At 37.0% G+C, this 281,800-nt stretch overlaps 34 protein-coding genes, 1 long non-coding RNA gene and 6 other non-coding genes across 48 annotated transcripts; 25 read left to right on the top strand and 16 right to left on the bottom strand.

Annotated features, from left to right (window-relative positions):
* Nucleotides 1-30,563: 30,563 nt before the first annotated feature.
* LOC123311138 (collagen alpha-1(IV) chain) lies at nt 30,564-42,323 on the bottom strand. Its single transcript, XM_044894928.1, has 14 exons — nt 42,175-42,323; nt 39,149-39,194; nt 37,915-38,102; nt 37,005-37,863; nt 36,709-36,951; nt 36,432-36,653; nt 36,071-36,376; nt 35,458-35,925; nt 35,017-35,400; nt 33,898-34,936; nt 33,276-33,821; nt 32,819-33,208; nt 31,440-32,680; nt 30,564-31,346 (listed from the first exon to the last, which is right to left on the bottom strand). The coding sequence occupies exons 1-14, from the start codon at nt 42,192-42,194 to the stop codon at nt 31,089-31,091; spliced, it is 6,210 nt and encodes a 2,069-aa protein (XP_044750863.1). The 5' UTR covers nt 42,195-42,323; the 3' UTR covers nt 30,564-31,088.
* Nucleotides 42,324-42,514: 191 nt separating this feature from the next.
* LOC123311139 (collagen alpha-1(IV) chain-like) lies at nt 42,515-72,976 on the top strand. Its single transcript, XM_044894929.1, has 14 exons — nt 42,515-42,665; nt 63,883-64,092; nt 64,149-64,193; nt 64,253-64,537; nt 64,601-64,849; nt 64,912-65,692; nt 65,749-66,226; nt 66,285-66,400; nt 66,454-67,443; nt 67,502-67,700; nt 67,810-69,089; nt 69,156-69,333; nt 71,817-71,931; nt 72,029-72,976. The coding sequence occupies exons 1-14, from the start codon at nt 42,582-42,584 to the stop codon at nt 72,611-72,613; spliced, it is 5,595 nt and encodes a 1,864-aa protein (XP_044750864.1). The 5' UTR covers nt 42,515-42,581; the 3' UTR covers nt 72,614-72,976.
* A 1,050-nt stretch (nt 72,977-74,026) lies between these two features.
* Nucleotides 74,027-75,583, bottom strand: LOC123311116 (transcription elongation factor S-II). Its single transcript, XM_044894903.1, has 3 exons — nt 75,367-75,583; nt 74,872-75,271; nt 74,027-74,583 (listed from the first exon to the last, which is right to left on the bottom strand). The coding sequence occupies exons 1-3, from the start codon at nt 75,433-75,435 to the stop codon at nt 74,159-74,161; spliced, it is 894 nt and encodes a 297-aa protein (XP_044750838.1). The 5' UTR covers nt 75,436-75,583; the 3' UTR covers nt 74,027-74,158.
* Nucleotides 75,584-75,866: 283 nt separating this feature from the next.
* LOC123311118 (aspartate--tRNA ligase, mitochondrial) lies at nt 75,867-78,526 on the top strand. Its single transcript, XM_044894904.1, has 8 exons — nt 75,867-76,005; nt 76,069-76,362; nt 76,421-76,783; nt 76,862-76,968; nt 77,009-77,258; nt 77,324-77,623; nt 77,783-77,992; nt 78,067-78,526. The coding sequence occupies exons 1-8, from the start codon at nt 75,982-75,984 to the stop codon at nt 78,406-78,408; spliced, it is 1,890 nt and encodes a 629-aa protein (XP_044750839.1). The 5' UTR covers nt 75,867-75,981; the 3' UTR covers nt 78,409-78,526.
* Nucleotides 78,527-79,916: 1,390 nt separating this feature from the next.
* On the top strand, nt 79,917-81,695 carry LOC123311037 (WD repeat-containing protein 82). 2 transcript variants are annotated; one of them, XM_044894791.1, is made up of 4 exons: nt 79,917-80,071; nt 80,221-80,802; nt 80,858-81,260; nt 81,362-81,695. In XM_044894791.1, the coding sequence occupies exons 2-3, from the start codon at nt 80,254-80,256 to the stop codon at nt 81,257-81,259; spliced, it is 951 nt and encodes a 316-aa protein (XP_044750726.1). In that variant the 5' UTR covers nt 79,917-80,071; nt 80,221-80,253; the 3' UTR covers nt 81,260; nt 81,362-81,695. The 2 variants fall into 2 exon arrangements, with proteins under 2 accessions (XP_044750726.1, XP_044750727.1); XM_044894792.1 differs by having other exon boundaries at nt 80,858-81,695.
* A 159-nt stretch (nt 81,696-81,854) lies between these two features.
* On the bottom strand, nt 81,855-88,895 carry LOC123311084 (extended synaptotagmin-2). Its single transcript, XM_044894860.1, has 20 exons — nt 88,648-88,895; nt 88,209-88,406; nt 87,779-87,820; nt 87,545-87,685; nt 87,244-87,320; nt 87,123-87,189; nt 86,926-87,071; nt 86,606-86,726; nt 86,356-86,526; nt 86,081-86,166; nt 85,844-85,892; nt 85,698-85,787; nt 85,409-85,495; nt 85,041-85,352; nt 83,328-83,424; nt 83,067-83,253; nt 82,897-82,989; nt 82,743-82,839; nt 82,256-82,399; nt 81,855-82,197 (listed from the first exon to the last, which is right to left on the bottom strand). Exons 1-20 carry the CDS (start codon nt 88,738-88,740, stop codon nt 82,114-82,116), a joined length of 2,382 nt encoding a protein of 793 aa, XP_044750795.1. The 5' UTR covers nt 88,741-88,895; the 3' UTR covers nt 81,855-82,113.
* Nucleotides 88,896-89,112: 217 nt separating this feature from the next.
* On the top strand, nt 89,113-90,781 carry LOC123311085. The gene is made up of 4 exons (XM_044894861.1): nt 89,113-89,288; nt 89,483-89,679; nt 89,732-89,906; nt 90,018-90,781. Exons 1-4 carry the CDS (start codon nt 89,217-89,219, stop codon nt 90,405-90,407), a joined length of 834 nt encoding a protein of 277 aa, XP_044750796.1. The 5' UTR covers nt 89,113-89,216; the 3' UTR covers nt 90,408-90,781.
* A 429-nt stretch (nt 90,782-91,210) lies between these two features.
* LOC123311086 (gamma-tubulin complex component 3 homolog) lies at nt 91,211-95,649 on the bottom strand. Its single transcript, XM_044894862.1, has 11 exons — nt 95,469-95,649; nt 95,241-95,410; nt 94,927-95,169; nt 94,801-94,876; nt 94,331-94,644; nt 94,011-94,199; nt 93,602-93,914; nt 93,226-93,418; nt 92,834-93,171; nt 92,057-92,277; nt 91,211-91,983 (listed from the first exon to the last, which is right to left on the bottom strand). The coding sequence occupies exons 1-11, from the start codon at nt 95,554-95,556 to the stop codon at nt 91,630-91,632; spliced, it is 2,499 nt and encodes an 832-aa protein (XP_044750797.1). The 5' UTR covers nt 95,557-95,649; the 3' UTR covers nt 91,211-91,629.
* A 337-nt stretch (nt 95,650-95,986) lies between these two features.
* Nucleotides 95,987-97,338, top strand: LOC123311162 (nuclear cap-binding protein subunit 2). The gene is made up of 4 exons (XM_044894965.1): nt 95,987-96,213; nt 96,378-96,595; nt 96,653-96,755; nt 96,958-97,338. The coding sequence occupies exons 1-4, from the start codon at nt 96,154-96,156 to the stop codon at nt 97,045-97,047; spliced, it is 471 nt and encodes a 156-aa protein (XP_044750900.1). The 5' UTR covers nt 95,987-96,153; the 3' UTR covers nt 97,048-97,338.
* Nucleotides 97,339-97,534: 196 nt separating this feature from the next.
* On the top strand, nt 97,535-102,246 carry LOC123311160 (exostosin-3). Its single transcript, XM_044894962.1, has 6 exons — nt 97,535-98,728; nt 98,826-99,617; nt 100,187-100,414; nt 100,493-100,880; nt 100,946-101,282; nt 101,652-102,246. The coding sequence occupies exons 1-6, from the start codon at nt 97,795-97,797 to the stop codon at nt 101,754-101,756; spliced, it is 2,784 nt and encodes a 927-aa protein (XP_044750897.1). The 5' UTR covers nt 97,535-97,794; the 3' UTR covers nt 101,757-102,246.
* An 8-nt stretch (nt 102,247-102,254) lies between these two features.
* On the top strand, nt 102,255-104,427 carry LOC123311161. The gene is made up of 4 exons (XM_044894964.1): nt 102,255-103,416; nt 103,530-103,651; nt 103,709-103,798; nt 104,009-104,427. The coding sequence occupies exons 1-4, from the start codon at nt 103,332-103,334 to the stop codon at nt 104,354-104,356; spliced, it is 645 nt and encodes a 214-aa protein (XP_044750899.1). The 5' UTR covers nt 102,255-103,331; the 3' UTR covers nt 104,357-104,427.
* A 1,040-nt stretch (nt 104,428-105,467) lies between these two features.
* On the top strand, nt 105,468-107,260 carry LOC123311533. Its single transcript, XM_044895565.1, has 4 exons — nt 105,468-106,099; nt 106,283-106,404; nt 106,468-106,563; nt 106,795-107,260. The coding sequence occupies exons 1-4, from the start codon at nt 106,009-106,011 to the stop codon at nt 107,149-107,151; spliced, it is 666 nt and encodes a 221-aa protein (XP_044751500.1). The 5' UTR covers nt 105,468-106,008; the 3' UTR covers nt 107,152-107,260.
* A 1,067-nt stretch (nt 107,261-108,327) lies between these two features.
* On the bottom strand, nt 108,328-109,967 carry LOC123312151. Its single transcript, XM_044896403.1, has 5 exons — nt 109,857-109,967; nt 109,676-109,779; nt 109,205-109,326; nt 109,055-109,141; nt 108,328-108,740 (listed from the first exon to the last, which is right to left on the bottom strand). The coding sequence occupies exons 2-5, from the start codon at nt 109,764-109,766 to the stop codon at nt 108,381-108,383; spliced, it is 660 nt and encodes a 219-aa protein (XP_044752338.1). The 5' UTR covers nt 109,767-109,779; nt 109,857-109,967; the 3' UTR covers nt 108,328-108,380.
* Nucleotides 109,968-110,783: 816 nt separating this feature from the next.
* LOC123312150 (reticulocalbin-2) lies at nt 110,784-112,209 on the bottom strand. Its single transcript, XM_044896402.1, has 4 exons — nt 111,718-112,209; nt 111,535-111,658; nt 111,158-111,480; nt 110,784-111,087 (listed from the first exon to the last, which is right to left on the bottom strand). Exons 1-4 carry the CDS (start codon nt 112,065-112,067, stop codon nt 110,916-110,918), a joined length of 969 nt encoding a protein of 322 aa, XP_044752337.1. The 5' UTR covers nt 112,068-112,209; the 3' UTR covers nt 110,784-110,915.
* Nucleotides 112,210-112,447: 238 nt separating this feature from the next.
* On the top strand, nt 112,448-113,177 carry LOC123311357 (protein UXT homolog). Its single transcript, XM_044895264.1, has one exon. The coding sequence runs from the start codon at nt 112,521-112,523 to the stop codon at nt 112,965-112,967; it is 447 nt and encodes a 148-aa protein (XP_044751199.1). The 5' UTR covers nt 112,448-112,520; the 3' UTR covers nt 112,968-113,177.
* A 288-nt stretch (nt 113,178-113,465) lies between these two features.
* Nucleotides 113,466-117,025, top strand: LOC123312433 (ankyrin-3). Its single transcript, XM_044896860.1, has 8 exons — nt 113,466-114,027; nt 114,094-114,260; nt 114,399-114,511; nt 114,625-114,785; nt 114,929-115,166; nt 115,230-115,565; nt 115,969-116,072; nt 116,129-117,025. Exons 1-8 carry the CDS (start codon nt 113,851-113,853, stop codon nt 116,888-116,890), a joined length of 2,058 nt encoding a protein of 685 aa, XP_044752795.1. The 5' UTR covers nt 113,466-113,850; the 3' UTR covers nt 116,891-117,025.
* A 256-nt stretch (nt 117,026-117,281) lies between these two features.
* Nucleotides 117,282-117,844, top strand: LOC123312438. Its single transcript, XM_044896865.1, has 3 exons — nt 117,282-117,423; nt 117,519-117,647; nt 117,702-117,844. The coding sequence occupies exons 1-3, from the start codon at nt 117,395-117,397 to the stop codon at nt 117,829-117,831; spliced, it is 288 nt and encodes a 95-aa protein (XP_044752800.1). The 5' UTR covers nt 117,282-117,394; the 3' UTR covers nt 117,832-117,844.
* Nucleotides 117,762-118,399, top strand: LOC123312436 (phosphatidylinositol N-acetylglucosaminyltransferase subunit P). Its single transcript, XM_044896864.1, has 2 exons — nt 117,762-117,903; nt 117,956-118,399. The coding sequence occupies exons 1-2, from the start codon at nt 117,833-117,835 to the stop codon at nt 118,377-118,379; spliced, it is 495 nt and encodes a 164-aa protein (XP_044752799.1). The 5' UTR covers nt 117,762-117,832; the 3' UTR covers nt 118,380-118,399.
* Nucleotides 118,400-118,724: 325 nt separating this feature from the next.
* LOC123312434 (xyloside xylosyltransferase 1) lies at nt 118,725-120,352 on the top strand. Of its 2 annotated transcripts, none has more exons than XM_044896862.1 (3): nt 118,725-119,312; nt 119,365-119,506; nt 119,823-119,965. In XM_044896862.1, the coding sequence occupies exons 1-3, from the start codon at nt 118,877-118,879 to the stop codon at nt 119,827-119,829; spliced, it is 585 nt and encodes a 194-aa protein (XP_044752797.1). In that variant the 5' UTR covers nt 118,725-118,876; the 3' UTR covers nt 119,830-119,965. The 2 variants fall into 2 exon arrangements, with proteins under 2 accessions (XP_044752797.1, XP_044752796.1); XM_044896861.1 differs by having other exon boundaries at nt 118,728-119,312; nt 119,830-120,352.
* Nucleotides 120,353-120,419: 67 nt separating this feature from the next.
* On the top strand, nt 120,420-123,257 carry LOC123312432 (ribonucleases P/MRP protein subunit POP1). Its single transcript, XM_044896859.1, has one exon. It carries the CDS (start codon nt 120,556-120,558, stop codon nt 122,806-122,808), a length of 2,253 nt encoding a protein of 750 aa, XP_044752794.1. The 5' UTR covers nt 120,420-120,555; the 3' UTR covers nt 122,809-123,257.
* On the bottom strand, nt 123,168-125,866 carry LOC123312435 (akirin). The gene is made up of 4 exons (XM_044896863.1): nt 125,428-125,866; nt 124,594-124,739; nt 124,379-124,535; nt 123,168-124,307 (listed from the first exon to the last, which is right to left on the bottom strand). Exons 1-4 carry the CDS (start codon nt 125,618-125,620, stop codon nt 124,297-124,299), a joined length of 507 nt encoding a protein of 168 aa, XP_044752798.1. The 5' UTR covers nt 125,621-125,866; the 3' UTR covers nt 123,168-124,296.
* A 1,940-nt stretch (nt 125,867-127,806) lies between these two features.
* On the bottom strand, nt 127,807-131,712 carry LOC123311516 (translocation protein SEC63 homolog). Its single transcript, XM_044895541.1, has 10 exons — nt 131,511-131,712; nt 131,092-131,423; nt 130,854-131,024; nt 130,539-130,745; nt 130,156-130,384; nt 129,737-130,030; nt 129,458-129,682; nt 129,135-129,385; nt 128,875-129,081; nt 127,807-128,807 (listed from the first exon to the last, which is right to left on the bottom strand). Exons 1-10 carry the CDS (start codon nt 131,629-131,631, stop codon nt 128,574-128,576), a joined length of 2,271 nt encoding a protein of 756 aa, XP_044751476.1. The 5' UTR covers nt 131,632-131,712; the 3' UTR covers nt 127,807-128,573.
* Nucleotides 131,713-132,319: 607 nt separating this feature from the next.
* Nucleotides 132,320-135,713, bottom strand: LOC123311992. Its single transcript, XM_044896154.1, has 9 exons — nt 135,514-135,713; nt 135,299-135,452; nt 135,094-135,246; nt 134,806-135,038; nt 134,502-134,724; nt 134,315-134,440; nt 134,081-134,262; nt 133,763-134,000; nt 132,320-133,708 (listed from the first exon to the last, which is right to left on the bottom strand). Exons 1-9 carry the CDS (start codon nt 135,642-135,644, stop codon nt 133,220-133,222), a joined length of 1,929 nt encoding a protein of 642 aa, XP_044752089.1. The 5' UTR covers nt 135,645-135,713; the 3' UTR covers nt 132,320-133,219.
* Nucleotides 135,714-135,964: 251 nt separating this feature from the next.
* LOC123312042 (N-terminal Xaa-Pro-Lys N-methyltransferase 1) lies at nt 135,965-137,068 on the top strand. The gene is made up of 2 exons (XM_044896231.1): nt 135,965-136,542; nt 136,611-137,068. Exons 1-2 carry the CDS (start codon nt 136,073-136,075, stop codon nt 136,978-136,980), a joined length of 840 nt encoding a protein of 279 aa, XP_044752166.1. The 5' UTR covers nt 135,965-136,072; the 3' UTR covers nt 136,981-137,068.
* A 499-nt stretch (nt 137,069-137,567) lies between these two features.
* On the bottom strand, nt 137,568-138,346 carry LOC123312044 (60S ribosomal protein L35). Its single transcript, XM_044896232.1, has 3 exons — nt 138,198-138,346; nt 137,918-138,054; nt 137,568-137,837 (listed from the first exon to the last, which is right to left on the bottom strand). The coding sequence occupies exons 1-3, from the start codon at nt 138,198-138,200 to the stop codon at nt 137,606-137,608; spliced, it is 372 nt and encodes a 123-aa protein (XP_044752167.1). The 5' UTR covers nt 138,201-138,346; the 3' UTR covers nt 137,568-137,605.
* Nucleotides 138,347-138,752: 406 nt separating this feature from the next.
* On the bottom strand, nt 138,753-140,053 carry LOC123311240 (protein lifeguard 4-like). The gene is made up of 4 exons (XM_044895087.1): nt 139,610-140,053; nt 139,452-139,557; nt 139,249-139,400; nt 138,753-139,194 (listed from the first exon to the last, which is right to left on the bottom strand). Exons 1-4 carry the CDS (start codon nt 139,855-139,857, stop codon nt 138,945-138,947), a joined length of 756 nt encoding a protein of 251 aa, XP_044751022.1. The 5' UTR covers nt 139,858-140,053; the 3' UTR covers nt 138,753-138,944.
* Nucleotides 140,054-140,164: 111 nt separating this feature from the next.
* LOC123311239 lies at nt 140,165-141,619 on the top strand. Its single transcript, XM_044895086.1, has 2 exons — nt 140,165-140,492; nt 140,544-141,619. Exons 1-2 carry the CDS (start codon nt 140,245-140,247, stop codon nt 141,451-141,453), a joined length of 1,158 nt encoding a protein of 385 aa, XP_044751021.1. The 5' UTR covers nt 140,165-140,244; the 3' UTR covers nt 141,454-141,619.
* Nucleotides 141,466-143,865, bottom strand: LOC123311238 (protein asteroid). The gene has a single exon (XM_044895085.1). The coding sequence runs from the start codon at nt 143,815-143,817 to the stop codon at nt 141,631-141,633; it is 2,187 nt and encodes a 728-aa protein (XP_044751020.1). The 5' UTR covers nt 143,818-143,865; the 3' UTR covers nt 141,466-141,630.
* A 378-nt stretch (nt 143,866-144,243) lies between these two features.
* Nucleotides 144,244-146,764, top strand: LOC123311446 (60S ribosomal protein L4). The gene is made up of 6 exons (XM_044895431.1): nt 144,244-144,405; nt 144,714-144,894; nt 145,133-145,503; nt 145,812-146,182; nt 146,261-146,420; nt 146,590-146,764. Exons 1-6 carry the CDS (start codon nt 144,403-144,405, stop codon nt 146,719-146,721), a joined length of 1,218 nt encoding a protein of 405 aa, XP_044751366.1. The 5' UTR covers nt 144,244-144,402; the 3' UTR covers nt 146,722-146,764.
* Nucleotides 146,459-146,526, top strand: LOC123312628. The gene has a single exon (XR_006537665.1). It is a non-coding gene; the product is annotated as a small nucleolar RNA SNORD18 (small nucleolar RNA).
* A 910-nt stretch (nt 146,765-147,674) lies between the features above and the next one.
* On the top strand, nt 147,675-147,743 carry LOC123312632. Its single transcript, XR_006537669.1, has one exon. It is a non-coding gene; the product is annotated as a small nucleolar RNA SNORD18 (small nucleolar RNA).
* Nucleotides 147,744-147,939: 196 nt separating this feature from the next.
* LOC123312630 lies at nt 147,940-148,008 on the top strand. Its single transcript, XR_006537667.1, has one exon. It is a non-coding gene; the product is annotated as a small nucleolar RNA SNORD18 (small nucleolar RNA).
* Nucleotides 148,009-148,195: 187 nt separating this feature from the next.
* On the top strand, nt 148,196-148,264 carry LOC123312629. The gene has a single exon (XR_006537666.1). It is a non-coding gene; the product is annotated as a small nucleolar RNA SNORD18 (small nucleolar RNA).
* Nucleotides 148,265-148,426: 162 nt separating this feature from the next.
* Nucleotides 148,427-148,495, top strand: LOC123312631. The gene has a single exon (XR_006537668.1). It is a non-coding gene; the product is annotated as a small nucleolar RNA SNORD18 (small nucleolar RNA).
* A 723-nt stretch (nt 148,496-149,218) lies between these two features.
* On the top strand, nt 149,219-149,289 carry LOC123312627. Its single transcript, XR_006537664.1, has one exon. It is a non-coding gene; the product is annotated as a small nucleolar RNA SNORD36 (small nucleolar RNA).
* A 159-nt stretch (nt 149,290-149,448) lies between these two features.
* LOC123310740 (dynein regulatory complex subunit 5-like) lies at nt 149,449-151,765 on the bottom strand. The gene is made up of 7 exons (XM_044894378.1): nt 151,588-151,765; nt 151,146-151,531; nt 150,936-151,088; nt 150,773-150,879; nt 150,354-150,538; nt 150,010-150,263; nt 149,449-149,950 (listed from the first exon to the last, which is right to left on the bottom strand). Exons 1-7 carry the CDS (start codon nt 151,763-151,765, stop codon nt 149,729-149,731), a joined length of 1,485 nt encoding a protein of 494 aa, XP_044750313.1. The 3' UTR covers nt 149,449-149,728.
* A 1,144-nt stretch (nt 151,766-152,909) lies between these two features.
* LOC123311196 (ribosome biogenesis protein WDR12 homolog) lies at nt 152,910-154,544 on the bottom strand. Its single transcript, XM_044895019.1, has 4 exons — nt 154,384-154,544; nt 154,024-154,326; nt 153,391-153,892; nt 152,910-153,323 (listed from the first exon to the last, which is right to left on the bottom strand). The coding sequence occupies exons 1-4, from the start codon at nt 154,431-154,433 to the stop codon at nt 152,931-152,933; spliced, it is 1,248 nt and encodes a 415-aa protein (XP_044750954.1). The 5' UTR covers nt 154,434-154,544; the 3' UTR covers nt 152,910-152,930.
* Nucleotides 154,545-154,709: 165 nt separating this feature from the next.
* Nucleotides 154,710-156,029, top strand: LOC123311056 (protein cornichon). Of its 2 annotated transcripts, XM_044894814.1 has the most exons (3): nt 154,711-154,901; nt 154,984-155,240; nt 155,742-156,029. In XM_044894814.1, exons 1-3 carry the CDS (start codon nt 154,752-154,754, stop codon nt 155,767-155,769), a joined length of 435 nt encoding a protein of 144 aa, XP_044750749.1. In that variant the 5' UTR covers nt 154,711-154,751; the 3' UTR covers nt 155,770-156,029. The 2 variants fall into 2 exon arrangements, with proteins under 2 accessions (XP_044750748.1, XP_044750749.1); XM_044894813.1 differs by having other exon boundaries at nt 154,710-154,901; nt 154,984-156,029.
* A 1,455-nt stretch (nt 156,030-157,484) lies between these two features.
* On the top strand, nt 157,485-159,029 carry LOC123311155 (glia maturation factor beta). The gene is made up of 3 exons (XM_044894952.1): nt 157,485-157,640; nt 157,702-157,798; nt 157,934-159,029. Exons 1-3 carry the CDS (start codon nt 157,638-157,640, stop codon nt 158,254-158,256), a joined length of 423 nt encoding a protein of 140 aa, XP_044750887.1. The 5' UTR covers nt 157,485-157,637; the 3' UTR covers nt 158,257-159,029.
* On the bottom strand, nt 158,926-159,262 carry LOC123311156. Its single transcript, XR_006537427.1, has 2 exons — nt 159,183-159,262; nt 158,926-159,079 (listed from the first exon to the last, which is right to left on the bottom strand). It is a non-coding gene; the product is annotated as an uncharacterized LOC123311156 (long non-coding RNA).
* A 596-nt stretch (nt 159,263-159,858) lies between these two features.
* Nucleotides 159,859-211,216, bottom strand: LOC123311898 (probable nuclear hormone receptor HR38). Of its 5 annotated transcripts, none has more exons than XM_044896016.1 (7): nt 210,414-211,216; nt 174,421-174,530; nt 168,684-168,978; nt 165,630-165,992; nt 165,145-165,574; nt 164,662-164,924; nt 159,859-163,274 (listed from the first exon to the last, which is right to left on the bottom strand). In XM_044896016.1, exons 1-7 carry the CDS (start codon nt 210,490-210,492, stop codon nt 163,018-163,020), a joined length of 1,797 nt encoding a protein of 598 aa, XP_044751951.1. In that variant the 5' UTR covers nt 210,493-211,216; the 3' UTR covers nt 159,859-163,017. The 5 variants fall into 5 exon arrangements, with proteins under 5 accessions (XP_044751951.1, XP_044751950.1, XP_044751949.1 ...); XM_044896015.1 differs by lacking the exon at nt 210,414-211,216 and adding an exon at nt 205,422-205,741; XM_044896014.1 differs by lacking the exon at nt 210,414-211,216 and adding an exon at nt 205,054-205,741.
* Between the last annotated feature and the right edge of the window lie 70,584 nt (nt 211,217-281,800).

Consider the following 281,800-nt stretch of genomic DNA (forward strand, 5'->3'; position numbering starts at 1 on the left):
TTTTATGATGTCTATTTTCACAGAACGTAAGTCCATGTCCATTGCTACTTGTTATCCTCGATTCTTTGATCAATAGAAAAAATAATAAATATGAATGAAGAATTTGTAAAGAATTGCTATCTGATTCTTGTAGGTTAATTTAAACAAAAACACAGAATAACCAAACAGATACAACCACAGAACAGATAAAGTACAGAACAGTTCCATAGAGTATTTTCCCCTATCTATGGTAATCTAGACAAGTGTTGCACTTTTTATCTCTTTTTTCGCCAGATTATAATACATTACATCCTTCAATGCATCGAACAGTATAAAAACAAGAAGACGTTGATTTAACAAAAAATTAAAGAGAGGGAAAAGTGTGGTAAAAAAGGGAAAACGCCCATATTGATTATGAGGACGTTAGAACACAATTTAACCAAACATTTTTTGCTCGAAAGTGAAAGGATGGATGGGGACGAAAGGTCTATTCATCAATATCGATAGTTTCACATATGGTGGTATTTATCTGTACTAAGAATCTAGGTGTATCGCTGAAAAAACAAACAGGGATCCCAGAAAGTGAATCCAATCAACAGTTAGGTATGTCTGTAGCACGTTCTATCCAAAAATATATAGGATAGTGAAGAAAAATGAATGAGGATCAGGGATGGACAAAAGTATTGACGATAGACCACGTCTATCGAAATTACCGTCAGAATAACTAGCCAAATCTGTGACACTACAAATCTGTGGATCTTTCAAACAGAGTTGTATTCAGCAAAAGTAGCCAATTTTTTAAATTTTACGTATACTTTTCTGATTTTTGAACATCAAATTACTCGAAAACGGCGCATTATACGAGAAAATATGAGGAATACTTTTATTTCACAAAACGTCCAAATATTCATTAGATTGCATCCAACTTAGTTTCAAGAGTTGGGTTCTTTGAATTTTTGGTATTTTTATGGTAAGAAATGGTCATAATGAGAAGACTGGGATAGGTGGATGATATCTTGTATTCGAAAATGATTCATCAAATAAATGAAAAACTATATTCCGAAATCCATTTCATTCGATAAAACCGTTTGGGAGATAAACTAAAAATGACATTTTGAATGGTTTTTCAACAGCCTGTATCTTCCAAACTGAGGCGATTCGGAAAAAATGTGAAGGAAAAAAGTGTTTCCTTTAACCTCAAGAATCTACTGTTAAAATATTTGTACTAGTCGAAGACTCACCCTGTATAGATATACACTGCGCAAAAAAATAAACGCACATTCCGAAAATCTCAATTTTAATGAAAGTTAACTCTACATTGACTTTATAACTTATTTTTTATGTTCTCTCGGGAAGGTTTTGAACGAAACAAGACACATTAGATGGAAGAAAAATTCAGGATTTCACCGAATCTTATGTGAAAGAAGAGAAATGAACTATTTTCAAAATACTGAAATGCTGATAAGTGATTTAATACTTGGTATTTCCACCCCTTGCGTCGATTACAGCTCGGCAACGATGGTTCATACTCAAAATGAGTGATCTTGAAATGTTCTGATCTAATCCTTCCCAGATTTCTCCGAGTTGGATTCCTAAGTCGTTAAGAGTAGCTGGATGATTTTCTGAACTTCTCAGCCTTCTATTGAGGTTGTCCCAAACCTGCTTAATCGGATTGAGATCTGGACTTCTTGCTGGCCATTCCATCCGAGAGACTTCAACCTCTTCAAGGTACTCCTGAACGATGCGCGCACGATGGGGTCTGGCATTATCGTCCATAAAAATGAAATTTTCACCATTGTATGAGGCAAATGGCACTACATGCTCTTGAAGAATGTTCCTTATATACTTATAAGCATTCATAGCTCCATTATCAACGACCACTAGGTCTGTGCGAGCAGTCAAAGATGTTCCACCCCATACCATAATCGATCCTCCTCCGAAACCAGTAGTATTCAGGAAATTGCACTGAGCATACACACTTGTATGGGAAACTCCAAACCTTTCTGCAATTCTTGTGTATGTCCACCCTTCTTCTCGCAAAACTACCGCTTGGGCACATTCCTCTTGGGTCAAATTGCGTGTTTCGCGTTGCATAGCGATCGAGTGTAGAAAATCAAACGCAAGAAAAACTATTGATCACTAGAATTGATCGAGAACAACTGATTTTAGAATGGAGCCAATACATTCAAAATCTGATAATATCATCTTTTTTTATTCCTGCTGGGAAAAAACGTCTGTATTGAAGAAAACCGTTGAAAGTGGATAACATTTGCATGCATATATCTGATAAAAATAATTATCATAGAGAACACCTTCAGTTGTAGAATAAATTTGAGATTTCCGTAATGTGCGCTAATTTTTTTGCGCAGTGTAGTATAGGGTGGAAGTTGCCTAGAATGGAATACCTCGAAGAGGAAATCGAGAATCATACCTCAACGTGTTTCTCAATACAGAAGACATCGTGAAGGCCAAACACATTACTAATTTCTTGATCAATTATCATTCTTGTATAGCCCTAAGACGCATGTGTGTAAAAAATTGTTGTAATAAGTTCTCTAGATCTATCGATATATCGACGAATTCCCGAAATGTAACATCCCTGAAAGCGAGTCCTTCGACAGTTAGGTAGACTAATAACCATCTTCGGTAATCGGGAAAAAAGACGGTTGAGGAAGAGTGTACCTAGTAGGTAAAACCAGTCTGAGTAACACATGTCGTCCATGTTCACCCACTGTAACGAGCAAATAACGTAAGTGGCGCAGGCTCGTGCCCATAACGCCCCTTTTGCTCATTACTCAAATCGTTGATGTGACCCCCGATTGAACGACCAGGGACCTGGGGGCTCATCGAACACGACGTCGTTTTAATCAAAATTGAAGCTGAATAAATTATCGTTGCGCGATTAATTGAAGCGGAATTGATGGACTGACGAATTGTTTCGAATGGATTGGGACACGATACACGAAAAAAAAAATATTTTCGTGTTTAATCGGAGGTTTTGGCTAATGAATAATTGAATGGGTCATATTTTTAAACGGTGCTTCACCTTTGTTCGGCAGCAATTTTTATTGTATTTTAGCCCACCCTTTTTGATGGGATTTCCAAGGATAAAAATAAAAATACCAAGCTCATCGTTTCCTTATAAAATCTCTTGGAAAAGTCTTCTTTCGAAAGAATATTTCGAAGAGGTATTAAAGATGCAACAAATAACAGTTTTTTTTTTATAAAGGATGTAAGACTAATTACTTGTATCGAAAAATTCGACAAAATAAACTGAGCAGCGAATGAAGTGGAACAGTTAAAAAAAAACCAAAGTTTGACTAGCTATATCTATATAAAGGCTAAATCTTTGACTCGTCGAAATATTTCAACAGCAGATTCTAGAGGTCGAAAGAAACACTTTTGCCCTCTACTTTTTTCTCCAAATCGACTCGGTTTAAAAGATACAGGCTGTTGAAAAACCATGACAACATGTTATTTTTAGTTCTATCTCACAAACGGTTTTATCGATTGAAATGAATTTCGGAATGTAGTTTTTCACTCATTTGATGAATCTTTTTCGAACACAAGATATCACCCACGTCTCCCAGTTTTCTCATTATGATCATTACGTACCATAAAAATACCAAAAATTCAAAGAACTCGACTCTTGAAACTATGTTGAACGCTATCTAATGAAGATTTGAACATTTCGTAAAAAGTATTCCTCATAATTTCTCGTATAATAGCCGTTTTTGTGTGATTTGATGTTCAAAAATGAAAATATCTGTGAAATTCGAAAAATTGGATTCTTTGACCAAATGCAACTCTTTTTCAATAGATATACAGATGTGTGTAGTGTCAGAGATATAGCTAGTTATTCTGAAGGTAATTTGTTTTTCCAGAGGTGGCACAGCTCATGATGAAAATTTTAAATGGCTATATATTTTTATCAGAGCCGAATCGGAAAAAATGGTATAGGAAAAAGTGTTTCTTTTGACCTGAAGGATCTTCTGTTAGAATATTTGAAAGATTGACCTTGTTGTCCTTAGACAACTAAAAATATCCGTTTGCTGGCCGAAAATTTAGAAATAGTGAGGGCTTCATGAAGTTTAAGGAAAACGTTTTACGTTTTTTTACCATCATTTCAACAAATGCGTTCTCAACACTCAATCTATTCTGTATATGCCTTGATATCTATATGATTTTGTGTGCTTCATTTGAGATTCCTTGGCGGTTTCTTAACTAGGCTGTGGGGTAAGGTGAAATACTTCACTTTTACAATGTACAATTTGCGCGTTCTTATTCAGTGTAACGGAATATTCATGAATCAAGCAGAAAGCGCCATTTATCAAGGCCTGTAATATATCGTTTTCCCATCTGAATCCGCACATGTGCAGATATTCATTTACCGAACATAAATCAATATTCGAATCTGAACACCTTGTATTTTCCGCTCAATAAACCGATACATACACCGCAAACATCTTGCCCGATAAATTATAACTCCTCGAAAACATGCTGGTAAAGATAGCCGATATATCTTTCTAGGACTTTACTATACGTCTAAATTAACAACCAGATTGTCTATTTTGTATGTCGCAAGTTCTTCAGTCGAGTGTGATTGGTGATCTATCATGAATCCCATCTATGGCAGAGTAGATGAATCTTTGAATCGATTTTTTAAAGGATTATCATCAGTTCAATTTTCCAGAAAATTATAAACTTCTCTGAAATGTTCGCGGTTTGATTTCAGAGATACCAACATATCTCCAACATCTTCTGTCCAAAATGTGGAGAACCGCTTATGTTAAATATCCTTAATGCTTCCTTCAGTCCGTCTGAAATCACTGCCGATCTACCGACCATAATTTCGGCAACTTTTGCACCGTTATAAAGGGCCGTTGAAAGGCATTTAAAATGCATGAAACGTGTGATTACATCTCGTGATAAAGCGACTCTTTTGCGTCCAGAGAGTAGAAACGTTCGCCTCTGTCTTTCGACGGGCACGTGAACATGCATCTGTTAGATAAGCATCTCTCAGGGTCTATTATCTGCTTCGGTCAGATTTCCGAAAAGGACAACAGGTTGAACAGTTTCCTGGGGAGAATAAATTCCATTTATTACGAGTTCCGATACGAGGAAGAACGTAGACAGTTCAAGTTCTCTCAGTCTTCGTGAAGTACCTTCTCGGCCAGCTATTGTCACACTGGAGCAAGTTGGTGATGTGAAGTCTGTCGCCTGACGCGCAAGAAATCCAGTGTGACTCTCCGAATAATCCTTTTAGCAAAAATCTGTTTGCATATTCGTAATCTACGCCTTCGAATTAGTTAACAGTATAAATTTGGTTTTGATCGGAGCGAAAAATTTTTTTTTCGAAAAATCACAAATTTTTCCATACATTTATATGGAAATTTTGTCAAAAAATCAATTCTCTCCGATCGCCACCAAAATTGAACCACTGACTGATTGGAGGGCGTAGATTACACATATGCTAACAGATTTTTGCTAAGAGAATTATTTTTTAAGTTAAGGTCGATGAAAAAGTCGAAATTTTGGTCCTTCGGGGAAAATCATAAAATCTATACTATTCGCGGTAGGTAAATGAAAATTGGAGCTTTCAGCAAAAATCTGTTTGCATATTCGTAATCTACGCCCTCGAATTAGTCAACAGTAGGAATTTGGTTTTGATCGGGGCAAAACAATTTTTTTCCGAAAAATCGCAAATTTTTCCATACATATGTATGGAAATTTTGCCAAAAAATCAATTCTCTTCGATCGCCACCAAAATTGAACCACTGGCTGAATAGAGGGCGTAGATTACACATATGCGAACAGATTTTTGCTAAGAGAATTATTTTTTAAGTTAGGGTCGATGGAAAATTCGAAATTTTGGTCCTTCGGGGAAAATCATAAAACCTAAATTGTTGGCGGTAGGTAAATAAAAATTGGATCTTTTAACAGAAATCTGTGTGGATATTCGTGATCTACGCCCTCGAGTTAGTCAATAGTATAAATTTGGTTTCGATCGGAGCAAAAAAAATTTTTCCGAAAAAATCGCAAATTTTTCCATACATATGTATGGAAATTTGTCCAAAAAATCAATTTTCTCCGATCGCTACCAAATTTGATCCACTGAGTGAATCGAGGGGGTAGATTTCAAATATGCGAACAGAATTTTGATTAAAGGATTATTTTTCAAGTTATGGTTGTTGGAAAATTCGAAATTTTGGACCTTCGCGGAAAAATAAAAAATCCAAATTTTTTCGCGGTAGTTAAATGAAAATTGGGTCTTTTAGCAAAAATCTGTTTACATATTCGTCTTGTATGTTCTTGAATTAGTCAACAGTATAAATTTGGTTTTGATTGGAGCGAAAAAATTTTTTTCTGAGAAATCGCAAATTTTTCCAAACATATGTATGGAAATTTGTCCAAAAAATCAATTCTCTCCGATCGCCACCAAAATTGAACCACTGGCTGAATCGAGGGCGTAGATTACACATATGCAAACAGATTTTTGCTAAGAGAATTATTGTTCAAGTTACGGTTGATGGATCATTCGAAATTTTGTACCTTCGCGGAAAAAATCTAAACTGCTCGAGGTAGGCGAATAAAAGTAGAAACTTTCCATTCGTGAAGGATCAATCTATAAGCAAAAAAATCAGCATTCGACCAGTGCAGTACAGTTTGATCAAATTTTTCGGATGTTTGCACAAAACATGATTAATTTCCCAAAAATACCTATCTCGGGGACATTGTAAAAGAAAACCCAGGTTGTCCTCCCAATGGTCTCTTCTGGGAACTGGGTATTTGGCAAACGACTCCTATAAATCGAAATAAAACCTGAAAATGAAAAGCAATGAATTTAATCTTCCAAAAAAAGGCCTTGTCTTGATCGTTATCTTTTTATAATAATTTTCTGAATACTGGCAATTTTCCGAACTAGTGGAACCTGGAAACAAGAAAGAATTCTTCTTAGCATTAGTCTACTGAGTGTTTCTTTCCCAATTTTAGAGGGTTGATTTAGAGTCCAACCCAATAAGGCTCAAAAACTGATAAAGTTCTTATTCCTAGGAATAAGTCAGCATAAAACACTGCTGAAAACTTTCTGTTTGTGATATCTGGAAAGCTTTCATGACCAATTCGCGTTTTCCTGCTGTTACCCTCCGAACGGTGGAATGTCCAGGTGTAAGTAGTCCACCGTCCACCTAAAAAATCCACGTCGGCCAACACTGAAGCGCTGATTCACATTCAAAACTCCAGGAAATAATTAACATTCAGATGATGAGCCCGGATAAGCGGGAAATCTAGCCCGCTCTAAACAGCTCTAGCGGTCAAAGGCACTCATGCGGGGTTCGTGCAGGGGTTGTTGTTGCTTCTACCCCTCCCGGCACCTCATAGGCACGCGACCATCTGTCGCCTCTTCGCTGTATCATCATTTCGTCGGACTCGAATGAATCAGGTATCCATGGGACCGACCGGTCGCGGACGCTCGGTGAAAGTAAAGAATTCGTGGGAAAAAAAAGTTTCAGATTGAAATCGATCGCCGGAAAGATGGTTATTTTATCTGGGCCGTTTAGACATTTCGGAATTATGGTGTTTCGACGCAGATTTCGGCCGGTGAAAGCTTCCCGATTATGGGGTTTTTCGATCTGGGTTTGGAGGTTTCTCACACACGAGAAGATGGTCTCGGAAGTGGGATGTCTCGGAAATTATGATCTCCTGTGGGAACTCTTTCGATCCCCCTATCTTTTTGGAAAATATAATCTTTGAATAAAGAGTATAACAATTTTTAACATCAATCAACAAGTATAGCAGAAGTTAGCGTAACAGGGTGCCATAGAATTTAGCGTATAATGAAAGAGCTTAGGAAAAATTCCCATTAAGCATTCTATTGTTATTTCTCACTTTGGGAGTGTACTATGAAGCATACCGTATCTTAAAACAAAATCTGATACAGACAGGTGATCTCTGTAACCTTCCCTGAGGCCATGTCTTCAAATGAGCACCCGGGTAGTGAATAATAGAAGGGTGCAGTCAAAATGCTGGGTATCAGTACTATAAGGAAGAATATGATTAATCTCCCTTCTGCCTTATTTCATCTAGTTAAATTTGAATTATCTCACAAATATAAGTATTTGTAGATTTGTTTTTCTGCCTTATCAGTCGGTATTGGTAAGAAAAGCTGCACAGAAATTATGCTTATTTTATGGAGGCTTGATATGAAAATCCACTTCATCATAATTCTCGTTTACTATCGCCACATCTTTCGACAAATCTTTTGGGAGTTTCTGTGAGACTATTATACGAGGATGTATCGATATCTATAGTTAGCCTAGACCAGTTCCATGCATACAAAAATATTGCGTTACCATAGCTACGAACAATAACTCATTAGAAGTGTCAGTGTGAAGTTTGAGGTCAAATAAGTAAACCAGAGTTAAGCAATAAATTAAAAGAAAGAAGATGTCTACCGAAATTGTGAAAATCGAAGAATTGGAGTATCGAGCCATCATCAAGTACCATCAAGTATTTAAAAGGGTTAAGAGGTAATCTGATTCACGAAGATATGCTTAATACCCTTGGTGATCAATGTCCTTCGTATGCGACAGCGAAAAATTATACTGCAAGCTTCAAAAGAGGTAAATTTTCTATTGAAGATGATGACCGATCGGGAAGGCCAGTTTCTGTGTCAGTCCCCGAAAATTTCGATGCAGTTCATGACATGATTTTATCAGACCGTCGAATTGGGCTAAAACGGATATCTGAAGCACTGAATATTTCATACGAATGCGTTCATCACATAGTTCACGGCAATTTGGACTTGAGAAAAATTGCTGCAAAATAGATCCTCAAATGTTTGAATGTTGACCAAGAGCGTGAAAGGGTAGAAGCATCGCGTTCGATCTGTGCACGATTTGAAAACGATGTAGACTTCTTAAACCGAATTGTTACTATGGATGAGACTTGGATACATTTCTACGATCCAGAAACAAAGCAGCAATCGATGGAATGGCGACACTCTGGTTCTCCAAGATCTAAGAAGTTTCGTGTCCAAAAATCTGCTGGAAAAGTTCTTACTTCAGTTTTTTGGGATTGCCATGGAGTAATCATGATTGGTTTTATGGATAGAGGTAGAACAATAATGGGAGATTACTATTCGACATTACTGACCACTCTACGAAAAAAAATTCAAGAGAAAAGACGTGGAAAGCTATCCAAAGGTGTTTTGTTTTGGCAGGACAACGCCCCTGCACACAAATCTCATGTTGCCATGCAAAAAATTGGTGATTTTCCTCGACTGAAAAAATGTTTGAAAAGTAGTAAATTTTCTTCCAACGAGGAGGTAATAAAAGCTGTGGAGGTCTGGTTTGCAGAGCAAGAAGAAACATTTTTTTGAAAAGTCTGGAGACGTTGCAGCTTCGCTGTAATACATGAATCCAATTAAGAGGAGAATATGTTGAGTAATGAAAATTTTGACATTGAAATTTTGTTTGGTTCTATAGTAGGCTAAGAATTTTTCAATATATCCTCGTATGACCTAGTGAAGCTGTTGAAAATCAGTGATTTTCATATATTCAGATCTGCAGTTGATGCAAGAGATAATTAAAAAGGAAAATTAAGGAAGTTGATGCAACAATCTCCAGAAAAAATGATCTAGTTCTATGATCGTGGGCGATCTTGATCACTATGGTTGAACGAACTTCTGCCGTGAACCCACTAGGGGTCTCTTGCGTGATGAGTTCTTTAAATTTGAGCAACGCAAATTTGATGGTGAATAGTTGAGCCAGGATAGAAGATATCTTCCTGCCCCTCGATATAATTAATAGTGGCATGTGGGCAATGCAATCCTCCACCTGGCTTGCAATCTACGCGGGTGGACAGGAACCCTAGATCGTGCCGATCATTTTCGACGCCAGTGGCGTTTTTCCAAGACGGGCGAGGAAATTTATTCTAGGAAAAAGAGGGGTTTTCCTCAGATTTGTAGGCCAAATGTACCATTGCCTTAGTCTTAATACAATGCTTTGAAAGTTTTACTTATTTTCAGATCGGTACCATTCCCAAATAGCAGTAAGAGTTAACCCGTAAAATTATGTATGTACCTATATATTTTTGGCGATTTTTTGGAATTCTGAGTTCTTTTTTAAGAATTTTTTACTCCTCAGGTAAGAAAAGGGAAATTTTTTACGTATTTTTTATCACGGATGAACTCTTCTCCAAACCAAATTCCTCCTACGCCTCTGGGCCGATGTCATCAGGTCCGATTTGGCCCCTCTTTTCGTTTTACAGTTATTCCTTTCGCCATACCTGCTAATGAAAAGTGAATCTCCACAGTCTAGCCATTTTGGCCGTAGGATCATCGGACCGTTATTTCAACAATTTCGCTTTTGTTTGGGTCCCATTTTGACCGATGCCTTTCTCACTCTTTTGTGGTTCCTATATAAGAATTACACGGTTATTTGCGATGTTGAGGTGAATGCAAGGGAGTAATTCCTATCATTTGGCTACTTTGCCATACATGTTTATAATATGGAATTTGGTGAAGAGAATTTTACTCACAATGTAACAGTATGGTTTTGGTTTGTCGTGTATGATTTTTTTTTTATCCTTCTGTTTCGTTGTTCTGGTCCAGATGAAGTTATATAAGGGATGTAATAGGATCGGATTGAAATATCTAAGGATATGATAGTACAGAACATTTCGAAAGTGACTTAAAACTACACCAGCCAGATGTTACCCAAGGTTGGAGTTTTATATCTTGCATTTCCTACTTATGCCTATTTAGGGTAGGTTCAATCTAGAGCTATAAGCTATACACAACCTTCTTGATCACAAAATGTTTTCGTAATTTCTTCCCAGACTTGAAATCTCTTGAGATATAATTCTTTTTGTATTTGTTTGAAATGTCTACATCGAAATATTACAGTATCATACACTAAGCATCTCCACTTAGTTTCACCTCAGCAAATCAGGAAAGGAAAAAATAGAAGTAAGTGCAAAAAAATACGAATTCATATAATTTTTAATCAGCAAAATCTTCAATGAATAACAAGACGTAAGAACAAACTTTGTTGAATGAAATTAATTCTGTTCAATTGTGGTGTTAAGCCTAGGGAAGGAGGTGAGGATTTTTCAGGTAGAAGATGAGATGTCGACATCATTTGCACATCATGGACGAAACTCCATATTCGAGCTTGAACAATCGACAAAAAATTAGGTAGTAGAATGGAGTAATCAATAACAGTTTAACGGTTGAAATGACTCCATTGTAATAATTCATCAGTAGCTACTGAATATTCCTGCTCATTTCAATCAATCAATCCGATAATGGACTGTTCGAAATACCCACTATTTGCATACAATAAAGCCGATCAAAATTTATACTCTTAATAAATTGGTTCCGATGATTATGATAATCGAGTAAATGAATGAATGGATATTTGTTATGTATACATACATGGCTTCAATGAGAGATACAACACACTATGAAGGACCATTATCTTAATTATTCATAGCCACTCGAAATTACCTAACTGAGAACGGTTGAGAGATTGTGAAAAGAGTACGATTCAATTTGAATAATTAACATGAAATTTTTTCACACTGGAGGTACTGGTGAAATTAAACATGTACCTAGTACTCAAACTCACGAAAGATTTTTGGTCCAAGGAAAGAATCTAAGAACGTTAGGATCATAGCAAGAAGATAGACAAGCTTATTTGATTCTTCTGGTTCATTGAGGGTCTATTTTTTGTTACTGTTTTTTAAGATACGTATCAAAATAGTATATTTTGTAGCGTTTTACTGGAGGAAGGTCCTTCGAAACATTAAATCTAGTGGATTTGTTAGCACAATAATAGTTCACCATCATTAAAAAAAGATGAACTGTCCCTACAGTCAAATATCTCTCTTTCTAATGGAATCCTCATGCGAAAATTCGTTCGGCCATGGGTAATTGATACCGTTCAAATCGTTATTTAGCGACATAAAAGTTTCGCTGACGTTAAAGCAGTGTGCGGTAAAAGTGGCCGACTTAATAACGGTTGTAAATATTCCGAGTTTGGTGTTATCAACTTATCTTGAGATTAACCCATTAGTTTAATAGATATGATTGCTCGCACCTCCGTCATTATTTCTCGATAAATTTGGCGGGTAGCCTTAAGTGAAATGATATAATTTCAGGAAATTGCGACTGGCATGTCGTCCAATTGAAACTTAATCGGAATTCGCCCTAAAGAGAGTGTAATTTTTGTTTTTTGATGATGTCGATTGATGCTCGGAGCATCTGCTTTATTTGCAATCATTCTTTCACACCCTGTATCTAATATTCATCATTATTTAATGGTAAAAAGGATTTATACATGTTCTGTGATGTCTCATATCGAATCTACTTAGTGGACTAGTCATATTTCTGGGATAATCACTATACAACATTGATAGAATACTCTAATTATTAGAAAAAGGAGCAAACAGGACAGGGGGGTTCAGAGGGTCTAACTTTCTGCAATTTTTTGATCCAAATTCGATTTTTCATAAGGTTTTAATCGGATCGAGGGTATATACAGGGTCTTTGATTCGTACAATATTTCAAGTATCTATTCTATTTTCAGTAGATGTTGAGGTCATAAGAAACACTTTTTTCCTTCACTTTTTTTTCGAATCGGCTCGGTTTAAAAGATACTGGCTGTTGGAAAACCATAAAAAATGTTATTTTGAGTTCTATCTCCCAAACGGTTTTATCGAATGAAATGAATTTCGGTATATAGTTTTTCATTTATTTGATGAATCTGTTTCGAACACAAGATATCACCCACGTCTTCCAGTTTTTACCATTACGTATCATGAAAATACCAAAAAACTCAACTTTTGAAACTAAATTGTACGCGATCTAATGAATATTTGAACGTTTTGTAAAATAAAAGTATTCTTTATATTTTCTCGTATAATGCGCCGTTTTCGAGTAATTTGATATTCCAAAATTAAAAAGTATCTGTGAAATTGGAAAAATTGCGTACTTTGGCTGAATACAACTCTGTTTAAAGGATCCACAGATGTGTAGTGTCATAGATTTAGCTTGTTATTCTGAGGGAAATTCTGTTTCTCCAGGGGTAGCACAGCTCATTATGAAAACTTAAAATGGCTGTATCTTTTTATCAGGGCCGAATAGGAAAAAATGGTATAGGAAAAAAGTGTTTCTTTCGACCTCAAGAATCTACTGTTAAAATATTTATACGAGTCAAAGGCTCGTCCTGTATACCACATATCAAGTACTGTATCTCCAGGATATTCCAGTCAGTGCAAAACTCCTTAGGTAACTGTTACCCGTCGAAAAAATTTCGCCGAATTAATGACAAAGCCGCGTACGGACAATCCGCAGTAAATGTAGTCATTACTTTAAACATCGTCATTTACCATAATGGTCCGCTATAACATATACATATATAGATAGCGGCCGGTAATAATGTATTTTGCATATCGGCAATATTATCCCAATCTGACGGTCCGAACTGGTTTTCGTAAAAAATTGTGTCGAAAGCCACTTTCTTTGGATCGCCGACTAACAGTAGTGATCCCTAATAACCGCCCTGCGCGGGTTGGTATGTTTGCTATGTTCGTATGTTTAATCATCATCATCCACCTCGAAATTGGAAAGCTTAACAAATTGAAATGCGGATTTGGACTACCGTTTTATTTTCGGCAGAAATGGCGATTCAATTAGGTTGAACACGTAGCTATATGTTTACAAGGAATTCAGTGATAACTTGAAATGACACTACGTTGAGAAAGTTGGGTTAATAATGGGTTTTGCTTGAAAAGAAGTCAAAATGAAGCATTCGCTGATACACCTGGTTTATCTTACACCTTCACTTTAAACGTAGAGACGGAAGGCCAATAGGTTTTTCAGATATTTGTATCAAAAAACGTAGAAACAGCTTGACCATTCTAAGACTCTCTTGATCTGAACGAAAGTGCTAGATGATAGACTCGTGACAATTAAAAAGTCTGTTTTTTCTTTCGATTTCATCTTGGAATGGTTACAGCCAGAAAATTCTGCGAACTTTTTGTGGAACCTAAAGCATTCTTAACTGAAATAAAAGATTATCCACTGGTGAATTTCGAATTAGGAACCTGAGATCAACGTGCTATACAGAGTGGGCCACTGAAGACGAAACAGCGTCTCTGGAGATCGACAGAAAAGGCAGTTTTTGGTTGTTACTGATAATATCTTGAAAGTTCAGATTTTTTTCATTTTTTTGTTGTTAGATCGGGTATTTCTGAGACCATTCTGGTAACACCCAACTTCCTGTATATCCTGGAATCTCCGAATACCCTAGATGACGCTGCTAACCCATTTAAGGCCCATTTTTTACCACTTCCTTCCCTTTCATCGATTGTGGGTCGATCTAAAACTGATCCCTCTATTATTCTCCTCATAATTGGATGTTGAATCGAAAGTGGTTCATTTCTACCCCAAGGCACGTGCGATAACAAGTAATTAAGCGAAAAATTCGGAGATACCAATAGATTGACGCGGCATATGCGAAACGTATAACGTAGCGTCCGTTTCGCCATGGCAAATGTTCTCCTACGTACCGTTAGAAGTCCTGTTGACCTATTCATTGTGCTACCCTGCGAGGATTTCAGGTAATTATTCAATCATCCCCTCTGGATCAGGTAGGGATAACAACCGTGACTGTTTTTAGATGAACGGTTTCATCACTGGATGGCGTTTCCTGTTGTTCTCATTATTGTTGCGGCACGTGCCAAATTATTGTCGACACAATAGATAATTAATATAGGGAGAAACATTGAAATAAGGACACCAAGTAACAGATGTAATATTTCGATAATTCTGGTTTGAAACGTTTCTGACTGATACATAATCGCCTTTACAAAACACATAAAGCAAAACCCGAAAAAAAAGGTTCATCCTTTCGTTTGCATAAAAAGTGTAGCACTTTTCTACACTCGATCTTAGTATTCGTTTGCTGATTGAATTTACACCAGTGTAGAGGAAGTGTAGTTTATCTACATCTCCTTTTGACTATGTGTAGATAAACTACACTTCCTCTTCAGTGGTGTAAATCAAATCGAGTGTAGAAAAGTGCTACACTTTTTACGCAAACGAAAGGACCTAATTCTATCTGTTTCAAAAATAACCTGAAAAATACGAAAAATCACCACCTTCACAGCCTTTGTAACTCTAGATAGAAGCATTCACTTCAGCAAGATTATGCATAGGATCATTATTCTTCGCAATGCAGTTATTTATATATAGACTCCGTATAGTTCTGAGTGTCATTCCAAAGAAAGATTGTTTTGTTGTCTTCGTCAGTAAGAAGCAGGTCTAGTGTATTCGTGAAGCATTCCAAGATTTTCTCACGTGTCGTGTGAACATCAAAAGTGGTCGTATCTTATGCGGGGCCTCCTGGAAGCTTTTGAATGAAGTTCAACTACCACAAACATAACCGATGTGGGAAGTTTTTGTACACCTGCCTTCAAACCGCCGAGTCTAGTAATGATACATTTGCATTTTACTACCGTGGACTTTCGAGTTAGAGAATTAATTTTAATTATTCTTGGGTATACACGTTGTAAATAACCTATTGGTCTATAGGCCTATAGGTTATTTTTGTTATTTCAGTTATTCATCGGTTAAACCGAGATCTAAGGAACATACAATGTCCAAGTTATCTCTCTTGCTAAATTTACAGAGGTTTTCTACAGGTAATTTGCACCATACTTCATAGTATGGTTCGTTGTTAAGTTATATTTTCTAAAATATCTATAATCTTTTGAATGGTGTGAAATATATTTCAATTGAGTTGATAAATTACAAGGAGCATACTCTATAGGAACTTTTTTATTGCAAATTGCCTGTAGAATCACTCTGTGAAAGTTGGCTCTAAGACGCTCCTGACTTCACGACAATACTTTCTCATATTTCTGAGCCAATAATTGTTGAAACTGTGTAGATTCACCCTCAGCCTCTTGAATTTGAAGGGATGAAATTGAAATTGAGTTATCAGATGGGAAATATTTTCCCAAATGGTGCTCGAATCTACCACTTGTTCCCTCAGATTCAACCGATATCTTCAGAATAGGAAGTCCACCCAGTAATTTCAGGTGTGAATCGAAGATCTCTTTGACCAACAATTAGACGCCACCGTTCCTATCGACTTACATTAGGCGCGTCGAAAATGGAATAATTACGAGATCAGTTATGTAGGAAGACGCTCCACATAAAAGAAAGTGTAAGTGGAGATCTGGAGTGCAGGTGTTTTTAGAGCACCTGCCCCACGATACTCGTAAGTACCTACCGACAGAGCCCACAGGTGCTCCTCCCTCATCCATCGCATACGACCGTTACTTGCTTTAGTTGGAGGTCCAACATCCATTCAATCGATTCGTTACCAGGGTACGCCGCTTCCTTGTATTCCTTGTAGATACGTAGACTCTAGTTGCGAATATCGCGAATCCAGAGAAAATAGGAAAGGGGTAGTGGATTAGGCCCCACCAGAAGACGATCTGGGCCCCTTTTCACTATAATACGAAAGATTATATGGACTTTTCGTAACGAAAACAGCATTCTTCAGAGTTCGGTCCCTCTCTCGCTATGTTTTGAAGTTCTCTGACCTCTGTATGTTCTGAGCCGATCTCTGGTTCCTTTCTCTTATAAGTGTAGAGCAGTTCGTTCACATAATAATCTATGCCTGCTGCAGAGGCAATCCAATGATTCCTGAATCGTTCTTCCCTAGATTCATTGCTCCCTTGATTCCTGCCAATAGCTCTGTACGATCTTAGGTATATAGCGAGGCCTGATCTTTCCTAAAAGTTTCCTGGATCAACTCTGCCAGCTCTCAAAAGTATCTGGATCCAAGCAAAATATACTACACACCCATACTGGATTCTTTATAGGGCACTGCTGCCTCAGGATGCAAATATAATAAAGATATATCAAGAGATTCTTTCTCTTTCCCACATAATCTGCACTATTCAATTTTTGGTAGAGTTATTCTCATTGGGTGCTTCCTGGGGTAACATAAAGGAAGCCACAGAGGCGATGTAGCATATTTTTTCCTAGATCCAGTGATGCACACACAATTTAGCCTTTGTATTCCATTGGTTTGTCCTCTTGCTATTCTGAGTAGCTTTGGACTAAATTATTGCCCTATGGCTGGTTTTATTGGTCTCACAACACACCAGAGTACTTCATCAGCCATTGCTAGCCTTAGGACGAGGAACTTGAAGGTGCGAATGGGTAATCTCCATAAAGCCATCCAGATGGAGTTGACTCTGAAATTGGATAGCGAGCTGTAGAGGCGTAAACAGCTCTATTGGGGAGTAGAATGGATCTTAAGGTCACAGTGCAATGAAACCCTCTTCAAAATCTATTAATTTAGAATCTACTACTTCCTTAGGTAGGAAAACAAGGGTGTACGTTTCTAGGTATAGCTAGATTATCAGCTTGAAGCATTGAAAATTCGTCCATGTTTACTACCTCGTATAAAAATTGCTCAAGAACTTTTTTTCACACGAGATAGCGTACATATTAATTAGGGATCCCCATTTCCATCAATTCTCATCGTTTTTATCGGAATAGGTGCCATCAAACCCATCTGTACAAACAACCCCCCGTATCTAAATGAACCACCCATCACTTGCAGGCATTTCTACAACGAATAAAAAGACAAAATGATGGGGGTCGCGGAGTGACTCCGGTGTAAAACGACTGTTGAGTCCGTGAGAAAGGATCGGGAATAACAAATCAACCGAGAGCCACTTCCGGAATTGTGGAAAACGAGAATTGAAATATTGAAGACATAAATTGTCCCAATCAAGAGGTTCCTGCTAGTAGAATGTGTTTTCGGTGTATCTCAACGATCTCAGATATGGAGTGATAACCGTTTCCGTACAATTAGTTAGAAGGCTTTGGGAAATCCATAATTGCTTTTATGAATTGTTGAAAAACTTCTCAAGATGTACAGGGTGGGTTAGCAAGGATGGGGGAAGGAAGCATCGCAGAAGAGTTGCTCTTTCAGAATATGTATCACATTTCCATCTACAGTTACTTTTATTGAAAGATAAATGACTCTAAAGCTGACCTTAGAAAAATCTTGAAAAAGATGGGTTCAGTTAAAATTCTGTCAAGACCGAAAGGTGGCTCCCAGATGGATGAAATTCTCAGATTTATTACTAGAAGAGATGCTCTTTCAGAATATGTAACACATTTCCATCTACGGTTACTTTTATTGAAAGATAAACGACTCGAAAGCTGACCTTAGAAAAGTCTTGAAAAAGATGGGTTCAGTTAAAAATCCGTCAAGACCGAACGGTTGCGCCGAGATGGATAAAATTTTCAGATTTATTACTAGAAGAGTTGCTCTTTCAGAATATGTATCACATTTATATCTACGGTTATTTTTATTGAGAGATAATCCACTCGAAAGGGGACTATCGAAAAATTTCCAAAAAGATGGTATCAATTAAATAATCGTCAAGACCGAAAGGTTACACAGCTCTGGATGAAATTTCGAGATTTATTACTAGAGTGTGTCATCTTTATTTTTCTGGGATACGCGTGTCGAAAGTTGGGGTCACTATTGCTTTACATTCCCGATACGTACTTTAAGTTTTTGTGTCTACGCCCATGGAACCCATCAAATTCCTCTCCGAATAATGCGGATAATTTGATATGAAGATATATTCAAGAAATAGAGCCGAGTTAGGAAAAACACCGGCACTAAACTAATGGGCGCTGAGCTTTTTCATAAGACGATTCCGGACATTCCCAGGCGTATAATTCGCCGTATTTTTTTTCTCTCGTCTATTCGTCCATCAGAAAGAAAGACAGATGTTCGTTTGTCGCTCGTTATGCGGCCAGTTCGCGAACAGAAAAAAAAAACGGCCCTATTGCGCTACCACATCTGAATAGGATTAGATATGCGCGTAATTGGTTCACCTGCCATCACGTGTGATTCTACGGTTGTTTGCAGAAAATTGAAACATTAATTTGCGAAATCTTGGGCCGTTTCACCTGTTCAATTGTTCGGAATCGGACATAAATTAGATTTTATGTTTGGATAATGATAGAGCCCGAAAGCTGATGGATTCTCCTCGAGGCTATCGATCTCCATATGTTTAATTTTTTTAATTATGGGCTGGAGATGTCTTATCGCGGAATTTCGAGGGTCGATGTGCACGATGGATTCCTTCTTCCTTCTTCCATCAGCAGTGACATAATTCCGCGATGTATCTCAAGAGATTGAGATAGAGCATCCATCCCTCTAAACGACCGAAAAACTAATGCAGGCATTCTGCAGATACAGTCTATTAATTTCAGTTATCGCTGGAAGTCAAGAAGTCATAGAGTCATGAAGTAATTATACCTATACTCCATTCACTTCTATTTTAGCACGTCGGTTGGCCATGGAAATTTGACACATTTCACTCTGTATAGTACGAAAATGTGGGGTTATGACGCTTGTCAAAACATTTTTGTGTTTTGAATCAACGCTATGTTCCCGTTCTACGCAAAAGTTTCTGTTATTACGTATTTTATCACAATGTCGAATCTCTTCGGAAAATATGTGACAAACATAACTGAAGTTTATACTGATTGAAGGCATTCCAAATCCAGTTATTTGCATGGAAAATACAAGAGATCAGTATAATATCATAATATGCACTAGCTTGAGGAGAGTTAATGTTCGTTATCTTCTATGGCTTGAGTTTGAATACGTTACATCAGTTGAAGATTTCAAAAATATTAACCCGAAGATGAAATGCATATGATGCAGTGGTTGGGAATGGGTATCTCCCGAAGGAATTAACAGATAATTACAAGAATGTTAAATTCTTCAACAAAAATCATCTTGCATCAATATAAGTAAAAGGAATTAAAGGAAGTTTCAAGTTAAGATGAACTTCACCTTTGAACAAAAATTTCACATGAATAAACAAGTAACAGGGCAACTTGCGCGTATTTGTGGCTATTCATCTTAATACATTGATGTAATAATAATAATATGGTATTTATTGGACATTTACAATGTATAGGACGAGTCAAATGAAAAATAGAAAAATCAATTTTCGGGAACTTATACTACGATGACATTCATCGAAAATCTTGTAGTAAACTTTTCGCAATAATTCACTCAAACATAAAACTCTCAAATGCCACCACTTTTTTGGGTCTCCCAATAGAAGGACATTCTTTGTCATCCTCCTCATTCACAATCTTTCTGATTGTGGAAATATTCAGCTGAAATATAAGTCGTTTAGATTCAGATGAAACATTAAATGAATTTTCTATTCTCTTACATTGAATATGTTCGCTACCGTCTGACGTATTGTGGATTTTAGAATATCAGGGTAAAACTATTTGAATGAGCGGACCTGAATTCTAAATAGCACTTTCTAAAACCTTGTCTCTTTTTTCACTTTCGGCATTTTCGTAATAAAAATTGATATTAGTTGTGGCAACGGCGTTATGACATTAACGACATTTCATGAGTGCCAACCTTACTCCGTTCTAGTTACAAAAACTCGAGAAAATTATTTCATGGCCAACCGACTGCTAAAATAAATGTGAATGCAGTATATGTGTGGTCAGGGTTCGTTTGGGGAACATCGTTGCCAGACTTTCAGAAGTCAAAATCCTCACTCCTGTTACTGATGCTTACGTTATTGTTTGGAATGTCGTTAAATTCACAATAACCTTATGCTCTCTTATAGCACCTAAGTCTTTGATACAGCACAACCTCCTATAATTCTCTCATAACCTAAATGTGTTTGAGACCAAGGTCTATTAAAACCAATTTTATTCTTCTTCTTCTCTCGGACACCCAGTTGCCACCCAAAACATTATTCCGGCTTCGAGTCTCCCTGAAGGGCATCGGTGCCGGCAGGGTTCAAAAATCTTATCCCATATCCACCAGCCTTAGACCGGATACCATTCTGCACATTGCCCGTCCAATAATTAAAAGATCATAATACCAAACTGGCAGTCTGTTTGTACATTGAATTAATTCTGCACGTGTTAACAACCTCGGGGGTAATTGGATCGGCTGGCGAAGACGTGTAACAAGATTGGGAGGAAAAAGGAAGAGTTGAAACGGATACTCGGAGCAGCCATCGAACTGTTATCTCGGCCGCATATCTCGGAAATGGGATTGCGTTTAGGGGGAACAGATTAACGGGGGTGTGTGCGCTTTTGGTTCCTTTTTTTTCCCGGTTCCATATGTCTTCTGGTCGGGGGTATCGCCAATTCACGATACAAGGTGGTTTGTGGATTGGGGCATCCTTAAAATGAGCTTTCCCTAAGAGCTTATCCCTGAGAACCGAGTCCTAAAGAATAATCTACCAATGGGGGTGGATTTATGCAGGATTTCTAAGAGTTTCAAGTGCCCTCTCACTCCCGAGGTTGGCAGTCGTCAAAGCTATCCTAATTCTGGAGAAGGGCTATCTGAACGGTTGATTTTCGGAGCAGTCTTTCAATTCTCATAGATTTTTCATGCAGTCTTCTTCGTACAGCTCTCTTTCCTTCTATTTCTCCTGATATCCTTCTTATCTCATGACATATCCCAGCTCTTTTCTTGTTTTAATAGTTAACTTTACCTCTTTTTGTTTTCTTATCGTAATGGAGACCTTACCATTGGTAAACTTTTGTACCCATAGTATACTGTTGATACTATCCAGAATCCAAAATTATCGAGCCCAATTCTATTGCTTCCTTTTTTAGGTTTTTGTTCTTAGTGAACTGAATAAACCTAAAGTTATGGTGGAACTTGGACCAGAAGGATAAATCTCATATGCAGATGGCCTGCCGGTTCCTTTCTTAGGTCTTAGTTGTTAAGAACAAACTCTGTGTAAACCCACTTTAGACTGGTTAATGTCTAAGGTCTTGGTTCTCAGGAAGCCTACATAAACCCACCACAAGACTTGAGAACCAAGAAATGAGGATTTAACCTTGAATCCTAAAAATACTATGGCAGTTTCCTCAAGCGTTTGTTGCCAGTCAAAAACGATAGAGGATTTCCATTAGGAAAAAGGAAATCAGTTGAAGAATCAGCAATACCAGGGGCCAAAATACATAAGTCTCTTTCTTGCTAGCATTCGGTTAATGGCTTTGAAAATAAGACGTTCTTCCACATTCCAAATTTTTCGTAGATAGAGACGACGAACTATTTCTACCCCTGGAAGCTGAATCGTTCGTTTTCTTGTCTAGTTTCACATTGACCCACTTTCTGATCAACCCCTTTCCGATTTCACCAATTTTCCCGAGATTTCTACCCGAACAGACGATTTCCGAAAGCCGCTGAATCGAGGAGAATTTACGCCCCACACACACTCCGGCTCGTGCTACAGCAGACAGAATGGATGTGCCACCGTTTTCACGTATCGTACCCATCGGACGGCTGCGTCATATGGTAGACGCCCGCTAAGCCGTGTACCATCAGACAGCACGTGTCCCTAACCGACTTCAGAACTCTTCATCCGTATCTGACTACAACACATAAACGCCTTCATTATCAATTTGGGTACACGACGTTAGCAAAGAGTGAAAACTCGTTGGCGATATCTTCGTCGTGTGTTAAACCGTAGATAGATGTGGTTGGCCTTGCTGATTTGGCAAAAATACTTCACTTTTGCGAGTGGCTTCTTGGACTAGGGACGAAAATTTGGTGTTGTAGTCAAGAATTGCGAAATTCGAAGAGATCTACACAGAGTATTACTCAATAGAGTCCAAAGCTCAATTAATGGCAAACGATTCAGAGCCAAATGACCATAAGGACACAAAAACAGGAAAAGAGTGTGTTGAATGGACTACTGGAGCTAATGATTTAGGTCAGAGATCTCTCTTGCGTTTTTAGGACAATGCTGTATGTGGTATGGAATGTATGGATCTAGTAGAGCAAGGCGTGTAAGGGTAGAAGCATCGCATTCGATCTGTGCCTGATTTGAAATCGATGTAGACTTCTTAAACCTAATTGTTACTATGGATGAGACTTGGGTACATTTCTACGATCCATAAACTAAGCAACAATCGATGGAATGGCGACTCTACGGGAAAAAATTAAAGAGAAAAGAGGCGGAAAGCTATCCAAAGGTGTTTTGTTTTTGCAAGACAACGCCCCTGCACACAAATATCATGTTGCCATGCAAAAAATTCTTGATTTAGGGTTTGAATTACTAGAACACCGCCCTCATACACCAGATTTGGCTCCATCCGACTATCATCTCTTTCCTCAACTGAAAAAAAGTTTAAAAGGTCGTAAATTTCCTTCCAACGAGGAGGTAATGAAAGCTGTGGAGGTCTGGTTTGCAGGTCTAGAGACGTTGCGCAAAAATTCTAATTGGGCTCTATAGATTTGGCAATTTAGAGTACCTTTTTCGTTGACCTCAACATATGGGTATCAGTAACACTCCTGAGGGAATTGGCATCTACAGCGTCTCCAGCAGAAAGGTATGTACTCACTTTCATAAAGGTATTTAAGGTCAACAAAAAATGTTGTATGTACGTCGTCAAAAAACTGTGAATTTTTAAATTTTTTGGCCTTTAGTTTGCCTCGTATTTCGATATCAAACCAAATTGTCATCCTGTATCGAGTTCCTGAATTCGCTTAATCGGTTACATCGCATGAAAGAATGTCAAACACACTAGGCGCCATCAAAACTCACTAATACGCCGGCAACGAACTCTACTAGCAACGATTCCTCATCGAAAAAATTACACGTTATTCGACGATAATCTTCTGAAATCCTCCTAAAAGGGAAAAAGCCGAGACCATTTATTCCGATGCGGAGTTCGTTGCCTCGCAGGACATCAGTTGGTCGCTCTGGATGACATCTTGGTATATTAAATCAGAACACGCGATGGCAATGGCCACCTTGTTCAATGTTTCCGGCGGACTTTTATATTCATTTCAGAAAATGATAACGATCATAATTTCATTAATGGACCCAAATAATGCCAACATCTTTACGGCGGAAATATAGCCGAACGACGTTGTCAACTGCATCGTTTCAGGATAAGTATATACAATGAAAATCTACTTGGTGAGGGGCATATGGTATGTTGGGCATCGGGCCCCGTAGCTTCGGTTCGGTTAAAGTGGAATTTTGTAATGATTCGGGCTCATACTCAAGCTCAAGTTGAAGAACAAGAGCGAAAATGGCCTCAAACGATGAAGAATTAGTGGCAATGGTTTCGGAGTTAGGGATACCTCTTGGGTATTCAAAAAATAACGAACCAAATGAATTGAAACTCAGTAGATGGCTGTAAAGATCCCATAAGACGACTCGTGCGAAATTTCTCCGGGATCGTGTGACTAGAAACTGAAAAAAAATTGGTTTTTTCAACCAATCGCTTGACCAGGTGTCGGTTGGGCTAGAATCTCACACAAAGCCCTGGGGCGTTTCGACATTTCGTACAATTTAAATCAATCGGCCTCAGAAAACTATACGTTCTAAAGAGATTATGATATCTCGGCCGAATAGAAGAAAGAACTGACGCTCTACCAAATTACAGGGAGGCTCTTGGAATTAATGGACGTTCATGATACTAATTCGACCGCTTAAGAATCAATTTCGTCACTCGGTGTTTGCAGTATGTCTGATTTGGACCGAAAATATACTGCTTGCGTCCTCGTGAATGTCGACTTTTTGTAATCATGGGTTTTGTGTTCACCTGGTGCATCGATTAACCGACACCTTGTCTTCCAGTAATATGAAAAAGTCCAAATTACGCCCTCTGAATTATTCATATCGATATTTTGTGTTGTTTCTCGGTAAAAGTGGCGAAAGTTGATGCGGTTGATGGTATCTCGATCTTTCATTTTATAACCAAACTAGCGAACATCTTAGGTTTATCCCATGTGAAAATGGCTTAAATTAATGTAGGTTTCAAAACACTCTCGATCTAATTCGAGCAACATAGAGTACATATATATGTAGCCTCCATATTCTCCATAAGATGGAATCAAGAAGTTCAAAACCTTCATTTTTTAAAAACAGGTTCAACAGGAAGCAAGAGAGAGAGGAAAACAATTGATCAGGAATCCTGAAGACGATAAAAACATTCCCAAAGTCGTGGACTTTCGAAGATCGACTTTGAATGTAATTTCAGTGCTCAATTTTTCCATTAAACCTCTTTCTGAGCCACACAAACCATCTACTTAGTTCTTAGTTTGACCCAGAACCTTATAGTTCTTTTCCTTATTCTTTCAGAAGTGTATATACAGTTCATCTATGAGAAAAATCGCAATTTGTACTTATCACCCTTTCTTGAAACGCTTTCGTCTCATTCAATAACCGCTGAACAGTATCATTTTACGCCCAAGGTGAAAACCATTATTGACCAGCGGTATTCAATAATACCTACTCATTTGTGAAAAAATATACTGTCGTAAACTGTGAAGGGTCACCTTTGTCGGCGGAGGAAAGGTAAAATTTCGACTGAAATCTGAGGTGTTAATAGTATTTTGGCTGGTGAATGGGACTGTCTCACTATCTAGGCGCCAGGTGTCAAGTGAGGGACGTAGCATTCTTTGTTTCCAGTGTAATTTCGAAGGTAATACTCATTTTGGGTGGTTTCATTCATATCTTGCCGAGGTACAAACGACAAGGTGATTTTATGGTTTTACTATGTCACAAAAATAGACAGATTCGGCATTGAACACTTTTACGTAGTTTTTGCTGAACAGGTAAGGGTATAATATTCATACAGAGTGAGCAATAAGTAAAGAATAAAATTTAGATCTTCGAGGAGGAGGAGTGGACAATTTTCTTTCAGATTTCATGATTTGGTCATTGACTTTTTTCAATATAGAGATGAAATGGTTCAACTAATGAATGAATTGATTATAATTTTTAATTTTTTATTTATTTTGAGGTCAATATCACACAGACAATTCAGGAGTGACTGAGGCCTTTGAAGTGGCAATGTTTAGTGGTCATTTAGTGACAATGTGGTTCAGTAAAAAGGTTCTTAGAGGGTCCATCGAAAAAATAAATAGCACCATGAGATTCCGCATGCATAAAACTACGTACCGAATTTATATATTTTCGTATGTTCGGAATCCGAGATTAAAAGAAAAGACTCTTGTTAGGGGCAAAATTCAGGGGCCTGCAACTCTTGAAGGGAAGGTCTACTGGCAAAAATCAAAAATAGGGGTATCCATATTTTGTCTCGAGAATTTAGGAGCAAATTTTGTTCCATTAATTTCGGGACACTCTGTATATTGAACACGAAAGCTCGGAGAGTGATCCATTACCCCCATAAAGCGGCACATTTGAAAAGGACTTATCTCATTTACTTTCTACCCTAGACGTTGATAATCTTCTAAGTGATACCGGAGTATGTATTTTCCTAGGAGTATTTCTTTTGTTGACGTGCAAATGGACTATTCATATTCGCAGTCACGTTCATTATGAGAGGGTACAAACTTTGATAATATATCGATACGCTGCGTCCATTCAAGATTTCCCTTTCCCTGCACTTTCTAATACGTTAGGGCCATCTGATCTCTAAGGAGAAGGCGCAGTTTCTAATAACGAAAGGAAAGATTTAAATCCTCGACTTTCACGTTGTTGAAATTGAAAATTAATCGTTCTGCGGAGCGGGGTTGCGTTCGCCAGCCGAGGGTGAGATAGGGCATCACATTATTTGATGCGTAACTCCCTATTAGGAGGACACACGCCTGCCATATGTCGTCAACACTTGCTAATTTTACAGGCCGGAGCGCAACCAGAGAACGTCAACGATTCGAAAAATCAGGGGACTCTGGACGACAGGGCAATGAGCAACCAGAAGAATGTGAATTTCGTATGCTATCTGTCGATACTATCCATAACAATAATCATGACCATTGAGGGGGTTTAAGACCATAAAGTAAGCCATGGGTGTGTTCTGTGGTTTAATACTCTATGTCATTGCTGAATAGAGCCATGTCGAAGGACATATTTCGTAGAGTTTCCTAATTTTTACAGTATAAATACTTATAATCAATCTTCATATAGTTTTCGATGTTTCATCATTGTATAAATATAATAAATGTCGTTATATCGACTCGAAATTTCTGTTCATCAACTGTGAAGGCACGTGCAGATGACACGTGATGTTTACAAAATCACACAAGCATGTCGAAACGTTGGGAAGCATCGGAAAAACGTTACATTTCAATAATGGGTGTTTGAGTGGCGCGAGCATTCCATGAATATTCAAACGAATGAATATAAATTGAGAGTAATACAATTTGTTTGTTTACCCTCCTCGTTACGTTACGTTTGGGATTACTATACTCGCCACGTTTTTGTTGTTTTCTGAATGATTTGATGTATTCCGATTGAAAAAGTTCGAGGCTGACAGTTTTTCCTCCATTTTGAGCCACTCAGCTAAGCTTATCTGGGGATGTGCTAGACACACACGAAAGAGGTTGTTCCAAAGATACCTTCGATATTCAAGAAATACGTATACTCCATTCACTTTTATTTTAGCAGTCGGTTGGCCATGGAAATTTGACAGATTTCACTCTGTATAGTACGAAAATGTGGGGTTATGAAGCTTGTCAAAACATTTTTGGGTTTTAAATCAACGCTATGTGGCCCGTTCTACGTAAAAGTTTCTGTTATTACGTATTTTATCACAATGTTGAATCTCTTCGGAAAATATGTAACGAACATAATTGAAGTTTATACAAACTGATTGAAGGCATACCAAATCCAGTTATTTGCATGAAAAATACAAGAGATCGGTATAATATCATAATATGCACTAGCTTGAGGAGAGTTAATGTTCGTTATCTTCTTTGGTCAAAGTTTGAATACGTTACATCAGTTGTAGATTTCAAAAATATTAACCCAAAGATGAAATGCATATGTTGCAGTGGTTGGGAATGGGTATCTCCCGAAGGAATTAACAGATCATTACAAGAATGATAAATTCTTCAACAAAAATCATCTTGCACCAATATAAATAAAAGGAATTAAAGGCCGTTTCAATCAAGATGAACTTCACCTTTGAACAAAAATTTCACATGAACAATCAATTAGCAGGACAACTGGCGCGTATTTGTGGCTGTTCATCTTAATGCATTGATATAATAAGAATAATTAGGTATTTATTGGTACCTTAAGACATTTACAATGTATAGAACAAGTCAAACGAAAAATAGAAAAATCAATTTTCGGGAACTCATTCTACGATGACATTCATCGAAAATCCTGTAGTAAACTTTTCGCATTAATTCACTCAAACATAAAATTCTCAAATGCCACCACTTTTTTGGGTCTCCCAATAGAAGGAAATTCTTTGTCATCCTCTTCATTCACAATCTTTCTGATTGTGGAAATATTCAGCTGAAATATAAGTCGTTTAGATTCAGATGAAACATTATATAAATTCTCTTACATTGAATATGTCCGCTACCGTCTGACGAATTGTGGATTTTAGAATATCAGGGTATAACTATTTGAATAAGCGGACCTTAATTCCGAATAGCACTTTCCGAAACCCTGTCCCTTTTTTCAATCACTTTCGGTATTTTCGTAATATTAATTGATATAAGTTGTGGCAACGGCGTTATGACATTAACGACATTTCATGAGTGCCAACCTCACTCCGTTCTACTCACATAAAATTGAGAAAATTATTTCATGGCCAACCGACTGCTAAAATAAATGTGAATGCAGTATAGTATTTCGGTACAAAATATCCTATACTTCTCTTCAAGGAATATGACGTAATGATGGGTGACCTGACTGCAGCAGTAGATATTCGGTATTTATAAAAAATCTCCATCACGCTTCCTACATCATTTGCTTGGGAGAATCGGGCAATATAAATTTCTTCGATTAATTTAACGCACTGCAATGCACCGCACGATTTGTTGCCAGATCAACCGTGAGCATTTAATGATTTGCAATTAGACGCATTCAGATTCGAATGACTAGACAAAATCTGTTATACGTATGAGATATTACATTCATGAGGGCAGAATAACATTGAGGGATTTCGAGTCTAAACGGTAAAAACATTTCTACATATATAAAAAGTTCTTTGAGCTACGATTCAAGTTAGTTAACTGCTAGATAAATATCAGTTATATAGTTCCAAAGATAACAGCATTGTACCTACATTTTCGACAAGAATAGATCAAAAAGACGATAATTAATTCAAAAAAACGAAAACGACATACTGCGCAACACAACTTAATCGGAATAATACCAAAAATGACATGCGCGTAGGAAATTTCCTTTTCTTGAAGGGTAAGTTGCATATTCGCAATCTCATTTTAGGACATGTGTCAATATTACGGTCCTGTCTGCAACCCGATGAGATTTTCTCGCAGACCGGCAGTGCAATATATACCAACGTGTTGCAAATGCCAGCCGTTTCATTAACTCGATTCAATCAGCGTCAATTTGATTCTTAATTATGAATTATTAAGGTTCATGCCTTGTTATTAATCATGATTCAACAAAATATTACTTTGTTTCTCGATATGCTGGTATCCACATTGTCAGCCTGCCCAATGGGTTTATGGATTTTTGTAGATATCTCCCGACTAGCAGGTGTGAAATACAAATAAGTCCGTATGCATATTGCAATCTTGGCGAGTTGCTTTGTGCCGATGATGGAGTTCCCGAAAAAAATCACACTGTATTCCTCGAGAATAAAGCATCGAGGGATTTGGACCTGATGAATCATCGTGAGTGTTAAAACCAAACAGTATGAAATTAATGAACTTCATACCCAATTCGGTTACTATTTAAAATAATGCGATCTGAAGGGAGATTCACTGCATCAATATCTTTCTGGATCTGCCCCGTTACAAAACCCAACAAGAATCAAGCATAATAAAACAGGGGATTTCCATTGGCGTAGCCATGAGGGTAGAGAAGCTCAATGTAGTTATTGAATTTGATACTCAGTGGTGCAGTTTTATGATTGCTTGCTTGAAAATTATGTATGATATTTCCGTTATGTTGGAGAATTATTGATTGAATGATCCACGTCCCTGCAAAGTAGATAACTGCGCTTTTGTAAGACTCCTTGATGAAAAGGCGCTTTTTCGTCTTTCATACAATGTCTGAGAATTGAACTATGCGGTCTTATGCCAAATATCATTTATAAATCTCAAAATCTCTTGCTGATATTCAAATCACTAAGTTCCTTGGCAGGATCGTTGAAGTATTGCGCCTGTTTGCCCGCAACCCATAATATACCATGAAGAATGTATGGAATAGGAGAATTCTCAGAACAAAGTGTCTGAGAAACAGCTTTTTTTTCAATGGGTGATTCCTTGTCAAAAAATAGTGTGGGTCTTTCTTTCATATACTTTTTTTTTACCAGCCCCTGCTTACATGCATCTTTTTTCCCAATCAAATGTATGTTGTCAATCATTGGACAACTGATCTGTATGGTGGTTGGTATATGCAGATTTCCTAAGATCTAGGACCTAAAAAGGTAGCCAATTGGCAGATTGCGAGCATATGATCACCATCTGGCAATTAGAATGGTTCCTTTCTTAGGTCTCAGTTTTTAGGAAAGCTGAGTTTTGCGAGAAATGGGTAGGTAGGTACTCAAGAAAATATTCGCATTTCAAAGTAGTAAGTATTTATTTTACAATGGCAGTGCTCGATAAGAAATTAAACGAACTGTATAAATTCAAGCAGTGACAATGAGTTTCGAAGACTTTTTCTTGACTAGAAGTAACTATGAACGAAAAAGGAATGTTACTTACATAAAGATAAATTTCAACTGCGTGTAAACTATAGCGATAGCACCATTGAGATTTATAAGTAATTACAAAAATATTCTTTTGAAAAATAGAATAAAATCGAAATTTATGATGATTGCACTGGTCTCTGTTGATTTATTATTACATACATACAACTTATTCTACTAAATACTATACAAAATTCTTTACATGCTTTTAATGTTACATCATGGCACGGCAGTTTTAAGAGTTAACAAGCTTATCATAAAATATTCGACCAAGTTTCGGGTTGGTACCTGGTCATCTTCCACGATGAGAAAGTACTTTCCCTGAAGGAACACTATATCGTTGATCACACCGTGAACTAGGCACTCTCGTTTGTCATGATTGTCGAATTTCTCAAGTCTAGGTGTTTCTGATGCAGACTTGACATCTACCTACACGATCTCTGACGTTTCCTGCTTTCAGAGTCTGCTTTACTGGCTTCTGGAATTGTTGGTTGGTTTCGATGGTCGCCAGCCAGAAACTGAGAGTATTAGAGAAATAGTGACATGTTCCTTCAGCACCGTTACACTCTATGAACGGAGTTGCTCTGAAATCTTCGAGACAAGAACCTGGACTAGCCAAAGACTGTCCACCACCTTCAGCACCAGCTCCAGTATGCTGAAAAAAAAACAAGTTGAATTGGACCACATCAAAAGTGGTTATAGTGCTATTGAAATAAGACCAGCCTATTATTTAGTATATTCAACTCACCAATATGAAACTATATCCAATCCACAACGAACTCCATCCATAGGGACATTCCGGTAGTGAAAGAGATTGGCTGTGAACTGCTATCACATTAGCAGGTGCCTCACAAACTACACATCTAGAGATATAATCTCGGATTCTATCCTCTTCAACTGGCATCATCGGAATCGGAGCACTTGTAGATAACCAGTAAGATTTGTCGTTTCTGCTGGCATAGTTACAGACATTATTGAAGTCGCAGAAGAGGAATGGCATGGTTGAGAATTTCCTTATACAAGATCCAGCAATTCCCAAATCTTGACTGTGAGCTTTTTCGTTTCCTTCGATATAGAGCAGGGAATAACCGTCCCATAATTTGACATGTCCCGCTTCGCAAGATGGTACTTCCACACTTTGGCTGTGTCTCACCAATAATGTTCCAGTCAAGTAGTCCGGTGTAACCTCGCAAGGCGCGCCAGGCTCTCCCTTTGGACCGGGAAAACCTTGAGCACCAGCTAAACCAGCAACACCGTCGAATCCTCTGTCTCCCTTTTCTCCTTGGATACCGGCTATACCGATTCTTCCTTCGAATCCACGGTCTCCTTTCTCACCTCTCTCTCCCACTATTCCAATAGCTCCGTCAAAACCTGGTTCACCACGCTCACCTGGTTTTCCAGGAATACCCGGAGGACCGCGTTCTCCTTTTGGTCCAGGCGCGCCAGGTAAAGCAGCTTCTCCCTTTTGTCCCTTTGCTCCTGGTACACCAGCCAGTCCTGGTACTCCAGGGAAACCGATATCTCCCTTCTCTCCTTGTGGTCCCATTGGTCCCTCAATACCAGCCACACCATCATAACCTCGATCACCTTTCTCGCCGGCAGCGCCTGTTAGACCGATCAAACCTGTTTCACCTCGATCACCCTTCTGGCCAGGGGCCCCGATCAAACCTGGAGGACCACGGTCTCCCTTTTCTCCAATTCTTCCGGGTATTCCATTAAGTCCGTCTCTTCCTGGGGGTCCAAGTGGTCCAGGTTGTCCTGGTGCTCCTGTTAATCCTCTGTCTCCTTTAGGACCAGGAGGTCCAATTGGTCCTGGTAAACCGGCCAAACCTGGTTGTCCAATCAGACCTTGTAAACCTTTCTCTCCTTTTTCTCCTTGTAGACCAATACGACCTTCTCTTCCATTTTTACCTGGAAGACCTGGTAAACCCTTTTCTCCCTTCACTGTTAAGCCAGGCACACCCGGAATACCAGGGAATCCAGCGTCTCCTATAACGAAATAGTAATTTATTACACGAATATTAACATATTGTTCGATAAAACAAACAAAGCATTCTTGGAAAATTTCAAAACTAAAATTCGCACCATTATGTGGAAATCATGCATAAGTATGACCAGTTTTCTTACCCTTTCGACCTTGTTGTCCTGGGAAACCTACATCGCCTTTCAGTCCTGGGAAACCTGCATCACCTTTCTCACCTGGTCTCCCATCTAAACCAGGTAAACCAATATCACCTTTCTCTCCCATGTTTCCGAAAGGTCCTGGACGGCCTACTTCTCCTTTCTCTCCCTTTATCGATACTAGAGGACCAGGTGAACCACGATCTCCTAGTTCTCCTTTTTGTCCAGGGAAACCAACAGGTCCTATTGGTCCAGGATATCCTCTCTCTCCCTTAGGTCCATCGAATCCAGGCTGTCCTGGAAGGCATATATCGCCTTTTTCACCTGGCAATCCTTCAAGTCCAGGGAATCCTCTATCTCCCTTTGGTCCCTGTGGTCCATTCAAACCATCAATACCTGCAAAATATGATAAGATATCAACAACATGAACACATATACATAAATCGAGCATTATTCAACATACCCGGTTCTCCGCGGTCACCAGGGAATCCACGTTCTCCTTTGACACCTGAATATCCAGCTACTCCTTGCTCTCCCTTGATTCCTTGTGGCCCTGGCAATCCATCCAAGCCAGGAGGTCCCATATCTCCTTTCTCTCCATGACGTCCGGGAATGCTCTGTCCAGGAATGCCATCCAAACCTTTCGACCCAGGCAAACCAGGTTGACCGGCAAATCCAGGTGCTCCTCTCAGTCCAGGTACTCCAGGTTCTCCCTTTTGACCTTTCTGTGAGACTGGTCCTGGCTCTCCCTTTTGACCAGGAAAACCTGGTAATCCGGCATTTCCTTTGAACCCAGGTGGGCCCCTAGGACCTGGCAAACCTGGTTCACCAACTGGGCCGATATCACCCTTGTCACCTGGTCGTCCAGCCGCACCTGGCATACCGACTAATCCTTGAGGTCCCGGTAAACCTGGGAATCCTCGATCTCCCTTTTCTCCCATTGGTCCGGGTCTTCCATCCATACCTGGAGCGCCAGGTGCACCTGGTCTTCCAGTCGATCCCTTGAAACCTGTAAGACATCGTGAAAATCATCAGAATATCTATGGATATTAATTTGATCATCATAAAAAGAGAGAAACACTTACCTTTCGGACCTTCGATTCCTGTGATACCCCGCTCTCCTTTAACTCCTGGATATCCTGGGAGTCCTTGTCTACCTGGTAAACCACTTTGACCTGGCTCTCCTTTAAGTCCTTGCAGACCTGGCATACCTGGCAAACCAGACATTCCTGGTGGTCCTAATGGCCCGGGTTCTCCTTTATCCCCTTTAGGTCCAGATAATCCATCTAATCCTCTTATGCCTTGATCACCTTTCTCTCCCATTATTCCTTGCAGACCAGGGGCACCTGGTGCTCCAGTCTTTCCTGGTAAACCTTGCAATCCTTTCTCTCCTGGATATCCAGGTAGACCAGGTGGACCTTGTGGTCCGGCTACTGATATACCTTGTTCTCCTTTAGATCCTTTCATTCCTGGGAAACCAGGTGGACCTCTCAAACCATCTCTTCCCGGTTCTCCGGGGAATCCCATTTGACCGATATCACCTTTTTCACCCCGAGGTCCAGGCAATCCCCTATTTCCCACTGGACCTGGAGGTCCAGTGCTTCCAGGATAACCTACAGGTCCTGTTTCCCCTTTGTCTCCCTTATCACCACGTTCTCCATTTATACCAGGTGTGCCAGGAAAACCGCGCTCTCCCGGAGGTCCTTGATTTCCTTTAAGTTGGGCAGTTATATTTTCGGGACATCTTCCGGGTTCTCCTTTGCTTCCAGGAAGCCCAGGTTCTCCTTTCATGCCGTCGTAACCTGGTTCTCCAGGAGATCCAGTTTCGCCCTTGATACTAAAACCTGGTTCTCCTCTTGGTCCAACAGGCCCATCACTTCCCGGACGTCCATCTCGTCCAGAATAACCTTTAGGACCCATATCTCCTTTTTGTCCTCTAGGTCCTGGTAATCCACGTTCTCCTTGCAGTCCAGGAGGTCCTGTTCTTCCTTGGGGTCCTGGAAAACCTGGTGGTCCTCTAGCTCCCTTATCTCCCTTATCGGCTTTGATCAAATTAAGTGGAATCATTGCAGGTTTTCCTGGATTTCCAGGATTTCCGGGAGCACCTGGTAATCCGTCCTTTCCCTGAGAGATAAAAAGATTCGATTGAGAATAATTTTTTTTTGAATTAATCAATTAAACTGTTTTTGTGAAAATTTACTTACGGGGGCACCAGGAGGTCCCCTAACCCCTGGAGATCCGTCTAGACCAGGAGCTCCAGGATAACCTACGGGTCCTGGTGGTCCTCTGGGTCCTATGTCACCATCGCGTCCATCATTTCCCCTATCTCCCTTACTTCCTGGCAATCCTGGCATACAATCGATGCATCTTCCTCCAATATCTCCCTTCTCTCCAGGTAATCCCGGACTACCTGGTATGCCTGGTCGACCTGGGTAACCCTTCTCTCCTGGTGGCCCAGTTGGTCCGTCTTTTCCTGGTTTTCCATAGAGAGAATCTCCTGGCGCTCCTCTGGCGCCCGTGAAACCACGTTCTCCCTTTTGTCCTTTTTCACCATCTCTTCCAGGTTCTCCGGCGTCTCCTTTTGGTCCCTGAGTAATTGTAATTTTGAATAATTTCAATAATATTGAGTAAATTTAGAAACCTACTATAATTGATCGTCCACTCTCGCCAGGAAGCCCTTGAAGCCCCTGTGGTCCAGGTTCACCTGGGAATCCAATGCGTCCGTCTGTACCTGGAAAACCTGGCAGCCCTGTGTTACCCTTTTCTCCTTTGTCTCCTGGTGGTCCTTCCGGTCCTTGTCTACCAGTCAGACCGGGACCTCCTGTCGGACCAGGAGGGCCCATTGGTCCTGGTTCTCCGTTAAATCCATCCAATCCCTTGGGTCCTATAGGTCCGGGATAACCCCTCGGTCCCATTGGTCCAGGCGGTCCAGGTCTTCCATTTCCTCCACCAGGTGGACCTGGTGGACCGGGAAGACCTTGGAATCCAGGTGCGCCCTCTCTTCCTGGTTCTCCTTTCAAGCCTTGACGACCTGGTAAACCTGACAATCCTTCCATTCCTCTATCACCTTTTTGTCCTGGCGGACCTGGTGGGCCAGAGTAACCGTCCCGTCCCTAAATGAGAAAATATAACTTAAGAAAAACCTTTTAGGCGACTATTTATTATCTACATAGGAGGCGTAAAATTTTTAAATTATATCCTAGTTAAATAGTCGATCCTAGCTGTATCTTACCACGAGTACGAAAAGTGTTAACTCACCCTAGGTCCTGATGGTCCTGGTAGACCCTTTTCTCCCTTCGCTCCTGCTTGACCTGGATATCCATAATCACCATCCATACCTCTTTCTCCTTTCTCACCGGGAGGTCCCATAGCACCTCTTTCACCAGGGGCACCAGGTTCTCCCTTTGGCCCAACTGTAGTTGTGCCATTTTTGGCCCACTTGGCTATACCAGAATCACCTTTGGGTCCCCTCAAACCAGGCTCACCCTTCTGTCCTTTTTGTCCTTCTGCACCTAAACCAGGCTGTCCTTTTTGACCTTTAGGTCCTGGTGGACCTCTGAAACCCTACGAAGACTCCGCGTTTAAAAAATATCACTCAAGAATTTCATGAAAACCTTACCATTGGTCCTACATCACCGGGCATTCCAGGAGGACCTATTGGACCAGCTGGTCCTGGTAAACCGGCAGGTCCAGTAACACCATCTCTACCAGGTTCTCCTTTCTGTCCTTTCAAATTGATTTCACAACGTGCAGGCTCTCCCTTATTACCTTTAACTCCAGGCATTCCTGCGTAACCTCTTGGTCCGGGTTCTCCTGAATATCCTTTAGGACCCTCCGCTCCCTAGTGAAAATTACGTGAGATTATAGGAAAATTGGAAGTTCTTCAAAAAACTTACGTCTGTTCCATTACAACCATCCAGACCGGGGATACCGGGTTGACCTGGTGGTCCTTGCATACCAGGTATTCCGCTTATACCTGGGAATCCAGGCAATCCTTGTTTACCCCTATTACCCTTAGGTCCTCTAGGTCCCATTGGTCCAGAATCTCCTTTTTCTCCTTTGGGTCCCATGTTACCTTCTTCACCTGGGAAACCTCTCAGACCTTTTTCGCCAGGCGTACCAGGGGCTCCTTGGAAACCCTATGAGATGGGGATGGTTAAGAAATAGTTTTAATAGCGGAATTTAAACTTACTCTATTTCCTTTTTCAGCGAAGCATTTAGGTATACACCTTTCACTACCATTACGTGGTCCCAGCGCACTTCCAGGGGCATCATAAATATCGTAGCTACTGGAGTATGGTCTTCGGTTAGCGTAAGGACTGCTGGCATAGGCGTTACGTGATGATTCGTCGGATCTTCCCCCATAACTGTCCCGATCGTTATAGTTCCTATCTTGACTTCCCAAGCTTGATCCAGCACTTCCTTGTTCACCTGTTTGAGAGCCATAGCTACCAGATCCGTAACCACCCGATTGTTCAGATCCGTATCCTCCAGATCCTGAGTATCCTCCAGTGTTACTATAGCTATAACCACGGGATTCATAGGTCGCTGAATTTCTTACAGACTGATCGGATCCATAGCTTCCAGCAGGGCCGTTAGTTTGTCCAGAACCGTAACCGCCTGATCCATAGGCATTTTGTGAACCACCCGTCTGGCTATAACCAGTCGAACCATAGCTGGCCCCTGCTCTTCCGGCGCCGCCAGACGAGCTTGAACTGTATGTCCGAGAACCATAACCTCCTGCTCCCGATTGGCCAGATCCTCCAGATCCGTAGCTAGCTGTTCCTCCACTTGCCCTTCCCGCGTTCTCAGATCCGCTTTGGTTATATCCATATCCTCCTGAACCATATCTTGCTTCGTAGTCAGAGCGAGTGTATGGTGTCTGTGTTGATCCTTCCGCACTGCCTTGTGCAGAATCGTAGCCTGCGTTATATCCACCAGATCCGCCACTGTACGAAGTATCTGAGTAACCAGTTTGAATGTTGTTGTAGTCACCCTCTCCCTCGGAAACGCCACTTTGGTCTCCCCTCAGTGGTCCGTCTTCCCGATACCTATGAATAAATAGGTCATCACCGAATATCATCAAGATTCTGTTTTCTCACCTGTTGTCAATTGATTCGATTGCATTCGCTCTGGGGTGGTAACGTCTGCCGTATTCGCTGTATCGGTCTGTAGAGCCTTCTGGTGTTTCTGTAGTGTCCGAATCCCTTTCATAATAAGGTCTTACGTACCCCTGTCCATAAATATCACTCCTATTTGTAGACCTGCTATTACTATTACTCAGGTATTGCTGAAAAATACGAATAAATTGAGGATATTTTGGATATCTACACTTTATTCCAAGTAATCAATTATTTTTAGTGAGCAAAATTATTTTTATTTAATTTAGGATAGTTCGACAGAAATTTTTTTCTAAAACCAATTAAGATGACAAAGAAGTAAGGAAGACTTTTGATGCGGATGTTGAAACTAAACTTCATCTGGAATTTGAATCGAGCAAAGTATATAGGTATGTACTTCATTATTCAGGCGTGTGAAATTTGTATTTTCTTCTATTAAAAAATCAAACAATCAAATATCCATTGCAGAAATATCATAAAATTCATCGTCTCTCCCACCTGAATAGTGCTCAAGATTATAATTTGATTGCTCTTGAACTAGAAGCCGGTGCAATGACGTAAGAGTTAATATTACTTTCCACCTTTTAAGGTGAGCATGCAAATTACCAATTTCCTTTTTCGGTTGGGATATACTTTCGTAATTAAAGAGTTTTCTTCTTATTTATTCGCCCCAGCTCTGATATTTCAATCTGGTCAATAATAATTAATGAAATGAAGCCATATGGGAAGAGAGTACTTATATTCTTAAAATTTAAAAGTTTCCTTTTCAATGCTGTTCCCGATGAAGCATATGGGTGGTAAGACATTGAAAATGGGCTTTTTAAAACCTTTATAGTATTAGGGGAAGATGCGATAGTTTCCAATGATTGACTACGCTGAAACATTGGTTATACTTTGGTAGACTTTTCATCTTTATCTCTTCGCTAGTTCATTTTATGCGTAACTAGGATTTGCGTAGGAGTGCTTTGCGATAATCAACAAAGCGAACTTCGTCAAAATGGAACAAAACGAAGATAAATTCAACGGGAGGTCACTCATAATCGAAATATGTTGCAGATAAAACGGGAATAGGGCCAGACGTTATGGTGGATCTACACATAAAAGGGAATAGTAGAACAGTGGGACATGTTGACAAAACTATCAATGGGCAGCTGAGTCATTCATGCATGCGAAACAGGTAGTAAAAACGGAGTGTATACATTTCAAAGCTACTCACCGCATCACAGATGGTAATCCATATCCCTAATATCGTGGCCACGAACCTGGAAATAGAAAACGATGTTCCATTATGGGTTGATTTGTATAATAATGATATAATGATTTTAATGAACGATGCAGCGATTTTTACGAGAAGATTCATCATCATTCTAGTCGCTCTCCGAAATATTTCATCTCGCTCCAATTCAGAGACAAAATTTCAGGATTGCTTTTAGTATAGAAACTAAAATTTCCTGGATATCGTTTTAGTAACCCACGGAAACGCTGCTCGAAACTTTTTATACGAATTAAAAAGGAATTAAACTGAGATATAAATTTTCATGATTCAATAACCAGCTGGTTGATATAGGAATTCCTATTAGGAATCAATGAGAGCTACGAAAATAAGTTTTTCTGGAAATCATTTTGGAAATTACCGCTAGCCTAGATCGATTTCGAAATTTTTGGATCAGTAGTGAGATATACCTTTATAATGACCGTGATTTTCAACGCCGAAAGAGTGATTTATAACCAATTATATATAATCATGGCTGCATATTATGAGAAACACCACCCATTTCAAGTTCGGAGATTCTTCTCGAAATGCTGCTACGCGTGAAATAATTATGATATAAAAATTGCATGGCCTGGGGAACCGACATGTAAATCTGAACCGTTAATCTATTCTTTCACTTGCTTTTCGTGACTTTCTTCGGTGCAGTAGGAATGAATGAACCGGATCACTGAAACAACAAGTTTCTGAAATAAAATTTCTTAAAATAATCAACATTGACAGCAATACGCTTATCCACAGAGTGTTGTAAAAACAGGATAATAAGCGTATCGAAAAGAGCTTTGAAATCATGTGACAATCAACCTAAATTTCAGGGGTAAAGAGTAGTACATATACGATAATTTAGGAATTTCCTTCAATTCTTCTTCGAATTTCTGCAATTCGTGTTGAACGAGAGCCGATCACTCGTATTCCCATTCCAGGAAGTGAAACACCTCCACGGTACCGAGGCTATAACAATAAGTTAAATCACAATTCGATTCCCTGCGTTGGAATGGTTAACATTTTATCACCTCAGCAGTGGTGTCAAAAGCCTGTAAGAAGACACCGCCACAGTAAATTACTTGAACCTTAACCTACGAGATCTTATTTGCGAAGACTTAATAAAATCGAATCGGAAAAGGTGGAATAGTTCGCATGTGCCTATGCAGTGGCGTAGATAGACGGAAATAATAGAGCCAATAATTTCAAATTTGATTTTTACGAAACGAGCAAATCTTTCCTTGGTTTCCAAGAGAAAACTTAACCCCCACGAAAAAAAAGCCTGGAATTGATTGTTGGAAAATCATCTGAATTCTGTTGAAAGATATAAGTCAGCAATTTTCTTTCTCAATTCTTTCAAGTTTCGGTGAATAGCACAATTAATTTGAAAGCTCGAATGAGAACATGAATGATATCATCTTTGATTAAAGTGGATGATGCTTCTTCATTATTTCAAATAGATAATAGTAGCAATAGGTCAAAATAATTCCAAGCAATTTTTCTCTTATCCAAATTTTTTATGTATCTTGTGGTTCATCATGGAGGATATTGTGATGAACAAGAAATTTGATAAAGTCATTCGATAGTGTCGAATTTTCAATATGAATAGAGCCAATGAGAAATGAACCAAGTGGTGGATTGTATTTTAATGGAACCTCGACAAGGGTGAAATAACATAGTCGAGATCAATAAAAATAATTTATATCTCATAATTACCGCTCTGGTACCATAATTTCAAAACCCTTCTGGTCTTGGACTTGTCCCACAGGACATATTGATACCTCTTACGATACTCTTTTCATCAATACCTATGGAACCTATTTCATATAAGGGAAATTCGTTACCCTATATCGATCATATATCGAATTTTTTTTCTGAATCGAAAGAGTTCCTAATTCTCCGATATTAAATAAATATTCCCAAATTCTTTCAGTTTATTTTTTCTAGGAAAGTTCACCTTGCCTTTTGCATACATAATCACTTTCATTCATAACTTCCAATTGTCTCGGTAGAGGGGGTAATCAAAACAAAAGGTCAATGTGCACCTCTTACTCTATTTGTTAATAGCATTTTCCAATTTCCCAAGTTCATTGAATATTGTCTTGGGAAGTAGATGATGTTTTGGAATATTTGTCTGAAGAAAAGCAGTCAACATCAAATTGTAACCACAATTCGATTCAAGAAGAAAATTTGATGGGAAAATGGTGTTATATCACAAAAATAGTATATACATTTGGTGTCCAACTGTGCGCGGTATTCAATAATACACTTTTTTCCTAATATTCATAAAAACTATTGAAGACTTAACTTTGCGATCTCTGCTGTTAGAAAAATGGAAAAAAAACCCCAATACTTATTAGATTTTCATTTCAATACTCTCGGAATTACTTACTCATTTAGGTTTCAGAGCCCTTTTTCATTTTTGGGACATTTTCTGAGAAAAGAAATTGCCAGAATGGAAAACTTCTTTTCTAGTTGAGTGAAGAAATATTCGACACTGTTTGAGTATTCGAATTATGTTATTCAGGTGGAAAATTCTCTAAGTGTATCACCAAATGCAGCTTGGTTTTCATTGGGTAAAAGTCCAAAAGTCTTACACGTTTTGCGCCACAATAATTCGTGAAAAAAAAATTATGCGAGGATAAAAAAGATTCCTTGGAAAACCGCATATTCAACTGGCAAAAACGTGTGACTGAGTTCTAATAACTTCTTGAAGAGCGAATACTTAATTCTATTCCTGAATCTTCCCAAATATCACACTTTGAATCGCCAGAAACTAAATAACAATTTTAAAAAAATTGGTAGTATCAGAAAATACATTCGCGAAAAAAAAATCAAGAATATGAGATTTCCGCCTTAGTGCCTTTACTTTTTTCCGTTCCTTTTAACGAAAGACAAAACAGATCAATCTTTCGGTGCTGAAAAAATTAATGAAGAAAACCTCAAAAAAAAAGGGTGAAGCCTAAAAAATTTGTCAATCAAAAACCGACCTTAGTCCGTGGCTAGACATTTCTGCTCCCTCCCGAAAGGGAAGTGCACTACACACTAACAATGTTAAGTCACTCACGCGGTTAAGCGCGTACTGAAAGAACTCAATCGCGAGATTTCAAGTGGACACAGAATCCCAACTTCAGGATCCAGCGCATGCTTAAGTAGATCCTCCACATTCGCCGAAAAAACTAACTTAGAATCGACCATCAAGCTCTTAAATCGCACAGGGGTTACTTCAACCCTTACCAATCGCGAAAACCCAGAAAAAACACCAAGAAAACCCTCAGTTTCTGAAAAAATCCCGTATTTGACTTAAGTCAGCGGAGCTTTGAGTAAGCTCGAAGATGCGATGGTGGGAGAAAGTTCATCTGTTTCTTCACGAATTTCAGCAAACCGCTAGTAGGCTATGACGCTGCGGCTCGGTTACTGCCGGGCGTTTGCCCTCGGTGTTTATTTCGTTTTTACGATAGTGCATCATGTCGAGGCTCTGGTAAGTTTTCAGTTTTTCCGAAATTATGACAGGAACTGCGCCCGAAACTTAACGACCGACCCCCGTACGCCGCCGTTCGCTGAAAAGGTTCACCAGAGGTGGTTTTTCGCCCACCGGTATCCCATACCTGTCAATTTCAAAGAAATTGTAAACAAAGCCTGTGAATATTTTATTCAAAACGTCACTATTTTTTCTTTCATGGAAAACTGTCATTGTTCAACTCTTTGTGATCTAACAATGCTTTCATTACCTTATCATATGTGGAAATGAACTCATTTCCGCATTGCCTATTTCGAAACAGCATTCCAAAATTACCGAAACGATTTGACAATATATGTCAAATTTGGAAATAATGATAAGAAGTGCCAATAAGTTACATGCTAATGCCGCAGAAATAGTGCTACACGGTTCAACTAGCATGAAATATTCATTTCCCGCACTGGTGTGATTTGCAGCATCTGCGCAAGCGAAGACGAGTATGACATTATTCCGTTCTCACGATATTTTCAGTTTTCAAAACAAAAATGTGGCTCTTTACTTCATGAATAATTTTTTCTCATACTTATATTTCGAAAAACGTTCCCCAATTTCGAATGATCACTTTCTGAAATCTATTCCATATCTACTAACACCCTGTATACAAAATTGATGGATATCTCTCAGTAATCATCGAGTCCCAATCATTACTGAGCTGTATATTTGAGGAAATGCTCGGTAAATGTACCTATTCTTTATCAAGGTTTATATGCGTTTTTCGCAGATAACTTTACTTATGAAGGCTTCAATGATATACTCTTTGAGCTGAAAAATCTATATTTCAAAAATATCTCAAAAGCGACATACAAGGCAATAAAGTAAATATAGAAAGCGTCCTACTGGAAAATGAAAATATCCATATTCTGTATAAACATTGAATGCCTCATTTCAAAAAACATCCACTACCCAATTCATCCGGAAATAGTGTCTAGAGGAATTGAAGAAAATTGACACCCTATATACTCATTTGGTCATACATAAAGGCAGCCCAATCGTTCATAGTTGACTTATTCTTTCTGACTCACCCTGTATAGAATAGTTCCTTATTATTTAAATTGGTGGTCCTACTTGAGAGTTAAATTTCCCACATTAATTTTATCGACAAAGTCATTAAAAGATGACCTCATCTACTCTTGAATCTGTTGGAAGAATATTAAATTAAATTCTCAGTTTTTCATCATTTATCAACATGCGAAAATCGGTTTTTACTGAAGAAACGTCATGCACAAGGGATTCTTAGCTAAAATGATGTGGCTATTTTTAGGGGCGAAATTCAGAGTCCTTCTTGGCAAAACTCGAAAATATTGTCACAGATTATCGAGACCAAATTTTGTTGCAATAATTTTGAGACATTCTGCATATTGAATAAACAGCTTCGTTTATAGATTGTGACTTTAGCGTAAGAGTTCTTCAGACGATCAAATAAGGCAATAACATTCCAAAATCATGAACTCTTTCGTCCGTATTGATCATAAATTATAAATAATGCCGAATAGAGAAGTTATTTCACTACTTATTATGCAAATATTTACATTCAATAAACACCTTCTACTGTAAAATCAATCAGGCTCATTCATCAATTTTCGTATTTGAATCAGCCACTGACCACCTGCATCTATTTTTTCACCACAAGTGTTCAAAGCATTGATTTGAAAGGTTCATCATTTGATTTTTATCCAAATACATCTCCTATAAATGAGAATTATTGACTGGACGAGTTCACTTCAATGATAGTTGAATGTTCAAGCATAAACCCTCAATTTCAAACGTTGATTTTTTTTCGTATTGGCGTAAATTAAGGAATATCGAAATTTTGTAGATTTCTGAAAATGTGAAATTCGAGCAGGTACCTAAACTAGGTCGGAAACTGAAATCAGAAGACGAAATTCATAAGTGAAGAGGCCAATCTTCATCTGGTACTCTCGAACAAGTGGTAAATGAATGGGTAGGTGCTTGAAGCAGTCGGAGATCATATTCAAAGAGCCTCATCATTGCGCTGGAATTAAGTTGGCCAACGTGATTTATAACTTGAATAAGAAAATCGATGGACCACACAGGAACTTTAACGTCAATTTGTCTGGAAAATTTGGTGTAATTGGTCAGAACGGTACTCGACGATATGCAATTGGTCATCGAACAGAGGCGAAACTGATTTTTTTAATATTTACCGTCCTTTCATTGGGATCTTTCCATCGAAGAGTTCTTTTTTCTTGGGTTTTCTCTTGCAATCTTTATAATCTCAAAAGTAACCATACAGCTTCTTTTAAATACTTTTTTTGAATAAAATCTGTACTCGAATAATGGATGCTCTAACTTTTGACAGCCAAAATAGTAGTGTTTTTACTAAGAAGATTTAGTATAGCAAAAAATTCGCTCTTATAGCAGGAAACCACTTGCTAACTTTCAAAAACTTTCATAGTTGAGGAATATTTATGATTGCCAGTTTGACTCCTTGAATTTTTGGCAATTTGCAGTTAACTGAAAAGTTTCCTAAGGAATTTGGCATCATTTTCGAACGAAGAATATGAATGAACCTTCCTGTGAAATTCGAAACCTTTTTTATTCGCCAATGAAGAATCTGTTCTTCTTGACAAATATTCTTGCCGTGGCTAGGTTGCTGGATTATCTTTTAAAAGGGTGCAGAAGCTGAATCTACCGCAGAGTGTTCAATGAATCTCAAAAGAGCATTTGCATTTTCCTCGTATCGGACAACCCTATCAGCAGTGGATCCGTAAGAACAGTTCAGCAAACGTATTCAAGTTCAGCTGAGATAAAATAAGTGAATGCATGACTGGCGAGACAGGAGTATAAATCATCCTGTCCGAAGATACTGCCCTGTCGGTAATGTGCTGAAGAGTTGTCTTCCAACTCGACCAAATAGAACCGCAGGAAGAGATATGTAGGTACTTTGTCGTAGACTTCGGAGGTTGGGGCTAACTGGGTTGACTCGATAAACAAATTTTCAGACCGAACACGAAGAAAATTTCGCAGGCAGTGTCTATATTTGAACGGCATTCTAGAAGATATTTCAGAGACCTTTGATAGGAAAAAAAAATTAGGGGTATCTCTCAATATGCAACATTATTTCTAATGGAATCTTTCAAGATTTGTATTCCATCCTCCATCATAGAATATAAATTTATCCACCTTGCTTTTCATCGAAATTTCCAGACTAATTTTCGAAAGAAAACATTGTGGCATAATTTCCTTCGATGTTACCCATGGGAGATAAGCTCTTAAATGCTTGCAATCCTCCCTAATCTACCTGATGATTATATCAAGTTTTGTCGTTGATTATAAATGAACTTATCTCAAACGTCAAGGTTCGAAACTTGACTTTGTTGAGTCAGTTTTTGCTGATATTCGAATTCTTGCGTACTTCAATGCCTTATTATTCCATTCTAGCAATATATAGCGAAAATTACATTGTGTATATTTATATTATGCACACATGTTGGAAGCTCATTCATTCGAATGAAATTCGGTAATGGTTTATTTAAAAGACTGTAGGATCATAGTGAGATGAAATTCGATTTGATTTATTCATTTTATGAAGTTTTATATCAAATTTCATCACTGTATTACGCTTTTGTGAGTGTGTGAGTTGACTCGTACAAATATTTGAACACTAGATTCTTGAGATCTAAAGAAACACTTTTTTCCTTCACCATTTTTTCCGATTCGGCCCTGATAAAAATATATAGCCATTTTAGGTTTTCATAATGAGCTGTGCCAAGCCTGAAAAAACAAAATAACCTTCAGAATAACTAGCTAAATCTGTGATACTACACATCTGACCTTTTAAACAGAGTTCTATTCAGCAAGTTCCCAATTTTTCCGAATATCACAGATACTTTTTTATTTTTTGAACATAAAATTACTCAAAAACGTCGCATTATACTAGAAAATATGAGCAATACTTTTATTTCACAAAACGTTCAAATATTCATAAGATAGCCTCCAATTTTTGGTATTTTTATGGTACGTAATGGTCATAATGAGAAAACTGGAAGACATGGGTGATATCTTGTGTTCGAAGAAGATTCATCAAATAAATGTAAAACTATATTCCTAAATTCATTTCATTCGATAAAACCTTTTGTGAATAGAACTAAAAATAACCTTTTTTTATGGTTTTTCAACAGCCTGTATCTTTTAAACCGAGCCGATTCGGAAAAAATGGAAATGGAATAAAGTGTTTCTTTTGACCTCAAGAATCTACTGTTAAAATATTTGTACGAGTCGAAGACTTATCCTGTATAGCCATAAAATTTTTGACAGATGTCAAAGACAGCAGTACCAACCTACAAAAGTTATGATTTTACGGTCCCTGCTAGGTTTAAATGAAAAACGTTATATCTTATTACAGTATCAGAAGTGTAATAAGTTGTTCCTCTGGAGCTATGAAATTCGAGATCACTGACTGGTCCAACTGGCCGGTCCTCCATTACCAGATGGGCATTCGGTGCAGCTGGGGACGGTGCACCATCGATTCGCATGCTTTTGATGTATTGAACCTTATAATTAAGCGTTTAACCGCATGCTGGGAGAGCATGTTAATTAAAATCTGGTCGATTACATTGCTGTTGAAGGTTCACGAAGAAGTGCTTTCTTCTAGAGTTACATTTCGAATACGCGGGATGAATAATTATCCACTTTCCAACTCTTGGTACTTGTGTTGTAGCTCTAGGTGTTCCATTGTGACCTCCCCCTATGGTAGTTCAGCGTCAGTTGTCTTGATCATGAGAAAATAACCAGTGAGGATGAGACGTATCGGGTCATTTGATAAAGAAAATTATAAGGCATGTCATTTCTTGATTATATCAGACTGGCCCCTGCCAGCGGCTACGCTCGCGTGGAATTTATGTGTCTCAGTCCTCTCCTCAGAAATGGTCCAATTCCTTGGGAGATAATGGGTGAGCTGTAGGACTGCCGACTACAATTTGAACTTTTCCGATAAAAGTAATCTTTCAGAGGATTTGCAGTATTTTCAAACAGTACTATGTCGAGCTCTCATCTCATACCGCCAACAAATTCTTTCCCATAACATCGAGCGACAATTAAGAATCCAAAAAGATCCATCACAATAAATTTTCCATCCGCGGAGCATACGACGACATGAATGGTAATTTGTTTGATAAGATTTTTTTTGAAACGCGCCGGTCGATCGACATTTCCTGTGTCATAATCGCTCTGTTTATTTCGGAATGAACATGACTTCATCCGAAGTCGTTCACACACAGACCATATGCACAAGTTTTGACCTAATTGCGCCAAGAAACTGGTCATGAAGGAGCAGATACATTCGTTCACAATGACTTGATCACAAGAGGGATCCCGGTGCCAAATATGGAGAGAAAGGGGGCCAGACTGAACGGATTAACGAATTTTGAAACGATTTGCATATACGATAAATAATAACAAGTATTCATCTCGAGGTATTTCGATGAGATGTTCTCATCTATCCCGGTATATGAATTCGCAAATTTCAAAGATAAGTTCATTCATTGATGATTTTATTTCGATCGTTTTGAAGCTTGAAAAAGTCATTATTTACAAAGTCTCTCAGCCATTCTAAATCGGAATTTAAAGAAAAAATCTATAGAGTCATTCGGGGTAACTGAGCGCAGAGAGTAAGTGTGAGCAGTGCGTATATCTCGACTATGGAATGTATGAAAGAGGGGTTCATTTGGGTAAAGCAAGGGCGCAGAACCCCCAAATTAGTTTTTCATAGGAGTGCGCCGTGCGACGTTTCGTTAACTTTTCATTTGCAATCAATCAAACTCACTAGTTTTCTTGTTAATTTTTAGCATCTCTGCAAATTCTGCCAGGTCCAAGTTCCGAGTCCGACAGTGTTAAACAATATTTTATTCGATCATTGGCATATTAATCTAAATATATAATAAAAAAATTTAGGTTCTCTTAGCTGCTCAACTCCATAAGAACGTCAATTCAAATTTTGGCTTACGGGGGAAAGTGTGCGCATAGATTCATTATATGGACATTAATTCAGTGAGAAATAAATTATGACATTGTTGATTTTCTTGGTTAAGACTCGATCAATATTGTCCTATTTATTCGGAAAAATATGAAGAGCCACGAACAGGGAAATGTATCAAGTGTTGTGTTCACCAGTAATAGTGGCACGAACAATAATGCAGAGCTTATAAAAAGGCGCTTCTGTATTGACAATAAACAGCATTTCTCTAATATTGTAACATTTTGATGACATTATTTTGTAATTTGTTTTGGTTGTGTGGTTCTCTAAGCACTGCTGCGTTCACTTACCCCGTGAGGGTGCGCACACTTACTCGCAATACGGGGCATGTGAACGCACTCCGACTTTCACTATAAAATTTTTTTTTGCGGAAAGAAAACGTTTTTGTTTGTTTGCTTTTTGATGTTTTTTCATAGATTAGAAAATTCTCTATCTTATGAATATGTTTTAATTTTCCTAGCTTCAACATTTGAAACAGGGTATGGCTTGAAAGGCAAAAGTGCGCACAGTTGCCCTGACTCTACACAAGTGAATCATTCATATCGAAGGGATTATTCTACTTTTTCTTCTTCTCTTTTATATTTTCTGGGTTGTGTAGATCATCTACACAGCCCTAATTCGTCTGTTGATACCGATTGCATGAATGAGCATACTTCATTCAAATTTTTTCGTTGTTGTGAGACAGAATGTCTGAGTGAGTGAGTCTTTGACTTGCACATTTATCTTAACAATATTATAAACATCAAAATCAATCTATCACTGCCAAGAGGTGTGAGAATCTTGTACCAAATATTATCGAGTTATCCCCAGTGGTTCTTGATAAAATCTTCTATGGCTCATGGGCGAATTTTTCTATTCGTTCTTCTTAATTTACGTTACTCAAACTGTGAGGTTATAATTTCGCCTGAAGTCATTATAAGAAACAGTAAACAAAGTTTGTAACCTCGTCGAATCAACTCGCCTGAAAATTGAGCGAAACTAATTTTAAACTTCCCTCAATTCACTCCGGAATTACACATGCATCCTTTCATTCCTTTCGTATAGCCCCAATCACCAAGAGCTTTCATTAAATCTACAATATCTCCAGTGAAGATCTTATTATCGACCCTAACACCGTATACAAATCACCCGGAGAGAGCTGCCATCAAATCCGATTAGGATAATCTTCGAAAAGCAGACGTACAACAAGTGTTAAAGATAAGGATCTCGACCTTCCAGCTACCTGATAGATACACTTTAAAATGCCATAATTTGTAGAGCACTACAGAGCCATTTGGGGATTACGACCAACAACTAAACATGTTGTTTTGGTTTCTGCATTCTAGAGCCTAGAGCTTACGCTCCTCTTTCAGGTTAGCCTCAATGAAGTGTTGAGTGATTAAAGTGGCACCTTTCACTTATCGTAAACTCAGTCGGTGATGATAAATCAGAGGAAGAAGAATCGAGTGATATCCTTCTTCGAGCGAAAAACAGCTTTGGCATTCATTTCGATCATCTTCCCCATTCCTATTTGTAAACAAGTAATCCAAGCATTTCCGCAACTATTCTGTTTATTCCGCACCATCGTATTGAATTCCCATAAATTTTCGCAACATTGCATTCTGGCGTTTTTTCGTATTAGTGCGAAACGAACAATTCAGCGTCTGTCAGAAAGAACGCGAGCAAAACGATCGAACGAAATTAACAAGCTTCCGCGACGAGAGAAAACCGTAAAATTTATTTATGAACATTATCGTATGTGTTCAAGTCATCATCCTCAATATAAACAGGAAAAAATTCACAATTATGTCACTGACGTTAGCTGGAAACAGTGACAGTGACGTAATGCATCTTGAAACCATTTAACCACTCGGCCGATCTAGATTCGATGATTATTCGGTTGACCGCAATTTAATCTCTGCGGTATTTATCATTTTAATTGAGCGGATTTATTCATGGGAGGCATGCATATGCATTGCTTTGCACTTCGCTGATGGAGAATGCTGATTGTGAGTCATTCGGAGAGCTTTGCAGTTGCCTGAGTTGCCACAAAGCTTATCGCCGAAAAGAACATCGATTCCACTTGTTCAAGAAAGAAGAATCACCCAACTCTCTGCGCAGTTCACAAGTGTCTCTTGTATGATGGATATCTGTGCTGACCATCCATTGGGATGAAGAAAATTTAAAATTTCATCCGTTCCCAGTGTTATGTAATGAAATTTCACTTTTTCCTGCAATCGAATGGATGGTCATCACAAACATAACATAATATAGGGTATTACTGCCAGGCTGTTCGGTTTGCCGTCAATAGAAGCTCTCAAAACTATTTGAAAACTTGAATACAAGTGGAGATATGGCTGTTGTAGCTGCAAGTCACTCTCCTACAGTCTAAAATGTGTTCCGATACAGCCTCAAGTTTATACGTCAAACTAAAGATGTCTGATTACTATATTTCAGTTTCCACCGATCTCCCATCGTAAGTCAAGAAATGAATATCAGGTTTCTTGTGTCGGCAGAGAGATCAGCGGCAATAATATCAATCACGCAGAAGTGGAACGCAACGAGGTACTGTAACAACAGTTTAGCGTATGCACAAGTCCATATAAATACCTATATACCCGATATCTTCGTTTTTGATCGAACATAACGAAATATTTATTACATTGTTAAATTGCATTGGGATTTATGCCGTCATGGCTAAGGTCTGGGGTCTGCACCAGCGCGTATGGTTATCGTAGATAATTGCAGTACCTTTAAATTGATGATGGTTATCGTGAATCCAAATGACCACGTGATACGTGGACCCGAAGTCGAGACAGGGCAGCACCTCTTCGTTATTTCAACAGAATATATGAAGAAACAGTTTTCCAATCTCGTCCTTGGCTACCAAAGTGGAGCACAAGTTTTGACTTGCTACCCATCATTTCTCAAATCAATATTTTGTTATAATTTTGCAGAAATGAATGGAGTTAATCGGACGAGGGTTTTGGATGAGTAGTAAAGGCGGAACAAACTCATAAAACGCATATCCACTCGAAGAAACTGTCCTGATTTTTTTTTAACCCTTGTCAGTTTCTGAATATTCAGGTTTCAGGTACGGAAGTAGCGTTTTATTCGTTACATTTGGGTTTAAGTCTCTCATTTGGTGGCAAGTTTCGTTTCCTGTGATTTCATCAACGATTTATTATTTTCATTGAAGTTGAACGGGTATCTATTAATAGTTTTTATTGTTTCTATTTGGGTTATCGGTTGTAAGCTCCGCTGTATGAGGTATTCTCTTATTCAACGCAACTCAGTAGAAGAAGAGTACTTGAAAAATGTTTCAGTTTCTGGAAAAGCTAAAATATCCGAAATTTTGCAAAAGTTTTGTGATAAAATTCTGTGTCACTATGCACAAGTTCATTCCTCAAGCCGTGGAATGCAAGAAAAGCAGTAAACGGATTGCATTTCATTATGCTTTTACTAGTTAATCTATTGTTGAATGCTGCAAGATCATTGAACCTCAAGATGTCGATTCTGAATTCCCGAGATGCAACTCGGAGTTTCAGCGAAACTCATCAAGGATGAAATGGTTATAGTTCAGATAAAATGTTTTTTCCAATCGAACAGATTCTAGAATTGTTATGTTTTAGTAATTTGAACGTTATTATAGTAACCAATCAGAAAATAGAAGTGACAAAAGCCTTTTTCCAATATTTTACATATATCCCCCGAATTCCAACTTTCAAAATCAGGAAAACAAATTTTCTGACCCATCAGCATCACCCATAAAAAATTATTTGTTTCTGAAGTTGTGAGAAAATAGAATAATTTTATCGCCAAGAATTCGCCACTTATTATTTCTGACTGATAATTCATTCGTTAATCTCGGAAACTTCGAGCAAAGAAATGATAAGACAGAATACGCTTGAATGAATCTTTAGAATAAGCCGCCAAAAACTGCGATATCATAATCTCCGACCCTAAACGTAACCCATCTCAGATGTCCTAAAAGTCTCATTCGTTTCAGCTTCATTACATTGATACACATCGAGTTTCGTTTGATCCTGTTGAACTCCATTCATTTATTAGGTTGTGACATAATTTAAATATTTTCAATTCGTCGCTGGCTCTAAGTGATTTATCGATTAATTCTGTTTTTCGTTCAATTGATACGATATAATTTGAACAGTTGGCGAAACTAGATACGCATGTTATTTTAATTTTTGAAAACAATGAATTGAATGGAATAAATGGATTAATTTGAAGAACATAAGGAAATTATCATGACACAGCTGGGACGAGTGCTGAATCAATATATAGAGATTCAGCTGAACCGTGCTTTTTAGGAGACACTGTATAGATATTCACCACATCTAAATTTAACTATTGTTTATACTATATACTTGAGAGCTGCAAGAGGTAGATGCTCTATGACATAAACATCTGAGAATATTCTGAAAACGAAGCTTAACGCTGGTAAACAATTGAGTTCCTGAAATAAATCTATGACGAATCATAAACTTCGATTCAAATCGTTTCAGATCGATTTAACAACTTCATGAATACGAACAATGAGTGTAACAAACGGAATGTCTGTGTTTGTTAACGGTTTATGAACGTACATATTATTTTCAGATGGATTTTGGTTCATAATTTCAATTAATGAACCTCTAGAATCAAGCTTCTTAAGAAAACTGAATTATAAGAAAATCGTGTACTGTAAATTCCAAAAAACAAATATTGTGTAGGTTATAATAGTTTAAAATGGTTAATTTTAGAAAAAATCGATCGTGTGAGTTGTTATGAATCAAGAATTCTCGACTGGTCCATATAAATTCGAAGAAAATGAAAAATTAATCAGTTTTGTCCAACCAATGAAATACCTCTAGTTGCCAAAAACAAGAATCAGCAGAAATTGAGTCGGTATCGTGGCAATATATTTATTATTCAATTCTTACAAATTGCTACAGTTTCGAGGAACGGTTGTCCTCTTCTTCAGGCTAAAAAAACAAAACAATGAGCATACAGACTTCATCGAGTACGAAGGGAGGAGGCAACCAACATATAATGAAATTAAGAAAAATAACGACATCAGCGGTATAACGAGAACAGATAGGGCATGACTCTACTCTAACCTAAAAAACGGTGTAGAAATCATATGTACTGTGGACGACTACAGAAAATCCTATCAACAATAGTCACAGAATAAACTACAGCTAGAGGTTACAAAATACAGTTTCGTGAACTTGGGTTTTGTCCAACTACGATGAATCATTTTAATTTTCAGTAATGTAAAGGTGCCTGAAGTTTTCTTCATTGTCCAAAATAAAAGCTGTTCAGTCGTCAGAGGTTGCAAGTTACTCGCGAATGAAGCATTCAAGATGAGAGTCCAAAGCAGAAATCTAATCAGCATAAATATTCTGTCCTGCTACTAAGACTCCTTAGTATTTCCGCAATTCTGATAGAACTGCGTGAAAATTCGTTGGTGTAGGTGGTTATTCACTTGATTGATTCCACCTACTGAAATAAAGTTGGTTTTCTCATTGAACAGAACCTCAATCTAGGATCATTTGATGTACTGGCTCAAAGAAATGAGCAATAAGTTTATCACTACTATTAATTACTCGTACTGTTACTACTAAGCAATAGTAAGCAAGAAAAATCAAATCAGCGTTGAATATGAAACAATTCAAAAACAGCTGAAACAACTAGATATCTACGTAGAAGCCTATCCATCTCATTTATAATTGCTGCTAATAAATTAGACACTGGGAGATGCATCAAAATATTCATATATCTCGAAATAAAACATATGGTCAAACAATATCACTGCAAGACTCAATGGCAGACACATTGGAAAGATGAATCAATAAGTAGGACGTAGGAGACCAACTTGGTACGTGGGTGAAACATTTGTACAAGGTGACAATAAATTTCACATATTCTACGTAACACAAAAGCCCAGTTCTCTCTTTAAAGAACATGTGTTTCATCTCAATTTCGGTGGAATCAACTCGGCTCGAAACGGGTTAAATTTTTTTATTAGAATATGCTGCTTTCGGAATTAGAATGAATAGAATGATAAAATTACTTATAGCATATCTTGCTGGACATTGAGTCCTTTGAAATTTGGTTGTTGCCCGAAGCCTCTGATTGAATATTTCCCCAGATATGTCAATCATATTGTTCTTCCTGGTTCTATTAATAAGTCCACCAATAATTCGGCATACGCTAGCACCGAACCCACTTCTGCCAATTAGCGTTTTATTCGATTTATGAATGGATTCGAATTGATAATAATAGACTGATAAGGATGGCGTTGAATCGGATACATCAGCGCGCTCATTAATCAGTTCAAATACGTTTTATTTCGTTCGTTGATTAATTTATCGAAAAGAGCGTCTTCTGCTATTACATCTAACTCAGTCATAAAGTATCTTGTGAATCGCATACTGGTTTGATGATCTGTCATGTTTCATTTGATGCAAATTGCGAGAATATAGCGATGAGCTTATTCGACCTTGGGTTTGAACTGAGAATGTGTAACTAAGTCGGAGGATGAGCTCCGAATTTGGTGACTTTTTTTAAGTGTATTATGTCATATGTACGCTCAATCTAATTCGATGATGGTTACTAGAAGTATATTCGATTAATTCGGGAAAAAATCAATGGAAATATGAAACTTATGTGGGTTCGTTATTATGTCGAATTTTATCAAGAATGATTAGTAGATTAGTGCTGAAAAGCAGCAATAGTATGAAGGAAACCCCACGAGATTTTCGGGTTTTCATTTATACCTTCAGTTACTCGCCTTACCAGCTATTGAAATCTCCGAATGTTCATTTGATTATTCACGTGTTAGCTGGTATTATCGTTTGTTGTTACAAATAAATCTTACTCAAAACTATACTTATTAAGAAGCTTTCCCAGTTAAGATGGGAGACTTTTTGATAGGAGAAAGAGGATCACAAAAAATCCTCATGTACGAGGATGTATTGATATCCAGTTAGCCTAGACTAGTTCCATACATAAAACAATTATTGCGTTACCATAGCATCGAATAATAACTCATTAGAATGGTCAGTGTGAAGTTTGAGGTCAAAAAAGTAAATCAAAGTTACGCAAAAAATTAAAAGAAAGAAGATATCCAACGAAATTGTAAAAACCGAAAAATTTAAGTATCGAACCTTCAAGTACCTGTATTTAAAAGGGTTAAGAGGTAAGCAGATTTACGAAGATATGCTCAATACCCTTGGTGATCAATGTCCTTCGTATGCGACCGTGAAAAATTGGACTGCAAGCTTCAAAAGAGGTAAATTTTCCTTTGAAGATGATGACCGATCGGTAAGGCTACTTTCTGTATCAGTCATGTTTGAATGTTGATCAAAAGCGTGCAAGGGTAGGAGCATCGCGTTCGATCTGTGCTCGATTTGAAAACGATGTAGACTTCTTAAACCGAATTGTTACTATGGATGAGACTTGGGTACATTTCTGCGATCCAGAAACAAAGCAACAATCGATGGAATAGCGACACTCTGGTTCTCCAAGACCTAAGAAGTTTCGTGTCCAAAAATCTGCTGGGAAAGTTCTTGCTTCAGTTTTTTGGGAGTGCCATGGATTAATCATGATTGATTTTTTGGAGAAGGGTATAACAATAACTGGAGATTGCTATTCGACATAACTGACCACTCTACGGGAAAAAATTTAAGAGAAAAGAAGCGGAAAGGTGTTTTATTTTTGCAGGACAATGCCCCTGCACACAAGTCTCAAGTTGCCATGCCAAAAATTAGTGATTTATGGTTTCAATTACTAGAACACCCCCCTTATTCAACAGATTTGGCTCCATCCGACTATCATCTCTTTCCTCAACTGAAAAAGAGTTTAAAAGGTCGTAAATTTTGTTCCAACGAGGAGGTAATAAAAGCTGTGATGGTCTAGTTTGCAGATCAAGAAGAAACATTTTTTTTGAAAGGTCTAGAGACGTTGCAGGTTCGCTGTAATAAATGAATTCAATTAAGAGGAGAATATGTTGAGTTATAAAATATTTTGAAATTGAAATTTTGTTTGGTTTTATAGTAGGCTAAGAATTTTTCAATATATCCTCGTAGATATAGTCTAAGAGTTCTAGATTCTGATCTAAAGGCTGTTTTCAAATTGAATGGACATTAAAATCACCATATCACCGATTCATCAGATATTTGGAATGAAAATATCCCTCTTATTTTCAAGAAAAAGATTCTGCGTTATCTCAATCACCTGCAGGTATATCGTACAGGCGATTTTACCACTTGAGACCATCAGCAGTTTCGATTACCACCAACCAGACGAAAAAAACGAAAAGAACCCAATCCTGCCAGCGAGGTGGCAGGAAAGATATTATTGCAGAGATATGCAGTTATTAAATAACAAGTTGGCCGTTTCCTGCTGACGTTGTTCGATTCAGAGCGTCCATTGTTGTGCAGTTTCGACAATTCCGAGAATCTCGAACCTTATATATTGGCTTCTCTAGAAGACGCACAGTAAGCTCTAGACCGTCCATCGTTCGAGCACCATTCCCTACTTCGTCTCGCATTCTTTTGTCACATGATATCGCAAAAAACGTCCGTGTCGAATATTATTTTATTCCTCTACTTCGGGCCGTCTCCAGCCACGTTGTGAACGAAGCTCCTATATAATTTCCATCTCGCTGACCTCAGTCTTCCATACAGGGGATTTTTAGCGGCGAAGTATTGAGCACAAATCCAAAAATTCATCTGGATCTGGATTTCGATATAAGTAGGACTGTTCTTTTGTAAATCGAGGCAAAAATTTGTTTCTTTTCCAGTCCTTCAAGATAGCAACAGTTTGATGTACCTACAACTTCTTAGAATTGAAAAAAATTGTGTCAAAAACGTCCTATATATGTTTCATGCCTTCAATGCGTATTTCGGTTGGACATCCTGTATCCATATCGCCCCGAATCGAGGCAGTTAACGCAACCGAGCTTGTATATTTTAAAGTTCAACAAGATATAAAGTTCAGTCGCGGATTTTAGTAGTTCCTGTAACGTACTCAAAACCCATTTCCTCCGTAGAAAGAGGCAGATGTTGGTGGAAAAACAAATATAGTCCAAATCAGAAATATTCGTTGTAAACATTAAAAGTGATCGTGATCCGACAGTTTCGTAAATGTAATCTCTAAAAATAACCCGGTCATAAAAAGTTTCGCAATGAGGATTGTTTCGGTAGTTGATCTAATTCCAAATGCATCTTGTACAATTTGAAACATGAGCGGCAATTTTAACGGAGCGAAGCGGTATGGAACCAGGCTCTGAACCTCGAAAAGATATATTTGAAAAATAAGATCGAGCATTGAAGTATTAAATTCGATTCCAATAGACAGCTAACGAATTTTTTCGGTTTTCTCAAACCAAACCTTTCATTCCAATCTGAATGGAAAACATCTTCATTTCTAGTTGAAAATAGTGTCAAGAAAAAAGTTACAATTTACTTTAAAATTGTCCCAAATCATAAGACTCCAATTTCAGTAACATTTCGCATATAGAGTCATTCGGGGCAACTGTGCGCACTTTTGCCTTTCAAGCCATACCCTGTTTCAAATGTTGAAGCTCGGAAAATTAAAGCATATTGATAAGATAGAGAATTTTCTAATCTATAAAAAAACATCAAAAAGCCAACAAACAAAAACGTTTTCTTTCCGCAAAAAGAAATTTAATGGTGAAAGTCGGAGTGCGTTCACATGCCCCGTATTGCGGGTAAGTGTGCGCACCCTCACGGGGTAAGTGAACGCAGTGCTTGGTGAACCACACAATCAAAACAAATTACAAAGTAATGTCATCAAAATGTTACAATATTAAAGAAATGCTGTTTATTGTCAATCCAGAAGCGCCTTTTTATAAGCACTGCACTATTGTTCGTGCCACAATTCCTGGTGAACCCAACACTTGATACATTCCCCTGTTGGTGGCTCTTCATATTTTTCCGAACAAATAGGATAATATTGATCGAGTCTTAACCAAGAAAATCAACAATGTAATAATTTTTTCCTCACTGAACTAATGCCCATATAATGAATCTATGCGCACACTTACCCGCGTACACTTTCCCCAGTAAGCCAAATTTTGAATTGACGTTCTTATAGAGTTGAGCAGCTAAGAGAACCTAAAATTTTTTATTATATATTTAGATTAATATGTCCATGATCGAATAAAATATTGTTTAAAACTGTCGGACTCGGAACTTGGACCTGGCAGAATTTGCAGAGATGCTAAAAATTAACAAGAAAACTAGTGAATTTGATTGATTGCAAATAAAAAGTTAAAGAAACGTGGCACGGCGCACTCCTATGAAAAACTAATATAGCGATTCTGCGCCTTAGCTTCACGCAAATGAACCCCTCTTTCATACATTGCATAGTCGAGATATACGCACTGCGCACACTTACCCACTGCGCACACTTACCCACTGCGCACACTTACCCACTGCGCTCAGTTACCCCGAATGACTATTGATTTTCCAAACTACTTCATGTCTGCTTCTGTTCTAATGTAATTTGGCATTCTTTTTTTGAGCTACTTAGGGCAAGAATAGTGCCACCTTCGCCTCTGTTCAATTTCAGAATGGCTATAAGCTTTGGAATCTACGGTTTGATTGATTGATCAGGGGTCAAATCATAAAACTGCATTTCTCATAAGATCGCTGTCAGATTCATAAACGAAAGTGGTGTCTATCAAAGCTATCAATGATTTTTCTCAGGTGCCCACCCATGCTCTTAACTTAAACGTTCCGTGGATCGAACAACACTTTCATCTTCGAATCGGCATCTGTGGGCTATTCCATTTATCGCCCCCGCTGTCCAGTAAATGTCAAGTGTTATCGTAAATTATACCAATTTAATGTCTTCTAAGGACTATAGGACCAAATGAAGCAGTTACGTCGATGAAAAGGGATTTTTTTTTGTTTTTTCCCAATAACTCTTGGGCTTGAGTTAAGGACAGAGAAATAGTCGTATTTTCTTCGGCAATATGGTTGTTTTTCGAACAATGTGACTGTGAGGAACAAATCAAGAACTCTCTGCCCAACAAATTATTCATAAAAAAATAAGTATAGAAAGTTGCGATTTTATTTGTAAGTTCACGAATACATAGCACTCTACATCATGAATATATTGCCTTGCAATCCTTGACAGATGACATATGTCAAGATCCCAGGTAACAGAAAATTCATTTCACAGCATCAGCGAAGTTTAGATGTGAAAACTTAAAAAAAATGACGTATCTTTTTCATATCTCAATAGTACGTTCTCCATATTACTATTTGAAGTAATTAAATGCGTGAATACAATGGATTACGCTTTATCAGACACGCGTATAACAAGAGGCCTATCTCTTTTCTCAGAACAAAACTGCACTGATAATGTTTCCGGTTTCAATAACCTCGAAACGTGGCGGAAAATGACGCATTGCTGGGACAAAAGTAATCTTCATCTGACTCGAAATTCAAAAGGTCTATTAATATTTTCGGCCGAAAATTTTTCATTCGAATTAAGGAGGAAACAGTGAAAAATGTAAGGGCCACTATAAAGCTGACCGAAGATAAATGTTTTTTGAAGAATCCTCCGGTAAATTCGTAAAGCTCATCTTTCAATATATTGCCAACTCTTAAAAACACTCGATGAACTTATTATTTTATGTTATCTTAAGCAGTATTAACTTAAAGAGTAAATAGTTGGTGCTTAGACAAATTATGAAGAGTCAAAGTCCCTTAAGATGGAAACCAAAAGATATTAATACTTTTCAATCTTTATTGACTCCAAGAACAAGTGATTTAGAGGCCTAGGACTTTTCGTTTTCTCTTAATGAATATTTTTTTAAGGATTGCATCCTTGATTTTGTCTCGTCAATAGCAATTCTCTGAGATTGTTTAAGCCAGAATCACACTCATCTGCTTCCGGGATACCGAATGAAATATCCAGAAGGACAATGGATTAAATAATCTGTCAGGTCATGAAAAAACGCTACAGCCGATCTTTTATAAGCGTGAAAATGTTCTGTTTTGTCGTGGGTGGCACTGATATCAAAGATTCAACCCACGTGGAAACCTACGCAATAACTCATATTGTTTTAGAGAAACTGGTCTCAGAAGATTGAAGTCCTATAGAGTCCTGATGAGGGCATTTCGGTTCATTTTTCACAAAAACAAAGAGAATTTTCCAGTCTACGTTGGTCATTAAAAAATTGGGGAATAGATAGTACCCAAGTGACAAAATGTCACAGATTTTACCATCTTTTTAGCTTCGTTTCTTATGTACATATTAATGACCCTTTATAAGGGCTACATTGGTAGTGCGTGGATGAGTTGGCTTTTCAATAGCGAGCAGCATCCTGTAATACCATTCAAAACAAGTTATTCTTTTATAGTTATCGATTTCGATTCAATCCACATTGATAAGAAGTGGCTATTTTCGAAAATGGGTCATTTTCGAGCCAGTGGTCCACATCTCATGAATTTCATAACAATGATAATAATTATTGTCACGAAATTAAGGTCAGAAGCTATCGACCCATGCGAAGATAAACGACCTCTCGGTCGCCATCCAGATAACTTGTATCCAACAAAAAAAAAACACATTAAGAAACGGGATGCAAATTAACGATATACCCGAAACGCCAATTACCAAAAAAAGATTCTCAGAGAATGACCTCCATGCATCGTCAAATTGATAAAAAAGAATTATTTTTGCACATCAGTACAGCCTGTTTCCGGGCTAATTGATAATACTGAATGAGAGCGGTCAAGATAGGGAGAGGACAGGGGCGTACTGACCCAATTCGCATGTGGGTTGTAGACGTGTGTGGGATTTCCACGTTTTAAATTCCACCCGGCTCATCCGAGTCGATGAGCTCGACTTGCCAAAGGATTTCAACTCCAAGGAATAACACTCTTCTGATCAATAACTATAACCCAAAGATTAGGCAATCTAACAATTAACTAGTGATCAGACTTGTTCATTTTGCTGTCATTTCCAGTGATAAATGAAATAATTTCACTCAAGCAGACATAAAGTACAAAGTAACATGATTTTCACGTGTATCCAACCAATAAATCCTGAGATAAATTCATGGAAAGTCCTTGTAAACTGCTGAGCAGTGTAGTTTAGTAAATAATTTTCGTCAAGTAGTTACAATTCTTTATTTTGAGTAGTCCTGAAAAAGCTACAGTGCTGTTCGAGTTTCTCGCATAACTGAAAATTTTCAAGGAGTTTTCCGAGTCTTTTCAGATCCGTTAACCGCTTCTCCCATCTCCCTAATACGGACCTGTTATCAATTACATAAACTCGAAGGACGACATTCTGGCATTCATGAATGGGGCTCGAATTGCGCGATACAAAAACATGTGTTTCTTGGATCGATTGAAACCGTTGAAACAATAAATTCTCGTCTAATTCATCCAGTCCCGGCATCTATAACACTTTCCTCCTGAACGGGTGAAAAACAAGACACTTCTAAAAATAGGGATCGTTTAGGAAATGTAATTCTGCAGCATGCGAGAACATCTGGGGAGGAGCTATGAATCTCGTCATCAATCAGATCAATCAAGTAAGAGGAAAAATCTCCAAGACAAACAAATAAAAGCGTTTTGTTTTGAAGTTTCCTTATTGAACTTAACGAACTAGGCTATTTTGGTGTCCCTTACATACCAACTCATACTCTTTTCATATCCTACTGACACAGAGTCAGACTTTAGGTACTAGGAAATCAACCTATCTCAAATGTCGATCATTATTATATCCGTCAATAAAATCAAAAAGCTGCATATGAAGTACAAGCCTATAACCCTCAAGAAATCAGAACGCTCTCGAGGCTCGAGAACTGAAGAATGCTTCATTTCAGCGACGAAGTTATGTCGAATTTTTATAGTTCCATGAAATTGGTCTGTATGACGTCATCTCTGCCTGCAGGCTTGCAGACAGAGCCAAATTATGAAGCTGCAACATATTACCTAAAAATGATGTTATGAAAGCTTATTCTCATTTATCACAACCAATCACTCCTCAACGACAAATTGTACTTTCTGTGCCATGATTATTTCACATTAATTTTAATTGACAATTTTCGATTACTGCGAAAGTTCTTCAGAAGAACATATAGCACATTTTTCTATGAAAAAAATATCGCAGAACTTGACGCAGAAGCTTTCACAGAATAAATAACGAAAGAATCACCATGTTTGACATCCATCGTGAAATTCTTAGGTGCACAGTTATATCTTCGAAAATGAAACACTTTAATCAGGATTCCTGTCTTCCTACGTTACGTGTTTTTATTCAACCGTAGGTAGGTTATAACGATCGAACTCCTAAATAGAAATTTCATCAGCATAGACTATTTTTGGAGTATGTATTTTTCGGATGAATTGCAAGAACCAAGAACCGACTTCAACACTGAACTCTTCGTGGATTCAATATTGACAAATAAATCGATGAAAATAGATTATATAACGATAATTTTTCCAGTTTAATTTCAAAAATAGAACTCAAATAGAACTGGTGTTTCTGTTCTGGTATACTAACATTCCAGAAAATAAAACAGTACGTATTTGTAATGTCTCAGTTCCTCAGATTTCCAAATATAAAGTGAAATTTTTCTGAAATTTGCAAATTTTCAATATTTCCTATTCGATCCCTTTTATAATATGCCTACGATCCTTCAATCCTTCAATCCTTCAGGGTTCATCTGCTCAAGATGCCGAACATCTTAAGCACATATCCAGAAGGCGAATTTTCGGAATTCTTCCTACGTTGTTTGATTTGATGTTGCCGAATAGCGACAGGCTTGATGCGAAAACCACACATGTTTAGTCAGGCATAACACATACTTGAACAAACAACCTTCCACTCCGAAAAGGAAGCGAATATTTGTCCGAGTCCCATATGATGGTTTTGTTATAGAAATCGACGCATATATGTGACTCACATGAAATACTATATGCAGTTTTGATGAGGCAATTCATTATTTTTAGTTGTATGGCATGCTCATTTCTGTCGTTAGATGTCGGCTTCCTTTTATTCGAGAGTTTAAATAATACTCCCAATCCTCTGATTTATCGCGGAAGAGTGCCTGATGTTTTTTACATTTCTCGTTGGAAAAAATGTTGAAAACATTCATCCTACCAGATAATTTCAAGGCAAGTTAATTAATTGTTAATTTCAATTCGTTTCCAGCGCGGCTGTGGTGGTTGCGCCAACGCCCTAAACGCATATGGAGGATGTAATTGCTCTGGGATTAAGGGTAGACCTGGAGCTCCCGGTCTGCCAGGTTCACCAGCTCCACCTGGCATTTACGGAGATATAGGTTTCCCAGGACCGGATGGACCCAAAGGTGAAAAAGGGATGGCCGGAGAAATTGGTGGTCAAGGAGAGTTGGGACCAAGGGTATGCTGGGATAAGTCCTGCAAAAAGGATGATTTTCTATAATCGTTTATTTTTAGGGAGATGACGGACTTCGAGGACTGTCAGGAACTCCTGGATTTCCTGTGAGTAACATCTCCTTTCTATAGAATTATGTCATTTATCAATCGGCTTCTTTTGATAGGGTAACGAAGGAGAGCCAGGTTTCTCTGGACCAGCTGGTTTAGACGGGTGTAACGGTACCGACGGCTCACCAGGTTCACGAGGACTCCCTGGATCCCCTGGTAGAAGAGGCACGACCGGTCCCGACGGGGTGCAAGGTCCACCAGGTGAACCTGGAGAAGGTGGAGGAAATTCTATCGGGACTAAAGGTGAACCTGGAGTCCCAGGGTATGATGGAAGGCAAGGACCAGAAGGACCGAGAGGACCGATGGGCTCACAAGGTTACAGAGGAACGCCGGGAATACAAGTGAGTGAATGATTCAATTCAGATAAACTTTGGATAGTTTATAATGTGATATGTGTTGCTCAGGGAATAACTGGAGAGGCTGGTCCTTGGGGGCCGCAAGGTGACCGTGGAGATTACACGAAGGGAGTAGCTGGTGAACCGGGAAAAGCAGGGGACACTGGTCCAGCTGGTGAACCCGGAGAATCTCCAGAAAATGAGTTGAGGATTCTACCAATAAGTCAGTCTCTTCGAGGTAGACGCGGTGATCGTGGAGAAAAGGGAGAAATAGGACCGAGGGGAATCAAAGGACAAGTTGGTTCCAAAGGATATTCGGTGAGTGAAATGAATTAAAATTAAACTGATTTCATCTTTCTAATGAACGCGTATGATCACAGGGAGTTCCAGGTCTGAAAGGATCTCGTGGCTTGCCCGGAGATGAAGGATATGAAGGTCCCAGAGGAAAAGATGGGAAAGAAGGACCAAAAGGTCAACCCGGAGAGAAAGGCGACAAAGGAGCTCCCGGATACGCGGGAATACCTGGAACGGACGGAGAAAAAGGTGAGCCAGGAGAACACGGTCCACAAGGTCGTCCTGGAATTCAAGGAATAGAAGGACCTAAGGGTGCCTACGATCCAACGCTTGATAAGATCGTACCAGGTGTAGAGGGTCCTCAGGGTCCCATCGGTCTCCCCGGGAACAGGGGCATGGCAGGTATTCCCGGCATGCCAGGAACGCCAGGTCCTCAAGGACCTGCTGGAGAGCCCGGTCCTCCTGGTAAAATTGGTCAACCAGGTAAAAAAGGATTAACTTGGAAAGGGGAACATGGTGATCGTGGTACACCCGGAAACCCTGGAAGAACAGGACCACCTGGTCCGCCAGGGCCAGTCGGGCGAGCAGGTGACAAAGGTTTCAGAGGTGAAGATGTTGTCGGTCCTGCCGGGGAGCCTGGCATGCCAGGAATACCGGGAATAGCAGGATTACGTGGCGAGAGAGGAGACGTTGGTTTGACCGGACCTAAAGGTTTTCCTGGAATAGGTAAAGAAATGACCGGACCACCAGGAGAACCTGGACCAAGGGGATTCCCAGGATTACATGGAGATGACGGAATTCCTGGATTCGACGGGATAAACGGAGTCAAAGGAAAGAGAGGAGACGATTGTGGTGTTTGCCGCCCAGGTGAGTAAGACATCTCTATGTTTCTAAAGCACAAAACCACCAGTTCGTTCTCTCAGGTCTACCTGGTGTGAAGGGTGAAAAAGGTGTTAGTGGACGTCCAGGATACCCCGGCCCCGTAGGATTCGTAGGTTTACCAGGGCCAAGGGGCCTAAAAGGTACCCCAGGAAAGGCAGGCATCGCGGGACCTGTTGGTTTGGAAGGGTCTGCAGGTTCTCCAGGAGTACAAGGGCTGCCTGGTGCAGATGGACCGGATGGAAGATTGATTTTTCCCGCTCCAGGACAAACGGAGGCTGCTGAAGTAGGGGATAAAGGTTACCCAGGATTTATGGGCAACGACGGAAAAATGGGTGAACCTGGACCTCTCGGTCCCACTGGGTTACAAGGTAATAAGGGCGAACAAGGGGCGCCCGGAGAAGATGGATACTTTGGAAGAGATGGATCACCAGGAAGAGCTGGTCCCAGAGGACCCAAGGGATTCGCTGCTGATAAAACCAGAGAAGAACTAATTGGTGACAAAGGAAAACGTGGAATACCGTAAATATCTCATCAAATTGAATATTTCAAAATTTACCGATTATTGATTTTTTTGCAGTGGAAATAAAGGTGAAATGGGAGATAAAGGTTTGAAAGGAGCAACAGGAGATGCGATAGGTAAATTGGTACGTCTGCGTGGAGATAAGGGATTCCCAGGTTTGCCAGGAGTGCCAGGTAATTTGAACAAATTGAAATAAAACGCAAATTCTAACGATTAAAATTATTAGGTATTGACGGATTCAAAGGTTTGAGAGGCTTCAAGGGAGATCTTGGAGCAAGAGGTAACTTGGGTTACCCTGGACCTCAAGGAAGAAGCATTCCTGGACCACAAGGTTTGAAAGGTTATCCTGGTATTCCTGGAGATAGGGGCCCCCAAGGACAGCCTGGTATAGATGGAAAAACTGGAGAAATGGGAAGTCCAGGAATACTAGGGCTAAAGGGTAGTCGTGGAAGTCCCGGTCTAGCAATTCTACATGGAGAAGAAGGTCCAAACGGCCTTCCAGGACCGAAGGGACAACCGGGCGATTTTGGATTCGATGGTTTTCCCGGTAGAGACGGCTATCCGGGAATCAAAGGTGAAAAAGGACCCAAGGGAGCTCCCGGCATCGCTGGTGCACCTGGACTGGCTGGCATGAAAGGTCAATTGGGTGATGTACGAAGAGGACCACGCGGGCAAGATGGACTCAATGGAAGCATAGGAGAACGCGGTGCACCTGGTGAAGCTGGACCTGATGGCCCAGACGGGTGGCAAGGACCAGTAGGTGCACCTGGATCTAAGGGAGACCCAGGTTTTCCTGGCCTTCACGGTGCTCCAGGAGATGAAGGCGAGGCAGGATTTCCCGGTCATCAAGGATACGTTGGAAGCGCTGGATTACCAGGTCAAACCGGAGCTAGAGGTGATATGGGATTCCGTGGAAACAGAGGCGCGCCAGGTCCGCAAGGGTTACTCGGACAAAACGGTTACAAGGGTCAGAGGGGTGATAAGGGATTACGAGGATATGAAGGGTTAGAAGGAGATCCTGGCTTGCCAGGACCAAGAGGAGATCAAGGACAACCGGGTTCTAAAGGTGCACGCGGAGATTCATCTTTCAGTGGACCAAAAGGTGAACCAGGAATTCCGGGGATGGTAGGGCCACCTGGTTATGATGGACCTCCCGGACTACCTGGAACACCGGGTTTGCCAGGTTCGAAAGGATACGACGTTTTCGGTCCAGACGGTAAGCAACTTGAAGAGGATGACTTCTTGAACGATTAACTTCAATAAAATTCTTTTAGGATTCAAGGGAATGAGCGGAGAACCTGGCTTACCTGGACGCAACGGAGCAATTGGTTTGAAAGGAGAGAGAGGAGAGATTGGAGTTGAAGGATTGCCCGGACAGATAGGTGACAAAGGTTTCAAAGGATACGCAGGATCGTCTGGATTGGATGGTCTACCTGGAATCAAGGGTGAAATTGGAGATAGAGGTTTCAGAGGGTTAGTTACATTCTAGTCATGTATCTCCAGATAATACTCATATGTTTCCCTATATGTTAACATAACTTTTTTGACTCCAGGAATATAAATTATATTGTTTAATTCACAGAATACCTGGAAGAAAAGGAGAAAGATCCCCTGACGGTGAACCAGGTCAACTAGGAAGACCAGGACTGCCTGGAGATGTCGGTCCTCCGGGAATTACAGGACCTCCCGGTTCCCCTGGATTGAAAGGAGATAAGGGATTACCAGGATTACCATCATTCGGTACTGTGGAGCCAGGAGAAATGGGAGATACTGGTATTCACGGACCCAAAGGTATTAAAGGAATTCGGGGAGACCAAGGATATCCTGGACAAATGGGAAGACGAGGAGAAAGAGGCGATGACGGGTTCAAAGGTCTCAGGGGTGAACCAGGATTCCCAGGTCTGAAGGGAGAAAGAGGCAGAGACGGTCTAGCAGGAGAACCAGGACTGCCAGGACAAAATCCGGAACCAGGTGATCGAGGAGATCCGGGATTGGACGGATTCGAGGGTCCACCTGGAAAAACGGGACAAAAAGGAGCACCAGGTGAACTCGGAGACGACGGTTATCGTGGAGCACCTGGAATTCCAGGAATAAGTTTACAAGGACCCAAAGGGATGAGAGGAAACGAAGGATTTCCAGGTCCTCAAGGAGCGATAGGCATGGAGGGCTTCCCTGGCAAAGACGGTTTACATGGTATGCCTGGTGAAAAGGGTATGCAAGGAGATTACGGATTGCCATCGTTCAACTCCAAAGGACAAAAGGGTGAAGTAGGTTTCCGTGGACCGGTGGGATTCAGAGGGGAAAAAGGACAACGAGGTGATCAAGGTTTCGAAGGAAGACCAGGGTTCTCAGGACGAAGAGGAAACAAAGGTCTGCGGGGTCCTAAAGGTTATCCCGGAGCTACTGGAATCAACGGATTCAACGGAATGAAGGGTGAACCAGGTGACTGGTTCACAGATATATTCCCAGGCGCACCAGGAGATCAGGGTCTGCCAGGTTTCGACGGACGAAAAGGATTACCAGGTTTCCCTGGACGACCCGGTTTGCAGGGAAGAAAGGGTGAAAAAGGCTTCAGAGGTGATATTGGTTTCGACGGTTTACCTGGATTGAAGGGTATCAAAGGAGAAAGAGGGGACGCGGGTTTGCAAGGAGCCGTGGGTATAAGAGGTCTTCCAGGACAGAAAGGACCGAGAGGAGATCCGGCCCCGTCACCACCAGGTCCAAGGAGTAGGGGATTCTACTTCACTAGGCATTCCCAGTCGGAGCAGATTCCTATTTGTCCAAGAGATACTATAAAACTCTGGGATGGATACTCTTTATTACATATAATGGGAGATGCGAAGGCACATGGACAAGATTTAGGTAAGAGAAAATATAATATTCTTGTAATGGACATATTTTTCTCACGATTATGAATTATTATGACAGGTGCTCCAGGAAGTTGTCTAAGAAAATTCAATACTATGCCATATTTGCATTGTAATCTGAATGATGTCTGTAACTACGCACAAAACAATGACTACAGTTATTGGTTATCGACGACTGAACCTATGCCGGCTACGATGACCCCCATTCCATCTCCAGAAGTTGCCAGATATATATCGAGGTATTTATTTTTTAATAATAACTCATCATTAATTTACGAAACGGATCGTGACGAAACCATCGAATACTGTTAAATTAATAACCGATTCGGCCCCATCCTCCGGTTGAAACATGACATCACTACACTGTACAGATGAGGGACAATAATAAAAAAAACGGCCAAAACAGTTGTGTTTGGAAGTTTGGATGTAGAGCCAGATTGAGATTTCGATGGTTGATCTAAATATGATACATATTCTGAAAGAGCAACTCTTCCAGTAATAAATCTGAAAATTTCATGGAGCTCTATGTAGCCGTTCGGTCTTGACGATTATTTCAGTGATTCCATCTTTTTGGAAATTTTTGGATAGTCGATAGTATCTACTGTAATGATCTCCAGTTTTCTGAGAAAAATTGGAGTTCATTTTAGTGCATTCCTTTCATTTCATATTTCCGTTTTCGTTTGTTTTCCGCGAGTGCCTGAAATAAAGGAGGTAGGTCCCCGTCTTTACCGTTCAGTTTCTTCATTAGACCTAAACCGGTTACTTCTTTGACACTGCTGTACTGTATGGCTTTCTGTTATCTTTTGCCGTACTTTACCCTGTTTCACGAGTCTGACTTTTCCCTTCGCTATCAGTCATGGTGCGTAAGCCCTTGGGGTACTGAAGGGAAAGTGCCGTCAACCCCCATATTCGCGTTCCGCGTCATAAGTGTTGAAACCGAAATCTCTTATTTTCTATCAGTCATGGTGCGTAAGCCCTTGGGGTAGCGAGTAAAAGTCTCGAGTGGATCCGCCCTGGTTGTGTTTCTTTCAATACTGGAGAAATACAGTTGATTGCATCCCGATACCGTATAGCAAGTCATTTCACTTCGCGAGATCATCCTTAGTATCCATTTCGTCAGTTCTGGTTGGCCCATTTTATTGAACAACCTTTGATTTTTCACTGTACCCGGTATAAGCTTTACAAAGTGCTCGTGATCGGATAGAATTTCCAAAATGTATGTTTGCTGATCGATTCGCTCATATTTCATACCTACACATATTTCCGTTGTATATATAATCAGTTTCCAAAGGTGTGAATAAACTGGTACATAATTTGCAGTGGCGGCCCGTCAGGGACGGCAGGGTCGGCAGTGCCGACCCAAAATTTCGCGAGCAGCAAAAATGTGAATTCTCACTTGTGTAAAATAATGATGTATTAGCAATTCTCCAAACATTACATAGCTCTCAATAAATTTTATAAAAATATTAGGTAGGTATATGATATCTGATATCAATGGAATATGGAACTTCTTTGAAATACGCTGTTTCAATTCAAATCCCTACTCGGTCCGTAGACAAAATACGCTCATCTCCAATCGAGCTTTGAAGACAGCGCCGCAGATGCCTTCTCTAGCGACCGAGTGACCGACCGTTCGTTCTGTTCATTCAGATACGGCATGCCGAGTCTAGATTGTAAACTTATCGAAGGAGCGCTAATATCAATGAGTCAAATTGCTTCAAACTTGAATAATTTTTGTTGGAATTTCATTCGGATAACAATTAAAATTAGATAAGCCTCTTATTTAATGTTTTTTCCGCCAATATCCGATAGTTTCAGTTTCACATAACAAATTACAAGAGATCGCTGTTATTTAAAACGAATTTTTATCGTATTTGTTATTTTTTATAAACGTGAGTGCTGAATTAAATTCCGATAATTTTTCAAGAACTTTTCAAAGAATAAAGACCAAAACTATGATGAAAGTTGATATTGTTGGCTCAATACTTCGCACGGTGTAGGACATATAGGTCCGGCAGGCAGCGACCCTGCCGACCCTAGAATGCCTCTCTTCGGTAACTCGAAGAATGATCGTTCGGGATATCTCGATTCTATCGTTTGCGCTCGAGGTGATGTTAATTTTTCGCAATTCTCAATTTCGTTAGAATGCACTTTTGTTTGTTTTTCCAATTTTATTTTATAGATAAGCATTTTTAAAGTATTTTTATTTGTTATATATATTTTCGGTTCTTATTTTCATATTTGTTCCGAAATTATGTTTATTTTTCAAGTGGTATGCAGGGCTAAAATAGTTATTTCTCAATCATTTTCTATTATCTGGATAATCTTCAGAGATTATTGAAACAGAAACAAAAATTTTGGCGAAACTTCACTATAAAAAACTAACGCACCCAGTGCAGTACCCCATGGTGATGTGGAAACCTGCATAATCATAATACATAGGTATAGAAATTAGTTGAAAAATATATATATATATATATATCTGCCGACCCACGATAAATATGCTCGAGCCGCCACTGATAATTTGATTTTGACTACTTCGTTATCGCTACCACCCTAGATAACAGCGAACTCTGTCTCCGACTAGCAGCTACTCTGGTGGGTTTGCTATTCTTCCTATTGAAAAGAATAGCTGGCGCTCGAGATAAGTTTTCTCCGAGGTGACCACGTTACACTACCAATATGGTAGATCTATCGGCTAACAAGTATGAAATTTTTCCAGATGTTCCGTATGTGAAGCACCAACCAGAATCATTGCAATTCATAGTCAAACTACAGCGATTCCTCAGTGCCCAAGTGGATGGGACGATTTATGGATTGGATACAGTTTCATAATGGTGAGTAAAACCATCACCCATGCCAATAAAACCCTATCGCTGCCAAATTCTTCGATTAAAAAAAAATCTTCACTGACTTTTTCGCTTTTCTTTTCAGCACACTGACGCCAACGCTGAGGGAGCTGGACAATCTTTGGTATCTCCAGGTTCGTGCCTTGAAGAGTTCCGACCCAAGCCTTTCATCGAATGCCACGGTCACGGTAGATGTAACTATTTCGCGACCGCCACCTCCTACTGGCTGGCCACCATCGAAGACAACAACATGTTCAAGAAACCCAGGCAGGAGACCTTGAAGGCCGGATACCTGACGTCCAGGATAAGCAGATGCTCCGTTTGCATCAGAAGGAGATACAACGTCGTTGCCAGCAATCCAGAACCGCGTTTGCCTCCTCCAGAGGTGAGGTTACCCCCTAACCGATATCCGGAGAGGAGGCCAGTTCAGCCTTCCAACACTGGTCGAGGCTACGATTCCAGAGAGAACGAAGTCATAGGGTACCAGAGGGGACCGAGCAGGTATCCAGAAAGGAGGCCTTCTCCGGCTAGCAGCGCAACTTACTACAATCCGTACCGCAGCGCCTACGACCGGAATAATAGGAATCTACAACCAGGAAGGCGTATCAGGCCCGGAATGAGGAGACATAAGAAGCATACCACGAAGCAAGTCATCCAGAATAATGTGTGATTTTCTAGTGCCATTTAATATTGTAATTATGTGAATATGTATGTTCCAATTGTATTATAACTATATTAGAGTCGTAGAACTTTTTACCTTTATGTGATGTCGATGAAATATAACTTGCTTCTCCACGTGCTTTGTGGAGAAATTTCTTGAGTGTGCAAAACTTGACACTATCTTGATAGACATAGTATATATTTAAAAAATTATATTTTTATCGGTAAAAAATTGCAAATACTTCGGAATTAGCTTTAACTAATACACGCGAAACATGAATGCTCTACCTAAGATACACTGCCACTAGTATTTTCATGTCCATATTTGTGTAACTGAAATAGAATTTTCATTAAAAAATGTTACTTCAAGAAATCTGGTTTTATTTTTCGTTGAAGACCATGAGGAGAAATCTTCCAAAATTACACAATATCATTACTTCCAGTTTTCAAAATAGACTGACTTTATTCTGAATCTTCTCTCAATATAAAAGAAAATCGTCTGTTATACCCCTTTCTCTATGGTTATACCAAAGAGTTGTTACTCTTTGGTTATACCATTTATAACTCAAGATCATAGACTTATAATTTTTTATAAGTCTATGGTCAAGATCTGGAGTGATTTTTATTTCTTTCGAGTGTCACCACAGAACACTAATACACTATGGTCAGAAGAAACCACAGAATTGGTGTTGTCTTGCTAACTTCACGTTATACCAAGGAGGAAGGTTCCTCTTTGGTTATACGACTAAAGTCGATGATAACCGATCATGGTTTACAGACAGGAGCGTAACATTCGACCGGCCATACGCGATTAAAATCGTTTTTTCGAATTTTTTTCCAGGAAACGAAACACGATGGTCATAAGTGGCTCCACAGATACATTAATGGATATTTTCAGAGACAACCTTTCTCTATGGATATTTTTTTACGGGTTTCCTTATTTTCTTTTGTAATAATCGGCGTAATGTACGAAATTCGTTTATTCAATTCGTCGAGTAGCATTCGCTGAAAAATTGTATCTACCAATAAAAAATATCTAAGGATATGGTAGATATACCAGTTAACTAGTCTCGTTTTCACTCACTTTCCAAAACTGAGATTTTGACATTATCGACAATAGCGCCATCTGCAGCTTCGAACATGTCACTACTTGTTATCAAGAAAACTGGTTTTAAGAAGTGTGAACCTAGCTCTTACGGGTTCAGAACAAAACAAACGAAAATTTCCACTCAACTCAGACACTATAATTATCTCAGTGACATGTTTCACAAATTCTCTTTCACTATCCAGATTTATTTCAGTGAAATTATGTGACTGCTCATGCTGTACGTACATGGCTCAATTAACTCACTTTCTTGTGAATTCTGGGATTAACCACAGACTGCATTAATCTTTATAATAATCATGTTGATGAAAGCATACATGGAATCGCATAATTTATTGATAAATTCCACGCTACTACAACTTTAAAATTAATCAATTTTCATAAATAGCCTTGAAAATTATTATAATTAGGTGATATACGTAAAACCTGTAAAATCGAGAAAAAATTAAATCAACAAAATTTCCACCTATTGCCGCATTCATTGCAGAGGACGAAAGTGGTCATGGGTTCATCAGCAGACCTAGTTTGGACTTGGTTATATGTACAATTTCTCTTTTTACATTTGCCGCACTTAAGTAAATCAGTTTTTGTGCCTTGCACTGTTGCCAATTGGGCATCATTAATAGCTTCTTTAGTGAATTTTTCCCTCAGCTGTTTTATTTCATCATTTGCCATCTCTTCAGCTGTCATAACAGCCAGTCTTGCTGCAGATATAGCTCCAATCCTGAAGTTTGTTCTTAGGGTTGGGTTTTTTGCATCTTTCAAATTTGAAATACGGGACCTAATTCTGTTTTTATATTTCATATCTGTGTTTTTGAATTCGGCAAAAATGGCTTCTTCGAGTTCTTCAGCCAATTCTTCTGGACTGGCACAACCTGAAAAATTTTAACACATTGGACCTGCTTCACAATTGAAACCAAGTGATGAAAAATGAGAATGAATCTTTATCAAATACCCATTACATCATTATCATTAACTTGTCACAGCCCAATTATTGATATTATTTTACTTGAAATATCATACTAATATCAATGTAAAATTCATACATTCAAAATACTGTTTTGTTCTACCAAGATTTGATTCTGAGATGAGCTCTAAGAAGTTATTGCTCTAGAAGTTATTGCGTGATGACACGTTATTTGCAATGGCTTCTTGAATCTCACCTTCAAAATCTTCAGAAGTATCAGTTCTTATTGCGCCGGCTAGCATTTCCCGACATTTTAGTCTGACTGCATCAGTGGTAACATGTGTACTTGCTGGGGGAAACTGAGACACTGTTTTTTTATCTTTCAAAGGCTCTTTATCATCCTTAACAGGTTTCTTTTCTTTTTCCTTCTTAGGTTTTGAAGAAGAACTGCTAGATGGTTGTTTAGGAGGAGCAGAATTAGATAAGAATTTTTTCCAGTTCTTTATTAATGTTTTCGATAAGCTGATGACTTCTTCATCTTTACTGGATTTCCTCAAAGCATTAACTGTCATTCCAACTCGAGTGTTTGTCAACACTTCTAGATTAACATCTAAAGTTTGTAAAGTTTTCAGCAAATCCAGTGCCTGCTCCTGACCCTGTTGAGAATTTCAAAAAAATATATAGCGCGATATTCAAAATGGTAGGTTATGTATACTGAGCCTATCATTATTCGATTTTAGTTGAAACTTACACTTCCATCTTCTGACGTCATTTTATTCAGTTTTTTCTGAATTCTCATCACTTCCTCCTCGACACCCATTTTGGTTATTTAAGTGCCTGAAGAGGTTTTATCCACAACAAAAATGAAACTATCGGTAAATCAATATCAGGATGCACCAATGCTTCTCCTAATGTGCAAAAATAACGAACTTGCATCGCATATTGAATAACCATAGATATGTTGAATAACTGACATATGACATTTGACACTTGTGGATCATAGAACAGATAAATTCTTCTATGTGAATGACAGTTTTCTTTTTTTTTGTATTATTTCTTTCAAATTCATTAAATTATTAAAAATTATTTTTTTCCATAAAGAATCTTTCAATTTGAGTAGGTATTTTTCGACGCAGCAAGGCTCCATAATTATTAACGTAAATAGCAAAGATTATAGAGAGGAATCTTTGGTAAATAGTATAATAATATGATAATAGGATAATAATCAACGATTGTTGTTATATTCTATAATCTAACCTCTGTAATCTGTGACCTAACCTATAAAAGTAAAAAACAAATTTGAATAAAAATTGATTTTCCAAAATACACTCTAATTTTTTGTGAAGATTCATTGGATCAAGTGAAAATGTTTGCCCGAAGATTTCGTCAGGTATAAAGACAGTTTTCTTTGACTTCGCAAAAAAATCAATTTTATTGTTTTGTACTGCTTCAGATGGGCAATTTTTACATAAAAAGATATTTTAAACAAACGGAGTTACAAGTGTTACAACGCTACCGCTCTTACTCGGGGTCAGTTTACTTAGTGGATGAGGCAATGAATGAAAGTGTCAAGCTAAAACAAAAGACCAATAAATATACATTCCGAACATGTACTTGTGGACAATTAACCCTTCAGAATGTTGGTTTTAGAGTAGTTTTATGCGGTTGGTTGGAATTTCAAAGGCTAGATAAATTCATTATTTTAAGGGATGCTTATGGACAAACTCAGTGTATCCTAAAAGAAAATGTGAGTTCCTTATAAATATTCAAATTCTTGACTCAAAAATTTGAAATATTCTTTAAAGGATGAGGAAATAAAAGAAAAAGTTAAAAAACTGCCATTTGAGTCAATTCTGAAAGTTACTGGGACGGTTCTTGCTAGACCAAAAGATATGACAAATAAAAAATTACCAACTGGTGAAATAGAAATATTGGTTGATGATATACAAGTGTTGAATGAATCGTCTGAATTACCTTTCAATATAAGAGGTTTTCAAAAACCAAAAGAAGCAATTAGAATGCAGTATAGGTATTTAGATTTGAGATTCCCAGAAATGCAAAAAAATCTGAGAGTACGATCAGATTTACTGTTCAAAATGAGGCAGTTCTTGATGGATTCAGATTTTGTTGATGTGGAAACTCCAACATTATTCAAAGCTACACCAGGAGTAAGTTTTCCATCTCTCGTTTTCCTTCAATGAAGAATGTAAAAATTCAAAGATCTCATTTGTCCTTATAATTTTCAGGGAGCCCAAGAATTCATAGTCCCAACTAAATTTCCTGGTCAGTTCTATTCTCTTGTACAAAGTCCTCAGCAATTCAAGCAAATACTGATGGCAGGTGCTATAGACAGGTAAAACAACTATTCAGTTAATATTAAAGTTATTTGTTAGATATTTTCAGATAGCAAGGTGCTATCGAGATGAAACTTCAAGACCAGACAGGCAGCCTGAATTCACACAACTAGATATTGAAATGTCATTCACAACAGCTGATGGCATCATGGAACTTGTGGAAGATTTGCTAAACTATGTTTGGCCAGATTTTGTTGGAACAATACCTCCTAGATTCAAAAGGATCAAATATGAGGAAGCAATGGAGCTTTATGGTTCTGACAAGCCAGATGTTAGCTTTGATTTCAAGGTAAAAACTGACTGATTTTTTTTTATATTGCTGTATTTTCTGATTATAAAAACCTGCTGCTTCAGCTCAAAAACTGTTCTGAAATATTCCCACAAACATCAGTGAATATGAATTTTGGAGCATATTGTTTACAAATCCCAGAGAAATATGCATCCTTGACCAAAAAAACCAAAGAAGAGTTTGAAAGTCTTGCTAAACAATTTCCTGCAGTAAAATTTGTTCAAAATAAGATATCGACAAAAAGCAATTGGATCTCAAGAATGAAGCAGTTGTTGACTGAAGGAGTTGCTGCTAAAGTGGCTGATGAAATAGGCCTACTTGATAACAGTATTTTATTCCTCGGATATGGTGATAAGAATCAAGTGGTAAGAATTCTCACTTCATGATATATAACAATCTACAAAGAATAGAAATTTTTATCAGAAAAATATGTTGGAAATTCTAGAAAAGATCTACATGGTGTAGATCTACCTGCTTACTAGTTATTTAGAAAATTGTATCATATTATCAAGCCAATATTTCAGTTGGGATTAATGGGTAGAATCAGACTTCTATATGCTGATCATTTAGAACAAAGTGGACATGAAATCAGACGAAAAGGTATGCATCTTGCATGGGTAACAGATTTTCCTCTCTTTGAACTGAATGATGACGGTAGTTTGAACTCTGCGCATCATCCTTTCACTGCTCCGAATCCCGAAGACCTGCACCTATTGCAAGAAACACCACTGAAGGTAAATGAATTCATCTGATTATTGACGTTTGGAAATGTGTCAACAAAAAAATAACCTCTCTTTAAAATTTTCAGGTTCGTGCATTAGCATACGATTTGGTGCTCAACGGAAACGAGATTGCTGGGGGATCCATCAGAATTCACGATCCCGTTTTACAAGAAAATATCTTCAAATTGCTTAACATCGATGCCAGTAGCATGAAGCACATAATTGAAATGTTGAGTTCGGGCTGTCCTCCTCACGGGGGAATCGCATTAGGTTTGGACAGACTTCTGTCAATTCTTTTAAAGACCAAAAGTATTAGAGATGTTATAGCGTTTCCAAAAGGTGCCGAGGGAAGAGATTTGGTCAGTGGTGCACCGTCCAGTGTGTCAGAGAGAGACTTGCAAATGTATCATATTAAATGTATATCATAGAGGAGAAATCTTATTTATTAGGAACATTTTTATCATAACCTAGATTCTAGTCCAAAACGCCTTGAAATGTAAATTGAATTTTCCAAAAATTAATTATATGTAGTCTTTATTTATTTACTCTCCATAGTTCATTGTACAAAATTAGTGAATGACTGCATTAAACAACATAGATAACACAGTCGCAGCTTATTAGAGAAACTAGACCTGCACTGCACAAAATTCACATAGTAGTCATGTTTAGCAGAGGTTATTATTAGGCGCTTTCTTTTTGGTGCTTCATGCACCGGTACAGCTCCGGGCTTCTCGCCCCTGAGCTGTTCCAAATAAAACGGTTATTAGTGCGCCAACTGCGCGCAACGAGTTGGATGATCAGCTGTTGAGCAAAATGACAAGAGACAAGTCCGGATTCGCGGTTCTTTGGATTATTTGTTTTCAGTTTGACGTTAAAGTCGTTGATTATTAATAAGTTTCACTATTTTTTCGGAATCTATGGCCATATATTTGGTTGAAAAACTTGATTTACCGGGTAAACATTACCCTTTCTTTGCTATGGAGAGTAAAAATATACGAAATACTGGATATGTCTCTAGATATAAAACTTGAAAAAACTATTTAACAATGATTTCATCTCTTAAAGCTTCGTTAATAATCCTCTTTGGTAAAAGTAGGTAAAGAGTGTTCTGATTTTACGAAAATTGCATTCAAGTACGTGAAATATCAACTTATTTGAAAAGAAATGCTACATTTTCACTGATGGGCGCTACTAAACTGAAGCTTGTCGTTTATTCATTTGATCGATCTCTAAAAATTATGCATTCATGAAAAAAATGATTAGTTCACTCTTCAAACCTGAAAGAACGAATCCTATCTTCATTCAAAATCATTCAGTTCTAATTCCATCTAACATTGATTCTTTATTCATTTACTCAATAAAAAAACTAACTGACAGCTTCAATTGACGAAAAAATCAATCTTAGGTGGTCCATAAGGTGTATTACAGCCTTTTTATAGTATTAATCCACAATTTTCAACAATACACGACTTCTAATATTTGTTGACATATGTAAACATAACCAAAAAGTTTGTTTACGGGCTTCAAGCCCTCGACGTGCACCAGCATTTCGGTTGGTGCAAGAGGGGGCAGGGGAAGGGAACGCGAGCTGCTCCGGTGCTTCACGCCCCAATCAAAAAGAACGCGTCGGTGCTCGAGTGAGATGCACCGGAGCTGCCCAGGAGCTGCTCAAACGGTCAAAAAGAAAGCGTAAATTAACTGAACAGTTTATAATAAAAATATTTGTTTCAATGAAGTGGCTGTCGCTGCAGAAACCAATGAACTTGATAAAGAATTCATTATCGAGTTAATTGAAAATTATTTAGCTGAGGCTATAGACAGAAAATCAATATCACATGGGAAGTTCTTACAGATCTTCGGAAAAAAGAAGAATTAATCTGTGCTCTATTAGTGTTCTGTGCTTCGCACGCCCCTATGTCATTTGTCAGATTTATTGTTCTATGGTCGTCATTATTGTCCGATTTTTTCTTCAAAATAAAACGAAATATAAATTTTCCAGACTCTGTTGTTGCTTTAATCCTGTGAATTGATTAGAATAGTGAAGTTCTAATTTCATTCTTATATGGTTTCATGTTATGCACTGTTTATAAGGTAAAACATATATAAATATTTATGTATTGGACTTTGTGGTATAAACTTCTATTACAGTTTGGCCGGTGGATAATAGTAATAATGCTAAAAAACCTGGTTTGGTTTGAATATGTGGACTTTCTTGAGGTGATAATTGTTTTTATTTTCAGTCTTTGGCCGCTTAACATTGGAAGGGTGAAATCATGAAGATGAAACTGGTAGATCAAGTAGTGAGAAGCTTCAGAGTGGCGAAAGTTTTCAGAGAGAATACCGATAAGATAAATAGTATAGACTTTTCAGCAAATGGTGAGACTCTCATATCCTGTAGTGAAGACGATCAAATTGTGATATATGATTGTGAGAAAGGAACACAAGTTCGGACTGTTAACAGTAAAAAGTATGGTGTTGACTTGATACACTTCACCCACGCCAGGGACACAGCTATTCATAGTTCTACAAAAGTTGATGATACTATAAGGTATTTGTCTTTGCACGACAATAAATACTTGAGGTATTTCCCAGGACATACAAAGAAAGTTGTTTCACTATGTTTGTCCCCAGTTGAAGATACATTTTTATCTGGTTCATTAGATAAAACTTTGAGACTGTGGGACCTGAGATCCCCTAATTGTCAAGGGCTTATGCACTTAGCAGGGAGACCTGTAGCAGCATTTGATCCAGAGGGACTAATCTTTGCTGCAGGTGTTAATTCTGAGTGCATAAAGTTATATGACCTGAGATCATTTGATAAGGTGAGTGCTGCATGTTATCTTGTTTTTACATTTTTTTAATTACAACTTTTTGCAGGGGCCATTTGTAACATTCAAACTCACACAAGAGAAAGAATGCGACTGGACTGGTTTAAAATTTTCCCGTGATGGCAAAACAATTTTGATAAGTACGAATGGTTCAATCATTCGATTGGTTGATGCATTTCATGGTACTCCACTCCAAACTTTTGCTGGTCATCTGAACAACAAAGGAATTCCAATTGAGGCTTCATTCAGTCCCGATTCTCAGTTTATATTCAGTGGATCCACAGATGGCAGAGTTCACGTTTGGAATGCTGATACAGGCTTCAAGGTCTGCGTTTTGAATGCTGACCATCCAGGGCCGGTACAATGTGTGCAGTTCAACCCAAAATTGATGATGTTGGCATCTGCGTGCACCAACATGGCTTTTTGGTTACCCACTGTTGAGGAAAGTTAAGGTAATTTTTCTCATTGAAAAAGTGGATAGGATTGATTTTTCGAACATACATACAACGATCGATAAAACTACAGGTATATACGATAATATTTCTTTTTCAAGATTGGTATGGATCACGAAGGTTCCCAACCGATATTTTTGTCTTGAAGATAAACCAGTCCATTGTGCTTTGTTTCAAATAATTGATCTCAAATCTGCTTTTCGTTTTACAATTTCGACCTTTCATTTGGCACATGGGAAAAAACCAAAGGAAATGTAATTTTATCCACTAGAATGGCATTAATTATTGTATCTGCAATTGTTTGAATACTTACCTTTATGAATAATAATGTGTAAATATATTTTAAGAAATCTGAATTCATAATTTCCACATATAGAATGTTAGTATTAGTGTGAAAGAAATACTAGTTGACATTAAATAATTTTTTATATTTTACTCAGAGTTTTTTTTTTCAAGATGGAAACTTATTTCATTCTAATTTCAAGGACTTGATATTGAAAAGAGCATTTCATGATCTTAGAAAAGACATTTACAAATAGCCTTTTTTATATCTATTGAGGTGATTTTTATTCAAGGGTGAATAAAACAAAATTTATGCTATTCAAATCTATTTGAGCATAAATACATGTATACATATATGAAACTAAAAAACAATCAATCGCTTCAAATTGAGCTTTATAATGAAACCCATATATAAAAAGTGAATCTCTTGGGTAACTAATGACAAAGTTTAGCCAAAAATTAAATAGTAAAAAAACTTCCAATGAATAACAATATTTAGCTAAATTCACATTCAACAGTTCATAAAATACAATTCCGAAAATATAACTTCTGTTCGTGTACCAAAAAGCCTTCACTCATGGGAGTATTCTGGTTGCAAGTCAAACCATGAGCTGTAGGACTTATCTATCTCCAATTTGCACAAATCTATCACCACCTGCAACCGACAGTGTTCCATTCATATCAAAACTTGGGAAATTAGATTTCGGACTTACCTGACCCAGTATGTTGGAGCTTGAGTAAAACATGGCTTTTTGGGTGCATACGGTTATTTCCAACTTTTTATTCAGGAGTTCGTTCTGTGAAATCAAATATTCGAAGCTCTCCTCGAACACTGGATTACAGTTGTCTTTTATAGTCTGTAAAATGATGAAAATTAAAAGAGGTTTTGGTGGTTTTATCACTTGCATGTTATTCTTGTACTGTGTTAGACACTTTACTCCTCCTAGACTAGACAGGCGGGACAATTTTCATGAAATTTTTTGGTTGGATTAGGGTGAGACCCCGGATTGTTAAGATTCAAAATTGAGCCCGGTAGTGGCAGTTGAGTTATACAACTTTTAAAACGGTGGAGACGATTTCAAGAAAATCTCGAATGGTTGGGACGAATTTGGTGAAATTTTGTATATACGGGTCATTTCTCATATTGTACAACTCGAAATTTTCCAGAAAAATATTCACGAGAATTATTGAAAGTCTTACAGCCGTTTTCCTTTTGCTCTCTTTAGATCTTCCCGGGAGTAGATATAGTTTGACATACGGATCTGGGATGTTAGAGGGGTCCCTCTGCGGTATATGCCTAAAAAAAAACAATAGTGGCAACCTTATTGTTCCTTTTACTGTTAGTTTCACTTACGCAATTTTGTGCACAATTACAACTAATTTCTGTCTTTGGGTGCTGTACTGGAGAGTTAACTGCAAACGACCCAGTCCTGCATCCCCAGATGATCTAAAAAAAAATACCAACGTGATAAATCTGAATTATGTCGCTCTGACCGAAAACCGGAGATTTTTTAATATACTCACGATGTTTGGCTGGGGTTACGATGGATAATTCTGTCGCAAGATGTGTCGTTTATCGGCACTGAGGATTCAAGATGTACCGAGGAATCGTCAATTCTATCTTCCTGCCAACTTTCGATACTGGACTGCTTGGGTAATGTTCTAGTTGGACTTCGTTCTGGAGATCTGGACGCACCTGAAGAATTAGACGCTGAAATTGTGCTCAAATCATTTTGTCAATTTCAGACCAATTTTTGGACTCCTTGGATTTTATCCTATACTCACTTTGAGCTAGCAGAGGCGATTTTTCATCCACTATAACTACCGGTTCATTGTTCTGCTCCGCCAGTGATTCGTGGGTCAATCCACTGAGTTTCAAAATCTTGAAGAAAACTGATTTCAGGATAGGGATTCTCATACAAAATATATACTTCATTCAATTTTATTTTAGCAGTCGGTTGGCCATGGAAATTTGACACATTTCACTCTGTATAGTACGAAAATGTGGGGTTATGAAGCTTGTCAAAACATTTATGGGTTATAAATCAACGCTATGTTGCCCGTTCTACGTAAAAGTTTCTGTTATTACGTATTTTATCACAATGTCGAATCTCTTCAGAAAATATGTGACGAACATAATTGAAGTTTATACAAAATGTTTGAAGGCATATCAAATCCAGTTATTTGCATGGCAAATACAAGAGATCAGTATAATATCATAATATGCTAGCTTGAGGAGAGTTAATGTTCGATATCTTCTTTGGCTTACATCATTTGTAGATTTCAAAAATATTAACCCGAAGATGAAATGCATATATGATGCAGTGGTTGGGAATGGGTATCTCCCGAAGGAATTAACAGATAATTACAAGAATGTTAAATTCTTCAACAAAAATCATCTTGCAACAATATAAGTAAAAGGAATTGAAGGAAGTTTCAAGTTAAGATGAATTTCACCTTTGAACAAAAATTTCACATGAATAAACAAGTAACATGGTAACTTGCGCGTATTTGTGGCTATTCATCTCAATACATTGATGTAATAATAATAATTAAGTATTTACTAGTACCTTAAGACATTTACATAGTATAGGACAAGTCAAATGAAAAATAGAAAAATCCATTTTAGGGAACTTATTCTCCGATGACATTTATCGAAAATCCTGTAGTAAACTTTTCGCATTAATTCACTCAAACATAAAATTCTCAAATGCCACCACTTTTTTGGGTCGCCCAATAGAAGGAAATTCTTTGTCATCCTCTTCATTAACAATCTTTCTGATTATGGAAATATTCAGCTGAAATATAAGTCGTTTAGATTCAGATAAAACATTATATAAATTCTCTTACATTGAATATGTTCCCTACAGCCTGACGTATTGTGGATTTCAGAATATCAGGGTATAACTATTTGAATGAGCGGACCTGAATTCTAAATAGCATTTCCTGAAACCCTGTCTCTTTTTTCAATCACTTACGACATTTTCGAATTTTCGTAATAAAAATTGATATTAGTTGTGGCAACGGCGTTATGACATTAACGACATTTCATGAGTGCCAACCTTACTCCGTTCTAGTTACAAAAACTTGAGAAAATTATTTCATGGCCAACCGACTGCTAAAATAAATTTGAATGAAGTATACACATAATGTAGATTACATAATGTTTTTACTCAACTCTCAGTTGCAGGAAAGTTATATAAAATTTAATGCTCCATTAAAATTTTAAACCTCCATTATTCCCTTCAAAAATGACAAAACTTTAAACAAAGCAGTTTTAATGGGGCATTAAATCTTAATGGCAACTAGGCAAACGTTCTTTTCAGGATATTTCTGAAGAGAAATCTCAAGTTTTCAGAGAAGATTCTTCGATCTGCTACTGTTTCTTTTGTTGCAAGGTGTAGAAACAGCTTTCTGTGTTCAAGAGGGTTGTGGGCGCTGTGCTATAGAATCATACTACGAAAGCATAAAAAAAAAGACAGAAAGGCAACGAAATACCTTAAGGCTCAACGACCATATAATTCTGCTATCTGTCCCAGACTTCTGCAACCTAAAAGGCTCCTTATTCACTGCCATGCTGTCCTTATTGAGCAAATTCTTGATGCTATACTCCAGACTACCGATGTCGTGACCCGTCTTCTTATCCACTATCCTCAGATGTAGGATGTCGTTGTTCGGATTCTGCACTCGAAAAACGAAACCTTCCTCCCACACCGGTTCGGGATTTCTCATTATGATTTGAGTCTGTTTGGTGGAATTTCCAAGTCTCAAGACCGCATACGGATCGGGCTGACTAGATTGGCGGGCAAGCTGAGCAAAAATACATTATCCAGTGTATAGAACGACTAAGAAAAATCAACACTTACTGGTAAATTTCTCGCAGAATCCACAAAGACGCACAATAGAGCTGTGCTCACTTTCTCAGTGCCTAACAATTGGGCTTCTATCAGGGCCTAAAGCAAAAATAAATTTTTTATCGATTCTACTTATACAACCCAGCTGCGTCAGTAAAGCTTATACCAGAGGTGTCCCAACCTCTTTCTATATCGTTCAATTATCCCCTTCAAGTTTCAACTGATTGTATGTTGAGACACCCTGAATTTGGTCGTAAGTACGCTTCAATAATGCAGCTAAGACTGAGTGAAATCGACTTACAGCCTTCAAATCGTTCACATTGTTGCTCAAACTCAACCATGTGAATCTCAAATGAACCATTCCATGTTTGGCATTCTCCAAAGTGAGCCACTATAAAAATCAAATTGGAATTTATAAATAACAGGCGTTGGAGGTGTGTACTTTACCATATCCGCTTGTTCTTGCTTTACAATGTTTGAAATATCCACCGTGGCCCTAATGGAATATTCAGTTAGATCAGATGAATCTTATTAACTGGTGTTTTTCGAAGTAATGTATTTATTTTCAAGAAAAACATAAATTAAGTCGCGCAGTTTGTCGAATAATCCACGAAATTGAAACCAAAATAGTTAATAACTGAATAATTGAAGAAAAAAGTGGGGCTTAAGGTGGTTGTTACTCACCTACCAAGATTCTCATCATCTAGGGCGTCGTCCAAGTCCCACAAATGGATGAATAACTGCTGTCCGTAAACTTCAGTTATAACAAACTGCAAAAGACGGGATTTGTTGAAGTTTTACGCTAAATTTGCTTGCCAAGCATATAAAAATATCGGATCAAGTAGGCAGAGGTAAATCAAAAGTTTTCTCAAATGACTTATCCACCACAACATAACGCTTTATTCTAAAAAAACATGGGCAGCAATTGCTCTGCCTTTTTGAAATTTTGATCAACTCACCTCGCACCAGTAATCCCACTTAGGATCCAAAGAATTCTTCACCACCCCCGTTTTGTATTCTTGAGCCCCAACAGTTATAACTGCATATGGGTCAGATTTTCCACCTCCAAGCACTCCAAGATCCTTCTTCATCAAATGTTTAGCTTCCACTACGTGAACTCTCAAAACTCCCTTAGAACAGCAAAATTAAATCATCAACGATCGCATTGGAAAGTGAAGATTGAAAAAATTTGCGAAAATATTCACATACCTCAGGCTCTGGAGCCTTCACATCAATGGTTTCCACTTCTTCGCTCAATTTCATCGAATATTTATTGGGTAAAACCAACATCGAGGCGATAATTTCTGTTATTACTTTCCTAAACAAATCCCTGAAAAAGTACAACAATATACCACCTATAGACCCAAACAAGGGTACCATACGGGAAGTATTTCAGCTGGGGTACCCTCATAAGTGGATCATCTGAAGTATTCTGGGAAATTTTGATAGGGGTGTTTGTGATTCACGATTGAAAAATTGATGATTTTTGCGTTGAAAGTTTCGATTTTATATAGGAACAGAATAATTACCCTAGGCCAGGCATATCAAGTAGATCAGCTACTCCCACCAAATTGAAGTCGATCTCTGGATTATTCAGGAAGAAAACTTGAACCCCTCCCACCAAAGGAATCGAAGAAATTAAAGGTTTCATCACAACACGCATCATTCCTTTCAACTGAAAGTATCGAATAAGATTTTATGCTTAATGTGTTCTATGAATTCATACCTGAAGATCTTTTATGCCGCCTTTGATGCCTGCTACGTAAAATGTTATATCACAGTCACCGGCGTAGCTAAAAAAGTGATTATTTCTGGGAAAAATTCGTAACACTTAACCATTTACTCACAATACGTCCAAATCCATTATGATCTCATTTCTATCTGTGTTTTTGTCATAAACTTTTACGCCGCCGATCCTTACAGGCTGAAATAAACGAAGTTATCGTTGAAAAAAATCGAGGAAAGCTCTGAAGTGAAGTCCGGAGCTCTTGCACGCTTGTTCAAATTCATAATCATCATCCAAGTCCGTAAAACATTTTTTTTTATTTTCTTGTGAAAACTTCGCACAAGTATTCGTAACCGGTTCCGCTGCATGGTTCCTATATGAACAAGCGCGCAAAAATAATCAATTGTGCTACTCCTACTCACAATACTACCCAAAATGATTCTTTCAAATTTGAATCCCTTCATTTTATAAGCCTCCAAACTTTCCTGAATTATTGGCTGTATAGTATCTCGAATAAGTTCTCTCGTATAATTGTTAACGTTAGGCCAAACTTGCTGAATGATCTGAAGAAGAAGCAAAGTTAGGATTGAATTAGTTTATTCGAGATCGGCATCACCAAAGAGTAACTAAGTTGTTACTGTTTGGCCTTACATTACCCTGTTCAGCCATTCCACCCTTTCTACGTCTGGAAAGAAAACCTGGAAACAGGAAAACGAATCATTCGATTCGACTCATCATGCATAATTGAGAAGGTATAATAATAGGTATATATAGTGAATTAAATTCATCAATGAACAAATTTGTATTGTATTCTATCAATGAGAGTGAGAATGCAATTAAAATGAATAGAAATTATACTTGAAAAATAATTATATCCAGCGATTCGTTTATTATTTTTATGGCAATTTAATTTTCGATTCAAACATGAATTCAATTTCAACAACATCCTCATTTCCGAGTTGCATCATGATAGCGCTATCACCATACAACCTCAAAAATGATAAACGAAACAGAAGAGATATATCTCTTCTCTCTTCTGTTCTTCAATATTTCAATTCGCAATATTTAAAAACGGAATTAACTCACCCACGCTGGTAGCTCGTCTAATCGAGCTAAAACAACGTCCCTTTCATTCGATAACGCTGCAGTTTTCGCTATATTCCTTTTGGTATCTGCAGCTTCTTTCCATTGTTCACGCATTATCAAGAATATTATTGGTGCGACGAACCAGCCAACGGACCAGTTCATATATCCGAAGAAATAAATACATCCTACTGTAGCTATCTGTGAAAATGAAAACCTCATTGGGTGTTTGCATCTATAACAAAACGCCAAATTTTTTTATTGCATGCCCCAGAATGGTTCAACAATTTTGAGGTGCGCCCCGTATATTATGGAATGTTCATATCGACCTGGCTCTGTACCATAGCTGGGGTTGTACCCGTTCATATTTTCAATTCATGTCGAGAAAACAAAAATGTCATAGCAAGTACAGATAAATCCATTTAGAAAGGCAATGGCTTACCTTTTTGAAGGCACTGTAAGCAAAACTTGCTATATTAAATTCGTTTGAAGTTTTCTTTGCCACAGCAGCTGCTGCTTCTTTGCTAACACTCATTTTCTTTCACTTGTACCTATTCCAGATTTAAGTGATAATAAACAAAACATTCATTCGAACGATAAAATATATTAGTTAAATCAGCATTAACACAACATCGTCTCGTCTTGCGATGCCCCACTTAAGCAATTTCCATTCCCATCGGATTGTTTTTGTCCGTGAAGGCTGAAAGATGATCTCATTCGTCGCTAAACAACTTTGCGCGGAATCGATATTTTTAGAGCAATATCAGTGGATCCAAACCATCTTATCATGCATTGTAAAACATCAGTATTTGTTCAGAAAGATAATTTCCAACCAACATTACTTTCTCAAAAAAAAATCATCCCATGAGCCATTCCTAATCCTCTAAAAGATGATACGATAATTAGACAGAAGGTGGCTCTGCCGTTCATCTAAAAAGTATATCTTTATTCTTTCATTACTAGGCAACACAATATACACAATCACAATAATCTGGGTGACCTAAGCATCAAATGATTTCAAGGAAAGATAAAATTTTAAATAAACCATACGAAGACAGAAAGTTTGAAAACCATCGTAGAAAAGTGAGTGGGTAGAATTCATCTTGAAAATCTATCCAGCTTGGAAACGTTCTACCGATTATTTTTATCACCTCTACTTCATTTCACTATCATTCACATTTCCATGAACGACATTTTGCTTGTAGAAATCGATACGAAGAGAAGACTCTTCTTTTAAACTTATAACTTTCATGTAACAGAAAAATGTAATTTAATAGGTAAGATCTGCTCTACCTGCCATTGACAACCGACCCCCAAATTCAGGACAGCATGTGCGCTTCAAATCTAAAAAATATCTGATGGAAAAAGACCAGAAGGAGAGAATTCAAAAGCACAACTTCTTATTACTCCATAAACTCAACGAAATCAGGAAAAAATGCAGAGTCGATCATTACTGGAGCAGCCCTTTGCCGCAGTCAGTATCGAGCAAACAAATAGAGAAATTCCTAATACTCCGTCATTTTCAGAATGGTTAAGAACAAAGTAGCTTTGTACGATATCTGTCCACCAGATATAATAGACTATGATGTAAATGACGAAAACGATGAGGAAATGGAAGAAATTGAGAGGAGATTGAAAGAACTGGGCATAAGGAAAGCAAACTGCAACGCTTGCAGTCCCCAAACTATCAAAGAACGGAAGGTGGGTAATTTTTCTAATGTTTCATCTAGTGGGAATACTCAAAAATATTTGAATCTCCAATCTTTATATGATGGAGTTCAATTTTGACCCACAATACTTTTATCGTTCAAGGTTACAGAGGAACGCGTCCCTTGGGATGAGGAAAACGAAATAATGTTGAAGAGGGAAAGAAGTAAATCATTACCAACCCAAAAAATCAATCTATCCAACGTTAGGAGACCACGAGACAAGAATACAAGCAAATCATCTCCTAGGAGGGTTAAATCTTGCGTTTCAAAAAGTTTCGATGAGAAAAGAGAAGGGAAAGTTCAACTGAGAGAAAAAAGTTCTATACCTTCAACTCCACAAAAACTCGTGTTAACTAGAGGCTCCTTGAAACTTTTCGTTAATTTTCCGGTGGATACGCTTGTAACTTTTCAGGATGGTAATCACAATAAACTGATAAGTGGAGGATATTGTCAGTGTAGAAAAACGGAACGTACTGAACTTGAGAATATTTGAAAGAATATCCCAAAATATCGAACAGGAAGAAATGCAAATTACCATCCATATTCGATGAAAGATCAACTCTAATCTTCATTCCGTTCAGTATATTTACATTCCGCTCAGTATATTCATTTTCAGCTCCGAATCCGTCGATATGCGAGAGCAGGAATGTCATGATAATATGTAATTGTATCCATTTCAATGATTTTTTAAAATTAATAGTAGATAATTAATACAAATCAAAAATTGTTATAAAACCTCGAAAACAATATTTGTTAAAAAAACTCACAAAAAATTTAATGTTCTTCTGTGATTCTCGCTAGATTTCTGTGAACCAAGGAGCGTGCCACAGATTTCCTATCTCTATGACGAGACCATAAAGTAATAACCAGAGACTCTATAGTAATAACCGTATATGTGTTCTGTGGACGAAACTGACGTCCAAACGCGGGCCATTTTGAACGAATTTGAACTTTGATATTAAAAAAACCGTTCACAAAAGTCTGCGATCTTGTCTTTCAGGTTCAGATTGGCGGAATTTCAAGTATAAAAAACACTATTCCCTATGGTCTTAAAAAAATTTCAATGCACTTGGAAAGGTAGGACAATTTACGCTCTTGGAATGTGTGAATATTCTCAATGCATTACAGGCAAGAATAAATTTGAATCATCAATAATAGTCTGATTTCCAATTCCCATCTTCATTTTTCAACAAAGCTTAATAATATGACAATCTTAAATACTCCACGAGAGATCTGAATGTCGATATTCATTTTACCCATTTCTTCAGTTGGATACACTGGATCTAAGAAAAAAAATTTTCATTGCAAATTTCAATTTATTTATTTGTTTCAGATCTGGGTTCTCAAACATTATTAGCACAACTTATTTCCATAAAATACTGCTATAAAAATAAGAGAGCATTCAAAATTATATATTAAATATGTACATCTTGAAATCAGGTGAAAATTAGTAGAATGCCAATAGTTACTAATTTTCACCCAACACAACATCATATCGTTTTTTCCTTCTTCTTGGGGGGTTTCAATAAATTATCAATACTGCCATAATTACTCAAATCTGAATTTTGGTAGGAGCAAGAATGAACAATGGAATGATTGGGAATGTTATCCTTGGCATCTATTTCTCTTCCCTCTTTACTATCTATATTAAAAAATTCCAAATTTTCCTTTCTGCAAACCTTGGGATAACAACTTTCCAAACCTTCTTCCGATGGTCATATGACAGAATAATAGTCATTAAAACTGAGCCTAACGCTTAAAAGTTGCAAATTCATGTTAGGACTGGAAGATAGAGATTTTAAATAATTTTTAACGAAGCTCTTATAAGTTTGGGCCAGACATTTCACCGTTGCTTTCATTGAATTCAAGAAATGTCTAAAACTGGCAATTCTTTCTTTGGCCTTCAATTCATCGTCCAGGGTCAAACCGAATTGATCGCTACGTTCCTGTTTCTTGTTATAATCCATTAGTGCCTCATGCTCTTTACTGGCTGCCAAGTACAAGGTTTCCTGATGCGTTTCCAAGTTTAGAACAAAGTTGTAAATTGAGCGCAACTGGGAGAAGAGGTGCTGAAAGATAGAGAATATTTTAAATAAATTGTGATTCAAAAAAACTGGATCAATGTATTCTATTGTTACTTACTTTAGATTCTTCATCAAGTAAAACACCAGTTTGTACGGAGCTCAAAAATTGGGTATGTGCTTGAATTATGTCGTCTAAGCACTCAGCCTGATTGACATTGCAAAGCATCTCTGCCCAAGAGCACTCTAAAACCTCGAAGAGAAAATAGTACTGAGTTTGATGCAAAAAATGTATCATCTCACTGGTTAGAACATGAAACGTATGCATCACTGGAAGTAACTCTGAAATATTAGAAATAGAATTATATGAGCTATTTTCGGCCTCATGGAATTGAAAAATAGCAAATATTTTTTATATGTTTCGAAAAACGTAAGAAATCCCCTGTCAAATTTGTCGCTCTTTAATTTCCTTCCCATGAGTAAAAAAATTCGATAAAAATCGAGAAAATCTCAGAAGATGCGAAAACAGCACATCAGTGGTCACTTTATTTTTCTTCATTGCCCACTCGAATGTTACGCTCATGTTCAACTCCCGAGGTGATGTCGAATGTGAATTCTGTGGTCAGGACATAGACTTAATTAAGTCTATGGTTCAGAGGAGTTGTCAAATTCCAGTTTAGCTGAGCACATAGTAAAAGATAGAAGAAGAAATCGCAGTTTCTATGAGAACGCCAAAAGATCGTGCATTTCCGTAAGAACCGAACGGGAGACGTCAAATTCAAATTTATCGAAATTTAATCGATTTTGAAATAGTTGCGATCAATCTCGATCATCTCCACCAAAATATGCCTTGTTATACTATTATCGCCTAATATATCAATGTTTTCAATTCAATCACCTAAGTTATATTTGAACATCTTCGATATGGTTATTTGTTGTTTTTTCATGTTTGCCAATACGAACTCCATCCTCTTAGCTTTCCATAAAGCCCCAAAAAGACATTGATATGTTGACATGGTAGGTTGGAATATTGTGCTGACAGGCCCATCAACTCTGTAAACAAGGCTGAAAACGTCCCAACCTGTATCTCCCTGAGAGTGACCCATAAAGCTGACGTTTAACCTCTGCAAGGTGTCCTCATCCTCGAACTGAGCGTTTGTTACTCTGATAGCAGATTCTAAAATGGTTGTGAGGGTGTGTCCATATATTTCTTGAGCAGGTTTGTTGAGTTCTGGGCTGAAAGAATTTGAAACATCATGGATGAAAGAAAGTGATTATATTGAAACTTACGCCAGTAACTCTAATAGATGTCTGATGAAATCTCCTTGGCCCAAGAGCAAGTACCTTCTCAGAGAATGAAGGTGCTCCATAAGTCTGAATTTATTCTTGAGTAAATCTAAGACCCTCAAAGATGTCTCCCTATATACATTTTCTAATGTTGTGTGGAATTCTAAGCTCTGCTCTGGAGCAAACAGTGCATCCGCTGAAAGAAAGTATCATAATCTGCACATTTCGTTAATATTGGATGCCATAAGGTAGAAATTTATACTTTGTAGCAATGAAACTTTTTCTGACTTTCAGTTACTTCTCGTATACATTGCAAATATAATTCCTCTACCCATAGAAAGCTCAATGAAACATAAACATAGAAATAAAATTTTCGAACCTGTGGTACTTTTGAAGAATTTTTGTAGACTCTCCCTACCAGAAAGCTGCCCATTGTCTTTGCATATCTGGCGTAGAAAATTAATACTTTTACCGGTGGCCAAAATTTTTTTCGCCTGGTCCATGGAGATGAATGAGGGGATCATCGACTTTTTGACGTGATATTTGTCGTGCCACAAACGTTCCGACGCATTTATACTTCTAGCCTCAATGAAAAATTCATTGCAAGGATCATTGATCTCACCGTCCAACAGCCATCTGGATAACATTATGTACAAAGGTTTGCAAACTGATGTTAGAACTTTTTCTGAAACCTAAATTCTCTTATAAATTGTTAATAAGACATGCCCAAATATGAAGAAAAAAAAACTGAAATACAAACCCAGAAAAAAAATGATTATTGTACCCACCTCTTGTACACAGATTGAACCATGTTGAAGATATCCGTGAATTGATGTAACGAGGGCTCCACCTTTCTTATCACTGCATTCTTCAGTTATATATGCAAGCCACTCAAATTTGCTAATGTGTTCTTGAACAATATAGAGTGCCCTTCTGAGAGACAATTCCGCGTGTTTTTCACAACCTTGTTTCTTCATCTAGAAAAATTCTAGAATACTTATTCAATGTCCCTCATTTTATTGAAATACAATACATTCAAAATAAAAAATCTATGCTCTAAATGAATTTTCAATGCATTTTTTATAGATTCAATGCAAATTTTACTCACATTTGCTTGTAAAAGAGCTATAGTCTTATAATAACTTGATATTTCATCTCGCAAAATCGAAATGAGAGCTTGACTCATGGCACCTTTTTGTTTATCATTCTCCTCGCAATATTGTTTCAACTTATTATGCAAAAAACTAAGCCCTAATAATCTTGATGCAATACTCTTCTGTATTGGGCTGAAATTTCTACCAATCTTCAGATCAATTAAAAAACCAACACCACCTGGTTCCCTTTTGATAAATCGTCCCTCAATACCTTGCAGAGAATATATGATATCTTGGAGTAAATCTGTCTCACTTGCCAGCGTTAAATCTATAAAGCAAATAAGAATAAGGATTCTCATTCTTCAACAAATTATATATTTTCAAATTCAAAATAATCAACAATACTGAATATAAGAAGAAATAAAAATTATGTTAATTTACTAATGGAAATTTTAGTAAAGAACGGTTGCAAATTTTCACTCACTAGTTGTCTTTGATAGAGCTGATCCAAATTCTTGTCTAGACCAAATTGAACTCAATATATTTGAATTGGAAGTGCTCTAAAAAAAAGATTTTAAACAAATTTATAACCAATATATATTTAATTCACCTCATTCCTAGAAGAACGACTGAAAGGTCTATCTATCAAGTTGCCTTGATATATATTTCTTATACTTTCTAGTGATGGTGCACTAGTAACTGAAGTTTGGGACTTGGAGTTTGGTAACGATTGTGAACCAGCTATTTTTTCAACATTTTGAACAAGTTTCAATTTGAAACTATCTTTCTGTATGTCCATCTTAGCAACGTTCAGTAAGAAACTCATTATTGCATTCTTATTATGAAGTATAGACTGAAATTAAGATTATAATAATGTTAATAAGAGATATCATATTTTTAAGAACAAAAACTATTATAATTTACCGAATTATTTATTTCTGAGTAAAGTATCTCAAACTGTTCTAAAGCAGCTTCCGGATCTTTATGACTAGACAAGTGCATTTTAATTTCAGACAGATCGAATTCAGCATCATTCGTGTATCCTTGATATTGTAAAAAATTGACAGCAAGTTGATACAGCCTCGAACTGAGAGCTACAATAAGAAAATTAGTCAAATTAAGTTTGAGAAAAGGTTTATACGAATGTAGTACTTTGATCATTTTTAGAAAGATGAGTGCATAATCTCAAAACCAATTCTGGTACTGATACGCTACTATTTCCTAATCCAGACGTATTCATTTTGATCGTTTTCAAATATGTACAACATCAGAGACTTTGTATAACATTAATTAAAGTATTTTCCTGGTTAATGATAATGTTTATAAATCTGACAATTTCAGAAATTTGAACTGACGTTCCTTTCAAGCATAAAATTAATTGACCACAGAGTACATATTATTTTCATTTATGTTTGTGGACTTATTAATTTCCAAATTTGCAGCTGTGGAAAGAGGGAAATATCTATAAATACGCATCTTTGTATATAAGTCCAAATCTGGTAATAGTTTTCTTTTGGTTATTAACAAGTATGGAGGCTAACCTGCATAGTAACAAGTCATTTCTGAAAATGCCCTTTCAAAGGAAAAAAAGAACTACGATGTTCAATGAACTGTTCTGTGCTTCAGAGCATAGTTTGTTGTCACTGGTTTTGAGCGTAGATAGAGGTTTTGAGGTTATTTTGAGTTTTGTGGCTGCTGTAGCAAAATCAACAAGCAAGATACACCGAAAATTGTTATTGTGAAGTTATTCATTTGTTGATATAAGTGAGTGAAAAAGTGTTGGACTAAACTGTTTGAATTTGCTTTTAGGGAAGTTTCTCTTGAGTATAATTCCAATATGGTTACAATAAATTCCCCATCCATTGAGCTGAGTTCCTACAGAGATCAACATTTCAAAGTAAGACTCATTATTTCTTTCAAACATGGAATATAAATTTCATCTTGTAAAATAATTAGTGAATCTATTCTTCTACTCTTCAAGTCTGAACTATGTCTGTAACAACTTAATGGAGGAGATGAATAAACAATTAGGTTTTTGTTAACATAATTTTTGATTTGAAGGGTACCAGAGCTGAGCAGGATAAACTATTAAGGATTTCAACCACACTTTATGTTGGTAATTTGTCTTTCTATACCACAGAAGAACAAATCTATGAGTTATTTTCAAAATGTGGCGATATTAGGAGAGTGATAATGGGTCTGGATAAATATAAAAAAACACCTTGTGGATTTTGCTTTGTGGAATTTTACACAAGGGAAGACGCTGAAAGTGCATTGAGGTATTATTCAATCTTGTAGTATTTACATTGCATTTTTAATATACTTTATACTTTAAGGTATGTGAATGGAACTAGGCTAGATGACCGTATTGTAAGAACTGATTGGGATGCTGGTTTTGTTGAAGGAAGACAGTATGGTAGAGGAAAAACTGGAGGACAGGTATGTTACTATGAGCATAATATTTTCCAAAATTTTCTCTTGATTTCTTTCAATTCATCATGCTGCATATACAATATGGATGAAATGACATATTTCAAATATAAAAAAACAATATATAGAATAATACAAAATCAAATTAATGGAAGAAATAATTTGAATTTTTTTATTTATTCATACAGTAATATCTTTTCGGTTTTTTTAGGTCAGAGATGAATATAGGACAGACTACGACGCTGGAAGAAGTGGCTATGGAAAAATTATCCAACAAAAAATGGGCGTCCCAAAAATTTGAAGATTTCAATATTTTTATATTTTACTCACTCTAAAGGGAGTGATCATGTGAAAAACAAAAAAACAAGAACAGTATTGTGTAATACTGTTGAATATAGATTTGTAACATAAAAAGGTTAAAATAATTTTCATTTATTTTTTGAGTCTGGCAGCAAGAAAACTTGAAAATTTATTTCAAATGAATTCTAAGAAGCTGAAATCCTCCATAGAAGAAGTCTTGTATTTGTTTTTAGTTGTAAATACATTTTTATATGTCGAATTGTATTAAAGATAATAAATAATTATTCGAGTACTTATTTTTATCTATTACCCAATTCCTGTGAATTAATCATAATTCTATTACTCCGAGCTCTGAGATAACTGTTCATTTCCATACTGAATCCATGTAAATTATAAATATTCTCAGAAATTACCATATTAAGAAAAAATAATCTCAACATTTTTGTGGTGGAAATCCATAGATGTGCTTTGACATTCAAATGTCAATCTGAAGTGTTTGTCAATAACCACAACAATTTGTCCACCAAAAACCAAAACAATTTAAAAAAAGGTTTTTCCTTTGCTACGGCACAAAATGATTGTAGTACAGAATTTTTCAGCTGAAAGTTCCACTATCGAGATTCATTAACTGAAGACGTTAGACATGTATAGCTTTCATATAGAAATATTGCTGAAGAGCAATTACTGTTTCCTGACACTAAACTTAGATATTTTAAATGAATTGAATTGAAGCATACTAGTATTCAGTATGTTCAAGTATTCTCAGTATGGTGAGAAACGAGGAGAAGTGTGGCAATGGCCAACTCATATGCGCCTCTCTCGAATCGTCTTGATGGTATTAATTATTTTAATTCTAACCCCGTTATTTACACATTTTTATTTATCAAATATAGAAAGAAATATTGGTACAATCACACATAGTGCACATTCACATGTAGATTTACCAGATGAATTCATTGAAATGAACGATGCTGATTTAAAAGTCCATATAGAAGAATTATTGAGAATAAAGGGCTCAGTTCTGAGCGAATTGAGGGATATGGAATCAAAAAGGCAGAAATTGTTGGCAGAGATACAATCTTACATGAAATCTATTGAAGAATTAAAACAAGAATTGGTACACCAACAAACAAATCTTAATAAACTGAAAATTTCTGTGGAACAAGCACAAGTTGCGCAAAGAGAAGCTCTAGAACAAAACACCCCAGACTTAGCTTTACCTATTAGATTATTACCGGAAAATGTGATGGAAGAAAGATTGTTGCCATCTACAGCAGAATCAAAAAAATGTAGAATGTTCTCTTGTTTTGATCATTCTCGATGTTCTTTGACGTCAGGATTTCCAGTTTATCTATATGAACCTGATGAGTTCAGAATACTTCAGAAGGGTTGGGATGTGGATGGATTTTTAAAGACAACATTGAAACAAGCTCTAGGTTATAATCCTCATCTCACAAATGATCCAAAAGAGGCTTGTATTTATTTAGTGTTAATTGGTGAAGCTTTGAAAAATAGTGAAAGTGTTAGTTCAAATTCTACTGATCCTGTACCTTCAGTTGACTCGACAGCTTTGAGGAAATTGAAATATTGGGGAGGGGATGGAAGAAATCATGTTCTTTTAAATTTATCAAGAAGAGATTTGACTATTCATACTGGAAATATTTTTAAGTCTATAGACACAGGTGAGAATTAAAAAAAAATGTGAATTTCCTACCCTCTTATTCTCATAAGGCTTATTTGTATTAATAGTTATTCACAATCTGCACTGCTTTGTTTTAGGACGAGCTATCATAGTCCAATCAACCTTTACATATGACAGTTTTCGTCCTGGCTTTGACCTCATAGTCACACCTGTGTTAGGACCACCTGGTGGTGATGTATGGCAAGAATGCAGTGCTATGCTTCCAGCAAGAAGGAAATATTTATTGACCTTTCAAGGAGAAATGAAATCAGATTCACCAACAAGCGTTGAACGTTCAGAATTGGATACTTTTGTGATAGAACATTTGAAGAGATTGTTGAATACCGGTACCTCTGATAAATTCTTGTTTGAATTTGGATGTAGCCTAGCTAATGAGGATAATAGCAATGTTGGACCAGAAGACTGGGCGTTGTGTGGTACTGATGGATCTAGAAAGATGATACTGAAGGAATCCACCTTTGTGTTGATATTTGCCCCCGGTAGTGAACTAATTTCGACAAGTCTGCTGCAAGCAAGACTCTACGAGGCGTTAAGATCTGGCGCTATTCCTGTTATATTGGGCGGCGATCAGATCCGTCTCGCCTACGACGAAGTTCTGCATTGGCGCAGAGCTGTGATTTTCTTGCCTAAAGCAAGAATAACCGAACTTCATTTTTTGCTCAGGACTATACCTGATGAAGATATTTTACTGATGAGACGACAGAGCAGGTTGATTTGGGAAAAGTACTTGGCGTCTGTTCAGAGTACTGTGGATACAATTGTTGCTGTTTTGAGGGATAGATTGAATATTCCGCCTTTGCCTGTGGACACTGTGGCAGCTACATCTGTTTTCAATGAAACCTTTCAACCACTATTTGTTAGCACCCCTGGTAAGTCTGAATTGAATTTTCTTACAGAAATTTAGAGTCTTGAACTTTCATGCAGCCTTCCTTACTTCTAGTTGTTCCAGTTTCTAACCTAAATCTAAATTGTGTCAACATCTCTGTTGAACTTTTTGGACTATGATCGATTTTGTTCATAATTTTGCATAAGTACTAATCTCAACTCCGGCAAATTCGTAGTTAAGGACAGTTTTCGAAAATTCGTTATTTTGGGATTTTTCTAGGTTAAGTCAGCCAGAACCATAGAAAAAACGATAAATTTTGTGCTGTTTCTATGGTTTCAATCTAGAAGTGTCAAATATATTCAAAATTTGAATCTCGAATATAGCGAGAAAATTGAGTAATTTTAAGATGAAACTTCACTTCGGTGCGTTGATACAAATAAGTGTTATGATCTAACGAGAATTTCATCGAAATAAGTGGGATATAATATTCTTACGAAACATATTTTCACTGTTGCTTTTTGCTTGGTTGCGTTTGGCTTCATGGAAGACCAAAACATACATATGAGAGCTGGTCAGGGAAAATATTTAGTACCATTATTGGGTGTTTTCTAGTCGAAGGGGAACAAGAAGAAAGTTTAGGACCAATAGAGCCGCCTTTTGACAGTCCTTCATACAGACGAAATTATAGTTTAATCCTAACCCAAGGCCATGAGCTCTGGAACGATTGGGGTGATCCTTTTCGGCTCTATCCTGCCTTGCCAACAGATCCGTGGCTACCGTCAGACGCTAAATTCATGGGTTCTGGACGGGGCTTCAGGCCGATTGGTCAAGGTCAAGGAGGTGAGTGAAGAAAATCCTTTGGCACATCCATACGATGGTAGGAATCTTGGGCCTTAACACTTATCGCATCGGTTTTAGGGGCTGGAAAAGAATTCTCCGAAGCATTGGGCGGTAACCAACCCAGGGAACAATTCACAGTACTTCTTCTCACTTACGAACGTGAGCAAGTCCTTCTCGATTCGATAGCCAGACTTCGAGGCCTGCCCTATCTGCACTCTGTGGTAGTCGTGTGGAATTCTCCCAAACCCCCAAGCGCCGAGCTGAAATGGCCCGACATTGGTGCTCCACTCCACGTGGTCAACGCCGCTAGAAATTCCCTAAACAATAGGTTTCTACCTTTGGACAACCTGAAGACTGAAGCCGTTTTATCTGTAGATGACGATGCGCACCTGAGGCATGACGAGATACTTTTCGGATTCAGGGTTTGGCGGGAGCACAGACATAGGATTGTGGGATTTCCAGGAAGGTAAATAATGGTTTTAGTTCCCTCCGTCTGTGGACCTGAGGTGTTAATAAATTGATTAATCTCAGATACCATGCATGGGATATAAATACCCAGAACAGCTGGCTGTACAACTCGAACTATAGCTGCGAGCTCAGCATGGTCCTGACGGGCGCGGCCTTCTTACACAGACATTACCTGCATCTCTACTGGAAATGGCTGCCCCAAGCCATCAGGGATAAGGTCGACGAATACATGAATTGCGAAGACATAGCCATGAATTTCCTGGTCAGCCACATAACGAGACAGCCACCTGTGAAAGTCACATCGCGGTGGACGTTCAGATGTCCCGGATGTCCGCAGAGCCTATCCGAAGATGACACTCATTTTCAGGAGAGGCACAAGTGCATCAATTTCTTCTCCCAGGTAAGTGAAATTTGGTGTTAGCATGTTATTCGACCAGTTATATGGATACTTTTAATCTTGGTTCATTCATATTTGGTTTATTGTAACCCAGAGGTTATCTCTGTTTTAACCTTATTTTTTTGACAGCTGTCAAAACGGATATATGCCAAATTTTGGGTCAGCTGATTGGATTGTAAATTTTGAGATATTTCATCCAACTTATTCAGATTTTTATGTGTATCTGAGTATATGATGTGGATATCTTCCAGCTAGCAAATAAATAGAAAAAATTGGTCTCTTGACCTCCGATAATAAGAGAAGCTTGACAAAATTCGTAGATAAAAATGAAATTTGCTGTTTATTTTTGAAACGCCCAATATTTTCTTTCAGGTGTTTGGATACAATCCGTTACTCAACACGCAATACAGAGCAGATTCGATTCTCTTCAAAACTCGGATACCCCATGACAAACAGAAATGTTTTAAATTTATATGAAATTTGAAATTCCCTCAACAAGCAATTGATCTCTTAATGTAAAAATCAATGGTAGCTTTATTATTTCGTTCCTTGATGGATATACGGGAGTTGGTCGTGAAAATGTTTACGAATATACAGGGTGTTTCACAATAAATTGGACGAATTTCAGTCGGGTATAGATGAGATCAGGAAAACATGTTTTCCTCATCATATATACTCCGTTTCGGAAGCATTAGCTAGGTACGGGGTTTTGAGGTCATTTTTCAGCAATATTTTTGTGAATGTGTGCAAGTTCTGAAACAAAACGCCATTTTGAATTTATTTTTTCGGAATTCTGTACCATAATTCGTTTAAGCACTAAAAAATACCAACAAATCGGTATTTCCAAATTCACAATTCACCACATTCAATGAAATATTGCTGAAAAATGACAGGTTTCTTCGAAAGCAGGGTATATATCATAGGAGTTTATAATAACACCCTGCATATTTAGTTAATTTTATTTGTGTTCTGTAACAGAATTTATTTTATGAAGACGCTGCTTGGGTGGTGCAAAATTTCTGTTTTTCGAATGTTTTATACCCTTCCAGTGTTGCTGACTTAAGTCAGCTGGCACCGAAACAGAATGTATCTTTACATTCTGCTCCCCACTCTATAAGCAGTCTTTGGCATTTTAATTCGTTTAAATTTGACTTTTTTCAATAAACAATACTTGACCATGACAAGGGATGATTTGGAATGAGTCAGTTCGCCTGAATCATATTTCTACAATATGATTATATCATGATTATATTTTTCCCTCATTTTAATTTTTATATTGTCCAACTCCGTATGAACAAGAAGGGATACCATTACTATCAGCTCAATTTAGTATCATGTCCCCAACAAAGTTATATTTTTTTATTGTAAGTGCTAATTGGGTACGAAAATCCCTAATTGATAGGATATTTTTCGCGAATTATAGTCGAACGGGTCCGTGTTTTAATTATGTTTCTGTATATTTATGTATTTATAGTTTATACAATTGTACGAAGATTTATTGTGATCATTATTCGAATATTTGTTTACTGTGTGCCATTAACAAAGACTATTATTTTACTAAGGGTAATTTCACCAAATACAATTAAGACCACTGTCCATTTTTTAAATTTCAATCAGTGTATAACGATTGTGTGTGAAAATCTACAGGAGAACATTTGTAGTTCTTACAATTGAGAAATAAAAAAATTGGATTGTCCAGTTTCATTTAAGAGCCAAATGATCCGTTTCTTTTATCCATCACTTATTTTCTCTAAGAGCAATGAGTTTTATTCCACAATGAAATATCGCAAAGTTGGATGTTTCTTAAACACTTGTTTATGAAAACAAAGAAATTGTATTGATACATCCAGGTAAGTAATTAATGAAATAAGGTACGTATTTTTCATTACAATAAGTTAAAGCTTATCAAACCAAATCAATACAGCGTTACGCAGTTTTGCTGAATATAATCCGGATACAATTCTGCTATTGAACAATTATGACTTATAATTTTTTGTCTATATAAATCCGGTCTCGAGATCGGTGCTAACATAATTGGTTGCTACCGATGAAATGTTGAATATGAAACCATTGTCACTTTTTTGTGTTTTTTGCGTTTTCAAAATTTGCTATGCTGAGGATAAAAAGTGTAATCCAAGTGAGTTTGATTCACTTCAATAGATGATACTGCATCTGCTGACATGCGGAATCTTTCGATATATTTTTTAATCGTTTAACCGAAAAATTCGTTGAATTTGATCTTTTTTCTAGGATTTCATTATTTCCAACCATTTTATGGAAAGATCCCCCCAAAAGCTTTCAAAGCAGGCGTTGATAAGAACGGCGAAGACAAATATATCGCTCGCATAGTTTCTCTCGACGAACGTACTTGGGTGAGTGTAATCCTTCACAACAAACCATCAATTGATATAAATCAATGTATTTCGCAGTCAGCTCCAACTACTTTTTCCGCCTCAAGCATGTGGACCTTTTTTGGCTGGCAGGGAGAAACGGACAAAAAAGTCACCAAGTTTATTGAGGTGAGATCGAAGAAACCGATAGATATGAAAGGGTTTGCATGGTTTTTCCAAAGGATTCACTGTAACTCATGAATAGGTTCAAGGAAGATGCTAACAAACGCTCGACTGATGCATTTTTTCTGCAAACTCCTTCATAACTTTTTTTTCCAATTTGAATCCTTGATGGAAATCGTCAAGAAAGGTCCGCTTCTTAATGTATCAAAATTTCAGCTAATGATGGTAGAACCTGAACGTCCTGGTTTCGGTTGGTTTAACGTTAAGTCGAAAAGAATCCTGTACAACTTGTACGAGGACTGCTGCTTCGTGGAAGGAGGTTATGGCTTTAAGGATGGCAAAAAGTATACGGCATACGTAGCGAGGACAAACGACAAAGGTGTTTATCACGTTGGAGGTCTTTATATGCCCGACTGGACCAACAAAGAGTCCATGCATTATATGGATGGATGGGAATCCAAATATATCGAAACAGGTTACGATGTTCTCGCTTACGATTGTTGCCAGGAGGTGCTGTGTAACCCCCGTAATAAGAACCATCCTTCGAATTGTTGTACGAAATAATTTGCGATAGATTGTGAATTGCTATATTTATACGAAGTTGTTGGAAATTAAATAAAAAACTGTTTTTCTCATTACTGCTTTTTATTTTCAATCCCAAATTGTACAATGGGATCGAAAAGATAACGAAGATTTTAGAGAATTTCCCGTTGAATCATCATTTCTAGAATCTTATTAATAAGAACCCGAATTTTCTAAAATCCTAGATATTTGTTCGATATATGGAAGATAGGCTAGATTTCAGATTATTCGGTGGCTGGTTCGAGAAATCTCATTCATTTTCGGTTAAAAAGCTGCTAGAAAATTGTCATGTCCATAAGAAAACTACGTTTGGTGATTTACAAATTTATTCGATATACAATTTCTCAATCTCGACTACCAACATATATAATATATATTAAATATATTATATATTATATAATAAAATCTTTCCGAATACTGAACTCTCCAACGCATGTGGAAACCTAGATAATTAATCAATCATGCGCACACAATATATTACAAAAATAACAAAGGCCTATATTTTTTTGGGAAAGTCGAAAAAATATTGAATTTCCATGCCCATTAGATCATTATGTCCGAGATATTGCAAAAATTATTTTCTTAATCGTAAGCTAAGTATTCTAATCGATGAAATTCCAAGATTTGGTTCGAATCACATATTTTTTGTCCATATAATTCGAAAACTATAGAAAGAAACGGAAAAGGTCTGATTCAAGTTTTGAAAAATCGATATGCCAAATTTCAACAATTTCAATAAGAATAGAACCAAATCCCATAGAGACTAGGATTATAAAATTGGGAGGGCAGGTACTAAGACAAAAAATCGAGAATTGCAAAATGAGTCGACTACAATTTAAAAATACAAAAGGTGCTGGAGACCCCATAAAATTTACCCATCTTTACCTTCTTCGGACTGGCTGAATAAGGATTGACTCAGATACGACCAGAGTATCCTCGATCTTCTTCTAATCAATATTTCCTATTGATTCAATTCAATTCAATTAATCAGCTAATAACTAATCGAATAAAAAAAAATATTTAAATGTTGGATTTTTGCAGTGACCTTATTTTAAACAGTTCAAAAATGCTTCTTTTTTTTAATTCCGAATATGGAGGATCAATTTGATTTTTAAAGGCAGAAAATGAATGGTTTCTGAAGTTGACCACAAAGAGTTTAGAGTAGACTGTCAATTATGTGCCATTACAAAGATCTAAAAGATTATTAGAGCCGACAGGGTTCATTTCTCACAAAATCTGATCAAATTTGACCATCTACCTCCTTCACATATTCATTTAATCTGGTTCTAGTAGCAAACAATAATAAACTTATCTATTTTACTTTTTTTCTTTTACTTTTAGCTCAGTCCAGAGACAACAACAGGTTGTCTCTGGCTCAGTCCAGTTTTCCGTGTATATATGAAAGTGTAGAATTCTTTTTGGGACTCTGTGAGCAGTGTGAGCGATCAAGAGAAAAGCAGCTTATCTTGCACGATTATCTTGGATCTTTTGTGAAGAATCTACGCAATTTCCTGATCATTGTAGATTACCTCCGTAATAGATTCATGATAATCAGCTGACGAATTCAATTCAGCATTATAAATTAATTTCTATCATTCTTTGCAGCCATTCGTTGAAAGATTCTGTTGAAGAATATGTCTCTTTTTGTGGTTCTTATTACTGCACTGCATTTTCTGTCGTTTAGCGACGGTTATTTGTGGACAGAACATAAAGAATGCGACCCAAGTAAGTAATTTGACAATGATTCTTTCGAAAGGAGGGTCATCGGAAATTAAATAATTTCAATATACGTACCGATGAGCTCTAATAAGAGCGAAACCGGTCTATCATCACTACTCTTTTTCGATGGCGGCAGGTTCTCTATGGTTAACTCAATTATTTTCAATTATTCTCGAAATAAAATTTTAGGATACCACTATTGGCAGCCTTTCTGTGATAGCATTCCCCCACAAGCTTACGTAGCTGGCGTCGACAAAAATGGTCTTAAAAAATATATAGCACGAGTAATGACTCCAGATGGAAGATCTTGGGTATGTTTTTCATCAGTCCGAATTAAAAAAAAATATTGGCTCAATGTGTGTTTTAAATTGCAGTCAGCGCCAACGACAATCTCGAAAGATTCATTGCACATATTCTTTACCTGGCCAGATGGTAAGGACAGTGTGGAAAAAATCACCGATTCCGTAGAAGTAAGTTTTTTGAACTGGTGACCGGCTTGCACCAGCGCATATTGGCAAGCACAGCCTTCTCTGTAAACGGCTGTGCTCTGTGTATATATTCGTGTTCTGTGGCTGTGCTTGCCACTATGGCATGATCATAGACATATAGTCTCTATGTCTATGGGCAAGATAGGATTGAGAATTGATTACACATCGCATTTTTTGTGCATCCCTTATTATTTTTATCGTCGACTTTTTCAGATTTTATGCGTGTACGGTGATGCGCCCGGATTTGGATTTCGGGACACGGAAAAAGTGGAGCTGGTTCATACGAAACTTGCTTGTTGTTTCGTCGAAGGAGGTGTGGGATACGTAGACGGAAAACAGGTGGTTACGTACGTCGGAAGGACTCTGAAGGATGGTAAATATTATGTGGGTGGAGTGTCCGACCCAATTTGGAGACTATGGTACACCGTACACCCAATGCGATATATTGACGAGGTGGGCAGGGATTTTAGTATCAGTCAAGATTTCGACGTTTTGGCGTACGACTGTTGTACAAAAAACCAATGTAAAAAACCGAATAGGGCGGAATGCTGTTATGACATTCTTAAGTGATAATCTCATTTTTATATCAGATTAGAGAAGATGAGTACTATCAGTATCGAAAAGACTCATGTTTCCTTATCTAACTTTATGAAAAATCAATAAAACATCATCAGTACTACGAACTTTTTTCTTATTTTCTCCATCAAAATAAAAGACAATCAAGCCCTTGAGTATAACACATATTCTGAAAGAGCAACTCTTCTAGTAATTAATCCCGGAATTTCATCGAGCACAGAACACACGAACACACCCTTGACTTACCTTATGTCATCGAGTTCTGTGGAACCGTTCGGTCTTGGCGAATTTTTAACTGACCACATCTCTGTGGGCATTTTTCGAAGGTCAAATTTCGAGTCGCGTATGTTCCAGAAAAATTATCGTAGATCCAAGTGTGATACATATTCTGTAAGAGCAACTCTTCAAGTGATCAATCTGAGAATTTCTTCCATCTCGGCACAACTGTTCGGTCTTGAGGAAGTTTCAACTGACCCCATCTTTTTTTTTGAATTTTTCGAAGTTCAACTTTGGAGTCGCGTATTTTCCAGGAAAATTATCGTAGATCTAAATCGGATACACATTCTGAAAGGGCAACCCTTCTAGTACTAAATATGAGAACTTCATCCATTTCGGCGCAACCGTTCGGTCTTGAGGAAGTTTTAACTTCTATCTTTCTGGGAATTTTTCGAAGATCAACTTTTGACACTCGTACGTCCGAAAGAATCATCCTACATCTAAATGTAATACATATTCTAAGATAGTAACTCGTCTAGTAATAAATCTCGAAATTTCATCGACCTCGTTAGAACCGTTCGGTCTTAACGAAGGTGAATTTTCGACATCTACCAGAAAGATAACCCTAGATTTGAATGTGATACATTTTCTATGAAAGCAACCCTTCTAGTAATTAACGAGCTCAGTACAACCGTTCAGTCTTGACGATTTTTCAACTCTCACCTTCTTCTTGGGAATTTTTCGAACCCCTCATAAGTTTATGAAGATATATCATCAATTTATGAGGAAAATAATCCTTTGTAAGGCCTTCATAACTTAATAAAAATTCAGAAAAAATTCATATGATAAACTACCCTTATTTTTGACTGAAGAATCCGCTCGCAAAGTGTAGAGACATCTATTTATGAATCACCGTGTATATCTACACAGCATTGGGAAAAATCAACCAACAAGTAATTTCAATATATGTATTTATTTATTCGTGTTTGAAAATTACATATATCTGTTTATATTAAAATGTCATAACAGCAATCTGCCTTATTGGGGCGTTTACAGTATGTTTCATCACAACAGTCATAAGCTAAAACCTCGAAGCCATCGCTGAGACCAAAAAACCTTCCAACCTCATCTACGTATCGCATAGGATGTACTGTTTCGAATATTCTCCACTCAGGTCTGTACACGCCACCGACGAAATATTTACCTTTCGTCAAAGTCCTTCCCACGTAGGAAACCACCTTTCTCTTGTTCAAGTATCCGGTCCCGCCTTGTACCAAACAACAAATTCCTCTCAGTTCCTCCAGGTCATCTTTGGTGGAATCGCGCCAACCAAATCCAGGAGTTGAACCTGGCGACACGCTCATAATCTGAAAATTTCGAAAATTGAACTATCAGAAATCGGGCATTCGGAATTCAAGCAGCATTAATCATTTTGTCTCCACGATTTATGCAATCATTCACTCGTCTGGGCTTGAGAATCACCTCTAATAACATGTCCAACAAAAAATAACTCACAACCCTCGACTTTAAGGTGTAGGTATAACCATTGTTTATGATCCTTGGGTATCTATAGGCATTGTATAAGAACATATATGTATAAATATGTCCTATATGTCCTCATATATCCGGTATAGGTATTCGTTTGATGTTCTATATAGATAAAGGTACATATTACACTCACTTCTATATATCTGTCCACCTTTTCTGTGTGATTTTCCCAGGAAAAGAAGATATGCCGACTATTTTCCGCGAAAGTTGTTGGTGCTGACTGCGAAAATAAAATATCATTAATATTGCATTTTTTTTTCATTTGTCACTGCCAAATACATACCCAACTTCTGGAATCTGGTGAAATTACCCGTGCTATATATTTTTTCTCTCCTCCTTTGTCGGTACCAGCTATAAAAGCGTTCATAGGTATAGAACCATAAAAAGGCTGCCAGAAATGAAATCCTGAAATTTTTTTCTTATGATTCATCAATTATATGAATAATATACTAATATATTGAGGAGAAAGCTCGAATATGAAAATTGAGAGGGCCATTCAGAGGTCAATAAATATGCTTTCCTTGAACGAAATTGAAAAATTGGATGCTATATCATGCATAGAAAAAGGGACAAAAACTTGTACGTATGAATCTATATCCAGAAAATAAGCTTTTTGTTTTTGATATACAGATAGAAATAAAAAAAATCTCTGTGCTCCCTAAGTTCTCAATTCAATCTGGGAGTGAAAACCCTAAAGAAGTTTCAGAAGTTGTCCACTTTTGAAACTATAGGCATATTATTATGATAAACTCACTCTTATCACATGTCTTGATATCAGGCCACACTAAACCATCGCAAGAATACAGAAATATAAGAGCTATAATGAGTATAACAAATCGGAACATTTTTCAATAGAGCCTAGAAAACACAACTGAATAAGTTTATTTTAGAGATTCGTTTTATAAAGCGGAACTTGCGCTACATCAATTAATCACCTTATTATTAATCTTTCAGAACGCTCACGTACATTTATTAGATCATCAAGCAAATACGTTCATAAACAATTTCATTAACAAAGAAACAATAAGATTTTCGTTATCAATATACTGATACTAAAAATTCAATATGACCACTGAAAAACACTGGCCATTAGTTATTTCATTGAGTTACCTTCATCACAACCTTCTAAAGGAACGGCTGTGCCTTCATCTACGCCTACAGTAACAGTTATTTTTTATTCCAGGACTGGGAACGTGCATAGTTGAATTTTTGTCTAGTTTTTCGAAATCTATAAATATATCCTAAAACAAAACTGTGAAAAACACATTATATGTTGTGTTTATGAATTTTCTCAGCAATATTATGTACATAATACTGAAAGGGGGTCATAAAAAAATTTGATTACCCCTATTACCAGATAAGTAAACTTATGATTTCAAGCATTTTAGATTGAACTCTAACAAGAGTCACTGTACATTCAACGTACTGAACTGGTAGAGCCATCTTTCATTAAACGGTAAAAGTTTATTTTAGCTTATATAACCTAACAATGGCGTAATCCGAATTTTTTTTAGGGGGAGGGAAAGCTCAATGTAGTGTTATGCTTGAACATTTCCAAGTTTAATTTTCAATATCATTGCCTGCAGTGGAAGACCGTTGGCGGGGGGTCGTGCCCACCCTGGCCCCCTACCTGTCTACGCCCATGCCTACTGGAGGATAATAAAATTGGAAGGAAATATTAAAGAAAACTTAGAAAGAATGTGTGTAATTTAGCAGCGCTAGAAATATTTCAAAATTTCAATGTCTTCCCTAAAAACTTGTTTTCTTTTGGATATGTAGGTTACTAGAAAACTACCAGAAATAATTCAACAAAGAAATTGGGTGTGAAATTGATAACTGGGTGAAAGAATCAAACAAAAACAAACAATCCAGTTAATTTATTCTGTAAAATGAATTATGGCACGAACTTACAACACAGACTTACAAAAGAACATTAAGATTACTAATAAATTAATTATTTGGTTACACAGATCTTCAAAATAGCACTTGACATTTCACAATTCATCAGTAAAATGATGACTCTTGTAGAGTTGGTCCCCATAGTCAGTAGCTTCACTCCCAACAAAAGTTTCATAATGATTGACCACCTCAGAAAAGCTGAGTAAATCATCGTGATCATCGTCACTTTCAGCAAATAAATGATCAACTTCCTCCTCTGCAATATCCCTTAAAAAACATAAATATATGAATTCCATTCTTGGAATTTTCACAGTATAATTTTTCAGAAAAAACTTACTCGTTACTAGGGACAATCCATGATAATATTTCATCTCCTTTCAATTTTCCATCTTTGTCCTTATCATAATCATTGTCAAAAGAATGTTTCTGTTCAGTCAACCACTGTTTATCATGATCTTTGGCTTGCGAGCCCACATACTCTTGAAAATCAATTGAACCATCTTTATTCAAGTCTTTATCCCTCAATGTTTGTTCTAAAAATATTGGCAACATCGATGGATGCTCCTCTGGATGAGTAAATATTGTGAATTCCTTAAGGTCTAGTTTGCCATCTTTATTCAAATCAGCTGCATTCCATATTGTTTTATCATCCTCAAGTAACTGAAAGGTTTAATAATTTGAAGATCATTTCTGAGTGATGCTATTGATACTCACATTACTGTTTCCTTCCTCTTCACTGTCATAAGTATCTTCCTTATATTCTTCCCAACTAACTAAATTATCTCTGTTCTCATCCATATCTTCCAATCTTTCAGAAGCTTCTTCTTCAGAAAGTGAACTAAAAATACACTCAGTTAATTGCTTGATATGATCAAGTTTTGTAACATGACTATCTACCTGAATGATCGCAGAATCCATGCTTTCAATTCTCGCCTGTCTATGTACCCATCTCCATTCAGATCCATTTTCTTCAAAAGGAGACCTAATCTTTCCTTTGCCTTTTCTGGTGGAAGACTATCAAATTCTTCTGCTTCAGCATGACTACCTAAAATTGCTTCATGGTCAAAAGCTGTGTTATGTTCTCCGCTTTCAGAATAATGTGCATGGTCTCTAGGACTGTAGGCCCCATCAGCTTCTCTTTCTTTGTGTATTTCATTATTATGGCTATGCATTACACCTCCGATGGTAAGTTTACCATTGAGAAAAATAATGAATATTATTGGGAATATATTTCTTAGGAAATTCATTTGTTGAACTAATTTTTGCTACAGGAAATATTATAGCAATGGAAAATGAACTATCTCATATTCCAATTTCAAAATTCCCAGAGAAATTCAAAATCAGATTGATTTTGACAGCAATGAAATATTTGAGGTTGACAGTTGACATGTTGAAGTGTTGCACCGTTGATCAGGATATTTTCAATTTCAACATTTTCAACCTTGCTGCCGATTGCCGTTGATTGAAGTATTAAACAATACTTCAATCAACGCTTATGCAAGTTGCTCATATTTTTTGCATGATTCTGAACTGTATAAAAAGAGTTTTTTTCGTCAACGTGGAACATATAAAGGTCGTGTGTTTTAAGAAAAAGTATTTCGATTATTCGATTCTGTGAAAAACCGAAACATAACCAATATATTGATATTCTATGCTGCAAATACAAAAACATCAAGAAATAAATTTTGCAAAAGAAGATAATGATAAAGAACGAAATTATCGAAGAGAAAATAAAAAAATATGAGCTATTTGTCGAAGAGAAACTCAAAACTGATTTGAGAAAAGTAGATGACACGCTCCTAATAAAGAATAAACTATATCAAGAATGGGAAGAGGTGGAGAATATGTGCAAAACAATTCAGGAATTCAAGGAGAAAGATAGGGATATGTTAATGAAATTGGAATTAGGAGATGGTGTTTTGGTACAAGGTGAAGTCACAAATTTCAACGATGTTTTTATAGATATAGGGCTTGGTCACATTTTGAAAATGGAACCAGATGAAGCTATCAAGTATGCAGGCATTAGGAAAAGAGTTTTGAAGAAAGAAGTTGAACATTACAGGAAACTTGCTGTTGACATCAAAGTACACATAAAATTTGTCCTTTTAGCTATAAGTGAATTACAATCTCCTAATACTCCACCATAGTAATATAAGGCAATGGTTTTATAACTGAGGCAATTACTGCAACCCAGTGAAAAAATACGAGCTGACATTCACAGTGCTGAGTTTAAGGGAAAACACTAATAATTCAGTCGGATTTCAAAGTGCTCTAGAAAGAATATAACGAATCATGTAAAAATGTTATGTTGATTATCACATTGACTTCTGATAAATATACTTGTGATTTATATCTGATTTTTGAGTTTGTTTTCCTTAAAGTCGAGTACAAAGTGATTTTAGGTTTTTGAAGTCGTGAATAGCACAAAAATTTCTTGGATATAAAAATATTGGGCTTGAAATATCTCGTTTAATGACTTTATTAGGAGGAGTGTTGAGTAAAAATAATGGGTTTTAATGATAAAGTACAGCTACTGTTTCTCAATCTTTGGTTTGTCTTGGTTTAAAATTGAGTCGTCCCATGTTAGAGTCTAAAAAGATAAGAAGATTGGTTAGCTTCTCTATGATTCACATAGAGAAGGAAAATTCACGAAATCCAAAATGTCAAATAAAATCGCAAATTTGATGGAAGTTATGAATTTATAAATAATGCAATGATTATTATAGAAACTTTAACACAATGTGAATGAAATGCCCGCTAATATAATGGATGATTTGAAATCTTTTGCCTCTATCAAGTTTGTTTCTCAATTAACCCTAGCAATTTATTAGCAGAGGTTTTTGCGTTAAAATTTATACTTTAGAATAATTGTTTACTAATAGATTTAAGGATGGAACGGATCACAATGAAGAGATTCGAAATTTTTATTCGCCATAATTTCACCAACATTTATAACTTAATTAAGAATCGCCCAATTGCAATATCACAGCCTCAATACATTTTTGTGCGTTGATTAAAATAGCTGAAAATATGGGAGGTTCAGTAAGCCAAGTATTTCATACTGGAAGCGCATTATTAACGAATGGACATGGTCATAAAGTATCTGATTCGACCAAACAAAAGGTTCAGACGATTTTCGACGCATTACGAGCTAATCCTAAAGTTGGTGTTCAGAGGCTTGAAGGTCTTCTCCAGCAAATACCGAAAGTAAGCGAAATCCTTCATTGTTTTTCATATAAGGTTTGAATTTATAATTTAAACATCTTTCATTAGAACGAAAATATACTGACCATCCATGATGAAACTGGATATAACCTACTTCAAAAATGTGTAGGAGCTAATAATGTGGATCTTGTTCGTTGGTTATTAGCTCGACATTCTGCAGGAGAGGTTAATCGGTTTCCTTGTAGTCTTCCTTTACATATAGCATGCCTTAAAGGGTGAGTTTCAGTGGTGGATATGTTGTTATGGATTTCCGGAAACATTTAATTCTGTAATATTACTTGGCAGTATGTACATAGTTCTATATAGATTTAATGAAAGAATTTATCAACTCTACTGTTCAAATTTGCTTCCAGTCATGATGCTTGCGTTGAAATGCTTTTAAAACATGGTGCCAAAATAGATGTGGAAGCAAGGATGTGCTGGCCTGGACCACACAGTAATAACTGTGAAGAGAGGGGAAAATTTTGTAAGTTCCCATATGATTTATTAATCAGATTCAGTGAAATTAAAAGTGATCAGAAAATTGAAAGTTTCAATTTTTAAAGTAAAGTTTCCCTCTGAAGTCTACTTGAATTGCAGCATCAGCATCAATTCCCCAAGAGGAAACCTGCATAGAGAGGGATTCTCGAGATAGAACCCCAGTAAGCAAATTACAGTCGGCAATATATTATGCCTTGGATGGTGATCATGTGAATGTTCTTAATATGATTGCCCAGAAAGCTGAGGATTTATGGGTGAGAGTAAGTATTCAAGTTTGAATTAGAGAAAAGAATACATCACAGCTTTGTTTTGACCCTATATATTTTATTGAGTCAGAATTAATCAACGCACTACTTTGTCTGTTTGCTTCCTCAATACTAAGAGTGTTGATTTATCTTTGCAGAATGGTTTGTTCAGAAGTAGAAAGCCCCTTTTACACGCAGCATGCGAGAGGGCGGCCTGGCGATGCACGCAATTCATCGTAACTGAAAGAAGCGAAGAAATCCACATTCTTAAAGATGAATATTACCCTATACATTATGCGGTTCTGCACGATAACAAGTTCTTAGAATTATTGATAAACGCTGGTGCTGATACTACTGTAAGGACTACAACCCAACAAATGACGCTGCTTCATGTTGGTGAGTCCATGTATTGGTTTGCAAAATTGCTAGGCTTGCGAAATATGATAATTGCCATTTCAGTCTTGTTGGTGGCGCATAAATCGGCCGAAGACACGCTAGCAACAATACGGCTACTGTTGGATCACGGTTGCAAAGAGCTCATCAATGCGCCTGATAGCCTGGGAAACACGCCATTACACGCCCTCATAGTGCGTTACGCCTTGGAGGATTCCCAGTACGGTTACGACAGATGGAACAAATGGGACGTGCTGCACCTTGTTCGATACCTGATGCAAGCTGGGGCGAAACAATCGATCAATCATACGGGCAATTCTGCCATTGCCTGCGTTCTCAGGCACGTACGTCACGATTGGGACGTTTGCTACGAGCTGCTGACCATGTTATTGCACGAAGGAGGTAGGTACCGTCGTACAACGTTTATGGTAATCTCTTGAAATCACAATAGGTGAGTATGCATTATATTTACACCCTTCAAAGAGGATTTTCGACGATTACCAAATGTAAATAAATCCACGTCAGTTTGGCAACACTGACAAAAGTGAGGTTAGCACCGATCACGAACAGGGATGGGTAACATCAATTCGACCATAGACTAATGAAGGTCTATGAACTAATAAAAGACTATGAATTCGACTCATAGGGCAAAGGGTTTTGTTTTTGGCCTCGGTATTCATAGAAAGCTGAATTTTTGAGTGTTGTTCACTGACATCCTGAGTGCCGAAAACCGTATCTTATTGAACTTTTGAATCTAGATCTCTTATTGAAAACCGCAAAGGTAAGATTTTCTGTTTTTCAATAGGCGATCCCAATATGGTAGGACGTGATGGATCCGATCCTTTGATGGTCTGTCTGATACCGCTCATAAATAAGGATCCTCTTCACCACTTCACCCACAACATGAAGGTGAATTGGCAATTTCTCCATTTTGCCCGTATTCCAATAATTTGACCGGTTTCCAGGTCTGCTACCTCAACTGCATTAGGATCCTTCTGAAAGGGGGTGCCAACCCTAACTGTAGCTATAGGGGCAACCTAACACCGCTTCACGTTCTAGTTTTCACCGTATCCGAAAACATCACTTTGAATTGCGAAGAACAGAAAGAACTCAACTTCGAATTCATCAAGAATCTGTTGATTCTGCTGCTGACTCACGGTCTAGATCCGAACATACGGGTGGACCGGAGGACCGAAAACATCTTACAGTCTTGCATGGATATGATACAGAACGTGCGAGAGTGCAAAGATATCCTCTACATGTATGACTTGACGTTAACCCTTATCCAATATGGCGCCAATCCAGATTTGAGTCTCAACATTTCAGAAGCAATAAAAAATCATCCTCTACATTTACACTCTCAGTGGAAAACGAAAAATTTCATCTTGTATTATTATGTGATGCTGATATCAGGGAAAGAAAGTCTTATAATCGACCCTAGGATGACATTTTCGAAAATAATTTATCTGTTTTATCAAGTGATGAGTCATAAGCCTTTATTCGAATGTTTGAAGATCCTGCATACACAGCAATTAAGTCTGGTGCCAGGAAAAATGACTGAACCATTGACAAATATCATAACTCACTTATATAATAAACCCAGAAGTTTGAAGCAGATTTGTAGAGTACAAATCTTGATTTGCCTGAATAGACGACCTGGATTGTATATAAATAAGCTGAATTTGCCAAACCAACTTAAAGACTACATTTTGAACTGTGAATTATAGGAGGAATGAGGCAGTGAGAAGTTGCTGATGCATGGGAGATGCTCACAATTTGTGATCTTTCTGCAAATTAAATTGTTCTTTTTTTATTCACTTGGTGAAAAATTTCGAAGCAAATATATAATGTTGAATGTTTAATGATTCTTGAAATACACAACAGAAAATATCATCATTTTTTTGAGGATATTATCCATAGAGTCAGGTTAATCAAATGCCTGCGAAAGAGTAGGTTGAAAGCTTGACTATGTAATCAATATTTGTTCGTTCGCTTCATGTCGATTTGTTTTTATCCTGTTATAGGAATATCATTCGTGCGTTTCGTTCATTTTCATTTTTCTCTTGTGAAATGAAGAAGCATCAGTGATAGCAATCAGTGTTATAACCTACAAGCATATCTATGATCAAAGATGAGGTTAATTTTCGCTATGATTTAAATGTAAGCAGAGCTTGCTTGAAATTTCAAAAATTATAGAATTTGACGCTGTTTCAAAACTAATCCGTAAAATTATGAGTTCCATCGACAACGTAACAACTCTGTATCCTTTAATACAACCTTACTGAGGTTGTTCGAAGAAACCCACAAGTGTCTGCTAAAAGCTATCTATTGTCGATTCCTCAACTTGATCTTCAGAGATATAGAAGTGCCTTTCGAAAATTCCAGAGTTGCAGAAGTAGTTTACCATACACTTCAAGTTGATACAGAACCAAAACGTGGTGGTACTAGGAAAAATTTGGTTCTAGAAGGAAACAAACTCATTGCGTATTACTTATCATTTTTTGGTGATTATTGCTCTTATTTATATTCTGTTTTCAGTAAATTTCATGGAAGTAATTTATCTAGTCTCAGAACATCTGTAAATAGTTTTTTTGATAACATTCACCTCATAACGGAAACAATTCAGTTGGTAGGACAACCTCTAAGCGAGAGCTACAGCCATTTCTAGGATGCCTGAGCACACACCAGCTCCCACACCAAGCAGAGCCGTATATGGCTTTGCTATGTATTTTAGCTTCAGGTTGTACATATAAAAAAAAATCAAAAATCATTTTTCAGTTGATATTTTTCAGGTTATTCTTTTGTTTGTACCTTGTATGGGCTGTAGTACCTGAACATTATTTCAGATCATTAGGTATAACATGTTTACCCCACAGATACTGGGCAGTTTCTCCTCCCATATTCTTGCTCACAGTTTTTGCTGTTTTTATAATGGTAATTTATCCCAGTTTGGGTCTTTGTATGACTCCTGATGTCGATGATTTGAGGACTATTAAAGATAAGGTTGGAAGTAAAAAAAACATTAAAGCATCAAAGATACTAAGCCCGAAAATTTATGGAAAAAAAAGTTCAGAATGCTGTCTCAATTTGGAGACCTGTTACAAGAAAACCTATGAAAATGAAGAATGTGATTTGAATCCCAGTTCAATTCCTGTTCTAAAGGATTTAAAAATTTGGGAAGTTTCAAAGAAATTATATATAAATGAGAGTATTTGAATGAAATAGTTTGAAATTTATATTGAAGTATCATTTTAATGCCTTCCTTTTGCTGAGCATCTTCCTTATTGAACACAGATAACCGAATTGAATTATAAATGATATGGAAGCTTATGTAATGCCTCTATTCAAATTCTCATATGATGTTCATGCGATTTTTTTGTTCGATTTTGATTGTAATTAACATTTCTCCCTAGCAAATATTAATTTTTGTTCTGTTTTAGTTGAGAGTAGAAATATCAAAGATCCCTCTTTGGAAATATCGTATGCACAGAACCAATTAACTTCACAGAGTACAAAGTCGTAGGCACTGATAAATTATGTATTCTGTGGATGGTAGGTCTATGTTATCAGTAGTCGTAATAAACCAAAGAGTTGTCTTATCTTTGTAATAAACATTACGAGTTCGAAGATATTCATTCATGAATATTTAAAAATGATTTTAAAATTTTTATGATGAGAATGAAATATGCTACATTTACTGCAAAGTGACAATCATGCAAGTGATTGTACGTCGTCCACATAAAGTATTTCTAATTCTAACTGGAATATTGGTGATTTTTTACTATGTATACACAAATGCATCTGTTATCAATAATCGAAGAGAAAGATTGGAAAAAGAAAACTCAACAAGTCCAGACTATATTAACGAAGAATACAATGTTTGGTTGATATTTACAAAAGTGTATAATGGATCTCCACTTACTTATAAATTCAAGGAACTTCTTGATAATCTTATGACAATTAGCACTGTGCCTTTAAATTTCAACATAATTGTAGATAACTCTTCTCAAAGAATGGCTGAAAACTTTATTTTAAAACAAATGTCCAAGTCTGATAAAAATATTTCATATACCTTTTACAATATAATTTCAAGTGCTAAACTTGTTGAAGATATTGTTGATGTTATGTCAAATTTTTTTAGTAAGCCAGGTATGTAAGTTAATTAAAAAATGTATAACTCTTGATTTCGACTATTTTACAGGAAGCTATTATAATGATGTTTTATTTTATATCTCATTGGGCTTGCATCGAATTGCACCTGCAAGTCAAAAATATGCAATATTGCTGGACTGTGATATTTATTTCAAAAAGGATATAACTCTTCTCTTCGACCAGTTTAAGAGGTATGATAATTTAAAATAGTTTACTTTAGTATCCACTTCTGAGTTTTGTCACAAGCCCCTGAAAAAAGAACATAATTGTTTAATTTGTCAATATCCACAAATGCTATTTTTGTGTACAAATTTGTTTTTCATTGTCCCAAGTATGGTGAGTAGAGACCCAAGGGAGCCTTGGACCTAACTTCAATTCTTTGAGTTCTCTCGAGGGCAAATCTTGAATTTTTGGAAATTGATAAAAAATCAGCAACAAAATTCTGTAATGGGTCCTAAAGTAAACTGGAGTAAAAGAATGATTTTGGAATTTTTTATTTACTATAAGGTTTTAGATTCAAAAAAACTGCCTTATTTGGAATTGCACCTGAACTGAGCCCTGTTTATCGTCATGTTTTGAGATCTTATAGAATGAAACACCCCAATACCACATTTGGTGATTATTATCATTGGAATGATATTGTCAACCCCAACTCAACTCATTCTCATGGGTTTCAAGGATATAATTCTGGAGTTTTACTTCTTAAACTCGACTCGATCAGAAATTCTGAGAGCTATAAATCAATCTTGAATAAATCTACCCTGAAAAAGTTGACGGAGAAGTATGATTTCAAGCAGGGACACTTGGGAGATCAGGATTTTTATACTTTGTTAGGGTATGAATACCCACATCTTATTCAAACCATTCATTGTGGCTTCAATAGGCAGTTATGTACTTGGTGGAGAGAAAAAGGTTACAGAGATGTTTTTGACTATTACGCTCGTTGTGATCATGAAGTTGTTATTTTACATGGAAATTGTAATACTGAAATACGTAAGGATTACAATTATTCATATAAGAATATATAATTTATATTATCCTTGAAAGATTTTTAAATTTGCATTTCATTTTTCTTTCCCTTGAAAAACATAGAATGTTAATTATTTGTTTAATATTTGGTATTCTGTGAACGTATCGTATTTCTATGAAGTAACCTAACCTAACTTAAATAATAGGTTATCTGTTTGTTTTCGGAATTTGATTAAAGTTGTGAAGTGAATGTAAATTTTCAAATTTTAGAATGGATCCAACGCCTGATACCTTCGATGGCAAAGTTAATTTGCCCTCGTCTATTTCACTTTCGAAATTTAGTTATGCAAGATGTAAAGAAATACAAGTGATGAAGAAGTCTTTATCTTCTTCCGATTACAGCACCAAATTAGCATTCCAAAAACTGCCTAGACACATGAGGAGAAGAGCAATGTCACATAATGTGAAGAGACTACCAAGACGTTTACGCGAGAAACACATGAATCAAATGAAAAAATCAGGTTTACCTCCGAAGCAAAAAAGACCTTCTAGAAAGTATAGGAGAAAACCTTCAAATCTATTGGAAGAATATACCAGAAGACAGTCCAAAATCAAATGGTTGAATACACATATATGGTATGCAAAAAGGTTCCACATGATTACAAAATGGGGCTACAAAATACCTTTATGTCCATGTGACAAAGCTTTCACTGCTTGTTATAGAGCAACAAAAAGTTATTGCCTTCTCCAAGATATTTCCTATTTTCAGTGCATCGAAGTGAGTGCCAGGAGGGAATTCTTGATTGAGAATTTCAAAAAAATTACTAATCCATCTGATGGGTTGTCCATCGGAAGTAAAGTTTTTGCTAATGGTTTGAGAGAAGGTGAAACAACTATCTATGAGTTCAATTCTGATCGCAAAAAAGCTCTAGGAAAAATAAAATTTTTATGGAAGTATCCACTGAATGACTACAACGTAGTTACATCTCTTTGGATATGGAACCATGCTGCTTTTCATGAGGATATTCTTCAAACACTTTGTAAGTGTTTCGGTTTAAAGAAAAATGAAAGTGATCGTTATTGTGATAGTGAGAAAAAGGTTCACCTCAAAGAACTTAGAACTGAACTATGTAGATTCCGTTTAAGTGGAGATCTTTCAAATAGTGTTGTTCAAAATTGTTTTACATTGTGTAACTCCCAAAAAATTGTTGCAGAATGGTTCAAAAACGATGAGTGTGCTTTAAAAGTGATAGAAGAACAACAAAAATATTGGAAGGAACTCAAGAATGTACCTTCAACCAATAATTTATCACCCCATATTATTGTACCAGTGGTTGCATGTGATCCACGATTGTGTGCACCTAGTGTTAGAACAAAATCTCAACCAATCATTAATTTTGACACAGACGCCGATTCCCTCATTCCAAAATCTCATATGAGCCCTCTTTGGGATGATCAACTCCGGACACAAATTAATAATAGCAAAATTTCAAATTCAGAAGTGGCGAAAATACGTAGTAAAAGTTTGATTCGTGGGTCAGATTTGAGCGAATTTGGAAAGCCAGTTCCTTTCATATTTATCCAAAGACCTGGGAGTAGGAATGAAAATTTGGGATATTCGTCTGGTTGGGATATCATTTTACCCTCATCATGGGCACAACCAGTTTGGATTTCCTTGATTATGTGGGGTGCTAGAAGTGGGGGATTAAGGGAATATTCACACAACAACTTCGAAATGGGAAAATTCGATCTCTTATTTCCTGATACACCGGCTGGCCAGAAAGAAGAGACAACTGTGAGTGAAAAATGTATTGAAACATTCTTCAGAAAACCACCAAATAGAAGAACCAATTTTAGAAAATTCAACATTGTGAGTCCTTTCAAATTCAATTGGAAACTACTCATTGAAAATTGGTTGCAAACAAAAATTGACACATTTATCGTTTTGCGTGATAGGAAAATCCTAATGGCACTTCAACAGAGTTTATTGTCGGGAGAAGATATTGCTTTGCCTGATAACTGTTTAGTACCAGTAGAAGTTAAGTGTGACAAAGGAGTTCCCAAGCCATTTTCCATCATATGTATCCCTAATTTAAAAGATCTCAAGGATCTTCCCGAGGAACCCATATGCCCTGATCCAAACCAGAAGAAACGGGCAGAAATGAGAAAACAGCACAAAACATTGCTCAAAAAACTTAGAAATAGAAGGAAGAAAGCAAAATCTTTAGAACAAAAATTACAAAATATAGATTTACCAGAATTGATAAAATATCACACAGAAATGAGAAAATTATGGCTTCCAGAGACGGAAAATATAAGGTCCTCTTGTTGCAGAGAAGTGCTTGGTTTCATAAAAGAAGGTGGCTTCAGTTACACTTTAGGTTCTTCAAAAGGTTTAGGCTATGTGGCAGGTGCCGCTCTGAAAGTTCTGCTGAAGCAAAAAGTTAAAAGTAACGTACTCATTCGAAATACAAATTCTAGACATTATTTTTTAGGGAAATTATCAATCGTAACTGATTTATGAAAGCAATATATTTGTTTTGTCAGATCTCTAATATCCAAGTTGATCATTGTATTTCCAACTTAATTTTTATAAGGAATATTTTTGAATTTTTAAGCTCTTGTTACGTTGTCTTCTTTTGTTTCCAACCGTCTTTGTTACCTGATTAATAACAACTTAAATCACAAATAGATCTTTTTACTGTTTTATTTGGTTTATAATTTTTGCTTAATGAGCAGATTAGTCTTTCCACTTTGTCCCACAATAATTGTAGATTAAACATCCAAGTTTTAGCATGTTATTGAATGACAAATATCAGTCGTTGAACCTTTATTCAATACTTAACATAGCGACACCTTGATCATTCCATAATGAAGCAAATCAACCATTCAACAGTTTATTTTTTATTGGAAATTATAATCCGAAACTACTACTTTAGTACTTTACATATTAAATATTAATAATAAAAAAAACAAAAAAGGATCCCTAACAGAAAGGGTAATTAACCACTGAATCTTCAGAAATAATGGTAAGTAGAAAAATCCTTCGAGAAGGATTCAAACATTCAATTCCAATTCACCAAGTCCATTTGGAAATCCAACTTATAACATACTTTTTTTTTTTAATTTCTAATATTTTTTCCACCAAACTTACAATCAAAAATATTTCCTTAACTTAATGTTCACTATATGAAATTCATGAAGTTATTCTTCGAGGTAAAATCCATCTGAAAAGAGTATTTGAGGAACAAAAATTGTTCCTTAATTTATCGAATCCGTCACTAGCAACAAAACTAAGATGCACGTTAGATTTCATTGATAATCCATAATACTCGCATAAAAATTTCGATTTCTTTCATTTGAACTTGATTACATCAACCGCATCAAGATCTCTCAGTCTATAATTCTAGCAAAAATAGATGAAATCTATCGAACAACGTATGCGTAAGACATTAACAAAAATCCTTAATATTTATCGAGAAAGAATGATTTTTCAATCTGGAATTGAATGAATCATCAGTAACTAGAGAATCAGATACACTTACATGGCAGACCGTCTTATCTACATACATTTCAAGTCAATAACCGTTATATTTAAAGTCATATGGAATAATATATTTTTTTCAAGGCCTAGAGGTACCAAGAAACAATGAGAGGATCATGATAAAATAGGCTTCATTAAAAAATAAGTTGTTAAGGCATATTAAAACATATGTACATAAATTTGAATAATTATAACATTTCAAGTTTTGGTGTATCGATTCTGATGAAAACAAAGTGATATCATAAAAAATATATGATGTGACAGTTAGGTTATATATAATATTAATCATATATTATGTACTATATATATACAAATCGAGTAGTGCGTAAGAGCAAATATGATTATGATCTAAGGCATCTCACACTGATGTACGACTTCTTATATAATTGTAATAAACGGTCCTTAAATAGTTATCCATAGCTAGATGATAATTATGAACAAAACATTCGCTGCGGCGACATGTCAGTTTTACGATAAATCTGAAAATAAGAATGACAATAAGCAACGTATATGATGAGAGAATAGTAGCTACCCAAACTTTTATACTTACAGCTTGGAGCAGAATCATAACTCCTATGAATCTGATCATAAGTGAACCTAACAAAGGCATCATATTGTTCTGAAAGCTTGGCAGCTAAGACATTGTCGTATTCCTGTCTAATTTCAGATTCTCTTTCTCTAAGCATATGCTCACAAATCATTCCAACCTATAAAATATGAAAATCAGTATTCAACAAATGAACTGTGCAAAACTGCATAACTTACCTGCTTAAAAGTAAAGAGAGGTATATCAGAGCGAGACGGAGATTCTCCTCCAGAACTGCAGTCTGAACAATCCATATTTCCATATTTCATTTCTCTGCGTCTTTGAATTTTCCTGAGCTCAGCTTTGATACTTTCCGCCATGTATTCTTGACAGAAAAAAAAATAAATACAGTTATGTAATAATAAAAAAATATTGAGTACTTATCAATCTTTGTTATGAAATCTCTCAAGTATCTTGGGGAAGAAATAATAGTAGGACCTCAAAATTAATTACTTAAAATGAAGGATCAATAGGAATAATACATATAATTTTGATATTACTCCATCCATCTAAGAGATGGAAGAAAAACCTCATAAAAACGTCCATTTCCAAGGTATGCATATCTCAAACCCATAAAACTTTTTATTTTCTACTTTGAGCTACTCATAAAATAAATCCTCGTTTTATCCCTTATAGGAATAAAATCTGAGAAATGATATACAAAGATAACGAACTGTTCAAAGCTTTGAAGTTGGAAAAACAAATTATTTCAAGCATTTTGACAAGCACGACAAAATTTTGTTTAAAAGATGGAATATAAAAATTTTACATTTGAGACTGTTTAATGAAAAATTAACTACGGATGAAAGCACAATATATTATGTAATTTTCATTATATCCACTTCGATTCTACAAAAAGTTTATAAACAAATAATTGTTTAATCAGCTGATGTCAAATCAAATGTCATCATTTGTCCAATTATAGGAATGTTTCTATATATTTAAGAGAATTCTAGTTTTTAGCCGGTGTAAAGATTTCGATTGCTTATATCGACGTAATTTCATTTAATTACCTGGCGTTAGCTTTCTGCCCATTACGTCGGGAAAAACGGAGGCCTGCTTCGGCGTTGAAGCTGCAGCTGAATTTGAACTACATGGGGTATTAGAATGTGTCGGACTGGTACAAAATTGGGCACATCTTCTCCTCTTGGCAGAGACAGGCTCCCAGTCCAAATCCAAAGATCTCTTCAAAGTTGCACACGCCATTGCTCGAAATTACCGTTGACTGATCAAAACAAACAACGAAATTTAGATATATCACTTGTTCGTCAGACTACTAGAAAAATATTGAACTTGAAACATATATTTAACTGTCTTCTAATTTTATCACACTTTCAGATGGTCTGAGAACTTTCACAACTAGGATTTTTTGAGATAAAGTGCCCTCAATCTTAACAAGATGGCGAACGTGAGTCAAAGAAGTGACATTTTGTTTTGGAATGTTCATTTTCGTGAACAAGAACATCACAGCGCATGTTTCTATATACGAGCGTCGTTGCCAAAGTTTTCCCCAGTCATCCTTGTTTTTGATAGTAATTATCCAAATGTCTTTTTTCTAGTTCATTGCACATAAGTGAAGAACATATGGTGAATATTGGACTATTTGACTCATTTGTTTCCAACATTAGTGTACTCAGCACGAAAAAAGAGCGTTACACTGCTCTTCGATGCTGTGATTTGTCCTCTAGTTCTAGAGTAAAATGTTAGAAAAACTAGAATTATGCAAAACAATATATTCTTTCCTTTTGCGAAAGTGGTAGATGATCCTATATGTCCAAAAATAAGTACCTGTTTCGTTGATTGAAGTATTAATACTTCAATCAACGCCTTTGTACATATTTCAATTTCAATATTTCATTGAATGCTTTATTTTATGGTAAATCTGGCAATGTCCTATCTTATTGGATAGTAACAGTCAACACTGTTGCCGTCTCAAAATATATACTTACCTTCAAGGAAGCTCTGAAATGTAGTTTTTGAAATCTTTTTTCATTTCATTAGAGATGTTCTTTCTGAAAATCATTAAATAATGATTTCGTCCTTCGAAATACCAGTCCTACTTCAAAATTTAATGTATTAGCAATTGACTATAGTCTACAATCCATAAATCTGTATTCACAAAGTACACATTTCATACAAAAGAGAAATTACGAAGTTGATAAAACTATATGATTTGATTTCATAATCCTTTACCGACTGAACAACTCGTTCTGTATAATAATTTTTCACCTGAGCTTCGATGAACCTTCATTGAAAAGAGAGGATGGTTCTAGAATTCGGTAATTTTAATGTGCCGAATGTATAATTATGGCAACGTTGTATTTGCTAGATATATTAAACCATTTTCGAAGATATTTTACTTGAAAATGAAAAAAAATAACGTCGTGTAAGCCGGTTTTATACTGATATATTTTCTAGCGACTTTATCATCACAAAATCGAATTTAATGTATGTCGTTATACGAACAGAATATTATTTCCTTGTATCATGATCGTATATCATGTTCACTCACATATGCCAAAAGTTTTCAATGATCATGCGTAACAACGAAATTTCAAATTCTACTATTTTGAAATCACAACATAAGATAAGATGATATTAGTGTTCTGTGCATAAGATTTCGAGAGGCATTTGGGAAATTTATGTGTTTTTGAAAAGAATATGTTTATTATTCAGTTATAGGTTGCGCAAAGGACAAAACAGGGGAAAATGAACGTTCAACAAGTTTCAACCGTTTTGCGTCGAGATTTTCTGGATTTTTTCTCGATACAGTTGATATCTAGGTGAAATCCAAATATCCTTGCCATGTCGTCGTGAATTCCCAACTTTTCAGCAAAACGTCTTATCGCTTTATCGAACAATTTTGGGTTCTCAAAGTGCAACGGATTTCGACATGCTTTAGATCTTCGTGAGGAAGCCTTCTTTTGATATTCTTGTTTCGGATAATTTATTTGCTGCGTAATGACTTCACTTTCCGCGTTCTCTTCCAGAAGAGCCAAGAGTTCTTGCTCTGTTTTTTCACTGACTTTTAATTGAGTTTCTTGTTCCTCGACATCTTTATCGTTGTTGCTTTTAGGTTTATGTCTATGTTTTCTACCCATAGCAAATTTTTATTTCATCAAACTATAATAGTATCAGGCTTTTAAAGCATGGTACACTGGGAAATTTAAAACCTGAATTGTACTATTTTGACAACATTTTGATTGACAGCAAAGAGTAAAACTCTCTGACTTTAAGGCCATCTGTTCATAGATACAATGAACCAATCAAGAGCGAAAACGATCTTGATTGGTGGATTATTTATCATTGTATCTATGAACACAAGACCTTTGCCTTTAAGTCATAGATTCCCTTGATAAAATGCTGTCGACTTAACTATTACGAGTCTCCCATGTGTTAAATATCAATTTATTATCTCATTTCAAATTACAAATTTGGGGCAATAAAAATGTTTACTATCTCTAACAAGTGAATTTCATTAGAATCCTCTCTTGAACAAACAGTTTCAATATTTTTTCATGACAGTACACTTCGGAAACAGGATGGCGTCATACCAAAATAAATTGTAACTTAGCGTTCAACATTTTGAATACTGAAACCTCGCATCCAAAACAGATTGGAATGAATTTCAAATCATTTGCATTAATTAAATAAATTATCGATCTAGAAAGGGGTTCGTCAACCAAAATGGTTACACGTAAATTAACAATGACAAAAAAAATAAATAATTAAATTTGAGCTCACTGGAAGAATAAATAAATATTTTTCATATATATCAATGATTTTTGGGAATTCCACGCGGAAATATTGCACTGATAGATCGACAAACTGACTAATTTTCATTTGAATACCCACACAACTGTCCATATCATTCCTTAAACCCAGATCAGCCTATAATGAAGACTTTCAACAACCAAAAAATAGAAAAAAATTGATTCAAACAGAAAACGTAGTGATATTTATATCCAATAACATTTTTTACTTCATCTTATCGATAAGCAGGTAAATGCTCAATCTAATAAATTAATAAAAATTCACAGTATAAAAATATGATGAATATAGAAAAATCTGCCTAAGTATTCCGTTTGTTGGACCACCCGACTGTCGAGACAGATTCTTGCTTTAATTTTCAACTATATTCGGCTAGAGAGTAAGTGGTTCAGTCGTCTCCAGGAATATCATCGTCTGTTGTATATTCCGATTCGTGAGCATCGTTATCTGCAACTGCTTCATCCGCTGAATCTTCAAACTCCCATTGGGGATGGTCCACTATTTCCTTGTGAGCCTCTTCTACATCCAATTTGATGTCTTTCTGCTGGTCGAATCCAACGTAAGAGTCCGACCTCAGACACACTTGGAGTGTATACTTGTTCGGCCAAATCGGTGCAGTAAACTGAAATTAAATTATTCGAATGGTTTATTCGTTGTAGATTGCTGTGAACTCAAAAATTTCGACTCACCTTAAGATGAACAATTTCTTGATTCACTAGACTGGTAACGTAGTAAGGAGCAGTAAGGAGAGTTCTCGATTTCCTGTCGCATATGTAAGTCCACCAGTATTCCTGTTTCTCAGCAGGAAAATAAGGACAATGAACCGGATGCGATGTTTTCGATTTTCCTTCCAAGGATCTCTCACGTTCCCTGATCTTCTTGAATTTTTCCCATTCCTACAAAGAAACAGACGATTATTTAAGGCAAAAAGCAACGGTGGAATTCTTACCTGATCATCGTCATCACTATTTTCACTTCTTTGATTGTTATCGTTATCTTCATCGGAAGATTTCTCGGTTTTTGCGTTTTCCCTATCACTATCGTCTGAATCATTCGATAAATCGTCTTTCAAAGGTTTCTCCCTCTCATCTTTGGTCTTTGATTTCTCCTGAGAGGGCGTGAGAGTTTCCTCCACATTGTGATTCGATTTCGCAGTTGATTTATTTTGTTTCCCTGATTTCTTACTCTTCTTACCGCCACCTGAATATGACAATGATAACAGAATTTAATTCTATCTGGAGCTCTATGAATGATGAAATAAATGATCCCTACCTCTTTTTTGCTTCATCCAAGCAGGTCTCTTCACAAACGGCTCAGAGTCCCCGTCACCCCCAGGAGTCTCTTTATTTTCAACCTCGATTCCGTTCTCAGTAATGAGACTGTTATCTTTGGCGTTCTCATCGCCAAAGAGGGTACTCATGTTCTGACGCGTCAGAGTCACCGTAACAGTGACAATAGCGCCAGCTGTAACTTTCGTGGGGTTCTCATCGTCGATAACTGAAAATTAATTTTTTAATTTCGTTTCGGGCTAGCCGATCTGAAACTATTCACCTTCACATTTAACTTGAAAATCGACGTAGGGCATGTTGCCCAGCACCTTCATGACGTCTTCGTACTGAGCGTCGGATAAATTCCTCAAGAGACTGCGCCTATCTTCGCTCTTTAGCTGGGCATATTGTTGCAATGTTTTAATATGGCGTTTTTTCGACATGAAATATTTTAGGTTATCCTCATTGATGTAGGGGAGTTGCAGTAGGGGCGATTTATGCTCCCACATCGCTTGGACAATCATCGGGGACAGTTTCATACAGTTCTCTATCGATTCAATACTAGGAATATGTTGAACTAAAATGAAATTTTCCCTGACATGAAGCAATATATGGGATAAATCCAAGAGGTAGTTTTCAATAAATTAGTATTAATTAATCGAATCAATGGATATTTTCAGAAAAATGACGTCAAATACTCACTTCTTTTAGCATAACCTAATAGTATTAGTTGATTAACACAGTTAACTTGCTCCAGAAGTAGGTAAGGACATTTTGCTATGATATATCTCCTATCTTGCTCTAGAGTTAATGGGTTCAAAGGTATCCTCGTTAAATGTGCATGAATAATAGTTCTAGCTTTCACACTATACATCCTGCACATCGGCTGTTCCTTATTTTTTTCTTGAAGATGGGGTAATCTTTTGAACAGCTATAAAATCATACAAATAAAAAAATCTTGAAGGGATCATACGGAAAAGATCTGCCTTAAGGAAATTTAATGGTATCATCAAACTCATTGGCAGTGGAACAATTTTGAAATGATTTGATTTATTCTATTCAGTGAAAATTCCTGATTGCCTCACCTGTGGGATTTCTTCGTTGTCTGTTGGTCTTTCCACAACCTCGGAATTATGGCGTTTATCAAATTCAAAACTAGCTGCCAGTATCATGATCACTCTCTTCAGAATCATGTTCGGAGTCTTATGGAAGAAATAATAGTACATTTGAGAAGTATCCAACAGCACCTGATCTCCAGTGAATTTTATACTTCTATACCACCAAGTTCCAACCTATAATATAAGCTTAGGTTAAAGATCACGAATCCACATAAGATCAATATGAAAAAAAAAACTCCTAATATGAATAAAAGAATAGTAAGAAATAATAACTACACTTACTACTATTGGCAACGCAATCATGAAAACTAATGCATACAATCCAAGAACCCATACACTATTTTCTTTTTCAACTATCCAAGAAGGAAGGGCAATACCAAAACTCATTGCTCCTGGACCATCCGGATTTCCATATTTCTCCCAATTTTTTCTTGCTTCTTCATTCGTTAAAGCCTAATAGTATAATAGATAAAAAGTTAAAATTAGGCTTGTACATCTTGCTTCCTCACATTATACTAACCTGATAAGCTTTGGTTAGTTTCATAAATTCTTTGGCATTTCCAGTATCTTTGTCTGGATGCAAAATCAGAGAGAGCTTCCTGTAAGATTTTTTAATTTCACTTTCAGAAGCTCCCAAGGGAACCCTGAGTATCTCATAGGGGTCAAAGTTGGCCATTTCATAATCAAATTGTGAAACTTTATATGCTAAGAATATGAGGACAACCCAACCGGCCAAAATTAAGAGTTTTATCAAAAAATCCTTCGGACCTTTCCAGGGCTCTGCATTTTTGAGATATTCTACTTTTTGTATGCATGGTGGACAATGGCATCGTCTATTTTCTTCCTCTGGATCTAGAGATGTTAATATACGATCAAGAATATGTTGATTTAAATAAATCAAATGAAGCAGAAAACATTAACTACTTCTTAGTTCCTAACCTCTTTTCTTTTTCCTTGGCCAATAGTAGATTGTTGCTGGTATTAAAATTAATGCTAAAAATGAAAGTAGAAAATAGAAAAAAGTTCCTCCACTTTCATCATATTGAAACTTCTGCCCCATTATATAAAATTAAAATTATGAGACTACACAAACATTAACACCGACGTGTCACTTCGCCAACACAGAATACTGATTTTTCTGTAAGCTAATTTTATTCAAAATCATGTAAACAGTTGTCAAATTATGACAACTGACAAATTTTTCAATCAATGATGTTCTGTCTCTTTGGTTCTGCGATGAGCTCTATGCACGATGAGCGTTTTTTAATGATAATCTCAGATTTTTATTGATCTGAGATGATAATTCAAAAAATCATCAAGCTTCGAGGGCATTGAACATTTGTAGGGTTACGGTAAAACAACCCGAGTTAGTGATCGAGTTAGCAGCACCGTACTTTCCGAACACGGGTTGGATGTTCGGGTTAGGTAAACGAACGCAAGGGTTAGGGATCGAATGAACCCGGGTAAGTTTCCGAAAACGCCTTTTGAGTTCAATGTTCTAGGGTTATCATTTTTCCAAGATGAAAATCTAAAAGAAAGGCTTTTGAAATTGCTCGCTATAATATCTGGCCCTGTTTAGGAGAAAATAATTCTTTTTTCCACTTTTTATTTTCGAGTTGACTTCGAAGTGCACTCTTGAGTGCAATTTCGATTGTTTACCGACCATTTCAGTCTAGTTCGTTTGGCTGGAAGTTAATCTTTGATTTTACTTAAGTGTGGGAAGAGGGCTCCGTGGAAAGAAGTTGACATATTTTTTAAGCTTATTATATTTTCCTTATTGTATAAAAGAGACATAGTACATAAAAATCCAAACAATACTTCACAAACAAAATTGTACAAGCATCAAAATAATACTTTTTGAATCTGCTGTTTCTTTAATATTTTCGCAAAATCATAATTGAATAAAGTAAGCCATATAAGGCACATTTCGAGTTTTATTAAACGGAAATGTTAAACTGGACAGGAGGACATTTAGTCATATATCAACGTTTTATGAAAAAAGAGCTTGAATGAATATACTGACTAGTTGCTGTTCCAGTTCAAAAACATAAAATTTCAACGAAGGCGGGTTCAACCTAACTGATAGATTTCAATTTTCAATATACATATGATATTCAATAAAAATTCATAATTCAATATGAAAAGAAAGGTATAGAAAGAAGCGCCTATGTTTTGCTAAATTAATACTTAAGTTCCTTAATCGAATTGTATACAAAAAAAAAAAAAAATAATACAAAAGGTTAGGTCAGTAGGCTGCTGTTCACTTCAGCGCCCATCTTAGATTTTTTTTATCAACCATAATGATTCAAATGGTTGTTACCAAGAAAAGGTTTGAGTTATGTTATCGAGAGTAACGCGAGTCAATTTTGGATGATCATAGAAATTAATAATTTTGAGGTTAGGTTAGGCTCACTCAGTACAGTGAAAAATCAATCAAATTTTTGGATATACATAAACATACAAGTTATTCGAGCGTCGAATGGCGAAAATATCACAATTTGACGGATATATGTCCAGCAATCCTAGTTTTTGTACAATACTTTATTCAAAGGAATGGGCGCTCAAGTAAACTTTTGCCGATGAAATTAATGACTAGAATAGGTACGAAAGACCTAAATTTTATCAATAATACTGAACTCTCTCATTAATCAATCTCTACAGTGACAAAATTTCCTCAGATGTGGATAACTATCCTCGATACACCTTGCTTGTTTTCCATACATGTTTATTCTACTTATGTCACTTATCCTAACCGAAAAAATGTCATCTTGAATTCTGTGTATTATGCTGGCTTCGAACAAAGCTCCGTCAGGCATAAGTTCTACGTTTATCTGATAGGTCTCGATTTCAACCCGAGTATCAGCTGATAAATCGGCTGCAAAACCGTCACGATCAGAATTTTGCTTGAATTTGACCAGATTCTCATTTGCCAAGAGCTTACTCCCCCAATTCACCTTATGCAACTTCCATACATCACAAAGATTACGATATTGAGCGGTATAGTTATTCAAAGTAGCGACTAATGTGTCGCTCAGTTTGGATATGATTGGGTCTGTTATTTCTAAGGGATGCCAAGTCAAGCATGCGCACCAATGGGGTTCTATGAAAGCCTTGGAGCAGGTTCTGTTCGTTGGTATCTGCAAAAAAAAAAAAAAAACAAGTATTTTCTCTGTACAGGGTTTTTGCATTACCTCTGTGAATAAAGAAATGGATCTCCCATTCTTGTTGACCCCTTCATTGACACTAATGTTGAGTATACTCTTCAACGTTGCATGAACATCAAAAGGAGTTGCAAGTCTCTCAATATTGTTCCTTAAATATTTATAATTTTTAGGGTACTTTTTCTGGAACCAAGGGGGAAGTATAATCGAAAAAAATGGTAATCTCTCTTCTTGTTTTCCTTGAAGGGTATTCCTTATCTCAGCAAACCTGCAATTTTCCCAAGTTCATTGCTGTCTTCTCTAATTTCTTGATTATTATACCAGTATCCCTAGTATAATATTCCTCACCTATGCCCGTGATCTGCAAATACTACTAGAATTGTATTATTCAAAAGATTAGATTCATTCAGGTCTGACAAAAATTCTTTGAAGTCCCTATCTGCAGCACCAACCAAATTATAATCGTCATGAGATAATTCTCCATGAAAACCAAACATAAATTTGGGTTTAGCTTGATATGTTTTGTAAAACTGAAAAAAAATTGTATAATATATGTTGGTAGTGATTATTTTTTCCACTCACATCTTTGATAAAGTTGGTCATAACTTTATGTCGAGGAGTATTGGCAGTGCAGAACTTAGGCCACTTTTTATGTTCAGATTGTTCTGCTAAGTAATAAGGCCTCATATAATGGTCTGCAGGAGTTTCCTGTTGGTCAAAAATATTGAAAGATTATTTTTATTTCAAAAATCTCTATGTTTATAGTTACCTTGAATCCATTCAATCTATAGGTAAAAATTCCATAAAGTGGCATATCTTCTAGATAACCAGTCACATAACCAGATTTTTTAAATTCATTCCAAATGAAAGGGTATGCATTGACAAATTCAGTACCTTGAAAACGTTTCCTTGTGTCTGGTAGTTCTAATTCTGTTTTACCTGTTAACATTGGGATAAGAGCTTGAGGTGTGCCATCACCAACAATGTTGTAGCTATAAGGTAAAAATTGAAATTTCTTCATTTCACTCATAATCAGAAGAAGCTAAAGAGAGATAATGAAAAAATCAAATTACCCTTTCAAAACAACACCTTTCAAATTTTTAGTAATGTAACTGTAGGTTTGGGGCAATTTTCTCATAAACAGATTTCGAGAAACAGAGTCGACCCCAAACATGAGGACATTCATTTTCAGAGCTTCATCTGGAACTTTATTCCAACTTGACTCTCTCCAAATAGTATCATTCTTTCTAATAGTTGTCAAAACTGTAGACCACTTGCTCTTTAACGAGTTACAAACTACTTTGACCTACAGCAATGATCAATATATAATAAGAAATAGAATAAATTGAACAAACACTTACCACATCACTTTCAGTTAATTGATATGTATCATCAGTAACAGTAGATTTACCATCAACATTTTCATAATCATCTACTCGAAGTATATCAGTGAAAACACATTGGATTTTTCCATGAGCAATTTTAGCTTCTTCCTGGATAGAACATATGGAACCCTAGATTTATCAAATTTTAATAATACATTTTAAGAAAATCGTTTTCGCTCACTTTACATTTCACCCAGTTTTTGCCAGATAATTTGCAATCTATCGGATGCACATCATGAACAAATTTCATCATTTCTGGAGAATAAATAGGTAAATTCGGAGGTTTACACAACAGTGAATCATTTTCACTGGCTAAACTCATTTCTATTTGTCGTCTGTAATTTAGTATTATCAGTATTAACATATTTGATTGATTCACATTGGCCCAATACTTACAGAAGGGTTTTTCTATCAATTTCTTGAGGAAAAACATATGTTATAACGGTGTATAATGCAAGTAAAAACAATGAAAAACATAGAAAAATAACCAATTTAATTCGAAGTTTCAATTTACGTCGGGAAAGCATTTCTTCAAAAAAAATCGAATTAAGATACTTTTGTTTGGAGGCCGTTTAATTTTAGGTTAATTATGCCAACACCATAGAAATGAGACATCAAATATTTTTTGAAAGTAGTACCACAGAACAACCTGATTAAAATCAGTAAATGTTACCATATTTTTATTTTATAGGCAGGGACACGTATATCAAAAGTTCCTTCATTTTATCTTTTTTTCGTACTTATTTGTTGGTTGTGTTTTGAGTAGTATACGGATCTCAGATCAATAAAAAAAAAGATCTGAGATACAGATCACATTTGCAGTGACAACTGACAAATGATTTTTCATGATCTGTGATCGTTGTTTATTATGCCGTTTGCGGGATTTCTCTAGTTTCGTTTTTTGGTTTGGTGCAAATATTTATATCTAGCGAATGTGATAAAACTTCTGTTCGTAATGTCTTCGGAAATTGAACACATGGACTGTAGCCAAGATGATTTCTATAAAAATGCTCAAGAATACTGGGCAGAAATACCACCAACTGTTGATGGAATGTTAGGAGGATTTTCTTCTATATCTGAGAAAGATATCAAAGGTTCTAAACTTCTTCTCAGACAGTTATTTCGACTGAATAAACCTCCAGGCAATAAATATGCCCTAGACTGTGGTGCTGGAATTGGTCGAGTAACCAAGCATTTACTGATAGATTTATTTGAAAATGTTGACCTAGTGGAACAGAACAGTAATTTCATAGCTAAAGCTAAAGCTTACATTGGAACTGAAGGAACAGGAAGATTATGTAATTTATATTCTACTGGTCTGCAATCTTTCAAACCCGATCCAGGAAAATATGATGTTATTTGGATGCAGTGGGTTCTTGGTCACTTGACAGATTCCGATTTGGTTGAATGTTTCAACAATTGCAAGTAAGTCTAATCTATTACTAAGAGGAGCAGAACTATTAGAGTACTTATAAAGATTTTGTGATTTCTAGGGCAGCATTGAAACCAGATGGAGTTATAATAGTGAAAGAAAATATAACATCTAGTGGTACTATAGAAATGGATAAAAATGATTCTTCTTTTACTAGGCCTATATCTTTACTAAAGAAGTTATTTGATGAAGCTGGTTTGAACTGTTTCAAACAACACAAACAGCATGACTTTCCCAAATGCCTATACCCTGTTTACATGTTTGTTCTAAGACCTAAAAGTGAAGGTTTGGATAAAGACGAAACTGAGCCTCCAAACAAAGTCATAAGAAATAATGAAGTTGAAGAACTTGTTTGCCTAACATCCAAAAGTGGTTCTTCAGAAGTTGGATCAAAAGAAAATGGACAACCACATGAATCGGAGAACAACTGAATCAGAAAAAGCCTCAACATACTGTGATCATTGTTAGTCAGTTTTAAAATGTGATTTTTAAGATTAAATTCCAGTGTTTATAATAAAAGGGTGTTTTGATTACCTTTACCTCTGATTTATTAAAATTTTCTTTCACATATAATTAGTTCTTGTAAGCATTAGGTTCAATTAAATAATAATAGAAATTGTACTATTAGCATGAAATAATTTATGTAAGTTTTACTCATGACATATGCGAACAAATTCAATATCACTACACCACCACTAGGTCCACATTCCAGGGAGTAGAACAGAGTACACACTTGATGTATGACGAAGTGATTTCGAGTATTTGGGCCATGAGGTTTTCTCCCTAATCTCTGTATCATATGCCTAAATGTGGAGTAACCATTATGCTAACCTTTCCCAAAATTTGTACCAATGCTTTTCTTTGATATCAAAAATATATCGCGGACATTCAAAAGAAAAAATATGATAATATAAATTACTTGATTCAGCATTCTGAAGTTTTTCTCTAGATTTTTACTGCATCTCAAAGCTTTCAATTATGAATAACACATAGGGGAATAATGAAGAAAAATGCTTTATACTTTAAGAAAACTTATATTTTTTACTTTACATCAGTTTATGCCTTAACAGCGAACTTCCTAGGGGGAAACGTTGACATCTTCTTTATGTCTTTAGGAGTCTTAAGGGCGAGTTGATGCTTAGTCAATCCACGTCTGATGGCCCTGGTCTTCTTGGGCCTCAAATCCAATGGTTTATATTTTTTGTTTTTATACAACTTTCTCAAATTCTCTTTTTGTTTTTGGTGCATAACAATGTACACTCTAGCAATTGCTTTTCTGACCACACGACTGAAACAACAAATGAATTAGTTATGTACTTCTCCACAGGATCCAAAATGTTACATTTATTGATGGGGGTCATTACTTACATTTTCGAAAGTTTGGAGGGAGCACCACCAGTAACCTTCGCTACTCTCAGGTTTGTAAGTTCTTTTTTCAACTCATCGAGCTGCCTTGTGAGCTCTTTTTTGTCTTTTGTTCTCAAATCTGAGCACTTAACTTTACCCTAAAATATAAAGTTACGATTAATGAAGCATCAACGAAATGAAAAACTACATTACTACTACAATTGGCTTAATATACAAATGAAAGAATTTTCACACAAATAACGGAAATGTATAGGGATGAAAAATATAAATTATAATTTACCATCTTGGTGGTTATGTTAACCGAAAGTTCAAAGAGGTTGGTATATCAACACGATGCTTGAAATTACTTTCTCAGAGAAGTGGCACCAACATAAGAAAATAAAATAAAAAAATATTCTATGTTCCCATTATGGACCCTCCATAGTTCTAAAGCAAATAAACATAATATTGAAATAATATATTGATATTATAAATATCAAAAAATACGCTCCTTTGTAGATGATAAATAATAAAAATAAATGAACTGAATAATAATACGATAAAAGTATTAACACTTTCAACTCAAAATCAAGAACAGAGTTCAGTGCAGTTTTCCTCTGTGTTTTGGATTCAAAAATTCGAATTTCAAAAAGCAGACCGAAATCTGTAATCTTTGCTCACAAAATGAGTAACCAGAGGTTGTCTCGGGATATACTTTAAATTTTTTTCAGATAGGCGGAATTGAATGAACAACAGATAGCAGTACTTCTTTAAAAATATGGTGGCTTATGAGAAATTCAGGTATTATTTACTTGACTTTTGTAACATATATGATAAAAGGCAAAAATAAATACAATTGGAAACAAAAATATATTTTCAACATCTGCATAAGTAAACTCTGGTGCAAATCACATTTAGTCACATGTATATTATTAAATAGAACAAGGAATTTATCAATACATTATTAAAAAATCTTGATTGAAGAGGAAAGCATTCTTGTTTAAAAATTAAAACAATACTTCTAGGTCACTTGGACTTTTTTATCTACCTAATTTTTTGAAGCTTGCAAAATGCGTAGGATGTGAAGAAACAAATTGATTATATCCAAGTACAGATTTATAGTTGCAAGTATATATTCTTCAGGTGAGATATGGTGCATCATCAAATGAGTATCCACAACTATGAACATTGAAAATAAGAAAGCACCTCCAATTGCAATTATCATTTCTAATCCATTCGACTGAAGGAACAATTGCAGAATTCCACCAATAAACAAAACACAAAGTCCAGCAAAGAGCCTGAAATTACATGTTTTTAAACAGAACATTGATTTTTGTTGGACATTTACTTACACTGAATAAGCACTCGAATAATCTCTCTTTGTTTGGAAACTGAATAATGTTAAGCCTCCAACAACCGCCAATGTTAAGAACAGTGCTTGAATAACAACTTCTTTGTCATAAAAAGAAACGATCATTCCAATAGTATAAGCTTCAACAATTGTCTGGAAGATTTAAAAGTCAATAGTGAACAGTGCCATTAAGTAAGTACTCACAAATCCAGCCAAAAGGATTAAGTTAGCAGGAGTGTCTTTTCTTTTGATGTGTAGGGCTATCAGAAGTACAAAAGATAATATCATACTGAGGGACACCATCCAAACACTGAAAAAGTAACAGTTAGGCTGGAAAAATTCATTGACTTCAGCAAAATTACTTTGTTTGAACGAAAGTTTTCAATGGAATTGTGTACATGCAGGCCGCAGCCACAATTGTTGTCAAGAGCAATTGCATAGTCAGTAAACCATACACTTTTCTCATGAACCCAAGACGTATAGCCTTAGGAGCATTTGCAACATTATTTCTGTATGCAAAATCATCTTCTAAATTGTACTCGTTATCATCATCATCATCCATCTTGCCACCTCTTTCAAAATCTTCCTGTAGAATTGGAACATATGCCATGTCTTTTGAATTTTATGATAGCTGGAAATCGATAAAACGAATGAATTGTTCCAAATAGATAGTGCTCTATATTCCTGTCTTGTGTTTGTTTAATTAATTTTTTTCACTTTATACACGATATTTTGTCCGCGTGAACCACAATTATCAATTTTTATATAAATAAAAATATGATTTTGACAGCACTGACTGACAACAGTGACAACTGAGGAGCAATGATGAAAATTTGAAAACTTTTTTTTCTCTGACACTGTTATTTATCTATGTCGTAAATACAGGAATCTCGACTCACCAAAAAGTTCTCTTCTCTTTTTACGATAATCTGTGCTCTTTGACTTAACCCTAACCCTAAATCGAAAAGTGTCAAAAAAAGTTTATTTTGCTTTTATAATGGATTTTTTTTACAATAGTATATGCCATGTATGTAAAGAATATAAAAAGGGGATAATGAAGCGATGTGGCTCCTGTAGATGTATAACTTATTGCTCGAAAGAACATCAAATCTGTGATTGGAAAAATCATAAACAAATCTGCCGTTTACTAGCAAATTCAAATGAATTTTTTAATCTCACCGTTGATTGCGGGTACCATAAATGGAGATCATTCAGGACTAGCTTAGGATTGTATTTAGATCAGAGGTTAGTTCGTAAAATGTTGCCTTATGAGAATCAGATGTGGATGTTTCCTAGGGTATGCGCAGTTTGTTTCTCCAGAGAAAATCTGAAAGACTGTGAAAGTTGTTTATGTGTTGCTTATTGCTCTAAGGATCATCAAACAAAACACAAGGAATCCCATTCAACAGTTTGTCGTAATTTAAAACTATGTTTAGATTATGATCGTTTCTATGTGAAAACAAACAAGATAGAGGTGAAATTGAAAGAAATTGATACTGATAATGAAAAATTACCAAATAGTATTCAAGAATGCCTAGAAATGTTTGTGGACATGTCAGAGATTTGTGACACTCTTTTGAAGATATATGTTGCGGATATTTTTGCTACCATGTTAACAATAATTTACAGTATGGAAAAATGTGATATTTTAAAAAAACGTTACTCAAAATTTGATAATCTGGTAGTTCATGTAGTGGGTGCAGATATTTCTGAGTTAGCAGCAGATTGGAATTCTAATTTTCTCCTATTAAAAAGTTGGATAAAGGATTTGAAAAGTTGTAAATTTATTTTTATTGGTCCTGATTGCATACTTAGTGAACGCCCTAAGCATACTTGTAACAATATTAAAATTGAATGTGTGAATGATTTTTATCATAATACTAAAAATTTGGATGAGCCACATCTCATAGTAGCATTAAATTCTGGATTGCATGAGTTTCAGTCTGACAATAAGCAAGACACTTGGGGAAAGTCTTTAGTAAAGTTGATTAGTGATAAAGCACCTCTTGTTTTAACTGCATATACAAGACGAGAACTGGAAGAAGATGTGAAAAGATTGCAGATATTTGAAATGAAGATGCTTTTAGATATTCAAAAAAATCCATTTTCAAATAATAGACCTATACGTGATTGGGATTCAGAATTATACACTCCCTTTTATGTCAATGGATATATCGCAATTTTGGCTGGGGTTAATTATAAATAATAAACTTCACACTAATTTGTGGAAAGTTAAATTTATTGAGCTCATAGCACGTTTTCAAGTGAAGTTATGATTTGAATAAAATAAATTTTATTCTGGAAATCAATTACGGGCTAGTAAAACTGTGTAATAAAAATATATCATATGAATGAATTCCTAGTTTTTCAGAGCACTTAGTTTTTAATCATCTCTCCCTTGCTTAGCTTTTTTTTTCTTTCTTCGTTTCTTGGCATCACTTTCACTTATCTCACCAAAATATTGTTCTATGTACTTCATTATTAGTTGTAAACTGAAAATAACAGTTGTGCAATCTTTGAATAGAATTTCTATATAAGACTTCAGGTTAGACCTTCTTCTAAAATCTACCACACTATTATATAAGAATGTACCACTGAAAAAATTCCAAATTGCCATATTTTCAAAAGGAAAACAGAGTAATGCATTTAAATATTTTATATGTAGGGCACAACTTTGAAATTCTGAATAATAACCAACAACTGAGGCTTCATTCAACCTTTTATCGATAGGTTTCTTAGGCTGTAAACAAAAATAATTTAACAATGCTCGTAAACACAATACACTCTCATCATATTCAATATTTTCCAAGGATTCTATAATTGATTCTGGAGGTACAACGTTAGTGGATTTCAAGGCATTTACATTCTTAACTTTATACTTTCTGGCGAATGCTTTTGGAGACCTGCAGAATCCAATTTTTGAATCAACAAAATTACGAACTATTGCACATATAATCATAGAATAAATATAAGATGTGTCTATCACTTTTTCTGATTTCTCTTTCCAGTAGTAGAGAGATATTAAGAATAAATGCCAATCAGAAGGGAACATGTCCAAGAATTTTTGGTATGTCTCATCGATATTGAGAATTTCAAAAAAGTAAAGCTTCCGTAGATATTTATCTAATTTTTGTATATCTGACAAGTTTGGTAGATCATCTTTGCAAACTTCTTGTTTTTCTCTTTTTATACTTGTATCTTCACATCTCCAAATACAAATCAAAGGTTTGTCCTTCAGTGGATTCAAGATTTTATGGATACTAACTAAAATACGCAAACTTATCTTATGACTGTTAGGATCAACATAGTTTTCAATTAGTGGAAGACAAAAATACATGTTTTTCCATTTAATATCTGCAAAGCATTGGGGTAGCAGACATTGTCTATATTTTTCTATAAAACAGGAATCATCACTTGATACAGTTTCAGGACTTTCAGAATCAAAATCTATTCCTAGGTCACAGTCGTTGTTTTCATCCAATTCAGATATTTCCATTTCACTCAACTCTGAACTATCTTCCAAGTTATCACAATCACTGGCATCAGAATTAGATTCTTCTTCCCCATCTTCAAATGTTGGTTCAATGTTGAGAATATTAATATCATTCTCTTCTTTGCATGTAGTAACACCTATGTCTTCTAGGCATTCAATTATTGTACTACTTACTTGTAGATATCCCTTCATAGCACTTTTGAGTTTGAATGATATGAATCTCCTTCTTTTTGCCTTAAAGCGTCCTAAAATTTTTGCAACAGCAGACTCGAAGGTTTCATGTTGAAGCCAATAGATAACTGTTTTTATCAGTCTTTGTTGATCATTTTCAGATTTTGATTTTTTCAACTTAACATGTTTGTAGAAGGCTGAAAAGATATTTTTCTTCACATAATCATTTCCTAGGAGTACTGGAAGTAAAGGTAAATTTGTCTTGTCTAAGCCACCAAAATGATTTAGAAAGTTATCAATCCTATACATTTCACAAGGTATGTGATGCTCAAAACTTTTAGTTTCCTTAATATACTGGCCAACTGTTCTCATCTCGAATTTATCGAATGGTATGTAGACTGTGTCAAAAAAATAAAAATCTGAGTCATATCCTAAAATAGGGCAGTCTAGGTACCTTCCTAAGCAGGCAACTTCACTATCACTTTCATGGTCATTTCTTATACATTTGATACCTAGTGATAACGCTATATCTTGGAATATTTCCTTGGTGAACAAAGGATAAATTGTTATATTTTTTCCTGATGAACTATTCATTTTTTTGATTGAACATATTCGGCTCCTCATACGACTGAAGACAGTTCTCAATTTACGGTTCTCATAGCCCCCATCAAAAAGTATTATGGGAGTAATGTTACATTTTTTCAGTAAGTTGAAGAATTTGTATACGGTGTTAGAATAATTATCATAATCGCCTCCATAATAATCGTTGGACCTTGTATGCCAGACATACAAATTTATTGCCACACCACTTCCATCAATAACAATGTAACAATTTTTCAACTCCAATGATTCATGGAAAAGGTGCGAATGTTTGGACATATATGTTGTAAAACCTCTCACACCCATACTTTATTTACTTCCAGACAATAAACACTTCAGGAAAATCATTTATTTATATAACCTCGAAATTTTTCATAACCTCTTTGGATCATGGAGGTAGGTCCTTTTCAAAATAACCACAGATTGCAGAAGTTATTTTTTTTTTGCTTGGACATAAAAAAAAATATCAAGATTTCAACATTATTTTGATCATTTTGAAAGAAATCGATACCTTTTTTTTAGAAAATCGATTTATTCAAATATACTGCCGTCGAATGTATTTCTTATGTTAATGGTGTTTCTTGAGAGTTTCATTTAACAAAAGAATCAGTCTTCTTTATATGTGAAAACACATAAATGCACCTTATATTTAAATAAAATAATCTCCGAACTTTGATCCATTGCACTCAATAAATTCAAATCAAATTTTCGGAGAACAAATTTTTGATGAAGTCATCAGTTTCTATGAGCGTTTGGTTGGGAACACTGACAAGTTCCAAATATTTTACTAAATCTGTGATCGCTGTCTTCCATTTCCTTCTTATGGCGGATCTGTAAGCCGTCGTAGTGTATTTAAGAAAGATTTACTTGTGAATAATTTTTAACGTTAAAATGGTAAGTTCAACAATTATGCGTCGATTTCAATATCTGTTGAATTCAATATTAATATGAAAGTAGACTATTTTATAACTTTCAATGGAACTTGTAAAGATTTCAGTCCACGTGTTTCGTATGGTATCATGATGTTAATCTATTCAATACTGATTGCAATATATTCGAATATTCCAAATTCTAAATTTTCCTTCAGTCACACTCATTTCCTGTTTAATCCAGTCGGTATGTTTCATGGATGATGATGATGATGATAATATACCTACAAAGCTCATGTCGATTTAACCTCTAATTGCTGTTAAATATTTCAGTCGCTGAGTGCAGCGCGTCCTCTCATCAGCGTCTTCGACGAGAAGGCAAAACCAATCCAAGATGCAAATGTCGTTTTACCGGCAGTGTTCAGAGCCCCAATAAGGCCTGATGTTGTCTCTTTTGTACAACAGCAAGTGTCTATGAACCATAGGCAGCCTTACTGCGTCAGTGAAAAGGCCGGTAAGTACCCCAACACTTATTATAAAAATAAGGAATGTCTTATTTCAATACTGAAAAATGTAACGTTAAAATTTTGTTCATTCTTTTCAACTGAAATCGCTTCAAATAATCAACACATCATTGTCGGTTTTCACAAAGAGGTGCTTCAATCTCAAATAGATACATTAAGTCATGTAATTCATTGTCATTGATAGTATACTCGATAATTGAATGTTATAAAAAAAAATTCTCAAACCAGGTCATCAAACATCTGCCGAATCATGGGGTACTGGTAGGGCCGTTGCACGTATTCCACGTGTAAGAGGCGGTGGTACCCATCGTTCAGGTCAGGGAGCTTTCGGTAACATGTGTAGAGGAGGTCGCATGTTCGCCCCCACCAAGCCATGGCGCAGGTGGCACCGTAGAGTCAACATCAACCAGAGGCGTTACGCTTTGGCTTCTGCTATTGCTGCCAGTGGTATTCCAGCTCTGGTTATGAGCAAAGGACACGTAATTGAACAAGTTCCAGAATTCCCTCTGGTTGTTTCTGATAAGGTTCAAGAACTCTCCAAAACTAAGGAGGCTGTTGCCTTCTTGAGGAGGATCAAGGCTTTCGACGATGTCAAGAAGGTTAAAAAATTTAATCAAGTTGTTTTTAAAACGATCAGCTTTGAAGGAAGTCATGAACAGGATTAGTTTGTTTTTATGACCATGATGAGACATTTTATCGATATAACTGATTGGTTTTGAAAAAATGTAAATTTATTTCTCCTGTTCGTGGTTCTGGATGAAGATGTAGTTAGTAGTGAAGGATTAATTTATCTACATGATTACATCCACACTTACAGTTGTGATTTAATAAAAAATTCTATAACTTTCAAATTTCTACATTATATCGATTGAATGAATGGTGAAGATATTTTTCCATTCCATTAAAGGTCTACAAGAGCCAAAGAATGAGGGCTGGCAAAGGTAAGATGCGTAACCGCAGGCGTATTCAGAGGACAGGTCCCCTTATTGTCTACCACAAGGATTCAGGACTCAAGAAGGCCTTCCGTAACATCCCTGGAGTGGACCTTATGGATGTTGAAAAATTGAACTTGTTGAAATTCGCTCCTGGTGGTCATGTAGGACGTTTTGTCATTTGGACACAGTCTGCTTTCCAGAGATTGGACAAACTTTTCGGCACATACAAGACTCCATCTGGGGAGAAGAAGGGTTACACCTTGCCCCAACCTAAAATGGCTAACACTGACCTTTCAAGGCTCTTGAAATCCGATGAAATCAGGAGTGTGCTCCGTGCTCCACAGTAAGTATTGCCGAGCCTTTCAAAGTCGTTTCTGACTCTCTGATGGACATTGTTATACCATTAAATTTATTATTCCAGGAAGAAGATCGTGCGCAGTGTACGTCGTCTTAACCCATTGCGTAACACTAAGGCTATGTTGAAACTCAATCCATATGCTGCAGTTCTTAAACGCGCTGCCATCTTATCGGCGAAAAAGAGACAGTTGCAGAGGGAAGAACTCCTCGCAAAGAAACGTGGGGTGAGTGTTTTGGAATTGAGGCATTTTGAACTTTTCGATTATCATGATGATTTGCTTTGGTCCGTGTTTATGAAGTCCAATGATTTTAACTCAAAGCTCTGAGCTTATCGATTGGTTCGATTTTGTACTTATAACTTGGAGGACCAAGTTTGATAATTTTCATTTTCAGATCACCTTACCCGAAGATCATGCAGTCACTAAAACAGCTAAGCTGTTGGCAAGGAGGGCTGAACAAAAGAAGAAAGTTGCCAAGAAAGTGACGAAGAAGGCTCCAGTCAAAAAAGCAGCCTCAAAAAAATAAAGATTTTTTAATGTTATGATCCTGTAATAAAACATGATAAAGATGTGGTGTCTTTAATTTCAACTCTTTTTCTTCCCTCTTTTTAACAGCTTTTGTGACTGATCTAATTCTCTGGTATGTATTTTATAGTGCTTGTGATTCATATAAGGTAAATTCTTTTTTGTTAGACGATGAATTGATGAGATTTTTCTTATTATAGGTTCTACGATGCCTTCCTTTGTAGAGTGGAAATGTTTGAGGTGAGTAGTTAATTTTATCATGAAAATATATATTAATAAAAAATAAATAGCTACTGATTGAATTCTACACATGATGATTTGCATTGAGCACTGGGTTATGAAGAACTGTGATTACATTTTTTGTTGACATTCATTACTGATGTTTTGTTCAAAAAAGCCTTATTTGTTTTTTCGAAAGAAAATTGTATGATTCTTTGTCTATTTTCAGGTCGCACTTGAGGGCTTTACGACTGTAGGCACATTAATAAGGTGAATATTATTTCTATCCCTCTATTTTCTGAGAATTGGTCGGAAATTATAAATTATGATTGAAACTGTAGACATTATTGAGATTACTGACAATTTTATTCTATGGATTTCTTGTTCTATGGGATTACTCCAGTAATTTCTGTAGTTTCAATCATAGAAATCATAACTTACATTAGGTTTACACCATAGAAATTTCTCTATATCTATGATACAAACCAATGGTTAATTTTTATTTTTATCATGATGATTCTGCATTGAGCACTGGGTTCTGACCTTCTGTGATTACTTTTTGTTGACATTCAATACTGATTTATCTGTTTGAACAAAAAAAAATTTGTTTGAAGTGATGCAATATTTATACGATATAAATTTGTTTCAGGACGCTCTGGAGGCTCATTCATTGATTTATATCTCCTTTGAAGAAGAGGTATGTTACTTCAATTAATAATGATGATTCTACATCAAATAGCATGATGATTTGCTTTGGTCCGTGTTTATGAAGTTCAATGATTTCATTTTCAAAGCTCTGATAGCAATTTTGAAACTGATATGAAATTCAATGTATGCCAATTTTTTGTTAATTTTGGTATTTTCTTGCAGATGCTGAGGGAAAATTGAATTTTCCTGACACTTGCCTCGATACAGGTAACTATTCTAATGTGTACTACAGACTATAAATTTCTCGTTACAAATACTCTTCCACTCTTTAAGAACCATCTGCTCTAAAAAATTTGAATGATGATTTGCTTTGGTCCGTGTTTATGAAGTGTAATGATTTCAATTTCAAAGCTCTGAAAATAACCGTGTTTTTTTTTCAACAAACTTCAATGTCCCTGAGCATATTTCTCTATTGATTTTGAGTTTTTTTTTCAGGTATCAAGAAGTGTTCTACTATCCCAAAAGGGTTGGAATGGAGGTAAATATGTTTCTGTTCTATTATTTGTATTCATTTAGAGCTTTAATTTTTTATAGACTTTTTTTTTAAATTTGAATGATGATTTGCTTTGGTCCGTGTTTATGAAGTTTTATGATTTCATTTTCAAAGCTCTGAAATATCCCTTTTTTTTCCAAACAAACCTAAACGTCTCTAAGCATATTTTTGTGTTAATTTTGACAAATTGTTACAGGAATCAAGAATTGTTCTTTTATCCAGAATGAGTTGAGAAATGAGGTAATTAAAATTTTTCCTTGTTTTTTACCCTTCATCTTGTTGAAAATTTCAATGATGATTTGCTTTGGTCCGTGTTTATGAAGTTTTATGATTTTTCTAACAAAGCTCTGAAATTTTTTCATAGTTTAATTTCACTGTGTATCATTAATGCACCTATTTAAATTCCTCCTTGTTTTTTCAGGTGTTTTGAAACCTGAGACCAAACTGACCAAGGTTATTCTTCTAATTCAATCAAGGTAAGATTATTTGCCTGCTATTTTTCATTTCCAGCACTGATTTAATGGGATTTAGATGATGATATGCATTGAGCACTGGGTTATGAAAAACCATGATTACCTTTTGTTGACATTCACTACTGAAGTGTTAATTATCAGTATTATTACTGTTGTTCAAGTGATGGAAATTTCATAAGGAATTTATTTCAGATTTGTCTTGTCAACCTGTGAAGAATTCATTGACCGCATATAAAGGATTGATGTGAAAAATAAGGTGGGTTTTAAGTAAAATATTTTGAGGAAAAATCGAGCAGCACACAAAATGATGAATATTATATAATGTTCCATAAGAACCGTGTTGGCAAACAACGAGCTTTTTAACTCTGATTACCCTCAGTTGAAATTCAATTATTTCTATTTACATTTTTAGAGTTTTTGTGTATATATTTTCGTTTTTTTCAGAATTCCTGCTCGTCACGGTGGTTGCAAGAAAGGGGGTCTTGAAGAATAAAATTGGTAAGTAGGAGCATTATTTCATCTAAAAGATGGTAAATTTGGATAATCAGCTGATATTTTAGTTTTGGAAGTTGAAGTGTCCCAAGTTTGAATTTATAAGAGAACTAGTTTACATGATGATACCATTCTGTCCAGAAATTACATGTTGGCAACAATGAGCTTTTTAACACTGAAAATTTTCAATCGAGTCATTCACTTCATTTGTTTTCGTATAAACCTGATACATATTTTTTTCTTGCAGTTAATCAATCAATCGACTTTCCCTGTTGAAATTCGATTGGTTTCTGGACATAAATGAAAAGGGATAAGAAGATCAGGATGTTGTTTTGGTAAGAAATTTATTTTTTTAGTTTTTCATGAAAAAATCGGAATCGCTTATTGAAAAAAAAATGATGAGATTATTTTGTCCATAAAATTAGTGTTGGTCAACAAAGAGCTTTTTAATTCTGAAATTTTCATTATAGTCATTATTTAACAAAAAGGGTAACTCGATTTCTGCAATACTTATATAACTTTTTTTTTTCAGAACATTTCGAGTAATTGCTTCGGTTGATGCATGATAGTGAGAAGAAACGAGAGCCAAATAATTTTACCGGTTATTTTCAATTTCTATACAATCATTCTTCAAAACTTCCCTCGAAATGTTTTCTACATTTATCGCTGAATTCAGGTTCACTTTCATCTTCTTCTAGAAACTTTAAAATACTTGATTCGGCAACTCCTTTTATCTTCTCATTTATTTTATGTTGCAGTTCAGAGTGTATGTTGCACATCCTCAAATCAATTTTTCTGAGTGTTTTGTTGAAATTCAAACAGTTCAATATGACGTTGCCGACCTCCTTTAAAATAATAAAGTTTTTATTTCACCACTCCCGCAATGAACGCATCTGTAACTTACATTACCGATGGGATTGTTCGATAGATATAATTCCTGTAAGGATGAAGATTTTCGTAAAACTTTCCCTATGGCTTCCTGAAAACCAATATTGCAGGCACTCAAATCCAGTATTTTTAAATTCCTATTGAACAGTACGGATTCAAGTATCAAGTTACCACTCCTCGAGCCGATGGGGTTCATTCTTACATTTAGGTACCGGAGGGTGCATTCGTGGTTGTGAAGAACGAATGCTATAGCTTCGGCACCTTCGTCACCTGGTAACTCAATATGTTCAAAATATTTCCTCACAGTGAAAAATTACTGGTGTTAGAAAAAGAAAAAAAAAAATGTAACTTTAAACTGACCTATGTTGTTATCAATGAGCGAAAGTTCTTTGACAGACATTTCTCTGATGAATCTGCATAATGATATGGTCCCCTCATTGCCTAGGCTGCAGTAAGAGAAATCCAGGATGTTTAAATTGTCGTATTTCCTTAGAGAGTTTAGTATTGGGATACATTCATTTCTTTCTAGGCCTGAGTTGAGGATTCTGTAATTTATTACAGAAAAACTTGTAATTTCCTACATAGAAATATTGGAACTCCACTACAAATGAAATTCAGAAAGAATGGACATAATTTAAAGGCTCTCTCTGAATTACAGTGTCTGAAATGTGCTTTCTGTGATTAATGTTACAATTTCAAATTATCATTTCTTAATTATGCTTTGACATGATTTGTGCTGATGATTAAAAACTGTTGAATTAAACTTAATAAATATTTACCTCACCGTTAGTAGTTTTGTCTTTTCTAAACCCTTAGCCAAATTTTTTATGTCTCTAGCAGATGGGTGAATAACGCTCCAGTTGAAATTCTCGAAACCAATGTATTTCTGGAAGGATTTACGTTGGTTATTAAAAAATTTCATCAGCAGATACATTTATGAACCTCTTTGAAGCAAATCGACAGTTCTTGTAGTTTAGGGAGGCCGCTCAGGACAGAACCAATCGGTATTCTGCAACCATCCTTATCTGCTCTCCTTAATTCTTCTATCTGGAGAGACTTAACGAAAGGCCCGCAAATATCGCAGATTTTCTTCATCTAAGAATTCAGTTTTCAGGGTTTTTGTCTAATTTATTCGAAAAATTTTACCAATACCTCTTCTGGATCGTATTCTTCAGGCTGCAGTTTTTCCAAGTATTCTTTAATATGGTTCTCTAGGTAATACTGCTTCCAGCTCTTCGTTTCCGTGAACACTCCAGTTTTTTCAGAACTGTTTTCCGTGTACAAACTCGTGTCTGAAATGTTTTCATCATCGCAATCGAATGATTTTTTCTCGATTGCCTTGGATGGGAACGTGAACATATCGCATTCAGTTACATTCGTGGGCATTAAGTGGGGCCACCTTTCCAGGGCACTTTTTTTCCAGTAAAAGTTATCGTTGATTATGGGAACTGTTATACAGAGTGGTAAGTTTGTAGGAAGGATGTTCAAAAGTATACATCTGTCTTCTGGTGAACATATTTCATCGAGTAGTGGATTATCTGTAAAAAGACTTGTGAACTACTCCTTAATAATCAATAATAATTATTAGTCTCGCCTTCCCAGTTGTCTGAAATGGATTGAATACTTAATTCCTTGAGAGTTTTGGGCAAATCTCTGCACCATTCTCCGAAATTTTGACATTTTATTCTAGATTTAGTACAAGAGAAACCATCTTTAATTTGGTAACATTTAATGGTATTTATATTAATGGTATTCGGAAATATTTCCTTCATTTTACTCGTATATTGTTGGTGCTGAAATAATTGTTTGATCGAAATTCTTCAACATATGAATGGATCAAACAGTTTGGTTTCCGCAGATACGAAAATCTTGTTAGAATGATGACATAACAGCGAGCGCGGGCAGCAGCATTTTCGATTTATTTTTTATTTTTCGAACGATTTCAACCCTGGTCTTTTATTTGGCTAATTCGAGGTCGTAGATTACGAATATGCAATTAGATTTTTCCTAGGATCAGTATTTTAGGGAAAAATCACTTTTAGTGGAAAAATTGGACTAAAATTGGTCAACTTTGAGGAGCTGTAGCAGCCAGGAAAGAAACACTGGACACTAGCTGAGTTTTTGTTGATAGACTGGTTCTTTGTGAATAGAAAAAACCAACTTTCATTCATCTACCGCGGGCAGTTTAGATTTTATGATTTTTTTCTGCGAAGGTCCGAAATTTTCGATATTCCATCGACCATATAACTTGAAAACTGATCCTCTCAGCAAAACTATGTTTGCATATTCGTAATCTACGACCTCGATTTAGTAAATACTCCAGTTTTGGTGGAAATCGGAGAGATCGAAAATTTTCTCAAATTTTCCATACATATGTATGGAAAAATTTCGATTTTTTGAAAAAATTTTTTTGTCTCCGATCAAAACCAAACTTATTGTACACTAATTCGAGGGCGAAGAACACCATAATGCAAACAGATATTTTAAAAACAATTTATTTTCCAAGTTATGGTCGATAGAAAATCGTAAATTTTCGACCTTCGCGGAAAAAATCATAAAATCTCAACTGTTCGCAGTAGGTGAATGAAAATTGGATTTTTTTATTCGCAAAGGATCAATCTATCACCAAAAAAATTAGCTCATGTCCAGTGCCTTCTTTCTGGCTGCTACAGCTCCTCAAAGTTTACCAATTTTTTCGAAATTTTGCACTTAAAGTGATTTATTTTCCGAAATACTGATCCTACAAAAAATCTAATTGCATATTCGTGATCTACGACCTCGAATTAGTGAGTAAAATGACTCGGGTCGATATAGCTAAATGAATAATTTTTTTTTCGGACTTGGCTTGTAGTTACAACATACTCATACATAGAGAGAAAGGGGATTGATACAGAGTTCTTGAAATGATTGGAGTCCTTGTATTTACAAATTTTATTGTCAATTCCTATTTTTAAATATATGTACATGGTTGTCGTCACCCCCTGAAAGAAGATAGTTTCTATTCGACCAGTCAACTTTGAAAACTTTTCCCATGTGATCCTGTAGGTTGAATAATGGTGCCTTGGGACTTCTTGTATCCCACATCATAACTTTACTATCATAACCTCCAGACAGAAACAGATACTCGCTATATGGGCTCCATTCCACCGAACTTACCCATCGCGTATGAGATATAAATGAAGATCTGCAGATGGCACCTTCGGTAGATCGAGGGTCATATAATCTGATATATTGATCCGCTGAACTGGTTAGCAAACTGTTTGCTAACGGTGACCAACTTGAGGAAAGGAAAGCCTTATGACCTATTATCTCATTTTTCATTCCATTCAACTGAAAAAAGTTGAAGGATATATTACTACAAGTTTTTAGATTTTCAACTAAACAAAAAAATTCTCACCTCAGCATCCCAAACCCTAACAGTATGATCCATTGAACCTGTGATAATATTGTGAGGATCCATCCATTGAACTGAAGTTATTGCTTGTTTATGACCTTCCAGTGTGTTGATTGGTGTTCTCACATTAACGTTATCTTTACTTTTACTTTTTTTGAGTGCTGGTTCCTCCTCATCTTTCTCTAAACTTGCAGACCATATTTTGAGAGTTGTGTCCCAACCACCAGTTGCCAGTTTCTCAGTGTTTGGACTGACATCCACACATTCTATTCCTCTAGAATGACCTTTTAAGACAAAGACACTTTTAGCCTTTGTTGTGCCTTCTTCCCATGACCATAATACTGCTGTTTGGTCTTCTGACACGCTAACGAAGCCCTTCTGTGGGTCATCTTTGCTTATCCATTTAACATCTTTCACAAAATCGGAATGATTCTTGATTGAAACAATAGATTTACCGTGAGATGTCCATAAATACACAGAGTGGTCATAGCATCCCGTCAGAATCCTAAAAATTTGTTCTATTAGGTATTAGGTAATGGCTGAATGGCCATAATATATAACTTAAACGGCTTCAACAACTAATGTAAAATAGCTTAGGTTTTTCACCTATTTTCAAAGGAGAATTAATTCAATTACCATTTACCAGCACATGTATGAATACTAGAAACCCAGTCATCATGTAAAATTGAATCTTCGGGTTCAGGAGCTGGAGTTCTTTCAACATATTCTATATCAACAGTTGATTCAGTAGATATTGATTTCTCGCTCAAATGTTCTCCGACTGTACTCCTCAATAATTCACCTACTATAATGAAATCAAATTCTAAATCTTCCACAGAGTCAAGGTGTGATTCTTTCAATAATTGTTTCACTATTTCATTCAGCGAGTTTTTATCAATACTTTTAGGAATTGTTTGAACTATGTCTGGAAGTGCGAATCTGAAATTAACGAAAAGTTTTTATCGTTTTCTCTTTGTAGGACTACTGATTACTTACGCCTCTTGTTTGGAAATCAAACGGATTTCCATCACACCCTCTTCGCTCATGGTTCAACGGATATATTCAAAAGCAACTGATATAAACGCAAAAATAATCAGGAAAAACCCAGAACATCAAACTAAACATGAACTAACCTAACCTAACTATTTTTAGGTTAGATCAAAGAATTTAATGTTGATAAAATGCTCATAAAATTTTCTCTTCTTCTTGACGCAGTCGGACCTTTCCATGATTCATCCATAGAAGAACAAATGTTTGAGGTCAAATTCGGTAGGAAGAAGAGAAACAAAGAGAAGAGTATTTTAGTGTAATGTTAGTCTATGTACGATGTTATTTGTAAAATGACAAGTAGGAGCGGCTGAACAATGGCGTTTAATTTTTCGGCATTTTCTTATATTATAGCATTAATAGTAGATGCTTTTCTTATATTTTTTTCCTTATTCCACGTTATAGCTTTCGATGAGTTGAAAACAGATTATAAAAATCCGATCGATCAATGTAATAGTTTGAACCCAGTGAGTAAATAAATGTTATTTTTGATCTCATTTGCATAGTATTATCGGTGAATGGAATTTTCTGACCACTAAAATTTTCCAGTTGGTTCTGCCGGAGTATTTACTGCATCTACTATTCAACTTCTTATTCGCTTGTTCTGGGGAATGGTTTTCTCTCATGTTGAACATACCTCTGTTGGCTTATCATGTCAACCGATATAGAACTAGGCCGGTGATGTCAGGACCAGGATTGTACGATCCAACTAGCATAATGAATGCTGATGTCCTTACCAAATGTCAAAGAGAGGGCTGGATAAAGTTGGCCTTTTATTTATTATCATTTTTCTATTATCTATATGGGTATGTAATATCATTGGAAAGGGAACCTGAAATAACGTGATAGTTTTGTTTTTGTGTATTATTGAATCAAATTTAATGGACAATTTTTATTCCAATTTTTAAGTAAGTGTTTTGCAATGTACTTATAGGATTTTAGTTAATCATCTACTATTTCCCAAGAAAATATTATTTTCGTAAGTTTCCACTAACTTGAGTTTCTAATGAACTGTATTTGATGTATGAAATCTGAGGAAAAGATTCAAATATTAATTATAGACTGAAATGCTTTATATGGAATCTATGATATTAGCAATCTACATAGTTATTGTTTCAACAATGAAAGTTATCTTTATAATGGATATAGAAAAATATTTCCAATTGTTTATAGGGCATATATTTTGTCGTGTAGTGGTATCTACCACTACTTATTTAGTGATTCTTTTGGCATTTTTTACCTGAAGATGATATATTTTGAGAGCTCTGTTTAGAAACCGAAGTCCCTAATACTAGTCTTTGTTCCAGAATGATATACTCTTTAATATCAGCCTGAAAAATCCAGCTGAAGGTGAGGTAAATTTCAAAAAGACAAATTGGAGGATTTCGGTTTTTAAAAGCTAAATAGTCCAGAAAATTTTCAATGGAAGTGAACATAAAAACCGAATCCAGTGTTGCAGTACTATTACCAGTTTTGTTGTTTTTTTTTTTCGAACAAATATGAAATTGGGTATACGTTTTAATTTGTTTCCTTTACAAATAATTTGAGTATCCAACTGTAAGTTTAAACAATAAAATTTGTTGTTTGTACAGCCATTGATCATTTCATTTTCCTGCACACACCTTTTTTATGCTTAAAAATTATTACTATTTTATTAATTAATTTAACACCTGAGGCATATGATAGAGACAAATTTTTCGCGCAAGTTATCACAATTTTCGTTACACATTGTTTATACCTACGCCACTGCTATACCACAGAACAGACCCATATAGAAGGGAAACTCCCCTACTAAGAAGTGGGGTCAAGTTTCAGCGCCCCCATGCGGTGGTTCGAGGAAATAAAAGCGCCCTCTGGCGGCCGGAATTCGAAACAAATGAGCGGGAAAATTTGAAATGCTTCCTATTTAAAATCATTTGATTTGATTTTTGAAGTTCGGGATTGAAACAACGTACTGGAACGAGTTAATATAGCATGTCAAGATGCTATATTACCATTCCAGTACGAGTTGTTTCAAATCCAATGTTCTCAGAAGCTTGATGACTTGAATAAAAAAAACACATATGTAGGCAACGATATAACAATATTTCTTCATAAATAAATCATATATACATCACAGTGTATGGCCTTATATGTAAAGAATAAAATAAAAATAATTCTAATGTCCATATAATATACATCAAAGTTTATGGGTTTCAAGTAAAAAATAAAATAGAAATAATTCTAATGTCCATATAATATACATCAAAGTGTATGGGTTTATGAGTACAAAATAAAATAGAAATAATTCTAATGTCCATATATACATCAAAGTCTATGGACTTGATAGGAAAAAAAATAAAATAGAAATGATTCTGATGTCGATATATACATCAAAGTGTATGGGCATATATGTAAAATATAAAATAGAAATAATTATAATGTCCTATGGGAATTATTGGTTATAGGACTGAAGGAAAACACTGTTTTTTTTTAACTTAGTCGACGTTTCATCAGTACTTTGCTGATTTTTTCAATTCAATTCAATTTGGGAGAACCCTTAATCATAAAGCACTAATATTCATGTAACCAATAATTCCCATATATATGTAAAAAATAAATTCACACTTTCACTCAAAATAGGATTTTCGTATTTGTTCAGTACTTTTAGTAGTCAACAAGGGATTACAAACTTTTTCCATCCAAAGTTTGATAATTTCCGGTTGTTTATTATCTGCTTCAGGAAACCGATGACGTCTACTAGTCTTATCACCACAGTTCGGCACACAAAATTTATTGCTTTTAATATTTCTATCTTATTCAATTATCAGAAAAAACACTTAGGAATCACGATGCACTTCACACTGCAAAGACGAAAAGAATGAGGTTATGGAAATGTTTACAAACGTAAAATCAGCGATGGAAGCGACCCCATGCGGTGGTTCAACAAACTAAATAAGGGGTCCAGTTTTTGTAGCTGAGTTTCCCCTCTATCTTGACTTACTTTTATGTGCTATACTAACTGTCAATTTAGCTTGACTTGCCGCATACGTCATCTTTCATCAACTGGCGCAGGTGTTTTGCGCCTTCTTTCATCATCACAATACAAATACAATATGGGCGTTTGAATTGTATAAACAATCTATCTATTAATTTGATGAAAGGGTAGCAGAAAATTTATAAGAATAATTGATATTTCGATTGCTTCGAAACCACAAATTAATATGGCAAGTAGTATGACTGCGAGGATGATTATTTGTCTCTAATCAAATTTCTTCCTGTTTTCAGTCTGGAAACGTTAATATTTGCGAAGTAACGGAAGAAGTCCGTCAAGCATTGAAAGAATTTAGGTTCAGAAAAGAGCAAGACACTTCTGCCCTTATATGTGAGTTAACAATAAAAATGTTAAGATATATTTATGTGTGCTTTAGGAGAATTTAAAATATTTCGTTTTTTTACTGCACATCTAAATTTTTCGTAAATTAATTAACAATTATTATATTTTACCTTGTTCCTATAGTGAAAGTTGATAGGGAAAGGCAACAAATCATAATTGACGAAAAGTTAGAAAATACCACGATTGAAGAACTACAGGATACATTAAGGAGTCATCAACCACGTTATATTGTTCTCTCATACCGCAGAGAACATGAAGATGGCAGAGTGTCTTATCCCTTGTGTTTCATTTACTTCACACCAAGAGACAGTCATGCCGAGTTGCAAATGCTATATGCAGCTTCTAAAATATGCCTCCAGAGAACTGCAGATCTTTCTAAAACATTTGAAATAAGAGAGTTGGAGGAACTAACTGAAGAATGGCTTCTCAGTAAATTGGGGAATTGACGATGTTATGCATTTTAAGATATGAATAATAAGTACAAATACTTATATAATAATTTATGATATGTTTTCAAATTTTATATTATGTTATATGTATTTACACATGCTGTTTTAATTCAATTTTCAAATCTGGGTTACTCCTAAACAGCTCAAATAGATATTGTAACAAGTATTTACTGGAAAATTCTCTTTTTATTAATTACTCGATTATTCCATCAAGAATAGAAGAGCTTATAAATGGATTTTTGATCTACTTCAGAATAAGTTGAAGGTTCCTAAGATATACCTATCTATATTTCTTGATAGTTTTGTATCTAACCATCATTCCTGATAATTTTATCAAGTAGTCATTGATATAATGAGAAAAATTATTCATATCGCATTATTCTGTAGCAATCTTTTATGCTTGCCATTTGAAAAATGAGGTTGTTACTAATGTATTTTTCATTTACCACTGATGCAATAACAGACCAAATCATGTGGTACTTTAATCACTAACTTCAATACCTGAACTGCCAAAAATAACATTCAGTAAAATATAAATATTTTATAGATCATATTATATTGTAAAACTGAAAGATATTTTAATGAGAAAAAGTTTGCTATGGTTATTACACTTTCATTTTAATGAAAGTGGAGGATGTAATATTTATTGTAAATTGTGTAACCATCTGAAGAAGTGAATATTTTTATTTATCTTACATTCCTTTTATATATATATAAATATGTACTTTTTTCCTATATTGTCCAAGTATAATAAATAATTTTTCTATTTATTTTCTTCCCATTACTTTATCGGACCTGTTTATGTAGGGTACGCGTATTCCTACAATAAATATCGAAAATAATCATCCAACTAAAACTTGCTTCATTATCTTAACTTAAGACTGCGTTCAATGATATTAGTAATCGATCAGTAACATACTCACTTTGTTATCTGCGATACAATTTATCCGATTGAGGTGGGAGTTGGGGACGGATCTAGAGGAAGTAGAGGCGATCAAAGATTATAGAGTTAAGCTCTGAAATCTTTGGAGGCGATGTCATTGAACTCAGTAAAGTATTTCATAGACATAGAGACATATGTCTGTGATTGAGTACACTAACACATCTGTGGTTACCACCATAGAACAATAATACATACAGATCTGTGGTTACCACCATAGAACAATAACACATACAGATCTGTGGTTACCACCATAGAACAATAATACATACAGATCTGTGGTTACCACCACAGATCTGCGGTGTTGGTTAGTGCTCTGTGGCGATAACCACAGATAATAGATCTGTTCTGGTCTGTAATCTGTGACTCAGAAGTAGGGCGTTCGGTTTTCACCATCCGAGAGTTCAATGTTCAATGAAACGTCTCCTCTGCATATGGATATCATTAAAGAACGATTCTAAGCAATCTGACTAGGCCCGATAAAAAACGAACGTCCCTTCCAGATCCATATATCCTTGATGGTAGTTGTGTTGCTCTGATGAGGTGGAATGAGATCGAAACCATGACCTTCTTTGAAGGGCCGATGACCGATCTGAATAATGGCGTAATATAACAAAAAGTCTGAATGAAGTGGTAATATGAGTCAATAAAAATAAAAATAACCTCATATTTTATAATTTATTTTATGAAGTGAAATTATTATAACATACTTTCACACCTAAAAAAATAAAATTGTTATAAAATAAAATTTGGAAAACACTGATACTGGTAAGTGTAAGTACCAAAATTTGTTTTCCAAATTACAACAATCAACCAAAAAAATATTTATATAATTGCATTAAAAATTCCCAACAGATTCAGGGTAGAAAAAAATAAAAATAAACAGTATAGGAGTAGTAAATCTTCATGTAAACTATATCTCTATCAAGTGAAAAAATGGGATATATTGGTAACTTAATCTATCATACAATACCACAAATAAAAAACTGGCATTCATTGGCAGATTTTATGAATCATTGGAGTGAGTATTAAAATTCTTCATTCTAAAAACGTGCAGATACTCTGGATACTTCAGGATAACTTCTTTGAGTTCTACTTGAAGCTACAGAGATTGTTTCATCTCTTTGCAGGACAAATTATGCTAATCGAATACTGAAAATGCAATGCGTTAAGCAATAATATAATGTTCTATATTAGGAATTATAGAGATTTACAGCGTTCATAAACTCCATCGTAATTTCAACTCCATAGATGAACTGGAGCGCTATAATGTTTATATCAAGCAGTTGCATTCAGTATTGATCAAAGAAGAAATTTTGTATTCACTATTATTTTTTTGATTAAGTGATGTCATGCTTGGCTGGCGATGAAATATATAGAAAATTCTTTTATGAGAAAGAGAATAATGAATAACTCAGGAGGACCTGTCTGCATATTATATTATATTGAAAATCAGGAAATAAAAAAAATAAATGCTATGGTAGAAGTTTTCTTTTTCAACGCTGAAGAATCGTTTCTGTTGGTATTTCATTATTTTCGAATATCTATCCACATTATTATATTTCAATTCTAAAAACAAAAATAAGTTTATTTCAGATATTCCAAAAATTCTGTCCATGATATCTGTTCATCGAAACCTGAATATCTTTCCAAAAATATGTATATACTCTCTGTATCTAAACGTTTCTGATGTGAATGAACATCATAAGAAAGAATGATATGTGGAAGATGTGAAATACCAATGACGTTTACTTACACCATGCTGTGCGAATTATGAAATTTGATTTTTCGAGGGTAAGGCTGAGGAATTTTTATTAGTTCATGGTGAAAATTTCTGAGATCACAAATGAGAACTTGAAAACGATAATCCTAATTAACTTTTTTTAAAATTTTTGTCAGTCTGTTTGTCTAGGGTAATCTCCGGGTTGGCGAAACTGATTTTCACGAGAATTTGTTGGAAAAAAACCCTCCAAGGAAGGCTTTAGATTACAAATGGAGTAGGGTAGAGTAGAGTGGATTGGAGTGGAATGGATTGTAGTGGAATCTGGAATCTAGCGGAGCAGACTGAGCAGCGTGAAGGTTGTCTATGGAAGTGAACTGCGGAGTGGAGTAAAGTGGAGTGAAGTGGGGTGGAGTAGAGTTTAGTGGAGTGACCGAGTGACGTAGAGTAGAGTGAAGGAGAGTGGAGTGGAGTGAAGGAGAGTGCAGTGAAGGGAAGTAGGGTAAAGTCATAGACAAGTCTCTTTGTCTATGTTGGGCTACGTCATAGACAAAGATTTAAATCAAAAATTCGGACACTTCCAGTTTGAATTAAATCGGGACAAACAAGAACGGAAAATTCAATAATGAAATCTAGTTTAGTTTTTTAACAAAAAATTAAGAAAAATAATATGATAATTTGGGATTATCGTTAAGTGTTTCGAGTCATATCATTTATTGGATATCGTGAAGTGGATGGTCTCTCGAAATGAATGAAATTCGAACTGTTTGTTGTTGTATTTACACGGTGGAAATATCGATGTCCTATCTTTGCTATTGGTTATAAATAGTATATTTATATTGATCATTTAACCAGAGAGCATCACATCACATAACAGGTATATCGTTCCAATTCAGGTAACTCTCTTTCAGTCCTATCATTATTGGCAAGGCAGTTTTCATTTGATATGAAAAATTCTCAGAGCACACAGTGCAACAGGCAATGGCACTATTCTCCTTTAGTTGTCGAAAACGAGTGTGCATTTGGACAATATTAGAAACAGAAAGTGCGAATTGTTGAAAAACGACACTAAAATCGATTTTAAACTGGAAAAGAAAATTCAACTAGTCTGCATATGAAATGCATAACCACAAATAAATTGATTTTCTTTTTCGTGTATTCCAATTTTTCAAATTTAAAACGCCGATTCCTCTGTTTTAATATTGTTATTTCGAGTGCAATTTTAAGTAGGTAACTTTATGTCGGATCGTATAGGTAAAATCCGTTCAGCAATAACAAAATATATCTTTAAATAAAATTATATCCATTATATACAGTGCCTTGACTAGGAATTTTATCGCAATTTTAATAATTAAATATATATCTTTTACACTTAGTGTGCAATATAGTAGGTACTGGTAACATTTAGAAAAATTATAAACTCAGTTTTTACAGACAACATTCTTAAATTTACATATATCACTTTTCAAATAGTAAATTAAGTTTCTGCACTTACAATTATTATCATCAGATTCTCTCCCTGTAATTCTTTCCTTGTCGGTTTAGTCCTTTATATCCTTAATTTAATTCATGATTAAACTTAACATAAAAAAGAAGACGGTTCGGTGAGGAAGACCTCCAGATCATGATGAGAAAAGATAATAAGCGAAGAGAACCAGGGAGTGATTTAAGAGTATTTCCAGTTGAGTAAATATTTTCTACAATATAAATTCTATTCATAGAACGAAGACACAAGAAAACAACTCAGCGCGAAGTCAAAAGGAAGCTGAGGAATGTTTCTGAAACTTTTAAATAGTTTATTATTTCCAAGATCATTCGAAAAAGCTTTAACGAATGGATTCGGCTTCATCTGGTAAAAGTGCAATTTATGTTTAAAATCTCGATCTTTCATGAGAAAATTGCACTTTGGGAATAATTGCATGTTTTATAGCATAATTAAAATGGTGGAGATTGAGGAGGTGATAGCAATTCTCTAGTCGCCTGCTGACACGGAACAAGCTTAGAAACGTCTCAGAAATAATAGAGGATTATCGATATACGCAATGAACGACATCACAAATCGATATAAAGAAGGAATCAACATGTCTTCGTCGCACCTTTAGAAGGGCAAGCTCGCAGCGAACATTTTCTCGATGAGAGGGGGCGCTGGAACCAAATCTTCCAACTTGAGATAAAAAATTCTCTGTAAACCTTGCACGCTCAGAGATCTCAGCTCGGGAAGCTTACCGAGTAACCTGCTGAAGTAATGGGTTTTCCTCTGAGCCTCGGCGTTGTAAGTCACGTGGTCGCGAAGCGATGATATGATTTTCATTTGGAGATGTTCGATCCTCTGCGGTTCCCTCAGCCCGTGACGATCTGAAACGAAGAAAACGGTTTTTTTCTTCAAGATAATCTCGAGTGAAGTCATGCCAGCTGTCACAGTAAAAACCGTCTATGAAACACAACCAAAACTTGTTCAGCCAGTGTGTTTGGAATCAATCGGCTACACATCACGTGCATTATGTGATTCCCTTCTCAATAGAGTATTTTTTCACCAAATCGAATCATACGAGCCATCAACTGAACAGCGGGCCAAATCTATAAATTTTGAATGATCTTATATGCGGTAGGAGCAGACGACGCGGCAGTTGCGTGATTCAATTTCGATGGAAATGAATATTAAATTGAGCAACCCATTGATTGTTTATTCTTTATTGACAGCTTGGTTATTTATTATTCAGAAGCTGATGAACATGCACGGGCTTAACAGGTAGCTATTGAAGACTGGATGCTAGATAATTGAATTGGATTAGTGGATTCACTGAAGTTTCACGTTGTGAAACGTGTCTCTCTATGACTTGAGCGGATAAGCAATGAATGCACTATTTCAATTTTGAATAAAAAAGAATCGTTTTAGATTAGCAGCTAGTATTAAAGACTATCATCAACTAGGCCATGGGATTCACCTTTTCGGACCGATTCGTCCTGAAAAACTATACTAAAATGAATTTCTTGAATACCGAGACCAAAACACTATTCTCTGCTATCGATGAGTTGAATCCGTCGCACCCACCCCTGTCGTGATCGGTGCTAACCTCACTTCTGTCAGTAATGTCACCTTAGAACATAGAATACTATTCTATTCTTAGAACATAGAATGATTCTTTATTCTAAGGATGTCACTGTTTTTATTTGTTTCCATTTGTGTCAAAAATAATAAATTTTATAGGTCTTTTTGAGGTTTTTCGATCCGGCTTCCTGGCCGAGAGTATTCGCTGCTTGTTTATGCTCCGGATATTTGTCGTTCGTTTGGCATTTTTCGCGGACACAGAAATGCACTAAATCAACTGATTTGCCTTCCTCGCCCCTCCCACTCTCCATAAATGGACTAGCTGTCCAGAATATTCATCTTCGGGACGATTATTCTTAAAACACCATGATAAAATGAACTTCATAAATACCGAGGCCAAAAACACTACTCTTCGCTAACGATGAGCTAAATCGGCACTGCCCATCCCTAACAGCGATCAATTAATATTAGTGTTCTGTGGTTTGTGGATCTAACCTTACTCTTGTCAGTTTTGTCAAACAATTTCAATTTTCTCCGTTTTTTTTTTGGTATTTTCTGATCTGGCTCAGGAATTCGCTACAAAAATCGAGTACCATTCGACAACGGCCCTCCCAGCACTCCGATCGACCCGTCCGTTTTCCAATCGACGAGAAGGCTCCCTAAAAAACTAACGTCTAATGATCCAAAACTCACCTGTGATAAGAGTGAGCGCACACAGGCAGGCGAACGCAGAAATGTCTATCTCCATCTGATGGAGCCCATTACAGAACTCGATGATTGCGTGTAGCCAGTCTCCGAACGACCGGTAACATTGCTGTTTGTTGAGAACAACGCCATTACAGAAGGTCAGCTTGGTATCGTTCGGGTGGGTCCTGTAGGCGAGGCGTAAGACGAAGAGCTCCAGGGAAGCCGACTGGAACAGGAGGTCCCGATCTTCCGGGCAGATCTCCTGGAACCTGGAAGGAAATCAATTCGAAACAATTAAATGTGGCTTTCTTCAACTAAATGTTATCATGATAGAACGACAACACCAGAAGGTTATGTTGAGATCGTTAGAAGCAAAACAAGTAATGGTACAATCTCGAAAGTCCTCCTAACATGGCATCCAAAGAAAGTATGGGCAAAAGGTGTCGCCAGTGATGCACAACTGTTGGATGAGGTTAAAAATGAACATACCCTGGTATTCTGTCGGCAAAATTCCTGATGACATCAACAGAAGTGGTAAGGAGTGTGTAAAACTGCTGAATTTTTTCTGCTTCCGACATTATGGGCTCGATGGTGGACGGTTCCAAATATTGGGAATAATCCAAGTTGGCCAGATCCGGCGTAGTGTCGACGTGAGCCCTCACCAGGGCCGTAATCAGGGATACCGGTGGGCTCGGGGGAGATTCTTGCGGAGATTTGGGCTTGGAGGGTAGACGGCCCCTTCGTCCCTTCAGGGAGTCGGTCCTCACCACCTCTTTGACCATGCCGACCATCAGACACTTCTGGAAGCGACAGAATTGACACCTGTTCCTTCTCCTTTTGTCCACCGGGCAGGCTTTGTCCGCCAGACACACGTACTTCGATCCCTTTTGAACAGTTCTTTTGAAGAAACCCTTGCAACCTGAAACATTGATTTTTGAAGGTTTTGATCCGGATTTGGGAGAAAAGATGTCTACCTTCGCACGTTCTCACGCCGTAATGCTGACACGCCGCGGTGTCTCCGCAGACTGCACATAGCTGCGAGGGCGACGGAGACGTGGGCCCCTTGTCGCCGGGGCCCCCTGGGGAGCTGGCGGCCGACGAGCAGGCCGAAGGCGTGGGCCCCGTCAGCCTCAGTTTGGGACTTTCGCTGCTGCTCGTGGACTCCGATCTCTGCAACGGCAGAGAGGCTCTGCGCTGTTTGGGACTGAGGGTGGTGCTGATGTGGAGTTCGGACGTGGCGCTGGTCTGGTAGGCGGGCAGGGAGTAGCTCTCTTGGCTCATCAGGGCCTCGAAGCTGGAGCTGCACGTCTGGGGGGTGGCGTAGTATGGAGCGGTACCTGATGGGAAATTCGGAATTTGATGAAGCCAAACTGATTTTTTCGATGTATACGCAGATTCTACAGTATTTAGAGTCATTCGGGGTAACTGAGCGCAGAGGGTAAGTGTGCGCAGTGCGTATATCTCGACTATGCAATGTATGAAAGAGGGGTTCATTTGGGTGAAGCAAGGGCGCAGAATCGCCATATTAGTTTTTCATAGGAATGCGCTGTGCGACGTTTCGTTAACTCTTTATTTGCCACTCATTCGATGAGAAGACCTCTAAGAATCTGAAGAATTGGAGGTTAACGTCTTCGAGATGTCGCCCAGCCAGTACTTCAATTTTATTCAGCACAGTCAGAAGACGTCTCCATGAAGTTATTCTAACATCGAGACGCTCGATAAGAAGAGTCAACTCTCACTTGCGAACACAAGCGTCAAAAATAAGAATGGGTAATGAAATCTAACAGTGCATTCATTTCTGCATGATCGTTTAAATCGTGGTAAACTGTTACACACACTTCAAAAGTCTGTTTGACAGCAATAAGAAATACATAGAGTCATTCGGGGTAACTGAGCGCAGTGGGTAAGTGTGCGCAGTGCGTATATCTCGACTATGCAATGTATGAAAGAGGGGTTCATTTGGGTGAAGCAAGGGCGCAGAATCGCCATATTATAATAGTTTTTCATAGGAGTGCGCCGTGCGACGTTTCGTTAACTTTTTATTTGCAATCAATCAAATTCACTAGTTTTCTTGTTAATTTCTAGCATCTCTGCAAATTCTGCCAGGTCCAAGTTCCGAGTCCGACAGTGTTGAACAATATTTTATTCGATTATGCGCATTTTATTATAATCTAAATATATGTTAGCAAATGTTAATTTGACCCCCCTTAAAATATACTGATAATGTCCGACGACGAATGTCGAAGGAAGAATAAGAGCTAGAACCTATGCTCTGTGAACTCTGTGCTCCAATGTTACCTGCTCTCTCTTCTGCACAGGCCGAACACACAATTACTTGAACTACCTTGTCGGGCGGTACGCTTTGTACCTGACCCTTTGTTAGAGCACCTCCTCGTGCTAGATAACCGACCGCCATCTTACTTTGTGAATAAAAAGTACCAACCACGTGTTTTATTAAATCTAACATATATAATAAAAAAATTTAGGTTCTCTTAGCTGCTTAACTCCATAAGAACGTCAATTCAAATTTTGGCTTACTGGGGAAAGGGGAAAGTGTGCGCATAGATTCATTATATGGGCATTAGTTCAGTGAGGAATAAATTATGACATTGTTGATTTTCTTGGTTAAGCCTCGATCAATATTGTTCTATTTGTTCAGAAAATATGAAGAGCCACCAACAGGGGAATGTATCAAGTATTGTGTTCACCAGGAATTGTGGCACGAACAATAATGCACTGCTTGTCAAAAGGCGCTTCTGTATTGACAATAAACAGCATTTCTCTAACATATAACATTTTGAAGACATTATTTTGTAATTTGTTTTGATTGTGTGGTTCACTAAGCACTGCGTTCACTTACCCCGTGAGGGTGCGCACACTTACCCGCAATACGGGGCATGTGAACGCACTCCGACTTTCTCTATTGAATTCTTTTTTGCGGAAAGAAAATGTTTTTGTTTGTTTGCTTTTTGATGTTTTTTTATAGATTAGAAAATTCTCTATCTTATGAATATGTTTTAATTTTCCTAGCTACAACATTTGAAACAGAGTATGCCTTGAAAGGCAAAAGTGCGCACAGTTGCCCCGAATGACTCTATTCTATAGACCTCCAAAATCCATCAGTAAACTTGTCATAGCTTTGTCAAAATTCGTCGGATTCGCATGAAATTTAGTACATGGGTGTTTTGGCTAAACTGAACCTTCGTCATAAAAAATTGACTGATTCTCATCAGTGGCGGAGATAAAAGGGGAGGCTCTTAAAAAAATGTTTCTTAATCTTTCTCTCGTGGCAGTTTGTTGTTTTCTAACCACAAAAAGCTGAGGTAACTAGAATAAATGCATGAAAGACGCGCCACGTCCTCTTTATAACCATAAATGCTTGAAAAAATTGGTAGAAAATCGGATTTTCACTTTGAACGTTTGGGCATCAAGATGATTACCAATATTTTTTGTTTGTAACAGAACTAGACGTTGTTAGAAAGTGCATTCTTGTTTTATAAGCTTTTAGGAAACGCCAAGATTGGGTCGACCTGAATTTCGATCCATTTCGAAACTTAATTTCCAGATGAAGAAGTCAACGAGGAACAAGAAACCGTTTCGGCATCATTTCCATAAGGATAATAATGTTCGATTATTAATTAAGTATGTAAATGGTTCTTCTGAAGCAGGTTGTGATTCTCGAAATACCTAATTCAAAATAATAGCTTGGTTTTGTGAGGTAATTTCGATCGAATCCTCTATACTTAAAATTTTTTGTGTCGAGGACAGTCTGATGATGATATGACGAATTTCTTTATCGATCGTTCATCAAGAACAACTCGTGGAACTCTCGCATTCCACAACCAAGACGAATTTGAGGTATTTCAATGGAGGAAAGTCTACCTCGCTCATTTTATAAGAGTTATATGAACACCATTGATAAAAAGGAGCAAAAATAATAGCTTCTGACCAGAAATCCTTGGATTCTGGACTGACCATCCTCATTCGATGATACTTTCAACGAAAAGCGAAAAATGGATGATACTCACCCGTGAACTGCAACTGCTGATAGTCGTACGGATGCGTGGCCACCTGATGAGGGGTGGGATGATGGTACGAAACGTTGTAACACTCCTCGTCCATCTTATACGTGCTGGACGTAGTCTGGCCGTATTTGACAGAGTAGGTCTCTTGAAAACTGGGCAGGGGGGCCGGGGAAGTCGGTTGAGAGTGAAGTTGCACCTCGGAAAAGGGGTTCAGGTCTTCCTGTGATAGTACCGTGCTCGGTTCGTCGGAAAACGAACCGCTCAGTAGGTCCGCGAAGCTGCTCGTGCCAAAGGGGGTCTGGAAAATGAAAAATTCCTCTTAAATTTCGCCTTCAAGGTATATTTTTTCTTGTGATGAAACTTCTGACGGTTTATTAATAGTCCCTCACTTCCCAAATCGAAAATTTTTTCAGTTATCTTTAGATACGAGTGCAGGAGGCACTGCTAAATTCTTACACAAGTCCAAAATTCAAAGAGGAACCAAGAAATGAAGAGTTCTTGGAGAAAACTGAAGTCTAGAAATTGAATTACGTGATTTTCACTGGTACCATAGATATTATGGTAGGTATAGCAGATAGGATCGTTTGTTACCAGTCCAAGTTGCAATGTAGCTTCCATAGATGATCCCTCACGCATAGAATAATAACTGGCGAACAACATATTCGACGCAAAACTAACATATATAGGGCAATACTCACAAAATGACAAAAGCGTATATATGCGCACTTATATACTGGTGGTTTTATGAGGTGTTCAGTGCGGCTCGTTTCACGTGCATTTTTAATTCGGTACTAGACGTTTTGATCAAGTGATTATGTGATGAACTGGTGTTGAGTTCGTATACGTTTTTAGAACAATGTCTTATTTATAGTCGCGAATTGTACAACTTCAGTGTCAAATATCGAATGTCTCTCTACGATCCTGAATTAGTTTGAAGGGGACAGACTGACCGGGGACTCCTTTTTTAGCACCCCCCGGTGAATCAACTGGAAGGTATCTCGGAAGGGGCTTCCACGTTCACGATCAGAACCTGTAGGTTATCTATATACGTATTTCTCGATCGAATCTAACAGCCTTATCGCCAATAACGGATTCAAGGCTAAGTACAGACAAGCCAGAAATTTCGAAAATTCTCTACCACATCGGGAAAGGAAGGATACGGGGATGTATCGATAGCTATAGTTAGCCTTGACCAGTTCCATGTATGAAAAAAATATTGCGTTACCATAGCAACGAACAATAACTCATTAGAAGTGTCAGTGTGAAGTTTGAGGTCAAAAAGTAAGCCAGAGTTACGCAATGAATTGAAAGAAGGAAGATATCCACCGAAATTGTGAAAATCGAAAAATTGGAGTATCGAGCCATCATCAAGTACCTGTATTTAAAAGGGTTAAGAGGTAAGCAGATTTACGAAGATATGCTCAATACCCTTGGTGATCAATGTCCTTCGTATGCGACCGTGAAAAATTGGACTGCAAGCTTCAAAATAGGTAAATTTTCCATTGAAGATGATGACCAATCGAGAAGGCCAGTTTCTGTGTCAGTCCCCGAAAATATCGATGCATTTCACGACATGATTTTATAAGACCGTCGAATTGGGCTAAAACGGATATCTGAAGCACTGAATATTTCATACGAAAGCGTTCATCATATAGTTCACGTCAATTTGGACATGAGAAAAATTGCTGCAAAATGGATCCCCAAATGTTTGAATATTGACCGAAAGCGTGCAAAGGTAGAAACATCGCGTTCGATTTGTGCTCGATTTAGATTTCTTGCATCGAATTCTTACTATGGATGAGACTTGGGTACATTTCTACGATCCAGAAACAAAGCAACAATCGATGGAATGGCGACACTCTGGTTCTACAAAACCTAAGAAGTTTCGTGTCCAAAAATCTGCTGGAAAAGTTCTTGCTTCAGTTTTTTGGGATTGCCATGGAGTAATCATGAATGATTTTTTGGATAAGGGTAGAACAATAACCGGAGATTACTATTCGACATTACTGACCACTCTACGGGAAAAAATCAAAGAGAAAAGACGCGAAAAGCTATCCAAAGGTGTTTTGTTTTTGCAGGACAATGCCCCTGCACACAAATCTTATGTTGCCATGCACAAAATTCGTGATTTAGGGTTTGAATTACTAGAACACCCCCCTTATTCACCAGATTTGGCTCCATCCGACTATGATCTCTTTCCTCAACTAAAAAAAAGTTAAAAGGTCGTAAATTTTCTTGCAACGAGGAGGTAATGAAAGCTGTGGAGGTCTGGTTTGCAGAGCAAGAAGAAACATTTTTTTTTGAAAGGTCTAGAGACGTTGCAGGTTCGCTGTAATAAATGTATCCAATAAAGAGGAGAACATGTTGAGTAATAAAATATTTTGACATTGAAATTTTGTTTGGTTCTATAGTAGGCTAAGAATTTTTCAGTATATCCTCGCATAACGCATACCGGTTCCAAATATCAGCAAAAATCTTCTCAGATTGATTGGAGCAGGTGGAACATTTGATTTCACATTAAGAGAAACGAATAGGAAACCATGAAATAAAACAATTCTTCAAATATCACAAACACAATTATTAAAAAAACCCTGAAAATGAAGCTAAGGGGTTGAAAATTAGCGAAGAACATCTACATAGAGCTTCACGATCTGTATTTTTTCTTGTACGATTTCAAGGGTTCATCTTCTGGACCAAAAAAAAATTGTTCGATAATTTGAATAGATTTTTACCAAGTGGACATCACGACCAGACAGTTCCTATAGCTAGAATTCGCACGAAGCACATTTCCACCCATAAGGCAACTTTTTACCAAACGCCCAACCTTGTGCACTTGACAAGCGTCGTTACATAAATAACCTATCGGGTAATTATTCGCTTTCACAGTTATCACATCCTGATTTGATGTTTGAGCTCGTTTCCCCCTTGTGTGATCTAGATATCGCTCCGGCAAACCGACGTTGGAAAGGGGCGGGACCGGAGAAAAGCTCTACTATTGGAAGGAAGGAACGCGAGCGGAAACTGTGCTCTCTAGGGCGCCGCGGCGTCCAACATGGCCGACGGCGCATGAGGGGGAGCGCAGACCTCCCACCGATTATTGTGATAGCGGAATTGAAGCGACAAAACCTTCACGGTTATTGGAATATTAAATTATTTCTGCATTCTTGCCGATCGCATTATTCATTATACGACGGTTCTGAGAAAGGTGGAGTACTTGACACCTTGGAGGTGACCTAGAGAACTCCATTTTAACGCCGATAGTTATTCTGGAGCAGAGTTGAATTGTTGTATCGATGTGATTGAGCCTTACAGAGAATCAGGATCGAAATTCTTGGATGAATTAGAAGTAACTGCATAATTCAAGGAAATTCATTGAGTATTTCGACGTGTAAAGAAATGGCGACAAAAAACAGGTCTTCTAACGCATGTAGCGTCCCTAGAAGATCTCAAGAACATAAGAATCACCACTTGGCAAACGGGGACTGTTCTAGGTCAGTTAGTAAGTAAGTATTTTCCAGGAAAAAATCATCGTAGATCTAGATGTGATACATATTCTGAAAGAGCAACTCTTCTAGTAATACATCTGAGAATTTCATCCATTTCGGCAAAACCGTTCGGTCTTGAGGAAGTTTCAAGTGACCCCATCTTTTTGGGAATTTTTCGATGGTCAATTTGCGAGTAGTTTTTCTTCCAGGAAAATTATCGTAGGTCTTAATGTGACACATATTCTGAAAGAGCGACAATTCTAGTAACACATCTGAGAATTTCATCCATTTCGGCCAAACCCTTCGGTCTTGAGGAAGTTTCAACTGACCCCATCTTTTGGGGGATTTTTCGATGGTCAACTTGCGAGTCGATTATCTTCCAGGAAAATCATCGTAGGTCTAAATGTGACACAAATTCTTAAAGAGCAACTATTCTAGTAGTAGATCTGAGAATTTCATCCATTTTGGAACAATCGTTCGGTCTTGAGGAACTTTCAACTGACCCCATCTTTTTGGGAATTTTTCGATGGTCAACTTGCGAGTCGATTATCTTCCAGGAAAATTATCATAGATCTAAATGTGATACATATTCTGAAAGATCAACTCTTCTAGTAATAAATCTGAGAATTTCATCCATTTCAGAGCAACCGTTCGTTCTTGAGGAAGTTTCAACGGACCCCATCTTTTTGGGGATTTTTCGATGGTCAACTTGCGAGTAGTTTTTCTTCCAGGAAAATTATCATAGGTCTAAATGTGACACAAATTCTGAAAGAGCAACTCTTCTAGTAATAAATCTGAGAATTTCATCCATTTCGGCGCAACCTTTCGGTCTTGAGGAAGTTTCAACTGACCCCATCTTTTTGGGAATTTTCCGATGGTCAACTTGCGAGTCGATTATCTTCCAGGAAAATTATCGTAGATCTAAATGTGATACATATTCTGAAAGATCAACTCTTCTAGTAATAAATCTGAGAATTTCATCCATTTCGGCACAACCGTTCGGTCTTGAGGAAGTTTCAACTGAACCTTTTGGGAATTCATCAACTGTGAAATTTTGACACACGTTCCTCCAAGAAAAATCATCTTAGATCCGAATGTGACATACATATAAAATCCACATACAAAAATTCACCAAAAACAATCTTTTAATGGATTTTCACCAACTATCTTCCATAACAATTCAATATTTAAATCTTATAATTCAATCTTCCCTCTATCTGGTAGATCTTCTGCTTTACACAAAGTAATTTCAACGCTGTGTCACAATGAGTTCAACACTTTAGTCGCTTGTCCCACCTGACAGCTTGTCATCTCTCATGAATTATACCTAGAGATGATATCTAAACTACCAACAAAGCTGTAATGAGATACCTCTTTATTTCGTCAACATCGTTTGATTTATGGGCAGGCAACAATAAAACAGAGGGTATTATGTATATTTCTGTTCATTGTTGGCAAATGAAAAATAGCCATAAAGATTGAATTCCTGATACGACGGATACACAATGGGAGTCTTTTAGTTGAGATTCATCGTTACATCCAATCAATTCGCGCAGAAAAAACTGGAAATTTTCGATTTAAATTTATCTGTGGTAGCTATCTGAAAAATTTTGATTTCGCCAATACAGTATCGGTATACTGGAGGATTGAATCATCACCGACCTTTCAGGTACCATAAGCTGTATAAGAGCTTGTAGGCATGCAGAACTAGCACCAGGCAACAGCTATTTCAAGACCAGGAAAAAACCGGCACTGCATTAATTGATAGAAATAATTGAACGATCATATCAAAAACTACTCAATCTCAGGCTACAACCAAATACGGCATCTCGTTATAATAATTAAACCTCAAAATAAAATAACAAACCAAAGACACGCCCGTTCCTCGTATAGTTATCGTTATATCGACTTTATATTAATTACATCGATCTATTTGCGAGTAGGTATATCATAATATTTGGATATATAGGTGTACGGAGTCATTGTCAATTAGTTTTAATCATTAGGAGTTGTTCAATGGTTTCCTTCCTGAGCTCGATCGGTCGGTTTGTAATTACTCAACCCCCATATAAGTAAGTTCAATGATATCGCTCTGAATAATGAATATCGGCTTCGGACTATATTAGAAGATTCGGAAAGGCTCCGTAAGCCTTACGACGCCTTTAACTCCGAAACCGTCGGGCAGATTTTGCCCATTAACGAACAGTCTAGCCTGAAACTTATTCTATGTCTTCTGAATTGAAGTTTAGACTCACCTGTGGTTGGAGCAGAAGCATACTTGATTGGGGACTGGATGGAGCTGAAGGCTGGGCACTCGCCGCCACCAGAGGGGCACTAGAGAGGTCGCCTTGTACCAATAATGTACCTGGAAAAAAATTCGGGGATTTGAGGAAATTTCTTCTCGAACAAGACAAAACAGCAAGGGTTTTTCTGACGACAAAAAGCTTTCCAATCTTCGATAGGCGTAGTTAGGGGTGGACGAGGACATGCTCAAGCTAAAACAATCAATTTTCTTCACATCACCTAGAAAGGTTGTATGTACATCCATCTGTGGCACGATCTCCATATCCACCCCTTTTTATAATCGATTGGAAAATGTATTGATTCTTCGATATACCCGGAAGGGAAAAGGTGTGTGCCTAATGATGTCATATTTGTTTATAAACATAAAAAAGGGAAATGAAACAGGCGAGATAACCATCGGGAATTCCTTATTCCTGGAAGGTCATCGGTATTTTACATCGAAACGCGTGCTGAATCCAAAGAGAACATAATATCTGCTTCGATATGTAAAAGAGGCGATGAGCTCTGTCAGCATTTAACGTCATCTCGATTTAGGAAGGCCTTTGTGTGCCGATTTGATTTGAAAAGTCAGTCCACTCTCAATCAATTGAATCATGACGGCTAATCTACCAAATCGGATGAAATACATCGAGTTAACACTAGAAATTCTGGGAGATATAGGGAATATGTGTACACCCAGAAGATAATGGTTAAAGATGCAGAATAAATATTCCCAATGTTCTTCCTAAGGACATAAATCATTTTTTCTTTGTCTGGTCCTTGATAATACAGGGTATTTCATGAACATTGCGAACAAATCCAGGATATTAAGCTCTGAGTTTTTCGGAGTCGGAAAGGTGTTTGTTCAGAAATGCTTGGGTTTCACGATACAGGGCGTTACATGTTTTCCGAATGAATAACAAGAGGAGAAGACTGGACTCTTGTATCCTAGCTGGGAGCGGCCATTTTCAACAATTCTTGCAAGTTGAGAAGCTTCTTGATGTTATAATATTCATGGTGCTATCGCTCTACTCCAGTTTTTTTTGAATAACAAACGGTTTTGAATTTTTAATTGAAAAGCGGTAAATCCTACAGAAAAAACACAGGGACTTTTTTGTTCTAAATTGCCTAAAAATCGTAGAAATGAAATGAATTTTCTTTTGGGAAAAGGCACTGATGCAATATTTTCAAATACAGGGTATCTAAGTCTTTGACTCGTACGAATATTTTAACAGTAGATTCTTGAAGTAAAAGAGACACTTTTTTCCTTCAACATTTTTTCCGAATCGGCTCGGTTTGAAAGATACAGGCTGATCAAAAAACCATAAAAATGTTATTTTTAGTTGTATCTCACAAACGGTTTCATCAAATGAAATGAATTTCGGACAAGGGCGGTCCTAGACTGATTTTCTGGGGGGGTAGTAATTGAAAGAACAATTGAAATTTCAAATTAAGACTTCGAATAACACGCTGTAGATATCTTTAGTTAGCATTTGCAGTACCATATTTTTTTTCTTCAAATTGTACAGTGCATCCTATTTTGGGTGAGACAGCCAGGGTTTCTCGTTTGTTATTTAAGATAGAGCCTTGCGGTTTTCACGTTTCTGTCCTACTTTTTTGTGAAATTCTGCGTAAAATCCAGTGGCGTACTCAATTTTTGTTTTTGAGGTATGGTTTTGAAGATACGACACAAACCTATATTTTTTTCAATGAAACACCCTGTATTTCATTACTTCGTTGAATTCGTTATTTTTTCCCTTCAAAATTCTGTATAACATTATATAGGTAGGATGTTCAGAAATGCTAAAAAACACTAAAACATCACATAATGATGGTGTTTTGTTAGTGAGTCATGAATTTTCCAAGTTTCAATAAGAGGATTATTACTTTTGATTATTAAGAGTAGTATTTCATGTATGATACAAACACCCTCGTTGTTATTATGGCTACTATACATTTGGAAGCGTGGTTTAATCAAGTAGGCATTGAAGAGAAAAAACAAATCTGATCTAGCTGTCATCGCTATGAATTGTTATTGTGTTTAGACACAACAGTCCCGAAGAACTTCGTGCATCAACAGAGACATTACAAAACAGCCCTTTTATAATATTGAATGCACTCAGGCATTGTATAAAGACCTAAAAAGTATAAAGTCTTTATACCACGTATTGAAAAGGTTTGGCAAAACGGACAGCAATTTGAACAGTTTAATTAGTAAAATATTATGCAATGTTGAAAATTTGTATCAATACCAATAAATATTTTATTGGTATTTCTTCTGTATCTAATTTGTATTATGAATTTTTGTATTATTTATGTGCTGCTATTAGGTAGGTACTGTTACGAACCGCTGAATTCAAATTTTATTTATATATTATTTCTTTAAAATCCATCAACACAATCGTAACTTATGAAAAACAAATTATTTCAATTAGTCTATTCAAGGAGTGACTTTTCTGAAAACTATTCTTGACTGACAACTCCCTAATATTTTTTTATGTTTCCATGCCATCCAAAATTTCCTAGCATAGCATCTATGATGAATAAATTTCTCATAAATTAACTAAAATTTCTTCTAATTCCTAGTACTCATTGGAAAAACTAAACTAAACAATAATATATTGGGGAAACGCAAACCATAACAGTACCTTCGTTTTGTTTTTCGTGTTAGTGATGAGTGCATAATCTTTGTTTGCTAAAATCATCATTATGTGATGTTTTAGTGTTTTTCAGCATTTCTGAATTCAACGAAGTAATAAAGTACAGGGTACCCTGTACTTTATTACACGTGTTCCATTGAAAAAAATATAAGTTTGTGTCAATTTCCAACATCACCCTGTATCTCATAAACGGAAACAGTTATGCAAAATCTGATTAGGATAACTTGAGTTTCACAAAAAGTTCTATCTTAAACAACAAGCGAGAAACCTGGCTGTCTCAGCCAAGATGAGATGCACTGTAAAGGAATCTCTCCTTTTCATTTCATTATAATATTGTTTTTTCTTAGTTTTTTTATATGAAAAATTCAAAAAATCGTATTCGTTATGGGCTCTAGGGGGGGTAATTACCCCCTTTACCCCCCCCGTAGGACCGCCCATGATTTCGGAATATAGTTTTTCATTCATTTGATTAATCTTTTTCGAGCACAATATATCACCCACGTCTTTCAGTTTTCTCATTATGACCATTACGTACCATAAAAATACCAAAAATTCAAGGAATCCGGCTCTGAAAACTGAGTTGGGCGCTATCTAATGAATATTTGAACGTTTTGTGAAATAAAAGTATTCTTCATATTTTCTCGTATAATGCGCCGTTTTCGTGTAATTCGGTGTTAAAAAATAAAAAATTTCTGGGAAATTTGAAGAATTTGGTAATTTGAACAAATGCAACTCTGTTTGAATGATTCATAGAGATGTGTAGGGTCACAGATTTAGCTTGTTATTCTGAAGGTAATTTTGTTTTTCCAGAGGTGGCACAGCTCATTTTGACAATTCAAAATGGCTATAACTTTTTATCAGGGCAGAATCGGAAAAAATGGTATAGGAAAAAAGTGTTTCTTTTGACCCCAAGAATATACTGTTAAAATATTTGTACAAGTCAAAGAATCACACTGTATAGGGGTGTAATACGGCCATTAGGTCCATAGAAATGAGTATTATCATTATTACATCATAAATTCACTTGTTTTCTACAAACTAACCATGTAAATTAGTTGCTATCATATCTCCATCACAAAATCGACTAGCTGGCTATCGAAAAACAGTCCACCAGCACTCGAATCCGAATTTAAATCACCGTCACTGCATCCACTACACCGGCACGTGATACCGCAGCTTAGGCCCCCTTCACACCGTCCCGCTCGTCTTCAGCTCATGAATAAATAAGCCTCCGGTCTATCTAAGTACCTTTTATATACCTTAGCCTCTGTGCTACGTCGTCGGAAAAATCGAACCCTATTTATACGGGGTGTGACAGGGTGTAATCCCAAGGGTGCCAGAATCGCTGATATTTACAACCCCCCGGTAATCAGGTTGGCTGTGATATGGGCCGTGTCGATACGGCCTGCGCGTTTTTCACTTGTTTTATTATGTGAGCATCTACATGAAAACATATCGGATAGGGCTTTATGATTGTTCGCTGATTACTTCGGGGAATATGATATTTTGCGTTTATTAATAGCGTTTTAGGTTTATCTTTCATCGTCGCACCGACTGGCGTCGGAGTGAATAGATAGGGTGGTACGAGTTCTATAGGATTAGACACGTGTAATTGGAAGGATTTTGTACATTTGATCGATTTTTGAACAGTTTCTTGTTCAGTGTTGTTGTTTTAAGCTCATTTCGTGATGATAATTGATTTGAAATTTTACAGTAAGAATTGACGAAGAATTACGAAAATTATGACGAAAAAACGACGAAAAAAAATGACGAGAAGAAGTGAGGAAAAAAAATAAAAAAGACTAAGAAATTGACGAAGAAATCTATCAGTTGGTTCGAAATTTCAACTTGCTGATTGAATATTCTGATTCGTTATACCTATTATGTAGGGTGTCCAAGTTTTCTCTAGGCAAATATGACAAAGTGATTCTCTAGGCAATTTGAGACAAAGGACTTCCTATAGTAGTCGAATTATCTTTTTTTTTCTGATCCAATTGGGATTTCCGGTTATATACTAAGCATTGCCAAGGCTTCCACCCTAGCACAAAAATTCGATTAGGGGTAAGACCTAAAATGACCTATTTGCTACTCTGTCTGGAAATCAGGATGTTCTATTTCTATCCTAGGATATGAAGTGCATAGATTGAAGATTCTAGAAAACCAAACAGTTGATGATTCAATAGAGAATTGCACTCCAGAGAGCTCTTCGAAGTCAACTAGAAAATGAAAAGTGGAAAAAAAAATATTTTCTCCTAAATAGCACCAGATATTTGAAATTTCGGTATGAAAATATAGGTTTTCGAACACGCTGAATCCATTACGAGCAATTTCGAACGCCTATCTCCCTTCGTTTAGATTTTCATCTTGGAAATAGCATTTTTCAAAAATTGCAAATTTCCATCTGCGATACCTCCTGTTATATTCATCTGATCCAATTGGGATTTCCGGTTCTATAATCAGCGTTGCTTAGGCTTCAGCCCTAGCACAAAAATTCGATTTCGAAAATCTCGATTTTTTAGGTCAAAAAATGAGCAAGGGGTTAGACCCCCCTAAAATGACCTATTTGCTACTCTGTCTGAAAATCAGGATGTTTTATTACAGTCTGAGGATATGGAGTGCATAGAAATCGTTTTGAGGATTCTAGAAAACCAAACAGTTGATGCTTAAATAGAGAATTGCACTCTAGAGAGCTCTTCGAAGACAACTCGAAAATGAAAAGTGGAAAAAAAAAATTATTTTCTCCTAAACATGGCCAGATATTTGAAATTTCGGTATGGAAATATTGGTTTTCGGATACGCTGAATCTATTGCGAACAATTTAATGAGCCTGTTTCCCTTCGTTTAGATTTTCATCTCCGAAATGGCATTTTTCTTAAATTGCAAATTTCACTAGAGAATCCGTCAAGACCGAACGGTTGCGCCAACATGGATGAAATTCTCAGATTTATCGCTAGAAGAGGTGCTCTTTCGGAATATGTATCACATTTCCATCTACGGTTATGTTTGTTGAGAGAAAAACTTCTCGAACGGTGACTATCGAAAAATGAACGGTGAATATCTAGAAAACTATAATTCTAATCTTTTCTATGTTATAAAATGAATTTTGATTAAGATGGTAGTTCCCTGTTTTGAGTAAAAAATTCAGGAACGTCACAAAATGTAACAACAGACGACAATTAGATCATACTGAAAGGTAACTTTTTGGTTGTGAATTATTTGTAAAACCACTCTGTGGAATTTGACCAGAGGTAACTTGCACAACACAAAGAAAGGGTATGTAAAATTCCTGAGCTCATATAAGTTCTTTTCAAGTTTTTCTAATTAAATTATCTAATTAGTTACTTCAAACTTTCTGCAGCACTGCAGCTCAAATCAAGAAACACTGGCTTAACTCGAAACAGACCATTCAATTACAGCCCCAGGACAATGGGTTCGCTTCGGACATAAACTGAAATTGTGCAATAGCGCTGTTCATATAGTCAGGCGCCGGGCTCGAAAAAATCCCTATTTCGTCTCTGTTTCACCGTGCAACGACAGTTTGAAACTTGAAATAGAAAGTGTTCTCACGATATAGGATGCATAATCTATCAGGTTATTCGCGAATCCAGGTATTGTGGATAAATAACTCAAACAATTACTCTAACAATAAACACGCCTACATTGTTTTGCATGCGAATAGTTCCTCTTTGCAGTTCTTCCGACGGCTATGGATTTCTCGCAGGCAATTGGAGCAAATTGCCGCCGGTATGGGACGGTGGGGGTTGGAATATTTTCAGTTCTCAATCAGAAACTGGTGAAAAATTTTGGATCTGTCGCCTACAACTGCCCTTGTCAGTGGAAATGCAACAACTATGCCTTCGCTAAACAGGCAAGAATTACAAGGTCTGTTCAGTCTATGGTTTACTCGGGGATTAAAAAGGCAATGAAGAGGCCAATAAACTTGCCAGGAAAGGGGCAAGAAATCCTTTCATTGGCTTTCTTGTTGGTACCTATATCAAAAAGTAAAGTAAATTGGAGTATATCGAGCCATCATCAAGTACCTGTATTTAAAAGGGTTAAGAGGTAAGCAGATTTACGAAGATATGCTTAATACCCTTGGTCATCAATGTCCTTCGAATGCGACCGTGAAAAATTGGACTGCAAGCTTCAAAAGAGGTAAATTTTCCATTGAAGATGATGACCGATCGGGAAGGACAGTTTCTGTGTCAGTCCCCGAAAATATCGATGCAGTTCATGACATGATTTTATCAGACCGTCGAATTGGGCTGAAACGGATATCTGAATGGGTTCATCATATATAGTTCACGTCAATTTGGACATGAGAAAAATTGCTGCAAAATGGATCCCCAAATGTTTGAATGTTGACCAAAAGCGTGCAAGGGTAGAAGCATCGCTTTCGATCTGTGCTCGATTTGAAAACGATGTAAACTTCTTAAACCGAAGTGTTACTACGGATGAGACTTGGGTACATTTCTACGATCCAGAAACAAAGCAACAATCGATGGAATGGCGACACTCTGGTTCTCCAAGACCTGAGAAGTTTCGTGTCCAAAAATCTTCTGGAAGAGTTCTAGCTTCAGTTTTTTGGGATTGCCATGGAGTAATCATGATTGATTTTTTGGATAAGGGTAGAACAATAACCGGAGATTACTATTCGACATTACTGACCACTCTACGGGAAAAAAATTTAAGAGAAAAGACGCGGAAAGCTATCCAAAGGTGTTTTGTTCTTGCAGGACAACGCCCCTGCACACAAATCTCGTGTTACCATGCAAAACATTCGTGATTTAGGGTTTGAATTACTAGAACACCCTACTTATTCGCCAGATTAGGCTGCATCCGACTATCATCGCTTTCCTCAACGGAACAGAAGTTTAAAAGGTCGTAAATTTTCTTCCAACGAGGATGTAATAAAAGCTGGAGAGGTCTGGTTTGCAGAGCAAGAAGAAACATTTTTTTTTAAAGGTCTAGAGAAGTTGCAGGTTCGTTGTTATAAATGTATCCAATTAAGAGCAGAATATATTGAGTAATTAAATATTTTGACATTGAAATTTTGTATGATTCTATAGTAGGCTAAGAATTTTTCAATATATCTTAGTATTGACAAATTAGTTGGTGCTCACCCAAATTGGTTGCACCTGGAGATGCTATTGTGATAGCGAAACACGTGTAGATGTTTAAAAACTCATTTTTGTGAAAACCAGATAAGTTTAACCCCAACTCATCGATGTTTAAGCTTCCCTTTTTGCCATAATTCTTCTCGGTCACGTAACTGAAGAGCAGAGGAGTAAATACCGAGGTAATATTCATCTAAAACCTGCGAAACAACTCTGTATACAAGAATGTCTTCAGATACCGCGGCACAGAGGTAAATTTTAATTTACCCGCATCGCTAAATAGCATTGCGACAACGCACCTGAATGTACGATTGTACGAACGTCTTTTTTAGCAGAAGTAAGACGTCTGTTTTCCTATCGAAGATGCGCTAGCTGCTGCATTCGAGATTTGAAATTCCACCGATGGTCGGCGTCTCGAGCAGTTTTTCCAGGCCTTTGTAATGTCCAGTTTGATTTTTGTCTAAGGTCCAAGAGGATATCAACCCTTTCGCGTTGTTTTTCGGTTGCACTGTTCAGGTTTGAGCCAAGTTTTCAGTAGATTCTAGAATAATTTTGACAGTGTGGTTACCGTTCAAGTTTTTTTAGATTGAACTTGGATTACCTTTTAAAAACTGGGCCCAGTTAATTTGTTTTGTTCATAATAATTTGATGTCGAAAAAATCTCAGTGTCTTTATCTAGGTCTTTTCGCAAAATTCAGTCCATTCACCTCTTTCTTCACTGAGCGTTAAGAAAGACGTAAAAATTCGAATCCCTCATCCTGTTTAGCTAATAATGGCGTTTATTATTGCTAAACCATTCTGTGATATCCGGGAAGACAAGCAATCTTGGTAAACTGACACTTTGTCCTCGTTTCATAGGATAAAGGTGTAACTTTGATGGATCTCAGTGAAATATTCGATGTAACGAAGGAAAAAGAGAACCTGAGAAGATTGAGTAACATGCATCTATGTGATTTCTCGTTCTCCATGAAATATGACACAAAAATGAATGAACAATCTTCGGTAGTCTATCGCTGAGCCAATTGACTGAAGAACAGCGATCCCACTTCCTTTTTAAACATTAATCATTGTGATTGTTGAAAGTCACAATAAAACTCACCTTCGAATGAAACGATATTAAATCTTAGCTTAAAAAAAACCTCTTTTGGAGAAATCAAAGGCTCTTTACAAGCACGAATAAAAAGGGCACCAAAAACATTGAGAAACTGACGGAATAAAACTCACCCAACATACTTAGAATCCTTGGGAGACCTCGCAGGGTTGAATAGGATGAAGCTTCCCTAAAAGATCGACGGAAGAAAGACCAAAACGGATATGTCAATTAGTGCATCACATATAGATTATTTTTTTAGTCCAAACCGACAGTTTATTCTAGTAGTTCAAAACCTTAATCACGAAATTTTTGCATGGCAACATGAGATTTGTGTGCAGGGGCGTTGTCTTGCAAAAACAAAACACCTTTGGATAGCTTTCCGAGTCTTTTCCCTTCAATTTTTTCCCGTAGAGTGGTCAGTAATTTCGAATAGTAATCTCCGGTTATTGTCCTACCCTTATCCAAAAAATTATCATGATTACTACATGGCAATCCTAAAAAACTGAACTTTTTCTAGTAGATTTTTGGACACGAAACTTCTTAGGTCTTGGAGAACCAGAGTGTCGCCATTCCATCGATTGTTGCTTTGTTTCTGGATCGTAGGAAAGTACCCAAGTCTCATCCATAGATGAGTTTAAGAAGTCTACATAGTTTTCAAATCGAGCACAGATCGAAAGCGATGCAGAAGAAAATTTACGACCTTTTCTTCAGTTGAGGAAAGAGATGATAGTCGGATGGAGCTAAATCTGGTGAATGAAAAAAAAAAAGACTAGAGTTACTTTCTCTTCCAAATCGTTCAGACAATTTCCTTAAAAAATATGAAAGAACAGAAAGAGCGTTGTATATAGTCAAATTTTATGTACCTATATTATAGTATCTACTCGAGAAACTCCCTGTATAATTACATCTACCTCATAAAATGTCACCAACCTACTTCCAGATCCACTCCAATATCCACACGTCTTCCCCGTGGCCGATAAAAAACGTAAATAATGAATTCGATTACGTTCAGTTGAAAAGCCCGACTCGCAATATAATAATAGTTTCTCGCTTGCTCGGACGTTGAAGTCTCCGAGGCGCTGCGGGGTTCTCGCTTAGCCCGGCATCTAAATCTCCACGTAAATTACACGTGAGCTTGTTACTCGCTGAATTCATATGTTTCCATTAAGACCGTCGTTTGTTCAGGTTAAATACGACTCACGAAAACTATATGAATACTGGAAGTCCGCATGAATGCGATTTATCGGTTCGATTTCAGCGTTGAAATTCTCCGGAGGATATCTGAAACGATACACTGAGAATGCCTAGCCGATCCGCGCTATCTTGTGGGTTTCAGAGGAATGCTGAACGTGTTTTTTCTCGAATAGGGACTGAAATCATCCTTAAGCACTGCTGAAATGGAGAAACATGAGAAAACAGGGATATGAGGAATTGGAAATTGAAATTTCACGAAATAATCGAACTTTCATATCATCCTTTTTTCCCTTCTCAATCTGTATCAATACTGCACCTTGAAAACGAAGCAGAATCCTCGATTTCTCCTAAAATTAATTAATTTTATTGCTGTTGATTTTACTGTGCTGTGCCTTTGCTGCTTTGCAACAAATGCTGTTCGAATATTGCCGGGGTTAAAGGGCCATGAGAAAATGAATTCGAACTGGCGTTTCTCATGAAAATTCAATGAACCTAGAGATAGTCCTAATGAGGAAAGAAAATAAGCGATCATTCGCTCCTTTAGGTTTCATAATAAACATATATGTAGGTACCTTGCCACAAGAATTACATCATGGTGATGCACGTTGAAGATAAGAACGTTTAGCTCGTATTGAAGCAGCCTCTTTACATGTTGTTTTGATGCTGTTCATATACAGAATCTTGTTCGTTGTATATTGATATCAGAAGTGAAAATAGTGTGAGAATCGTTTGAAATATTCTTTGAAAAAGATCGAATACTTTAGAAGCTCCTTTTTTGCATCGGACGATACAATATAGAGTCATTCGGGGCAACTGTGCGCACTTTTGCCTTTCAAGCAATACCCTGTTTCAAATGTTGAAGCTAGGAAAATTAAAACATATTCATAAGATAGAGAATTTTCTAATCTATAAAAAAACATCAAAAAGCAAACAAACAAAAACGTTTTTTTTCCGCAAAAAGAAATTAAATGGTGAAAGTCGGAGTGCGTTCACATGCCCCATAATGCGGGTAAGTGTGCGCACCCTCACGGGGTAAGTTAACGCGGTGCTTAGTGAACTACACAATCAAAACAAATTACAAAATAATGTCATCAAAATGTTACAATATTAGAGAAATGCTGTTTATTATCAATACAGAAGCGTCTTTTTACAAGCACTGCATTATTGTTCGTGCCACAATTCCTGGTGAACACAACACTTGATACATTCCCCTGTTGGTGGCTCTTCATACTTTTCTGAACAAATAGGACAATATTGATCTAGTCTTAACCAAGAGAATCAACAATGTCATAATTTATTCCTCACTGAACTAATGCCCATATAATGAATCTATGCGCACACTTACCCGCGCACACTTTCCCCAGTAAACCAAAATTTGAATTGACGTTTTTATAGAGTTGAGCAGCTAAGAGAAACTAAAATTTTTTATTATATATTCAGATAAATATGCGCATGATCGAATAAAATATTGTTTAACACTGTCGGACTTGGAACTTGGACCTGGCAGAATTTGCAGAGATACTAAAAATTAACAAGAAAACTAGTGAATTTGATTGATTGCAAATAAAAAGTTAACGAAACGTCGCACGGCGCACTCCTATGAAAAACTAATTTGGCGATTCTGCGCCCTTGCTTGACCCAAATGAACCCCTCTTCCATACATTGCATAGTCGAGATATACGCACTGCGCACACTTACCCTCTCTGCGCTCAGTTACCCCGTATGACTCTACTGAACTGAGCTTGAAAAAATGAGAACCAAACATGTCTCACAGCCCAATTTTCAGCATCTTGTAAACAATTCCAATTCGGAACAATCTTGAAAAGACGTGGCGACACATCCACACAAGAGTGCCATTGATGACACTCCACAGAGCCGAGTGAAGTGGTTTATACGCATCTCCCAACAAAGACGTCAAATAGTCAATGGACCGCGAGTACCGTCCGCAGCCTCATAAGTCACCCGATCCATCCGAGTCGATTCTTCTCAAAACCTAGACGTAGGCGTGCTATCACACAGCCGACTACGATAAACCATAAAACGGAATCACATTAGAGATGAAATCAGGCAGTCCTTCGAATTATGCAAATTCCGTCTTAATGTATGCCTCCAAATCCGTATCTGAAAATTATTGCCCCCGTTGTCAGCTGGATATTTATTATTGCATATTAAACTCATGGCCTACTTCATCCTGGTACGTTTAGTTAGAGTGGTTTCGTTATGACGCCGATAATATATCATGCGTGAATATATATGTATATGTACCTGCGTCGATTTTTAGAATTATGCATAATTTCTCGGCTATTGTTCTGCGATCCCATAATGGTGGATGTCGATTTACATTTTTGGGTTGGTGAAGTTTTGATTGATTCACGAGAACGACTCCGACCAAGCGGGTTACTCACCGATCTCACGCTCAGATTAGTTAGTTGTGGGTCCGCAGAATCTCACCTCAACTTCTTGTTGTGCTTTCTGCGTAGGATTCCCAATTTTTAAATTATTCATCCCTTTTACAACGAACAGAAATAAGTGAAAAACACGGTCGATTTTTCAAGTAACGCTATCTATTATTAATCGTCGAATAAATGGCAAAATGTCATAAGAAACCTAGTTTCTGAGTGAAACAATTCGGGGACGAGGAAATATTGAAAAATTCGAAACTTCTTAGGTCTTGGAGAACCAGAGTGTCGCCATTCCATCGATTGTTGCTTTGTTTCTGGATCGTAGAAATGTACCCAAAACTCATCCATAGGAACAATTCGGTTTAAGATGTTTACATTGCTTTCAAATCGAGCACAGATCGAACGCGATGCTTCTACCCTTGCACGCTTTTGGTCAACATTCAAACATTTGGAGATCCATTTTGCAGCAATTTTTCTCATGTCAAAATTCACGTGAACTATATGATGAACGCGTTCGTATGAAATATTCACTGCTTCAGATATCAGTTTTAGCCCAATTCGACGGTCTGATAAAATCATGTCGTGAACTGCATCGATATTTTCGGGGACTGACACTTAGAAACTGGCCTTCCCGATCGGTCATCATCTTCAATGGACAATTTACCTCTTCTAAAGCTTGCAGACCAAATTTTCACGGTCGCATACGAAGGACTTTGATCACCAAGGGTATTGAGGATATCCTCGTAAATCTGCTTACCTTTTAACCCTTTTAAATACAGGTACTTGATGATGGCTCGGAACTCCAATTTTTCGATTTTCACAATTTCGGTGGACATCTTCTTTCTTTTAATTTATTGCGTAACTCTGGTTTACTTTTTCGACCTCAAACTTCACACTGACACTTCTAATGAGATATTGTTCGTTGCTATGGTAAAGCAATATCTTTTTAAGCGTGGAACTGGTCTTGGCTAACTTGATATCAATACATCCTCGTATAATGGAGAGTTTAATCTGGGCCTCACTGATCAACGTGAAATTCATTACGAATTTTCGAATTTGCGATGCTCGGATGTCAGTGGGGTCGCCCGCTGCAGGTAATTCAATCCATTCAACTCCCTCTATATAGATTTGTGTGGACGATAAGTCACATCGGCCAATAAAACGATGTTTACGAGCCAAAAGTCCATGTTTTATGCGCAAAACCGTACCACGAAGATCTTAGGTTCGCCCGATAATGTCTATAAAAGACCACTCTCAATATCGCGAAGTCGTGCCTCGGTAACGTTATTCCTATTTTCACATCATGTTGCGAAAGTTCTCTTGTGGATATTCATTATTATAGAATAATCATTCCGCTTGCGCTGCAACGAGTTCATTATGTCCTGAATTATATGGATACGCGAGGATAAAATTCATCAATTTATGGATTTAATTTGGTTTTTATGGCTGATTAGTCGGACCGGCGAGGTTTCTTTATCGGGATCTATTTCGAGATTCGCGGTTTCGTAAGTGCAATCAATAATGGCTTTGAGACACCACTCAACTTCTCAGGACTTATCGTAAATCGACGTGTTTATTAGGCGACAATAACCATGTACGAATTTTCGAAGCATTTATTGTTCCTAGAGGACCGTTCTTAGCGGGGTGCAGCGCGTGCCCCGCGCGCGGACGGCTATCAGAAGGGCTGCAGATGCGCGCTCGCGTATCGTTTAATAGTACAAAATGAATCGACCGTGGTCATTTCATTGACTAACTCGAGGTCGTAGATTACGAATATGCAATAAGATTTTTTGTGGGATCAGTATTTCAGTGAATAAATCACTTTTAGTGAAAAATTTCGAAAAATTTGGTCAACTTTAAGGAGCTATAGCGGCCAGAAAAAGGAAACTAGACATATGCTGATTTTTTTGATAATAGATGAATCTTTCGCGAATGGAAAATTGTAATTTTCATCCATCTACCGCGAAAAGTTTAGATTTCATGATTTTTTCCGCGAAGGTCCAAATTTTCCAATTTTTCATCGACCATAACTCGAAAAATAAATTTTTAAAAAAATATCTGTGTGCATATTCGTGTTCTACGCCCTCGAATTAGTGTCCAGTATAAATTTGGTTCTGATCGGATACCAAAAATATTTTTCGAAAAAATCGCAATTTTTCCATACATATGCATGGAAAATTTGAAAAATTTTCGATCTCTCCGATTTCCACCAAAATTCGAGTATTCACTAAATCGAGGGTGTGGATTACGAATATGCAAACAGAATTTTGCTGAAAGAACCAGTTCTCAAGTTATCGTCGATGGAAAAATCGAAATTTTGGACCTTCGCGGAAAAATTCATAAACTCTGAACTGTTTGTGGTAGGTGATTGAAAATTGAATTTCTCTATTCGCAAAGGATCAATCTATGTTCAAAAAAATCAGCATATGTTCAGTGCCTCTTTTCTGTCTGCTGCAGCTCCTCAAAGTTGACCAATTTTTTCGAAATTTTTCACTAAAAGTGATTTATTTCCTAAAACACTAATCCTAGGAAAAATCTAATTGCAAATTCGTAATCTACGACCTCGAATAACCTCAAAAAATAATGACCCAGGTCGATATAGTTCGAAAAATTAAAAGTGACAATAAAGAAATTATGTTATTCTTTCGAAAGTCAGGTGGACACAAGTACCAACGGCGAAAATAATAAATAAGCCAAAATTATACCACGTTTTCATGAACATAAAACAAGTGTATCCCTGAAAGGAGCCTTTTTTTAGCCGGCTGTCGATTTAAAGCAGTCTCGCTTACTGTTGCCATTTAGGGCAGGTTAACCGTATGAAGACGCCAAACTTAATATATCAGCACAATCCTCAAATTGCCGACCAGAAGGACTCGGCTCTCAGATTCGCTTTCATCGGTCCAACGTCGACCGCGTCCGGCTGTATTTATGGCCATCTGAATAATATTACCGATAGATTTCTTTATCGCAAGACAGGCTTATTCTAATTCAAGGTTGTGCCGTGCATCCCGAAGACTTCTCTCTTCATCGGATTATAGACGCTGAAATGTATTCAAATGCTCGCTTAAACAACATAATTGTCGTTCCACTGAATATAAAACGGAGGTTTCCAACAGTCCAGGAGGCGAATGGAATGCTGAAAAAATTTCGATTTCGAAAGGAAGCGATTCCTCTGTGATAAGAATCACGTGGAGTCCTCAAAGAATGGACGTGGTTAACCTACCACTAACGTTAGTATTGAATCAACAATTGATATGGGTTCAGGGGTAAACGGATTTACGAAGATATGCTTAATACCCTTGGTGGTCAATGTCCTTCGTATGTGACCGTGAAAAATTGGACTGCAAGCTTCAAAAGAGGTAAATTTTCCATTGAAAATGATGACCGATCGGGAAGGTCAGTTTCTGTGTCAGTTCTCGAAATATCGATGCAGTTCATGACATTATTTTATCAGAGCGTCGAATTGGGCTAAAACGGATATCTGAAGCACTGAATATTTCATACGAACGCGTTCATCGTATAGTTCACGTCGATTTGGACATGAGAAAAATTGCTGCAAAATGGATCCCCAAACGTTTAAATGTTGACCAAAAGCGTGCAAGGCTAGAAGCATCGCGTTCGACCTGTGCTCGATTTGAAAACGATGTAGACTTCTTAAACCGAATTGTTACTATGGATGAGAACATTTCTACGATCCAGAAACAAAGCAGCAATCGATGGAATGGCGACACTCTGGTTCTCCAAGACCTAAAAACTTTCGTGTCCAAAAATCTACTGGAAAAGTTCTTGCTTCAGTTTTTTGGGATTGCCATGGAGTAATCATGATTGATTATTTTTTGGATAAGGGTAGAACAATAACCGGAGAATACTATTAGACATTACTGACCACTCTGAGGGAAAAAATTGAAGAGAAAAGACGCGGAAAGCTATCCAAACAAAACATTGTTTTTGTAGGACAACTCCCCTGCACACAAATCTCATGTTAGCATGCCAAAAATTTGTGATTTAGGGTTTGAATTACTTGGACACCCCCCTTATTCACCAGATTTGGCTGCAACATCCAAAATTTGGTCACAGATTCTCGAGTCAAATTTGCCACATGCAAATTCAAATGATTTCTATTGGTTCTCCATGAACTGGAGGATAATTGGCAATTATGCATATGGAACTCGATTATCCTTCCTTGGAATCATAAAGGACATCGTGGAGAATATCAGAATACCATTAATATTTTTCCCGACGATTCTGAGAAATTATGAACACGAAGTTCATAATCATGAAATAATGAAAGTAATATAAGCGAGATTCACGCTGACGATGATCTTTTAATAAAATATTTTCTGTGTCGTCCACGATTCGGATTTTTTCGAGTGCGCACAACAGATTTATTGTAAATTGATCCTTTCGTTTTTATTATTAGCGGCTCCAATAACTTTGCGGAAATTAATCTCGTACCTGATAAGATCTCTGCGGCGAACATGTCATAACCATGAACATAGGAGAAGTGAATAACGACATTTTCTTGTTTGACGTGAATCAACGAACCGAATGAAGTCCTTAGAATGCAAATTGAACTAAACTAGCCACTTTAATGAATTTTTATGGAAATAAAGAAGATCCTAGATAAAGAAAAAGACCATCATTTAAAGAAAGAACAGTCAACGATTCTCAGGGGAGTTTTTCGCAACAGTGGTTCAATCAGATATAAAAGGACAACTTGTTTGCGATTTTTTCGAAAGGAATAAAAAATCATCTCAAAACTAGAACAAACAGCTTTATCTAAATCACGACGTAGACATTAAGTTTTTTGTTCGAAATATTCTCGAACGTAAAACAGGTTTTTGGAGACCTTCCATCAGGATTATTGATATTCGATTCGAGGTGACTTTAAATTCGACCAAAACGATCGATATAAGGACTCTGGTTTAAGGGGAAACAAGCTTTCAAATTGATATTCCTACCAAGTTATCAAGTGAAACAAGAAAACGCATGAGAGCTTCCAAATTCACAACCTCTATACCGCCAGTAGATGCAACGGCTTTCTGGAGTCACTCTGTATATCGGTAAAAGCGGGCATATCCACGTATCTAGGTACATACCAATGAAGCATAAACACAACTGCATAAAATTATATTGCAATAGCCTGTACCGTTCTAAACTTTTCAAGTTTCACTATGCGGCAGTTAGCGTTATTGAATTCATAAATGTATGGCAGCAATTGATAATGATTACCAAGAATTGTGGAAAACAGAGGTATTACCTTCATCATAAGCTTGGGAGGAATGCAGGCCGGCCTTCAAATTACAAAATTTCGTTCATATCAGGCGATTGCAACTGATTGGGTTAATTAAGAAGAACCAAAGATGTAAATATTAATAATTACTCTCTTTATCGTATATGTACGTTCGTTTCAGTCTTGAGACCAGAGAGATGGGCAATTAATCGATAGATTCCATGAAAGTCAAAACTTCAGCTCAGATATGAAACATGTAGAATCATTCGGGGCAACTGTGCGCACTTTTGCTTTTCAAGCCATACCCTGTTTTAAATGTTTAAGCTAGGAAAATTAAAACATATTCATAAGATAGAGAATTTTCTAATCTTTAAAAAAACATCAAAAAGCCAACAAACAAAAACTTTTTTTTTCCGCAAAAAAAATTTAATAGTGAAAGTCGGATTGCGTTCACATGCCCCGTATTGCGGGTAAGTGTGCGCACCCTCACGGGGTAAGTGAGCCACACAATCAAAACAAATTACAAAATAATGTCATCAAAGTGTTCCAATATTAGAGAAATGCTGTTTATTGTCAATACAGAAGCAAATTTTTACAAGCACTGCATTATTGTTCGTGCCACCATTCCTGGTGAACACAACACTTGATACATTCCCCTGTCGGTGGCTCTTCATATTTTTCTGAACAAATAGGACAATATTGATCTAGTTTTAACCAAGAAAATCAATAATGTCATAATTTATTCCTCACTGAACTAATGCCCATATAATGCATCTATGCGCACACTTACCCGCGCACACTTTCCCCAGTAAGCCAAAATTTGAATTAACGTTCTTATAGAATTGAGCAGCTAAGAGAACCTAAAATTTTTTATTATATATTCAGATTAATACGCGCATGATCGAATAAAATATCGTTTAACACTGTCGGACTCGGAACTTGGACCTGGCAGAATTTGCAGAGATGCTAAAAATTGACAAGAAAACCTGTGAATTTGATTGATTGCAAATAAAAAGTTAACGAAACGTCGCACGGCGCACCCCTATGAAAAACTAATTTGGGGATTCTGCGTCCTTGCTTCAAATGAACCCCTCTTTCATACATTGCATAGTCTAGATATACGCACTGCGCACACTTACCCTCTACGCTAACTTACCTCGAATGACTCTATGGTAGCAAACAATCTAGAAACCATGAAATATGTTTGTAGTGCTTACCACTCCTGTATTTGAGAGACTATACTCGTCTGATTCTTTAAAATCTCATGTGTAATGGTTCACTGGTGTATTTTTTCATGTGAAAAATAGTTCCAAATGATTTCAACAATGCCATCAGGGCTTGTTTCCTAGATGAATCTCAGTTTGATCAACCTACGCCGCCGTTTCTCTTCGAAGGCCGTTGAATCGTATTTTGGAGATCTAATCCATCTTCTTCTTCTTCAGAGAGCCCCAGCTGTTCCATATCCATTTCCAGAGAACAATGAACTATTTATTCGCTTTCTAATCTTTCACTTCCGAAATGACAGGTAATATATAGGTGCCTATCATTCATAGAAACGCGAAACCATTGAAATAAAGGAGGGTAATTAGAAAAATCCGGATCGCTGGGGCCGGTTTCACTCCGGCAACAAAAGGAGTTCAACGCGGTGTCAAAATAATTTCTATAATGTCTCAATCTGTGCACTTTTGTGTCGGAAACAATACGCCGCAATCCGCCTACTCTTCTGAATGGCAAGCTTTCAAAGGCGGGATATCAATTGAAGATTGATATGCCTGCATCAATTAGTCGGGAATTTCAGGAGGATATAGGATTATCTATTCAACGAGTCTTCCTCACGATTTGACGTCTTTTGTAGCGCATGTAGGGTATTGTGTTGCTAGAAGAAAAGATTTTTCTACGTTCGGGAGTGTATTGGGCAACAATATGAAGGCTATTGTGCGTTGCAGGAATCATTCAAGGCTCGTGAATAGGCCACGGATTAATAGTTATTTTTATAGATGCATATGTGAATCCAAAACTCAAAACAAGCCATCGGGCACTGGTCTTTTTCAGGAAAAATCATTATAGGCACAAAATTGATGACACCACACTCCGTTTAGTTATCTAAGTGCCGAGTAGTGGAAAGATATTCGACGTGGAGTTGTTATTTTTTGAAATGAAGTTAATCAAACCATGTAATCTCAGCTACCCCACTTTTAACTGCTTATATACCAAATTTCTAGTTACGACCATCTCAAACCAAAGCTTTGAACTACCACCCCCTCCCACTCCTCACGTTTTCAATCTAATCGATTCTAAATCGACCTCCTGCATGTGCAGAATCCATAATTTCCAACTATTCAAATTGGATATGCTTCAAACTTCCCAAATTCGTCAAATACCTCGGTTGGCTCTTAATGAGGTAGAAGTAACAGTTAACCCATATTGAAATTCAGGAAGAGGACGAGTATCTCGAAGTGACACATCATTATTTCAATCTCGATCCCCGAGATCTTATATGCGGGGCTCATTATTTGAGATTCCATCTCCATTTTCGTATGTTAGCGAGCGCAAAGGACCTGAACAGCTTGAGGTAGCCGTTTAATCTTCACCCGTTCTACCAGTCGGGTTCATGAATTCAAATGAAGCAGTCTGCCAGTCTGCCTCTGTCTCTATCATCCACAGACCATCGCTGTTTCGAAAAAATTGCATGGTAGAAGCCAAAATTGGGTCTCAACCAGAAGAATGGTGGTTGGTGTGTCATTTTCTAATCAGTTTTGCAGCTAAACAGAACTAGTCACATCATTTAAATTCGTCCAGTACCATCCTGCCCGAAATCAATGAACATTATTGATCAACAATTCGCGGTTAGCCTAGCTACGTCACAGGTGAAGGTGAAATCACGTCACTGAGAGAACAGAACCGATACAAAAAGCTGGCGTAGGATGATGCTTGCTTTGCTCTGATCGATTCTGCTAGCACCCTCCTACACGCAGAGAGCCACATGACGAAGTTCATTGCACAGATAGGTACTGGGGAAAATTCTCCTCAAATATCTCATGCAATGAAAGAGAAAAGCTAATCAATTGATAAGGAAACATCTATTATACATTACCTTTTAGGAAAAAGTTGTTTTTATCATATTCTTCTCTCAATTCATCAAGCTCTTGCTCTGTGAAATCGATTATATGAAAAGGGCTGCAAACCTTAATTTCAAATTGAATATTTATAGGAAAATTAGAAGATCAACTAAACATACTCTAGCACCTAATCTTGAAAATGAAATGAATTGATGGAAGGTTAGTCCTATCAATTATTGAGCAGTGTACTACCTAGAACGAGTGAACAATCTTTGTGTCTTGAACACTAAAAGAAGAGTGTACGACTCAGAAATTGTTGTCCTGTAGCACGAAGCGTCCAAGGTGCTTGTACTCGAAAAAAAAAAGATGAATTTTATGCAACATCTTGATTGACTTTCCCGAGACGGCAATGCTTTTCGGATTATACTTTATAATTATTTCAGAGTTTTAGACATCAATGTGACATCATCCTTGAACGATCTCAACCTCGGCAATATTAATTATTCCTCAGAGCAATTCAACTTATAAGAGTCGATGAAAGGTGACCTGCAAGTCCGAAACGTTGGCTTATGCTGATTCGACGTATATTTCACCTATTAATACCACCACCGCCTTGGGGGATGAATATTATACCTATACGTACAGCTAGATCTTTGTCGTCTGGTACTTTGCCGCATTTCATTTAAATAATTCATGAAACTGAATCAATATTAATGGAAAATAGGTATGTGGATTTATACATTTTGCGAATAATAATCTCGAATTTTCTATAAATACATTTCCACTTATTTGCGACGATATATATAGGTAATTGATCTCAACATATGTTGATTTCACCGTTGATTTATAACATTTTGTCTTGTCAGTATCATTATTTCAAAATGGTTATCGAGGATTTATGTTTTCTCATACGACTTCCGTAGTTATTTGAGATCCATGTCTTGGGATAAGATTGTAGTATTGATTTATTCTATTCCATTTACGCAATAGATTCTACAGACCGAAATCGACAAGCCAAATGAAGCAGCTTGCGTTCATCATTGAAAACAATGGACGTGGACACACCACAAAAGGATATCTCTGAAAAAACTGACCGATTTTATTCAGTTTAAACACGAAAAATTCGACAATAAGTAGGTACACATACTCTACTGGTGATGGTGATGCTTGGTGATGAATCATTTCGATTCAGAAGAGTTCCGCATACATTTCTATACCATTTTAAGTGCAACAAAAATCCGATAAGTCTGCAATCACTATACCAACCATCTGCGGCACCAATTTTCGGTGAAAGTAGCCGAAACCCATCTATAAAATCGAAATTAGAAACAACCATGCTAATATACAAGAAGAATTGTTCGAAAGTTGAGAGCTCTTCCTTTTATTACTCAACACTTGGTACTCCTGATTGCATCCGTCATTTTTTTATGCATACGGCGAGGAGTTTATTGGCTCCATTGCATTGAATTTTTCTTCGATCAAGACGTTTTCCCGTCTTGACTACCAGATGCTGAATAATTGAGTGACTACGAAACGTTAACTGAGTTATTTCGATTGTTGAGAGGCGCTCTTAACAGCCTATTATCGGTTGTAATTCTTTAGCGTCGGTCAATGTGAGAACTAATAGAGAAGAGAGATCTTGTGATAAAAACAGCAATTATGCGATCGCAGAATGAAATAACTTCTAATGTCCGTTTTGTAATGGGTTTTTCTTCGGAATTGAAGACAATGTAGTATAATGGTCTGTTCGCAGGCTGTGCGACATAATCCGAATGGCAAGCAATCAGTATCGATCGATTCTTTAAGAATTTTAGAGGTTGTGACTTCATTTTGAACGCTACGAAACCTATATCGGATCTCATCAGGAAAATCCACTGTAGCAATAGGAATATGGAGTCTCTAGCTCCTTTGGTGACTCACCGAATAAATCTCGAATAAGGTGTTAAGTATCAATTTTTCTCCGATGATTCGTTGCGCCTAGAGGAGCGATTTCAGTAACCTCCGAATAGTGTTTAGATGACAAATCTGGGAGTTGGTCAGTGCATGACCGAATGATAATCGCATTCCTAAATACGAAAGAATGAGTGAGTGGGTGGACGTCGATACAGAGACAGTCCATTTTGCTGTGAAATATCTACCGGTAAGTGATTGTGAGACAACTAGAAACGGTCATAATATTCAGCTTTATGAAAATGATTTACGCGTACCAGAAGGTAGAGACCGGCTTTCACTGTGTTCACCCTCTAGACTCTGGAGTGAATCATCGATGTACTATTTACTTAAAATAAGAGAATGAAGCGTTTTGATCAGGGCAACCGCCTTGGAATCCAAAGCAGCACAAGAATGTTTGGGCAAGGACCAAAAAAAGCTATGAAAGCACCTTGGAAACATTTCGTTTACATTCTAAAGGCGCTATGAAGTTTCCGAGCAATATTTTGAAGAAAATTCACTACCAAGATTGCCTGAACAGAAGAAAAGCATAAAAAACTCCAGCGCCTAGCGCTCATAATCCAGATTAGATATAAAAGCGCAGCAGTTGAAAAGCGCTATTTTCCCCACCAATACTTAGGAACGCAATTACTTTAACAGTTCAACGGTTCTTACTTATAGACCCATGAAACACATCGTAACAAGATGTTAAAAAAGCGTTGGCGGTTGCTCAATGCTTTGGTGATTTGGTTACAATCGACCAACAATTTCCAAGAAATTGGTCTGATACCAGGTTGTATTGATATCTAGTTAGCCTAGACCAGTTCCATGCATAAAACAATATTGCGTTACTATAGCAACGAACAATAACTCATTAGAAGTGTCAGTGTAAAGATTGAGGTCAAAAAAGTAAACCTAAACCAGAGTTGTGCAATAAATTAAAAGAAAGTCGATGCCCACAAAAATTGTGAAAATCGAAAAATTGGAGTGTCGAGCCATCATCAAGTACCTGTATTTAAGAAGGTTAAGAGGTAAGCAGATTTACGAAGATATGCTAAATACTCTTGGTGATCAATGCCCTTCGTATGCGACCGTCAAAATTTGGATATCGATGCAGTTCATGACATGATTTTATCAGACCGTCGAATTGGGCTAAAACGGATATCTGAAGCACTGAATATTTCATACGAACGCGTTCATCATATAAGTTCACGTCAATTTGGACATGAGAAAATTTGCTGCCAAATGGATCCCCAAATGTTTGAACGCTGACCAAAAGCGTGCAAGGGTAGAAGCATCGCTTTCGATCTGTGCCCGATTTAAAAACGACGTAGACTTCTTAAACTCATCTATGGATGAGACTTGGGTACATTTCTACGAACCAGAAACAAAGCAACAATCGATGGAATGGCGACACTCTGGTTCTCCAAGATCTAAGATGTTTCGTGTCCAAAAATCTGCTGGAAAAGTTCTTGCTTCAGTTTTTTGGGATTGCCATGGAGTAATCATGATTGATTTTTTGGATGAGGGTAGAACAATAACAGGAGATTACTATTCGACATTACTGACCACTCTACGGGAAAAAATTGAAGGGAAAAGACTCGGAAATCGATCAAAGGTGTTTTGTTTTTGCAGGACAACGTCCCTGCACACAAATCTCATGTTGCCATGCAAGAAATTCGTGATTTGGGGTTTGAATTACTAGGACACCCCCCCTTATTCACCAGATTTGGCTCCATCCGACTATCATCTCTTTCCTCAACTGAAAAAAAGTTTTAAAGGTCGTAAATTTTCTTCCAACGGGGAGGTTATAACAGCTATGGAGGTCTGGCTTGCAGAGCAAGAAGAAACATTTTTTTGAAAGGTCTAGAGACGTTGCAGGTTCGCTGTAATAAATATATTCAACAGTTCTTAAGTAAATGATTTCATACATCGACAATATCCACATGCATATTCAAAAGCTCATTCAGATAGAGCTTCTGTTCACCCTCAAATGGAAACAAACATTCAGGCTGGAGATCAGACAATCAGAACCCAAGAATTTTGCCGAAACACATTAGAAACCGAAAGTTTGAATCGACCTTTAACCCAGTTGAATTCCTAATGTTGGAAATGAAACATGTGAGGAGGGATTATGTGGTCGAATCAATAATTTCGCACTTCTCGTTCTTATTTTAGATTATGAGAGGCACAACCATCAGAAAGAGAAGGGAAAACGATGACGTCCAACATCGACCTACGCTGGATCATAAACTTCTGGAAAACACCTAATTGATACGAGCGGGAAACAGAGGAGACAAGTAAAAACAACCATGACGTCAGCAATCGATTCTTGACGTTCTCCCTCTCGCTTCGTTGGTCAAAGCGAGAAGGAAAATTGGTGACGTAGATCGAACCTACCCTGTGACGTCCTAGGCGGTAGGGGGCAATCAGTGACGTAAATGTGACGTCAACAGTCGGACGGGGTGGATTGGACAATTCATCCCTTTCAGACGGCCAGACGTCATCGTTCCCTGACGGTTTCAGCCCTCTGCTTTGAGGGAAATCTTGAAATAATCCGAATTGAGTTTAAAGTGTGACCGTGCTCACGTTTGGTATTGAAGGATCTGGTTTATGAAGAGTGGAAAAACCGATTTTTTCGAGAGCCGGATAAAAAATAGGTTATAATTAATTGTTGGGATACGACCGCAAGGTGATTCACTTTCAGAAATTCGATAACAGTTGTTTCTTATTCGGCGACAATGATCCGACTGCCTACGTCTTTTATCGGATGCGAACTTGAGGAATTGGAAAATCATGCTCGATCAGACGCTTTGCTGTGTGATAGCGAAGAAATAATTTCCCCAACTGGATCACCATAGGAGCAGAATTGTTTTACCGAGATGGTGCTTTTTCCAATTTGGCCTTCTTGTCGAACGATACTGTGTGTTCGGATGAACATACCATGAACAGTTTAGATTTTATGATTTTTTCTGCGAAGGTCCAAAATTTCCGATTTTCCATCGGCCATAACTTGAGAAATAAATTTTTTTTAAAATATCTTTTTGCGTATTCGTGTTCTACGCCCTCGAATTAGTGTACAATATTAATTTGGTTCAGATTGGAGGCCAAAAATTTTTTTCAAAAATTTGCAGTTTTTCCATACATATGTATGGAAAATTTGAAAAATTTTCGATCTCTCCGATTTCCACCAAAATTTGTGTATTCACTAAATAGGGGGCGTAGATTACGAATATGTAAACAGAATTTCGCTGAAATGATTAATTTTCAAGTTATGGTCGATGGAAAATCGGAAATTTTGGACCTTCGCGGAAAAAAATCATAAAATCTAAACTGTTCGCGGTAGATGAATGAAAGTTGGTTTTTTCTATTCGCAAAGGACCAATCTATCACCAAAGAACCCAGCTTAATTCCAGTGCCTCTTTCCTGGTTGCTACAGCTCCTCAAAGTTGATCAATTTTTCAGAAATTTTGAACTAAAAAGGATTTTTTTCTCAAAATACTGAATAAACAATAAATCTTATTGCATATTCGTGATCTACGACCTCGAATTAGTAAGGAAAATGACCCAGGTCATTTTCATTCATCTATCGCGAGCTTTTTAGATTTTTTGATTTTTTCCTCGAAGGTCCAAAATTTCCGATTTTTCGTGGATCATAACTTGAAAACTAATCTCTTCAGAAGAATTATGTTTGCATATTCGTAATCTACGCCCTCGATTTAGTAAATACTCCAATTTTGGTGGATATCGAAGAGATCGAAAAATTTTCGAATTTTCCATGCATATGTATGGAAAAATTTCGATTTTTTGAAAAAAATTTTTGGTCTCCAATCTGAACCAAATTTATACTGTACACTAATTCGAGGGTGTAGAACACGAATATGCAAACAGATATTTTTTAAAAAAAATAATTTTCAAGTTATGGTCGATGGAAAATCGGAAATTTTGGACCTTCGCGGAAAAAAACCATAAAATCTAAACTGCTCGAGGTAGACGGATGAAGTGTGGTTTCTCCCATTTGAAAAGGACCAAAATATCATCAAAAAAATCAGCACACGACTAGAGGTCGTAGATCACGAATATGCAATTAGATTTTTTGTAGGATCAGTAGTTTGGGAAAAACATCACTTTTAGTGGAAAATTTCGAAAAAATAGGTCAACTTTGAGAAGCTGTAGCAGCCATTCATAATGGCAAAGTGTTATTCTTCCATTAAATATACATTTCATTGCAAAAGAAAACTCCTCAGATCTGCTAGATCGTTTTGTTACAAACCATCAAATCGCCTACCAATGGTTTGGTGAAGAAGATAGAGCCGCCACTAGGCGTACACTATATGGTCACATTTGAGCCGTTTACGTTCCATATTTACAGCTCTGGCCAGAGTTGATACGAAAGTTCAAGTTATCACAAGCAGACTTTTATATCCTCTTCTTTTGTCAGTTACAGAGTCACCAGAGACATCAATAATTCCCTTCTTCGATTATATGAATGTGGATATGAAAATGTTCTGATATTTTCGTTGTCACACCTCTAATGCCACAGAATACAGGTGAAATTTCCCGAGGAAAATTTGGAGCATGATTCATAATCTCTCGATTAATGGTACTGCCAGCAGGTTGCGGACGGATGCACATCATCTTACTCATTGGGCTATAGTGAAATGAGTTTATTTCTAATAACGACAAGCCATTCATCTGCACGTGAGTATAGTAAAACGCTCGAGCGAGTGATCCGAGAATCTGAGCAACAAACTCATGATATCTGCCAAAAAGTCTATCACATGTTCATTATTTATATTACGTGCATGTGATTGCGATGCACGGGTTAGAGAGTTATGTGCTGATAGATTTCTTTCGGTATACCCATGGGAACATTACAAGGAAATTGTTGAAGTGACAAGATGATTAAATGTTACTTTCTTCAAAAGATCGCTTGGAATCGTATGTTAAGTTAGCGAAGGTATTCTCGGTTAAGAAGGATTGGTTCTAGTAAGCATCGTAAAAGGCGAGTGGTATTTCTTAATCTCATGGGAAGAGAATCGTGGATTTTTCAGAATCTCAATATCTTAGATCAATCATAAGAGCTACAGCAAATTTTTCGCTGGTTAAGCGATCATATTTCTGAGAGCGTCAATGCCGGACTCTTGATATTAGAAGTATGTTTCTATGTATTTCTTATTGCTGTCAAACAGACTTTTGAAGTTTGTGTAACAGTTTACCACGATTTAAACGATCATGCAGAAATGAATGCACTGTTATATTTCATTACCCACTCTTATTTTCGACGCTTGTGTTCGCAAAAGAGAGTTGACTCTTCTTATCGAGCGTCTCGATATTAGATTAACTTCATGGAGACGTCTTCTGACTGTGCTGAGTAAAATTGAAGTACTGGCGACATCTCGAAGACGTTGACCTCTAATTCTTCAGATTCTGAGAGTTCTTCTCATCGAATGAGTGGTTTTTAGACTATTGGCGTTGTACCACGTGATTTACCACTTCTGAGGGTATTTGAGACGAACAGTTCCAGTGGCACAGTGCCGTGAATGTAAACGAGATGTAACATTGGATGAGTTGGTCAGTTAAACTTGTATTCGACCAGTGTGAAGCATCCCAACGGCTCTATTATCATCGTCATCGGACAAAACTTGCCTTGGCGAAATGAAAATTTGATTTTTGAGTGCGTACAACTGTTTGATCTTACTGCATCGAAATATGGACTGAAGAGAAGCTCATTGAAGTTTGAATTTCTGACATGGATGGACAAAAAACGATTGAACTCGATCAAAATTGACTTCACGATCAACCAGAAGACGTTTCCATAAGTTTTTGTTGGTTCATTATCGAAAAATCATATCAAGATGATAATAATCAATATCCTTCACTTTTGACGAGCAGTTTAAAACGAGAACACTCGCTCCAGAGTACGTATTTCACGCAATTCGAGATGCGTGGACGGATAAAAGAAGCGACAAATTGAGATCGGTACAGAGGAGCGCTGCTCATGATTCTCCGCGAAAAACACGTCAATTACGCGGATTTAAAGCTTTTGAATTTCAGTTTGATCTCGGATATTTATCGATGTTGAAAGCAGTTGCACCTGTGGACCGTGATTGGGCGGAAATTCTCTAGATTTATCGCGTGTAATTATAGCAGTTATACACAGGGAAAATTGCTAGAAACTACGGATTTATCGTTATCTCGAAAAAAAGCTCATCAGAAATCGAACCGAGCGAATATTATGTATGTGATTTGCAGTCGGGGATAATTCCGTTGTCAATCAGGGCATACCTTCTGGGGTTTGTGGAACAGCTGAGGCCGTTTTTCTTCTTCGGCGATAATGGACGGCGTTAATTTAATAGGGCGCACCTGGTATTCGAATTCCTAGCCGGGCAACTGGAGGAATTCCACTGGGAATTGTCACTTGGTGCTCTCAAATGAGGAGAAATTGAATGTAATTTCGAATTTTCTATAATAGATAATTTTTAACCAATTAACGGATGAACTCAGTCGAATCCTCATAAAGAACTCATGCTAAAGCTTCAAACATCGAAAAATGGACAAAAAATCGCTAATATATTCAAACTCCTGTCTGTTACTAGCGGATATTTTTCTTTCGCCACAATTTATGTCAACGATTTAGCGGGTTAGTAATTTGCGAGCGTTAATAATATTTAGATGGGATCATTTTTCATTCTCACAACATTGGTGTTTTACTGCTAGAAAACACGAACATTCCAATGATTTATCTTATTGTAGGTATTTATGTTTCGGATAGTGAAGGATAGTCTGACAAAACGATCTCATCTGCATTCGCATTGCTAGAAATAGAGTTCTTGGAATTGCTGTCTTCTTTGGAAGATTCAACTATAACTTGTCGGTATTCTTTCTATCATCCACCCAAATTTCTATTCGATTCAGACAAACAGATCTTTGCCAATATGCAATTTGAGATAAATAGAGATTTTTCCGAATTTTCATAATTAATTCAATTCAAAAAGAACTATTTCTATCATCAATCATGTAATGTAATGTAGTGTAATGATAAATTATTTACCAAGCAACTGTAAATCAAACGAATAGATTTACATTGTAGCTGTAGAAGTATTGAACAATGAGGTGTTTTTGTTTCCAATTTTATTTCCATATCGGAAAAGATATTTCAATACTGTCGTTCATAAAATTTGGCAGAAATTTGTCCACTTTATGTGTGAAAGATGTTCTTAACCTACTATCTCTTCAATTTTTTTCTCTTCATATGATTCAATATATCTTTTCTTAGTTTGACGAAAGAATTCTGTTCAATTTGGAATGACATATTCTAGTATACAGAATTTTGGGTCTGATGAACAAATAATTCACATTCAAGATGTCAAAAATGAAACAAATAGAGTATCTGAAGATGTTTGTGCTGAAAGCGAAGGTTGTAAGAAACACATTTGTTCATACAGAAGAAATCAAAATCTGGAAAGCGTCTAGAAATGTTTGAAATGAGGATAAATCAATTGTTATTTAAGGAAAGCTTTTGGTTATTAGTTTTTTTCCGGTAATCATATCACATCAATGTGAGTTTTCGGCATTTCATATAAATATATACATATAAGACTTCATAAATGTGGAAAAAATTGGAAAATTAATTGAAGCTGCTGATTTCTCATGACGCACAAGTTATCAAACCTTTTCTATTTACTAGCATGTCGATATTTTAGTTGCATTTGGTGTAGTATCAATAAAATCTTAAATATTTCAGGATCCTCGTTAAATATTAAGTCAGAAGGATGGTCGAGAAAAAAAATTCCCGACAAAATAAACAACTTCCCCGGTTCGAAAACAAAAAAACGAACAAAAAACAATTCCAAGAAAACTAACGTTCCTCGCAAAAAGCAAAAAATCGTGAACAAAAAACAAAAAAAATACATACACTTATTGTTGGGCAATTGACAAGAATAAACTGCCGAATTATTGTTGTTGTCGGTGATTTGCTGAGACTGTGACAGCCTATACTGTCGATGGATATCGAGTTGTTTGACTGTCGGCGGTCCTGAACGCATCTCGCAGTGACATGTCAACTTTCTCTCATTCCGACACCCGAAACCTAAAGGATCTTACTCCACGCGTACGCTCAACCACCGCATCTCGTGACCCAATTCAAAAACGGCGGGAAAAGACACGCGTTCTTTCGACGCGCACCACGTGTGCAGTTTTTGAGATGCCGAAGGGAGAGTTTGTGATGATACACCGGGTGCATGCAACTAAGACGGCACACCTAGCACAGACAACATCGACTACCTGGAGAACCTCCCAAGAGCAGGTCTGTGGGGGAGGGCGAGCGCGAGCCTTCCTGCCTGTCCAGAGAAGAATCCACCTCGAATATCCTGCAGTATTTCATACGGTAAAACACTTAAGCCATCCCCGTCATCACACCAAACACTACAGCCAACACAATCTTTCAGTACTCTTCAGTTCGACGATCACAAGACTCAACTGGAACAGTCTCACTGGTAACTATGCGATAGTTAGTTAGTCGCGAGATGCAAAGGTATACGCGAATCTACTTCTTCTTCGGCTCAACAGCTGATGTTGGTGGTCTGTTACCGCGGTCCATCTGATCTCGGTGAACGGAACACGCGACTGCTTCTTGGAGCGATCGTCATATGTCTATATCCCTGCTACTCTCAATCCTCTTATTATAAAACCGTTCGTTCGCGCTTGTGTGTGACGTCACTCTGCAGTCGTGACGTCACCTGTCGGATCGATCGTTATCCCGCATCTACCGCCTTCCCTGTATCGATTACATCATCGTTGTGACATCGTTGCAGGCGACGGTGACGTCACTTCCGGACGGTGTTTCTGGCATTGGGCGGAATGCCGCTCTTACCCCAAGGTGCGATCGATTCCCGGAGGAGAATTGGGGCAGGTTTCACGGGGGACGATGTGGTTCACCCTTCGACCCACAGAGACGTTCTCAAAGGTCCTGTTACCTGCTTCAAACGATGGTGTCCACCAGATCCAGAAGGTATGTTCCAGTATTTTGGAAAACTCTCTGACTAGATGCAGCCTCTGTCAGATTACGCAGAACACATCACTGACCTGTTTATCCTGTGTACTTTTCAGGATGTTCCATATGACATGAGACTGGGCTTATAACGTTGGTTGAGCCCATAAGCTCAAACAGGGTCGAGAAACAAGAACTTCTCAGATGTTCACAAGAAGTCTTTGCGAATTGACCAAGTGCTTGTTCATTTGACCCATAAATTCAAAATTGTCAAATTCGAGTTGACAAGTTTTGAAAAATACCACTTTGACGATGAAATTCCAAACGAAGGGTGATGTGTCAACTGATTTTAGCATCATTTTATCGCTCTAACCATAACATTCAGTTCATATTGCTGTGAATTTCATACACCCTTGTTTCTTTCTGTGGTAACTGTGTTTTTTGTGTGGTTCATGGTGACAATGCTCCAATTGATAAATCATGTTTCAATCAAGTTCCAAGAATAGGGATTCAGCGTTGAGTACGATCTTTGGACAGCCAGTAAAACTCGAAGACATAGAATTGGAGGTATTGCCCGATGAAGATCAGAGTCAAACGCAAAGGGAGCTAGTAGAATCATGTGGGCTGACTCAGTACACAGTTTCCATGGGAATTATTCAAAAGCAAGGCATTAGAGTGCTACATAAACCGAAAAGTGAGAGGTTGAAAGGCCTCACATCGTAAAAATATTTAGAAACGTTCAAGTGAAAAATTTTACCACCATAGCTGAATTCTCTAGACCTTGCCTCTTCTGATTATTGGCAGCTCTGAAGGATTTGGCAGGTCGCCGGTTCATTTCTTTCGAAGAAATCGAAAATTGGCTCTCAGCTTGGATCGCCTTTAGCCTTAAAAGTCTGTGGAATTCGAAAATTGTCTGAGAGGTGAGTAACAGTTGTAGTTAGCGATGAAGAACACTTTAAATGATCTGTTCATTCGTGTTGTTCTGCAATAAATGCATTTTTGTCCATAAAAAGCGGAACGAACTGATTTGTTCTCCCAATATTTCGAGATTCTTTCTCTTTTCTTCTATTAATGAGTCTCGAAACTTCATGAAAGTCAGAGTGCAACCGTTCGGTCTTGACGAATTTTCGAGTGAATTCATCTTTTTCGAGGATTTTCGAAGGTCAAATTTCGAATCGTTTATCTCTCAAAAAAGTAATCGTATATGGGAATGTGATACATATTCTGAAAGAGCAACTCTTCTAGTAATGAATCTAAGAATTTCATCCGTTTCGGCACAACCGTTCGGTCTTGACGAATTTTTAATTGAACCCATCTTTTCCAGGGTTCTTCGAAGGTCAGCTTTCGAGTCATTTATCCTTCGATAAAAGTAACCGTAGATGGAAATGTGGTACATATTCTGAAGAAGCAACTCTTCTAGTAATAAATCTCGAAATTTCATAGATCTCGATGCAACCGTTCGGTCTTGACGAATTTTTAAGTGCACCCATCTTTTTCGGGTATTTTCGATAGTCATCTTCCATAAGAAATATCTCTATTTTGGAACATGGGGTTGATTATGTGCATCCTCATATCCGTAATTTCCCATTGAATTGTGGGTATTAACAGGAAATAATAGGAATATCCTCATGACTTGTTCCGTTCCGAAAATAATATCGATTTTTCCAGCTGGAACACGAACACGAGATTTTTTTTCCTCATTTTTGAGATGAAATCATCGGCGTTGTTTCTAGGATGTTTATCCAGTCTATTATTAAAGTGTACGTAGGAATGATTTGTTGATCTATAGTCCCAACGGAATTTCCCGGACGGTTTCACAGGTGAGATGCAAGTCATCGACAACCGACAATAGGAAACTACAATGACATTTGAGGAATTAGGAACTCCTTATTCCAGTCATTATGGAAGGTGTAAGTAATACTTTCCGATATGATTCAATCTATTTTTATCTGGGGATATAGGATACCGGAAATCCTATGACATAAATCCTCACAAGAGAAGTTTTGCGAAGGAAAGCGATGGTTTTCATGCAAATTTTTTTTAACTTCACATTTGATTGTTTCCTGATACATTTTCATCATTGGTTGGAGAGAAACCAGGTTTGTATTTTTTCTGTTGAGCTTATATGTAGTAGGCAAGGACCGTGAGCAGAAAATTCACATTTTTATTTTGTTTACAAGTCTAGTTATCATTCTTAGAGGAGAGAGGTAAGATAGCGATGCCTTCGTACCAAATATGAGCAGATTATTCGAATAAGATGGAAGCAGCTAGGAAGCAGCAATCTAAAATTCCACGAATTATTTTTCTGGATATCATCAACAAAAATTTGATTACCTGAAACTCAATCATAAGATCCTTAGAGAAGAGGAAAAAGCTGTAGAATTTGTGGAATTCATCCCAGCAACAATATCAAAAATCGGGATATTTCCTCAATCTTTTCTCTGAATTTCTTTTCATTGAATTATGGCGACGACCTTCAAAGTTCGACTGCTTCTTATCGAGAGTCCTGCAGATTTGCTAAAAGCAGCCATCGTCTGCGGTATCTTGTATTCATTAGTGGAATCTACTGACCAATTTTCATACATATCATCGGTGAACCGGTTACTGCCGTATAATTATTGAAATTTGTGCAGTTTTTGAGTTGTATCCGATCTATTTGCGTCTTGTATTCGGTTCCGAATGGAAAAATGGCAAAAAACCGTCCAGAGAAAAATTCCTGCTGGCCATTGTAGATTGAACTTGATGCATAATGGCTTCGACTATAGGTACTGTTGTGAAATCGGGCACATAAGGATCTTTTGACAGAATTGCTTGAATATAACTGAAAAAGATAACGATAAATCTGCTGTCAGATAGATTTTCACTTCACAACATTTTTCTTTCTCATTATTTGCTGATCATTTAACCTATATACTACTAATTTTTGATCCTTAGAAGAGCATATTCTATTAGCCCCTAAAAAAATTGTTCGATTTTCGAATTATTTCTTTCGTTCGCGATTGAACGAGCAATAATCGATCCAACAAATAGAATGTACCACAGATTCGTGACAAACAGGTTTCTTGGCCTAAGCCGACAGTATGTGAAATCTCTTTGCTCCCGAGTAAGCTCGAGACGCATCACATTTTAATTTTAACGGTTTTTCTGTGTCATTACTGAGGATAATTTCAGGAAACGTTAGATCATCCTCGATCGCTTCAAATTATTATCGAATTCCATTTCGCTCGAGCAATTAATTTGATTTGTGCGCTCTGAAAAAGTGCGGGAAGAAGTGCTGTATGTGTCCCCTTGATGCATTTCCTCTTGGTGCTTTCATTTCCCATAATAATCTTGATGAAAAAAAATCTCATCCTAAAATATTCACAGTTAACTTTAGGAGAGGAATGTCTATAATTTAGGGACCCAAACTTTTCATGGAAATTTCGGAAACATCGATGATTGTGCGGTAAACTTTGGGGTTACAGTTTTGGAAGGCCTCGGATATCATCTTCGCCTTATCTGTTAACATTGAACGAATCGTATCGATTAATGGTACCAACCGAATCGATTCGAAAGACCGCCACATTTCAAATTCAAACTCATCTTCGCACTCCGCATCAGCATTTCGAAACATCGACTGACAGCCCACTTCGAAATTTCCCGTCTGAAGCAAATTGCCTTCGAATCAATTACCTCGTCGATTTCAGCGACGTAACCCGTGCGTGCAAAACGCAATTTTTAATTATTCCTGGAGGATGGAACTCGAGATTCAACGGAATCGATGCTTAATTAAAATATCTCACCGTGTAATATTGCCCACCGGGTTTATTCCGCAAGCTCGTGATACTCTTCGGCGTTCTCTCGCGAATTATTCTGTAACAGAAAGATGAGAATATTTTCGCTTCGTTAGGCTCTCGAGGGTAGAGGGTTGGGCCTCAAGGAAACACGGAACACTATGACATTTCGCAATCTTCTCTTTATTGAAGAATTCTTCCGTGATAATGTGGTATATTCCAAATATAGGAGGTGTTCTTCAGCTCTTCCACTTGTTCAAAGTTCTCCACACAATCTAAACTAAGCTAACCTTGTCTTTGACAGGATTACAGTTCTGTGAAACGTTCCAGAAGCACCGAAAAAATTTCCATTTTCTATGGATCTTGCACTGGGAACATAAAAACCACGAATTCTGTGCCAAAGATTCATAGAAATTATTTTTGACCCAGTTTGACGCAGCATATCGTCTATGCGTCTTTGACAGGACCATAAATATCTCCAGTTATGAAGCTCGAATTTGAAAATGTGCTCACCGAAATGTCTGAGAGTCAGCTTGCTGGTGTTTCTGAGCATATCGCTCGTCTTTTGCCAGCTCCAGATCGTTTGCTTCATGCTGCTCAGTTACTGGCTGTCCCTCTTTTTGGCCATCACCCTTTCCTCCGCTCTCTTCACTCTGGCGTTTTATGGGGCCCTTGCCAAGTCTTACGTGGCTCTGTACGTTTACGTTGGTCTTCAAGTGACAGATTGGCTGGTGGAGAGTATTTTGCTCATGACTGTCGGGTTCCATATCATAGGATGGGAAACTAATAAGTTGGTGCTGCAAGAACAAACTTTGTCAACATTCTACACCAATTCAAGTCGGATGATTTTCGAAATGAAGCACAGCGACCAGAGGGTCTATAGTGGTGTGGACGTACTAGAGAATTACCTGAAATATTTCTCCCACATCCCCATATTCTGTCGTGAAGTTGTCAACGACGACATAAAACCTCATATGCTAGATGTCAAAAACCATAGATTTCACAGTGTGCAACACCAGAGATCGGCAGAGTGTAAAGTCACCCTTTTAGCATGGTTCACTGTTCTTAGGGACGTTTACGACCTGAGTTCCCTCATACTGGCCACGATTTATGCCTGTTTCTTGCACAAAACCAAAAGGCCCCCTTCAAGAAGACAAAGTAGGGAACGCGTTAAGACTACGATGAACGAGGCGGTCAGCAATGATGGAAGGAACAAGCAGAACGTTTAGATCGAGTGTTAATTGGTATGGGCCAGTTCTGATGAAGATTTGACAATTGTATTTTTCATGTCAACAAATCTAACTGAAGAAATATATCCTCCACCATTTCACTCTTTGGGTTTTACGAGAAAAATTGCTGAAGCAATGAATTGCAGCGTAAAATGTGGTTGCCTACTTATGTATACAAAAAGATGGCTAAATACTGCCATGTTGGGTAAACCGTTGAGAAATTATGAAATATGATCATCCTTTTGAGTGTGAAAAGCTGAGGCACTACCTCATTCCTTGTCGTCGAAAGAATTCATTTACTCCAAACCAGGTAATAATGAAATCGTGCAGGTCTCCGCATCTAGACACGACCTCTGGCTATCTACAATTACAATGCTCTCGGTGCACGGTTAAATAAGAAATAATATCTGCGAATATCTTTGGAAAATTGCAAACGTCGCATATAAATCCATCAACGGAAAAATGTATTATTAATTGCTTGACATCGCTTAAAAGTAGCGTCAAAATACCGTTGAAGTATTTATTTTATATTCAAATCGATTTGATTAATGAAATACGTGACGCTATCGTGCAGGCTCGTACTTAAATGAACTTTCACTGGCACGACCATAGAAAAATCGGATGATAAAGCTCAGCTTCCAGGCAAACTGATTCTTTTCTCGGAAAAAAAAATACCTGCATAAATTTACTTGCATCAGTATTCCGCATCGATTGTTCGCTCTGTGAAGTACACAGAGGCTATTAATACCTCGATGAATGATGAATATTTATGAAGGGAAGGAAAGAATTGGAAATTCATCATCAAACTTTGATTTTTGACAGGAAGAACCTAACCGAGCGACTGAAAAATTACATTTACAAAAGTTTCGTTACATGTCTGACAACTTTCATTGTAACACACCCTGAGACATAGACAAGTGGCTCGACTATTCTCACATTGTCTGGCTCACATGCTAAACGTACAAGATGATAGATCTATTGGGCAAAACACCGTCATTTCCCACACTGCGATGGTCGAGGAATCATTCATGTAGGCACATTTTGAAATTGCCTCCGAGCGTTATATTATTTAAGTCGTGTCTGTAAATTTTCACAAGAAACACCGCTGAATAAACATAGCGTGAGCAATTACCATGAAATTTAAATTGTAGACACGTTTAAATGTACAATCAGCCATATTTCCACATTTTATGGAACTCGCAATGCAAAATTTTATGTGAGATATTGTTCTTGCCTCCTCCTGGAACTCATCCGGCTGAACTTTATGCATATTCGGAATCAGATGCGATGCTATTTCATGCTTGACCATTCGAGAAATCAGTAGTTGGGATGACTGGTAGATGAGAGAGTTGAAAAAAAGGAAATGATCAATTGACTGTGCAGAAATCCGATCCTATTGCATCCTAACAGCAAATCTTAGTGTTGCAACATTTCAATCAACCATCACTGAACGTCAATGCCCAGTAGTCTATCGACAATATCAGTAATCAAGGTGTGAGTTGTTGCAAAACGATCGAGGGCTACCAAGTTTTGCTATTACCTCGATCACTTTTTCACCTCACGTTGTTTTGAGATGTGTATAAACTGCTAGCCAGCAGTAATTCCATCAAAGTTGCCACTTATCGTGCCGAAGAGCAATTATTGATCTTTTACAATACCAGAAGCAGTTCCCATGGAATTTAAGTACCAAACTGATTGATTCCTTTCATCTAGAAAGCATAGTGAGGTGTGGGAATTGTTTTCGTCTTCAAAAATAGTAGGTACATATATTGTTTTCCGTAAGGGTCATTGCTTATCATAACTCTCCAATGAAAATATAGGCAGAATAAACAAGGATCTGCTACTTTCTACAATTTTCTAGTGACTAAATCATTCGTTATGGTTGAACAGACCTCCAAAATATGCCGAATTACAAACCCTTTCAGAGATCTACCAAAACTGGCCAATATATTACTAGGACAATCGTTGGACTGTAATCTTTTATAGTTTTATAGAGTTTTCTAAAACTCGCACTCATGTTGAAGATTTAGCAATTCCTGTATCGATTTAATGTAAGCAAAGAAGATCACTAATTAACCAAATTTTAACCATGTCGCATAATCGATGAATTAATGTAGACAGAGATTCCCACGGAATTTGGAAATCAGTCGTATAAGAATAAAAATCAATAACAATTCGATCAGAATCGATAATTAAAGTAAACTACCGGGCATCAGTCTGGAGCTAGACGATGTTTAACATACTATTCGAGTTTCTTGTATAATCTACGATGAATTTCCATAACTCTTATCATTTTTATGCCCAGTTTGACCATCACAAACGGGCTGTTTGTGGGTTACTTTACTGAATTAATCTCTATCAACATTTAGTACCAGAAAATCACTTTGGATTCGTAAAAGTCAGTGCCGCAACTGGAAATTTGGAGCCAAAAATTTCATGACTTCATAGAAGTTGAATCACAGCGCTAGTGGAAGCACTCTAGAGCTAGAGACTACGCCCTATGCTGTTAAGAGTAATAATTTACATACAATCCTTGTAAAGTCATATCTGGCTCATAATATGGTCTAGCAGTTATAGCTTTGTTGCTTGGGTAATAGTGCCGGTGGCTACAACTTATTCATATTGAAATCAACAAAGCTCACAAGAAGTTTGACTGATTTCTTCCATCAATTCATTGAGAGGGCTCCATATAACTTATTGAGAATAACTGTACCATGAACTGAGAGTTTTCATTCGATTACTCTCAATGCTCTTTCTTCCATAATTTCACTAAAAACGAAGCTTTCAGCTTTCAGATTATTCGTGTTCTCTATGGTTATCTTCTCTTTCCTCATGAAAGCTCACGAAAGCCCTTCGTTCATTGGCCCAATCAGATTTGAATGATGACATAATCAGAGTTCGCCATTAGTGTCGTTTCTTGGTGTGAGAAAGTGTCCGACGATAAAATGAGGATAACATGAATCTTGAAAGTGATTGAGTTAAGTCGGTTAAGTGACCTTTAAAGTCATTCTTCTCGGCCATATAAATATGCTGCCAATTTTATCGAACGAATTCATCGAATTATGCAAGTAAAGTCACCACGACTTTCTTTCAAATTAGACATTATCGCTGCACCCTTTTCAGAAGGAACGATACTCAAAGATGGAGGCCTGTCACAACTGCAAACCGATAAATCAACGTGTTATCTATTGGGAGTCGACTGGGGAATTTAATTAATGAGTGATATTACCACTCGGAGGACATGTTTGGTTTGTCAATGTCGCGTCAGTTCGTTTGAAGGTTCGATTTTGATGGAAAATATGTAGGTGCACTTGTCGGGTTAGAGATGACTAATTTTGAAGTCTCGCTCCATTGAATTGTAGTAAACAGGGTCTTTTCAAAGGTGAGGCTTCTTTCGACAGAAGGTAAAAGTCATCAAAATAAGTCATTCCACCACAAAATTTCAAGTAGATACGTGAAAGGTGATTACAGCAACGGAAAAACGAAACAAAACATTAATATATGGCTGGACAATGAATGATCCAGTACCGAGTTTATCTGATTAGGTGCATCAGGTCACTTGAAATTGAAAGGATTGTTGTATCGTGCAATTTAGGGTGAAAAATGTAGAAAATTGGGAGAGTTTATTGAAACTGTGATGACTATTGTGAAAAATTTGTGAATAATTAAGACGAATTTTATTGGTGAGATTGTGAACTAATATACCTACTATTTTTTACATTTTGTCCTATGTTATCTTTCTGTCAGTTGGTATCGAAATGAACCATTTTATGAAATCGTTTGAGTTACTACCATTCTTTTGCAATAATTTAGATAACAAATGATCTAGGTCGAATAAGAAATTACTCTGGAAGAATCTGGAACACCCAAAAAAGTTCCTTGGGAACTTTAACACTTTGAGATCCAAAAGGTATTTAGATCTTAGCAAGGATATGCTACCCCTCCTTACTGGATACTCACAGGGCATTCTTGCCTCTGGAAGCACCTCTTCAGTCTCTGCTAGACCCATTCTCCTAGGATAGGTCTAGCAGAGACTGAAGAGTGCAGATTCTGTTTGAGCAGATAGTCGCCATTGTCAGCCAACGCAAAGTAAAGAGTTGCAAGGGCATGGAGGGAGAAGTTGGAGTTCATAAGAACTTTGAAACAGGACGTAAAATATAGAATCTAGATCTGGTTTATTTCAAGAAGTGACATTGGATGTTGGGAAGGGTTTTAGATTATTTTTAACCATAAAAGTACATTGGCTCAGGAAGAGGATGTATTGGTAAGATATCAAAGGAAATAGACAGAGGAGAGTAATATAGGTAAGTACTCATTCAATCATCAACCAGCCTGTGATGTAACACTCGTACTCTTACCTCGCAGCAGTGGGCTCGCTAACTATACCGTGATAGTCCATATTATAAAATAAAAGCCGGCAATCGTGCCATTCTTTCGTGACACGGTCAGATATACGAGTCTCAATTATAAATACATAATTCATGGAAACAATGTCTCGAAACTGTTGAAGCTGCGAAACTGCGTGCATTTGGAGTCGATGCATTGACACGTTTGGTATCGGCATTGTTCGCACGCATTTTTTACGTTCATTTCCAGAGGTGTCATTTCTTTCATCCGATAAGCTTTTAAGTCGACTGACGGCTAAGTGTGGGATATCGAAGTCCTACTTTGCACCACGCTGCATATGCCTCGATGTATCCAAGGCTAGTCGCTCAGAAGGTAGGTCACTTTGAGGAGGAACCAGTTAAAATGAGCAATTGTCATCCCTTTGTTCAGTATATCATGTCAATAATTGTTAGATGCAACACTGGAAAGTCAGAGCCTTTAATTTCGCTTAATTTTCAGAATTGGATGGAGAGATATTTGGAGGGTTTCTTGATAAGCATGAGTGATCATCAGGAAGGAAGTTCCTACTGCAATGCACAAGACGAACGCGCTAAATTGCGAGGATCTAGCGATTCGATATCGATTCGAGATCTGAGATCGGCATCTTCGGCGTTCAAATGAAAAGAGAAAGTGGTCTCATGGGATCCTCAATAATAGAGATGAACACGCCAGCCGTGGGTGTTGGAAAGTCTATGGTATTTTTCGCGTATGCGCGACGTCGTGGGTAGCGGGTTCGTCCTATCCGAGTTATTGGAGAACACGAACGCGGGAGCAGGTGAAAATGTGCATTTGATGGAGCTGCCTTACGTAATTCATCGTATTGCACGCCCTCGAAGGAATGCTTTCTATATCTGATTCTGCTGGATTGTTCATGCCGCACTCCGTATATTTCGTTCGGTGCTAGGATGCACGGGAGGGAATCAATGTAAAAAAATCTTTTTCTCCAGCTTGTACAGGGTAAATCTTGATGAAGGATTTCTCGGTCCTTCTCTATATATATATATATATAGATATATGTTCTAAGGTCTAAGCAGTGGCTGATTCTGACGAGGAATCACCCATAAAAATTTTCCCAACAATTCTTTCATACCCAGTCTAATATAATACTTCGTATGATTTCTGATTATTGGAAAAATAGAGTACGGTCCTGAAAACTGATAACCCCTCTCATCAGTCATCTCAGCTGGAAAGGAATTGTGGTACTCTACCTTTAACCCAAAATTTCCTGAATTTGCGATTATTTTCGTTTGTAAAACGCACTATTTCTAAAGTATCACTGACAACTGATGATCAACCTGTAGGTATAATTCAAACGAATGGTTATGAAATATGTACTTACAGTTATAAGGGCTCCCCTTTTATAAAAACCAAAAACACAATCGCATTTTTACTCAACGAGAACATCCAAATGTCTCTCTTCCACTTTTGGCTATCCAACCATAGACTGACAACACAGACTGAAATAAATGTCATCAATAATGAAGATGTATAAATCAAATTCGAATCGAAAATGCATTTTAACAATGTTGTTCGCTGAGAACCACCTAATGTTACAGAATTTGTGAGTTATAATAAGATATGGTAGAACAATATGAATATTCAATTCTTTATCGTAGAATCTCTATGATTAATTGGTCTATGAACGACTGCGAATGTAAAATTTTGTTGCAGATCGGTGTTCTGATAAATCCAGAGGGAAAATTGTTGTTTATTTGTGAAGAGAATATCTTGTTCCAAGTGATGAAAGCTTTATGTATTTATTTCAATGTGAAAACTATGGTTATCTTGAAGGTCATCTACATGAACGGAGTTAGTGGTGAGTCGATCTGAATCATTTTTTAAAATTTTGGGTTAAGTTTCTGCATCAGTGGCGATTCAAGAGTGCCATAAACTCAAATTTCGATGTTTCGTGAGACAGAAATAAATTTCAATAAAAGGATTTTTATAAATTTTTAATGAGATTTTCATCAATACCTTGATTGTTCGTGAATTTCTCTCGCAATGGACATCAATCAACCGGCTTTCTTATCGAAACCATAACCCACCGATGATGTAACGAAATAGTTTCTGATTTTGAGTTATTGCCAAAGATCTGCAATGCATCAGTCACGTCTTGTCGGCCAATCTAATCAAAAAGCACACCTACGATAATCGTTATCGTTTTTTTTTTTGCCGCGATAAACCAGCATATAACTCATTTTCACCTCGCGTATGCAAATTTCACCATAGATGCATATGCAGACAATAAATTTTTTACACCTAGAGAACCATTAGAAGACAACACCCTTGCGCAAACTTTCCATCAGATAGAGTTCTGCTCGATTAACATTGGTCGAATATCTAGACTAGATAAATTAATTGGTGCTGGAAGAATCAATTTAGCAGATTTTTTCATGCACTCTAATCTGATAATGGGCAGCAACGATCAGTTTCGGGTTAACTGGAACATCGAGAACATAAATGTCAGATTTTTTGCGTATGCAATTTTTTCTAGACGTCGAATAATAAGATCGGTGCTATGGGTGTGGTCCTTGGTGTCTAGCAATTTGAATATGTATGGCGTTTGGCAGAAAATAACAATTAATTTATTTTATCTCCTACAAATGGATCGAGAACGTTGATCGAATTTATACATCCGCCGTTGGCTCGCTCATGTGGACAATCGCAGAAAGAGCGATATCTAACGGTTAACGTAGGGAGCATGACAAATAAAATATTCTTCTTAATGGTTATTAACTGCGGCTTCACACTGGGGTATTCATTGAATTTGCAAATTCGTTTCTAGGCTCGTTCGTTTCGATTTCCATCAGTGGCTGTTTCTAGAGTAATTTCAACCGTTTAGATAGCGATTCCCAGCAGGGAGTCTCTTGAGGTAGGAGTTGCATCGATGTGAGATATGGAACATCGCGAGATTTTTGTGCGAGCATCGAGGAATGAACAGATTCGCTGCCATCGAAGCCTATTTACAATGTGACATCGAAATAAGAACATCTCAGGGTTTTCAACTTTGATTTCTTGAGTTGGGTGATCAGCAATTAATATAGCCTGCATCCATACCTTCTAATTCTGGTCATAAACATTGAACAATCATGGTTTAATAGCGCAACTTATTCAATAAAACAGCTACCCTAGCTTCAATTTAATCCCCTTATATTAATATAAGGGGATATACCTTGGATCCTGTAGTGTTCAAAGTACCTCTACCAAAAATTAGAATCGAGGCTGATCACAGTCTCTATATAGTTACAGTAGAAGTTTCATGTTCAGGCACCAGGAATATCATCAAAATTCCACAGCCAACTTGACGTCGAATTTTTGCTCGTTATTTCTGCAGTTTGGCTACCAAAGCCGAATCAGCGACGAGCCAACACCATCCCGCCGAATTACATATTCGAATTTGCATCCGAGTTTCGTCAGTGTGTAGAGAAGTTTTGACTAATAAGCTGGACAGAATCTTTATTTACGATCAACAAAATACATTTACAACCTACCTGATTATCTCAATGTCTTTATGCGATCACGAAATATTCAAATGGAAAAGCGATGATCGTGACAATTTTTAAGTGGACCAGTTCTGTACGGCGAAACCAGTTTCGAAAAACCGTCGTTGACGGTTGCGAAAAATATCGAAAAATTTCGGTGTTGCAGTTTGTGACGTTGATTTATCGATGAGATTTAATTGGAAGTGCATCTGGATTCTGGGTTGAACGCGTTGGCAAGAGTGCAGGGGATTTGGAACTGCCCAATTTCGACAACGTCGTTGAAGCAATGAGTTACTGCAAGATTCGGAGGCCTTATTCATCTCGGTTCGGTTTTGACAAGATGATGTGAGTATTTCACCAGAAAAGTGGGTATAATCCGCAGAAAATCAAGAAAATGAGGTCCACAATGTGTTAAATTGAATCCCCTTATAGTTGGGGAGCCGAAGAAGGAAATTCGGGATTTACTCGAGCGTGTCAGATTAATATAAGCGGACATACCTTGGACCCTGTAGAGTACCTCTACATAGATCTGTATATAGGGGGAATTGTCTAGGACAGCCTGTCAGAATAGTAAAAAAAAAACGATCATTGTACATACTCGAGCGTGTCAGATTAAGATATATGTGGTTAATTACATGTTGAAAAGCATATATTCCCTTAATCTGACAATTTAGGCTTGTCGAAAATGTGTGGGGGGGCGCCAAAGTTTCAAAAAAAAAACGCCACGTGTACATTCTCGAGCGCGGTGGCGTTTTTTCTTATTTTGAAGCTAATAATTCAAGAATAACCAAAAAAATATAATCTGTCAGTTTTAGCAAGCCGAAACGATAAAAATTGGGCATAAAAGTCACAAAAATCAGTTTTTTCGAATTATCCCCTCCCCTGGGCTTCAAATCTTTTTCGCATTCATTATAAAAGTTGTAGAGCATAACATTTTCTACAAATTTTGTCCCAAGCAATTTTTTCTACGCTCGAAAGATTTTGAGATATATGGCGATTAATGCGAGGTCTTTAGCTATACATGCTGAAGCGAAAATTCACTCGTTGGAAAATAGTACATTCTGAGGTTCAGTCAGAGACTAATTTCAAAATTGTCATCATAGAAATACCTTGTCATTTTGATAATTGGATGAATGTAGATTAGACTGGGATTCTACATTGACCTTGCCATTTCGCATGTGTGGCTAAGCTTCTCGCCCTTATCGCCCTCTAACTCGAGAACGGTTAAGAGTATGTAAAATTGCTTCAGACAAAAGTTGTGTAGAATTTTATTATCTACAACTCTCATAATGAAAACAAAAACGATTAGAGGTACAGGCAGGGGAATATTAGAAAAAAAAAGCATTTTATCATCCTCAAAGTGTCAAATTAAGAAAACCCCCCCTGATTAGTGTCAGAATAATGGGTCAACACGTCTACAACACCGCGATTAACCATCTGTATGAAAATCTGACACGCTCGAGTATGTTCAAGTAACGATTTTTTTTTACATTTTCAAAGGACCGCTGTGACCTTGCGTCACGTCCAAATTGTCAGTCCCTTGAAAAGTAGCTTCCTTTGGGGCCAATTAACATATCCTCCGAAAAGCAGACACGCAGGAAATTTTTTTTTACCATTTTCAACTCTTCCAGTCAACAGCCAGTCCCACCTCGCAAACTGTCAGATAAGCATGTATTCATTATCAGAGACACGTAGGGCATATACAGTATCTTAATCTGACACGCTCGAATATGTACACCTGACGTTTTTTTTACATCTTTGAGACCCTGCAGACGCTTTCACCACCACTGAAAGTGCATACATCATAGAAACTTTTTTCTTTCTATCATTTAATCTTCAAAATCCACTAGGTCTACACGACGCTCGAGTGTAATTGAATATGTTGGTTAAACGAAGGTTTAACTCAACAAGCCTTCTTCGCATTTATTTACCTACACCCTGTATAGGATCTACGGTTTCATATATACGGCAGATCACCGTGAATTTTCGAATAATATATGAAAGATGAAAAATCAAAACGGCCTTGCTCGCCGGATATCATAAACCTAAGGTGACTAGAAGAAGCAAGTATATAAATTGGGTAAAAAAGGCGTATTTCTGAACAATGATAATGGCGTCACTGCAGAAGTCCATAAATGGAAGTTAACTGCAAGGAAGTCATGAAAGAAATGGCTCATTGAGCAGAGATAGCCCTTTCTTACCCCGATGCGATGAACTACGCTCGCTTTGTTGTTCCACCGTCCTATCTTGAGCATCTCCGTTAGAGCAACAACAACGTATTGTTGGCGAATTTATTGCATTTCAGATCCAATAACGAAAATTGCCATTTCATCAATCAAGATAAGGAACTGCGAGCACAGAAGCAGATTGAACCGGCGATTGTCACCGAGTGACAGCCGTCGGTATGGCAACCGCATATACAAAGACCGAGCTTCGTTCTCGTTTGTAGCAAAACGGTGAAATTAAAGGCCGATATGCCGATAAAGATATACGATTATGGCTGCGAGTGCAAGAGTAACGCGACTTGGGCTTGTTCCGCCAGATAGCATCGTGTAATTCCCATTTCTTGCAAAAGTTGCCACAGAAAAGGATCGTGTGCTCTTCTCCATAATAGAGATAATACCCCGCACTGTGGGAGAAAGCTCTGTGCCTCGCCGCACTTTATGTCGTGACATGGCGGAATTTATGCGAGAAAATGACAAAATCTGTTCCATCTCCTATTTCAACAATCGAAGCTGCACGATTACGTTCTGCCTGGATCAGGCTGCCTTCTACAAATTGTGGTGGATTTTTTTTATGGGGACGTATTCGATCCCTCTCCGTTACGTGCACGAGTGCTGAACTAAGTATGACAGCTGAACATGAGCATCGACTAACAGCGAGAGCAATATCTTTCAGTTTAAGAGCAGGAGAGAACAGCAGGGCGAGTCTTTGACTCGTACAGATATTTTAACAGTAGATTCTCGAGGTCAAAAGAAACACTTTTTTCCCATACCATTTTTTCCGATTCGGCTCTGATAAAAAGATATAGCCATTTTAAGTTTTCATAATGAGCTATGCCACCACTGGAAAAACTAAATTACAGAATAATGAGCTAAATCTGTGACACTACACATCTGTGGATCTCTTGAACAGAGTTGTATTCAGCCAAAGTACCCAATTTTTCAGATTTCTCAGTTCCTTTTTAATTTTTCAACATCAAATTACTCGAAAACGAAGCATTGTACGAGAAAATAGGAAATATTTTCTCCTAAACAGCCTGTATCTTTTAAACCTAGCCGATTCGGAAAGAATGGTTCAGGAAGAAAGTGTTTCTTTTGACCTCAAGAGTCTATTCTTGAAATATTTGTACCACTCACCCTGTGAGGGTAAGGTTTGGTTAGGTTAGGGCACAATAGAACCTAAGCTCGCGACGCACTATAATGCCTAAGTTCGAAAAATACACCCCATCGCCTCCCTCTACTCCTATCGTTCTTTTAATCGAATCTTTCCCACTAAACTCGATAAAAAGAACAATAGTAGCAGAGAAAGGCGACGGAGTGTATTTTTCGAACTTGGGCAATGTTGTTAATATAAGCATAACGTAGTTATAAAGGGGTTGTAGTGCACTGGCAGCTTGAGCTTCATTGTGCTCTATCCTAACCTAATCTATCCTCACCGAACCCTTCCATAAGCACTAGCCTCTCATAACATAGGTAATCTGACAGTGTGGTGCACATCCAACAAAAATTGAGGTTCTTGTCTTTCACCCTTGCAACGCCATCATACCTACATGACCAAGCAGCATCTGTATTCATCACTAAACAAAATGTTATCTTTTTAAGGTCTCAGCTCAGTCGTTCTCTGCACCAAGCTAGTCGATCACTTACTGAAGTGATAGTCTGTCCTACTCCTAGGCCAGTGCCTAGGAGAGAAGGGTTTGAAGTTCTTCTCACTCAGTTTCTCTGTTTTCAGAGTCACTCAGTTTAGGTGTTGAATTGAACAGCTCCAGAGTGGCAGGGCTACTTTATAAAGCCGAAGGTCTTCTCTAATCGATGGATAGTACCCAAATACCTAAATCGTCTACGTTCGCAACGTTTTAACATCTCCGGGAGTTCTGTAGCAGGAGTTGATCAATCAAGTGTCTCAATTTACGTGGGACTTGAAGATTCGGACAACCTTGACGAGAACAGTAGCTGCCGTACTACCAGAGCCATTGTCCACCTTTATCTTTACGACCATTCGATACAATCCGGACGTATAATAGAATACTATGTCGCAGGCACATTAAGATTCTGAGAAAAAAAAACGACGCGACCTTCGTTTTCGCTCCTTGGTGTCGATTCCTATACAAAACGATTTCGTCTCGATATAGAGATAGCGTTCGTCTGTGTGACTATCACATAAAATGGGTTATTTATTAGATACTCGGATATAATCATTCCACGGTTCGGTTTTACATATTATTAGTTTCGATGAAGCCGTCGCCTTAGATTTGTTCGTGCCATAAAAATTATCATTTCTTGATGATCGAATTTACATTAGAATTTCTTGCTTTTCGGATGTTATCGAATGTTCCAGACCAGAACAGTTAAATTGACCGACATAAATAAACCTTTCAACCTGTCGAAACGGAACAGGTCGAGACCTTAAGCATTCAACGGAAACAGGGCTGAATTTAGCCAAAAAGATCCGAAAAACTTTCTAGAACGGAAATTCTCCGTGCTGGATAATCATGGAGCATGAGGACTTCTTGCAATTTGGACGTAGTAGACTTGACAATAATTCCAGACCGAACAGCTGAATCCCACTAGTATATAGTGGATTTTCCGACATCTAGACCAACTGCATACGACTAGACTCTTCAAGAAATGTTTGACCTGCAGGTTTTCAAGTGACGTATTGATAAACCTCTGCTTCAACATTCCATTGATTCACGCTTCTTGGTGGACCGTTTTAGCATAAAAAGTTCTTCGTTTTTCGGAAAAGTTTCTTTCATGTTAGGATTATTCCATTTTAACATCGGCTTTCCCTATCAGACCAATTTTTCCTGGTGTTTATATGAACACGAATCAATTATTCAAGGATGAAATTCCATTTTTCATTAACATTTTTCTGATATTTTTATTACAACTCCAGTAGCGTCCGAATATAATTGCTCAATAAACTTGATGCTGCGGATACTTAAAGAGATTTATGGATTTTCGAAGGATATAACGAAATCGAATCCAACAGAAAAGCGTAGCTATTATATCAAAACACTGTAATTATAATAGATTATTCAATCTAGTTCCAAAGATCCGATCTTGAGTTATCTTCGATTGCATATAGAGTAATCCTGTTATAAATCTCGAATCGCGCTCTTGGAAATTATAGCCTCTTTATGAAGATCTAATTCGAGATATTTCACTTGGAAACATATCCACTCCTGTAATCATTAGCAGCAATTCATATTTTCATTCTCGTTATGAATAATCATCAAAGCAAGCGGCATTTCCTGCGAGGAATGTTGTGGTTTATCTTTTTACCATTTGTATTCTTTTTTCTCTTGCATCACTGGGCTCAAATGTGACGAAGACTCCTAATTTTGACTCGAGAATCTGTGACAGAATTTTGTTGCGTTAATTTCTATGCTTCCTGTAGAAGGTTCAAGTTTCAGATCTATAACTTCAAGACAAAAAAAATGCATGAACATTTCGAAATCGTCAAAATTTCGTTTTTTGCTAATAACTCAAAACCGAAGGATAGTAGAAGGCTACGGTATTGGCCATTCTTTGTTTTTCTGAAAAAAATCTCCAAAACGTAGATATCATCGGTTTTGCTCTAGCTCTTTCAGTTTCTGAGATTCCCTTAGTAGAGTGAGAAAAAACTTCACCTATTTTGTTTCATTTGTTATTTTAGTTTATTCAAAATTTCCAATAAGATTCGTCCGCTGTTGGATAAGTGGAAATCACCTAATTTCAATTGTCTAATTTACCAGGAAATAAAGCTAATTTTTAAAACAGAAAATAGTTTTTACAACTTACATTTTCACTGTGAATTTGTAATATTTTCGTTTACGACTTCCTTCACGAAATATCAGTTCCTTCTGCTGGGACAACAGCATTATTATTATTCCGTTATGCATAATTCCGGTCATTAGCGCTATTTTGAAACAATTTTCGACACTTCACATCTGATAGATTCCCAGATTAATACTTCTTGATGGTATCTTACCTCATGTTCTCCAAGCAATATTACCGGCTCTGTAATTCGGTGAATTTAAATAGGCGGTAACCGTTTGAGACATGTTTGAAATTGATGAGAGCCATTAGTCAACACTACTGCGGCTATCTATATAATTAATAAAACATACTTTTCTAGTTTCTTTGTGCTTTTGTGACATACTTCGCATAATGAGCGAGAGCGTTGGTCGGTCGAAAAAAAATCCGTTGATTGATTGATTTTTTTTCACTTGTTCCTGATTGAAATATCAACATTTTTAATTGTTTACACCTCCTGAACCAGATTTCGATCGAAAAGACCAACGGAGTTGATGAAGCGTGGTCCAGTTTGTAGTTTCGTTGTTGATCTTGTTGTAAAATCAACACAAGATCAATTTCTATCATTGTTGTTAGAGATTTCACTTCCACTTCAGGAGAACCTATAGTTCTTCAATCTACAACACAATAATTGAGCTACGATGCCCTTTGGTCCGTACAATCTTTTTCCAGTCTGCAATCTAGAGTTCCATCGATGATTCCAAGTTTGTGAAGTTTTGCAGTGTCTCCCAAAGAGATAATTGAGGTCTAGATTTGGTTCTAAAGAATATTATGTCCGATATAAGTCTCTCTATTGTTCCTCAAAACCTTCCCTTCATTTTTTCTCGATTTGCTGCTATCAAAACCCTTTCTTTCACCAAATTGGCAGATTATTGAACGTCTGATGCGTTTCCAACCTTTATCTCAGCAAACTAGGATAAGACTGACACAATAGAACACCTCGGGCGCCAGCTAAACGACACGGCGAAGCCCATTCCCCAGGTGGTTCCACTTAGGAAAAAAAAAGGTATTAAAATTTCACACCCAATCTCAGAATGTATAATTATAGAGGCAGGTCGGTCTTGTAAAATACGAATTAGTAATCAAGGGATGTTCCTAAGTCAAGTTTCACACGATAGCGATCAGTGTCTCGGTTATAAGGCCCGGAGATATTGTTAAAGTGCCGTCAACTGTAATCCAGGCAATTATTCGAGTGGTAAACATGCCTAGGCGTTCGTACTCGTACCGGACTAATAGATAAGAATAGGTAGGAAGAAAGAAGAAAGTCATTCAATCTGATTTATAGTTCGAATTACAAGCGAGGCCTATAATAAAGAGAAAGAACGGTAGCTAAATTAGTTTTCAGATATTTATTCGAAGACGTTCTACGATTGGTATGATCGAAGAAGTGTACCCCATCTTGATCCGAGCTATAAATTATTTCATCTGTAGAAGAACGTGTGAACCAGAGTTATAGCGCTGTAGGCATCTCGACGCAGACGATGTTACTACAGAACCGTTAACTCCTAATTGAATCATCGTAAAGTTTCAATTTATTAGTAAAATTTTGGGTGGCCCTCCTTTTTCTTCTTCTTAGCTCCTCAGAGGCTGAGAATGTTCGAATTATTCGGTGATTTTGTAATGAAAAAAGGCACAAGGTTCCAGAAGTGCCTTGCATATGAATGAATTATGGTAATTTGATATGTTATTCACCCCTATCAGAGTAATTTGAATGGTAACAATATTTAAAACGTCTGTAGGTATTCCTTCGTTATGTCTGCCTGCAAAAACAAACTGACAAATCGATTTTATAGACGTGAAGCAAATTAATGAATATAGGTGTAAAGGACCGCTCGAAAAAAATGATATTGCTACTTTATGCAAATGTAAACCACGTCCGCAACTTTGATATGTAAAATTGTCTTGGAAATTTCCTAATGTTCGTTTGAAATTTCAGAAATGTATAAAGGCTCAGCTGTAGGAATAGATTTCTTATCTTAATCGCTTTTGGATTCATTTTTCAGGTGATCAAATGTTCGGTTTAATATGTGTCGATAGGTTACTGTCAAGGAATGTAAATTTTCTGTTAACTGACGCGATGTGGCAAAATTTTCTTAGAAAGTGTTTTGGTTTCGATTTTTAAACTTTTGTGCTGAATTCCATTCATGCAACCAAATTGCAATTATTGACTATCGATGCAGAAGTGTGTTATTGATAAATTCTGGTTCCATCATCCATCTATATGCAAATTTTCACTATAACCGATGATGAACGTAATGATTTACATCTGCCTAAAGGAAAAAATCATATCGAATCGAAATTAAAATTAGATAACTGACACGATCATGATGATTAGGTATATTTTTCGGTATTCATTAGCGGTGCAAAAAACCAACAAGGTTAATTACATCTCAATATGCAAGTAGTGGATGAATTTTTTACAACAAACATCCTTTATGGGTTTTAAGAGACACGATGACAAACGTTTCGTAATATACGATGAAAATCTTCATGGGTTTACCTGAATTGAGCTCTGGATTTATGAGTATGAATTAATTTATTAATTCACCATGAAATAACATCCAGGCAATACTTATATATTAGAAGATAGATTATTCACCTTCACTGTCATATAAATATTTTTCGTTATTCCTGAATACGAAATGGATAAAATTGCAATAAACTGAAGACATCTTGTAAACATGACAAGTCCTTCAGATTTGCCTCAATTGGCTCTTCCTGGTGAGGATCTTTGATGAGAAATCACGTGGTTCAAACATTCTAGAGTGCTAGAATAGATATAGGTGTCTATTTCGAAAAAGAAACAGCAAAAAATACGAGGAACAGGTTCAGGTATTCACGAATCATAATCATAGTGGTGGTAGTCCAGTAGCAGCTCAGTAATTATTTCGGTTTCGAGAAAAAGAACCAGAAATACCTCCGGTTTCGAAATTTATTATTTACAATTATAATTCCGTATTAATATTCGAACGAATTACTCTTTAATTGGCCGAGAATGAATGGCCGCTGGTTCTGCAAAAAGGCAGTAAGGACTCGTTCACAATCAGCCAGTACGGTTGGGTGTCTTGAGCGTTTTTTTTTACCTCGGTAATGAGTGTCATCTCGTTCAGTAAAAGTTGTCCACCTTGCGATCAGCTCCGGGAGGTGTCGCTCGATGAAATTATCTCTTTAAAATCGTGAGTTATGACACGGTACATCTCCTTATTCTGGAGTGTTGAAGGGAGATTTTCATATTTTAGCATTTTGGGTCGTTCTGCCGATATTAACGACGATGTATTGGACAGTAGTCGAAATACTCGAAATAGTTTATTTTTCAACATACACTGCGCAAAAAAATTAACGCACATTCTGAAAATCTCAATTTCAATGAAAGTTAACTCTACATTCACTTTCTAACTTATTTTTTATGTTCTCTCGGGAAGGTTTTGAACGAAACAAGACACATTAAATGGAAGAAAAATTCAGGATTTCACCGAATCTTATGTGAAAGAAGAGAAATGAACAATTTTCAAAATACTGAAATGCTGATAAGTGATTTAATACTTGGTATTTCCACCCCTTGCGTTAATTACAGCTCGGCAACGACGGTTCATACTCAAAATAGTGATCTTAAAATGTTCTGATCTAATCCTTCCCAGATTTCTCCGAGTTGGATTCCTAAGTCATTAAGAGTAGGGAGGTTGTCCCAAACCTGCTCAATCGGATTGAGATCTGGACTTCTTGCTGGCCATTCCATTCGAGAGACTTCAACCTCTTCAAGGTACTCCTAAACGATGCGCGCACGATGGGGTCTGGCATTATCGTCCATAAAAATGAATTTTTCACCAATGTATGGGGCAAATGGCACTACATGCTCTTCAAGAATGTTCCTTATATACTTATCAGCATTCATAGCTCCATTATCAACGAACACTAGGTCTGTGCGAGCAGTCAAAGATATTCCACCCCATACCATAATCGATCCACCCCCAAAACCAGTAGTATTTAGGAAATTGCACTGAGCATATCTTTCATGTGGCCGTCTGTATACAAGGGAACGTCGATCACAATGGTAGAGGTAGAATCTAGACTCATCTGTGAAGAGAACTCTTTCCCAATTGGCCTCTTCCCAATGGATATGCTCTCTCGCAAAATCCAAACGCGCCCTTCGATGGGCTGGGGTAAGAGCTGGGCCTCTTGCCGCGACACGAGGTCTTAAATCATATTCTCTGAGGCGATTTCTTATTGTCTGAGTGCTAATTTGCACCTCATGAGTTGGCTCAAGCTGAATTTGAAGGAGGCGAGCGGTTGCAAACCGTTGTCCCAACGAAGAAACTCTTAAGTAACGTTCTTGAATGGCAGTTGTTACCCGTGGTCTACCCTGTCCTGGTCTTCGGACATTCATACCTGTCTCCCTGAATCGCTGCAACATTCTGGACACACTTGTATGGGAAACTACAAACCTTTCTGCAATTCTTGTGTATGTCCACCCTTCTTCTCGCAAAACTACCGCTTAGGCACTTTCTTCTTGGGTCAAATTGCGTGTTTCGCGTTGCATAGCGATCGAGTGTAGAAAATCAAACGAAAGAAAAACTATTGATCACTAGAATTGATCGAGAACAACTGATTTTAGTATGGAGCCAATACATTAAAAATCTGATAATATCATCTTTTTTTATTCCTGCTGGGAAAAAACATCAGTATTGAAGAAAACCGTTGAAAGTGGATAACATATGCATGCATAATTCTGATAAAAATAATTATCATTGAGAACACCTTCAGTTATAGAATAAATTTGAGATTTCCATAATGTGCGTTAATTTTTTTGCGCAGTGTATATCCTCTTACCTGGAATCAGCCATTTTGAAGAACCTGCATCGCCTCTTAACCTGAAAAAAATTTATTCTCATCTGGCTCAATAATACACCACTTCTCTGATCTGTAATAAGTAAATGCACGACTCTGTACACATTTTTTCAGTTGGGAAAAAGGATGAGACCCTGACGGAGCAAATTTTCATGATAACTCCGTAAAAACCTGAAAACTGAAAGATTTTTTGATTATTTTTGAGACTTCTCCACAAATCTTGGTTGGAATATTTCAGAGCCTTTTCGAATCTGGACTCAGAAAGGCAAGTGAAAATAAAATAGTCTGACACAAGGAAAAAACTATTCATCCTCTATATCCTCTTCACTGAAGAAACTCCTAGAATAGGCTCAAACAAATTGAAAATAATTAACTACAACAAAAGAGTCAAAAAACTTTCTTCTCAACATCTAATCCTCTGGATGTGTATATGTTTTCAAAGCAAGCAATCGATACCCGTTTCTATTTTACGACCTCCGATAGGAAAAAACCATTCGAAACAAGTGAGTAATTTAATATTACCGCTCATTACACAGACGTATTGACTAATGAACATTACCTACCGTGAGTTCCCACGAACAGCCCAGTAGCTACTGTATATAGCTGATGGAATTATCGTAATTGTCGAAAATGAATCTCCACACAATCTTCAAAATGGATAGGAACCTACCGTGCCGATGTTATGTAAAATAATAATAATAAAAGTCCGCAGGATTGGATCAGGAGGATGGAAGTACTCTCTCATCTGAAGATTCATTAGGCAATTCTTTAAATCTTCCTTGAAATGTACAGATTTAGTGGATTTCGGATTCAGTTTTCGGAAGAATGCGAAGGCTGACTGTTTGGACAGTCTCTCTTAGATACAGTTCTCTAAAGATGAAGCCTGAAGAGTAATTTTATTTCAATGGTATAATATGAATAAAAAAATAATATTTATTGCCTTCTCACTCCCATTAAATATTTGCTCAATTTAACTCTTGTCACCTCTCAGTTTTCATTCCTTTGTGAAAGTTACGAAGGCAGATTTCTAGTAGTTCTCCTGGGCTGATCTGCTCGCCATGGATCCATACATTTGCTGAAATAATACTAATACACTGCAAGATTGTAATGGACATTGCTTTTTATTATCGTCAAATGAAAGTGCCGGCCAATTCTATTCGACATCAAAGGATTCGAATCGTCCAATCTCTTCTTTAATCAATCAATCAAATCATCCATTGTATGCAATCGTTGCATGGCACACACACACGAGCTCCTAACGCCAGCTCTGTCTTTCTAATTAGAAGAAGCGCCTCTCAATGTAGGACCATTTGAATCAGACAACCGTGCGCTATGATGATGATGGCAAAAAATTGATATGTTACACAACCGAATAGATCTTTTCGACCCAGATACAGTCTGGTTTCCTGATCATCTCTCTCTCGGCTAACTTTCCCCGCTGAACATCGTAGAGATACGATGTTGGTGATGTATTTCGCTATTGTTCGTTCACATCTATTTAACTTTCTCTGTATGCTCTTGAGGACGCCGAAACGGAAATTCTTCTAGGTGGTGTGGAAAATATGGAAGAATCGTGATCGATCGACGGGGTTTTTATCAGTGGTCCAATATCGATCTTGTGTGGGAAATAGGCTATGTCGACTCCATTGACGAGGATATACTGAAAAATTCTTAGCCTACTATAAAACCAAACAAAATTTCAATGTCAATAAAATATTTTGACAATTTTGTTTGGTTCTGTGGTAGGCGAAGAATTTTTTAATATATCCTCGTATAGGTACATGAAGCGGAGTCATATCCGAAAATTCTTCGTTTCGTGAAGGCGCTGAGGTTGTGGAAGTTGTACATGCTGTTATTCCGTCGATTGAGCACTTATCATCCTTGAAATTAATTCAATTTGCGGCGTACAATTCACTCACTATCTCGCAAGATACGCTTCCAACACCTGCATTCTGGATCCAAATGGATTCTTTCCACATTAAACACAACGTCGGTGTGTATCTGATAGCAATTCCCAACGAACTCAAATCGAATTATGCAACCAGTCTTTTATAAGCTATAATTAGAGAATGGAAGAAAATATTTGATGAAACCTGATGAATCTTGATCGAACAGGCGAATCTGTCTTCAATTTGTCTCTTTTGTAATAATCTCCATTTCTTCAAGGAACACTGGGAGATTTCACTCGGCCTTTGGCTACAAATCGTTAGAATAAAATTAATTGGATGTGGAATCGTCCGCGTTGCCTGTGGCTATGTATTTATCAGTATGTTCTGTGATAGATTACTGGCTTTTCGTTGTAGTAGTCCATCAGATAAATGCAATAATACATGTGTTTTCCTCCAGAGTCCATTCCATCTCTAATTAAAAGAGTGGAGGATTGTGCAAGACTGCAAGAGACGCGTCTTGGGATTCAATGTTCCAATTTAATTAATGATCGGCAACGCTGATGAAAGGAGAACTGCTGTGAAGAACAGTACCTACAGTCTATTCCGATAAAGAGAGCTGGTTGAGAAAATTAGTACATTGCACCAAAAAAAACCTAGAAGTTGTCATTCGCTCAGAACTAAAAAAAAACTGTGTAGAAGTAGTAGAAGTCTTCTCTGAAAACCCAGGGGACAAAAATATTAATTTCTACTCATAGCGTAAAAATTTGAGTTCTCTTTGCTATATTTCACTGAGCTGTTGATGCCAATTTAACGATCCTGAATCTCATTTCTCGGAAATATCAAAGGTATACACCACTTTTGAATATTCATTCTACCTGATGGATTTATCAATCAAAATATAATTTCTACCGGTCTTCGTTTGAGAGATGATCATGTGTCTCACGAGGATTTTCAGGACATTATGTGTTTTTCTGCTAATTTAAATTCAACGAGGCGTCTTCATTAACCGATTCACCTTCTGGACTAGTAACAGGTGTTGAATTTCAATCATATGTTGAGGGTCAACGGCGGAAGAATTATGACAAATCTTCGGATGAAATTACTGTGGCTTTCGGAAGGGGTTATCAAAAAGGAGAAGATTTGTTTCGGAATCCACCACAAAAAACACGTAATACTCATTGGATGAAACGTGTGGCATTCATCGACTTTGGAAATATAAATTTTATCAAAACATTATCAGTATGAAACACAAATTTCGAGAAAAACAGTATGGAAACACGTCTAGTCTGCCATGTCACAGCAATTACACTGCTTACCTGACCCACCGCAGACATCACAACAGCTCGCCAATGGTTTTACGGGCATTTGGCAAAACAATCCTCAATCTTTCATTGAAAACCCCATTTACACAATACTATTCGACAATACTGACCACTCTACGGGAAAAAATTAAAGAGAAAAGACGCGGAGAGCTATCCAAAGGTGTTTTTTTTTTGCAGGACAACGAGCCTGAACACAAATCCCATTTCACCATGCAAAAACTTCGTAATTTAGGGTTTGAATTACTAGAACACCTCCCCTTATTCACCAGCTTTGGCTCCATCCGACTATCATCTCTTTCCTTAACTGAAAAAAAGTTTATAAGGTTGTAAATTTTCTTCCAACGAGGAGGTAGTAAAAGTTGTGGAGGTCTGGCTTGCAGAGCAAGAAGAAACATTTTTTTTTGAAAGATCTAGAGACGTTTCAGGTTCGCTGTAATAAATCCATCCAATTAAGAGGAGAATATGTTGGGTAATAAAATATTTTGACTTGTTTCTGTAGTAGGCTAAGAAATTTTCAATATATATCTACTCGTAAAGGTACATGGAGCGTACTCATATCCCAAAATTCTTCGTTTCGAGAAGGCGCTGAGGTTTGAAGTTGTACATGCTGTTATTCCGTCGATGTCACAGCAATTACACCGCTTACCTGACCCACCGCAGACATCACAACAGCTCGCCAATGCTTTTACGGGCATTTGGCAAAACAATCCTTAATCTTTCATTGATAATCCCATTGACACAATACTGAGAAGCACTATACAAAGAGCTGGAGGAAAAAGGAGAAACCAAGAACTATTTTTCAACCTGTGTAACACCCTGTACATAAGAATAATGTACGAAACGAGGCCAAACGTCGTTACATAACACGAATCTCATCTTCGTGTGCACGCCATGTAATTTTTGTGTGATTCCGAGTAATCTTTCCAGTCTCGTCCTTATAAGAAGTTCGCCAGTGATTAGCATCGAATTCCGATGTTTTCCAGCAGAAAAATCCCCCATCTAACAATAGTGCTACGTGTGTGGTTCGAATTTGCACAAGGAAATGTTTATACACCTACCTACACGCGACACGTAAACGGTTCTACAGTCCTAATACTGGTGGTATGCGAGGTAGTTGATCCTGAATTTAACATCTTATTGTTCGAGGGGGACGTACTCCTCGATGTTACTTTATACGTATTATGCGAGCATAATTTAATATCAATAAGGAGCTCTCACGTGTGTGTAATCTCGGCAATTTCGTGAGTTGTTCTCGGGAAAGGACTACTAGCGGGAACGACTTTCGAGATACATTAACTTTTTTTCTCATTAGTATTCTTCCATTAGCTTAATACGATAAGTGTGTTTTGAGTTTTGAACTCGAGATTGGTATTGTACCAATCTAGGCAGTAAAGGGGCCACCAATGGTCCGTTTCTCCAACGATGAAGCTTCGAATTCAGTACGAAAAAAAATTTTGACCATGTAGAACTGTAACCAGAAAGTATCAAGTATTATATTGCCCAATTTTGTTAGTTAGTTCATATGTTCCAAAATATGAAAAAGTTTCGAAAAGATTATTCTATTCTGAATGTTTATTATCGGTTATAAAAAACAAGAATGGGCAGGGCAATTAGGTCAAGATCATGCGTTCCTTATCATTCCAAGAGGTAGGTCCGATAAAGCCTTTTTTACCAATTTCGCCTATGGGTCTCGAAACAATCTTCTGCATACGCATGAAGTAATTATGGCTATTATGTCCATGATAACGTATAATTATATAATTATTTTAAATAACCAACTAAATAAAACTATAATTACTGCAGATGCCAATCTCCTACTACACAGTGAACGCCGCCTTATCCAAGGCAAGTGAAAATTAATTTGATGCATCAGGAAATAGCTTTTCACGAATCCTTTCCATGTCTGCAAAATGAAAGAGTTACAGGTAAACTGCAATTTGTATTTTTTTTTAAATGTTAATTTATAATCCCTCTCATTTATGAACGTAAAAGGAAAGAATTCTGTTCATATTTTCCATATGTTATTGGATTTTTCTTGATTATGATATGCAATTTGAATATACATAGTTGCAAAATGTTTTAAATTTTCTGAAAATCAAGCAAATGGACCTAACTAAATGAGAGTTTATAGAAAGGTGATGATCAATGGCATTGTGATCTTTTGTGATCACGCTGAAGATTGTATAAAAACGTCGGTATAAGAAAGTTGCGTATTTTTTAAAATGGTTTTCTGCTGTACTGGATCCAACTGTAGATTGAACAAGACTTCCCAAGCTCGTTCCTTTTGACAGAAAAATGTCCACCAAACTTCTTCTTCGAGAAAGAATGAAATATCGAGTTCATTCAGGCATAAACTTGATTCAAATCGACATCTTTATGTGCCAAACAACTACTCACCGTAGTAAACTACCTCCGCGTCTTTGCCTACCTACATATTCTCGACTCTAATCATTTTAATTAACACCAGTTTTTGTTTAGAAAATCTGACTCTTCCATCAGATACGACAGACGCAAAAAAGGTTTCGTCAATCGGAGAGAAGTCTCATATGATAAAACGGCGTCACTAATTAGCATCCATAATCACATAATTTGTTTCTAGCGGATTTCACGACAGATAGGCCAATTATTGTGCTAGGTTTAGATCCCTTTGATTTGATATGAATATGCCGTCATTGTTCGTATAGGAGGTTTGAAGATAGTTTTTCAGTTTTTATCGACATATTACAGTTACAACATCGTCCTCTAGATCTTCGTAGGGGTTTTTTTACTATATTCGGAATTGTGTCAATGAGGTTATCAATTAAAGTTCGAGGAATGTTTTGCCAAATGTCCGCCAGGGCATGGGCGAGCTGTTGTAACGTCTACGGTGGGTCAGACAAGCGGTTCAATTGTCATGCTGATCATCAGGTGTAGATCAATGTATTCACTAAGGTCGCTTGACAGTTAAAGGTTCCCCCAACTCGAAGGTATTCATTATTATAAACAAATAGTTATGTGGAAATTCGATAATTACAAAAAACCACGCCTGTCCGTTTCTACATATCAAAAAATTATTCTCCTTCGATCCTTATCACAAGACCAATTTGTACCGGAATATCAAACGTTCTAACAAGCAGTTGAACTTGAGTGATACGAAGGAGCGTCACATTTCGTCCAATTTAGAATCCCACAATCGAATAAAATAGGCGATGATATTGACCAGGAACGAAAAAAAAACGTAAAATATCGGGCACGAAACGGACGTTTAAGATACGTATCGTCCAACAACGTTTATCAGATAAACTTTGAGCGTATACAGAAGATAAAATCTAGCGGAAAACAAAACGAAAAAAAATATCGGTTCGACTCTAACTTACGACGTTCGTCTAGGACATAGATCAACTGTTTCAAATTAGCACCCACAACGCGCGTCTGTAAAACTGGTTCTCTCCATAATTACACGCCCAATTTAAAATTAATCGATTATGATTCCGAATCGACGTCTTTGGCTCTTTGCAACTAGTAATCTGATACAATGAAACCAGCTGAAGTGAGATAACTCGAGGAGTAAACCTTGTTCTACATAAAACAATAATATTTTTATTTGAGTAAAAGTAGTTTCGCGATGATTAAAAACTTGCATATATGACTGCATCTTTCTGCAATTAAAACGCCTCGTCCTTGATGCGGATCGATAAAAACACAGCCATCCGAAGTCCAGATCTTTGTTCTTGTGAAATGTGAAATACAACTCAATTTCTCGATTGGATCAGATTCACCTTGCTTCGTTTCAGAAAGGAACTAGTTCCTATTCAGAAGTTTCAACACGTCTAGTTTTGTCACCAAAGACCATTCAACTTTTTCGAAAATTATACAGGGTGATTTCTGATCAATGAACCTTCTCTTACTCCTACTTGTTTCACAGATACTGACAGTCAAACCCCCATAATTAATCTTAACTGATTCAAAAGGGTTAAGAGGTGGGCAGATTTACGAAGATATGCTTAATCATTTTCGACATTTTTCCCACATTTTAACGTCCTGTATTGTCATGTAATGCTTACAGACTGAGTAAAATGATACAGTCCTAGTTCAAAAGTCATCAAAATACGTTCTTGAATTCATGATGATACTGATGGCAATACGTTTGACTCTTCAAAATCTACATGTCAAAAATCCAAGAAGATTGAGCTATGATTTTCGAAGATATGCTTATTACCCTTGGTGATCAATATCCATCGTATGCGACCGTGAAAAATTGAACTGCAAGCTTCAAAAAAGGTAAATTTTTTATTGCAGATGATGACCGATCGGGAAGGCCAGTTTCTTTGTCACTTTTGTCAGTCCCCGAAAATATCGATGCAGTTCATGACATAATTTTATCAGACCAAAAGCGTGCAAGGGTAGAAGCATCGCGTTCGATCTGTGCTAGATTTGAAAACGATGTAGACTTCTTGAACCGAATTGATACTATGTACGAGAACTGGGTACATTTCTACGATCCAAGAACAAAGCAACAATCGATGGAATGGCGACACTCTGGCTCTCCAAGACCTGAGAAGTTTCGTGTCCAAAAATCTGCTGAAAAAGTTCTTGCTTCAGTTTTTTGGGATTGCCATGGAGTAATCATGATTGATTTTTTGGATAAGAGTTGAATGGTGTCGCCATTTCATCGATTGTTACTTTAATTCTGGATCGTAGAAATGTACCCAAGTCTCATCAATAGTAACAATTCGGTTCAAGAAGTCTACATCGTTTTCAAATTGAGCATAGATCAAACGCGATGCTTCTACCCTTGCACGCTTTTGGTCAACATTCAAACATTTGGGGATCCATTTGCAGCAATTTTTCTCATGTCCTAATTGACGTGAACTATATGATGAACGCTTTTGTATGAAATATTCAGTGCTTCAGATATCTGTTTCAGCCCAATTCGACGGTCTGATAAAATCATGTCATGGACTGCATCGATATTTTCGGGGACTGACACAGAAACTGGCCTTCCCGATCGGTTATCATCTTCAATGGAAAATTTACCTCTTTCGAAGCTTCCAGTCCAATTTTTCACGGTCGCATACGAAGGACATTGAACACCAAGAGTATTAAGCATATCTTCGAAAATCATAGCTCAATCTTCTTGGATTTTTGACATGTAGATTTTGAAGAGTCAAACGTATTGCCATCAGTATCAGCATGAATTCAAGAACGTATTTTGATGACTTTTGAACTAGGACTGTATCATTTTACTCAGTCTGTAAGCATGACATGACAATATAGGACGTTAAAATGTGGGAAAAATGTCGAAAATGAATACGAAATATCATTATAAAAGACCAAACAGTTACCAGGCGTTAGTAGTGGTCCGAAAGAATGATATTGAGAGAGATCCCATAAAATCCATAATTTGGTACAGACGGACCTCGATCTCCATATAACATGTGCACCTTATAAAAACCGCTTATGAGCAATTATAATCTTAACTACCTCAATTAATTCATTTTTCGCATCGGAAAGTCATAGCCGATTTTCTCCAAAAAACAACCTGTATGTGAAACAACACGTCTCCCGTGTTGCATCAGAACGCCATTATACGAGGTGAAAATATCCGTTAAACGTTTCGGAATACGCCGGAATAAATTCAAATTACAACTGGCGGACCGTACAACCCAAAATTCTTCTCTCCACGCGAGAGATTTACGAGGACGGGCCTGTTACATGAATTTGAAAAACATTCGCGAAAGGCCATCGCCTCGAACATATTTATATCCGAATTATTGCTCTTAACAGAATTCAATTCGGACTTAATTGTTCGCCAAAAACTTTCGTTTCGAATGCGAAAACCGGCTTTGTCGAGATAAGTGATTCGACTGCAAATGGTCGACAGAAATTCATCGAGAAGTACCGAATAATCACCGCCAGAAGAAGAAATCAGAAGAACGGCGTTACGGGTTTCGCCTGTTCATCAGACTCCAGGTACGCACTAGAGAATTTCCTCTTTTCATTACTTGTGAAAGAGAAATCCTGACGAAAGAATAGATCGTGAATTAGTGCTGGCGCTATGACTTGAACATTCAACTCTTCAAATGGGGGTTGAAATGTATTTTACTAATCTTCTGTGGTGTCATCCACATGACATAGAGTTGCACATCGCCAAGAAGGTTCTGCTTAAAAAAAACTACGGTTCTGTGCCATGTAAAATAATACAAAATATGCAGTGGTGTCAGATTCAGCCGATTACAATACGCGACCAGTTTGCAGACATAAACAATGGTTTACCTTCAGTTCGAAAGGTGTCCAAATGACTGGTGTATGATTACGCCAATTCCCGTGAAACATAAGAGATCCTCCGCAACTTTTATCGGTGTATTCAGGGTTTAAGAGAAACTTGAATTACCATTGGCAGTTAACATATTGATATTGGATACAACAGAATCGAAAAAGTGGAGGAAAATTTCAGATTTTGAGCTTGGAAAGTAGCAAGTGTATCTAAAACATTCGGATCTACGAAGATATGCTACTCGAAAGCATCGAAAAAGATGGGTTCAGTTAAAAATTCGTCAAGACCGAACGGTTGCGCTGAAATGGATGAAATTCTCAGATTTATTACTAGAAGAGTTGCTTTTTCAGAATATGTATCACGTTTAGATCTACGATGAATCCTGGAAGATAATCGACTCGAAATAAAGACCTTCGAAAAACCATGAAAAATTTGGGTTCAGTGAAAACTTCCTCAAGATCGAACAGTTGAGCCGAAATGGATGAAATTCTCAGAGTTATTACTAGAAGAGTTGCTCTTTCAGAATATGTATCACATTTAGATGTACGATAATTATCCTGGAAGAAAAACTTCTCTAAAGTTGACCTTCGAAAAATTCCCAAGTTGGCTCAAGTTGGCCTCAGTAAAATCTTTCTCAAGACCGAACGGTTAAGACGGGGTGCATGAAATGTCGAGATCTATCACTAGAAAGGTTGATCTTTTAGAGCATGTATCACGTTTGAATCTACTATGATTTTTCTGCTAGATACAACCTAACTCAAAAGCTGAAGAATGGAAAAATTAAAAGTTTGATTTTCTGGTAATCAGTAAACAGATATCCGAAAGTTTTGTAAGCAAATATAGGTTTTCAAACACGCTTAATCTGTTGCGAGCAATTTCGAAAGCCTATTTCTCTCAGTTTAGATTTTCATCTTAGGAATGGTGCATGTCAAAATTTGTTCTTAGAAAAATCCCTCTCAAACGAGGGATTCAAACCGAATTTTGATGATTGAAGCCTATCTATAGCACTATTGGAAACATGATCATGTTAGCTCATCTTTTGAATTAAGTGAAATTTGGTTTGACAGCTGAGTTGTTGCAATTTAAAATCTGAAAGTTTGAATCGCCCTTTATAAGTCTTCTTCATTCTTCCTTCTGGTTTTTTCTCTACAGGAAGCGTCCGCTTCGATTTTGATGGACCCGTTTCTCGCATGACCCCTCATCGAGATCTCCACTGGTTTCGCTTTTGCAATTATCGGTTTCATCATCCGATACTCGTCCAGAAAAACAAATACGTCCGTAAATCGTTGCACAATGAATCGATATCACAGAATGATATGCTCTCCGATCGCTCGGCTAGCTGGTATAATTAAAGGGAATTTGTTTTCATTTCGGAGTAAATAAATTTCTTAATTGCTTGACCAGTCGACCAGTTCATCATCTGAGCAGTGGACGCACGCTTCCACTGGTAATTGGTGGACGCCGTCATCGACGAAACAATGAAGCTACTTCGATTCATTGGGGAAATTACATCTGGAAGATCGATGATTGTTTTGGAGCCAGAATATGGAGTTGTTCGATGGTTTTTCTTGACAGCTATCCAGGAATAGTATATAACATTGCTAGCAAGATAAGAGAGTTTTTACCTGCGAATGGAGGATATACCTCCTTGAGCCAGTAAAACCCGTTACCTTGCGTGTATTGTTTTATATATTATTTGTTTCTCATTCGTAAAAAGGTTAGATAAATGATAAATTCCAAAAAAATCTCAATAATTTGTCGCAAATGTCGTAAGCTATGGAAGCGTTGCCATGAACATGTCTGTTTAATTTTCTTTACATTTGTTTTGGCGAAAGCGAAAATGAATGTACCAAAAGAAATTATTGAGGCATCCAGCAGTGTAGCTTCAAGTTTATTACCTGCAAAATCAGCTTCGAGGTACGAGCGAGAATACGACGACTTCAAAAAGTGGCAAAACAAAAATAGTGTGATTGGGGTAACTGAAGATGTTTTGTTGGTCTACTTGAATCAACTATCAGCTAAATTCAGCCCTAATACTTTATGGGCAAAATGGTCTATGCTGAAAAGCTGCTTGGAAATGGAAGAAAATGCCCCTGTTCGCAGGTTTGTTTTCCCTTGAAAAATTTATTGAAAAATATGACGTTTAGTTGTCATTTGCAGATTTCAAAAGGTAATAGCGTTTCTGAAACGAAAAAATGAGCGTTATACGCCAAAAAAGGCCAAGGTATTAGGTAAAGAAGAGGCTGAACAATTTCTTTTACATGCTCTTGATGACCAGTGGTTGCTGGCGAAAATTGTAACAATATTTGGGATTTTTGGATGTTGTCGATGTGACAAAATTCTCTCCTTAAACATGAATGATGTGGAAGATATAGGAAAATACGTTATCGTGACATTGCGGCAAACAAAAAATTTAACAACAAGAAGATTCACCATAACCGATGATGGCTGCAGCTTCAAGCGCTGCATGTTATACAGAAAATATGTAAATCTTCGGCCTCCTGGAACAGAAAGCCTAAGATTTTTTTTGACATACCGTCATGGAAAGTGCATTTCTCTTAATGCTGGCCAGCACACTATTGGTGGTGTCCCAAAGCAAATAGCGAAATATTTAAGTTTAAAAGACCCAGAGTTATTCACCGGCCACTCTTTTCGCAGAACTGGAACCACTATGGTTGCGGATTCGGGTGGAGATGTTTTAGCACTAAAGCGTGCAGGAGGGTGGAAGAGCACCGAAATTGCGATGAGTTATGTCGATGATTCGGTCAACAAAAAAATCGAAATGTCTAGCAAATTATTTGGTAGTAAGGAGAGTACAAATGTTCTGCAGTCCTCGAGTTCAGCAGTTTCTGAGTCAACAGATGGTTCATCATCATCAGTATCAGCTCTTCAATCATCAGAAATCTGTGTTACTGGAAATAACAATTAAACCATGATTTTCAACATATATGACGATAAAACAAAATTTTCTAATGTAAATAATACTACAAACTTGTATAAATTTTGCAAGTTAACTGTCAGTTTTACAAGTTAGCGACTTGATAAAATAAACTTTCTTGATTAATATTGTGTTTTTGGAACTGACGTTTACAATGAGAAACAAATAAAATTGATTGTGATTTCGTTGTCGAAACGATATTGAAGATTATAGAATAATATTTGAAATTTCTTCACGTATGTAACACCCGCTAATCTCTATAAAGATCAGCGCAAATTTGCAGGACCTGCATGGATTTCTTTTCCTCTGCGATTAGCCAGAATGCTCATACACGACTTTCAACAGAGCGATAAAAAAACGACTCCGTCAAATATGGAAACGTGCTCGAGTCCATCATCCTTAATAGAAACCTCATCCGATTTTATGATCTGCTAAAAAGTAAATTGTTTCTACCGTAGAATGGCGAGAAAAGAAGTTTAATTGCATAAATTCTCGGATGAATGTTGTGTAAATACTTTCGACATTATGTTAGTTGGTGGTGAATTGCATTTCTGCCAATAATTTCAATGGTGGACGGCGTTTTTATCCCGGTGAAAAAAGTGACGAACGTACTTGGAACTGAAAATCATGTCTGTATCGAGTCTCACATCCACGCAGAGTGTGAAAATTGGTCTGAATGCTGGGAATGGCGTGAAGGCTATAGATACATGTGCTCATTTTCTACATTGAAAAAAACTGATTCAGGTAGAATAGACAGAGAATTTTAATAATTTGGGATATGCAGATATTTCAACCTTCAACAGCGAAACCATAAGCCCGCATATTCTTGCGGAAATTGTCCAATTGCTCCTTAGTGGAAGCGTATCATCTGAATGCGATTTCATGCACCCACATAGCGTGATTTATTGCTTCGACCAAGTAACGGGATGATTATCGAATTAAACAAACAAGTCAACTGTTAAATTCCTAACTGAACAACGGGATTCGTGTATGTGTGAGCCTTGAATCAATCAGTTTTACGAGATGTTCTCTCACAATGGGAACAGTCGGAAAATTGAACAGAAGTAGGGAAAAACGTGACTCAGTTTCAACAAGCCATTACGATCTCTGATTGCTGGGATAAATCAAACGTGGACAGAGGAATACTTTTATAATGATCTGCGATAATGTAACGGTATTTATCTGCGGCATTAATTTTGGGAGATGTGTGTGGCGGGATCATCGCTTTACAGGCCTAGGTTAATGAGGAAGTTGAAGAGCCTGTCCAAACTTTCATGGCAGTCGTGATGTTGCCACACACCATATATGCGATGTATGAGGAATCGAAAAATTATTTTATTTGTTTCTCATTTGTAAACGGCAGTTTCCAAAAACACAATATTAATCAAGAAAGTTCATTTTATCAAGTCACTAACTTGTAAAACTGACAGTTAACAATTGTTATTTCCAGTAAGACAGATTTTTGATGATGAAAGAGTTGATACTGATACTGATGAACCATCTGTTGACTCAGAAACTGCTGAACTCGAGGACTGCAGAACATTTGTACTCTCCTTACTACCAAATAATTTGCTAGACATTTCGATTTTTTTGTTGACCGAATCATCGACATAACTCATCGCAATTTCGGTGCTCTTCCACCCTCCTGCACGGTTTAGTGCTAAAATATCTCCACCCGAATCCGCAACCATAGTGGCTCCAGTTCTGCGAAAAGAGTGGCCGGTGTATAATTTTGGGTCTTTTAAACCTGAATATTTCGCTATTTGCTTTCGGACACCACCAATAGTGCGCTGGCCAGCATTGAGGGAAATGCACTTTCCATGTCGGTATGTCAAAAAAAATCTTAGGCTTTCTGTTCCAGGAGGCCGAAGATTAACATATTTTCTGTATAACATGCAGGGCTTGAAGCTGCAGCCATCATCGGTTATGGTGAATCTTCTTGTTGTTAAAGTTTTTGTTAGCCACAATGTCACAATAACGTATTTTCCCATATCTTCTACATTATTCATGTTTAAGGAGAGAATTTCGTCACATCGACAACATCCAAAAATCCCAAATATTGTTACAATTTTCGCCAGCAACCACTGGTCATCAGGAGCATGTAAAAGAAAGTGTTCAGCCCCTTCTTAACTTAATACCTTGGCCTTTTTTGGTGTATAACGCTCATTTTTTCGTTTCAGAAACGCTATTACCTTTTGAAATCTGCAAATGACAACTTAACGTCATATTTTTCAATAAATTTTTTAAGGAAAACCAACCTGCGAACAGGGGCATTTTCTTTCATTTCCAAGCAGCTTTTCAGCATAGACCATTTTGCCCATAAAGTATTAGGGCTGAATCTAGCTGATAGTTGATTCAAGTAGACCAACAAAACATCTTCAGTTACCCCAATCACACTATTTTTGTTTTGCCACTTTTTGAAGTCGTCGTATTCTCGCTCGTACTTTGAAGCTGATTTTGTAGGTAATAAACTTGAAGCTACACTGCTGGCTGCCTCAATAATTTCTTTTGGTACATTCATTTTCGCTTTCGCCAAAACAAATGTAAAGAAAAATAAACAGACATGTTCATGGCAACGCTTCCATAGCTTACAACATTTGCGACAAATTATTGAGATTTTTTTGGAATTTATCTAACCTTTTTACAAATGAGAAAATAAAATATAAAACAATACACGCAAGGTAACGGGTTTTATTGGCTCAAGGAGGAGTTATATCCTCCATTCGCCAGTAAAAACCCTCTTACCTTGCTAGTAATGTTATATACTATAGTCGTATACTATTCTATTCGAAACTGTCAGCAAATTGAGAAGATGATTTGATGACTTGCAAAGAGCTTTCACTACTCATCGAATGGAAAATGTACTCTAATGAAGCTTCATTTTTTGATAAAAAATTATCCTCATTTTAGAGTTATTCTGTCATTCTTTTCTCGTTCTGATTTACATAATTCAAATTCAGGATTCCGACGCCAGTACCGATAAGCCAGAGTCAAGACCTCAAATCAGGGACATACCGTTTCCATACCCCACAGATGGTTAGAAAAGGAGATGTCCTCTAACTGCTCCATTCATTCTATAGATTGAGTACTAAGGACAGTCCATGTGATCATTATAGCCTCCTTCGATTGGTTCGATTTCCGTAACCATACTATTTTTACGTCCTTGTAGCTTACTCGAATGAGACCCAGGTTGCCAGAGCAATCGCTGAGACCTCCGGGTCCCTTTACGAGTACAGAGTTGAGACTTCGTACTCTTAACTGGGAACCTCAAATTCAACCCTGTCCTATTAAGTTCTACCACTGCTGGGAGTACGATTTCCTGGCTGGCGTGCAAACCCGTTGGGAGCGGAAAACAGAGCGGAGAACCGTTTCTCACCTCCGTGCCTTGTTTTATCCGATCTGCAATCCCGTGGTATTGAAGTTGCGTCTCGACTTCATTGTCCGTTTATTGTAAATCTTGGTTCTAGTTGCCGAAAGAATCCTTAACACCCATTGCGCGTTTGAGATCGGTTTCCCCCTCCTTCTGTGAATTCACCATCTTCTCATAACTATTTGAATATCATTCCGAGAAGAACCTATGTAGTTGTCTATAGCCTACTGTAATTTTCCCTTGACTTATCTCAGTTTATATCCGTGAAAATCGGTAGATACTTAAAGTTTTGGAATAGTTATTGTAACTATCTTTTGATGATATAAAGCTGGGACACTTTCCAATAAAATTAAAATGAATATTGCGGGATTATTCTGAGAAAATCTCATCTGCAATAAAACGCCCCGATAACAGTTGAATACATTCTATCCAGAGGTTCTGTTCTGTCTGCACCATTCCTGAATATTGTGAATATCCTGCGTTGCATTCTGCTGTACCCACTGAGTATAAAATCGATTTCCTATGCAAATTTACCTGCAACTCCGGGCAATAAAAGTGACTATAATTAGTGAATCTTACGTGTTGGATGTTATTTTCGCATTATCGTTTTAATGATGATGCTTGTACGCAGGGAACTGTAATTTGTTGTTATGTACTCTGAAGAAATTGGAGATTTACCGTCGATCACTTGAGCAATCCTCCGGTAAAAATTAGACACTATGGATCATGCAAAATGATAATAATTCATCCGAATTATTAATGGTATATTTGGTAATACCGCCTGATTATAAAAATCGATAGGTATAATGAAGTAAGGATTTATTTTGAGTAGGCAGTTGATACTTGAGCTCATTGAACACTTGTATCTTCTTCTTGCTTATTGTAATGGTTTCAAATTTATTGCATTTTGAATATTTCGAAGACGAGAAACAGATTCTGCATCTGAAGACATTCCTCTTGACATACTCAAGGTATGAATAAACACTTTTGGATCATTACGTGAGAAGTCGAAGAGAGACCTGATTAACAACAATGCACAGAAATGATAACACTTGAAAACGGTTCAATCCATTATTCAAACCGGAAATTTTGGTCGAGTTATCAAGATGACAAGAGAATTTGGGAGTCTCTACTTGAAATACGATATATATTTGTTTTTCTAGTGGCTCGCGTTGTGAAACTTCTACACACAGCCCACACAACTTGTATTTTCAGATAAGATGTTTTAACAGCCTGTCACAACTCTATTTCCTACTGATTCGAATAAATAAAATCGTTAAGCGTTTTTCACCCTTTTGAATGTCGTCTATCATCCCTGCCACACCCTGTATCCTAATCGTTTCAGTTGCTAATACGAAAAAGTTTAATTCGTGAAGAAAGCACCTCCCCAGGACGCGGAGTACGATCCTGCAGGCCACTTATCACAATCTCATTCGTTCCATCCCCTCGCCAACGTTGCCACAGTCACGTTTGGTACGGGATTATGCAATATACAAAAAATCACGGACTGACATGCGGCTATAGATTATCAGCCTAGGCCGCACCTCCGACATCTTCAAATTAGTCCCAGTAATAGCTAAATATCTATCAATCACATGCACTTTATTGTAGAGTCGTTCGACAGTGCAACTCTTACACATAAAGCATTGTGTGGAAAAGATAGCAGAATGGGTTTCTATCACTGGAGATCACGACCTGATGCAAGCACGGAAGGTGATCATTTATTTCTTATATTCAGCGGTGAAGCAGCGAGAATTTCGACTCTGTGTCAGAGGTGGATTTCGCAGAGAGTGCATGGGAACAATTCTTGATGAAGATGGACAAAAACGTCGATTTTTCGAGAGTATGTGGTAAAAAATGGTTGAACAGAAGCTTAGTCTGCAACAAGTAAGTGTGGCATTTCTTCCCATCCTTCTTTCTTACACCTGCAACGTGAAGGTCCCAAATCCCAGGGACCTAGAGATCCATAATTTTTGTCCTCATACTCCCAATGCCTCTACCTCTTACTGATTTAGATTAGATGCATCAGGTCTGGGGTTACCTAGACTGCATTAAGATCCTGAGAGCCAAAATGCTTTTGCGATTTTATTTAGCCCTATTTCTGCTGTATCACTTTCGTCTTGCAAAATTTTATTGCGAATACAGGTTCTATGCAGGATCCATTTTTAAATTATTAGCTCACCAGTGTGCGAAATGGTGAATGCGCCGGTGAAATTGGGAATTTTATAACCAGGATATATTGAAAAATTCTTAGCCTACTATAGAACCAAACAAAATTTCAAGGTAAAAATATTTTATTACTCAACATATTCCCCTCTTAATTGGATATATTCATTACAGCGGACCTGCAACGTCTCTAGACCTTTCAAAAAAAATGTTTCTTCTTGCTCTGCAAACCAGACCTCCACAGCCTCCATTACCTCCTCGTTGGAAGAAAATTTACGACTTGATTACGAATTGAAAAAATTCAATTGTGGAAAGAGAAGATAGTCGGATGGAGCCAAATCTGGTGAATAAGGGGTGTGGTCTAGTAATTCAAACCCTAAATCACGAATTTCTTGCATGGCAATATGAGATTTTTGGGCAGGGGCGTTCTCCTGCAAAAACAAAACACCTTTGGATAGCTTTCCGCGTCTTTTCACTCTAATTTTTTGGTCAGTAATGTCGAATAGTAATCTCCGGTTATTGTTCTACCCTTATCCGAAAAATCAATCATGATAACTCCATGGCAATCCCAAAAAACTGAAGCTAGAATCTTTCCAGCAGATTTTTGGACACGAAACTTCTTAGGTCTTGGAGAACCAAAGTGTCGCCATTCCATCGATTGTTGCTTTGTTTCTGGATCGTAGAAATGTACCCAAGTCTCATCCATAGTAATAATTCGGTCTAAGAAGTCTACATCGTTTTCAAATCGAGCACAGATCGAACGCGATGCTTCTACCCTTGCACGCTTTTGGTCAACATTCAAACATTTGGGGATCCATTTCGCAGCAATTTTTCTCATGTCCAAATTGACGTGAACTATATGATGAACGCGTTGCGTTGGTATGAAATATACAGGTATGAAATATACAGTGCTTCAGATATCCGTTTTAGCCAATTCTTATAAAATCATGTCATGAACTGCATCGATATTTTCGGGGACTGACACAGAAACTGGCCTTCCCGATCGGTCATCATCTTCAATGGAAAATTAACCTCTTTTGAAGCTTGCAGTTTAATTTTTCACGGTCGCATAAGAGGGACATTGATCACCAAGGGTATTAAGCATGTGTTCGTAAATCTGCTTAACTCTTAACCCTACAGGTACTTGATGTTGACTCGATACTCCAATTTTTTCGATTTTCACAATTCCGGTGGACATCTTCTTTCTTTTAATTTATTGCGTAACTCTGGTTCACTTGATTGACCTCAAACTTCACCAGTGTGAAGTGTCAGTACACTTCTAATGAGTTATTGTTCGTTGCTATGGTAAGGCAATATTTTTTTTATGCATGGAACTGGTCTGGGCTAACTAGATATCAATACATCCTCGTACATATAGCATATGATTGTCCAAGAGTACGCTAAATAAGTGACGAACTTCAATCAAAAGCTCATTAGGTCATAGTTGCTTAGTGACGGAAACCCATCGTACAATCTCTATGTTGCTTTTCAACACTCTAAATCTTATCATATTAAGCTTCGATTGAGGCATTTCAAATAATATCAGTTTAACGTTGTGCGTACTCTGATTTTTTTTCTTTATTCATTATTGTTTCGGAATGGCACATGACCATTCGAAATAGCCCCATTTATCAATTCATCGTTAATATACACGTACCTCTTCTATGTCATAATTCAGAGTTGTTCTTAATTAAGTGTTTCATTATAGTTATTATTTCTGTTCTACGCACTCATTACACAGGGATTGGATGGTCGAGTTTGTCTTGATGTTTAATTGAATATAATTAAGATTATTTATGAGAACAAACTATTTCACTTCTTTATAGTAGTAATCATGAATTTGTACGCATTACGATTTCACAATTTGCTTGTGAGAATGCTGGCATCACACCTAGTTTTAAGGACTTAGGTGATCATTATCATAATTGATGGATTTATCTAGATTGAATCGATGAGACTGAGTTTACTCAATTTTCCTGAGAATTTTTTTAACTTGAGATTAGGTATCTTCCACTTCAAACTCCATGTGACATGTGAATTAGGTTTTTTCTAAATGAGACATGATGAGTTGATAGATAGATAGAAATTATTATGATTGCATGATCATTGTTCTCAAACCAGTATAATAATTATCATATTTTATTTTAAACTACACTCGATAAGCTATTTCTTTACTAATTAAAGGAAAGAAATAAATTACACTGTAACCATTGATATATATTTATCGTTCATAGAGTCATACTTATCATATTCAACTCCTGGCGAACAATATATATTTGTCTGTATACCATCAGGCAATTATATCAAACTGCAGAATTTACATAATGAATCTGATAGATTTCATTAAATATTGCAAAACGAAAAGAAAGGGAGACTATTAATCATTTCCAATAAGAATTATTGTAATTTTCTATACTCCTATATCTATATCTTGGAGCATGTCTCTTAGACTGTGAATAGTGACTAATTGTTCATTATTCGAAGAGCGAATGAAAGATAATGAAATTTTCACCAAGTCTCTCTTGGGTACACAATTTCGATTCATTTGTGATCTAAGTAGAGAAATGCAAGGTATGAAAAACTGGATTATTTGAACATCCATGGGCATGAGGATTTGAGTCCTCAGGCGTTAAGGTGTATATTTTTTGGGGACCAGTGGAAACAAAGAATGAACAGGATAATTTCGTAAAAATTAAAACAAATATGTGAGATTTCATTTCACACCCCTTCCACATTCCCATTTTATTTTTCTTTGTCGTTAGGTGTATAATAAACCGATTTGATCAATTACATAAATTAAGCTCATATGAAATATTACCGACATTATTCTTTAATCGAATTAATTTTATAAGTTATAACAATTTCTCACGGTTGATATAGAATTATCCGATATAAATGAACCGTACGACGTCTAGTACAGATCACGGAAAATAGTTTTTTATTTTTCGATGGGAGACAAAGACTTAAAAGGCGATAGGTACCGATGTTCGTTATAAACAATGGGATCGGTTCAGAGTTGAGTTGTTTATGATAATAATCAGTACACTTAGTTGTAAATAATTTCATGGGGTGTAACGACAGTGAAAGACTGTGATCATGACTTCTTTTCTGTGTTCGTATTTTCTGTTTTCACGTTCGAGATATATCTATAAGAAACTAGCAAAGTTCAAATTCTAAATACATAATTTTGTAAGCACTTTTTCCACCAAATGAAGAAACTGCCCAGAATTGTATTTTAGAAAATCTGTTCATCTTTGAAAAGCTGTAGCTTCAGAAAAAATGGTATAGAACATATGCTGAACTTCTTGCTGATAGATTGATTCTTTGCGAATAGAAAGGTTCGAGATTCATTTACCTACCTCGAACAGTTCAGATTTTATGATTTTTTCCACGAAGGTCCAAAATCGCGAATTTTCCATTGACCATAACTTCAAAAATAATCCATTCAGCGAAATTCTGATTGCATATTCGTCATCTACGCCCTCGATTTAGTCAGTGGTCCAGTTTTGGCGGCGATCGGAGAGATGAGATTTTTTGCCAAATTTTCCATACATATGCATGGAAAAATTGCGAACTTTCGAAAAAAATTTTTTGGTTTCCGATTGAAACCAAATTAATTCTGTTCACTAATTCGAGGGCGCAGATCAAGAATATGAAAACAGATTTTTGCTACAAATATTATTTTTCAAATTATGGTCGATGAAAACTTCTCGATTTTCGACCTTCGCGGAAAAAATCATACAATCTGAACCGGTCGCGGTGGGTGAATGAAACTTGGACCTGTTCATTCGCAAAGAGTCAATCTGTCAGAAAAAAAATCAACATTTGTGCAATGCTATTTTTCAGGCTGCTACAGCACCTCAAAATTGACCAAATTTTTCGAAATTTTCCACAAAAAGTAATTTATTTCCTAAAATACTGACCTTGAAAAAAAATTGATTGCATATTCGTGATCTACGACCTATAGTTAATCAGAAATATGAGCCGGGTCGACATATCTCGATATATAATTTTTTTTTCGGATTTTGAATATTTCGCTAACCGCCTCGAGGCCAATTATTTCAAGTCCGGTCGAAAAATTTTTTCAAGCTGTATCAACCCGGGCATTTTTTATATAGATTCGTGGTCGTAGATTACGACTATGTCATCAGTTTTCCTCCAAGATCATTATTTTGGGAAATAAACCATTTTTTATGGAAAATTCCAAAAAATTTCGTCAACTTTGAAGAGCTGTAGCTTCCAGAAAAATAGCACTGGGCATATGCTTATTTCTTTTTCCGATAGATGGATCCTTTGCAAATACAAGAGTCTAAGTTTTATTCACCTACCGCTAACAGTCTAGATTTAATAATTTTTTTTGCCGAGGTCCAAAATCGCGAACTTTCCATCGACCATAACTTGTAAAATACTCCTTTCAGCAAAATTCTATTTGCATATTCGTTATCTACGCCCTCGATTTAGTAGATAATCCAATTTTGGTGACAATCGGAGAGATGAGATTTTTTGCCAAATTTTCCATACATATGCATGGAAAAATTGCGAATTTTTGAAAAAAATTTTTGGTCTCCAATCGAGACGAAATTTACACTGTATACTAAATCGAGGACGTTCATCAAGAATATGCAAACAGATTTTTGCTACAAGAGTTATTCCTCAAGTTATGGTCGATGGAAAATTCGCGATTTTGGCCCTTCGAGGAAAAAAATCATAAAATCTAAACTGAATGAAACTTGGACCTTTTTATTAGCAAAGGATCAATCGAGAATGGCAAGGAGAATTTGATGAATAGAAAACAGTTCGCGGCTTCAAATTTTCCGAAGTTTTTTAGTCGGTAAAGCCGTCCTTATGTTCGAAATTTCAAACTCTTGACTGAATGCAACCTAAACGAAACCTAAAACGGAAATCGTGATGTAATGGACCTCGGTTAACCTGCCAAATCCTCTTACTAATTGCCTCTAAGTAGACATGCAATAACTTCCATTTTTTTCCTTCCCCGTCTTGGCCATATTTATGAGGTGTCCTTGGGATCATTTTATCTTCTGACCGATCGATATTTCCAATAACAATCGCAGAAGAATGTCGTAAATCGAGCATCAGATCCATCCGCATTCAATTCTCACGATCTGCATCAATTGTAAGACCTCGTAATCACAGGCAGGTAATTCTTTTTTGGCTTCTTATCTCGAATTTCGTGAGCATTATGTTGCTCAGAAGGATGATGGTGATTCACTGCATAATTTCTACTCTGGCGTCTGAGGATCAAGGAGGAAAATATCAAATTTTAGCTAAAACCTCAGATGCTATAGGTTCTCCCTCATAATTTGATAATCAAGCCCATGCTTAATTATGATTAGGTCCATACCTAATCATTGTTGTTTATAAACTCATGGTCAGCATTAGATAAGGTCATCTATTCCATCTTTTTTATGGATTAAAGGTGATTCAGTGGATGAAAACTTCGCGACAAGGCAGATAATCGTGATTCCCAAATAACCTCAGGTCAGAAGTTGTCCAATTAAACGACGAGAAGGAAATAGTTGTGCATAAATGAACACTCCAGGAATGAATCAAATCGTGATATGCAATAACCCATCTAATGACGAACAACCTATAGAATGAAGGGTAACATGACCAATTCAAGATATATATCTCTCTCGGAAATTGTAAAGCTTTCCAATAGGATCTTTCATTTAATTCTATTCCTTCAATTTGCGATTAATCACAGCATACTTTTTGGTTCGCCATGATGAAATTTGCTGTTGTTACTAGGGTTATAGGCGTCTGAGTTTTTCTCCCGATATTTCGAGAACCACCGAAACAATCGAATTCCATTTGAAGTATATTTTTAGGAATCCTTTCTGATGAATTCATTCGTACTGCATTCTCTGTTTTCTAGGTCAATAAGATCCACCCTTTGGGCAAGAAAACATCGAAAGTGGATTTCAACATGAACTGTAGAACTTCCGGAACCCAAAACAAACCTTGATCCACTTCCAGAACCTTCTAAAATCATCACGAACATCACTTCCTCATAATAAATCCCTCACCATTCGTTCCGTCCCAGAGAAAATTGCTCAAAATTACCTCTTATCGTAGGTATGAAATCTCAATAAATAAGGATGAAGTCGTCCCTTGCCATAATAAGGTGTCGGTATAATAACATCCTATCGGACAGCGTACAGAATTTTTAATTTCGGGAATGACCACCGGTGAATTCTTGGTTTTCGTGAACCGTTATAAATCACCGAATTTATTGTGTATATTTCTTCCGAAATTGTTTTTACGCAGTCTCGTATATTATACCGAGACATTACATTTTCCAATTTGGGCAAATTCGGTAATTATAGCTCATTTGAGAGGATAACGATTACGGCAGTCCTTGTTTGGTGGATTTGAGTGACAGATGGATTTAACGTGAAATTAATTTCAGATTTCTTCCAATGAAAGAAAATCCCAAAAAACTTCCACTGGCATTACAGTGCAATCGACATGTGAATCCTGACATCAAGGGACAAGTTATGACGTTAGCACTCAGCAGGGTCTTCAACAGCAAACCTACTGGGGTTCCTGAAACCTCATGAGCGAAAAAGTTCTTTCTGTGGAACTTTCATCGAAACGTGTTCAACTTGCACTTAATGAGTAGAATTCGAAGAAAAAAGATGATATTATCAGATTTTGAATGTATTGGCTCCATTCTAAAATCAGTTGTTCTCGATCAATTCTAGTGATCAACAGTTTTTCTTTCGTTTGATTTTCTACACTCGACCGCTATGCAACGCGAAACACGCAATTTGACCCAAGAGGAATGTGCCCAAGCGGTAGTTTTGCGAGAAGAAGGGTGGACGTACACAAGAATTGCAGAAAGGTTTGGAGTTTCCCATACAAGTGTGTCCAGAATCTTGCAGCGATTCAGGGAGACAGGTATGAATGTCCGAAGACCAGGACAGGGTAGACCACGGGTAACAACTGTCATTCAAGAACGTTACTTGAGAGTTTCTTCGTTGAGACAACGGTTTGCAACCGCTCGCCTCCTTCAAATTCAGCTTGAGCAAACTCATGAGGTGCAAATTAGCACTCAGACAATAAGAAATCGCCTCAGAGAATATGATTTAAGGCCTCGATTTAAGGTGTCGCGGCAAGAGGCCCAGCTCTTACCCCAGCTCATCGAAGGGCGCGTTTGGATTTTGCGAGAGAGCATATCCATTGGGAAGAGGACGATTGGGAAAGAGTTCTCTTCACAGATGAGTCTAGATTCTGCCACTACCATTGTGATCGACGTTCCCTTGTATACAGACGTCCACATGAAAGATATGCTCAGTGCAATTTCCTGAATACTACTGGTTTCGGCGGAGGATCGATTATGGTATGGGGTGGAATATCTTTGACTGCTCGGACAGACCTAGTGTTCGTTGATAATGGAGCTATGAATGCTGATAAGTATATAAGGAACATTCTTGAAGAGCATGTAGTGCCATTTGCCCCATACATTGGTGAAAATTTCATTTTTATGGACGATAATGCAAGACCCCATCGTGCGCGCATCGTTCAGGAGTACCTTGAAGAGGTTGAAGTCTCTCAAATGGAATGGCTAGCAAGAAGTCCAGATCTCAATCCGATTGAGCAGGTTTGGGACAACCTCAATAGAAGGCTGAGAAGTTCAGAAAATCATCCAGCTACTCTTAATGACTAAGGAATCCAACTCGGAGAAATCTGGGAAGGATTAGACCAGAACATTTTAAGATCACTCATTCTGAGTATGAACCGTCGTTGCCGAGCTGTAATTAACGCAAGGGGTGGAAATACCAAGTATTAAATCACTTATCAGCATTTCAGTATTTTGAAAATTGTTCATTTCTCTTCTTTCACATAAGATTCGGTGAGTTATAAAGTCAATGTAGAGTTAACTTTCATTAAAATTGAGATTTTCAGAATGTGCGTTAATTTTTTTGCGCAGTATATTTGTGGTGCTCGAGATAGGGTTTTCTGAGTAGAAGGGAATACTTCTCACTCTCGATGTTCTTCTAACGCAAAATTCGCTAACGAAATGCCCATATGAAGACCAGAAAAGCGAGAAGAATGAGGAGAATTCCAAGGTGCACATATATAAATGAGTATGCAACGAATGCTGCTGCATCCTGCGATGAACAGAGGTAAATCAAACACCGGGAATGTGAATGTGGGAATCTGGATGGGTAAATTTATGATTCCATGGCGATTTCTCCTTCGAGAGATTGATGAGACTTCGATTAAATCCATAATCTCTATATATTATCGGCGGCCTGTGAATTGCGTCACTGCAATGATTCGAGAGAATATCTGGAGTGTTAAATGAGTAAAAAGTAATGAATTTTCAAGGAATTTCCTGCTTAACGCTCGTTGAGACGCCGCACATGCAGACCTGTGAAAGGAAAGCCGAGAATATTTTCATATTAAGTAGAGTTGATCCATTATAAATAAACCACGCATTCTTTTTATCCAACCGGACGATAGGAAACACTGCGGACGAGGCTCATCAAAAACATATCCTCGGGATTTCACTGAAGATGCAGGAGATGTTTTCTTCTTCAAAAAATTGGAATTTTATCGAAACTTTTCAGTTATGTCTTTTGTACAATCCTCCTGGGTCAAGAATAAGAACTCCTCTGATCTCTGACGCTTTCTTTGATAGAATTGAAAGGACGAGAGATATTTCCTCAAATTCCTCAAAGTTTATAGCCCTCATTATTCTGAACTTAAAAATGAATTAAATTCCATGCAAAAAGAACATAATTCATTTCATTATAGACTCTACGAATCGAGCAAAATTTCGGTCAATGCAAACTCCAGGAATTCGCGCTGTTTGAGAAACATATGAATATTGAAAAGTATAAATATAGCGATAAATTCATTCACTTTTTTTCACTTTCCAGATAATGACATCTGAGTAACTGTAAAGCCTGATTGAAATCATAAAACAAATTCGCAGGCGGTGATGTCATGAAATGCACACTCATTCTCGGCAAACATCGGATTCTAATACCCATTAGAAGAAAATTTCTCCGTGAACATATAAAAATGTAAACTTTATTTGTTGTTCTGAGCGTGCACACATAAATTTACATCGAAACTGCGGAATTATTTTAAATCCTCACCGATCGATCCATGTAGGTAAAATACTTGTGGATAAACTGATCAAACGATTTGTCTGGTGGGATAGTCCTCTCTGGGCTCTTGTACAGATGATGGTACGGCGGTCTCGATGGTAAAAAATAGACGCAGTACACTTCGAGATGTTAAGAAGAGGATTTGCACAAATTAATTATTGATGAGCGCCTCATGAGGACTGGAGTGAATATGTCTCTTTCCAATACTATGAGACTGAACGTTGAGAGGGCAAATCGACAGAAAAAACCTGGAAGCGTTTGCATTCTTATCTGAATAAAAACGCCCAATATTAGTGAATTCATTAGAAAAAAATGCATTAGGAATATATTTGCCAGTCAAGAAAGGATTTAAATATTATTGCGACTTTTTTGATTCATGAAAAAAAAAGCGATACTAAAGTATCAACTATGCAGAAATTCAATACATGTTTTATAACCCCAGGATGTATCCTCAAATCATCAGAGATAAAGACAAAAGTAGGTATGTAGATCGTTTAATATAACTATTGGCTATAAGTCACAGGTATCATTCCTCGTCGAGATTTATATTCTCATTAGACATTATCAGCGATTTAAATGAGATCTGGGCAATGGATAACTTTTGAACTGGCATCAGCCATGAATTTACGACCTATCCGTGACTGTTTAAAAACCGATTTGATTCTATTCAACTGGATTTTCGACAAATTACATTCCGTCTGGTTCTATCACGACGTATCCTTGAACAATAGACCTAGGGAATTTTTTCGATGATTCACATGAGAATACGGCACAGATTACATTGCAAAATATCGAATGTTACGTGCGATGCAACCTGATTGGACGCCATTATCACTTCCCAGAATATCGATCGAAGATACAAATCGTTAGTGCAATGAATAAAATAAGGTGAGTTACCTTGAATTTCTTTCATAGTCGTGACGAATTTTGGTTCCTATTGAATCGGTCTTCTGGGTTGCGAAAACATCGATGGTCCTTCTTCATTTTGACCTTCTGAGAGTAACAAGTGAGTGTGGATCTATCTTTGATCTAGATTAGCCTATAGGAGGTGGATCAGAGTATCGTTATTTTTCGTGCAGTGGTCACAAACGCCAATGAAGAAGCTCCAAAAATGTTTCCTTCAGCTATGGGTTATAAATAAAAATATTCGAATAAATATCTCGAACGTTTTCCAGAAATGAATGTGTTTGATGGAAAGATCTAAAAATAGCATTCTTGTGCATTTGCGTTTTTCAGACAGATACTCAGAGCCTTTGGCGAATGATTATGACCTCGTGCAAGACTATTATCTCGCGGTTTATAGTATCTCATATTCGCCAATCCCAACTTCAGCAAGATTTCGTTAAAGAATCGTAATTACCCTCGTAAAGATGCGAGAGATTCTGGAACAGTAATAATTGGAAGCATTTCCTCATTATCGTGGGTAATTAAATGATTTTGATAAATGGTTTGTGGTGAAATTCAAGACATATATGGATACTTTTCATTTCAGTAAAAATACTGGTAACAGGCTGATCTTAAGCGGCTAAAAGTGAACTAGGATTAACTCTCATATTCGGGAAAGTGTAAGATGATTCACTGAATCATCCCTTAAATGTTTTCGCAACTATTTATTCTCTATATACAGAAAACAAGAACTATCTGTTCCTAATCACCTGTATCCGGATAATTAGGTCCAATAAAACCTGTTATACGAAATAAGAGGCTGTGGCATAATAAAAAAACTTCACTTTTCATCAAAAAAATCCTTCCACCCATTCTGCCAGTTGCGAGAGATCCATCTATATTCATCCACTGCACAATATTACTTCCCACTATAATTTGGAGGTGTCCATCGATTTAATTTAGTGGTAATTAGATCACGAACCGATTTGAAGACCCAATTTATTAACCTTGTACCTTCAATAAATCATTCTGCATCTAATAATCAAGTTGCAGATTAATTTCGAAGTCATAATAGAACAGGAATTGCACCTCAACAACACGACAGCATTCCGAAAGCGAAGGTCGCCACAAAAACGTGAAAGATGAGAAAAAATTCGATTATGCTTTCTGCCGGAGGGGTTGCAACAAAAGATGTGAAAAAAATTCTTTAATCGAAGAATTAGAGTGTCTTACTAACTATTTTCGATCATAGATGATCGACTGAACTGATTCAAAATGATGTGAGTAATATTCTAGAAACGTGACACGTCGAACCTATGACCTAAAGGGTTTGTTTTCGCTTGAAAAAGGAGAATATAAGGGTAGGATTCACACCCAGTCCACTCCCAAAATAAGGAATAATGGGGCATGGGATTCTAAATAAGAATTGATGTTGTTAGAAGCAAATGGTTAATTGAATATCTTTCACAGCTTTCAAAAATCAAATTTAAACTGAAAGTTCCATTTATGCCAAACTGTTTATGAGATAAAATATGGAGGTTTGAGTAATTTTAGTGCAAGGCAGCAGCATTTTTTACACAGTTTATTGTCTAATCTAATCGTACCAACAAAAGTTTCTCTGAAATTCTCCTAAAAACCAAGACCAATGTGATCAGCAGAGGTGAATGCCAATGAGGTTGTCCCTTTCTTAGGTTCTAGTCTCTCTTAGGAACTACCATTAGACGATAGAATCATCTATTTTGAGTGTACCACATCTTCAGCTGATTTCTAGGCTTTATTGACTGTTGACCTTGTCCAGTTTGGGCAGAACCCAAGTTCCTGGGTCTTTATTTCTTCATTTAATTATCCTGCCACTTATTTGTCAGTGTTCCCGAAGCAGTTTCTCTCAACACAACGTCACAAGTTTTTTTGCATCAGATGCGTATCAGGCGTATTCATTGCCGAGTTACGCTCATAAATTCAATGCCATCTTTCGATTCGTTTTCTTTTTTCTGGATTCCACTTTCGATGGAACCACCGTGCAATATTTCGGAAACGTGTCAAAGAGAAACCCGATAGTGGGTTACGGGTTTTGAATCAAGTACATCTAGATAATAATCATTATCTCGTCTCGAATCAAGGTCGGTCGGTTTGCATTTTGGCAATAATGTACGCAGGCGGACAACCTCGCCCGCGGAAAATGCTCGTTTTTGTCTTCGTCGAAGATTTACTGTTATTCATCGCAAGATAAATGGACCGATGCGCAGCAATTTTTTAATGGGTGGTAGCGAGCTTGAGGTATCGTCCGCGTTTCACACTTTACCTAGAAGGTTCAAGCTTGTTCCTGGTTTGTCGTACTCGAATAATTAATGTAAGGTGAAGATTCAGTGGTTGATGGTGGCTGTCACTACTTAGCTGTCACACACAACCAAACTATCCAGAGTTTTACGCACAAACAGTATTCATATGTTATAGGGTTGCTTGATAATGAAAGATAGCCTTGCCAATGGGGAAAAAATCAAAAACTAAGCCTGTATATCAAATATTCTTCAATTTTGAGAACGTCGCATAGTTGTTTCTTGTGTACAGGGTGAATACAAAGATTCACTCCAAGTTCCTTAGAAAAATGCAATTTTTGTCGACGATTACCATGTTTTTCGAGAATAATCTGTTTATTTTCATGATTTTTCGATATACGAGGATATATTGAAAAAATCTTAATAATAATAAGGGGGGTGTTCTAGTATTTCAAACCCTAAATCACGAATTTGCATGGCAACATACGATTTGTGTGCAGGGGCGTTGTCCTGCAAAAACAAAACACGTTTGGATAGCTTTCCGCATCTTTTCTCTTTGATTTTTTCCCGTAGAGTGGTCAGTAATGTCGAATAGTAATCCCCGGTTATTGTTCTACCCTTATTCAAAAAATCAATCATGATTACTCCATGGCAATCCCAAAAAACTGAAGCAAGAAATTTTCCAGCAGATTTTTGGGCACGTAAGTTCTTAGGTCTTGGAGAACCAGAGTGTCGCCATTCCATCGATTGTTGCTTTGTTTCTGGATCGTTTAAATGTACCCAAGTCCCATCCATAGTAACAATTCGGTTTAAGAAGTCTACATAGTTTTAAAATAGAGCACAGATCGAACGCTATGCTTATACCCTTGCACGCTTTTGATCAACATTCAAACATTTGGGGATCCATTTTGCAGCAATTTTTCTCATGTCCAAATTGACGTGAACGTATGAAATATTCAGTGCTTCAGATATCCGTTTTAGCCCAATTTCTTTTAATTCATTGCGTAACTCTGGTTTACTTTTCTGACCTCAAACTTCACACTGACACTTCAAATGAGTTATTGTTCTTTGCTATGGTAACGCAATATTTCTTTATGCATGGAACTGGTCTAGGCTAACTAGATATCAATCCATCCTCGTAATTCGTGTTTTGAGGAGTCCGAGATGTTGTAATCATGTTTAATCAATATCAGCATATATCCTTTGCCTTTGAGATGAGACATCAACATCCCTTTCTTCGATTCAAGTGATCTCCAGACTTTCTTTTGAACGTATCACACCACGGACACGGTCAATTTGGCAAAAGCAGAAAATTGTATGCGCAAAAAGTGCCATAACTATAAAACGAGAAGATGGACCATAAAATTAGTCATGATTTTATCGAATGCCTGAGGATGATTAGATTACCATTCACTTTACTAGCTATAAACTTTGTAATGACTTACAAAAACCGATGCATTAGAATGATAATCCATTGATATTTCAATGTATCCAATAGAGAATAAAGTTTGATTTGCATTCATTACTTTGTAGTACATGAATCTCCCAACTGAATGTACTTGGATAAGTTTCCCTGAATGGAAAGTATGTAGGTGTCTCATTCCTATAACAGTTCCATGAGAGTGAAACGAGATAAATTCAAAATAGAAATAGAATAAACTAACTAAATAGCATGTTTGAATTACTACTGTTGTAATCGGTGAATCTTCCTTGAGGTTATACGAAATTGTTTCCGTTTGAATGAACTGACTTCAACCATATTGAACGCAGCCATTAGAAGAATCATCACAGAGACTTGGATGCAATTTTTCCATTAAAAAAAATCGATTTGTAGCTGCTCCGTTGAAATTTATGATATAATGAATAACAGAGACATGTATTTGATGAATAACATAAATAGTTGGCGTGAAAATACCGATCTTATACACCGATACCTACATCCTGACATTTTATCTCTTCATTGAATATCTAAAATTAAACGTTAAAAATGAATTCGTGATAGAAACGGCACACGTAATTGAATTATAACTCTGTTCTCAGAGACCTGGGGACTGTCTTTGTTCGACATGTTAGCATATTTCGCCGATACTTATCTGTGTGTGTGTGCCAACTAGCATCACCGGATAATTGTGCCTGAATGGTTGGCATATTCAGCGAAATTCCATATTAGTTTAACAGCAATTTATTCCTCCTCCATTTAAGCCTGAATCGTAACTAGATTTCAACTTAATTGTTATCACCGATGCATCTCAGCGCCATTTGCATATAATTAATGGTGATGAATTTATGTTTGTTTCTATCAAATATGCGTGTATACAATGGGAGAACTGAAGAGTTCAATAAGCACCCGACTAAATACATTTGTTGATCCTAACACAGATACCGATGCAAATTAGGTTCGTTATGAAATAATATCTTGCACACCTTTACTGTGCCCTCTTCTGGTACAATGTAGGCAAGCAGTAAACAAGCCTAAAGTTGAATAACTCCAAAACTGCTCGACTGAGTAAACTGGATCTACAAATATGCTTCAGAGTAGCTCTTCATAAAGATGGTAAGATGCAAGCTGAACAGTTTTTTTCAGACATAGAACATCAACAGTCTATCGACTACTGGAAGATGAATTTTAACGCTTTGTATGAAAAGTTGTGTTTTCAGCAAATTTTTTTCAAAAACCTGGCGAAAAAAGAAGTGTCGTACTGAGATTTTTTCTTGTTATATGTCGTGTTGCGGACAAATCAAGCAACTACTTCTGTATTATATGTAGAATTAGAAATAAGGGGTTATTATATTATATACTGAGTCGTGTTCTCATATCATTATAAATCGTAAACATCAAGATACTAAACATTAATCCGAATAAATTGCCGGTCTTTCCGATATAATTGAAGATACACTTCGCCAACAATTACCCAACTGTTGAATAAATCAATTGGTTAAATCTGATATTAACTTGTGGAAAAACTTCTTCGTCCTTATTAGGCACGATAAATTGCTACATCCTCCGTGAAAATCCAAACAAGCCGGTTGGATACGTGCTAAAACTTGCACTTGATGGATTGCAGGATTTCGATAACTTCATGAAAGCATTTATGAAGTTGTTCATCGTGTTCGAGTTAATAACCATTATTACCGTTATTAAAGTGGGGCGGAAATAAGGATTTCAGAGGGGGTTGTCGTGGTTGATGAGGTGCATAAATTCATAATCGATAGGCACTTTGTTATTTTGATTCATTTCGGTGTGACACATCTCGGTGACCTCAGTGAAACCGATTGGTCCTGCCGAATTTTTCAGTGACCTCATCTTTTTCGAAATTTTTCGAAGGTCAGCTTTCGAGCCGTTTTTCTCTCAATAAATGAAAGCGTGAATGGAAATGTGGTACATATTCTGAAAGAGCAACTCTTTTAGTAACTAATTTGAAAATTTCATTCATTTCGACAAAACCGTTCGGTCTTGACGAATTTTTAACTGAACCCAGCTTTTTAAGGATTTTTCGAAGGTCAGCTTTCGAGTCGTTTATCTCTCAATAAAAGTAACCGTGGATGGCAATGTGATACATATTCTGAAAGAGCAACTCTTCTAGTTATAAATCTGAAAATTTCATCCATCCTGGCGCAACCGTTCGGTCTTGACGAATTTTTAACTGAACCCATCTTATTCAGGTTTTTTCGAGGGTCAGCTTTCGAGTCGTTTATCTCATAATGAAAATATTCGTTGATGGAAATGTGATACATATCCTGAAAGAGCAACTCTTCTAGTAATAAATCTGAGAATTTCATCCATCTCGGCGCAACCGTTTGCTCTTGACGAATTTTTAACTGAACCCAGCTTTTTCAGGACTTTTCGAAGGGCAGCTTTCGAGTCGTTTATCTCTCAATAAAAGTAACTGTAGATGGAAATGTGATACATATTCTGAAAGAGCAACTCTTCTAGTTATAAATCTGAAAATTTCATCCTTCCTGGAGCAACAGTTCGGTCTTGACGAATTTTTAACTAAACCCATCTTTTTCAGATTTTTTCGAGGGTCAGTTTTCGAGTCGTTTATCTCATAATGAAAATATTCGTTGATGGAAATGTGACACATATCTTGAAAGAACAACTCTTCTAGTAATAAATCTGAGAATTTCATCCATCTCGGCGCAACCGTTTGCTCTGGACGAATTTTTAACTGAACCCAGCTTTTTCAGGACTTTTCGAAGGGCAGCTTTCCAGTCGTTTATCTCTCAATAAAAGTAACTGTAGATGGAAATGTGATACATATTCTAAAAGAGCAACTCTTCTAGTTATAAATCTGAAAATTTCATCCTTCCTGGAGCAACAGTTCGGTCTTGACGAATTTTTAACTAAACCCATCTTTTTCAGGTTTTTTCGAGGGTCAGCTTTCGAGTCGTTTATCTCATAATGAAAATATTCGTTGATGGAAATGTGACACATATCCTGAAAGAACAACTCTTCTAGTAATAAATCTGAGAATTTCATCCATCTCGGCGCAACCGTTTGCTCTTGACGAATTTTTAACTGAACCCAGCTTTTTCAGGACTTTTCGAAGGGCAGCTTTCGAGTCGTTTATCTCTCAATAAAAGTAACTGTAGATGGAAATGTGATACATATTCTGCAAGAGCAACTCTTCTAGTTATAAATCTGAAAACTTTATCCTTCCTGGAGCAACCGTTCGGTCTTGACGAATTTTTAACTGAACCCATCTTTTTCAGGTTTTTTCGAGGGTCAGCTTTCGAGTCGTTTATCTCATAATGAAAGTATTCGTTGATGGAAATGTGATACATATTCTGAAAGAGCAACTCTTGTAGTGAGAAATCTGGGAATTTCATCCATTTCGGCACAACCGTTCGGTCTTGACGAATTTTTAACTGAACCCATCTTTTTCAGGATTTTTCGATGGTCAGCTTTCGAGTCGTTTATCTCTCAATAGAAGTAACCGTAGATGGAAATGCGATACATTTTCTGAAAGAGCAACTCTTCTAGTGAGAAATATGAGAAATTCATTCATTTCGGCGCAACCGTTCGGCCTTGAGGAATACTCAAGTGAAATTTGCAATTTTTGAAAAATGCCATTTCCAAGTTGAAAATCTAAACGAAGGAAGGCTTTCGAAATTGCTCGTAATAGATTCAGAGTGTTCGAAAACCTGTAATTTCACACCAAACTTCCAAATATCTGACACTGTGTACGAGAAAATAATAATAAATAAGCTCACGTTATTCATGGAACCCCAGTCGACTGTTAGGTTGAGGTATCTGCTGAGTTTTGACAACACATTTGTCTCTTGATGTTGAGGTCAGGAATGGAGACTTGCCAACGAAATGCACTCTCCAAAAGAGTGGTGAAGTTTGCTTACAGAAGGTCATTGATGTAAATTATTGTCATTTATTCTCTGAGGACTAGAGAAGTGTCTATTGAAAGTGATAGCCTACTGATAGACTTGCATAGCAAGTGCAACTATTGGGGACTAATAACAAAAATGAAGAGGCTACCCATCTTACCCAAGAGCAACAACTGGGTAAGTTTCAACCAGAGTTTTTATATATGAGTTCAATTGAAACGTAAAGTAACACTATTTCCAAAGCTCTACCATCTTTTTTGTCCTTTCACAGCTCGCCTTCGCAACAATCCATTTTCGGCGTTTTCGCCGAGTGATAATAATAGTCCCACGTCTAATCACCAGATCGCACCGCCGGTCGATCGTATTTAATAACCGTCATTCTGAAATTGCTAAATGAACCTCGGCCGTCCGCCGTTGCCCATCGAAAATAGACGGAAGAGCATGAGCTAGCCGCTTTCTGGCCGTGCTCTAAACACACTCTTTGTCCTCTATGTTGCGAAATTCGAATGCAATATCTATTGTTAGGTACCGCACCTGCATCAAGCTGTGCAAAGTAATGCGAAAATATGGTAGGGTTCCTCCCATTCGGATTATTTACAACCGCCGGTATCGCAATCGACTCATGTCGACGCTAAAATGTGCGATGCCTCAAACCAACGACAAAAATGGGGGAACATTGTTCGATACTCATTCAACGCTATTTTTCCATCGGTTCCTGCATAATTTCCTAGCTGGAGGAATCTGGTCGAGGTCCTGGGGCCATGCTGATCGACTCTGACAGGAATTCCGAACGAAAGAGTGGAATATCTTCAGCCATGTCCTCTTGAAATGTTATATCTTCATACATATTGATCAGTGAAAGGAAAAAGTTGTATCCATTTTACATCGATTCATCATGTCTCATTATGCATTTTTATAAGGTACGATAGGTACTTTTTACATCCTCAATACCCTTCACACTCTTCATACACGGATTACCCTGCAATAAGAGGATCTAGATATCAATACATCCTCGTACATTCATTGCAATGCTCTTCTAACCTTATCGATGCCCTGAACGATAAATCCTTCGGCGGATTCAAAGTCAGCTTCTCTTAGGTACTCAAGCTTGAACATCTCACCTGAAGGTTTTAAATCACATTGTGAGTAAAAAACGTGCCAAATATTGCTCCTACAATGATAGATATCAAAAAATTTTGTTCTGATATCCTCTTATGTGACGGAGAAAAGAAGGCAACATAAAGGAAACAAAGCAAACAAAATGATTAACCAACTGACATCGTTGAAGTCTGCAACCAATTATTCTATTGCAGCTTTCTTGAGAGAAAAGTACGGTATTATTAATCGCTAAATTGTGTTTATGCGAAATTACGTCCGTTGCATTAATAATCGAGTACTTTATCAGTGTGATTTCCAAAGCAGATAAATATACCCAACCCGTGAAGATTTCCATGGAAGAAACGGCCGATTCAACAGTAGAAGAATGCTCATTATTAATGAGGGATTAATTAAGCAATTAGATGCGAAGCCGTGTGGTACAGAGCCGTTTATCATATCGGGATCTATGCAAAAGACCCTTCGGAGAGCAGCAACATTAAGAGCTTCAAGTCGTTTGTTCAGTTACGTAAACGTTTGATGGACGACCTACGTAAATTATGACGGGAGTTTCTCTCAAAAATTCGCTGATATGATGGATGAATCCCGGCTTTCCACCACAAATGAAATATAATGAATCTTGTCGCAGCGAGTGTTGAATATGTTCAATCATGTGATCACAAAGATTAGGAACTGTAATTTTATCGACTAGGTGTATTGCTCGAAGGTACAGAAAGTTATGAACCCCTCGGGTATGACTACAATATCTCTATAAAGAGAAAATGAAGATGTAAAAATGAAGGAGTTTTTGTATTCCCCTGGAGGAAGAATCTGGACCACTGCTGGAAGATTTCCTGTGCTGAACTCGATATGTAGTGAGATTTTTCTTTGATTGCTTTGGAGTTAACCGAACCACCTCTCTGGATACTCCACTCATTGTGTTTTTCATTATAAAATAAATTCAAAAAAGTAAAAGGAATGCTGATTATATACCACTACATGTCCTTAAGATACCTAACGTCTTCTTATTCATGGTCTCAATTGATCATTCAATCGAAAAATTCCATTTTGGTGAAGCAGTTTATAATATTCAGGAAATAAAGAACCAAAAATAACACACGAATTGACAGAAATTCAGTAACGGTTTACCAAGAAACCTAGAAGTTCTAGGCGGGTTTGGTTAGTTTTATATCCAGAATGATGGTAAGAAACCGAGATCAAAGTCATCAGATAGGCGACTTCAAAAGTGTTGCATTAAATCTCACGGCTTCCAGTTATAAAACGGGTAATTGAGTTGTCGATAATCATCATGTAGGTTGAGAAAACCAGTTAGAAGAATATGTAACACGATTAACCCTACGTGTGTGTTCTAGGCCCTCTCTAGCATAGGGTCAATTTGTACTATGAACACGAGCTGTCAGTTTCATGCTAGTTTCAGGTGGTCTCGTCGTTATTTATACAGAGTATGTTTGGCAGAGTATATTTTAGTTAATTATGTTACTACCATCAATTTGTTGTTGCGAGAAGTAGAAAAAATTGCCAGCACATGTCATGTGTTCTTCTCTGTCTTCCCTCAACGATAAACACAAAATACAAGTGGTTGAAATGTACCTTCTAGTTATCATTATTTGAGTAACTGCTCTGTTCTGAACCTTTTTTTTTCGTTCGTCCTTTTGAAGAAATAATCGTGAAAATACAGGTTTTTGGGGGTCATGTTTAAGAGGCTCTGAGTAGGTGGTGTTTTACCGTATTTGGAATTTCGTCCTGAAATGCATTAACATTAAATCCGGATACCCTGTAACATATTAGGGACATAAGGTTCCCCTTAAGATGTCTCTTCTCGAAGCAATTTAGAGAAATTGATACAACACCAAATCCCATTGCATGGAAGTCTGTCCAGTTCAGCCAAGGCCAGATTTCACCTGTTAACCGAAGATAAATGATCCAGGCAGGTTTCATTTAACCCAATCACCGCAATTTTCCACTTGGCGGGCAGTTATCTCAATATTTCGACCTCCTCTCCGTGTACCCACATTGTCGGGCATCAGTATGGTTCATAAATAACCACCAAGTCGTATATAATATAGAGAGACACCTTAACTACCAACCAGCAACTCATCTTAATTTATAACTGAAAATTACGACAATACAATCACGGGGAGCATTTTCTGCGGATGCTCTTACCTTCTACGAAACGCCCATTTCTCCTCGATCGGGGTTATAACCTATCCGTGAATTATTGTACGCTGAAAAAAAGGGTAGAATCGAGAATGTGCTGGATCAATAATGGCGTTTCGAACATTCATGGGTAATAAGATATGCAAGTTATGAACGTGCGCGCCATGAGATATAGAAATTTAATCTCCGTTCGAATTAAAACGCGTAAAATATGATATGTGCGACTGAGACATGATGATTTTATGGTCGGTTCATGGGAGATAAATGCAGATTGTCTACATTTTATCACTTTGTTATTTTTTCGAGGGAAATCGCCCACCAAACATAGAAAAGGGAACATTTGAAAGCACCCTATGCGATTTGATGCAAAAGAGTCAGACTTGTTGGACTATTGTGCCTGTCATTGGGGCTAAGACTACAGTTATCCCATTTACCAGGAAAAAAGGACCATAAAATCAGCGCTGGCAGGGCTCCCACCCTAGCACAAAAACTCGTTTTCGATAATCCAAATTTTTTGGGTCGAAAATGAGCATGGGGTTAGCCCCCCCTGAAATGACCTATTTGCTACTCTGCCTGAAAATCGGGATGTTCTATTACTGTGTTAGGATATGGAGTGCATAGAATTTGTTTTGAAGATTCTAGACAACCAAACAATTGATGATTTAATAGAGAATTGCACTCCAGAGAACACTTGGAAGTCAACTCGAAAATGAAAAGTGTAAAAACAAAAAAAATTATTTTCTCCTAAATTGGACCAGATATTTGAAAGTTTGGCATGAAAATAAAAGTTTTCGAACACGCTGAATCTATTGCGAGCAATTTCGATAGCCTATCTCCATTCGTTTAGATTTTCATCTAGGAAATGGTATTTTTCAAAAATTGCGAATTTCACTTGAGAATTCGTCAAGACGAACGGTTGTGCCGAGATGGATGAAATTCTCAGATTTACTACTAGAAGAGTTGCTCTTTCAGAATATGTATCACATTTAGATCTACGATAATTTTCCTGGAAGAAAAACTACTCGCAAGTGGACCAATATCGCTTCTGGCATGGAGTCAGGTTTTTTCTAGCATCTGAAATCTCTTCCATTGACGTTTCAGGATCTACGTTACTCAATCGAATGTAACTTCCGATTAAAATTCCAACGATGAGAATATCCTTCATCCATTTATCCTCACGCTGAAAATGATTTCCTTTCTCGTTGCAAGTATGACGTAGCATTTTCTGTGGAACTTTCATACGACCGGTGGTGCCTATACGAAAAGGAACAATAACCATGATTCAATCTTCCCCAGGTAACTAACGATTCCCTTGATTGATAGGTACAAGCAGAAATTACGAGATATAATTTAACAAGGACAACTCGGTGTTCGGTATAGATTGTTAGCAAAGATGTTAGTCACCTGCTATGGAAAATTGCTACATATCTTCATGAGCTTGATTTTTTCAAGAGCGTCGTTCATGAATAATCGATTGTTATAATGCTCTCCAATTTCACAATATCGATTCATACAATTAGTAGGATACTGGGTGAGTCCGGCTACGAATTTCAAGTGATGGTACATCCTGTGCTATTCTTAGAAAATTTCTCAATGCATAACATCCTTTATGGCAGCGATGGTATGTCCACCAGGTTCCTTTCACTGATCTTTTCACAAGAAATGCATACTTTTTGGGGTAGACATGAGAGAGACTCATTGGTGATCTCGATACAGGGAGAACCGAATTGTTACTATGGATGAGACTTGGGTACATTTCTACGATCCTGAAACAAAGCAACAATCGATGGAATAGCGACACTCTGGTTCTCTAAGACCTAAGGAGTTTCGTGACCAAAAATCTGATGGAAAAGTTCTTGCTTCAGTTTTTTGGGATTGCCATGGAGTAATCATGATTGATTTTTTGGATAAGGGTAGAACAATAACCGGAGAATACTATTCGATCTTACTAACCACTCTACGGGAAAAATTAAAGAGAAAAGACGCGTAAAGCTATCCAAAAGTGTTTTGTTTTTGCAGGACAACGCCCCTGCACACAAATCTCATGTTGCCATCCAAAAAATTCGTGATTTAGGGTTTGAATTACTAGAAAACCCCCCTTATTCACCAGATTTGGCTCCATCCGACTATCATCTCTTTCTTCAACTGAAAAAAAGTTTAAAAGGTCGTAAATTTTCTTCCAATGAGGAGATAATAAAAGCTGTGGAGGTCTGGTTTGCAGAGCAAGAAGAAACACTTTCTTTGGAAGGTCTAGAGACGTTGCAGATTCGCAGTAATAAATGTATCCAATTAAGAGAAGAATATGTTGAGTAATAAAATATTTTGACATTGAAATTTTGTTTGGTTCTATAGTAGGCTAAGAATTTTTCAATATATCCTCGTATTTGGCACATCAAAATGGTTCTTTACTCACAATAATTATCTTTCATGTGCTTTAAAACCTACAGGAGATATGTTGAGGCTTGAGGAAGGTTAGCTGACTTTGCATCCGCCAAAGGATTTTTCATTCAGGGAATCGAGAAAGTTAGAAGAGCATTGCAATGAATGTATCTCTCTTGAAGGAGTGTTTAATCAGTAATATTCTGGTTTTCTTAGTTAGACCAGAGACTTATAGAGTTATGTGTTACTTCTGAAAACATCGGTCAGTTCTTGGCTCTGGAATATCTTTTTTTCTTTTGGTTTTCGCCCCCCAAACGTGAACTATGATATTTCAAATAGACTTAGAGTCATTTGGGGTAATTGAGCGCAGTGGGTAAGTGTGCGCAGTGCGTATATCTCGACTATATGCAATGTATGAAAGAGGGGTTCATTTGGGTGAAGCAAGGGCGCAGAATCCCCAAATTAGTTTTTCATAGGAGTGCGCCGTGCGACGTTTCGTTAACTTTTTATTTGCAATCAATCAAATTCACTAGTTTTCTTGTTAATTTTCAGCATCTCTGCAAATTCTGCCAGGTCCAAGTTCCTAGTCCGACAGTGTTAAACAATATTTTATTCGATCATGGGCATATTAATCTAAATATATAATAAAAAATTTTAGGTTCTCTTAGCTGCTCAACTCTATAAGAACGTCAATTCAAATTTCGGCTTACTGGGGAAAGTGTGCGGTGTGCGCTGGTAAGTGTGCGCATAGATTCATTATATGGGCATTAGTTCAGTGAGGAATGAATTATCACATTGTTGATTTTCTTGGTTGAGACTCGATCAATATTGTCCTGTTTGTTCGGAAAAATATGAAGAGCCACCAACAGGGGAATGTATCAAGTGTTGTGTTCACCAGGAATTGTGGCACGAACGATAATGCAGTGCTTATAAAAAGGCGCTTCTGTATTGACAATAAACAGCATTTCTCTAATATTGTAACATTTTGATGACATTATTTTGTAATTTGTTTTGATTGTGTGGTTCACTAAGCACTGCGTTCACTTACCCCGTGAGGGTGTGCACACTTACCCGCAATACGGGGCATGTGAATGCACTCCGACTTTCACTATTAAATTCTTTTTTGCGGAAAGAAAACGTTTTTGATTTGTTGGCTTTTTGATGTTTTTTTATAGATTAGAAAATTTTCTGTCTTATGAATATGTTCTAATCTTCCTAGCTTCAACATTTGAAACAGGGTATGGCTTGGAAGGCAAAAGTGCGCACAGTTGCCCCGAATGACTCTATTATCTTTTTTCTGTTCCCTTACGACGCTTAACGATTCTAGCATGAAAAATTTGTGCGAGAGCCGCACATCCCACACCGACTCGACAATGAGGAAGCTGTTCTCTTCCGTAATCGGGCGACATCCATAAATCGAAAAGTTCCCTGGTCGTCTCGGTATACGGCCAATCGAACCGGAGAATTATGAAGGTGCGCGGAGAATGCCGGAGCTCCGGGTTCGGATTTTGTTCGCGCGAGAGTTCGTGACGCCGCGGACGCGGCTCGGTTGCGTAAAACGGTGCCGATGTATAGGGTCGCCGTAACTCACGGTGCTCTATGCTTCTCGGATAACTGAAAAGGAGGAGAATTCCCGACGTGTATCTTGTGCATTTGTCAATATGCGTTATGGTTTCGCGCTTTGGGAGATAGGGAAGGTCGTTTTTCGTCGGATTTACGTTTTTTACGCTGTAAGATTGTCGTTTCGATACTCTCCTGGTGAAGTCGTGCCGTTTTTACCTCAAAACACAGGTCTGCCGTGAAGAGGCCCCTTTGAGGGATATAGAGACTGGTGCGCCACCTATCAGCGGGTAGACGGATGTCCCAAAAAAAATTATTTATCGAAGTTGATCGACCCGGGCCATTTTTCTGATTGATTCGAGGTCGTTGATCACGAATATGTAATTAGTTTTTTTTCATGATCAGTATTTTGGGAAATAAATCACTTTATGTGGAAAATTTCGAAAAATTTGGTCAACTTTGAGGTGCTGTAGCAGCCAGAAAAATATCACTGGATGAATGCTGATTTTTTTGCTCATAGATCGATCCTTCACAAATGGAAAAGTCAAATTATTATTCACCTACCGCTAACACTTTAGATTTTATGATTTTTTCCGCGAAGGTCCAAAATTTCCGATTTTCCATCAATCATAACATGAAAAATATTTTTTTTCAAAAATATCCGTCTGCATATTCGTTATCTTCGCCCTCGAATTAGTCAACAGTATGAATTTGGTATCGATCGGAGAACAAATTTTTTTTTCCAAAAATCGCAATTTTTCCATGCATATGTATGGAAAATTTTGCAAAAAATTAATTCTCTCCGATCGCCACCAAAATTGAACCACTCACTAAATCGAGGGCGTAGATTACGAATATGCAAACAGAATTTTGATGAAACGATTATTTTTTAAGTTATGGTCGATGGAATATTCGAAATTTCGGACCTTCGCCGAAAAAATCATAAAATCTAAATTGTTAGCGGTAGGTGAGTAGAATTTGGACCTTTTCATTTGCGAAGAATTCATCTATCAGCAAAAAAATCAGCATATGTCCAGTGCTGATTTTATGGGAGCTACAATTTTTCAAAGTTGACCAAAATTTTTTTAATTTTACACAAAAAATGATTTATTCTATATTTCTATATATTTCTAGATAAACGTTTTTTACGTTGTAAGATTGTCGTTTCGATAATCTCCTGGCGCTGTGTGAGTTCGCGCTATTTTTACCTCAAATCACAGGTCTGCCGTGAAGAGGCCCCATTGGGAGATACAGAGACTGGTGCGCCACCTGTCAGCGGGTAGACGGATGTCCCAAACAAAATTATTTATTGAAGTTGATCGACCCGGGCCATTTTTCTGATTGATTCGAGGTCGTTGATCACGAATATGCAATTAGTTTTTTTCCATGATCAGTATTTTGGGAAATAAATCCTTTTATGTGGAAAATTTCGAAAAATTTGGTCAACTTTGAGGCGCTGTAGCAGCCAGAAAAATATCACTGGACGAATGCTGATTTTTTTGCTCATAGATTGATCCTTCACGAATAAAAAGGTCCAATTATTATTCACCTGCAGCGAATATTTTGGATTTTATGATTTTTTCCGTGAAGGTCCAAAATCTCGAATTTTCCATCGATCATAACATGAAAAATAAATTTTTTAAAAAATATCCGTCTGCATATTCGTCATCTTCACCATCGAATTAGTCAACAGTATGAATTTGGTTCCGATCGGAGCACAAAAATTTTTTTTCAAAAAAATCGCAATTTTTCCATGCATATGTATGGAAAATTTCGCAAAAAATTAATTCTCTCCGATCGCCACCAGAATTGCACCACTGACTAAATCAAGGGCGTAGATTACGAATATGCAAACAGAATTTTGATGAAACGATTATTTTTTAAGTTATGGTCGATGGAATATTCGAAATTTTGGGCCTTCGCCGAAAAAATCATGAAATCTAAATTGTTAGCGGTGGGTGAGTGAAATTTGGACCTTTTCATTTGCGAAGAATTCATCTATCAGCAAAAAAATCAGCATATGTCCAGTGCTGATTTTATGGGAGCTACAATTTTTCAAAGTTGACCAAAATTTTTTTAATTTTACACAAAAAATGATTTATTCTATATTTCTATATATTTCTAGATAAACGTTTTTTACGTTGTAAGATTGTCGTTTCGATAATCTCCTGGCGCTGTGTGAGTTCGCGCTATTTTTACCTCAAATCACAGGTCTGCCGTGAAGAGGCCCCATTGGGAGATACAGAGACTGGTGCGCCACCTGTCAGCGGGTAGACGGATGTCCCAAACAAAATTATTTATTGAAGTTGATCGACCCGGGCCATTTTTCTGATTGATTCGAGGTCGTTGATCACGAATATGCAATTAGTTTTTTTCCATGATCAGTATTTTGGGAAATAAATCATTTTATGTGGAAAATTTCGAAAAATTTGGTCAACTTTGAGGCGCTGTAGCAGCCAGAAAAATATCACTGGACGAATGCTGATTTTTTTGCTCATAGATTGATCCTTCACGAATAAAAAGGTCCAATTATTATTCACCTGCAGCGAATATTTTGGATTTTATGATTTTTTCCGTGAAGGTCCAAAATCTCGAATTTTCCATCGATCATAACATGAAAAATAAATTTTTTAAAAAATATCCGTCTGCATATTCGTTATCTTCGCCCTCGAATTAGTCAACAGTATGAATTTGGTTTCGATCGGAGAACAAAATTTTTTTTCCAAAAATCGCAATTTTTCCATGCATATGTATGGAAAATTTTGCAAAAAATTTATTTTCTCCGATCGCCATCAAAATTGCACCACAGACTAAATCGAGGGCGTAGTTTACGAATATGCAAACAGAATTTTGATGAAACGATTATTTTTCAAGTTATGGTCGATGGAATATTCGAAATTTTGGGCCTTCACCGAAAAAATCATAAAATCTAAATTGTTAGCGGTAGGTGAGTAAAATTTGGACCTTTTCATTTGCGAAGAATTCATCTATCAGCAAAAAATCACCAAGTGTCCAGTGCTTATTTTCTGGAAGCTACAGTTCTTCAAAGTTGACCAAAATTTTCTGAATTTTCCACAAAAAATGATTTATTTCACAAAATAATGATCTTGGGGGGAAACTGATTAGATAAACGTAATCTACGATCTCAAATCTATATAAAAAATGACCACGTTCGATATAGTTTGAAAAAAAAATTTCCACCGGACTATTTTCATGTACCTCGAAGTCCGAAAAAAATTATTTATCGAGCTATATAAACCCAGGTCATTTTTCTGATTAATTCGAGATCGTTCATTATAAATATGCAATTAGTATTTTTTCAAGATCTGTATTTTAGGAAATAAATCAATTTTTGTGGAAAATTTCGAAAAATTTGGTCAACTTTGAGGCGCTGTAGCAGCCAGAAAAATATCACTGGACGAATGCTGATTTTTTTGCTCATAGATTGATCCTTCACAAATGGAAATGTCCAATTATTATTGACCTACCGCAAATATTTCAGATTTTATGATTTTTCCCACGAAGGTCAAAAATCTCGAATTTTCCATCAATCATAACATGAAAAATAAATTTTTTTAAAAATATTTGTCTGCATATTCTTCATCTTCGCCATCGAATTAGTCAACAGTATGAATTTGGTTTCGATCGGAGCACAAAAATTTTTTTTTCCAAAAATCGCAATTTTTCCATGCATATATATGTATGGAAAATTTTGCAAAAAATTTATTTTCTCCGATCGCCACCAAAATTGCACCACTGACTAAATCGAGGGCGTAGAATACGAATATGCAAACAGAATTCTGCTGAAAGGGTTATTTTTTAAATTATGGTGGATGGAAAACTCGAAATTTTGGACATTTGGGGAAAAAAATCATTAGATCTAAACTGTTCACGGTAGGTGCATCTGTGGATCTTTTAAACAGAGTTGTATTCAGCCAAAGTATCTATTAGGACATTATACGAGAAAATATGAAGAATACTTTTATCAAGAAGTCGGCATACTATCATCAGCGAAGATCACGATGTGGTTCTCGCTGTGACTAGAAATCAGGTGAAATTTGATTTTTCGTGGGTGGAAAACTAGCGAGAAAATGGAAGAAGTGCCCGATTATCAGCCACAATATAGGTAAGGATTTTCGATCAACTGTCGGCCATAACAGTACGACATAATTAATCGGTGAATTCAATGCGAAACCTCGATATAATGCGTAATCATTGAAACTATTGAAGCGTTCATTTCACAACACAATAATTTCACAAGTGCCGATTTCGTTTCCATTTGATTTATCTGGATACAGATTTGATATATCTAGAGTAATAATCACTTGGAAATATTTATGGGTTCCTCTGCTACCGCATCGTCGCTATCTCTGCCGTATCTCCAGCTTCGCGCCCCGTTACAGATGTGCGTAAAAGCAGTAATAGAAATATTAGCATTTTTATTAAAATTTTAATAGAAAATGTGATAAGGTTACATCTAGGATTTCGTTTTAATTGACGGGTGTCCGCGGCCGATAAAATCTTCCCGTGTGATTGATGAAAATTTCGAAAGTGGAGTCCGAGCAAAGGCGTTGAGATATTTCTAGACGCATTAAGACACTGCTGACGTATTTATGTCTGGACAGGTTGTTAGTAGCAGGACTACACGGATCCGTTTTTCCCCTCGGACATGAGTTATTGATTTTTGAATAAATATCTTTGGACAGGATCTAAATGATCGTTAATTTATTGATACATACTGCGGTAATTGCGTCTTTAAACTTCGATTTGATTTGTCGTTATTAGGTAATGATTGTTCGGTAGGCTTATAGAACACAGGTGTAGGTATTGTCGATTCAAATTGCTGAATATACTTGAATACATATTGAATTCAATGGTTATTGGGAACTAGGCGATGAATGAACTACACTGCGCAAAAAAATAAACGCACATTCTGAAAATCTTAATTTTAATGAAAGTTAACTCTACATTCACTTCATAACTTATTTTTATGCTCTCTCGGGAAGGTTTTGAACGAAACAAGACACATTAAATGGAAGAAAAATTCAGGATTTCACCGAATCTTATGTGAAAGAAGAGAAATGAACAATTTTCAAAATACTGAAATGCTGATAAGTGATTTAATACTTGGTATTTCCACCCCTTGCGTTTATTACAGCTCGGCAACGACGGTTCATACTCAAAACGAATTATCTTAAAATGTTCTGATCTAATCCTTCCCAGATTTCTCCGAGTTGGATTCCTAAGTCATTAAGAGTAGCTGGATGATTTTCTGAACTTCTCAGCCTCTATTGAGGTTATCCCAAACCTGCTCAATCGGATTGAGATCCGGACTTCTTGCTGGTCATTCCATTCGAGAGACTTCAACCTCTTCAAGGTACTCCTGAACGATGCGCACACGATGGGGTCTGGCATTATCGTCCATAAAAATGAAATTTTCACCAATGTATGGGGCAAATGGCACTACATGCTCTTCAAGAATGTTCCTTATATACTTCTCAGCATTCATAGCTCCATTATTAACGACCACTAGGTCTGTGCGAGCAGTCAAAGATATTCCACCCCATACCATAATCGATCCTCCCCCGAAACCACTGCACTGAGCACATCTTTCATGTGGACGTCTGTATACAAGGGAACGTCGATCACAATGGTAGAGGCAGAATCTAGACTCATTTGTGAAGAGAACTCTTTCCCAATCGGCCTCTTCCCAATGGATATGCTCTCTCGCAAAATCCAAACGCGCCCTTCGATGGGCTGGGGTAAGAGCTGGGCCTCTTGCCGCGACACCAGGCCTTAAATCATATTCTCTGAGGCGATTTCTTATTGTCTGAGTGCTAATTTGCACCTCATGAGTTTGCTCAAGCTGAATTTGAAGGAGGCGAGCGGTTGCAAACCGTTGTCTCAACGAAGAAACTCTCAAGTAACGTTCTTGAATGGCAGTTGTTACCCGTGGTCTACCCTGTCCTGGTCTTCGGGCATTCATACCTGTCTCCTTGAATCGCTGCAACATTCTGGACACACTTGTATGGAAAACTCCAAACCTTTCTGCAATTCTTTTGTATGTTCACCCTTCTTCTCGGAAAACTACCTTGCTTGGGCACATTCCTCTTGGAATGTGCGTTGCATAGCGATCGAGTGTAGAAAATCAAACGAAAGAAAAATTATTGATCACTAGAATTGATCGAGAACAACTGATTTTAGAATGGAGCCAATACATTCAAAATCTGATAATATCATCTTTTTTTATTCCTGCTGGGAAAAAACATCTATATTGAGGAAAACCGTTGAAAGTGGATAACATATGCGTGCATAATTCTGATAAAAATAGTTATCATTGAGAACACCTTCAGTTATAGAATAAATTTGAGATTTCCATAATGTGCGTTAATTTTTTTGCGCAGTGTATTTTCCTATACCATTTTGTCAATTCGGCCCTGATAAAAAAGTAGAGCCATTTTGAGTTTTTATAATGAGCTGTGCCATCCCTAAAAAAACGAAATTACCTTCAGAATAACTAGCTGAATCTGTGGCACTACACAGCTGTGGATCTCTTAAACAGAGTGAAAGAACCAATTTTTCGAAATTAACAGATTTTTATGGTTTTTCAACAGCCTGTATCTTTTAAACCATGCCAATTCGAAAAAAAATTGTATAGAAAAAAAGTGTTTCTTTTGACCACAAGATTCTACTGTTGAAATGAATTTTCCTAATCGATTCTTTAAGGAAAAGAAGACATAAAATAGTCTATTCATTACATAAGCCAGATTGTGATCTCTCGAACGTATAGCTGATAGGTACGAATATGAACCGATCAAAACAAAGCGGATCTCTGATAGCCCCTCGGTCCAACTCCAGGAAGAATGGAGTATCAATTCAACAAAAGTGCACCTACTTGAGAGGCAACTCCGATAACAGTTATTATTATTATAACATCATAGACGAAGGTTCGTTTTTTAATTTACTGAAACAAAAGCGAGATTTCATGCCCTGACAACCGGCGGATAGATGGATCTATTGAAATAGATACACCTATTGTTCTGGCTGCCATCACATGATAGAATACAACGAATCTAGAACCGTAAAAAAATTCCAATTAGCCGTATCCACCTAGGCTTACATGAAAATTCGTTTTAGAAACGCAATCGTTCGACAACAATGGGTCCAGATATAGATACAGAGCCAATTTCAGTCGTGACCAGAGAAAGTGTTGAATTATTTATGCATTTATGGGGATTTCAAAAGTTTAATTGTATCGGAATGGAGTCGTGGATTGGATTTTCAACGAGGAACTGATTGAATTCGTATGTCCTTTGATTCGGAAGCGAAATGCCCGTTCGAGAAATTGCATCCTTATAAACCTAATTCAATCCTGTATCTACTATTTCAAAACAGAGAAAGATAAGGAAGCAATAAAGCTTATATGTCCGAATTTATCTTAATTAGATACTATACCTGATAGACCACTTCTGGCTCAGATGTTGGGTTTAAGAAAAAACTGATGAAGAATAAGTGGTCCATCAGGAAGACTTGTGCAAATTACACTAAAAAAATGAATCTCGGAAATTGTTCGCTAGATGACGATCGAATTCTACAAGAGCCTTCAAAACGTTATCTTGAAGCAATTCCTAGAAAACAGATTTGATGAACTCCTCCAGAATAGAATCAACACCCACAACAACCGGATTTTCGAAAGAGGAACTAATGTCGAAACTGTGGTAAGACGTTACTAATCATCTGCAGTTTTAATCTCAATGATAAATTCGAAAACCGCATATCCGACTAGAATTGTGGAATAACTACGTATGTTTAACAGAAAACAGGAAACCGTATATACTCTTAGTAAGTTAATGATGTGTTAATGCATAGCTTGAAATAGTTTCACTTACCTGCATAATCTACTCATTTGCATGTTTGAGAATTTCCATCTAATTGATATATTTTATGGGCCCGATAAAATACACCCTAATAAATCTTCAATTTGACCGTTTATCGTTAGAAGTTTGAACAAGGAGTAATTAATATTGCCTTTTTGTTTTTAGTATGTACGCAATTTTGACTATTGCAAAATGAACCAAGTATGTACGAGGATATATTGAAAAATTCTTAGCCTACTATAGAACCAAACAAAATTTCAATGGCAAATATTTTATTACTCAACAGATTCTCCTCTTAATTGGATACATTTATTACAGCGAACCTGCAACGTCTGTAGACCTTTAAAAAAATGTTTCTTCTTGCTCTGCAAACCAGACCTCCACAGCTTTTATTATCTCCTCGTTGGAAGAAAATTTACGACCTTTTGAACGTTTTTTCAGTTGAGAAAAGGGATAATAGTCGGTTGGAGCCAAATCTGGTGAGTAAGGGGGGTGTTCTAGTAAATCAAACACTAAATCACGAATGTTTGCATGGCAACATGAGATTTGTGTGCCGGGGCGTTGTCCTGCAAAAACAAAACACATTTGCATAGCTTTTCGCGTCTTTTCTCTTTAATTTTTTCCCGTAGAGTGGACAGTAATGTCGAATAGTAATCTCAGGTTATTTTTTTACCCTTATCCAAAAAATCAATCATGATTACTCCATGGCAATCCTAAAATACTGAACTTTTCCAGTAGATTTTTGTACACGAAACTTCTTAGGTCTTGGAGAACCAGAGTATCGCCATTCCATCGATTGTTGCTTTGTTTCTGGATCGTAGAAATGTACCCAGGTCTCATTCATAGTAACAATTCGGTTCAAGAAGTCTACATCGTTTTCAAATCGAGCACAGATCGAACGCGATGCTTCTACCCTTGCACGCTTTTGGTCAACATTCAAACATTTTGGGGATCCATTTTGCAGCAATTTCTCATGTCCAAATTGACTATATGATGAATGCGTTCGTATGAAATATTCAGTGCTTCAGATATCCGTTTTTTTTAGCCCGATTCGACGGTCTGATAAAATCATGTCATGAACCGCATCTATATTTTCGGGGACTGACACAGAAACTGGCCTTCCCGATCGGTCATCATCTTCAATGGAAAATTTACCTCTTTTGAAGCTTGCAGTCCAATTTTTCACGGTCGCATACGAAGGACATTGATCACCAAGGGTATTTACCATATCTTCGTAAATCTGCTTACCTCTTAACCCTTTTAA

Source organism: Coccinella septempunctata, chromosome 4, assembly GCF_907165205.1.
Source record: "Coccinella septempunctata chromosome 4, icCocSept1.1, whole genome shotgun sequence".
NCBI lineage: Eukaryota > Metazoa > Arthropoda > Insecta > Coleoptera > Coccinellidae > Coccinella > Coccinella septempunctata.

Excerpts from the sequence above, each read along its gene's own strand:
- LOC123311138 (XM_044894928.1), bottom strand. The coding sequence starts at position 42,194 with ATGTCTAGCCACGGACTAAG. Across the intron at positions 36,654-36,708 it reads ATGGTTGTAATGGAACAGAC|GGAGCGGAGGGTCCTAAAGG; the intron begins GTAAGTTTTTTG and ends AATTTTCACTAG. Across the intron at positions 33,822-33,897 it reads AGGAATCGAAGGTCCGAAAG|GTTTCAAGGGATCGACTGGA; the intron begins GTAAGTGTTTCT and ends GATGTCTTACAG.
- LOC123311139 (XM_044894929.1), top strand. The coding sequence starts at position 42,582 with ATGACGCTGCGGCTCGGTTACTGCCGGGCGTTTGCCCTCGGTGTTTAT. Across the intron at positions 42,666-63,882 it reads TGCATCATGTCGAGGCTCTG|CGCGGCTGTGGTGGTTGCGC; the intron begins GTAAGTTTTCAG and ends ATTCGTTTCCAG. Across the intron at positions 71,932-72,028 it reads TTGGATACAGTTTCATAATG|CACACTGACGCCAACGCTGA; the intron begins GTGAGTAAAACC and ends TTTTCTTTTCAG.
- LOC123311116 (XM_044894903.1), bottom strand. The coding sequence starts at position 75,435 with ATGGGTGTCGAGGAGGAAGTGATGAGAATTCAGAAAAAACTGAATAAA. Across the intron at positions 75,272-75,366 it reads TGACGTCAGAAGATGGAAGT|GGTCAGGAGCAGGCACTGGA; the intron begins GTAAGTTTCAAC and ends AATTCTCAACAG. Across the intron at positions 74,584-74,871 it reads TACTTCTGAAGATTTTGAAG|GTTGTGCCAGTCCAGAAGAA; the intron begins GTGAGATTCAAG and ends AAAATTTTTCAG.
- LOC123311118 (XM_044894904.1), top strand. The coding sequence starts at position 75,982 with ATGTTTGCCCGAAGATTTCGTCAG. Across the intron at positions 77,624-77,782 it reads ATGGTGATAAGAATCAAGTG|TTGGGATTAATGGGTAGAAT; the intron begins GTAAGAATTCTC and ends CCAATATTTCAG. Across the intron at positions 77,993-78,066 it reads TGCAAGAAACACCACTGAAG|GTTCGTGCATTAGCATACGA; the intron begins GTAAATGAATTC and ends TAAAATTTTCAG.
- LOC123311037 (XM_044894792.1), top strand. The coding sequence starts at position 80,254 with ATGAAGATGAAACTGGTAGATCAAGTAGTGAGAAGCTTCAGAGTGGCG. Across the intron at positions 80,803-80,857 it reads ACCTGAGATCATTTGATAAG|GGGCCATTTGTAACATTCAA; the intron begins GTGAGTGCTGCA and ends AACTTTTTGCAG.
- LOC123311084 (XM_044894860.1), bottom strand. The coding sequence starts at position 88,740 with ATGAGTGTTAGCAAAGAAGCAGCAGCTGCTGTGGCAAAGAAAACTTCA. Across the intron at positions 87,321-87,544 it reads GAATCATTTTGGGTAGTATT|CCTGTAAGGATCGGCGGCGT; the intron begins GTGAGTAGGAGT and ends CGTTTATTTCAG. Across the intron at positions 85,893-86,080 it reads GATGATGAGAATCTTGGTAG|GGCCACGGTGGATATTTCAA; the intron begins GTGAGTAACAAC and ends ATATTCCATTAG.
- LOC123311085 (XM_044894861.1), top strand. The coding sequence starts at position 89,217 with ATGATTTCAAGGAAAGATAAAATTTTAAATAAACCATACGAAGACAGA. Across the intron at positions 89,289-89,482 it reads TTGAAAACCATCGTAGAAAA|GTAAGATCTGCTCTACCTGC; the intron begins GTGAGTGGGTAG and ends GTAATTTAATAG. Across the intron at positions 89,907-90,017 it reads AAACTATCAAAGAACGGAAG|GTTACAGAGGAACGCGTCCC; the intron begins GTGGGTAATTTT and ends TTATCGTTCAAG.
- LOC123311086 (XM_044894862.1), bottom strand. The coding sequence starts at position 95,556 with ATGAATACGTCTGGATTAGGAAATAGTAGCGTATCAGTACCAGAATTG. Across the intron at positions 95,170-95,240 it reads ACTCAGAAATAAATAATTCG|TCTATACTTCATAATAAGAA; the intron begins GTAAATTATAAT and ends TCTTAATTTCAG. Across the intron at positions 94,200-94,330 it reads TAGCTCTTTTACAAGCAAAT|ATGAAGAAACAAGGTTGTGA; the intron begins GTGAGTAAAATT and ends GAATTTTTCTAG.
- LOC123311162 (XM_044894965.1), top strand. The coding sequence starts at position 96,154 with ATGGTTACAATAAATTCCCCATCCATTGAGCTGAGTTCCTACAGAGAT. Across the intron at positions 96,214-96,377 it reads ACAGAGATCAACATTTCAAA|GGTACCAGAGCTGAGCAGGA; the intron begins GTAAGACTCATT and ends TTTGATTTGAAG. Across the intron at positions 96,596-96,652 it reads GACGCTGAAAGTGCATTGAG|GTATGTGAATGGAACTAGGC; the intron begins GTATTATTCAAT and ends TTATACTTTAAG.
- LOC123311160 (XM_044894962.1), top strand. The coding sequence starts at position 97,795 with ATGTTCAAGTATTCTCAGTATGGTGAGAAACGAGGAGAAGTGTGGCAA. Across the intron at positions 98,729-98,825 it reads TTTTAAGTCTATAGACACAG|GACGAGCTATCATAGTCCAA; the intron begins GTGAGAATTAAA and ends GCTTTGTTTTAG. Across the intron at positions 99,618-100,186 it reads ACTATTTGTTAGCACCCCTG|TCGAAGGGGAACAAGAAGAA; the intron begins GTAAGTCTGAAT and ends GGTGTTTTCTAG.
- LOC123311161 (XM_044894964.1), top strand. The coding sequence starts at position 103,332 with ATGTTGAATATGAAACCATTGTCACTTTTTTGTGTTTTTTGCGTTTTC. Across the intron at positions 103,652-103,708 it reads CTCTCGACGAACGTACTTGG|TCAGCTCCAACTACTTTTTC; the intron begins GTGAGTGTAATC and ends TGTATTTCGCAG. Across the intron at positions 103,799-104,008 it reads AAGTCACCAAGTTTATTGAG|CTAATGATGGTAGAACCTGA; the intron begins GTGAGATCGAAG and ends TCAAAATTTCAG.
- LOC123311533 (XM_044895565.1), top strand. The coding sequence starts at position 106,009 with ATGTCTCTTTTTGTGGTTCTTATTACTGCACTGCATTTTCTGTCGTTT. Across the intron at positions 106,405-106,467 it reads CTCCAGATGGAAGATCTTGG|TCAGCGCCAACGACAATCTC; the intron begins GTATGTTTTTCA and ends TTTAAATTGCAG. Across the intron at positions 106,564-106,794 it reads AAATCACCGATTCCGTAGAA|ATTTTATGCGTGTACGGTGA; the intron begins GTAAGTTTTTTG and ends CGACTTTTTCAG.
- LOC123312151 (XM_044896403.1), bottom strand. The coding sequence starts at position 109,766 with ATGTTCCGATTTGTTATACTCATTATAGCTCTTATATTTCTGTATTCT. Across the intron at positions 109,142-109,204 it reads CACCAGATTCCAGAAGTTGG|TCAGCACCAACAACTTTCGC; the intron begins GTATGTATTTGG and ends TTATTTTCGCAG. Across the intron at positions 108,741-109,054 it reads AGGTGGACAGATATATAGAA|ATTATGAGCGTGTCGCCAGG; the intron begins GTGAGTGTAATA and ends CGAAATTTTCAG.
- LOC123312150 (XM_044896402.1), bottom strand. The coding sequence starts at position 112,067 with ATGAATTTCCTAAGAAATATATTCCCAATAATATTCATTATTTTTCTC. Across the intron at positions 111,481-111,534 it reads AAGAGGAAGGAAACAGTAAT|TTACTTGAGGATGATAAAAC; the intron begins GTGAGTATCAAT and ends TAAACCTTTCAG. Across the intron at positions 111,088-111,157 it reads TGGATTGTCCCTAGTAACGA|GGATATTGCAGAGGAGGAAG; the intron begins GTAAGTTTTTTC and ends ATGTTTTTTAAG.
- LOC123311357 (XM_044895264.1), top strand. The coding sequence starts at position 112,521 with ATGATAAAGAACGAAATTATCGAAGAGAAAATAAAAAAATATGAGCTA.
- LOC123312433 (XM_044896860.1), top strand. The coding sequence starts at position 113,851 with ATGGGAGGTTCAGTAAGCCAAGTATTTCATACTGGAAGCGCATTATTA. Across the intron at positions 115,167-115,229 it reads AATGACGCTGCTTCATGTTG|TCTTGTTGGTGGCGCATAAA; the intron begins GTGAGTCCATGT and ends TTGCCATTTCAG. Across the intron at positions 116,073-116,128 it reads ACTTCACCCACAACATGAAG|GTCTGCTACCTCAACTGCAT; the intron begins GTGAATTGGCAA and ends ACCGGTTTCCAG.
- LOC123312438 (XM_044896865.1), top strand. The coding sequence starts at position 117,395 with ATGAGTTCCATCGACAACGTAACAACTCT. Across the intron at positions 117,424-117,518 it reads ATCGACAACGTAACAACTCT|AGATATAGAAGTGCCTTTCG; the intron begins GTATCCTTTAAT and ends CTTGATCTTCAG. Across the intron at positions 117,648-117,701 it reads GAAGGAAACAAACTCATTGC|TAAATTTCATGGAAGTAATT; the intron begins GTATTACTTATC and ends TTCTGTTTTCAG.
- LOC123312436 (XM_044896864.1), top strand. The coding sequence starts at position 117,833 with ATGCCTGAGCACACACCAGCTCCCACACCAAGCAGAGCCGTATATGGC. Across the intron at positions 117,904-117,955 it reads GCTATGTATTTTAGCTTCAG|GTTATTCTTTTGTTTGTACC; the intron begins GTTGTACATATA and ends GATATTTTTCAG.
- LOC123312434 (XM_044896861.1), top strand. The coding sequence starts at position 118,877 with ATGCAAGTGATTGTACGTCGTCCACATAAAGTATTTCTAATTCTAACT. Across the intron at positions 119,313-119,364 it reads AAATTTTTTTAGTAAGCCAG|GAAGCTATTATAATGATGTT; the intron begins GTATGTAAGTTA and ends ACTATTTTACAG. Across the intron at positions 119,507-119,829 it reads CTCTTCGACCAGTTTAAGAG|ATTCAAAAAAACTGCCTTAT; the intron begins GTATGATAATTT and ends ATAAGGTTTTAG.
- LOC123312432 (XM_044896859.1), top strand. The coding sequence starts at position 120,556 with ATGGATCCAACGCCTGATACCTTCGATGGCAAAGTTAATTTGCCCTCG.
- LOC123312435 (XM_044896863.1), bottom strand. The coding sequence starts at position 125,620 with ATGGCGTGTGCAACTTTGAAGAGATCTTTGGATTTGGACTGGGAGCCT. Across the intron at positions 124,740-125,427 it reads GGGCAGAAAGCTAACGCCAG|AATACATGGCGGAAAGTATC; the intron begins GTAATTAAATGA and ends TTTTCTGTCAAG. Across the intron at positions 124,536-124,593 it reads CTCTCTTTACTTTTAAGCAG|GTTGGAATGATTTGTGAGCA; the intron begins GTAAGTTATGCA and ends CATATTTTATAG.
- LOC123311516 (XM_044895541.1), bottom strand. The coding sequence starts at position 131,631 with ATGGGGCAGAAGTTTCAATATGATGAAAGTGGAGGAACTTTTTTCTAT. Across the intron at positions 130,746-130,853 it reads TGATTGCGTTGCCAATAGTA|GTTGGAACTTGGTGGTATAG; the intron begins GTAAGTGTAGTT and ends CTTATATTATAG. Across the intron at positions 129,683-129,736 it reads TTTTCAAGTTAAATGTGAAG|TTATCGACGATGAGAACCCC; the intron begins GTGAATAGTTTC and ends ATTAATTTTCAG.
- LOC123311992 (XM_044896154.1), bottom strand. The coding sequence starts at position 135,644 with ATGCTTTCCCGACGTAAATTGAAACTTCGAATTAAATTGGTTATTTTT. Across the intron at positions 135,247-135,298 it reads AAAACTGGGTGAAATGTAAA|GGTTCCATATGTTCTATCCA; the intron begins GTGAGCGAAAAC and ends TGATAAATCTAG. Across the intron at positions 133,709-133,762 it reads CCATTTCTTTATTCACAGAG|ATACCAACGAACAGAACCTG; the intron begins GTAATGCAAAAA and ends TTTTTTTTGCAG.
- LOC123312042 (XM_044896231.1), top strand. The coding sequence starts at position 136,073 with ATGTCTTCGGAAATTGAACACATGGACTGTAGCCAAGATGATTTCTAT. Across the intron at positions 136,543-136,610 it reads GAATGTTTCAACAATTGCAA|GGCAGCATTGAAACCAGATG; the intron begins GTAAGTCTAATC and ends TGTGATTTCTAG.
- LOC123312044 (XM_044896232.1), bottom strand. Across the intron at positions 137,838-137,917 it reads CCCTCCAAACTTTCGAAAAT|TCGTGTGGTCAGAAAAGCAA; the intron begins GTAAGTAATGAC and ends TTGTTGTTTCAG.
- LOC123311240 (XM_044895087.1), bottom strand. The coding sequence starts at position 139,857 with ATGGCATATGTTCCAATTCTACAGGAAGATTTTGAAAGAGGTGGCAAG. Across the intron at positions 139,558-139,609 it reads AAAACTTTCGTTCAAACAAA|TGTTTGGATGGTGTCCCTCA; the intron begins GTAATTTTGCTG and ends TTACTTTTTCAG. Across the intron at positions 139,401-139,451 it reads TAATCCTTTTGGCTGGATTT|ACAATTGTTGAAGCTTATAC; the intron begins GTGAGTACTTAC and ends TAAATCTTCCAG.
- LOC123311239 (XM_044895086.1), top strand. The coding sequence starts at position 140,245 with ATGGATTTTTTTTACAATAGTATATGCCATGTATGTAAAGAATATAAA. Across the intron at positions 140,493-140,543 it reads GGATTGTATTTAGATCAGAG|GGTATGCGCAGTTTGTTTCT; the intron begins GTTAGTTCGTAA and ends GATGTTTCCTAG.
- LOC123311238 (XM_044895085.1), bottom strand. The coding sequence starts at position 143,817 with ATGGGTGTGAGAGGTTTTACAACATATATGTCCAAACATTCGCACCTT.
- LOC123311446 (XM_044895431.1), top strand. Across the intron at positions 144,895-145,132 it reads CTGCGTCAGTGAAAAGGCCG|GTCATCAAACATCTGCCGAA; the intron begins GTAAGTACCCCA and ends TTCTCAAACCAG. Across the intron at positions 145,504-145,811 it reads CTTTCGACGATGTCAAGAAG|GTCTACAAGAGCCAAAGAAT; the intron begins GTTAAAAAATTT and ends ATTCCATTAAAG.
- LOC123310740 (XM_044894378.1), bottom strand. The coding sequence starts at position 151,765 with ATGAAGGAAATATTTCCGAATACCATTAATATAAATACCATTAAATGT. Across the intron at positions 151,089-151,145 it reads AAGAATACGATCCAGAAGAG|ATGAAGAAAATCTGCGATAT; the intron begins GTATTGGTAAAA and ends CTGAATTCTTAG. Across the intron at positions 150,264-150,353 it reads GCTCATTGATAACAACATAG|GTGACGAAGGTGCCGAAGCT; the intron begins GTCAGTTTAAAG and ends TTGAGTTACCAG.
- LOC123311196 (XM_044895019.1), bottom strand. The coding sequence starts at position 154,433 with ATGAGCGAAGAGGGTGTGATGGAAATCCGTTTGATTTCCAAACAAGAG. Across the intron at positions 153,893-154,023 it reads CATACATGTGCTGGTAAATG|GATTCTGACGGGATGCTATG; the intron begins GTAATTGAATTA and ends ACAAATTTTTAG. Across the intron at positions 153,324-153,390 it reads TTAGGGTTTGGGATGCTGAG|TTGAATGGAATGAAAAATGA; the intron begins GTGAGAATTTTT and ends AACTTTTTTCAG.
- LOC123311056 (XM_044894813.1), top strand. The coding sequence starts at position 154,752 with ATGGCGTTTAATTTTTCGGCATTTTCTTATATTATAGCATTAATAGTA. Across the intron at positions 154,902-154,983 it reads AATGTAATAGTTTGAACCCA|TTGGTTCTGCCGGAGTATTT; the intron begins GTGAGTAAATAA and ends AAAATTTTCCAG.
- LOC123311155 (XM_044894952.1), top strand. Across the intron at positions 157,799-157,933 it reads AGACACTTCTGCCCTTATAT|TGAAAGTTGATAGGGAAAGG; the intron begins GTGAGTTAACAA and ends TTGTTCCTATAG.
- LOC123311898 (XM_044896014.1), bottom strand. The coding sequence starts at position 205,183 with ATGCGTTCAGGACCGCCGACAGTCAAACAACTCGATATCCATCGACAG. Across the intron at positions 165,993-168,683 it reads TCAGCAGTTGCAGTTCACGG|GTACCGCTCCATACTACGCC; the intron begins GTGAGTATCATC and ends ATTTCCCATCAG. Across the intron at positions 164,925-165,144 it reads TTTGCCGACAGAATACCAGG|GTTCCAGGAGATCTGCCCGG; the intron begins GTATGTTCATTT and ends ATTTCCTTCCAG.